This window comes from Vidua chalybeata, chromosome Z, assembly GCF_026979565.1.
Source record: "Vidua chalybeata isolate OUT-0048 chromosome Z, bVidCha1 merged haplotype, whole genome shotgun sequence".
NCBI lineage: Eukaryota > Metazoa > Chordata > Aves > Passeriformes > Viduidae > Vidua > Vidua chalybeata.
In genome coordinates this window covers 19018979-19307336 of record NC_071570.1, presented here as the reverse complement: position 1 = coordinate 19307336, position 288358 = coordinate 19018979, and the positions used below count along the sequence as shown (strand labels likewise).

The 288358-nt window shown below is 37.7% G+C and overlaps 1 protein-coding gene and 1 long non-coding RNA gene across 9 annotated transcripts in view; one reads left to right on the top strand and one right to left on the bottom strand.

Annotated features, from left to right (window-relative positions):
• Positions 1 to 5859, top strand: part of LOC128782441 (uncharacterized) — an 11807-nt gene extending 5948 nt beyond the window's left edge. Inside the window, exons 3-5 of the long non-coding RNA XR_008428787.1 lie at positions 4300 to 4383; positions 5460 to 5541; positions 5623 to 5859. This is a non-coding gene — a long non-coding RNA (uncharacterized LOC128782441). The remainder of the gene's footprint in view (positions 1 to 4299; positions 4384 to 5459; positions 5542 to 5622) is intronic.
• Positions 5860 to 58264: 52405 nt separating this feature from the next.
• Positions 58265 to 248003, bottom strand: NFIB (nuclear factor I B). 8 transcript variants are annotated; one of them, XM_053932902.1, is made up of 12 exons: positions 247644 to 248003; positions 241064 to 241595; positions 149773 to 149826; positions 138623 to 138691; positions 136416 to 136536; positions 134397 to 134515; positions 120523 to 120654; positions 117907 to 118091; positions 107296 to 107461; positions 103728 to 103810; positions 94841 to 94929; positions 77495 to 84078 (listed from the first exon to the last, which is right to left on the bottom strand). In XM_053932902.1, the coding sequence occupies exons 1-12, from the start codon at positions 247671 to 247673 to the stop codon at positions 83949 to 83951; spliced, it is 1710 nt and encodes a 569-aa protein (XP_053788877.1). In that variant the 5' UTR covers positions 247674 to 248003; the 3' UTR covers positions 77495 to 83948. The 8 variants fall into 8 exon arrangements, with proteins under 8 accessions (XP_053788885.1, XP_053788877.1, XP_053788878.1 ...); XM_053932903.1 differs by having other exon boundaries at positions 107323 to 107461; XM_053932904.1 differs by lacking the exon at positions 94841 to 94929 and having other exon boundaries at positions 83978 to 84078.
• Positions 248004 to 288358: the final 40355 nt, after the last annotated feature.

Here is a 288358-nt window from a genome sequence, read left to right as displayed (position 1 = left end):
AAAGGAATCCATGCTATATTTTTCCAACACATATAAAATGAGAGAAGCCTTAAAAATATTGAGGAGTGTTAGGGTTTTTAGGATTCCTTCTTTTCAGTTGTGTTATTAGGCAACTCAAGGATATGACAAATTTAATTTCCACCACTGCAGACTTTGGTCTAAAAGTCAGACTTTACATTCTGCACTTTGCAATAACTCTTCTACCCTTAATTAGTACAATTAGATCAAGGTGAGCTGGTAAACCAGTTCAGAATGCAAGAAGCAGTGCAGAATCCATTTCCCATTTCTGCATTCTGTTTCTTGATTGCAGTAGGACTTGAAGTTCTGGACCAAAAACAGCAGTACTTAAATATTTTGGCATAGCCAAGAGGTATAGCAGTATTGGCACAAATATTGTGTTCAATCATGATCCCATTGTTTTACTGTTTCTACCAAAATTGAAGCTTGAATTCATAATGAAAGAAGGGGAAAGAGATTTCCAAACACAAATATGTTTAGATTAAGATGCTAGGCTTTTTATTCCATTTTTAAACTCCATCCACTCTTTAATTAAAAAGAAATAATGCTTACCCAGTTAATATTACTGCTGACCATTTAGCATGGCAATAGATAGGAAAAGGAAACCCAATCTGCAACAAGAAACTACTCATAGCCACAATGTTAAGTAGTAGAACTCATGCAACAGAAGGACACTGAAGTAAGCTGCTGACTGATTTCTCTCTCCCTCTGTCTTGCTCTACTCCAGTCCCCAACTTTTGTTAAAGTTTGGCCCAAGCTGCAGGTATCTAAACTTAGCTGCTGTACCTCATTCCAACAAAACAAATCAAGCATGAATCACAGCCCTTCCTTCCCCTGAGCATTGCCAGTAGATCTGAGGCTTCTGTTCAGATCCAAGACTTTGTCTTTTCCCTTCTACTGCCAACTAAAATACATTTGGTAATATTTAAGGTTTCTATTCAGATTATATGGTCACAATGCTAAGAACAAGGTTTTAGCTACCCACCTCCCAGTGGCACGGTTAAAGATACAAATGTCAAATTGGGAACATAACCCTTCATTTAGATTTAATAAGGAGAGTTATTGTGAATGAAATAACTATCAAGTGATTATTAAACCTTACTTAGAGATTAACAAGCATTATTAATTTCATAGTGGTTAACCCTCTATAATTGTGTCTTTTGTAATCGGTTGGCATTTAATTATTAGTGTTATAGGGAGCTGTCATAGCTTTGAATATTATGCCACCACTGTTTTATCCTATTACAGATACTTTAATAGCCTTTAGTTATCTATATTAGGAGAAATAGCCACCTTAATTAATTACCATTTTACATATTTTTGAGAGCTGAAATTCAAAGTTCCACCTAATGAGCATATTACAGTGTGAAGTCAAACAACAAGAGGCATACAATACAGGCATGGGCCTGTATTTTTTTCCACATGTGCAAAAATGTTTTAGAAGCAGAAGTTCACATTTAGAAGTGATAAATACTGAAGCAGGCAATATTGAACACAAAATTAGTGTTTTTGAAACTGGTGTTTCAATATTTAGTGTTGTGTACTTGATTCTAAAGAGCACATGTGTAGGGTACTATAAGTATTACTGAAAGTGCAGTATAAAATGTGATGAGTAGAGCAGGAAACAAGACAATCTGATCCCATATTCTTGAGTCTGTGATGTAGTCACTGAGAGCTGCTGTCTGAAAAATGAAGTAGAGCTTAAATAAGGGTCACTAAATTTACTTCACAAGCTGATCATCTCCCATGAGCTCCACCTCACCCAGATCAGCTTGCTACATAGCTGTGCCATATCCATTTTTCTGTATTTTCTTTTAGCAGCCTAAGGCTTGGCAGTAATTTCTCAATATGTAGTGGTCATTGTTTCACTACACTATCGCTCCCATAGAGGATTTGTCTAGATTTGTGTTGTTCATGAGCATTTTAAATTTCTGTGATCAAGATATCTGATTAAAGATAATGTTGTTTGAAGTTCCTTTTTCTTTTCTTTCTTTCCTTTCTGGTTTTTACATCTGCATCTATGTAATATGCTGTACCATACAAAATCAGTATTTTCAGCTTGGCTGACAGCTTGATGGGAATATTGAGATCTGGCTGCAAAACCATCAAGGTGCAAAGGAAGGAAAGAAAGCAGGCAAGAGCATAAATAACACATCACTGTCCCAGACAGCACAGAGGTTCATAGAGTCACTCTCCCTGGGTTTAAATCAGAGCATAGGAGACTTCCCTCATGGGTTTTAGATCCTAATCGTGTTTCTGTCCTTCCAATATACAAACATTCATCTATGAAACAGTAGCTCTTCACAGTACAACCACACTAACAGTTGTCCTGGGGAAGAGCCAGAGCATCACTTGAGTGCAAAAGGGCTGTTCCAGACCTGTTGGTCTCATACTATAGAGATGTTATTATTCCTTGGCAAAGACAGCTTGATGGTCCAAGCATGTTTCCCCCATATGGTAGAAGTCCAGTTGTTCCTTGTAGATACCCTATAGGTCTCCTAGTACAGCACTTTCCCCAGGCACTCACCTATAACATCTTCATGTCCATAGAGAATAAGAGAATTTCTTGTGATATTAGATTAACAACGATTACCAGGTCCATTTTTTCAGGGCTTTTTAAACCTTACTTTGCCATGTGGAATGTGGTTCATCCCATGTCTGGACTAATCTTCCACATATGCAGTATACTGCAAAGTCTAGAGCTTCAGGTGTCAGCAGTACCATGGTCCTTCCAGTTCCTTTTCTGCCCTTGCTGCTTTCAGACTGCAGAAATGTTTAAACCCTCTGACAGGTTTGGGGCTATGCGTAGGGATAGCTAAATGAAGTTTTAATGGCCTATGATGTACAAAAGGTGAGATGGGGTGATATAATGGTCCTCCCTGGCCTATTTAATAAGTCTCAGGAAAATAAATTTCAGAAATATACCTTCAGGGATATTTTTTCCTCTCTTTCATTGCTAATTTGGCAGTAATTCTGTGTTCAAGTCAACTGTAGGTATGTCAGACTGATGAAAGACTGCCCCTGGCTCACCCCTAAATGGGCTGATGCAGCCATGTGGCACCAGTTCAAGCAAGAACATTTCCATCCTGTTTCTACTATCTGCTATTAAAAACTGTTTTCTCGTGTAGGTAGTAGGAATGTAAGTGTCTGCAAGCAACTTGTACCAGCCCAACCATTTTGTACAAACTAATGAAATTACAACACCGGGCAATGACAGACCCAGCCCTCAGAGAGACCACATTAAACCCTGAAGCAGTTCAACTCCTCTCTCACAACTGTCTTAGACTATGGGTAGTGACAGTTTGGAAGATTTAGAGGGTGAAAAATGCCTCTGCTTTTACTTGGCACTGGAAAAAAATACACCAATTATATTAAAAAAAAGAATTTTGTCTAACAGTAACAACAAAAAGTTCTATTTTCTCATTTTTAAAGACTTTCCATGCAAGTTAGCTGGCTGATTAATGGGCATCATTAAATTACTGTATTTAGAAAGCTGGAATATGGTCAAGTGTTGGCTTGTTCTCCTCCCAGGACCAGGGATATGAAACACATTTGTAATTCTATAAAGATGCTTCCAAAAAAGAAAGTCACATAGAGAACATGGCTGCTTCCTCTGTGAAGTAGCTTGTGTGTCTCCTGTGGCTTCAACAGAGCAGGCATGATTTATGCCAGCTGAAGGTCTGGCCCACAGTATCCATTTTTTCTCACTAAAAGAAGGTTCTTTTGCCTGCTTTCATATATGCAAAGATAGCCTATAATCAAATGATGGTAGCACTAGGACTACCAAATATGAAAAGAAACACTTCCAGTAGTCAACCCTGGAGCATACCTAAACATCACACATGGGCACAATGATGACATCAACTTCCTGCAACTGTTCATGAAAACTAATTTATGTCTTCCCAAACAGTTAAGGGAACACAGCCCAGCAGAGAAAAGTCATCCTGGTTAACACTTTTACCTAGCCTGAGCATAGGTGGAAGTGACCAAGGACAAGAAATGCTTTTGAAAGAAATCTATTGCACTTGAAAATTTAGTCTCTAACAGACTGAAAACCTGATATCTCTCATTGCACAATGTGCTGATTTTCAACAGATTAGAAATCCTCAGAACTCATCAATAACTCACAGTGTATCTCAGAGGTTGTTGAGAGGTTAACACATAAAATAGACCACCTATGTAGGGAAATGGCCATGTGCCTTTAAAATTTGTCAAAGAAGGACAAAGGAATTGTTTTAACGAGGTTGTTTTCAGTTGTCTTTTGTTTTGTATTTTACACAGGAAAAAGGAAAATATTTCTTCAGTTCAGGGCATCTGAATCATATTTCCAATGGGACAGGCACTTTTAGGACAGTAAGTTCTGAGGTATAAATAACCTTCAGTGAATTGAATCATAGTCATTTAGTTTTTACATATGTGGAAACACTCAGCTTCCAAAAGCCATGCTCAAGTTCTGTTTTAGGGAGGTATTACATCTGTGTTTAAATTAAAGGTATTTTGAAACATGACATCTCAAAACTACTGATTGAACAATACAGCACATTACATATTGATGAGAAACTCAGCTGTATCAATAATGCACATTTATTCCAGGTTTCTGCATAGAGTCAGCATCTTTGGTCTATAAATTGCAAAAGACTCTCAGTTCAGTGAAAATTTAGTCTAATCATCAAGTGCTGTTAAAAGGGGAAGATAGGGAATAGGAGAGAACACTTCAGAGATGAGGATATGCATTAATCCTCTTCTTGGAAGATACTTTGAATGGACAAAGCATTCTTTTCATTTTTCTGTTTGTTTGTTTCAACTCTGATGCTAAACTGGCATTATAGGTCCAATTTATTTGTTCAAGCTTTCATTAAGGTTATTCTGAGTATCATAGTCAGGAAAATGCAGAATATCACATTTACTACAGTTCAGTTCTATACCTTTTTCTTTGATAGGTTAGAATCTTGAGTACAAGGTAGGATAATGTTTTTAAAACTACGTTACTGTATGGGTATCCTGGAGTAATGTGCCCAGGAAGATACAATAAGCAAAGCCTCAGTTTCACAGCCTCTTCCACACAATCTACATATGCACAGATCCTCAAAGGGTCCCAGAAAAGGCGGTCTATTAGTTCAGTGTTTTGAATCCCTGCCTGATGCCTTTATGTTTCTAGATGTGTGGGGGCAGTTTAGATAAGTTCTTGGAGGCACTGTTGGTTTTATGAGCAGAAAGGGAAACAATGCTATTATAAAAACCCAAAACCCTCATACTGTGTCTTTCTGGTTCTCTAGACTGAAATAATTTTGCTGGTTAGTTTGGTTTTGAAGCATTTCACAGTGGCCTATTACTCAAAAACAATACGAGTTAAATAAATCTGCTTTAAATGAAACCTGACTATTAAGTACTGATCATAACAGGTATTTTAAAACATATACACAAAGAAAAACTGTCTTCAGGTCAAGACTGGCTCTCCATTTCTACCATGAAAGACTTTCAACAAAAGAGCAGTGAAGCTGACTATTCAGAGTCAAAGTCAAGGTAAATCTTTTGGGGTATTAGAAGAGGTGTAAGCAGCACACAAACAGCAACTTTCACTATCTGCACATTTTAAATTTCTAGCACTTTCAGGACTCTGCAGAAAACTAACAATATGAGAAGAATTAATGTTTCTTCTGAAGATGTGTTTCCTGCATGGAAATACCTTACATCAAGAACTATGTCCTCATATATGTTTGTACACTAACCAGTGAACCTGTTTCTTCATATGTAAACTATGTTAATGACAACAATAAAAAAATGCAGCATAAGGAACATGAAAAAAAATTGATTCAGGTCCCAAACATTTCTCAAGATGGAAGAACTGTTTATAGAGAGTGAATTAAATATAGCGCTCCTCATTTATAATAAATAAATCACAGAAGGATTTTAATCACTGTAAGTCATGTCTTGTTGCTGGGACAGTGCTCAGAACTTAGGCTGGTCTTGCCTCCACTTCCAGTGTTTCACAGAACTGTCAATGGCTCATGCTCCATCATGTTTCTGTGTTCAATGAAAGCAAAGAGCATAAAAGACGTCTTTTAGCAGAGAATTAAATTCATTCTTATTTTCCTTTTTTTTGTGTGTGTGTGTGCAGAGAATGATCTCCAATACATTGCAAAAAATATATGCAAATAATAACAAAATATGAGTGAAACAATGCACTGATCATCTGAGTCTAGCAATAATTGGTGTGCTATGAAAGAAAAAATGTCTTGCTGAAAAGCATAAATTATCCATCCAAGTAAGATGGGTGGCACAGAAAACGGAAGGAGGGAATTGTTATTGTTTAGCAGCTCTTCTTTTTCAAAGAGTTCTTCAGCCTTGAAAAAAATGCAGTTAATATTTGTTTTACTAGCTACAGTGTCAGAAAACTATTGCTGCTCATCCAGATCAGGTGACTTGAACCATAAATGATCCCAGAATATTAAAGATTATTGGCACTATTTCAAATATTAAATCTACCTCTTTTTTTAAGTTACTAAGCTTTTTTTTTTTAATTAAAGCATCACTTAAGTTTTAAATTCAGAACCTATATAATAAAACATGCAGAATATAAAAATTGGTTGCCTAAGGGTGTGGTTTATGATGAGTAAAAGGTCATACTTTATAAAACTTAATAGGAGTCTCAGTTTATCACATATAAAATTTTCCTCTCGTAACTCCTATGATTTGGGTTGAAAAGTAAAAAAAGACACATTTAGACGTAGTCAGAAATTATTCAGAGGCCAGCAAAGGAAAAAATATCAAACTCAAGGAGTATTCATCCCACATTCATAGCAATTAAAAAACCTCCTCTGTCACTATCCCTGTCTTTTTCCTTTATATTTTATAATTTAAGGTTAGTATTGAGAAACTTGTCTTACCCAAAAATCATGCTCAAAAAAACTGTGAACCCATCTACAGTGGGAAAGGGGACTTTTTGAAGTATTTCCAGGTAAAAGACTTTAAATGTAATGTTTAACTTACTTTAAAAGTAAGCCTTTCTTTAAACATATGTAATTAATTATATATTTCATTAATTTTCAAGGAGTAATTAAGAAATTTATTATAGGCATACTCAGTATGAAGGTTGCATGTTTACTTCCTGTAGCTAGAAAGGTTTTGCCACAAATTTTTACCTCAAAAACTTTTACCACTTTACTTTTGTGCCAGAAGACTAAAGAAGATTTTAACTATGAGTATTGGGTAGAAAAATTTAAAGAACTTAAGATATTGTTCATCCATCACAAAATTACCAGGTCTCTTTTTTGGTCTGAATAGTGTTGCAGTTTCAGATAAGCTTAGACGGGAAAAAAAGCAGCTCCAGAATGATTACTATAGCCTAAAGGTTACATCACTGGTAGCCACAGAAAGCCCCTCCAAAAAACAAATGTTAAAAAAATTCCATTGATACAGTCATCCTCACCTTAAGTTCTTTAAAACCAATAATATATGATCCTGAGCTCATCTCAGAGCTCTGTTTGATAGTAACAGATCCATTAAAAAGATTATGAAGAACAAGCACAGACAGGTGACAAGTGAGAAAACAGTTTCATTGCAAAGCCTGACATGAACAAGAATGATTGAGCATTTTTATAGCCTTTTCATCTTTAGATGTTAATGCTATTTCAACACCTGGAGAAACTGAGACTCATGATTAGATAAGTTGACAAGTTAAAAGAAGCAGCAGCAAAATTAAGGTGAAAAAAAGAATGAATGAGAAGCAGTCAAGACAAAGTTCAGCTTCCTTCCCCAGAATCCCCCACATTCTGGGGACATACCATTGGATTTGAGGAACTCATCCTGGGGAAAGATCTATGGGGAATGGCTGCAAAAGTGCAAATAAGACCTCTCAGATGTAATAAGAAAATGATGAGTTTGGCACAGCTCTCCTTTACTCTTCTCCTTAGTTACACCTACTGCTCTTTCCTCTCTTTATTTTTCTCTCACTTTTTTCCCTTCCTTTCATCCAAATCTTTTAATTAGTCTTCATCACCTCACCACATGTTCCCCCCAATCAACACACCACTGGCATCTGCTGCTGTTGCACTATTCATGTTGCCTATTGCAGCTGAGCCTATTCTCTGTCTTGTTTTTCTCTATTCCATTCAACAAGTAATTCAGAGCCATTCTGAGATACCTTTTTTAAAGCCTCTAGGTCCTAGTATTGTAATAATAACAAATTACATTGAAGCAAGGAGCCAGCAGTCAAGAGAAGAAATCTCTACTCCCAGTCTTCTGTTGAAATTATGCTGTCTGTTTATACTGCTGCAGTATAAACAGATAGCTGAATCACCTACCTCAGTTCATCTGGACTAAAAACCTCTTGGCTGCCTTTGATTATGAATTTTGCTTTGTTTTCAGAAACATTACTGTACATACTCTGACCTGGCATAGCTGATGAAGTTAGATAATTCCACTACATTCAGTAGGTTGAATAGCATGAAATTCAAATCCTCTGTCATGACAAAATAATGCAAAGTGACATCATGTGAGAATCTAAACCATAAACTTTAAATAGTTGTTATTATCTTCCTATCATCCATCACTAACCACAATTAAAAACAATGACTTCAAGAAATAAAGTGAAGAAAGTTTTGTGAATATAAAGGGGAAAATTCCTAATTTCTGTTTGCAGCCTTCTAAAGATATGTCTAGCTACATGATTTTAAGTGCTTAGAAATAACTGTTAAACACAGCTAAGATGGTAAAACAGATGTACCCTGCAATTAAAATAAATCAATTAATGTTTTTGTTCCCTTCAGTTTTACCTATAGGCTATGTACCTCCCATAGAACCAGGCCACCCATTGAAGCAATCCACCCATGTGGCATCTGTTTGTTTAAAATCCCCCCAGAAATACACACCTCTCTAACTCAACAAGTGTGAAGAGGCATAATTATTTGTACTCATGTAACTTACAAATTTTCTACTCAATCTCAAAAAAATATAGCTTGTTTTTCTTCCACTTTTCCTCTCCTCACTTTTGATGTTAGATTAAATATGACAACCCTTATCAGTCAGAAAAATGAAACAAACTCACTCAAAAGCCTCAGGGGTAAGGGATTTCTTTAATCACATTCACACAAATAATGAGGATTTCCGATAGATGAGGTAATATAGTTGAGTATTAGTGGTTGTAATTTAACCGCTTATGAAGCAACAAAAAAACCAAACTCAAACACACATAGGTTATGTCTTCTTTGCTAAATAAGTGATAAGTGCAAATCATTGAAATATATTTGTACATCTTGTTCAAGGGGTCCAAGGTGGCTCCTAAAAAAGAATGTCTTGCTGAGATTTCATCCAGACTGGTTTACAAATTAACTCATTTCAAATTGTGATCATGTCAAATTTCCTAAACTGTAGAAAGGGCAGATCATCTAATTGTGTGTCATCATCACAGGACATGATTGAGAGGTAGAGACAAGAGTTTCACAGTGGTCAGCAAGGAAAAATTGGGAGTTAAAACTGCCTTCATTTTTGTGGTGGCAAAATATCACCCAGTACCAACATACCTTAAAATCTAGTAAAGAAAACTTGACCAAAGATGCTCCTTTATTCAAAGGAACTTTGGTTTTGTATGAATTAGAAAATTGTTGCTTGTATAATAGGCATCAAAACAGATAAAGAATATGGAAACTGAGAGCGCAACTGTTGAAAGAAGAAATGTAAGAAGTGTTTGTCTTCAGCCAAACTGCAATACTGAGGACATTCTGCCCTTCAACCCTGATCAGAATTAAACACAAAAACTTTCCTAAACATTAGCATCTAATATTGGCCTTTTCTTATAGGAGAAAATATGATTTTTTTTCATCATCTTTGTGTCCTTTTGCTGGACAGTCTTCATTATGTCCATGTCTCTCTTGCTTTGAGGAGCCCCAAACTGAACCCAACACTGTTTCCTCACGAGTGCTGAGGAGAGGAGAATCACCTCCTTCAACTTGCTGGAAGCACATTACTACAGCATGAGATCCCATTTGCTGCCTTTGCTGCAAGTACAGATTTCTAGCTCCACCAGGACCCCCGTGTTCTTTTCTGCAAAGCAGCTCTTCAGCTGAGTGTTCCTCAGCATATAGGGGTACATGGGATCATTCTTCCTCAAATGCAGGATCCTGCACTTCTCGTTGTTGAACTTCATGAAGTTCCTTCATCTTCAAGTCTTTCAATCAATCCTTATTTCTCAACATTTATTCTTACTTGTTACTTCTTCAATTGGTGTCTTGTTACTTCTGCAATTCTTGGTAAATAACATGAATTCCTGAAAGCTTCTAACTATTCTTCCATGGGCAATTACAAAAAATTAAGGGACATGCTTTCTTCTAAATAAATTTAAAATCTTGCATCACTGTATGAAAGCATAATGGCTCAACTATGAATTCAAAATCATCTTTTCCTCAATGGTCACTGTAATACCCTTCTCACAATGAAATTCCACCCTGATGGTGATTACATTTTAGTGATGACTGTAGGGAACTAGTTTATCTCCTAAAGCTGGACTGGGATTTGAAAAGCCTGCTTGATTACTTCTGAAAGAAAAAGTCATTGTACAAATGAAGTTAAGATAGTGTGGAAAGTGTGTCTGCTGTTTCCAGCTTCTGTGCTAGAAAATAGTAGAAAGTATTATCACTCAAATAAAAGGTGAATTGAATCTAGTGGTTCTGCAGAATGTCACATGAGCAAGATTCCTGTGCCAAGGACAGAGGAAACCAAGACTATTGAAAAAAAAAAGCTTTGTAATTGCCCAAGAATTTCCTCCATGAAGAAGAAGAAACAGAGGACAGGTAGATCTCGTCTTTTTAGACAAGAAGACAGACATATGTTAAGGTCATTTGTTATGATGACCCTACAGAACAAGACTCAGAACCTACCTGTGAAAAGTGAGAATATGTAAAACAGCTTGTGCTTATTTTGCTTTTATACTGGATTTGAGTATGAACTGAGTTCTAGAGGGGGAAAAAACAGAGTTAATGTATCTTGGTATCATTTAATTGAAAACAATTAATAACGCAAACCATTCATATGACAATTACCCCCAAAGTTATAAGATCACTCAGTTAAGAAGAAACCTACAATAAACAAGATTGTAACAAAAAGAATAAATTAAAAGAATAAACAGAAAGAACTTCTATTATCCACTTTTAGATTACAATATAATAGATGGTAGCATAACTAGAAGAGGAGTGAGGTTTATGATGCACTGATAACTGCTAGAGAAGAGAAAGAGGCCAACAAGAAATACCCTATATATATTCATATTCTGAAGAACTAGTCTGCAAGTCTAGTTGAGAATCCCAAGAGTCAAAGCTTCAATCAGCAGCTTGAGCTTAGTGAAATAAATGAAAGCTTAATTAATAATTTTTAGGCAATTAATTAGTAAAGCATTAAAAATATTTCAAACTCATTTTTCCACTTTATATTAAACAAATTATCAGCATGAAATGCCATAGGTGAATATTTTAATTTTATTCTTCCCTTCTTCTAGTCCTTACTGTAGGACTTAGAAAATTCTAACAATTGAGATTTCATCAGGTGTGCTTCATACCTGCAATCAGCTGTTTGATACTCCCCAATACTGACAGTTACTGAAGTTGACTAATATTCATCCAAGAGGTAGAAAACTCTTGAAAGAAGTTACTTGCTTCTCCTGCAAAATCTTCTCACAGGTTGTTTATTTTCACTGTATCATAAACAGACATTTGGTTGATTTAATCACCTTGGAAATACAGAAATTGTATTGACTCAGAGTAACACCATGCCAACATGGCTTTCCACAGTGCATTGGTAAATCTTCCTTGCCTTCCCTAGTGCCACATAAAGGTAACTCATCGGTGTCCTTCCAGAGCACCAATCTCTGTATTGCATTTCCAGTTTCCACTTCCCATTTCTGAGGTGGTATTTCCTCTCAGAACAGTATTCCACACTTCACCATCTTCCACAGCTCTTCTCCAACTTCCTGGTGTAGTAGCGAGAAAATTTCTTATAAACTAAGACTTCAGTGGTGGGATTAAACCTCAAATCTAAACTGAAATAGTAGCTTTCCACAGGAACTACCATAAGACCAAACACTTTTTTAACAGAATATCTCATACCTCTGACTGCTTCAGATGCTCCAGCAGTCATATGTATGTGATATTCTGTTAAAAATATATTAAAGTGGTTAAAAACCATGGTGAAAATAATCCCATAGTTCCAGAAAATAGAAGGAATTGTAACACTTCACTTATCTTTTTGGCAACTTCCCTTGTGAGAGACAAGAAGAAAGTCTGTATTTGACTGCTACCTCCCTCTGTGTCATGTATCTAGAAAATTCTCAGAATCAGATCTGGAGGTTTGACAGTATCAGCTGTGCTATATAGGCCATTATCGCAGTTACAGTTCAAGCACTTCCTTGTTAGGAAGGATTAAACAGTTACCAAGACTCAGCAGGCCATCTAGTTCACTTTTCACAGTTCCACCAGAATGAATTGCTGTGAAGATCATGGAGAAACACTGGGATGTCTTAGGGTGGAGTCCATATCATCAAACCTAAACAGTTAATAGCAGAACCAATGGTGCTGTGCTATCAGCGGTGGAGCTTTGCTGTGGAAACATTTGCAGTCCTGGGTGTTAATTCAGGTTAGATGTGCATGCCAAAGGTCAGATTAACTATGTAGTAAATATCTACACTCACAATTGATTCCTAAGATGTTTGATTTAGGGGTTTTCTTACTGATCCACTAATGTCACCTTTTTAATGGTACATTGACAATTAATTGATTAATTGGATAGCACTGAGACTCTTGGAAAGGGCTGCAGCAGAGCCTTTGAAACTCCCAGATAACTTACAATGCAAGCATAGATTGAGCTTGTCACCTTTTGACGAACAGAGAACGGTCAAGGTACACTGAAAAAGCCATTTTTTAACTAGGAAGCAGAGTCACTTCAAAGTGTGACAGTATTGCTGCAGATGTCTGTAGAGCCCTGACATGAACTGTCATTAAATATTTCCATCTAGTTAGACTACAGTGTATCACAAAACCAAGCAGCAACAAAAAACACATGTTCTTATCCACCAAGTACAAGTCAATGGATGCACCTGGTTTACTGCAGTTTGATATCCTTAAGGCATTTTGACAAACCAGGGTGGGGAGACAGGATGGGGAGAATATTACAGCTGCCAGACCACAAGATGAGGCAGAGCTGATACAAGTGTGTGATAGATCCAAGTGTTTATTTGTACATGTACATCATTCAAGCATTCCAAGAGATGTGCTGACATATTTCAAGATGAGAGCATGCCAGCTGGCCTGGTTAGGATCTGTGTTGTAAGTGGAACCAACAAAAGGAGTTTCATTCCATAGAATTCCAATACCTCTAAATCTGTTCATCTTCTAAATCAGAGCAAATAGATCACTTTAAATGCAATGGAAGGTAAAAAATTTCAGGCATTTGTCTTCCATTACAAATAACCCTGATATGGTGGTGGTACAATTTATAAAAGACAAATCTGGTTGACAATCTAAACAATTTATTTCAACAACTTCTGTCCCAAGTGAAAGTTCTGAAGTTCAGGAAACAGGGGTTTGGAGGTTTATTTAATTTTCAAGTGTAGAATTGCTGCCAAAAATAAATATAAGCAACTGACATTGCATTAGAGTTTTTTAAACACAAACAGAATTCAGGGCTTTGTCTCATGCAGGATTCAAGGCATTTCTTTAGAAATTGAACAAATCTGGTTTCACCTGCCTGAATGCTGTTTGATTTATCCAACTGAATTAAATACAATGGGAATTAAGTAATACTTTTCCAGCTACAAACTGAGGCTTAACTACATATTTAGCTAAGAACCTTCTGTAAAAACACATGCTTATTTAAAAGGGAAATTGTTCATAATCTAGAAAAAACCTTTTAAGCACAATAAGTTCATAACTTATAAAATATGGCATAGTAAAATGAAAATACTATATTTGGACCACATTTGATCCTAAATAATCCTTCCCTTCTTAAGTTCTCCAATTTAAATGTAATCTAATTCCCTATTTAACATTAATACAGCCGTGTTGTCCTGCTTCATCTGAGGCTAACAGGAACTATATAAACTATGCAATAATCTCTCTCTAGAAAGGTTTTCTGACAAAATGAAATATGTCAGTGTATTCATAAACCTGTCCAGAAACTGCTGTTTTCCATGCTTTACCAGAACTGCAACCAAACAGGTGTGAAAAAAGCCTCCAAGACAGTAGCAAACAGATAAGCACCAAAAGCAGTTCAAACATCTTCAGCCTTCCCAATTCCATTTCTAAGAAATGAAGAAAAAGAAAATATCTCTCTGAAGGTCTGTTGTGAAATGTGAGCTGACAACATTCTCATTTCTAGAAAGAACATGGCAACATGAGCAACAAAAGAGCATTTAATGCTCATTACTTGTTATTATCTTGAGACATGTCAAAAGGCCCACTTTTGAATCTGAAGATTGCTATGTAACATTTCAGAAAAAGGATAAAACCAACTTTTTATTAGCATATAAAGTAGTCAAGGGTGAAAACACTTCCCTAGGACAATATTCAGAATAAACCAATATGTTTATGACATCTACACAATAGAATACAAGCTGGGTTATGAAATCCATACAGCAGGTGTGATTTTTTGTAAGCAAGTGCTTTTATTAGACAGTATTTCAAACATATGCAGAAAATTACAGAGTTTGGTTTCCGACTTTTTATTTTCTAAATGTTCAGTGAGGTAAACTATTTGAAGTGGTCAGGACAGATTCTGATCTACTTAAAATTCACACTTACATCATTGTCTGTTGTCACTTTCAGCTTTCATTTATACCATGGAAAAGACTAGTTTAAGTTTTCAAGATACAATTGTAGGAGACAGCATCATCATGGTCATATCAGGCTTTCATTCATCTAGATGGGCTCAATGGCTCTAGCAGATGCCAACATGACAAATTTTGTTTCCTGAATTACATCCTTACCATGTGAAATCCTATCATTAAAAACATCCCTCCATACTGCTACACTGGTAGCAGATGTGCCATCTCAAAATCTGTTCCCAGTAGACTGGTGGGTTTTTGGCTCCTCCAGCCACTCAGGTTTCTCAGCAGTCCCCTCTACTCTTTTTTATTTCAATATCCAGTCCATATGCAGATATTTTATGTGCAATAAGAAAGTGATTTTTCTGTGTTAAAAAATAAAACCAAAACAGAACCTCAACAAACAGAGCTGAAGTACATTTTTTTTAAACGGATGTTCTATTTATTTGCTTTTGTTATTTGGTTTTTGTGAATAGTTCCCCAGGTGAGTTAACACAGATAAGACCAAAGAAAATTCATGCTGGTTTTGTCATTTTTCTGATTAGTGTCTGTTACAGTATAAAACTGAGGCTAGAAGAAAACCTGCATGGTTGATTTTAGACACGAGATGTTCTTGTTCAGCAGTGAAAAGCAAACTCTCTGAGGTAAAAATTCTTTACCTTGTAAAATATACACCAATATAATGTTACTGAAGTGCCTCAACAAAGTCCATTGCTTCTAGTTAAAGGTATTATTGAGAATGGCATTTTCTGACAGCATCCAGCTTGGAACAGCCAAATAAATATTTTATAAATGTGCTTAATATCAGCAGCACCAACTGAAGAACAATGATTTGGACACTTGAAAAGACGCTGACCTCCAGTGTCTCAAAGCGGTCAAACCGACCTGTGCTTTCAACATCTAAAGTGCAAAATAACAAGAAAACTTGATGTTTTAAGTCAGGGCGAATACCAGAATCAGCAAGAGGCAGCAGTCAAACCTAACAGGTTTCAAGGTGAGAATATGACATGACAAAGATCTGCCTAAGCTGGGATGTTATCATACCTGCATATTAAAATGGTGAGGCATATGTTCCCCATTATTTAGGTCTACATTATTGCAAATTTTCATACTTATATTTCTTGCAAAGGTTTCTTAACAGATAGATACTCCTCATATCTATAAAATCAGAATTCTGTTACCTCTCAACAGAATGTAGAACAGACTGACATACATCCTGGTCTTGCAAAGCAGTGAATGCATTTAAAAGTTTAATTGGAACACCAAACATTTGTGGAAATGTTATTTATTATAAAGCGTTTCCATTGATACAATTAGACTTTGTTTTGCTCCTCTACTCAGATTCAAAACAGTGTTACTAACTCTATGAATGAATCAGAGAAAAAGAAATATACCTGCTGCTATTTTGTATGGTTACAAGCATCATTAAATTTGCCTGCTTACAGGAGTAATATTCCCTACTTTTCCTGGAAATCAAATGACAGAAAAACAAACTTGGGATGAGCTCAAACCCCAAAATCAGATCCAAACCTACACCAAACATCTCTAAAATGTGAAGTTATTTATAGCAAGGGTGGTGGTTTGGGTATATCTCTAACCAAAACCTCAAACTGAGCTTTGGTTTTGATTCGAAGTGTTAAAACTATAGGTTCCTTCTGATTCTCTCTAAATTATTTGGCTCATTGCTTGTCTGAGGTGCAAATTACTCAAGCAGGAATTGTCTGGCAATTTGTCCACGGAATAGTGATTAAATCCTTTCTGTAAAGACATAACATTAGAGCTGATACTATAAAGTTTGCATTCATAGATAAAGCATTTGCAGTTGGAGGTTGCCCACACTGGGAATTCCTTAGGAGGCCCTTAAAACCACAAGCTACTTTTTCCTTTCCAGGGCCCTTCCTTATTATTCCTTTTTTTTTTTTTTTTTTTTATCTCCGACTGCAGTTTGAAACTTGATCCTGTTTCACGAGATGGGGGCTAGCATGGAGTAAGAGGAAAAGAGGAAATTTCATGCCAACAGAAGAAACACAACAGTAACACTCCAGAAGTATGCTCTATTGTAACTAATAACATGAAGTTACAAAAACATGTAGATACAATTTGCAGACAACACTGGGCACAGTAAAAGCTCAGCACTCTGCTGTCCTCTGTGTTTACTTGTTAGGAAGATTGTTTCTGACTGCCTTTCTTGATTCCAAGAAAGGAATCAAGGTTTGCAACATTCTTTCCTTTAACTGCCTTATTGTCTCTATAAACCATGGGCAAAATAATTCAGCATACTTCTTCTCCCTCTCTGTTTCCCATTCCTCTCCTTTGTCACATTCACATGCGATTTTTACTTTAATCACAGCTCTGGGATCAGGGCTGACAGGACACCATTCACCTTCTTGACTCTGTATGTTCACCCCAGCCAGGTCCCAATATCTTAAGAGAGAAACTAGGACATCTATATTAGAAGCAAGCAAAAGCCTGATTTCTGAACAATATTACCAAGTCCCAGAGAAGACCTTTGAGTTTCCTCTGCCACTGTTTCAACACAGGCAATATTCTTCCTGCATATGCATTGCCTAGCAGTATGGCCTGATCCTCTCTGCAGTCCCTTGACATTATTGCTGTGCTGCTAAGAAACATTAAGCTGTGAAGTGAGAACCAGTAGGAAACTAAATCCCCTTCATTTTTCTTACTTTCTCTTGCTTCTCGCTTCCCTGCTCCTTGCCTCTTTCTTTTCCATGACAGAAAACTTGAAGATTTCTTTGCCTTACCTCTAACTGGCATGATATTTACTGTTGAGCAGTAGATTCATTATTAGGAGTTCTTAAATGAAAATGAGAGAGAAATTTTGAAAACCACTTTTCTACTGGAAATCTGTACTAGAAGATACCTGCTGGCAACACAGCCCACCTGCTGTTCTTAAACACTCTCCTATGAACAGCACTAATTATGCCCCTATTATTCAAGCACTAATTATGCCCCTGTGTTGTTGGTGCCGAACAAATAACCAAGAATTTTACTGAAGAAATGAAAATACAGAAATAGAGAAAATATTTTGAATGGGAAAGAGGTATTCAAAAGTCACTGTGATATCTTAATGGAAGGTGTGTCATAGAGCTGGGAACATAGTATGAGCAACCTGTGCCTTCATGACAAACCCATGTGGAAGGCGTAGGAGGCTGTTTCCACTATAGCCCCTCAGAAGTTACATTACCATTTTCATGGTCAGTGTTAAGTTTCCCACAAGACAGTGCACATATGCTACAGGTGAAACGTGCCTACCACTGTTTGAAATTTAGGACAAAATCCTAGTAATGGAAGATTGTGTTCACTCCCAACAGTGTAAATGCTGAATTTGTATAACAGCCTTGCAAGAAGACACGCTGTTCTGGCCATTCAGAGTAAAAGCAGTATCTTGCTGAGAGCTAGTGAACTGTTTTGTGAAAACTGGTTGCACACCTTGTTGCGATGTGCCATATAGCTCATAAAACTTTTGAACCATGCTGGATGGTGTGACCTGACTGCAGTTTGTTCAGCTTCATTGAAGAGGTAATTAACTTGGAAAGGCAATACTTTTAATCCAGCAGGTGTATTGAAGACCTGGCTAAATTTACGCTGGATAATGCACATTTTATGAATCTTTCACTCAAAAAAAACCAAACCCAAACCCAAACCAAACACAACCAACTAAAAAAAAAAAAAAAAAAAAAAAAAAAAAAAATTAACAAACCAAAAAAGCTAACCCTTCCCCTCCTCCCCCCCACCCCCCAACAGAACAAAACATTAAACAACCCCAAACCAAGCAAACAAAAACAAAAACAAAAACAAAAACAAAAACAAAACAAACAAACAAACAAACAAAACCAAAAACAGCCTGTGGAGAAAAGCAGAGCCCAAAATGCATAATGAAACACTGCTGCAATTCACTGCAGTCTGTGGACTTTAGGCCTCTCTACTCTCAATTATAGACCCAAGGCCTGTGGTGGCCTGTGGTAGGTTGGTTTTGTTTATTTCTCAGTTTGCACTTTCTTTTAGGAGAAGAATTCAGGTGAAGTTTTCCAGCAAAATGGTTGGTGGCGGGGGGAAACTCTGGGGCTGCAGGGAAAGAGCTCATGCCCTGGGAAAGGCTGAGTGAGTAGCCATACAAGCCAGATGTGGTAGAAAGAACATGTTGGTGACCAGAGGAGGTGGCAGTGTCACTAAAACTCTGACAGTTGCAAAAAGCAATTCAAAACAAGTATGAAACCTACCTTTTGGACCACAATGGGAAGGGGAAAAGCTTTGTATAAATAATACTTTTAAAAATATGCCTATTTTGTCTCCCGGACATTTTATGTTTCTCTTTCAAAAGCTTAATGTTCCACTGGCTTTTTTAATAAAGCCTAGATGATGAAGAAGAAGATGATGATGGTGATTATTTACTACTACTACTACTAATAATAATAATAATAATAATTTGCTCACACTGGGAGATTATCTCAGCCTATTCATATTGAACCTCTGTTCAGTTTAGTTCCTGTAATGTATAGAGGATTGTGATCTTACTCACTAACTCCTCTTGCAAGAATTTTTAGCGGCTAGGGGCCAGCATTTTCTCTTGCTGGAGCTGTACCTTAACAGTTAAAATTCTAGAGAAATCACAGTTAAGCAGCGGCAAAGGAATTTCATTATTCGGAGAGCTGAAGTCCTTCACAGAATAAAGCATAAATCCTACAAGCATCTTAAGCAGTGAGTATCACTTCACACTACAAAGAACTAGACAAACCAAGAAAGGACCTGCAGTCCCATTTATATTTGCAAAAAAAGAGTTCCAGAAGAAAAAAATAGTAGAAAGATGGCTGTCTATTCAGAGCTAGCCTTGACTGATGTATTTGATGTTTTTAACTTCAAGTTCTGCCTGATTTTTCATTTAACTTCTCTTAGAGAGGACTAAGAAGACATTAACAAATGGGTTTATAGGAAGTTATATGACACATATGAGTGAGATTCTGTCAAAGAGAGGATATAAATAGAAGCAAATATATGGCAGTAGCAGATGTAGGTGAAAGGTTAAAGAATGCAGTACAGAGGGAAGAGGTCTAAAGTAACTACTGGAATAACTAGAGTTAACCAATATAAGACAGTCACCTGTCTGAGGCCAAAGCTTATGGACGGGCAACAGTGCTTTGGCACTCAATATTCTTTAAATAACTGCAACATATTTCTAAAAAGAAAGGCTTTAGGAACTCCACATTACAGGAAAAATACTAACCAGATACAGGTTCACATGTTATTGCAAACAGCAAAAATCTATACCATAACCAGCGCATAAAAAGAAAGGCAAAACTTAAAACATTTTGCAAGCATCAGCAAAGTGAACAAAGATTATGAAAACATCATTAGCTAAAAATTTTGTGGGAAAGATGGATATTGTAGAAGAAGTTATCATTTGAAATACCATTCTACATGAAGATTCATTAGTTTTCAGTTGGACATGGATATTTAATTAATAGTATAGAAAATGTTTTATTATAATAGGAGAAAAACTACATGCATTAGAGAACAGAATGTGAGAACAAGGAAAACTAACTACATTGTTAGAGGCTGATGTCAGTTACCACACTTGCAGCTAGACACAAGGGACAAAGTTTGCAGAGCACATACAGAGAATCAAGTACTATACCAAGAAAAAAAAAATAAGCCAGAGGAAAAGAATGATTTTGAATCAAGCACTCCACCATGAGAAAGATCTGTTTATCTCTTTTATGAATGAGAACAATTGCAAACTGCAATATTGTCACTTTCAGGATAGGTTAAAACTCAGACACATAAAACTCAGATACACTCATACTATGCCATTTTTTCCATTTTACCTATCCAAAGACCCTGAAAGAAGATAATAAGCTGCTTCACATCTGCCTTTTTGTTCAAATAGATTACAGGCAGTTAAAAAAAAGAACAGGACAAATTGAAGAGAGAGATATTCAGGAAACAATGACCAAAACAAGTGGCATTTATTCTTAACAGCTGCAGTGTTTGTTTTAGAAGAAAATGTGTGGATGTCCAGGTGCAAGACACCTCAGGGTTTAATCAGGCATTCTTATGAAAGTCAGCTTTAAGGTGCTCTATGAATATGCGTAATTGTGTATTTGCTGTTAATTGAAGAATTGGGGAATTAATTTTTGTTTGGGCTATGACACATATTATAACACAGACTGCCTCTCTCCATGGCAGAAAACCTAGGCACAGGCACAGTGACACCAATGTCACTGTCATTCAGAGTTAGTCAGTCACTCTCCTTTTGGAGACTAAAGCCATTGCTTGACAGGAACCTCAAACTGTAATCCCTGGACTGTGAAGGGGAGGCAGGGCACTCTCATTCAGTTTACATATATATTTGAGACAAAAGGACTCATGCCTTGGTACAAAACTGATTATCAGCCAGCATTAGTAAAAGACTTCTCCCATGGTTAAACCGTTCCACCAGTTTGTGCCTTGCAAGCAATTTATGCTGTCCATGGAGACACTTAAAAATTCTTATAGACAGTAGGTTGGCCTAGGCTTTTCAGGGGTTTGTTCTTCTTCTGTAATTACTATATGATAGTTATAAAGATTCTGTAAAGATTTCTGAAATAACTTTGTTGTACCAGAGATTCAAACAGGTAGGACATGAAGAATTAACACTTCAGGTGGTCAGGATTCTTCATCCCCCATTCAGGGGTTGCTTTGTCACAGAATTATTTGGGCAGGAACTTTAGGTAAATTTTCAACTGCCAAAAAGTCATTAGGAAAATCAGAAATAATTCAAAAGTGTGCCATTAGTTGTCAACTATGCAGATAAATCTTTTAATCCTGTGAAATATAGATAAAACATAAGCATTGAGCTTTTTCTGCTAAATAAAATATTTTAATTCTTCATAGTTTTGTCCAGTCACCTACAAAAAAGTAAAACACCATCTCGGGTTTTTATAATAAAATAAATTTTTTGTAATAAACCTGAAAACTATGCAAAAGATTAATTAATCAATTATGTATGATTGCTCTTTCATTTTTAGATGCTCATACTGCATTCCTAGCACAATTACTATATGCTGCAGTATAAAACATTATATGTTGCCCATTGACAGCACCTGGTGCTATTGTCTTCTTTGCTTCATTTCAAGTACAATCATCCTGGTGTGGGTTATTCATTAGAACATATAAACTTATAATTTTCAGTATTTTTCTTCTTTTTCTGTCAGTGGACCCAGAAAGATACATTCACTGAAATTCTAATTTGTTGAAAATATTCCTAATATGGATTAGAATTTAACAAAACTATGTTAAATATGTATTCTTGAATCCCTTCTAAAAACACAGATCTTCCTCAGAGAGTGGGGATGATAAAGCTTTCTGATTAAAGACAGCAGTTACACTATAACGTCAAGTAAAAAGAGGAACAGAATATATAGCAGAGCAGATTTTTTTTATACTCATATATAAAAATATATTGTTTCATTAGCATAAATAATACTAGTAATAGTTCTAATAATTTCAATAAAAGCATTTTTTTTCCTAGGAGGTATGCTGGCTGGAGTTTAGGGAGATCAATAGCTATGCAAATGTGTTTGATCTAGAGATCATTGAAGGAAAGAACATGAATAATTTCTGTTGGAAGCAACCTATGGATATAATCTGCCTTGTTCAAGCAGATCCAACTGCCCTGATCAAGCAGGGCTACCTGGATCCAAGACCCTCTCCAAGGATGGAGATTCTCTGGGCAACCTGCATTAGTGCTTGTTCACCCTCACTGTAAAGTACTTCCTGAAGTTCACAGGAAACTTTGTGTATTTCAGTTTGTGCCCACTTCCTCTGGTCTTGTCACTTTAAAGAGCCTGTTTCTGTCCTCTTTGCATTCTTCCTTTAAGTATTTATATACATTAATAATTTTCCTGAAGAGCCTTCTCTTTCCAGCCTGAATTGTCTCTAGTCCTTTTTCAAAGGAGAAATGCCTTCATGGTCTTAGTGTCTCTTTGCTGGACAATCTTCAGTATGTCCACGTCTCTCTTGGACTGAGGAGCTCAAAACTCAACCAGAACTCCAGGGGTGGCCTCACTGGTGCTGAGGAGAGATGAATCATAGAACCATTACAGTTGGAAAAGACCTCAAAGTCCAGCCATCAACTTGGCACCACCATGTTCACCACTAAACCATAACCCCAAGTGCCACATCCACAAACATTTTGAGCACTTCCAGGCATGGTGATCCTACCACTTCCCTGTGTGGTCTGTTCCAATGCCTGATCATTCTTCCAGTAAAAAAAATGTTTATAATTTCCATTCTAAACCTCCTCTGGCACAACTTGAGGCTGTTTCCTCTTGTCCTGTCACTTGTTACTTGGGAGCAGTAACAAAACCCCTGCCTTATCACAATCACCTTTCAAGTAGTTGTAAAGAGAGATAAGGTGTCCCCTGAGCCTCCTTTTCTCCAGTCTATACTACCCCTGTTCTCTTGGCTGTTCCTTGCAATACTTGTGCTCCTGACACTTCACCAGCTCCTTTGCTCTTCTCTGAACATGCTCTAGCACCCCAGAGTTTTTCTTGTAGTAAGAGGCCCAAAACTGAGCACAGGATTTAAGGTAAGGTTTCAGCAGTGCCTAGGACAGGGGGAGGGGTGTACAGTGTACAGTGAAGGATCGACCTGCTGGCAGTACTTCGGTGCAGCACAGGATCCCATCTGCTCCATTGGCTGTCTTTGCTGCAAGGACACATTGTTGCCTCATGTTCAGTTTGGGATTTACCAGGATCCCTCGGTCCTTTTTGCCTAGCTGTTCTCCAGTGGAGTGACCCTCAGCATACAGTGAAGCATCAGCTTGTTTATCCCCAGGGGCAAGACTTTGCACTTCTCCTTGCTCAACCTCACCAAGTTCTTGTTGGCCCATTTCTTTGGGCTGTTAAGATCCCTCTGGCTGGCAACAGGATCATCTGGTGTATCAGCCACTCCTTCCAGTTTTGTGTCAGCAGCAAATTTGCTGACGGAAAATTCTGCCTCATCACAAATTATTAATGAAGATGTTTAACAGAACTTGACCCAGTAATGACCTAATATTTTACTGCCATTATTGGCTTCCATCTAGACTTGGTTTCACTCTCTGGGCATGGGCATTCAGTCAATTTTCAACCCACATCACTGATAATTCATTCAACATTAACAAGGATCTTATGAGTGACAGTGTGAAAGGCCTGACTGAAGGCATGTAGGCAATATCCTCTGCTCTCATATCGTATATTAAACCAGTCATTTATTGCAGAAGCTTATAAAGTTGGCCAGTCATTACTTCCCTGTGATGAAGCCATGCTTCTGATTATCGTCTCGTTTTTTTTCTCTTCTGTTATTTGCTTAGAAATGGTTTACAGGACTAGACGCTCCACCACCCTCAGAGGGATCAAGGATCAGGGTGAGGCTGATTGACTTATCAGAAAAATGAGTAGATCCACAATGCCCAGATTATGCATGCAGATTGATTTGTTGGTTTCAAATGGTTTAAATGTATTATGGCTCAAGCAATTTAGGCATCCATAGGCATCCGAAACACAGAGTAAAGTCATTAACAAATGAGCAGGAAAAGAAAGCATTTTGGGTCATTTCATGTGCAGTTGTGTTTTTAGGTTCCACTGTATGTATGTTCAAGATGGTTTATCCCTCTGCACCCCCCTTGTGCCTTTTTGGTTCATCACAGGTTTTCCCATCAGCACCTGTGTGTCCATCAATCCCAAAAACCCTGACTTAGGCCCCTGACCCTGCCCAGGTGACTTGTCCATCCTTCCCATCTGTCTGGAAGCTTCTGCCAAGGTTGCTGGGTGACTGGACAATGGCCTGGGGTCCCTCCCCTCCTCCCTGCTAAGTGGATACCCCGGCTGTCCTTCCCTCAGAGGGCCACGCCCATGTCTTCTCCCACTGGCTGATCGGGTTTCCACCCACCCTATATCAGGGTCTGCTCGAGGCCTCAGAGCTCACGCTCTTCTGGGACCTCTTCAACTGGTGTTGGGCTCTGGGGCTCTCCTCAGAGTCACAGTAAATCTTGGACCTACCCCCAGAAGAGTGTTGCCTCCTTCCTTGCTGGTGGGATCAGCAGTGTCCTCGGACCCGCGAAGGCACTCACTAAAGCCCAGCTGGGTTCAGCAGGGAGTGCCTCTCACTGCCCTTATCGCCCCTTAAACAGCTAGCTGAGGCTAGCAAGGGATCTGCTCTTGCGAAGTTGGGATGGGACGTGGCAGTTTCGCTTCTTTGTTGCATCAGAATTCACTATAAGAGGATTCATAAATGGAACAGCACAAGAGGATTCATTATATTCATTGCACCATAGTTTAGCCTTTCAAAATTCTACCTTACACAAAACTTTTCTGTCTCCTCCCACTCTGTACTTTCAGTTCAAGAACATTATATTTAAAAGGAATAAGGAAAAAAAAAAAAAAAGCCCTATACCTTGCAGTGCTTCAAGTCCACTCTAACTAAACTTGGACTTCAAGGTTGTGTTGCACATACTGGTATTTGCCCATCCCTGGTTTTACCCCTCAATGTAGAAATGCTAATTTTTTCATTGAGGTAGTGTCATGTGCTAGAGGTAGCTGGGAAGGAGTCAGATAATTAACTAAACTCCTTCTGAAAATGCAGACGTTTTCTCCTTTCTTTTCCCCTTAAACAGGTTTCTTTTTTCGTCTTCTCAGAGACATTATTCTCATTAACTGTTATAAATTGTGGGGAGTGGACCATCTCAAAATTAATACATAGAAATGCAAAGAAAAGTGAGAAAAGTGCTCTGTAAGGAATTCCTTTTAAAAAGTTCTTATGTTCCATAATGGAATGTTATAACTATGTAAGTGCAATCCCAATTAAAACCTCGTGTTTTGTTAAAAATAAGTCTTGCTTAAGACATCCATTACTCACTTCCAGACTAAATAGCAAACTTTCAACATGTAAGGGAATAAAGACCCTTCAATTAGACTATCTGGCAGCTGCCAATAGCATGGCCCCTTTGTTATTTATATTTATCTTGCAGTTTTTATAGCTAATTTATTGCTATTTCCTGCATATTCAGGGTTCTGACCCAGATCCGAGTAAGAAAGGAACAGGTAATGGCAGCATACCCTTAATGAAGTACTTTTGTTAGTACAAGATGTTTGCTTGCTCTATACATAGCCACCATATTTGTTTGCTTTCCCTGCCCAGCCTTATCTGATTGTTCCGCTGGACTTTCTTGCAGGCTTGAGCTTCTTTCCACTGAAGAAGTTTGTAAAGGCTCCTTATAGCAAGCATCAAAGCCCATCTGGGGAGACAAATGAGAGGCTCCCAGATATCACACAGTAGCACTTATGCCAGTTCTTTGTCTGAAGGGTGGAGAAAGCACCTGGTCTTCATTAGGATCACTTCACTGGTTAAGGAATTGCGGGTTTAAAAGTATATAGCTAAAATCTGACAAAATACCTTTTATAGCAAATACCTTTTATAGTTTTGGATTGTTTTGCTTTGTTTTGTTTGTTGTTATGGAAGTTTTTTGGGTTTTTTTTTTGTTGTTGCTGTTGTTGCTTATTTTTGTTGTTGCTTTTGTTTTGTTTTTTGGGTGTGTTTTGGGTTTTTGGGTTTTTTTTTATTTTTAAGTAGGTTATGGGAAATACAGCTCATGTTAAAACTGGGTCTCAGTGAGTAGACCTTCAGACATTACTGAGATAATGAATTCTGATACATTCAGGCATTTCCTTACCCATCTAGTATATCAGTTTTGGATCAATCTTTTCATCAGGAATTTGGCTTTTCAGAAAGTTCTATTAGAAACTTCAAGGAATACAGTCACAAAGGAATTAAATCACAGAAAAGCAGCTAGGACAAAATTGATGGTTTTATTCAAAATTTATTTTAAAATTGTAAAGTTTAAAGTTTAAAAGAAAACTTCTTAGACTGCCCTTTGGAAAGTATACTGAACTCCCTCTAAGCAATTTTATTTATAGGGTTTCCTTTTTCCAGAATGAGATGTAACCAGTGGGCCATAAATCAGTTTTGAATTTCTTTAATGAAAACATTCCTTTCCCATTTAATGCTTCCCATGCAGGATCATATTCTTTTCTGTGTAACAAGAATGTGTGAATGCTGAACACAAACATACAGACTCCTAAACTACTATAATCACAATCTACCTGCTCCATAAATGTTTTCATCAGTTTGTTACCAATTCAAACATATTTTTAAAACATAACCTCATTGTGCAATGACTGTCCAGCTTTAAAGCAAATAATATTTTGTACATCTCAGTATACTTGTATGACAAACTTTGTATTTGCATGTCATTAAGAAAAGATTTCCCTCACCTTTTTAAATTAAATTTTCAGATTCCTTACAGAAATAATAAGAATTCCTTCATTATGCAGCAACAGAGCTGCAAAGCTTACAGTGTGCTGATCTGCAGCATTTGGATAGTCTTTACTTGCAGAGTGTACATGAGTCTTGTTTCTTTGAGCAGGTGGTAGAAGAGAGGCAGTGAAAAGGGATCCAGTTGCATATACAAAACATCTTTCATCAAAAGGCCTTTGTTAACCAGTTAGACTTTGTTGGATGTAGTTCAGGCTCAGTGACCCCCTTCCTACTACATATTGAACCTTTCAGCTGAGAAACTTCTCATTCAAGGTTGTTATTAGAGACAGTATGGTGTATAGAGGAAAGCTTCAGTGGGACAGGAGTGTTGTAAAAAGTTCATTACATCACTATTGTTTTGGCACAGCTATCATATAGCAATTTTTGCTCTTTTCATGGAAAATTTCACTCTGGATTCTTGCACCGCAAGATCTATTAATGGGCAAGGCATTAGCACCTTTTCCCACTGACCTGCAATTGTGGACAGACCAGCTGTTCTACAACTCCGCTTGCATCCTTTCTCAGAAATTTTCTATTCTAGAGCCAAATCCTAAGAACTGTTTCCTACTAGTCCAGCCTAACAAACCAAAAGCCCAAAATACCATATACTCTGATTTATTTCCTGGCAGCACATTTCAGCCCCTCTCAATATCTCAAACACCACCCCCCCTGCCACCACCCCTCCCCTCCTGCCCCCCAAGAATGCCCTAGAAAAATGACCAAGAACTGTAGAGCAATCTTTAACAAGTTTGTATTGAAGCAATGGAGCAATTTCCTTTTTTTAATATATATGGCTTTATATATGGCTTTGTCTCCCCAGTACATCTGCAACATCCTCTCTGATCTTTCCAGCTGCTTCTAACTCTGATATTCATTGTTATTTAAATTTATTTTCCTTTAGTGAAAAAGTAATGAAATAGTTTTAGTTTTCTCCTTATACTGCAATTATTTTAAATGCTTGATAAGTAATATACTTTTCAAAGCACCAGATATCTTTTTCACCCAAAAATGAGGCTAGAGAACAAATATCTGTTGCTACAAATACATGTAAAATCTGAGTGGAAGAGAGCCCAAGTTTAGTGCCTGATTCAGGGGAATGGCTGGTAGCTCAGATGTCTGCTTTAAGAGGTCCTAGCTGCCCTAGCAGGCTGGCACGAGGCCCAGTCCAGACCAGTGCTTCTCCCTGCTCCTTTGCATCCAGTAGGATACTGGAGATTCAAAAGGAGTTTGAGGTTATGGTCTAACGACTGACTGACAACTGAGATTATGACAGTGTGGTCATGGAAGTAGAAAACAGACTCAAATTCACTGAAAATTGAGCATCATTAATTTTTTTCACTTGCCTACCTTAATTACTGTTCTTTATTCACACTCCATTCTTATCAGCATTCTTTAATGAGCCTAATTCAATCATGATTACCTTCTTCCAAATAGTTTAAAAATGCCATGATGTTGCAGTTCCGAGTAAACTTGGACAAAGACACATTTAAACGATATCAAAAGAGTTCATTTCAGCTACAGTACATTCCTGAGTGAATTCACTATGAAGTGTGTATTTTATGTCATTAAAATGCAAAAAAAGTGGTAAAAACAGGCCAGTAAGAAGGTAGTAAAATACTTTCAGGATTTTTTAGGAGAAAGAAAAAAATCCCCACAATATTTACGTCTGAATAAATTCTAGACACTGAAATATACTTCTATGCAACATTTTCAAATAATAAAATTATCTTTTTTATAAAGTAATTGTGACGTTTTAGAGGTTTTACTGATTAATGTAGCGCAGAAGTGAATGCATTGCTTAAACAGGCCTTAAAATTTTCAGTCTAAAAATTTATCCTAAAACAGAGTGCCTTGTGACCTATTCTGAACACTCAACACATAATTGGTGAAATATTGCAGTACGACAGGGAACAGGCACTCATGAACTCATAATACAGTTTTTTCTCCAGGCTCCGCCCTTGAAACAATTCAAGTTTTTTTGCCAGTCTGCTATCATTTGTCAGCACTGTTCCCATTTTTTGTAAAATTATACCAGTTCCTTCTTAATTAAAGATTCTAACTTGTTTTTCCTAAGATAGCTATGGGTTTGAAAGATCATAATAGCATTGGAGAACCCTTGAAGTGTTCTCAGTCTCTTTAACCATTCATTTGAAGCACAGGAACTTCTGCCTTCCTAGCAAGCAACAGAAATTTAATCATCTTCATTCAGTTTCTGTTTGCTGCCGATTGAGTGGCATTATTTCCCAGCCTTTTATTTGAATGTGCCATATAGGTACAGTATATGTTCATGTATCCCAGCAACTGCAACAACCCACTTATGCTGATACAGGAATTCGTCTGCTCCAAAACAGGCATGGGAATAAATCTGAATGTTTGTCAAAGATCCAGCTAACCAATGTAAGAAAGCAAATATTGATGCAGAGTTCTCCCAGTCAGATAATCCCAATTGTCCACCCTTTCTCTTACGTTCTCCATACAGTGGTAACTCATTTTTGTCAACATTAAGATACAGATTGACACCTAGGGCAATAAAACCCTAGTGCCATTTAAACATCAAAAATATCAAGTAGTAAATTGCTGTGCTACTGTCATCTTAGTGCCTCTTCCTCAAGTTTTAATACAGAAGATAGCAGGGATAGTGTTTTTCTTCAAATACAATGCCTGTTTCCAATAGTCCCTGTCACACTAAGGCAGACTTGCATGGCAGTAAAGAAATGAAACTTGATTTTGTTTTGCTTGAATTATAATAGCATAACAATTCCTATCAAAATGCAAGCACTTACACAGAAGACTTCAAGCTGTTCACTAGATCTTACTCTTAAACAGACACATGAAGAGCATATACATGAATATGTATATTCAAGCATAAATATTTTTATTTTGTGTGCAGTTGCATATTTTTAAAATCTCAATCCACATACAAAGATATCAATGCATAGATGTGGAGCTCTGAAGCTAGGAGTTATGATACTGTTGCTTTGTAGCAAAAGGAAGTGAAGATAGCATCCACACCACTCCCCCCCAGCCCCCCATTTTACACTTTCTGACACACTCACTTCACTCCTCCATGATTCCAATACCAACTTAATAACCATGATTGAGATTAACTGATCTCATACGCTAGCTGAGTTAGGAAGATTTTCCAGGTAGCTTTCATGCAAAATAAAACTATGCAGAGAAGTTGAACCAGGGTAGTATTTTTCTCTAACACTACAAGAGCTCATGTCAGGGTTTATCTCCTGCCTCTTCCACAGACTCTGGTTCATGTATACCAGTTCAAAATTCTCAGTGTCCTGACAAATTTGAACTAAGGAACTCAGGAAGCAAACCTCTCTAGAATTAGTTAGCCACAGAGGAAATCAAGCCAAACTTTTGCATAGCTTCTGGCTTGCCTTTGTGGTGCTTGAAGCAAGGAAACAGGATCTGCAGACTAGTCACAGTAAGATATATTTAGTCACTGTCTACAGACTTCACATGTTGCCATTTGGCATTTGTTCTTGACACAAGCCAAGTGTGAAGTATAAGCAAAACCACATGCCAAGCTGGTATGCACCTCCAGCAAGACAATAGTCTAATTGCACTGTGGTTTGTCTTAAAGACTTTAATGCTAAGTGGTAGAAATATTTTCTTCAGTGTGTGGTTTGGAGCAAGGCAGAGGATAGAATGGAAAGCTGTACAGTGTGAAAGACAATTAAACAACAAGACATGATAAATCAGTAGTTATTACACCTTATGTGTTACCAGCCTAAAATATGACTTTAAAGTGTCCTGGTTCTGTATGTTTCTTTGATTTGATTTAGGACATGTAGCATAAAATGTGCAATGTCTTTGCTTTGAATATTTCTCAAAATACTAAACTCTGCCTGCTGAAGTGAGCAGAGTGTAGCAGACACTTAGAATCTCCTTTCTCCTACAGACACAATTGCTAGTTGAGCTGAAAGGCTTTAGTTCCTCTCCACTCCTCTTCACCTACAGCACCCCAAGCTTGGAGATGTTCTGTGTTAATTACTGCATTTGAGTGGTGACTCTCACTCTTCCAGAAGTCAAAATCACACCTGATATGTCTCTGGCCTGCTAGGTAAATTGGGTTTTGTCTCCTTTTTCTGCCTCAGCTTTCCCAAGTGCAAAATGGTAAGGATGTTACTTCAAGGTTCATAGGTTTAAGTTAATACATATCACTCCAGTAACTGGCCTTAGACATACATCTGCAGCTGCTTTGGACCTCATTGTCTCCCAGCTGCTTCTTGCATTCTCATACACACAAAAACAACTCTCTCTGTTAGCTGGTTCAGACTGATGGAAGTTACTATTACCCAGCTCAGACCCTGGGTCTCTGAAGTAGCTGATGTGAATCTATTGTCAGTCCAGCAGACAATGGTGAGACCTTCTATTCTCAACCATACTCAGTGCCAGCCACCCCAATTCATGGCTCCCAAACCTCTTACCCTATTTACCACTAATATCTCCAGTTGCTGGCAACTTGCGCACACCTCTGTGACCCATGTGACCCCATGACCCATAATTGGCACTGAGCCTCCACACAAGAATACTCACAGACGTACCCCATTCAACCAGGAAACAGAAATGGTGACTGGTGAGTAGGGCAAACAGTGCTGAATACACCCTGCTCATATATGTGCCCTTGCAGTAAAATACTGGACCTATAGGAAAAACATGGGAGACAGGGGCCACATTATCTAGAGCAAGGTTTCTGCTTTTCCTACAACTACACACCAAGGTGTATTTTTCTTCCTGCCACAAAAAGGGCTTCTAATCACCTCTTGTGTCATGAACTGAGACTTTACAACAAGGTGAAAGGGTTCAATTTTCTTGCAAGATAGAGGAAAATTGGAAAATGCACCATTAGTTTTTCTTGTAAATATGGGTAGGTTTAGTTTGGTTTTGTCTTTCTGTTTACTTTTATGAGCTGGTGGATGAACTGATAATGGTGGGTAATTTTCACATAATGACAGACATAAGATGTCCTAAACAAGAAATAGACCAATGAAATCCCAGGAAAGTCATGTCATGCTATTCCTAACACATTACAATAAAAATATATTCCATTGTCCATCCATACAGAACCAGTTTTTGTGAGACTGAGGGTGTTTGGATGAAAGAGAGCATGTAAGTGCAGCATGGGAGTAGGGACTTTTTTTAGTTGCTTTCAGTCTAAGGCATTATTTTTGTTTTACTATGCTGATTATAAAATGATTGCATCTGGGGAACATATTTCAGAGCTGTAATTCTGCACTCTTCTACCAGTGTCTGTCTGCAGGTGACAGCACAGATGAAAGGACAAATACCACCATCTGCCTACCATTATTACATTACTACACACATAGGCCCACTAATTTTAGACTACTCATTGACTATGATTTGACAATGATCAAAAAAAGGAATTACCACAAAAAGCAGAGGAGAATAAAGTAGCCAGATTTATGATTTTATACTGACAAAGTTGATTGAGAAGTAGACCAATGAAAAGCTGAAAGTTGATTGGAAAAAAATTAGATATTGCCCTACCCATAAATGTTTTTACACAGGCCTGTAGTTAGACATTTTGTAGTATCTCTTTTTTTTTCTTTGTAAAGAAAAGTCAAGTACAACTTAATAACTGCTTTGTAGAAAAAACACCTTTTTTTTTTTTTTTTCTTAATTTGTTTATATTTTAAATACCATTGGCTCAGGAAGTCTGACAAATCCTGTTTCTTGGAAAAGAGGGAAACATTGTTGACTGGCAATTTTTTGGGAGGATAAATACTGGTGCAAATCATCCCACCCTTTTTGCTAAACATTTTTTTTTTCAGAGGCAGCTGGGCAACTAGCTGAATGATTCCATATCCAATTTAATAATTTTGATGCTATTCTAAGTAACATTTCCATTGTGCAAATATCTTGCAATTCATTTTGTTTATATCTAGGATCTTGTCTATTGTAGGCTAGGATGAGAGTTGTATAAAGAAACCACGAAGGCCTCATGTTACTCTAAAGTTAAAAAACTAGAAGGTAAAATGGCAAGTGCAATAACTTTTCCCCACATCTACATCTCACACACTAACAAAACTGCTTTACAAAATTGATCAAAACCACGGTTTGCTTCCCCACAAAGTACTGTAAGGGAATGATACATGACCACTAAGTGGAAGTACCCTGGCAAGACTGAAAAGTGGAAAGGGGAACTGAGAGTATCTTAGTATGCACAAAAAATCGCCAAAAAATCCAAACCAAAACAGAAAAAAAAAAAATCCCTGTTATGGAAAAGAAAACATGTATGCTCATAAAGGAAAGTATGAGTAATTCAATGGAGCTGCTGTTCAACAACAGTTTGTCCAGCTGAAAATATTACTTCTGTAAAGTAGCCAAGGTGAATGTCACCTTAGGTTATCTACTGTGGAAGTGCCAGAGATGTGGGTGAGATCTTCACAGGAAGACTCAGCAGACATGTACTTAGCTGTGAGGTCCAACTTCAAGTTTTCTTTAGTCAATTATACTGGCATCTCTTTTTGCTTCTTACCCATCTTCCCTGAGGCTTATCTTCTCATTCACTCATACTGAAGAGGTATTCTTGGGAGAACATTCTGGCTAGTACCAAGGGTATTTAGGTACACAAATTATTTTCTCTACAATCCATAAAACACAAAACATAAGACAATTTAAACTGGAATAGCTCTTCCATAATCTTCATTGCGTTTTCAGGAATGAATCAGCTATTTTCTCAACCCTCCACAGTACTTATCTCCTTCCTTTGTACTTGCTGGACATAAAAAGCCACAAGGTTACTTTCCTTGGAAAAGAAGGAAGACAAACACTTTTTATCCAGCCAGAAACCTGTGTTCAGCCATGCTTTTGCTAGTCTCAATCTGGAGTAGCTCTCTAGCAGTACTAATGCACCAGAGTAATAAGACCTGGCATAAGACCTTACTAAGCCATTAAGTTCATAACCTTTTCAAAAAGATGCTGTTACCAAGCACCAACAGTGCTGTAACACTGAATATTGAATTATGATCCCACAGTAATGTCCCAACTTTTTCATGCTCTTTGATAGACTCTTAAACTTTGAGTGATGGGAACCCAGACTCCACATTGTTCCCAGACATTTGGACACACTGTGTGTGAAGGATATATTTCCAGACAATGCTGGAAATAGCTTAGCTTCAGGGAAAGCATTTTCTTATTTCCACATTTATTAGCTGAGCAAAATCAACGCTTTACTGCATGGTCATTCACCTGGGATTGCTGCCATATGAAAGGAGGGGATCTTGGTAGACAAAGAATTGGAGCACTAATAGAAAAGTTAATAAAAGCTCATTATAGCTGCAGCCTGGTCAGCAGTCTTGGTGTTCCATTATTCCCTAAGAGAGACTGATGTGTAAAGAACATTTCCTGCTCTCATACACACTCTCTCCCTCTCCTAGTAAAGAAAATGAATCTTTCTTTAATTAATTTAGTGCAGGCCAATAGTGTTCAACATTGGAAATAGTGTATTACCTACATTTTTATGAAGAATTTATAGTTCTACTCAAAAATATCTTTCACCTTCTTTATGCTAGAAGGTGACCTGACTCATAAAGTCTTTCAAAGGAGTGAGGGAATGTGACAAAGAAGAGACATATTTCATAACCAATAGGATACCTAGCAATTGTGATGGCTAGCTCTTTATCACTGGAAGGGGTTTTGCAACAGCTTCAACAGTATTAATATAAAAAAGTTATAAGGAAAGCCCATTAAGTCTGAAATTTCATAATCATCACTTTACTTTGCAGCATTACCATTTATCAATAGTTCCCGTTCTGTGATTAAAAAGAAAAAATCATGTCAGTTTTTCTTCTAAGGTACCTTCTGAGATGATCTGTTTCCATGTTCAGCACTCAGTCTCTGGAGGACTTCCTCCTTCTGTAACTGCTACCCAGTTCTTTTTTTCCTACTATATCCCAAAAAGCTGTTGCTAATGGTGTTTTTTCTTGACTCTTGATGTTTTGTACAGATGTTAATAATCTAATGCCACAGTCCCAGCAGAGAGACAGAGCAGTTAGGTGCTCAGGGTGATAGAAGGAGCCAGTGACATAGCTTGTATTAGAAGATATGTTCAGCTGACTATGACACTGACTTTTGCATAAAACCACATTTCTCCTTCACCATTTTCTTGATGTTTGAGTCACAAGCGTGTACACATAAAAAAAAAAAAAAAAAAAAAAAAAAAAAAAAAAAAAAAAAAAAAAAAAAAAAAAAAAAAAAAAAGACGAGTGCAGACAGACCTCTTCTGGAAGGGAAATTCTTTGTCTTTACTCCTGTTGACATGGCACTGGTCACTTCTGGGCATCATAACAAAGGCGAGATTTAAAGTAAAACTCAGGCTGCCCACAGACTATTGGAACAATATTTCCCCTTGAGTAATCCCAGTAACATACAATTTTATTAATCTTGTTTGCTTTATGGAGGATACACTTCTTATTTTTCTTTCCTGTTTCCCAACACTTTCCTAATAAGAGCCTGTTTTGTGGAACTGTTTTGTGGAAATCATTATAAATTTATGGAATTCTAAATTTTGCTGGCTTTTTCTGAGAAATGGAATGGAAGAGAATGGAAACATCAAAACAATAAGTCTTCAAGTCCAATTAAATAACAAGGTCTGCTCAAAATCAGAAATTTATCTAGGACCTAGAGAAAACCTCTTTCAACTCTGTAAGAGTGCATTGGGACAAACAGTACAGGATCTGTTACATCTGTGCACCCATATCTGTCAGATAAAATGTTTAATTCTGACCTACTCATTCTATATAATAAAAAATAAATGTTGCTCTAATAGAACAGTGTCAGTGGATCAGCTGTTTGGAAAATAAATGCTTCTGCATTCATGAACCAGCAGAAGGTCATTGACCTATTCTAGTGCATAGGCATTGGCTCTTGATTATAAATAATTTTAAAATGTTCTGTGAAATGAATGTTTATACAAAAATATTTTGCTAGAAATAAAGGGTTTATTAAAGAATTTTATGATTAGCACACCTGTCTAGCATGTCTTTAACATTCTCTTTTCATATAATGAGGCTATAGATGCAAAACCACATGAGTTAGAGACACCAGGACATGGAAGAAATCACTTGTTGTCTCTCCAACAACTACTTTTTGTGACTTCCCAGAATTTATCATCATATTAAGTCTTATCACCTTAGAAACTATTATACATGTAAGTCTCTTTACTAACTCTATTTGTACAAAGGACCACTTTTTGAGGCTAGTGTACTGTTCTTGACTAAATTGGACTCAAGATTGTTTTGTAGGTTTGTGGTGATAACTGTTTCCTGTTTTTATTTAAGTTCCTCAGAAACAGAACACAGCAAATACTGCTATACACATTTTCAATAATAACAACCTCAATTTTACAGTAATAGCTTGGAAAAGAGGAATAATTAGCTAATATCTGTAAATGAAATATTAACATTTTATTGGTCAAGATTCTTTCTGGCCTTAGAAAATAAAAAGTACAATAAAAAAAAGTATGATGTTACTAGCACTTAAATTACTAAATATGATCCAGTGCTCACAAATTTTATCCATGTGATCTCTCAGTTTAAAAAAAGGTAAAACTTAAAAAGCACAGCCTCTGAATACTCCTCAATGAGCACATTACACTAAGATAATTGGTAGTTACAATTGAGCATCTATAAAAAGGAACATCGAGAAAGAGCTAATTTTAGTGGAAACTCCTTTGAGTCACCAAGATGTGTTAACAAGCCAAACAAATTCAACACACGAAAAATAATCATGTTAGAATAGAAAATCTGACTCAAAGCTCCACAACTAGGAAATTTCCACGTCTCCTTACTACAGTATTCTGTGAGAAAGATGTACACATGATATTTTGCCAAGAGACCCTGAAAGAGTGGGTCGACTTACATATGCTTCATGTACACCTGGAAACTTCTATGCTTCACTAACCCTGAGCTTTTTTAGAAAATGTATATCTTTAAAGAGAAGTAGATGACTGAAACACCATCAGTCATTTTTTAATTCTGTTCATGTAGAGTGTCTGTTACCCTTCCAAGTACATAAACTGTCCATCTCACATAAACTCTAAGATTAAATTTTTGATGTATTTTTTTGGATAATTCTGAACACAGAAAGGACATCTTGGAGCCAGTCCAGAGAAGTCCAGAGAAGTACTGTCAAGTTTATTAGAAAGATGGACCACCTCTCCTGTGAAGAAAGTCTGAGGGAGTTGGGGTTTTTCACCCTAGAAAAGAGAAAACTTCAGGGTGACCTTACTGCAGCCTTCCAGGACCTGAAGGAAATCTGCAAGAAAGACAGAGAGACATTCCATGACTCATGCCTACATGAGCATGTAGTGACAGGATAATGGTGAATGGGTCCAAACTGAAAGAGAGTAGGTTTAGATGAAATACTAGAAAAAAATTATTTACTGTGAGGGTGGTGAAGAACAAGATGCCTAGAAAAATTGTGGGTACCCCATCCCTGGAAGGTCACAAAGTTGATGAAAGGTTTGGAGTCCCATGAGAGGCAGCTGAGGGACCTGGGACCTCCTCTAGCCTGGAGGAAAGGAGGATCGAGGGGACCTAATTGCTCTCTACAACTTGAGGTTGTGGCAAGGTGGGGATCAGTCTCTTCTCCCAAGTAACAAGAGACAGAATGAGACTGAATGACTTCAAGTTGCACCAGGAAAAGTTTAGATTGGATATTAGAAAACATTTATTCACAGAAATCAGACAGGCATTGAAAAGGGCAATCTAGGGAAGTGATTGTTTCATCCTCCCTGGAAGTACTCAAAAGAGAGGTAGAAGTGGCACTAGCAGTGGACTTGCATTGTCAGGTTTATTTGCATTGTCAGGTTGGATTTGATGATCTCACAATCCTTTCCATGAACAATGACTGGATTATGGGGACCCTTGTATTCAGTCTAGACTTTTAGCATGTTTTGCAGTCAACACAACTGTAGCACTATAACAAAAGATTTTATACTGCCTTGAACTTTCGAGAAAACAGGTCCTACTTGCCTCCCTCAAGCATTAGCATAGGAATACGTGTGTACAATGCACAGAAGTCACATTTAAAGAATTTTTTCTCTGAGTTTTTAGAGCTCTACCAGGTACTACACTGCTGATTCTTTTTAATTAATGAGAATACTGCTTTTCTACCTGTGAGTTCACATAAAGATTTTTTTTATTTTAATCCCACTTTCTCAATAAATTGAAATGTTTTGAATTGTCCATGTGCCCATAGTACATGTCTTCAAACAACAAATTTTCCCTCAATGCCTTTGAAAACCATGTTTTAGTATATATTTCCAAGCAATACCATAAATGCTAACCAAAAAATCTGGGAAGCGGGCGTACACCTTCTGCAAATACTTAGCAACACTATATCTTTGTTTTATTTCTTCTTGTGTGAATCATGGCCTTACCTTTAAATGCTCTGGCTTTTGTCACTCTAGGCCTCAGTCGTGGTTCTTGTCACTATAATTTTGTCACAGAATTATCCAAGCAGTGCAGAATGGGCAGAAATACTCAGCACAACAGTGTAATCTTTCACATTATCCTAATACTGTCTGGCTTGGCTGTATTAAAGTACATAGCTCTAAGACAGGCAGCAATGGAAATGTAATTTGCAAAGACTTATTGGAAGGCAGAGAACCCCTAACAAGATGAGTAATTTAGAAGTCATGATACCAATCCTATTTCTCCCAGTAGACTCTTTGGCATCTTACTGGTTTCTCTCTTTGTCTCTGCCCCACACCAGCAACTTCTTTGTGTTCAAAGGGTTAACAGCAAATCAGGCTGAAGTGGCATGTATTACCATGTCTTCTGCATGACTGATACTGCAATCGATCTGCAGCGGTTCATTTTCTCTCTGGAATCTCTGCCTACTGAGAACAAACACAAACACATGTGGAACCAATAGGAAGCAGACCAAGGGGTTTAAGAGTGTGTACCAACCTATGTCAGAAAGTTCTCACTTAACAGATGGGGCAATTAATAAAACAGTCAAGTTGTATGACTGCATCAAGGTGCCTTTAAGTGCTAACAATCCTCTTTTGTCTTACTACTGTAGTGTACAGATGGATTTCAACTGAGAATAAGCAGTGCATTGTGCCCATGTTTGCCATCGTACAGTGTCACAGTATTTATAGGGTGCCAGGTGTCCAGTGCCTATTATTTTAAATATAAATAGGAAACTGGTTCCTCCCTTCTAATTCCCCCATGCTCTAAGTATTTCAAGTGATGAAGTGATTGCTAATCAGGGTAGAATTAAACTTTACAAGTAAATCAGCCTTTTATCAATTTATAAAGGACAGATTTGCCATAAAGTGAAGCTAACGTAATGCTGCCTCAGTTAACATGCATTTTTACTGCACTGATCCTACACAAGAAAGTGCTTTATAGGGTAGTCCAAACCCCACAGTATGCCTCATGACATCATATGTTAATTCTCAAAGTAAGATAATAATTTTTCCCTCTATGAATGAGTATGAATTGCAAAATTTTCTATTTCCTATTTATGACTTTCAGGGACTTTTTACCAAGATTACTAATCTTTGTGTCCCCATGAATTCAACTGTACTCCTCTGCACCTATGTCTCATGTTCATTCTCCTTTTCTTCTCTTCCTTTTCCCTTTTTCTCCCCCATTATCTGTTTGGTTTTTTTTTGTTTTTTTTTATCAAAATTGCATATCATAGCTGGCACACAACATCTCTCATCCTTGGACAGGACTGTTTTCAGATAACCACAAATAATTTTAGTGTCCTTTGAGATCAAAATGCTGTAAAAATACTTTAGGCTCAAAATAAAATATAATTAATATTGATCTGTATTTTGCACATATCATCAAAAATTCTATCTCAGTCCAGGACAGAAACAGAGCAGAGAAGGTGAGATTGTTTCCTTAGGATTACTGACTTAAACCTTGGAATCATCATATGCTGCCCAGCTGCCAGCTATTGTGCCAGCAATGCACTAGAGGAGGGCATTTGGCAAGACACTTGATGCACAGGCAGCCTATATATTTTGAATTTTATTGTCTCCTTTTGTTAAACCACTAAATGGAGGAGTGAAGTCTAGCAAAAAGACACCATTGCAAGATATTGGAGTGTATTAGTTCTCCTTTTGTAAAGAATAAGTATTTGATTCCGTTCCCTTCACATTACTGCTTTGTCATAACATACTGCATAACTAATAATTTGCTTATTCAGTGAGTTGTGCATTATTGGTTTTATTATTGTTATTGCTATAATGCTTTTTACCTCAAGTACACATCAAAATAAAAATTGAAGACTGATTTAAACCTCAGAGCAGACAAGAAAGAGTATCCCTTTATCAGGATCAGAAATATTCTGTTGATGGTAAAAAGGGAGGAAAAAATATGTTTGTTTTGATATTTTTTTCTCCTTTATTTTGCACATAACAATGGCATTGCCTCAAACTATTTTTCACTCTGGTGAGTAAGGTTTGCAAGATCTAGTCCTGGCTATTATAAATGTAATGAGCTTGTCAATTCACCAAAAATTGATGGAGTCACCCCCACCCATTTGTGAAATCATTAAATTAGATGCCACTCACAGAGAAATCTCTTACCATGACTGATGATGACTACATGCAATTTACCCAATTATATTTGTTCCAATTTAAAATAGAATTTGCTGTTGGCTTTTCTTTCACTGTTCCTGTGTTTGCTCAGCTTATACACTAGCTAACCAGTTCACCATAAGGAGAATAATTTTACTCAAGACAAGACTTTTAATCAAGGCTGGAGAGCATTGTAGGAAACCTGTGTTGGTTGAAAATTCAACAAAATTGCTGTAAAACCAAAGACCAAGTCTTTATGATAAATTAATTGCAAACATTCATAAGCTTGAATCTGAAGAAAAAAGAAGCTTCAGCCCACCCCAGCCCAACTGAGTCCTACACCTCCACTAGTGCAAGTTAGTCCTTTAGACAGTAAGCTTTACAGGCATCTCCCAAGCTATTGTAAACTTACCTGTGTGCACAGAGAGTAGCATGTTGTCATGCTTGCCCACACTTTCACATTGGGTTGCAGAGCATGTAGACAAATAGAGGCAGATTTACTGCAGTGTCTACAACATGACATCCTTGATCAAACATCCACTAGCCACTTACAATATAAAGGAATGACAATGTTAGGGGAAGGAAGAACATGTTAAATTTCCACAATAAAAATTACACCATCCTTTCCTCTGGTGGAACTTCATTGTCTTTTTCATTACTATGGTCTGGCACTAAAGAAGCTGTAGGGCTAGGTTTGGTTAAAGCTGGTTGGTTTCTTTGTTTTATGCTGTGCATGCATTGTTTGTAGATTAAGACACATTTGGAGGAGAAATAGCCTCCTGGAGTTAGACCAGATTCTCCTTATCTCCTCCAACACACCTTGGACACCTAGTGCATCTGCCTATAATTAAGGAAATAAATGTTTCTTCAGTGATCCTTGGACATGTAGATGCCTCATCTGCACAGGAAAGAAAGGAACTCTAGACACAGCATGTCAAACAATTCTTTTCAAGTTTTACAGTGTGGTGGGAATATACTAATGTTGAATGGGGTGATATGTTCCATTAATTTCCATGAAGTTGTAACTGTTGTCTCACCACAGCATTGTCTGCTCCACATTTCAACTTACCTTGTCATTTTTGCAGCATAATAGCCCTTGTATGGCTGGCAGATCCTGAGTAGGTGGAAAGCATGAAACTCCAGAGAAGCAGCCAATTTTGTTCTGGTTTAACCAAGCCAGCAAATAAGCACTACAGAGCTGCTCATTCAGACCCACACAGTGGGATGGGAAAGAGAATTGAAAGAGTAAAACCAAAAAAATTCATGAGTTGAGATAAAGGCAGATTAATAGGTACAGCAGAAGCTATATGTACAAGCAAAGCAAAACAAGGAATTAATTCACTGATTCCCATGGACAGATAGGTTTTCAGCCATCCCCAGGAAATCAGGGCTCCATCACATGTAACTGTGTCTTGGGAAGAAAAATCCTAAAACTCCTACAGTCCTACAACCTTCTCCCTCCAGCTCAATATGGTGCGCATGACACTCTGTGGTAGGTTATATCCCTTTGGACAGTTGAGGTCAACTGTCCTGGCTTGCTGCACCCCCAGTACACTCACTGGGGGGGTGGTGCAAGGAGCAGAAAAGGCCTTGATGATGCATTAGTGCTGCAAAGCAGTAACAAGGACATCCACTCTTATCAACACTGACTTCTGGCAGAAATCCAAAGCACAGCCTCACACCAGCTACTACGGAGAGAGTTTACCCTATTGGCTAAGACCAGTACAAATATTCACCAGCAGAAGTTTTGCTTTTCATTTGGTCTAGGCAACACAAATGTCCTTGTTTATGACCAATGAACAGAAACTCAACTTTCTCATTGTTATTCAAACTCGCTGCCAAAATTCATTATGCTCCTTGCTTGAACCACCATTGATATTAAGCAATTGCTGCTGCAAATGTGCCAGATGGTATCACACACCAACGCAAAGCTGACATCTTTTAGTTCAAAGCCCTTCACAATAGTAAAACATCTTTTCACAGTTGAAAAATTGCAAATGATTTACTAATATCTTCTCTCCCATCCCAAGGTTATTGGAAGCTTCTTTAATTTCTTAATATATATGTTTATAACAACCAGATATAGAGGTCACAACATTATAATTTCTTTTATTCTACAGACAGTCAATGAACTCAGGATGAAACAGAATGAAGCCAAGTATTACAGATTTTCTCATCTCCTGTGCACAACTCCTTCAGAGACAAGGGAACTGATTCACACCTTCACCATCACACTCTTGGTTATCATTTGCATGTTTTGAACCCCTTTTTTTAAGAACTAACTTCAATTTACTTTGGTGGTTTCAGAAGATGCTATTGAGTCTCTGTGCCAAGATGGTACATTTCTAGATATGCCTACTGGAAAGAATATGAAAAAATGCTAAATTCCACTTCCTAGTTATGACTTTCCTTCAAATACAACCTGATTCAACAGTCCTCTCCTGACAGGCCTTACCTGCTTGTGTGCTGTATGGATGGCTAAACTAGTTATTTGGTTGCCTGTATAGATGTATAAAACCCATTAATTGCTCCAGACTACTTTTCAGGAGAGAAGCATCAGAGAAAGCCAGAAGGCTTAAGATTAAACGACTGCAGTCTAATGAAGACTTTTTCGCTTTACCTCATTGCAGGAGCTTCCAGATTGTAGCACAGCTCTAAGAGTTTTGGAGAGTGACTGAGCAGGAGATGCTGCCCTGGCAGCTGGGAAACATGCTTGCTTAGCACACACACTGCAGCTTTGGCCAGTTGGACTTGCATATAATGTTCTACAGAGATTAAAGCTAACCTTCTGCACAAAGCCAGAGTGGCACTAGTACAACAAAAAACCTGGTCTGCTTTATGGTTTGAGCTGTGATAGACCCAAAAAGTAGAAGGACGTCTGCTCTGGACACTGACCATGAAGACAGACCAAGTTAACATAATAGCTACTGCTAATACAGTGTACTAGAAATGACCCCCAGTGGGATGGACATATACAGACGGATGGTTTCAGCTTCATGCATTCTACAGTGTGGCTGAAGCACAGCCTATGAGAAAAAAAAAATGTCTGTATAATATTCCAGTTATATTAAACCTTAGTTGTATATTGAGAAATCACACCCTATACCCATTCCTCCCCCAGCTTACCCTTGCAACTAATTCAACGAACAGCAAATATTTTAATAAAAGGCTCCTTTGGGTTTGTATCATGCCATTGTTTTGGAAATACAAGTTTATAGTTTTTGTAATGTCCATCTTCCCCTTCCCCAAACACTCTGTTTCCTGCCAATCATACAGGAACACAGAGTGCCAGGCACATTGACAGGATGTTTGTTTGCTGCTGACGTTAGCTGAGTTGTAAGTCTCAGCACTTATACTGAAAATCCAAGCACAATAAAATGTCTCAAACAATTATTTTAACATTAATAGGGTTGTTTATACTCTAAATGAGCAATAGATTACTCCCAAGGGAGGAAAACTTGCTGGTGAACCCATAATCTTCAACAGTTTTTCATATTCTAATAGTTCTGCAGAACAGATACCAGACAACATAAAATGTTAAACTTTTAAACACAACTAGACCTTTTAGGTATTGTCAGTAAAGTAACAAATAATATCAGCATTCTGCAGGCTGCTAGACCTTTTAGGTATTGTCAGTAAAATAACAAATAATACCAGCATTCTGAGGCTATTTTTTTTTCCTCCAAATTAATTTAAAATAGTCACTATTTAGCATTCCATAGGCAGGCTTCTACTCTGATTACAAAACATAATCATTTCAGGACATCAAATATTGGTGTAACAGTGTGAAATATAGTGGAAAGACAATCAAAAGTGATTTCCAGGTATCATACTAGCTCATTATGTACTTTCTATGTGCTGCTCCATTCTCTACTGCTAACCTGCTTGTGGATCTTCCAGATAAAACATAAGTGAGTCATGTTTGCATCCCTGTGACAGAAGAGGCTTGGTCACTTTACACAAAATGGTGAAAATTTTGCCTGTTTGGACAGAAGAAAGCAAAGTCTCCAAGATAAATAAAATCCCTACAACTGGTTAAACAGTAATAAGTGTAATATTATTACTCTCTATTAACTAAAAAGCCACACAGCAATTCTGATTAATTCAGAACACAAATGTTCACACTTGCCACAGGTTAGAGGATTATTCTATTCACAGGCTTCTGTCCCTCTCTGCCAATCCATTCTTAAGAGTTGGAAAGGTTCTGATTATTTTTTCTCTCAATATTGTATGCCTTCATACATATCTCAAGTGTAGCAAGTGTGCTCAGAGTCAGAGTCCTATTTTTTTCTCATAAAGGCAATATGTGATTACAACTAAGTTAACATTTTAAAAGGACTTTAAAAATCTGCAGGTTTTTGAAAACATATTTCATAATATACTAAGATTCAATTCAAAGTAAGAATATGATATACTAATTAGCAGATACATGTTTGTGAGATGAGTGCAGTGAAATCAGTGCACAACTCTGAATGAGATAGAGTGTCTCTATTCCCAAACAAAAAAAATGCTTACCTTCTAGGCATATACATAGTTCTTAGGTTTCCAGCTTGCATGTTTTCTTAAAGCAATCAGCTGCATTGCCCCACAGCATCTTTCAATGCCTGGACTTGTGGGTAAATAAAAGAAAAAGCAGTACTAGAGAAGCCCTCAGAGTGAGGCTTTCCTGAGTTGTTGATTTGTGCATATCCAGAAGGGGCCAATAACTGAGCCTGAAGACATCTATTAATAGCATACTGACCCAGGAACAGAAAGGATAGTCAGCCTCAATAGACAGTGTTGATTGGGTTTTTTCTGCTATTTACTTTTTGTCAAATTGCCTTTGCAGAGATATAATTTTAACTGAGCAAGAATAATATTCTATGTAAACAGAAACATACTTGTGTCATAGTTCATTTATCCTACCTCTTCAGCAATCTCTCCTCTGTCTTAATGGTCTGAGACCAGTGCATGTTGATTGGCTTCCCTTTTTGCGTGTCCAATACAAAAGCCTGATCTTTCATCCTGACAGCCTCAATGGACTGAGGCCAAAGTGACCTCTCAAGTCCACATGATTTGCAGCATCTCCAAAGAACTGCAAATCACATGTGAAAATTATCTATGTCTTCAATGAATCTTATAGAAATGAGGTCTTGTGTTTAAGGACCTTACAAGGACTCAGAACAGGAGAAGTAAGTTTATTTTGCTGCTAGCAGTTGTTGTGTAATAGGGTATATTTGATTTCCTGTCTGCATCTAGGCTGAGTGGAGGATAGATGCCATTACACATGCCATGATCCTATATTTACAGTTGTCAGGACTGGTGTGTGGTAAAAGTACTCTATAACTCTACTGGGTCCATATCCTTTGGCAAAAATCCAGACACTGAATAGTGCCATCCTGGTTCTTAGTCTTCCCTTAATGAGAGCACTGGAACAATATCCTAGTAGATCTGGGAAGCACTCCTGGGACTAGATATGGCCTTTGTCATAACCGTTCTTTTGTAGACTCACAGAAAAAAATATTAGCATCCTTCTGCATTTTAACTCCTTAGATTTAAAGGTTTGTTTCAGATACCAAGCTGCAAGGTTTTGTAAATGGGGGATGCATGTTTTCATAATATGTACTTACTGCAACTTCTAAGTAGGCAGAGGCTTTCAGTCCATCATATATACAAAATGCTGAAGATGATATGCATTTTCTGTGCAGCTGTGAAAAGCTTTGATTGAGATCAGAGCATGATCTAGGCTGACCATTTCATTTCCCTGTGGAAAACCAGCCTTCCATATCAGCTGTTCTTCCACAGAAAAACATAGATAACAAAAGCAGAGAAAGAACATGCAAAGATAATATAATCTTATGAACAAACAAATCCAGCCCCCTTGAATTAACAGAGTTTGTGTTGTGTGGGGTTTTTTTTGTTTGTTTTGTTTTTGGTTTTTTTTTTTTTTTTTGGTTTTGGTTTTTTGGGGTTTGTTTTGTTTTGTTTTGTTTTTGAGTTTTTTTGGGTTTTTTTTTCCCATGTTGTACTTTAGCATTTTGGTACTGTGGTAAGTGAATATCTAACTAAAACAGACACATCAGCTAGATTAAACAGGAAGCATTCTCTGTTTTGTTTTTTTTTTTTTCCTTCTTTCCCATGGCAGGAAGTATTTGTGAATACAGTAAAAAGCGGTTGAGGAATTTTCTTGTTCAGGACCATCGAGGTCACTGACAATATTGTTCTACCCAGGTATTTTAAAGTGGGGACCCCAAAAACAGCATGGGAGAGGTACTTCTTTACAGCTTCAGGGAGAAATTATTTTCAGAACAAAATGCACCAGAAATCATAGCACAGTCTTTAGTTACAGTTGAAAGAAAAGTACAGCCAAAATTGAAATGGTATGACTGAAAACTCATTTAAAAAAATATGGTCACAGAGATACTGAAAATATTTTAATTTTAAAAACTAAGCTGTAGCAATTCTGTTTACAGACCCTGCAAACAACAGAAGAATAATGGGCTTTTTACAATAGGAAGCAGACTTCACCAAAAAATGGAAAGGAAAAAAAGGAAAAACTAATGAAACCATGGGTTGGTTAAGTGAATTTAGTTTTGTTCCTTACATAAGTTTCGGTGTTGTAAAATATGGCACATTTAGTACTGTGCGTTCACTTAGAAAGCCAAACAGAAACTTGTCATCATGGTTTGGAGAGCATAAGGGCTCTCCTTTCTCATGTTTCAACTAAACAGTCTCCACTTGGGCTGAGGAACATATCATATATCATAAATCACTCTCTGATAGATATTTGGCAGCTAGTCAGAACCCCAGGCTATGCAACATACAGTATGGAACATTTTTAAGGTGGAATCTAGATTTTGTAACTTAAACACCGAATAACACCTCAAAATGTTTTACTGCTTTGTGGTACAAAAAAAAAAAAAAAAAAAAAAAAAAGAATACCTCAGAAAGCAGAATTCTCCATATGGTTTTAGGTTCTGAATAATGCATGCACATATACATACATACCTACCTACGTACATAGGTATATACATAAAAGGAGTCATGGAACTGTAAACCTGAAGGGTTTATTCAAACAAATGAAAATGAAAAATAAATTAAGGAGCATGATTATAGCTAAGCCTTACAGCTATGAAATAGCAAAGAAGCACTGGAATCTATTCTTCATCAGTTAAAGGTCTTAACTATTTCATTGCCTTGGAATGCAAGAGGTTTTAAGATACCCAAGCACATGTAGTCCAGATTCTGGTGATTTTGATAAGAAGATTTCATGCAAGGGTTTTTATCTTCTCATTTATGAAATGCCATGTATGCATAAAGTGGAGACAGAACTCATGACAAAAATGGTGTTGAGTACATAACTGATAGTAATTAACTCCATCAAAGCGCATCACTGGTCAGTTCAGGAAGGCATGCTTTATCATAATTTCAGGGCTGTGGCAGCTGCTAGGAAGTATGTATTGATTGGCAAGGTTATGGAAAAACTGTTACCCTAGGTTTGTGCAGTGTGTCCTGGGACACTTACGGGTTAACTTTATGTTTTTGGAACTTGTCATGGTGTTCTCAATGTACTCAGTACTTAAGACTGAGCAGTTCTTAGAAGGTGAAATGGAAACAGGAGGAATTGCAGAGCATGTGGTATGGGGGCTGGACTGGAAGAAACAGAGACACATAAGGAAAAAAGAAAGCTGCTGCAAAAAGTCCAGAGCAAGTTAAATTAAAATTAGGTATTTACTGATTTTTTTTAAGAACAAAGTATTAAGTTCCAAATATGTTTTATTATTTAGGCTCTAATCTTATTAACATGTGGGACAGCAAAAATATTGCACTTAAAAATAATTTTTTTTACACTTGATTATGCCACTTTTGTTAAATTTATGCAACGATTTTCAATGTTTTATTTTATATAAAATGTGAATATGAAAAATTGCAACTCAGTCACTGCTTTGCCTGTGACTGTGACAACCTTAGGTAGATTCTTAGGCAGGTTCTGAAAAACCACAGTACTTACGCTTAAATTCAACCACTACTTGATTATCTAACTTATATCAAGGAAAATTAATCCAGGGCCTTACAATCATAAAGCACTGAAATATAGCTATTTTGCAAATTAACTTCTCTCTCTAAAGTTTTTTAAAGCTAGGCATATAAAATTTAACCAGCAAAAAATGTTGCACATTTCCAAAATGGTTAGTACAATGGATCATCCTTGTTATTTACATGTTTGATAGTTTCATTCTTCATCTGATTATCTAGTGAAAATACACCTTTCTGCTCTATAAAAAGACAGTTCTCTGAGTAGGTAGCAGGCTATTTAAAACCTTAAGAAATGAGAAGTATTTATGAATATCTGTCCTTGATGCTCCTTCAATTCACAGTCTAAATTATTAACATCCTGTTTATATATATGCATATGCCTACTCAGATATCCTACAATAATATGTTACAAAGGTCGTATGATGCTTTCTATTCTAACCCTCTTTTCCTGTAACTCTGAATTTCAGTTTATCGCTTTTCAGTCTTGAAAAAGACTGCAGAACTTTGCATTCTTGGTTTATACCTGGAGGAGACTATTTATTTATTACTTTGCAGGTCAAGCAGGTCATGCTTAGCCCCTGCAGATCTCAGGATTTCCTACCCAGCATTTATTGTTGTATAAATACATATGTCCATGTTTATAAACTATGTTGTACTCTTTGAGAACTTCGATAAGGGCAAAAAAAAAGATATAGTCCACAGATGTGTCTATGCTTTACAACCAAGTTTCCAAAATTCCTTTTAAGAGTTTGTGAATATATATATATTTTAATAAAATTGTAATTCAACATTAATTATTAATTAAACCATAGCTGCAATAAAATTTAAAAAGTGTAATCCAGTATACAGAGGTATTGCATGCAGTATTAAATCCTGATAGTCTTGCCCAAATCACAGTGAAAATAAACATAACTAATCCTGTAGTTTGCAGAACAATTTGAATATATAACAAAAAGCCCTACTGACTTTTCAACAAGTAAGGAGATAAATGTTCTTCTAAATGCTTCATCTATGTGTTTGCTTTCATGGAATCATAGAATTGTTAAGGTGCAAAACACCTCTAATATAATTGAGTCCAACTCTTAACTGAGCACTGCCGCATTCAGAGCTAACCCATGTCCCCACATGCCATATCTACTTTTTTTTTTTTTTTTTTTTTTTAAACACTTCCAGGGCGAGTGATTCCATCACTTCTCTGACAGCCTGTTCCAGTGCCTGAACACCCTTTCAATAAAGACTAATATAGAATTTGCTATTTTCATTTTTTCACTTTCTTTAATCTAGAATTTGTTATTTGTTTTTTAGATCTATTTTGGCTATATTAAGTGTTTACAGGAGGAATAAAAGGATTACCATGGAAAAACTTGGCCACTTCCATAGTGAGGCAGCTCTAACCAGGTATTTTAAAGATCACACTTTGATCTTTGTTCTTTTCACCTTTGTCTTGGATCTCAGATGACTTCTTACACCTGAGGATATTTGGATATTTTATGTTCATGTTTAAATATTCAAAAGACTTTTTAAAGTCTGCCTATAAAACTAGTTATTTGTCCACTGCCAATTAAAATCAGTAACCTGGATAACTAATCTATAAGGTATCGTTGAAAGTGTTAGGCTTGTTCTACTGAATAAATTATTAACTTGCAATTAAACTTTTAGCTTCAGTCTTCATCTTCAGTCTGAAACAGAGAAAAGCAAAAACTTCTCTTCCTAAGTTATTTCTGAACAGCATTCACTCATGCCAGCCTTTTAGGGCTGTTACTATTCATAGGGAAATAAAACTCAGTAGACTTGTTACAATGAACTCTAGAATTTGACTCACACATTGTTTTAATTCCCCTGCACTTCTTTTCTATCCAATGACTATTTAGAAAGAACTGAAAATATATCAGCAGAGGAGAAAGGAAACGGATGTTCATTATTAGAGTCAGTCAGTGCTAGTCTTCTTTGCCTTTGAAAGAACAGTCTTGAAGACTAAAGAACACTTGATATTTGGGGAGTGGGAGAACATTATTCAGCATCAACTATAAAATAGGCCATATAAAGGGTAAAAACTGTCGTGCTAATGACGTTTCAAAGCTGTTATCTCCTATAATTTAGTCATCATATTTATTAAACAAAACCAGAAGCAGCACTTTCACAGGTGAAGTTAAATAAGGGGTCCCACACACTTCTTAGGTTATGGACAGAACAAAATTTTGATTTTGTGTCTGGCAGCACAACTAAAACAAGGCATCTTGGAGGAATCAACCTCCTTTTTCAAAAAAACTGGCTTGTGTATTTTCTCTTTTTGATGTTCATAAATTGGCCATGGATATGTCCAAACCCTAAAGTGTTTAAACAAGGTGCCAGCTACAGGAGTAAAGTTTTACTGTTTCCTGAATAATCTTTATTCTTCTTCACATAATAGATCCTAGCCAGCTACCTTCCAAGCTGTGAAAACACTTCCCATAAACTGCTACTTCCATGTGAAGAAAAACAACAGCAGAATCCTTTATACTCATAGGACAGATAAGAACATGAGACAAAAAAGAGGAAATGAGGGAGTAGCCTCTCCAATGAGTGCGCTAAAACTTGCCTCAGTAGCAGTGTAATTTATTAAATATTTTCTAATTGTAAAAGTTCCAGCAAGTCCCCTGGAGAGAAGAACATGTGGAAGGTAGCCCAGCTGTTCATGGGGCTTCAAGTATATGCAAGCATTTCTGGTAAGGTGATCAGCGGACGTACGAAGCTATGGTATGCAGTGCTTCAGGGAATGGCAAAGAGTTTTGCACAGGGTAAGGAGAACATGAGTGCTCCAAGGAAGCCCTCCCTAGAATTTCTGCAACATTACTCACAACCGCTGAATATGGCATTTTATATTTACCTTAAAAAGGCAGCTTAGCAAACTGGTCTGACTTTGCACAGCATTTTGTTTAAATGCAGCTGTAGAATGGTCTTTTCTGATAAAAGAAAACAAAAAAAAAACTTAAAAAAAAAAACCAAAAAACCCCAACCTCCCCCCCCCAAAAACAAAACAAAACTAAACAAAAAACAAAACAAACAAACAAACAAAAAAAACAAAACAAAACAAAAAAAAACCACAAAAAAAACCCACCAAAAAAACCATATCTTTGAAATTAATTTAATTATCTAATGTTTACAGAGCACAAAAAAAATTATTTTTGGACCTTTTAGCCCCACACTGATTGAGTAAATTAGTTTTCCCTACTTGTGTTATTTAATCTGATGTCTTAGAGAAATGAACTCTCACCATTACTTACTATACAAAATCTACAGTGTTTTATTCGCTGAAAAGGAAGAAACATCTTGGCTGGATTCCTTGGGGAAAGATAGCCTGTTATATTTGAAAAGACTTATTTGTGAAAATGAACTCAGGAGGATTTTTTTTTTGTGCAGCCCTCCTTGTTTCTGCTTTGAGCACCATTATCAGAAACCAAGTTTCAGCATTCATTTGAAGTTATAATCACAAGAAGTGAAGAAGGGCTTTTCTCTGCAGTCATTGGCTCCTCCACTTAAGTTATTCAAAATTTCATTGTAATTATGATTGCATATTTTAAAGTCACGCATCTGGTTCTGCCTCACCCTCCATTTGTTTCCCTGCTCCCAAGATAATTATATTTTGACAAAAATTTATTGAGACATCTGTTTTCTGCTTCAGATCTCCAGGTCATTCTGCAGCCATAACAGCAGTGCAGCACAGCTCAGCCATTTTCACCTAGGAAGGGGTCTGCAGTAACAAAACGGATGGCCAGACTGGGGAGAAACCTCAATATAAATTTGCCCGCTGGTTTAAGGTGGAAAGAAAGAGAATACTTATGAATGGAAGGGGAGATAAAAAGGACCATCTTTTTGATAATCCTAACCTTCCAGCACTTGTAGTTCATGTCTAATAAAGTTAACTTGCACAAAATCAGCAGTCCCAGCAAGCAATCACTCTGTCAGGAAAATGCTGAATTAGTGCAGCAAAGCACAGGGACAACTGGCAAAAAAAATAAAATGAAATTTTAGTAACACAGTAGACAGAATCTCAACTAGAACATTTTGTGAAAAAGCAGGCAGGAATAAAGCAATTCATTGAAAGGAGGGGGCCATGTCTTTAAATACATATGTTTAAAACCACTGACTTTCTGGCTGGCCCTAATTAGGATCTGTAACACAGTAGTCCAGATTACATTTCAGTATACAATCTTATCTTGGCTACCTTAGAATTTAATACATGCACAAGGAAAATGGTGTGTTTTAAAGACTGCATGACCAGATGATATTCAGGGCAAGCAGAAGCTAGAATGCTTTATATCTGCTACCAGCACAACTTAGTCCTAAAATAAACTGCCAATCTCATTTAGTGGTGGTAATGCTTCCTAATATTCTCCATTCACTTTTAGGATGTGTTACAAATCTTGTATGCATGATCAGCTGTATTTCCCATTTCATGAACTACCAAAATAAAATCCAAAATATTCAGAGAATGTTGACATTAGCCAGAATTTATGTTCACAGTGGGAGAACTTGGAGTTCTCTTAATAAAGTTCTTTATTAGAAGCCTAAAAGGCATTTTACTGAACCTCTCCCAAATTCCAAACAAACCACAGTTTATCATTATTAAGCCTCATCTTAGCTAAATCCTACAGAGTAAAAAATTTCCTGTTGCTCCACAGATTTCTCTCACAAACCCCAAAGATAGCCTTTCTAAAGTTAACAGAGAAACTTACTTTTCCAGTTTTTCTTTAACCAGCAAATTATCCATTTGGTACTGTGACATCAGTGATCTATTGCCTTATCACATTTTGTAAGCCTGAAGATATTTCCTTGTAGAAAGAAAAGTTTTTCTTTCAGCTATAGGAAATTACCTGCTTTTTTTTTGAAGTGCTAGTCCCTCCATACTTCAGGGCAAGCCATGTAACTTATACTTTAGCCATCCCCTTATTGCACTAGAAGAAAGGCATAGTGGCCATGGGCTAGAAAAAGAGTTACTTTATGAACTATTTTCATGTGAAATGAAATTAGTTAGTAGTCATCCCCTGAAGAGAAAGATGTATCACAAAGAAACAGGGGATCCTCATTGCCTGTAAACTCCATGGACCGAAACAACAAAAAAAAGAAAGAGCAAGAAGTGTTCGGTTTTGTTTGGGTTTTTTACAATGTGACACAGCACTTTCTTGGGTTAGGCCATTAGGTTTAGAAGCAAATAACTTACAAATGGCACTATGCAATTGCAATTGCAAAGTTTAGCTGGCTTTTGCAGAGAATTTTCCCCTTGCACCTCAAACTGGGCATTTTTGCTTGCTAGACAGTTTTCTGATCAGTAATCTTGGTAAGAAGTTTTAATTATTTTCTTAGTTTCTTTTTTGTTATCTCTGTTTTAATGTGCTCTTTGTTGCATCTGAGCAAAGTCAGCCTGACTTTGGGAAGTAGTGTGTTTTGGAGGAGGGAAGTACTTATTACCTTACTTCATCCCTATATCTCTGGGAAGATAAATGTTTCCTCACCCCTCCATGATCCTGGGGCAGAAGCTGAATGCAGGGTGCTTAAACTGGTGAGCACTTGGCCCATTGCCAAATAATCTTCTACTTGTTCTCTAAAACATTTCCCTTGAGAAAATGTCCTTTATTTGATATATGAGGTGTAAATTCAACCTCCATCTTCACTCAGTTTCTTCTATTTATTGAGCTTACATTGCCAGCTGTGCCGAGCCACATCAGTTGGACTAGTGATGAGTCTGTCAGTTTACAGGTTACCCCAAGAGGCTCTGCAAACTTATCTCAATTGTAGAACTCATTTCACTATCAGATGATATCATTCAGATAAGACAGGCAGAGAATCTGCTTTCCTTTTGGCAGCATGAGGAAAGTGTATAGTTGAGAGAAGCTTATAAAAACCTACTTAAAAACAAAAAGGACATCAAGCATAGTATACTTTTTCCATTATGTGTTCTGTAGACACTAACATGATGACCCAAGCTATTTCTATTTAAAACCAAACTGAATATGCAGGAAAGAAAACAAATAAATAAACAAACAAAATGCACAAAGCAAAACAAACCATTCCTTGATTTTCCTATGCACTGAGAGAAGAAAGTACAGTTGGTTTAGCTTCATGAAATCTCTGACAATGGACATGGACAAAAAGGATTAAATGTATATAGGGCAGAGGAAGACTCAAACCCCTACGTGTTTGTTAAAACCAGATGTTTTGCTGGCCGCTCAGAATTGATAAATGTTACAATAGTAATGACCACTGTATAGCAGCAATTTAATCTCACAGATTCATCACAATTTTTTCCCATGCTATTGTTCAGAAAGGCACAATATTTGTGTTTTATGAAAATATAAATATTTCTGTACGTGTGCTCTTATTTGTTGGCTGCTCTGTGTTCCTGTGTTATGATGCATCTGTTTATGCCACATTTGCTATGGCAAGTTTTGTCTGACACAGAAAGCATTTTGATCCCTGAATTATTAATGCACAAATAGGAACTGTGATTGAACAAGGGCCATTGAAACTCAAGTTTGAGTGAGTATAATGTTTTGGTTAATCTAATAAATAAACCAGCAAGTCTTTCTTGAGTGTTCAAAAGCATTCTGCTTTCAAAAGTAACAATATTTTAGAAATATTCAGGACTCTTCAGGAGTATATGCAGTAAAAGAATGCAAAAAAGTATAATTATTGTTATCATACAGGTTGTATTTACACAGTTCATTGCAGTGTTTTGCTCAATTGGCTTTTTGGAAATATGATAATCCCATAATAACAATAATAATAATAATAATAATAATAATTATAATCCCATAATAACTGTCAGTTCTGTAATGGTGTTCCAACACTGAGACCAGCTATAATGTTATTCTTACTGTATCTCTCTCTGATGTTGGGTTTCTTTACTGTGCTCCCACTCTGAACCTGAATTTACTTCTGCTCTAAAAAAGAGCTCTCAAAGTATTGTATTTGAACCTGTGTGTCACTGAATTCTAACACAAGATAGTGCAATCCTGTAAGGCCCAGCAAGAAGAAAAATATTTTAGTTGTTCTAATACGCAGTCTTGAGACTCTATCTCAGTCATTGTGTGGACAGTTATTAGGCAGAATATCCTAAGTCCCACCCAAGAGACAATTTTTTACTTTCTTGATAGGAAGGAATGATTTTGCATTTTTCAAAAAAATATGCATAAAAAAAAATCATTCTTTTTTTGCTGTTGTTGTCTTCAAGTGCGCAATACCATAAGCCCTGAGTGTCTTGTGACATAAGAATTACCACAATGAGCTGGCATGTGTGGGAATGCTATCTGTGGAAAGTTCTGAGTGATCTACAGCCTGATTTTGGAGTCCCAGATCCTGAAATTCCTGCCAGTACTCCAGTGATGACAAACATTTGGGCATACCAAAAAAACAGCTGAGAAAATGCAAGCTGTGTTTGAGGCAAAACTTTTCTACTGGCTCTGTCTTCACCAGGAACTCCTGTAATAGGGATGCAGCCCACTTCTGTGTATTTCCCTTCACTCCAGAATTACTGTGTGGGACAGAAAAACACGGGGCTTCTGGTATCATCCTATTCCAGTACCTTACTGTTAGTCTGGAGTTTGTTTTGTTTGTCATCTCCACCTCTTTGCAATCATGTACAAACCTGCTCTTATGGCTTGAAAGTATTAAAATAATTTTTAAAAAATCATTAGTCTTAGCTAGTCTCTGCACAGCATCCATTGAACAAAGGGTCACACTATTTTTTTCTCATCCCTGGGAAGAGTGTGCATATGTAGTGATAGTGTCTGGCAGGTTTAGATTAGCCCTTAGCTCACTGCACACAGAGAGAACTGTAGTTGCTCATAGAGAGTGATGTTAAAACATGTGCAGCCACAAGAATTTGTGCTGTTGGAGAGAGCTTAAAAGTAGAAGAATGTTCCATTTATTCCTTTATCCCCAGAAATAAAAAGAGCTCATCTTTTTTCTGATGACCAGAATGCTCAGTTCAACTGGTGCGTAAGTTTTACCTACCACTGCAGAGTCTCCATTTCCTTGTCATTAATCAGTCACAAGGCCTGCTCTCTGCCCTCTGCCCTCAAAGTAGTTTGCACAGCAACAGTAATGTCTGTCTCCACTCTTCCAATTCAAGAAACGACTGGGACATTTTCTCTTCCTACTACTGAGCTAGAGCCTTTTCAAAGGAAACTGTCATGCATCTTGTTGTGGAAGTTAACAAGGAAGGAGTTATTTCAAAGTGCTTAGATAAGCAAACTTACAGACACAGGCTGGCTCTCTGCCCTCTGCTTCAGCTCCCAAAATTTACTCCCCTTCCAAGTACAGCCATTGAGAAGCACATCACTCCCTCCATAACTTCATTCAAAGAATCATTTTTCATCAAAAACAAAATTTCCAGTAGGAAGAATTTTACATGATTGGTTCCACAAAATAATATTAACTATGGCTACAAAAAACTTTTCTGTTTTCTTGCAAAGTACAGTTATCTAATCTCTAATCCTAAGGGTAGATCAGACAAAGGAAAATTACAAGCATATTGAATGTAAGTGTCAAGATGTTGATATGAGTTTGCCTCTGTAGAAGAATTTAGTGTGCACTGTGGTAGACACAGATGGCTCCAACAGACCCATCACAGGACACAGCTGAACCCATCAGCCAAGTTGTCACACCTTGTGGAAAACATATTTAAAACTGAGCAAAAAATACTGCACAGACAGTGGAGAATGGGGGGGGAAGTCTGAGGAATGGACCTGTGAACACCAAGGTCAGAAAAGGAGATGAAGGAAGAGATGGAGCAGACCACACTAGAGTGATAATATTTATCCCCACAGCCCCCTGGAGTTACAAGGCTAGCCCAGATCTGAGAGAGCTTTGGGGGGAAATATTTCAGGGTTAAGGGAAAAGATTCCAAAAGAGACTCTAACCCCCAATGTGGTCCAAGATGTTTATTCCATAGGAGGAAGAGGAAAAAAGAGAAAGAGGGCAAGAGTGTGAACAATGGAGGAGCAGGGTGTTATCTAGACTCCTGTCCAGGAAGAGAAAATTGGCACCCAGACAATGGGGGTCCAGAAAGGAAGGAAGGGTTAAACTAACATGGTTATAGCTACACGGGTTCCTGGAGCGGGGGGGGGGGGGGGGGGGGGGGGGGGGGGGCGGGGAACCATTCCCCAGAGCAATGCAACACCTCCCCCTTTTTTGTTTAACATGGTTTCAAGAAAAACATCAGGTTTATTTTGACATCAACGTAGGATCCCGAACGCTATAGTTACAAGGAAAAGAATAACAAGAAATGACACAATTGTGTTAACTATAGAAGTCCACCATCCTGTGAATCCCCAGCCCTTGAACAGTTCTTTGATCCAATCCTCAGATTCTTGCTTCACTTGTCTGATCAGGTTGTTCGTGCTTCGAAGGGCAGCATGGATACTTGGAGCTTTTGCCATCAGGTTCATGCAACAGAGTCCTTCAAATTCCTGGCATTCATGTCCATGCAGTAACAAAAGGAAATCTATAGCAGCGCGGTTTTAAAGCATGGCCTGTCTGGTAATTTCCTCGTCTTCTATGAGAGAGCTGATGGTGGTGGATGTGAAGTTTGCCTGTTTGACCACCCAGCACTCTAGATGGCCCAATTCACCTAGAGCTTTGGCTGCTGTGACCCACGGAAGGAACACAGCAACTCTTTTTGACTTAGCCCAATGAAAAATTTCTGAATTACAATTTGGGTCCAAATTGTGTGCACTCCTCTTTGCAATTTTGTTTGCCAATTTGTTTTTGTGAGTCCATTCACCAATTAAAGTTTGGTTGGGTGTCAATACAGACAACCACCCTGTGGTACATGGCCCTCCTAAAAGCCAAGATGGAATTCCTGCACATGCCCGATCCCCACAAATCAAGAACAATGCCTTAGGGAGGCTTTTGGGACTTGAGTGAGATGGATTGTCTGTCCCAACATGGCTTATATTATGACACCACGTCTTTGCAGTAAACTCCCCACGATATTGTCTTATGATGTGATACTCGTTAGTGCTAGAAGGTTTTGGGAGAATGGAAGAATGTATGCAGTAAGATGCAGGGGAAGAACCCAATAACTCTAACTCTTGGGGTTCCTGAGCTATCTTGGGCAAACGCTGCAACCACTCCTCTAAGGGGTTCATGATCACCACAGCTTGCTTCTGATGATCTTTGTGTGGTCAGCGGGTGTGTGGCTCCGGAATTTCGTTGGACCTATATTTGTCCATACCTGATGGAAACTCTCCAGCCTGCAATGGAATTCCTACCAGACAAGTGGAGATAGGATTCTTTGCTGCTGCAGTGGACAGACATATGTTTTCCTGCTGAAGTGTCTGTGCCAGGGTCACCCAGACATTTTGACGCAGCTGAGGGATGATCCATGCAGCTGACAGACTGTTCAACATTAGCAAGATGACAACTTGGATGGGGTTCATCACAGTTGAGTGGGAGGTAGGTTTTCTCTGGAAGGGAAAAACAAACATTTTTAAAACCTGTTAAAAGTTTCTGTTTCTGCCAGAAGGAATTCACACCTAGGAAAATTCTCTTTCCTCTATCCGGCAGCGTCTTCTCTTTGAAGCATCAGCTACTTGCTTCTCACCCCCTTCTGCTTGTGCTGGATTTTTGGGGACAAAAGGTTTCACCCACTTCTGGGGAATCCACCAAGGGCCTGAGGGAGTAGCTACACATGCATAGCCACGACCCCAGGTCACGAGCTCATAGGGACCCTTGGTTTCCCAAGTTTTTAGATCCCTAATCAAGACCAGTGGACGCTGAGACAATTTGAACTGATTGCCACTGTTAAAATGACATACCACTGGTGGACTCATGTTTTCAAATCAACAGTTCAGGAAATTGATAGTAAACATGGCTTTGCAGAGCTTCCTCTGCTGAGACATCCACACAGTTGAGCTGCTCTGTCTGTTTAAGACCTGCTTGAGCATCTGGTGTGCACGCTCAACCACAGCTTGACCTGTGGGGGAGTGAGGGATGCCAGCTTTATGTTCCACTCCCCACTGCTGGACAAATTCAAGGAACTCCTTGGACACATACGCTGGGCTGTTATCAGTTTTGATTGTTTTTGGGATCCCCAACACTGAAAAGCTTGCACTAGGTGCTGTTTGGCATGCACAGCCCTTTCTCCTGCATAGGCAGAGGCATACACGGTGCCTGAGTATGTGTCAATACTTACATGAACATATTTGAGGTGACCAAAACTAGGAATGTCTGTCTGCTACACTTCACAGCTGCCAAGGCCCCGGGGGTTAACCCCCATGCCCATCGATGGCACGGCCTGGAGCTGGCAGTTGGGACAGGCGGCCACAATTGCTCGAGCCTGAGTCCGTGCTAGCTGGAACTGCCAGATGAGACCTGGCACATTCTGATGGTAATGCTGGTGACTCAGCTTTGCCTGTTGGAAGATGTCAGGGAGACATGCTTTTTCAACTGGTGCAGCAAGGGAGTCGGCTTGGCGATTCCCCTCTGCAATCTCACCTAGCAAATCAGTGTGTGACCTCACATGCATCACATAAAACGGATGCTCTCTGTGAGAAATCAAATAAATTAGCTTTGAGTGCAATCTGAAGAGATGTTCCTTCTCTGTTTCTCTGAGCACGGCCTGCTCCGCTCTGGACACTACCCCCGCTACGTAGGCAGAGTCTGTTACCGAATTAATTGGTTCTGAGAACCTCTCAAAAGCTCTTACCACTGCAGCCAGTTCAGCCACTTGAGGGGATCCCTCCACAAACTCAACATTAGCTTCCCAATGCTGAGTCTGTGGATTTCTCCAAGTCATCACCGACTTGTGGGAAGCCCCTGATGTGTCTGAGAACACTGTGAGAGCCTTGAGTAGTCTGACTTCTCTTCTCCTGAGGAATGAGGTGGAATTCCTCATTGAAAAACTTGTGAGACAGGGCATGGACTGATATTTGTCCCCTGTAGCTATCCAGAGATAACTGGAGACTAGCATTGCTCTGGAGCAAATGCTCAAACATCCCTTTGGTCAATCTCTCAGAAAAGTTCTTTCCCTCCTCAGAAAGTCTTACCGGAAGGTGAATACATGCAAAGTCACAACCTGCCAATTCACACAATCTCACCCTGGCCTTCCAAGTCAGCTGAGCTATTAGTTCTTGTGGCTCAGTGATGGTCTTGGATCTTTGATGGGAGAGGAAGACCCACTCTATAATCAAGAGCTAATCCTTCTGCCCCTCGATCCCTTGGAAAATCAAACCATGCAAATGTGGCAGCTTTCCTAGAACAATGAAATGGAATGGCATGTTTGGCTCATACCGATGAGGCTGGCTCTCTGACAAGGCCTTCTGTACCTTTTGTATTGCCATCTTTGCCTCTGGGGTCAGGTCCCTGGGAGAGGCCAGCCCCCTCTCCCCCTTCAATAACTTGAAGAGAGGGTCTAGATCCTCATTTGTGAGGCCTAGCCAGGGTCTTACCCAATTCAAAAACCCACACAAAGAGTGGAGATCTGCTAGTGTTTTCGGATTGCAATCAATTTCCAATTTCTGCAGAACAGTAGTGCTGGCAGTAATTTCCAAACCCAGCTATTTCCAAGGTGGCATCCTTTGAACTTTGTCTTCCTGCAGTTGAAATCCAGCAGAGGTTAAAACCTTAACCACTAGGTCAAACCTGTGTTGGAGTATAGAGTCATTGGGAGCATACACAAGCACATCATCCATGTAGTGAAGGATGATGCCATCCTTTCTCTCCACATGTACTGGAGACAGTAATGAGGCTACATATTGTTGGCATATGAAAGGACTCGATTTAAAACGCTGAGGCAAGACCTTCCAGTGATAGCACTTCACTGGGGCTTCCTGGTTGATGGTGAGAACCGAGAATGCAAACCGTGGGGTATCTTCGGGGTGCAATGGAATTTGGAAGAAACAGTCCTTGATATCTAGGACAGCCAATTGCCAATCTTGAGGGAGCACTGTTGGACTAAGCATCCCTGGTTGGAGTAGTCACATGTCCTCTATAATTTTGTTTATTTCTCAGAGATCATGGAGCAACCTCCACTTATCCTTTCCTGGTTTCTTTATTACAAAGGCTGGGAAATTCCAAGGGCTATCTGTCTCTTCTATGTGTCCTTGAGCCAATTGTTCCTCCACGAGCTCCTCAAGCGCCTTGAGCTTCTCTTTACTCAAAGGCCACTGTGCTACCCACCTTGGGGTATTATCCAACCACTTTAACTTGTGGGTAGGGCGTTCCACAACGGCTATTTTCAAAAATTCTGGGGTGTCTTAGGAATGACCAATTGGACTCCCCACTGGGACATGGTGTCTCTCCCCCACAGGGGGGCCTTATAAACTGCAACAAATGGACGAACACTTGCCAATTTTCCATCGGGTCCCTCAATTTGCACAATGCTTTTTGAAATCTTTGCCAATCTGGTTCCTCCTATGCCCTGAAGTTTGCCAGCCAGAGGCTGCAATTCCCACTGTGATGGCCACATGATCTTAGGTATTACTGTGATGTCCGCGCCCATGTTTAGGACCCCCTCCAAATGGAGGCACTCTGACCCACAGGCTAGGTTGCATGCCATTGAGGGTTTATTCTCTCCCACCACCTCTGCCCAGTAGACTTCCAGTGATTTTCCTTCTGCTGTGATTTCTGCTGGAACAGGAATGGCCTGGGCAAGAATTTGTCCCTTTTCTACGTAAAATGGTGGGTGCGAGCAGCGTGCCAACAGCATAAGGCCTGTTATCTTTCCCTTAGTGGTCATGGGAGCTACCTCAATCTCCAAGGGTGTGTGTGCTGTGTCCCCAGTAACAAAATACTCACTGTCCAGTCCCTTGTGGTAAACTGTCAGGTCCTGTGAGGTGTTTGACAGGTTCACTATAATGACTTCCCAATCAGTAGATCTGAAATTAAAAACTTTGGTAGTCACCAGCTGAAATCGGCCTAGCAGCTGCCAAACCTTGTTAGTTGAACATTTGACACTTATTTTTCTGCTCCCCCTCCACCATGGATCCCATCCTGCCTCTTTTTTGTTGAGAGAGAGGTGTTTTCCCATATGAGTCTCGCTATATTTATATCTTTGCATGTGGTTGTACTAATTTACACGCACTGTAAATTCAGGTTTTTTTGTTTGTTGAACTTTTTCTGTTTCTGGTTTAGGGGGCAGGTTCTGGTGAAATGTCCTGGTTTCTTGCAACGGAGGCAGATGATGTCTGCTGCAGCTGGTCTGATGACACTGGTTGCCTCCTTGGACCTGGTGCCACAGCTGCCGCAAGCTATTGGTATGGCGATCATGTATTGCTGTCAGGACTACTGAACAGTTCTGCTTTCCTGGTACAGGCTTCTATCATCTGTGAGAGACTAGGTGATGGGTCAAGGAGAAGGCTGAGAATGATTCTACGACAGGTCTCATTAGCATTCCTCTGAGCCATTTCTTTAATCAATTCTGCCTACACCACTGGATCTTGTACTTGTCTCTCCACTTGTGTTCTCAGACAGTCCACAAACTGCAAGAAATTTTCTGAAGGAAACTGTTTAATGTTAACATAACTGCCTTTAAGTTCAATTGTTGGTAGCTCATAAAATGTTTTTCTGCAGCATTACAGATTTTATCTAAAACTGACTTAGATAACACTCGAGTTTGTTTTTCTGGGCAGTGCCAGTCACCTTCACCACACAGGTGGCCCTGTGTAATAGGGTTACCGTCACTGTCTTTTGCTTCTTCAGGAGTTTGTTGAATCTCCTGTAACAGTGCTGTTAAAGCCCTTTGCCACCTGCCTTCCCACAAGTCATACTCTGAGGGAGTTAGCAAGCATCTAAATAAATCTTTGATATCACTGGGTACCATCTCATTTGAATTAAAGGTTGCCCTCATAATTCCTTTGAAAATCTCACTCGATCTCCCAAATTATCTCTGAATTTTGCAGATTTCTTTTTTTATTTTGATAGGATAACGTCTGGTAAGCCCTGGTGCCGTTTCTCTTACCAAGATAAACGACAGGTGCTACAGATGGTTTGCTGTCATCAACATTTTTCTGAGTTGCTAAAAATTCTGCTGCTCTTTCAGTGCCCAGAGGGGCAGGGGGTATGACTTCCCCCACCCCTTGGGGTCTGACAAGAGGCAGCTCTGGTCCCCTTGCCGCGAGGCAATCGCCCCCCCCCCGCCCCGCCAGGGCAGTGGGCTGGGCTTGCCCCCTCTCCACCGCCATGCGGCTTAGAGGCTGCACCGGGACCACCCCTTCCCCCATTCCCGTGGCAGCTCGGAGAGAGGCACAGGGAGGAAGGATGGGGCTGAACTGCCGAGGGCACAAAGGGATTAGGCAAGGTGTATGGAGTGCGGGAAGGGATTGGGGGGAAGGAAGGATTGTGGGAAGAAGAAGGAAGCACATGGTTCTGTCCATTCCTCTCCAACATGTGCTCTGCAAGGTGCAGGGACCCTGCCACACCTCCAGGGCTCTGGAAGGAGAGCATTTCACTTTTGAAGCAGTCAGAACTGTATTCTTGAGAGGAAACAGGTGTGAGAGAAGGGTAGAGGGAAGAGGGTCCGATTTCAGAACCAGGATACTGTAGTGGAACAGGGGAATCAGGAAAAGGATTAGTTGGAAAGTTTGTCTGTGGCTGTGTGCTTTTTTTCGCTTCTAAAAGCTGCTTTAGGGCTTGTAAAAATATTGGAATAAATAGAGAAGCTTTGTGATCACCATTTTCAACTTTTAAGGTTAGTAACTGTCCAATCTGATCCCAAAATGAAATGGAATTCATATCCTGAATGGTATAATTTGATAATTCAACTGTCAGCCAGCAGACAAAGTGGACTAGTTGCTTATGTGGGAATGTAGCATTAATTAAAATATTGTTAAGTGTTTTAATGTACTCTTTTGGCGGACAGACAGCTTTGCGCCCATGATACTGCTGTTTTAAAAGCTGTTTGTCCAATATCTACCTCGAGACACAACGCAGCACGAATCCCCTCTTGCACAGAGAGCACAGGGAGCAGGGGGGGAGAAGCCGCGGCACCGGGAAGCACGACTCCCGCCGCTTTCTCCTTGCTCCCGGGGCACGGGGGGGTGTCTCGCCGCCTTCCTGGCTTCAGGCACCCGCCCCATGCCGTCCCCACCCCCGAAATGCTCGGGGCGGCTGCACCCGCCCCGGGGCTCCGACCAGCAGAAAAAAGACGCACACAAGCCCGCTTGTAACACAAACTGTGACTGGTAGGTCCTAGTGCCCCCGGCAGACACAGTTTCCACGGTCGCAATGGTAAAAGCTCCCCTCCCAGCTAGGAGTTTTTCTCGGCATATCACGGAGGGGTCTTACCGCTGCTATTGGATCGTGGTTGTCGTGCGTAGCAGCGTCAGGAGTCCTTGCCCTGGATCGGCTTGCTTCAGGCGCTGGCAAGGTCCCGACCTCACCCCCGTCACTTAGAGCCAGTCAAAAAGCAGCTAATAAGTAACAGGGTAGTTGAACTTCCCAAAGAGCTTTTGACACCATCAGTTAAGGGCTCCAGCTTCTGCGTGGGCTTTTAATGTTTCATAAAAATATCTGCATTGGGGGCCAACTTATACTTACCTCCTCAGCCCCTGTAGTTACAAGGCTAGCCCAGATCTGAGAGAGCTTTGGGGGGAAATATTTCAGGGAAAAACCATTCCCCAGAGCGATGCAACACTAGAGCACTTAATTCCCTTTAGCCCATGGGAGGAATACACCAGAACAGATATCCACACTACTGGCCATGGAGGATCCCACGTTGGATCAACTCCTTATTTCCTGAAGGCCTGCTTGTAGGAGTTACCTCACTTTGGAGCAGAGGAAGAGTGTGAGGAGGAAAAGGCAGCAGAGAGGAGCTGTTATGGACAGACTGTAGCCTCCTATTCCCTAGCCTCTTGTGCTTCTTGGGGAAGGGGTATGGTAGAGGATTTGGAATGAAAGACTGAAGTTATTTCTTGGAAAAAGGGGGAGGTGGAGGGAAAGAGATTTTAGTTTTTGTCTTGTTTATCACCAGTTTATGTTTAAATGGCTATAAATCAAATTAATTTTCTATATGCCAAGTATGTTTTGCTTGTGAGGGTAATTTTTAAATGACGTATCTATCTCAATCCAACAGCTTTTTCATCTTATTTTCTCTCCTCAATCCTTTTGAGAATGAGGAGTGAGAAAGTAGGTGGGCAGGGGTCTTGCAGACAGAAAAGGTCAGCCCACAACAGACACAAAAGGAGAAATTCTGATTTCAAGAAAGTTGAATTTCCAGCATACACGTACAAATAGTTTACGTGCACAGTGTTCACCAAAAGTTTGAATAGCCTGATAAGGAAAGAAAAGAAAAAAGTAAAAACACTTAAAAATTAAACCCAGGTAGAACTCAGGAAATATTTCAATAGATTATTGAAAAAAAAATATAAATAGCAAATCAAAGTTTAAAATAAAAACTGATGGAGCCTCTAAAACAGAAATAAAACTTTTAAAACCAAACTTGGATGATGTACAGTTTATTTTGAAAGTACAAGGTACAGTTCAATAGCCATTTGGTTTCAGAACCTAGAATTTTTTATTTGTACAAAGAATGAAATGGTCAAGAAAGAAAACCTATTAATAATTCCTGCTTCCACCACCTCTACAACAATCATCTTAACCTATTCCTTTGTACTTTTTTATTAGTAAGTCACTCCTCGACAATGATACTGAAAGATAACAGAAGGAATTAAGGCATTACATGTTCATGAACAGACATCCACAAAAGGCGCTAATAAGCACAGTATGGCACCAGTCTGGTTTGAAGTCCAATCATGACAGTTTAGTAAATTTTATCCAGATATTCATATTTTGATATGAATGTAATTTTTACATTGGGTGGAAAAACAGCTTAAGAAAATATGTAAAAAAGTATTTTATTTGAATTTGAGAGCTGAAGACTCTACCATCTCTTTTGGTTGCTTTTTAGTAACATCAATCTTTAAAAAAACAAAATCTACATTTTTAAAATTTGATTTTAATTGAATTGAATTAAAATTAAATTGAATTCAATTGAATTGAACCAATTAATTTGGTTCAACTTAAAGGCATTTTCCTACTACTGTATGTCATATATATTTGATAAAGAAACCACTCTATATTTCAAGCACTCTAAATTTCCCACAATCCTTTTTTCTGAACTCCATATATATAAAATATTTCTTCCTCCAAGATTATCTATTCTTGCTATAGCTTTGAGCTATTGCAGGACAACTGTACTGCTTCACTATCATTGCAGACACATGTAAAAGCCACAGCAATGCCCCAGTTGGATGGGAGTGTTGATCTGCTGGAAGGTAGAAAGGCTCTGAAGAGGAATCTGAACAGTCTGGTTCAATGGGCCAAGGCCAGTGGTATGAGCTTCAGGAAGACCAAGTGGAAGGTCTTGTCCTTGAGTCATAACAACCCCATTCAAAAATGCAACTGGCTGGGGGAAGAGCAGCTGGAAAGCTTCTTAGTCAAGAAGAACCTAGGGATGCTGGTCAACAGAGGCTGAACATGGCCTAGCATGTGCCTAGAAGGGCAAGAAGGCCAATGGCATCCTGGCCTGTTTCAGCAAGAGTGTGGCCATCAGGACCAGGGAAGAGATCATTCCCCTGTGTTTGGAACTTATGAGCCTGCACCTCAAATCGTCTGTTCAGTTTTGGGGCCCTAATGACAAGAAGGACATTGAGGTGCAAGAGTGAGTCCAGAGAAGGAAAATGAAGCTCATGAAGAGTCTGGAGCACAAGGTTCATTAGGAGCGGCTGAGGTTGTTTAGTCTGGAGAAAAGTAGGTTCAGGGGAGACCTTACTGTGTTCTAGAACTACTTGAAAGGAAGTTGTAGCAAGGTGGCAGTCAGTCTCTTTTTCTAGGCAACTAGTTATAGAACAAGGGAAAATGGCCTCAAGTTGCACCAGGGGAGATTCAGGATAGTAGGAAATTAGGAAATATTGAATATTAGTAAAAATCTTTCTTTACTGAAAGAGTGGTTAAATATTGGAATAGGCTGCTCAGGGAAGCAGCAGAATCCTGGAAATGTTCAAAAAAACAAGTATACTTGGCACTTTTTGATAAAGTTTACTGGGCAACTGAAGGTTGGACTTGATGATCTTGGAGGTCTTTTCTAACTTTAATGATTTTGTGGTTCTATGAGTAACTTGTCTGGATTTTTTCAGTTCTCATTACTTTTTATGATATGGTTGTTTTTTAAACTACCCATTCAAACTTTAACATTTTTTCGGGCTTTTGGAACTTCTATAGCGCTTAATATTTTTTTAAGTTAACATATTGCATAGAATCATAAGATAGTTTGAATTAGAAGGGACCCTAAATATCATCTACTCTCAATTCCATATTTATATACTTGCAGATACAAATAGCCTTTGACTCTATTCAAGGACCCCACTCTGGCCCTGTGCTTTGCAGATACTGCTCTTTATCCTCGGCAAAGAACTGAGAAGCATTTCAACATCCTGATGACATACAGGGACTATTTCCTGCTTCTTTGCAAATAGGAATACCTTTAAAGGAGCACCTCTCTGGAATCAGACTTTCCAGCATCATTATGAAATTTTCATCATCTCCATTTGGTAATGGCCCTGTTTTGCTGCAAGAGTTTCTTTGTTCCTAATGTATCTGGCCCTCTAAACCACATTACTTTTTAAATATCTTTTTTTTTTCCCTCTATCATTTTTTTTGTCATGTTTCATCTCTCCTTTTTTGTACATCTTTTTAGCAGACAGCTTCTCTTTTTCCCTTCCTTTCTTGTTTTTGTTTTTTGGGATGGTTTTCACTTTTGGTTGTTTTGGTATTGTTGCTGTTCTTGCGGTTGGCTTTTGGGGTTTTTTGAAGCACAGCATTCAGATTCATCAGAGAAGATGTCAGATTAATTTCTTTCCACTTGAGAGGACTGAAATACTAAATTATTCATGAAAGTGTTCAAGTCAGAAAAGAAGTCTTGCAAGGTGATTGTGAAATTAGTTGTTAGATCATCATCATCATTAAATTTCTTACTTCTTTTGTGCTGGATTAATTAATTGCTGTCTAGCAGAAAAAGGCACATCCAGTCAGCATAAACCTAATCAGAAGACAAATATCTTCTAAGTGTTAAGGCAAAAAAAAACACATAGTAAATGAGGAGAACAGAAGTTGCAACTCATGCTACGCATGTTAACAGCAATAAATGAGGTTGGCTCTGAGCACATTATTGGCAAAAATATATGATTTTAAAAATTTTGCACTCTGTGCAGCATACAAATTCCTTCACAAAAAATGACATACACAGGCAGACTGAAAAATGGCAACAGCTTGTTCAATAGTGTCTAAAGGCACCTCTTAATTATTTTTAGACAATGCTTGGGTTTTTTATCCCAGCCTTTTGACCTAGACACCAAATCCCATCTAGCAGGTGGGTTCCTCATTTGCAGATTTTTACAGCAAAACAATGGAAAAACATCAGGCAAAACCAACATGAGCACTCTTCCTGTTACTCTTGATCCCTCTAAATTGATCCTTCTAAATGGCAAACCAGGCCATAATTCATCAGTACATTCCTGCCCTTTATTGACAGCAGCTCCTATATTCACTTTACAATGTTTGCCCTGCAGCTTTGTTCATCAGGTCACCTCTGCTACACTCTCAGAGCAGCTCCTCAGCTGCAATATGCAACACCACTGTACAGGACACGATTAATTCATTTCTGAGCTGACTTGCCATCCAGATATGCATCTCTTCAGCTTTTTAAATTTTGATCCCTTTCAATGAAGCTGTACTTTAGAGAACTTTTTCATTAAATAGGTATTTGGTAAGGGAACTAAGACTTTCACCCGGGTTCTGAATGTACAATCAAAATGGAAACGGAACCATTCAGATCATGCAAATTGTGCAAAGGATTGCCAATAATCAGTTAATTTGTTAACATTTCCTCCAGCTGAAGAATTAGTTTTTGCCTATTAGTATAATCAACATCACTGAACTAGCTGAAAAGAAAGAACTTAATACTGAACGTGGAATATTAAATGGGAATAATGTAAAAAAATTGTAAACTCAGCTTGGGGAACTTTATTCTCCAATTATTCCTGCATGTGGTGTTCAACATTTCCAGTAGCCTGCTGTGGAGATAATGTACTGTTTATGTTGAATCAGGCATCTCAGTCGTGAACTCCCAGGTACAGAGCCCATATATGGAGTTACGTAGTTCTCAGGAGAACTTTTTGTCTTTTTCCAAAGTATCAGATTTCTTTATTCAGTTGGTTTAGGCTGTCTTTACTGGCAAAGGTTTGCACTTTTCCAAATTCCTTCTCAGAGAGGAAGTCTCAGCACTAAAATACAATTGAATGCTACATTTTTAGCAATGCAAAGGCTCTGGCTTTGAGCAGCAGTCATTAATATTTCCTTTTTTCCTATAACTGCTAAGGTAATGACATCACTGGAAATAATATCCCTCTATTTATTTCCTTAGCTGGTGAGACTTTCTGCTTAATCAAAGACCAGTTGTGGAAATTAGATGGTTTTTCATATTTCAGAAACAAAAAAAAGCAGAGTAGTACCATGAGCCAAGGCAAACAGGTAAATGTTTTCATTGTTTGCAAGGTTTCTGACTTGCAAGAAACCTTTGACTGCAGAGGAAGCGATTTTGATTCCTTCACTCAAGCTAGAAAACTTCAGCTTGAAGAATTTGAGATCTGTTAAAACTCTTAATGTAGCTGAGGGACTTCCACAGAGAGAGAAAGCACTGCTCATCACTCAAACTTTGTGGAAACAAGCTATGTTACAAGCAAAACCTGGTTCTTCCAAAAATGTGAATTGAGGTTGTAATAGTAATTTCTTACTTATATGAATGGGAACACCTAGAAACCTCAGTGAAATCTAGGAGCATAAATTCCTGTAAAGTAAGTAAGTGCTGTTATGCTATTTGACCATATAGAATCAAAGATACAGGAAGGTTAAAGCCTGGCTATTCCAGCTTTCAGCCTCCATGGGCTTTCATTTTGAAAATGATTATTGGAAATCATCCTTCAGTAGACTGTGCTTCTGATGAGAGCACTCACAATTAAGCATTTGATGACACACATGCATATTTTATCAGCAAATCAACTGGAAAGTTCAATGCCTAGCTCTCAAAACACAACTTTGAAATTATATTGGCTTCAAGAGCTACTTTTTCTTATGAAACAACATTAAACATTGTTGAGTCTATGTGAACTTTATAGTCTTCAGCATCCGCTCTGTCCTTTACTAAGAGTTAATGATAATGATTGCGATTTGACCCATGCCCCTCAGGAAATACCTGCATTTTTTTCTTTAAAGTAGATTTTTAATTCAGCCCAAGTACAGATATTATCCATGCGCCTGAACACTGGCATACAAGATCAAGAGCAGAGCACATAAGTTTGGTGTCATTAGACCGGGCTGGATGGAGGCATTAGAGACTAAGCTCCTGCTTATAGACTGTTTTTAATATTTCTGCCTTTAATCTCCTATAGATTCTGTAGTACAGCGCCTGGGACCTACCAGAGTGCTGCATTTATCAGCAAGCATAGAGCACAGTTTGGTCCTAGGGCAGGATCCTGAGCCCAGCTCACACCTCCCTGTTTTCATAGCCTGGGGACTTGACTGAAGCACAGAGCCCCAGAGGTATTGTCTGTCCCAGGGAACAGGGAGTGAAGACATCCTTGAAGCTGCTTCTAGATGCCATTAATTTGAAACATTCCCTTTCTATACCAGTCTTTCCTTTATTTTGATAGATTGTCCCCAGTCCACTCTTTTACTCTTAACTGCTAGAAAACATAATTCAAAATCAGAATTTTGCCTTATACTATGATCAAGTTGCAGGAATTTTCCATTTGCTGGATACTTCTGGACCAGACCTCTCCACCCATTGCTCCACTCATGCCTAACAAAGCCCTTCAGCAAGGCTATTTCTACCAGCATATCTCAACCGTCTTTTTAAGGCTTTCTTGCTTTCACTGCAACTCTGGATCAAATACATAAAAGGGAAATTGTTTCTCCTTAAAATACTACAATCACTTGACTGTCTCTATAATAATAGAGACAAAATAATCCAGCCGCAGCAATAAAACACATGGCTACCACAGACTCTCAGCTTTTGTTCATTTATTTTAATAGTCACCATTAAAAACTGGATTTAAGTGTGGCCAAGACAGAATATACCTTTATCTGAAGATTAAATTCTGAGATGACTGAGCCCAGCAGGTCTCACCTTCTGTTGAGACATGAGGTCAGCCAACCTTATGTCAGACTGGAGATAGTCTTCTGATATAGTGTCGCTGTGGTATAGCTACTTCTTGCAGAATTGCTGCCACTGGAGATGAAAAGAGGATAGGATATCTGTCATCTCTGCAGGTGCTCTTGGTGCTCACTTGTCCCTGTATGGCTCTCTGGGATGAAAAGGAATCTTTCTTGAGCTCCTTCTCACCCATTGTTTGCCACCTCCCTCCTTGGGACAGAGTGATCCAACTCTACCACCTTTCATCCTTAGGAGAGACAAGGACCCACGGCATGAGGGAACCTCTGATTGACATCAGGCTGAGATAGTGGGGAATGGTAAGTAAGGAGCCTTAGCAATTGAAGAATTAGGGCAAAGGCAAGAAGAAGAAGATGGCTTAATTGAAGAATTAGGGTAAAGAATTAGGGTAAAGAGAAGGGGATTCACTGAGCAAAGTGGAGAAGAACCTTGTGAGCCTGTGGAAAGAAAAGAACAGGACTGGCAGCAGGAGTTGTTTATGAAGGCAACTGTTAGTCTGGATATGTCAGTTGTCCATCTTTTCAGTCCCTAGAACACTGGGAATAGAGAGTTTTAATGTTTCACAGTGAGATGCTGTGCCAAGCCAAATTTCATCCTTGAGCACAGGACAAGACTGCTCCTTTTCTAGTTTTACCCTAGTATCATCCTCCTGGGACACTCTGAACAATTATCAAAATCCAAAGTGAATTAACTTGTAAATGTATAAGATAGCAGGGGTTTCTGTTCCTCACATTATTCTTTGCTGAAACATCACAAGTCTGAACAGAAGGGTTATAAATATAAAAACTGCTGTGAAGGGGTCTTGCATTTATCCTTAAAAACATAATGATGTGACAGGAAAACTAACTACTAGAAGGCCATCATTTTATCACTCGATTTATCTTCCCTATTCCACTCTTTATGTAAGTGTTCCAAAGATCCCCAAGATTTCTTAGGACCAAAGATTGAAAGCCACTATCCTAAAGGAACATGCTATCCACAGCAGATACTGTTGGAGCTTCCTATTGATACACCAGTCCAGGCTTGCCAGGACCCCATAGCTCTTGCTGTTGTCTCCTCCTGAGCAGAGAGATCTTGGCACTCGTAAAGACACATCACATTTGTAAATGTGATGCTAGCTTAGCATGCCCAGAAGACACTAAGTAAAGAAGCTTAGCAGGTGAATGTCTGATTGCAGGAATTTTTTTGCATGATCTGCTTACCTCACTTTCACATCCTCCAAAGTGCCTTAACTCCTCTACAGTCCACATATTAATATTTCCAACTTGTGAAAGCTCTGAGTCTTAGAGGCATCCTGTTATATTTAGTTAATTTTCTTATCACTAAGTGTATTTTATGAGTACTGTGGTGTTTGTCTTCCTCTCTGTTCAAAGTAAAAACAAACTAACATACTAGGTATTGGATACAAGTGAATTTCTATATCACATTCCTTTTAAAGGAGGGACTGAGGGTGGGAGGAGATCAAGCCACCTAAAAAGAAGAAGAAAAAAAAGGCAACAAAAGGAAAAACACCAAAACATCACCAAGAAAAAAACCCAACCTTATCTTTGTATTCTTGTCTCCATGAAACAGAAAATACACTCAGCTTCTAATGGTTATCACAAATCAGTGTTTTCTGCTCTGTGAAACAAATCTACTATAAGTAGCTGTGACATTTTTCCAGTGTACTTCAGGAGAAAACTACACTGAGGGAAACATTTCAATCTCAAATAATTTGAGAGGGAGGTGTTTTACAATGAGAATAACGCCTGAAAAGTGTTTAAGTACTAAAGCCCCCACCTACCCTTGGGTGACCTCATTGCATTGTGTGGCATTTCAGCACTCTAACTGAGGGTACCATTTGTTTCTTGAAACATCAGCAATTACCTGATCAGAGAGTTTCTGAAAATTGAATAGACAGCTGCGTACAATTGATATGGCTCCAGCTTCACAGTGCTGCAGAGCTTGATTTGTCAGTTATGTAGAGATATATCTCTTACCCCTGCCCCAGCCCTTAGTGTATCATCCTGTCTGCCCAGAGCAATGTGTGCTGGTTTTGGCAGCTGCAGTGCATCTAATTATAGCCAATGGAGACAATTGTTTTAGTAGTGAGCATCATCTTAGCTGCAGAAACTATTACTTCTGCTTTGAACATCTGCTTTCACCCTAAGGCACCCACCTCAGGAGAAAAAAAGGTATGCATATTAAGGCCTGGAAAAAATACATGTCCACCTTAATTAAGGTGCTCTGGCAGCAATATAGGTGTTTTTAAATAAGATTTGTTAAAAATCAATTGAAGGATTTCATTGACTCCCAGTGGCATCAGTCAGTTTTTCCAGAGGAGAGATCCCACCCACTCCTCAATCCCTCTTTTTTTAAAGCAGCAAAGTTCTGTTTAGATATCACATAACAGCATGTGCAGACACCCAGTGTAAGAGAATGTTGATATCAAAGACTGGTGGTGTCCTTATAGCTCTCATATATTGTTTTTTTCCTTTAGTTTCATATTTTTCAATGTTGTGTAACTTTGTTCATTCCATTCTTTGTCTGGAGAACATACTGATATGACAGAGTAAGAAAAGTGGACCAGGGTACAACACAATGGTGAATCCCATAAAAGGTAAATCATGTTCAAGACGCACTTGAATGCTTGCTCAGCTCTCTAGAGCATTCAGCAGCTCAGTCTGTCAACATTTGTGGGTGATAGTGGCTGCTTTCATGTCAAGGAACTTAAATAAACTACTGGTGAACACTCTAAAGATGTATTTGCCAGGCAGAAGTAGGATACCTCTTCTAATGAAGATCTTGGTTAGGTCCTGCTTATGTCGCCAAAGTCTGACAACGCCAACAGTTTTCTTTAGTTTGGACTCTGTTGTTAAATCTTAGTGGACATAGTTCTACCATTTCTTGCGGTGACAGATATAACCTATCAATGAAACAATCCTGTGAAACAATCTTGTAGTTACCTTACCAGAAAGACTTTAGGCTGCAGGTCTCTTGAGTGGAGATGTGACAAAGTGCATGAGAATCACCTGGATAGCAGCAATGTTCTTCCCTCCAGCAAATTCCAGACAAAATTTGGTTCTGTCCTGAGCTTTCAATAGCCTCCATGTGTTCATAGACACTCCAGGATGTGACTCAGATACTGGCAGTTAAACACTCCCAAGGGTCCCCTAGCAGTCAGGAGAGTAGATCCAAAGAAACAGAATGTCAGAGGAACATCCCCAAAGAAATGGATGCCCATGGGTCAAGGCTCACAAGCAAGATGCTAAGACAATGTTTGTTTTAACAATTACCCAAGAAATCAGAAGCTGATCGACCAACAGTTTTACTGTGCATATTTAGATCTGTAACCAGCATAGAAATTAAGACTAAAAAAGAAACTCAGATATAGTAAAGATTTCAGAACTTTACATAATGACTTAAGCAGCAAAAATCTTTGTGGTGGCACTGCACACTTCTACTTTGTTGCTTGTGCATGTGTTTGGATCTGGTGTCAAGATTAATGTTATTTTTCAGTTATAGTTTTTATGCTCATGGGAAAATACACAAAAATAACACTGGACTTGGGAAAAAAACCAAATGTTTGTCCATTTCTTCTCAGAAGTCTTGTAAATGGGAAAGCAGAAAGGCCTGAACTAGGAGTGTTCCTCTTTTTGTATCACCGCAAAGTTGCAAGTCATGCTCTTTGCATTCTCTCCTTCCTGCTATTTTCATACTGGTGTTCTAGGACGCTGTATTGTGTATCTTGAGCATGGCATTGCAGTCCTGGCTGTGGCACTGGCAGTCTCAGGCAGCTGCCATTCTCTTTCCAGCTATTTCCATCAGTGTCACCGTAGAGCTGGCATGCATAGAGTGGGGGATCAAAGTCATGAAGGATTGCTGCACACTTCATAAGTGGCATGCTTTGCAGTGGGCTGAAGAAGTAGGGCAGTTTTTTATCAGAAAGGGGAGGCAGGGCTGAACTTAATTGTCTCTGGATTATTCAGGAAAGTTTTCTGGTTTGGAGCTTTAAACATGAAACCTGAGGGCCTTAATATAGTCTTCAAATCATGGCCAAATGGCACCATTCAGTGAAACCCCAGCAGGAAAAATCATTTGAATTTCCTAAATTTTCATGCCTGACATTTTTTTTTTTGAAAGACACACACACAGAAAAGGGCCTCTCACAGAAAAATTAGTGCATTTAATAAACAAATGGTCATTGTGTTAAAAAAACAGTAGGGAAAAATTAAAAAAAAAAATTCACACTACTGGTTGCAGCTGGATAAAGCTTATGCTCTTGAAATTGAAGAATACTTTTCTTTAAGTATATGGAGAGCTGTTTCACTTCACTGTGGGACAAAATTTGATTATTTATATATAATCCAGTTTAAATGTTTACACTATTATCCCACCAGTATTTTGACCATATGCATGTTACTTGTTAACTGTTGGTACTGGTTTATGGAATCCTAGTGGTTTGAGAAGAAAACTTTGTATTCCCCAGAACATGAACTGAATGAAACATTCCATATGTACATCTGATTCACACTTATGAAAAATAATTTCTTTTGTAGAGTTGAAAGATCTTGACCCAACATAAAGATTTCTGGTTTCAGGAAGTACTTTGGGAAGATTGGATCTTACTGTTTTTATTCAACAAAAATGGAATCATGAAGATGGTTAAGAAATCAAAGATTGACTGTCACAAATCAGTAATATTAAAATAAAACAGAGGTCTCCTGACCTTCTGCTATCATGCTTAATCTCACATCACAGGAGATGCAGTTCAGATTGATGCATTTTTCTGGTCCCTAAAATCATGAGCCAGATGCAATTAGGTGATAAAAATGCAGTTACCTTTTTTGAAGGGTCCCTTCAGGTGCACAACACGCTGAAGTACATGCCGAAAATATGCCGAAGATGCACACGTGACATAGAGCAAATACAGTTTTATTAGTTTAGAAAATTTACATAATTGACAAGAATCCCCAGTTAGAAACACAGGTGTTGAGGTAATTCCCCCTTTTGGTTCTGCCCTCTTCAGAAGCCTCCCTTCCTTGCTTGTTGTTTATGGGACAGTGTCTTGACCTTGGTTCTCAGAAGAAGCAAGATAGGATAGGGGCCTAGGAATTTAGTTTGTCTTTCTGTCGAATAGGATAGGAAACTATGAGCACAAATCTATATAGTTATACAGTAATAAGCTACAGAGCTACAAATATATGTGAAGAATATATAAAAGCAAAAATCAGTTTGGCATCAAGATCACCTGTATAATTACTAGGGTTGGTTGAACATGGTGAAAACTAAATGTAAAATTTAAATTGAGTTGATTACCTGATTGCATCTCCTTTTGCTCTTGTTCTCCTCCTTTTTCAGTGTAAGTAAGTTAAGCCCAAATGTGTGCAAACAAATATGTTAAATCTAGACCAGGTGTACTCAGAATTCCATAAGTTGTGCCGTGCTATGAGGCTTCAAGGTTTAAGGTTTGTTTCTAAGATATTACCAATTATGACTCTTAGAGACAGAAAAGAAAACGTAAGGCCAGGTCTGTAGCATAGCTCATTTTTATTGTTTAAACAGTTTTTGCATAGGAAATATATCCGCTTCCAGTAATTGACTGCAGTATGAGCAGCTGCTAGCAGTATAGGCTGGATATAACAGTAACAATCACATTAAGTCAAGCTTGATTTACACCAGTTTAAAACTTGTGGCAGTTGAGTTCATTTGTAACCTAAAAAAAAAAGTACCAGAAAGAACACTTTATCCTCCAACCAGGCACAATAAAAACCTTTGTTAACACTCAGGCTAAAATCAGGTCTGATGCCAGAGGGCCCTAATTCCAAAATTAAGTAGCTGTAGTGTAATGCATCCTACTAGTGAAGGTTCATTACACAAAGACTCTGCACACACCTTCTTTTTAATTAAAATGTAACCTTCAGGATTTATAGCCTACAGTATGGGAAAAAATGCCAGAAGTTTTAAAATGGATCAACCCTGGTATGTAGCTAGCAAGCAATAACTGACTACTTGTCACCTACAGTTGTACTAAATGTATCTAAAGAAACACACAGCCCTACAAAAGTTTTCTCAGAGAAATATCATTGAGATGAGGTGCCTCTTCCCAGATTACTAGAAGTTCTATATGATATAAGCACAAATTAACAGCTTGATGAAGACATAATCTAATGCAGCTCTTGAGAAGCCTATGCCTGGGATTGAGGAACCCCTCACATTCTACAATGTTGTAGAGATTATTTTTGAAGAAAATGTCATCTGAAACATATTTACAACTGAACTCAACAGAGACTGTGAAATTGAACAGGCACTGCTCATTTGTTTGAGTTTTTTTGGTAAACATTTTGCTGGTTTTTGTTTCTTTCTCATTTTGCATCAACTTCTATCAGTCCATGCAACTTCAATGCCCTCAATGAAAAATGCATAATAAGCCATACTTCTTAAAAAACTTCCTTCTGCATATAGAGATACATTTGCCACATCAGTCCCTGTAGCACAGTTTTCAAAATCATTCTGTCAAAAATACAGTAATACAAAGACTGGCTTTAGTGTCACTAGCTCACACTGCTCTCCATTTATTTAGGCCACCTTTTGTTTTACTGTTACGGTATCATGCAATGAAAGTATCAAAGGCTTAGTCTATTCATGATGCTAGTGGCACTGAAGCCCTTTTCACAAATTCAACATACATCTGAATTGCAACACACAGATATTTCTAAAGAGTACTAACTAGTGAACCCTTTTATCGTAAAAAAAAAAAACAAACAACTACTTACAACCATTGAAGAAAAAATTGCAACAAAAAAAAATGTAAAAATTGACCGTCTCCAACTTGTCCCCTTTACTATTGACAACGTGACCAACAGAGCTGTGGCATGGAAACAGTACAAAGAGTTGTCATGGCAATAAGTTTGGCTGATGCAAAGGTCATTGTGCAGGGTTAAAGGGCAAAATCAGTGGTCCATGTTATCCTCCAACTGCAGTGCTCCACCACACCCACACAATTTTGAGGAATTAATGAAACTGGGGAAATAGCAGAAAGTGCAAATAAGAAGGAGGCGGTTTTCAGCTCCTTCAGCATGGAGAAGAACATTCAGCTTTGAGCCTTTCCTGTTTAACTTGATTAGCTGGCACGGGATTTTACTGTCTTTTTTTTCCCTAAAGTTTTATATAGAAACCAAATAAAAAAATCCAGGAGCATACAGCTGGTTAATATTAACAAAAGACCTTGACAGGATCATGTAAACCATAAAGGATGTCATGCTTGGGGCCTTACTGCCAGCAACATTAGAGAGTTTTTTCATTAAAAGTGAAAACTGTACACTGAATATGGGATAACTTTCTGCAGCCTTCATAATCTCACACAGTACATATAATTTAGGTTTAGGTACAGAACACACTCTGGTGTCACAGATGTCTTTGTGCAATCTCTTTCATTAAGTCCTTATGAAGCTACAAGTTGCAAATCCAAAATTCTGCTCCCTGAGGACACAGCTGTGTGAGACTTAAGTACTGTTTTAGCTCTCTGCCTATCCTGAATAGCTCTGTGAACCTAATCTTAAATACCATCATGTAACAATCACAAAAACTTTTGCTAAAGGCCATATATACTAATAAAAAAGACAGTGGTGCTTCCAACATTTTGAAATGCTCTGAAAACCAACTTTTCCAATACTAAATACAACAAAATAACCTTCATAAAATATAATTTTCTCCATTTACATTTTTAAAGGATTAGTAACCTGTGCTTTTCAAGCACAGGAATATGCGAAATAACTCCTAACATGGACAGATTTTTTTTTTTTTTAATACATAAATTAAGAAACTGGAGAGTTTTAACCCAAGTCCAGTTTCTAAACAAAGAATATTCTTGTTTAAAAATGGAAATGTATTTCCATTATAATTGTTAAAAAGTTAGCTTTACAAACAAGGGTATTTTAATTAAAAAAAATTCTTAACAAAACTATACAGTGTACAAATTACTGTCTACAAGGTAGGCGGTTTAGTCAGAAGATCATCCTTTCTTCTTGCTACTTGCAGCTTCACAAATTCATTCACATATTTTCAATGGAGCTGCCCACCTGAACATCACCCCACAACTATATTGCTATAATTAATATTTTTGCCATGTCTTTATGTACAGTCTCCTTCACTGCCTTTTTTTTTTCCTTAGTCAAGCCTCAAGCGTTCATGTCACTCCAGGGGAAACACACTTCAGTGGCACAGCCATGAGGCCAGGGCTGCAAAGCAACTTTAAATAAAGGCAGAACAGTGCACATAGAACGGGGTGGCTCAATTTAGTCAGAATACACTTCCTGGTGAAGGAGGAGGCCAGAGACTGGATTTGAGTTCTCAATCTTATCTTAATCTTTTGACTGCTGAGCTTAAAAAAAAGAACCAACAAAGCCAACCTAAAACAAAGCATACAGTAAATTAAAAGTTCATTATCTTCCAAGCAGGCTTTTCTATTAGAGAGGCAGGTAACAAAAACCCACAGTTGTTGAATGACAGTTTAAATGACTTTATTTCTCTAAAAAAGTGCATCTTTAAGCTCAGATTTTTTTTCATACAAATATGTAAGTTCTTTAAGGGCATCTATCTTCCTACAAAAGGCAATCACCATTCTGGAAATTTCATGTTGAAGCCTGAACTCGTTCCAGTTTTGTCCCAATGTGGTATTAAAAGCTTTCAGGGAACACCTTGTTAATGGAACTAATCAAGGACATGCCCCCAGCACAACTCTGCTCCCAGACTGCTCTGTATCATGACATGTGTAAAGGACAACACATACTTTGTTTTACCAGGCCAGAACCTGAGGTGCACTCTGCGTGGGTCTAGTAGACTTTGCCATGTGCTTAGCAAACAAATTGACTTCCTGCAGGGTTCTGAAAAAGAACCAAAGACCCTCACATTTCTTTTTATGTCTTATCTTTCTCTTTCTTTTTTTTTTTTTTTCTCCCAGTTTAGCTAAATCTCAAAGGTTTATTTTCCTACAATTCCCATCTCTGTAGCCATTCAAGTCCTGCTTACACACTCTCTCCTCCTGGAGACAGGGGGATGTGCCACCACTACTGCTCTTACTGCCCTTCAGCTGGAGCCAGAATGAACTGATGGTGGTATGCCCCTGGCCAGGGCTCATTGGGGTGGCTGCTGCTGGAGCTGTGCCTCTGGGACTGCTCCGGGGTAAGAAAACCTCCAAAACACAGAGACAACCGTAAAGGGATGTATTTTCCCATCCACATGACTATACACTCCTCTGCTTTTACCCTAGTAGAATACTGTGCTTTAAAGAAAACTTCACCCTGTGTTGACCCATACATTGCAAAGATCCCCTGTGTGTAAGAGATCACCATCAATAGGCCCATTACTGGTCTGCAAAATGGGATTTTACTGGAAACACACTTTTATTACCACCGTGGTCTAATTCTTTGCGTAAAGAAACTCCTCCTCCACTACACCCCAGAGGTCTCCATCTGATCTCTATGAGAAGACTGCAAACTTCTGACATAGCCCAACCAGGCTGAAAATTGTAATTCAAATGCTGAATTAAGAAACTTGGCGGGGCGAGAGGGGAGTGGACTATAAAAGGAATTATGTATAGGAAAAAAAAACAAGCAGAATAAGGAGGGCAAATTCTCTGCTTGAGCAGCTCCAGATCCATTGGAGTCAGTGGAATTATGCCAGCAAAGATTTTGGCCCTGTACTTACATTTCCTAGACAAAGTAAATGTCTTTGTCATTTTGAGCTAAAAACATTTTCTAACATGAACACTTCAGGATGCATTATCTTTGCCAGAATGGAAAAGGCTTCATCTCACTGTGGGTCTTGACCTCTGTCTGTCTCTCTTTCTCATGAAAAAAACCTTGAAGTAAAACAATTTCCTCAAGTCAAGTCTGCCTCCAACAGAATTCATTACTTATTTTTTAAATCCAGAAATGATTTCAGCTTGCACCCCAGGTGGGAAGTTAAAAAGAGGGAACCTATTTGAAAGTTTGTCACAGTAGGCAGAACAGTTGCTTTGCAGCCCTTGCCTGGCTAAGGGTGCACTGCTTCACAGCTACACTGTAAAGTGTTAAAAATCCTCCCCCCCCACCCCAGAATATATATATATGTATGTATAAAAAAAAATCCCCTGTCCACCTCTCAGTACAGAAAAGGACCTCATCACACTGCAAAAATAGCAGTACCCACTTTGGTCAATTAAAACAAACAAAAAAAAGCATACATTATTTTTTTTAAAATCTATGTACTTACCTATAATAACCAATACAGCTAAAAGCACTACCTACATAGGCAAAACTTGGTATTGCATAATTCGTATAAATTTGTATCCCCTCCCCCCAATATTAATTGGAAGATGAAAAACATGAAAGGTTAATAGAAAAAACACCAAAATACTGAAAATATTGCTGGTCGATTACAATTCTTAAGCGGCAACTATACACAGCCATCATATGCTCTATAAATGTGAGATAAATGTATAACTGTCTAAAAAATCCATGATGTCACACATTTTTCGCATCTGGAGTACAAAATATTTTGTCATAAAAATGGTAAAGATTTAAAATTATAATAAATGCAGCAAAACAAGTGTAGTGATGTCAATTTTTTTTTGTAGTTTTTTCTTTTTTTCTTTTTTTCTTTTTTTCCATTTTTTAGATTTCAAGGCAAGGCACGTAATGTGGACATTATATCTTCGTGCAAATTAGGATTACTGGAAAGAGTATTTTAAATTTTTAAAGAGACATAGAGGCAAAATGTCTGCCCATGCACATTATATTTCTGTCGATATGTGAAAATTGTTGAACAAGGCTAACTTCTGAAAGCACCATGCAAGTTTACAGCACCCTGTAATTAGACTTACATTAAGAGTGCATTATTTAAATACAACATATCCCCATCCTGGTATTACCAGTTTGTAAACGGTAAGCTTTGCCCTTGTGACATGGATTTGCCTATGTCTTTGTCTCTATGATGTAGATTTTACAGAAACATGTAAACCCTATGGGTTCTTGATGCAACAAGTAACTTTAAATAAATAAATCCTACCCCTCTGTGGAGGCAGCAGCTAAACCAACATAAGTGCTGTGTTTCCATTGATTTCTTATTCTCAAGGACATGATTTGTCTTGACTTAATGCCTTTTAATGCCCTCAAAAACTGAGGGGAAAAATAAGTTTGTTCAAAGTAATTTTTTATTTTTATTTTTAATCCCCTCAATTTAGAGTCCAAGGGCTGAAGGACTTATAGCGATGACCTCTTAGATATGATTTTTAAATTGCACTTGCCTCTGTAAGTGTTTCTTTACTGGGGAAAATGTTATTTTTTTCCTTTTCTTTTTTTACTGTTGCATGAGAAGATAACACTTTTACCTGCGTAGAGGCATTTCTTCCATAGAGCCTGTGTGTTCATACTGATTGAAAATTTCAAACTGCATAACACACTAGAAAAAGGCTGAATTAAGGGCCAAAGTTTAATAAATCCATACTGATAACTAAAGGCTACAGAGCTTATTTTTAAAACATTTAGAAATCAGACTATTAAGAAAATGGCTGGCTCACGGCCCTTCTCCTCCTGCAGCTCTGCTGTCACTGCCTAGCCTTTGTTTTGTGAGATAACCAGGAATAGTGATCTCATGCGTAAACAACAAGAATACTAAACCAACAGAACTAGCTTATCATGCAAATATTAAGGCATCTAGAAAGTCAGTTAAAATATATTGTCAGAGACAGAACATCTATTTCCCAGCGGACTTCATATAACAAAGGCTACTTAGGAGGAGCTGCATTCTACTCATCAGTGAAATATCATCGACCCTTTGTATATCATTTCAGTTTCAACCATAAGAGAATTACTGATTGTAAGAGCTGCAATTGCTGGTCTATTTTTGTTCTTCTTTCTTCAGATTCTTTTCTCATACTGTCTTCTTTTCTTTTTTCTTTTTTTCTTTTTTTTTGTTTTTTAATTTTGCTTTTAATTTTTTTTCCCTCAGTTGCTTGTTTCTGCTTGAAGGAAAGGCTCTCCAATTATGTTCAAACCATAATTTGGGACATTTGTCGGTAGGATCGGTGTCCTATTTGATACTTGGAAAGGAACCAAGCTAGCCCAGGTACCAGGACTGTTGAAAAGGAGAAAGAGACAAGGAAGGAAAGAGAGAGAGAGAAGAGACAAGGAAGGAAAGAGAGAGAGAGAAAAAAAAACATCAATTAAACATGTATACAATGAATTTGAATCAAGGTCCAGCTAATAGTCATTAATAATAGCACTACTTAAGATAAAGCTGGAAAAAAAATTTGTGAATGTAACTTGAGATTCTACTTCCTAGTTTTCTTTGTGAAAGTATGAGTTGTTCGAAAGGAAAAGAATTGTGTTGAACTCGGTAGCAAGTTGTATGACTCCTGAGTTACACTAAGTGGTCTGTTTGTTTATGAAAACCCCCAAAAATGTCAGATGCAAATATATAGAGCAGACACAACTAAACCATACAAATGACACTATATAGTGTAATAGATATCATTTAAGAGCTAGTGAAATATACCACAGGGTACAAATGTTCTTTGTTCAAGAATACAGCATAAAGATTCAGTGGTTCAGCATCCTGTGAGATTTCCTCCACTCTTACAACACAGCAATTTATCTTGTCACCATCCCAAGATGGGCCTCTGATATGTACAGATGCCCATAAGAACGGAGGATTTTTATGTTCAAAAAACTTGCTTTTTAAAAAAAAAATTCCCTAAGAATGTCAGTCTCAGAAACACCAGTTAACACAGGATCCAGTCATCTAAACACTTGCAGCCAAGGGTAGCCATGAGTCAAGGATAACAGCGAGTACCATATTTTTTTCAACAAGCCTCTGAGAAAGAAAATATTTTCAAGGATAATTCAGTGACTAGGACCTTAAGTCATCATTTTAAAAGAACTCTATCACTAAGGAGCTGAAGTCCCAATGGCATTCACAGGTTCAGCAGGCACCAATCAGTAGTACTTGCAAGATGGATACTCAAAGATGGGTCTCATCTGGTGTCCAGTACACAGTAGCTTGAGTGGCCCTTTCCTTAGATGTGGTTCTGGCAATCCAGAAGTCCAAACCAAACCATCCTAAGCTATATGATTCTATGACTTCAGAGAAAGTTTTGTCACATTTATTCAGAAGAAAAACAGCATCACTGCCAAAGAGCTAGTACCAGCACTGCATATACAGCATGCAAATACAGCCTTCCTCTGCATTTCATTGTATTGAGCTTTTCCAGTGTTTATCACAAACATAAGTGCTCACTTGGAATTATATTCTGGGATTAGGTTAATGAGCTTCCTAATAACACATCTGAAGCCCTTCAACATGTGTATTGTGGAGGCAAAAAGTTTTCTTCCCTCTAAAACTTTTGGCCGGTTTCTTCAAAGCTCTCTCCCTGGACAAGCAGATGTGTTTTTGTGGCATCAGGTATAAAGAGGAAAATTGACCTTTTTTTATCTATTTCAAATGTTCATGACATGACTACATTTCATTTGGCAGCCTTTTGTGATCATTTCAGTTGCTGAAGAGTGGTCAACTTATTTTGTGAATTCCAAGGGACATGTTTCTCAGGTCTTTCATATTAAAGAAATATGAACAATTTCTGTCATTTACTTCTATTTCAAAATACTTAACTCTCTAAACTTGCTAATTTACTATTTTAACTCCTAGCAATTAATTTCAGGTGCTATGTTTTACACACACAAAAAAAAGTGGAAATAGTTCCTGACCTGCTTGTCTCAATAACGGCCATATTCCCAAAGGAGAAAGACTAATCTTATTTCATGAAGAAATTATAATAAATATTAATATATTAATGTTTTCAATGTCTGAAGTACAAATACTTTCCAATAAGACTGTTGGGTTTTTTTCCTTCAATTGAGTATATTCTTGAAGGATACCTAAAAATTTGCAGGGTCTTAACCTTTTCAGATTTTTTTTTTAATCGCTGTTTTCAAAAATGTAAGATCAGCTAATATGTTTAATTTTTTATTGTTGTTTTAATTCTATTGACTATTACAAAAAAAGTGCTATTGGAGGAAAATAAAAACCCTTTTGAAATATAAAAGTCACAGTTACACCACAAATCTTGAAGCATTCACAAAAACTTAAACCTTGTTATGCATGAAAGATTTTTCCAAGATGATATAATGAAAAGAATGTTCTGAAAAGCAAAAAAAAAAATCAATACCAGAATTTCATTTAAGTGGCTTAATTGTTTCAACTTATTCATCTTACTTCACAATTTGTTTTAAAATGCATTTTTTGTTCCTTCCTCTTTGGATTTCAGTGATGTTAAGAAATAAATGCTGAAATAATGGACACAAAGCAAACTGCTTCCAAGCATGTGGATTTATAAAACTAAGAACTAGTAATAAAGAAATAAAGAGCCAAGCAGATTTGTTTCCCTGGGATCAGTCTGAATATATGTTTTACAATGCACAGTTCTTTGCTGTCCTGTTACATGGGGTTTACAGTGTTTAGTGACTTCAAATAAATACAGCACTAACTCAAAGAATATAAATTTTGTTTGAGGTCAACACTCTATTTAGAAAATTTCTGTGCAAAGGCTAAGCACACAGGCTCCAGGTTATCTTTCTGAAGATTTATAGTGCATTTCAGTGATTGGATAAATACAGTTTTGACTTTTTGCTTTGTTTTAAAGTTGCCAGCCTTCTAGTGACTACAGTGGGTGAAGGAAACAAGTCAGTGCTGAATAAAAGCAAATTACTATTTGCAGCAAAATTTTTATCTGATACTTCAAATACCAGGCAGAGATCTTGATTTTTATGGAAACTGCTCAATAAAAATAAGTTGTAGCAGGTTCCTAATATGACTGTTGTTGCCATATGACCTACCAGTTTAATATAGGTGTTTATTTAAACCTTTCAAGCCTCCCACCTTGTATTATGACCATGAAAAAAATGCAGACTGCAAGAAATTTGTCAGTACTACTTATGAATCCTGAGGGAGTAATACATCACCCATGTTAATACTGTGTATATCCCACTGGAGTTTCAAAGCCCCTTGACTCAAAGCCCATGCCAAGCCTTCTGCCAGAGATGATGGTGCAGGCAGCAGAGCATTTGTGGGACCAAGACAGTCACACACTGTCTGCCTGCAGGGCTGGAACAACCACCCCTTCCCCACCTTTGGAGGTGGCTGAAGTCCTGGTCTAAACATACACACTGGGCAGAGTCTGACTGCACTGGCAGCTGGGAAGAACAGCCCATTCCCTCTGTTTGCTGGCATTTCCTAAGCCATTATTTTCAAGGTTTGATCAGTTTTGTTTGTAGTTTAGAAAATAAAGTTATCATACTACAAGTGGATGTAACTCTATCTTGGGCCACCCCAGTCCAGGTACCACCATAAGGGGCTTACTGCAGACAAAGATAGAAAACTGAATGAAAGCTATTGAGGAAAAGAGCCCTAGTCACAGCACAGAGCTCCAAGAACAGTTGTGACAAAACTGAGAATAACCAAACACAGGCTTTGCTAAGCTACATGGATGTGGCTGTCTATCCAATATTCCCATGACCTCCCTTTACATTTATGGCAAATTTAGTTGGACTTTCAGCTACCCTATGAGCCATACTCTGCTTTGTAGCTCTCCAGCACTTCCCCCATTATGAAGCCAACCAAGGCCAACTGCCCAACTGCCCAGAAGAGCAAAGTCCCCATTAGCCTTCTCCAGCCTACTCAGAAAGGACCTCTCTGAGTATTGCAGAGCTTAGCTTCTGCCATGGAAACCATCCTCAGGTTTTTGTTTTGTTTTGTTTTGTTTGTTTGTTTGTTTTTTAGAACATCCTAGCAGGAATGACAGTTACTTCTGGCTGCAAAGCAAACTCCATCTAGGTGCCCAGATGAGCAGGAAATGGGGGAACACCTTTCCCTTCACCATACCATCCAGCCGTTGGTGTGAATCCCAGGTAAAATTCAGCACTTGGTTTCACAAAACCAGACGCAATACTCTGCCTTTGTCTACTAAGTGCCTCAACCAGGGAAGCCAAAATTCTTTCCATTGCCCAGAACACAGTCAAGATGGTTGTCCTTACAGAAGTTAATAGGATGCCCACATGGCTTCTCCTTCAGATAAAAAATCTTTGTATTTTATGAGTGGAATAAAGCAGGTCTATCCCACACTCTAGCTTACTACTCCTGAGGAAATATGTTATCCATCTGCTGACAGAAGTTATAATATAAATGCCTTTCCACTGAAACATGAAGTGAGAGCTAAAAAAAAAAACTGATCAAGGCTAAGTTTTGAAGAAAATTACATGAGAAGCAGCATGAGAGTCTGTTGTGAGATTCAGATCCATTATTGTTGCAGGACAACCTTCCTGAAGCATCACACTTTTAGGTGATTTCACTAATGCTAGCAGTTTTCTCTTCACCATAGCTAGACTACCAAATATGTTATACAGTCAACAGTTCCCTCTCTATACACAGGAAGTATAATGTATTTATCTGTTTAAATCCAATAAAGCAGCAAAGGAAAATTCTGCAAGCATCTGACAGGGTTAACATTCTCCATTACACTTTCCATTACAGTTTCCAGATGTTAATTCAATCAAGATTTCTGCGATCTCCTCTTAAAGATAATAATTGCTGTTTCAAGAACCTCTGATTAAAATATTACTGGAATGGACCACAAGTAGTGCTTATATGTATATACAGTCCACTTCGGAGGTTATAATAACATAAAGAGCATAATAATGTCAAACAATTAACTAAACACAATAAAAAATCAATCTAATCTCACCTGAATAAATGTGGAGGTCTTTCATATTCTTATTTTCCACCAGTTACTACCTCCTTCCTTTTACAGTTTCGGAAGTCTGTATTTTACTATTCCGAAAGTACATCCAAAGCAGTATTTCCTTCTTGCTGCTTTACTATCATGTACATGAACTCACTAGCTTACAGAAGGTAGAGCAGAGCCTGAAAAGTCAGTCTTTAGATGGAAAAGGTAGAAATACCTTTCAATCAATGTTGAGTGAAGTGACAGTATTAAACCACCAAGCAGGTAACTTCTATCTCTCTAGTAAGTGCTTGCCCACACAAATACAGGGAGTTTTACCATTTAAAATTACTTCGATCATAAGAACTTTGGAAATGCAGTTTTGCTACCCTCAGTGTCCTGGCTAAATTTCCACTTCTGCTTTTCTGCCAAAAGAATAACCACCCTTCCAATATCTACTTAATGGGGTACTTCTGCTACCATCTGAACTGGCATCCATTGGTAAACAGCTGCCATATTTCACCTTAAAGTTGAGCATTTGTTTCAAGAGATTTATGAAGTGTATCTCAGGTAAGTTTAGGATGATTTTTGCAGCTTAGCAGGCACATATCACCAATCGAGCAGAGAGATGAGTTAAAGACCTACTAATTTATGCCCACAGGAGGGAAAAGGAAAATCTCCAATAAGAATACTATTTATTCTATTCCCTGCAGACTTCTTTATGTGGCAGTGTAACACAAAAAGGTACACAAAGATGGGGAAGAGGCTATAGAACCCATTACTAACAAAAAATACCCACAACAGAGCGAGTGCCCAGAGAAATCATCCATGTCCATGCTGTGCTTTGGACCATTCATGTATGAGAATTTGGTGCAGGAACAGAGTTAACAGAAAATTTCAAACATGCACTTGCACAGAGGAGGCTCTGACCAAGTCAAGCCAAACCATGGAGAACTTGTGCTTGGTTACCAGAGTCCAATGGGGTGCCCATGAAAAACTGACTCTCAACTTTACACACCTCCACTACCTTTTTCTTTTCCCAGTATTACTATTTTCATTTCAAACCATTAGAATTTTTACCTTAGCACTTAAAAAAAAATATAACTACAAGTTTATCAAATTAATATGACTAAATAATAATACAGGTGATCTAACTGTACCAAACAAGCAAACAAATTAAACCCCAAACAAATCAGTTTTACTGATTTAAAAGAAATAATTGGAGGTAAGATGATAAGGAAGTAGAAAGCTGGAGTAACTAAGGGGTTAAAGATATAGTTTACACTTGAGAGTTTTCTATAATATGCTGCTCCTTTCCTAGCAGCTGCCAAAAATCATCTGACAGGAAACATAAGATTAAGTTTGTCCCACCTAAATGAACAAAGAGATCTCAGAACAGGCAACCATTCTACTGGAATCTGCAGTGCTGCTCAGAAATTATTACTGAAGTTGTTATCTTTATTTTAACATCTTGCTTCTAGATCAACGCATTCATTTTGGTCACACAGCAGTTCTTGTTGCTTCTCCCATAAAGTTTAACTTAAAGTTCCAAACATAATCATGTGGAAAATGGACATTATTGATTGCTATGGTCCATTGTTCCCCCATTCTAAGTCCCTGAAGTTCAAGTTCAGTCTGGAATTACATCATGTCTGGTTTCTCCTGGTTACCAGACGGCTTGAGACGTGACCACAGCTACAGAAAAAACAAACAGCCTTCTTCACGCTTCGGCTCCCCTATCGATTCAAACATAAACTTTTTTTCTTTCTCTCAAGTATGCTTCAAGTATGGAAAACATGGTTAATTTAGAGATTAAGTTCCAAATTAGATTATCTAATGGCATCTTAATGGATTGCTGACCCATTTCCTGTGGGATGGCAGCATGCAATTCTGGCTTGAATACAACTAATTTCTTAGGAAGTGTTCAGAAGATGTTTGCCTGGATGGGGAGGAAACAATGTTCTGCACATCATTCTGCATGACAGAGTTATGCAAAACTATTAGAATTAGTAATTTAAATTGATAAAGATATGAAATCATTAGATTTTCTCTCTGTGAATATTTTTGCACTCAGGAAACTTCAGTCTTTTTGTTCTTAAATTGTAATGAAATGGTACTACTTTTATTCCAAACCATTGTTAGGGAGAGGAATGAGGGAGGGACACAGGTCACAGTGTATTACCTATTTCTCTAACAGGTGTCTGTGTTTGCCAAAATGTGCTTCCACAGACATGCTGCTGGCTGTGTAATTTTAGCTATATGTTTTCTCAATACCAAACATGTACAAGATACTGTGCAACAAAAGCAATATGCACCCATTCTCAATTCCCCTCTGATAAATCAGATTATCCCATTTGACTGCCTTATCAGCACTGTTAGCATAAACACATAGTGGTGAGGGGAGGGTGGGGAATGGGAGGGGGAGGAATGATGCTTCAAATGCTGAATACCCCACAGCTACAGCTGAGAAAGAAATTCAGCACTCTGAGAACAGTGCTTCCCTCAGTATCTCCACGAATGAGCCAGCTGTTGTACTACGCTGATGTGTCAAGATAACAGAATGAAAGCATGAAATTCTAGCCTAGTCCATTTGCCTGGATAGGGTAAATGTAATGTTAAACAGTTAATGCAGAATGATTGTTAAAAGAACTAACATTTGTCAATAGCTGAATTGATATGTACACTTTGGCAATAAAAAGTTGCTAAAAAGTCTGTGGAAGACTTACAAATACTCCACATGATCTAGGAGAGACCAATCATGCCAGCTTTTATGAGTATTTATATTGGAAATACCATCAGTGGTGCAATGAGTGGCTCAGATTTAGGACCAAACCCATGCTATTGGCCTCACACACACACACAATTTTTGTCACTCTCACTTGTTTCTTGAGTTTACTTTCTGCATACACTCTTGCCCTCACATAGTGACTGAGACTGTATTTTTCTAAATGAACCTTACAGATTTTCACAGCTTTCCCTCGCCTTCTGTCTCTAGGAAAACAGAATTATCAAAAAAATAAGAACTTGGGGTTTTTTAGTGGTTTTGAGTATCTTCTTCTCATATACACCAAAAAAATTACCTAAATGATCATAAAAGCACTGGAGAGCTTATTTCTACTGATGTGTTTAAATGGTGTTCAAATTTCAGCAAACACAAAAAATTACATTTATAAGTAAATATAAAAAGTCATATAATGACAAAATATGTTATAAGTAAGCAATGAAAAAATCAAACCAATCCAAACAAAAGCTGTAGATGGTTTGGTATGGAGCAAAATAAAAATTACTACTTCTAAATATTTCACCAAGTAACTGGGATGGTGTTTTTTTCCATTTTATTTTGGGTTTTTCAGGATGCTTACTGAATGTTTAATATTAGTAATTCCTTTAAAGATACTAGAATGTTTAACTCAGCTACACAGAATATTAATCTATTTTTGTTATCATTTTTCACTGCAAGTCTTCTGGTTTTGTAGAAAATTGTGTAACAGTGGTCTAAGTTTTTGTGGCTTGTTGGTCCTTTTTTGTTTAATATTATTCATATTCTCTTTTTTTCTGCAAAGTTCAGTCTTTGCATACCAACCACTGCTGTCTTATACCTGAATTGTTAAATGCCAACAGATACATAATTTTCTAAGGAAATGAGGCAAAACAAAAATATTTTCAAATCTCTGCACTGTACCTACCATGAGGTGAGACAGACAATTATTAAGACAAAGACACACAGAAATAACAGAAGGTTTTTGTCATTCACTTTCCCCAAACTTCCAAGGTGTGGTTCACCAACAATGCTTGATGACAAAGCTTTCAACCTGACCATATCTGCTACCTGGTATCTGTAGAGACAGGGCAGCTAACACTGAGGGACTGCCAAATTTTTCACATGCCTGAGGTCAATAACCCTTCTGAAAAACCAGTGTGCTTAACCACAAAAGCCTGATGTAAAAGGTGAGGTTGAGTACAATCAAACTGAGCTCTGCAGATTTAAGGAAATCACATAATCAAGCATTTACCAAACCATTTGGAGTTGCAGAAACTTTTTTGAATTGGGATATATTTCTTTGCCCACATGTGACAATTACTTTTGCAATAAATTCTTGGTTTTTAATATTAGTTTTAGTGTTAGAAAGGCTCACTGTTCCTTAGCCTGTGCAGATACAATTTCTCTTCTTAGGTCCTCATTTCTGTGGGATTTGAAGAATGTCATACTTAAAAACCCAACAACTAAAAGCTATCTGCTTAGGCAGAACTGTTTGTTTCCTTGTCCTTCAAGGCTGTGCATAATCCAAGAGCAAGTGGCATAGCCTAGGCCTCTAATGAAATACCCATGGTAGAATCTGTACCCAAGCTCTTCTGGCAGTGCTTGTGTTTATTGGTAGGGCCACAGTGGCAGGCAGCAATCTGGGAGCAGTCTGCAAAGCAGTGTGGTCTATAACATGAATGGATCGTGAAGCAGGCTTTTGTTCACCACCAAAGTTTTCTTGATCATCACACAGAAATGTTTCCCCCCACTTTTCCTTTCTTTTCACAATTTATGCCCAAGGTGTTGTATGATGGTACTGAAAAACAGAATTCATCAAACACTAGGACAGTGCTTCTATCAGTGTAACTGGCATTGCTCTAAGGGGGACTTAAGTGACAACTGATTAAAACCATGTGAGAAGGTACCTAGATAGGTTGTTGTGATGTAATTTTCTAATGCCTGTCAATGCCCTGAAAAATGTCACTTTGTAGTGGGAGAATAAATCATACCCTCTGTGCTATAAAAGCTCCATTTGGATTCACTCCTGGCAGTATATTGAAAACTCTGGCAATTACTGCATGATGGGGATTTGTAATGTGAATCACAGCACTTGAGGAGATGAGGCGAATCCATTAGCTAATTTTCCATTGTACTCTCTAATATATAAGGAAAGAAATGACAAGGCCTTATTTTACCACCACAATTCTTCCAGCTATCCAGATATAAAACATTGTTTCATAAAAATTTTTAAAAAACCAAAAAAAACCCCACCCCCCCCAAAAAAAACAAAAAAACAAACAAAAAAAACCCAGAAGAAATTAAACTTCAGATTTGTAAACAGCATCAATTTTCAAATTCAGTAATTTCCCTTCCAAGTTGATACTCAAAAGTCCCAAAACTTCTAGTAATCCATAGTACCATCAGTACAATGCATCAAAAGGCATTTTGTATATAGTACGTATAAATTACACTCACACACATACTTACACTAACTATTCAGAAGCACATATATTTTCATGTACACAGAAATTTATATAAAATATTTTAAATTATTTCATGAGTGAGTGGCTAATACTTCATCTGATAGGCTCCCAACCTACAAGCTTTACATGGACAACCCTCATTAAGTGTTAAGTGCTGCAGATAATTCTGTACATGAAAAAGATGCAAACTGAAGTATCAAAATTATGTTGATTAGTTTATATGCCTATTTAGATAAACATATATCTTCTGCTCTTACCATAATCCACTTTATACCAAGAGATGTAAAAGCTAATAAATTAATAATATATCAAAGTTTAATGGAGTTTATTATTTGGTTTATTTTGTGGGGGGGAGGAAAGGGTGGGCTCATAGAAAAAGAAACTCGTTTTTTGTAAATCATTCCTAATTTTTCTGTTATCTAGTTGAAAAATAAGATGGTTTATATCTTACCTTCAGGTATATGTTAGTGACTTAAAACTACACCAGCCAATTGTAGGAAATGTCTCTATGAATAATATATTTATTCTTTACCCAAAACCAACCACCACCTCAGCCATTTATTATAATTCTTATCTATACCTCTAACAGCACCATTTTCTTTCTGTTAACCAATCAGGTCCCAAAAATATGAGAGCAAATGACATTTTTAAAGCCTAAGATCAGTATTTCCTTCAACTCTCAAACCCTTTGCATAGGACAGCATGTTATTTCATTAAGGGATCATCTAAAGTCAACTTACATGAAAGATAACCTGAATGCATTTAGGAGAAATGTTACACACATATTTTGACCATAATGCTGTCACATATACCTCTGGAGGCCCACTAAAAAAGATATAGTTGCTCTATGCAGCTTTTTTAGAGGCAGTGTAGGGGTGGAAATAATTAAAATGTTACCTTTGCCAAGTAATTCCCAATGTATCCTCACTGGCACTGGGGTATAAATGCCTGCCGTTTTGATTCATGGTCCAGTCACAAATTCTCAGCTGTCAATTGAAACCTAGCAGTCAGATATGGATCGAGCATACTACAGTTTTTAGTATTTAAATGAATACATGCAAACTAGTACTGTACATGGCAAAAGTCTTACTTTCTCAATAAGTAACTTTAAAAAACAAAACAAAGAAAAATAACTTATTTTGAGAAATAAATGCCTATAGACTTGTTTAATATAATGCCACTTTAATATGATCCTCTATTAATAAAGCATAAAAGCTACTAGTGTGTAGCACATAACAATTAGCCGTTATTAGATTACAAACTGAGCTGGAATAAAAGGAAATATTAATAACCAATAGTGTGATACTTTAAGAAAGGAAATAATTATGCTGGCTTTTTAAGCATTGCTCTATATAACGTGTATTTAGTAAGGTAAAATATAATCAATATCTTCTAGCATGCTTTTTGGTAAATATAGAAGACATGCAATTTATAGAAAGTTTGCCAAAATTAAACTAATTGTATGTTGTTATCTTGCTATTTAAAAAGAGAAAAGATATTTTGTAACTGAAGTTTATTAATCTAGTGTTACTGAAAGTAGTATTACTCAGCAAGAGGTGATAAAATAATCTAATCATGTTCAGACTCAGAAAAGTAGAATCTAAAATACTGCATTTTAATATAATTAAAAATGTACTAAATATTAGCTGAAACAAATTCTTCCCAGATCCTCAAATCATCAGTTCTGCCTTCACAGATTGTTCAAGCAACCCTCAGCAGCTCTGCTTATTTAACATCTGCCCAATAGTGTTAGCAGATTTATTGAAAATGTATGCTGCTTATTTTTAAGCTAAAGAAAGTGAGCTTATCTGGTTTCTGAAGAAAATATACATTTTATCCTCTGTATAGTCATGTCTATATAAATTGCTGTACTATTATATACGATTAGACACTCTGAAGAAAATGTTGCTGAGTTTAATTGCATTCAATGCATTTTAGTTTTCTCTATCCATTTTCACATTCTTGAGATAGCACAAGCTACAGCAAACAAACTACAATAAACTGTTTTCACAGGAGCACAATTTATTGCAGTCTTTTCCTGAAAAATACAAATGCTAAGGACAAGACAATATTGCAAACCTGACCCTGTCTGGCTGGTAGACTAATAAGCTTCCTGCTGTTAAGGTCTGAGAAATGGAAATGTTAGTCTTTGATGTTTTCATAGGGATTGTTTCTTGTTTGTTATCTAAAGAACTCCAAGGGACCTTCTAAAGGCCATTAAAAGCATGACTAAACCACATGAAATTAACCAGAAAAGGAAACATGCAGTTAAAAAGTTTGCTAAAGGTAACTGTGAATAATATATTAAACATGTTTAAAGAAATGGGTAAGTAAACATTTGATTTAGTCACTACAGAAAACAGGATCCTGAACTTGATTTTAATAATGAAAACATAATAAAATATGTCAGCCTAGTTACTCAATGTACAATAGACATATTTCTGCTATTATCCTTAAGGATATCATCTTCACTACAAATTTTAGAGCTTCTTAACTTAGCTGTAAAAACTCACTTGTATCTGAAACAAAAGACTGAAAGGTTAAACCCTCCCACCCATCCCCCTTTTTTACTTCTTCACAAAATATAAAATCTATGAATAAACACCCTTTGGCTGATTAGGACAATTAAAATATACTAAAATCACAAACTTAGCATTATCAAATTATTATATTCACTTAGGTCTAACTCAAAAATCTGGCAAGCACTTGGCTTGTTATATAGAACCTAATTGCATTTGCCATTTGGGGAAAACAGTAAGAGACTGATATATTGCATTTTAGTAAATTAGCTTCTGCATTATATCATTATATTCTTCCCACAGTCTGTATGAAAGCCTGCCACACATACAGTTTTTGTGTTAAATTTATCGTTAAGAAAGCACCATGAAGTTTTTGAAACATATTTCATAAATGTTAGTAATGGCATGCTGCTTATTATATACAGTCACATGTACCTCCATTCACATACAGCCAAATACTGAGAAGATAATAATGCAACATGTGCATTTTATACCTAATCTGTAGGCATGCATGTACATGCATATTTATATGAAGGTTCATGCTCCATGAGACTCACAGTTAGTACTGTAGTGCTATTCACTGCACCAATTTTGCCATACTTGCAGTACTGACCACACCGTGGAGAGGTGCAGGTTTGCATGACAGCTGGCTCTGTGACAAGCCCAGGGCTGTATTAGTTGTACTGAAATACACCTTCTCAATGTACAAAAAGTGTTGCTCCACATTCCTCAGTAGGCTCACATAGCTGCCCAATTGTCTTTAAAAATTGATCTGCCTGGAATTTTTATTTTTTTTAAATCTCCCTCACAGTCTTCCTCTCTCAAATCACTCCTGTTGAAAGACATCTGCATGTCTAAGACATAGAAATATCACTTCCAAAGTCTGCATCTGCATCCTTCGCATGTGTTGAGTGGCTTCTGGGTAAAAATACTGTAGAATTTAATAGAATTCTGTACACCTGGGCTCCTTTTAATGGAAGAAGTCTGTTCACAGCAGCAGTGGGAGGCTGCCCTGGGAAGACATCCACATAGCCCAGAGGGAAAGCTTGGGTGCACAGACCTGACATGAGTACCAAGCTTTGGAAGGACATAAGGCACTTCACTACAGCATTTCAAGTGCTATATGTCATCTGGAGTAATTCTGAAAGCTTTCTGTCTAGTTATTCTCCTCAGAGTAACCTAGGTACCTCTAAAATCATGCCACAGTGTTAGCTGGAGAGGAGAAGGCACAGTCACTATTACCCACTATAAGCAATCCTAAAAGTGTTTCTCAGCAGGATATGTGAAGAGGAGAGGCAGGAAGCTACTTGAGAAAATTTACATTCCTCAGCAGGGAGACATAAGAAAGTCCCCAGGATATATCTAATAACTACTGAAAATATAACTAATTTTCTCAAATGTATGTTATGAATGAAAAATAAATGACCTGACTTAACATATGACATGGTGAAAAGTCTTCTCTAGAAGGCTGTTGAACAGATGTGACCTTCAGTCCACAGTTCTGTGGATTTTTAGCCACAGAAACCTCACTCCCATACCATCTTCCATCCTCAAAATTTTATCAATTATTTTCTTATTTATCTCTCATTTAACCACAAGAGAAAGGGGATGAGTTTACATTATGAAGTGGAAAAGAATTCTCAGCCTTGCAGGAGATGAGGAATCCTCACAGATAGCCCAGGCATTTTCCTAGTCCTGGATCCTAGGCTCTGCCGTTATGCCTTTGATACATCCCCTCTGCTGCAGTCATGAAGCAGCAGAGGGCACAAAGCCCACTGCATGTGTTTCTCCTGGGAGGCAGTGCAACTCCCTCATTCACCTCAGACATTTTACAGGAGGGGAACACAAGCTTGGAAGTGGACACAGGAGACAAGAAAAGCAGTAGACCAAGTGCTTCTGTTCTGTAAAATGCCAGGAAATTGTGTTTTGCACTTTCCAGAGCTGTGAGACATACTGATGTGAAGTTCTACCCAAGTGCTGAATTTTACTATAGCTGTCTTCACAGTTTAAACAGCAACTTGCAAGCACAACCATCCTGCAGTGTTTTAAGTATGCAAATCATACATACATTAAAAACCCACAGCCCAACAGCTCAATCTTTAATCATAGTATGAATGATTTTTAGGCATTAGTATTTAAGCAGATTTTGTAGTCTTGTATCCAAAGAACAGCTAAGACTAACATTCATTTCAAGTTTCTGCAATAGCTAGTGCAAGAAAGATTGTATTTTGGAAAGTGTAATAGGAGATTGCTGTAGTTTCTGTTAGTTGAGAAAAGCCCATAAAACATAACATTTGCATATTGTCATTGTTCTGACTGAAACTTCCTTTAAATGTGTTTCCTTTCCAGCAAGCTTATGTGAAAGGTGACCTCTTAGCCATTTACATACCTCCATGGCAGTCATGTGACCCAGTTTTACGTCAAACTGTCAATTATGATAAGAGACACAATAAGAACAGGCTAAGTGTTGATAACCTGTTTCCTGACTTTACTGACAAGTTCTCTTTAGGAGTCCGCCTGTGTTCTTCTTTCAGCCTGCTGCTGAATGCAAAAGTAACATCCACTCAAAACATTTTGTAAACAAATACTCTGTGCTCAGTGGACATTTAAGTTCATGATTTCCATGATTAATAGTATGAAGAGAACTACATTTTGAACTATGAAGCTCAGTAACTAAAGGATGCATCTGGTAAGAAGAAATTTCTCCTGAAGAGACAGGGAAGGCATTTGTAGGAAATAGAAAGCTATCTGCAGTTTTCTGATCATTTTTGAGACCTTATTACTATGTATATTGTAAAGGTCTCACTCATAATTGTAAAATCTGTGTGAAAATCATGAATGCAACATACCATACACAGAAAGTGCAAGCTTTAGTGAAAACCATGGGCAATGGTTTTCAGCATTGCCCATGGCAATGGACTCAGCAATTGGGTCAGCATTAGTTAACATGGTGAAAGTTCTAGAGACTATTGTTAACAACCTTAATACCTATTCCATTTATTTATGTTTTCTAATTAAAAATAGAATTATCCATACAAGGCCCAGAGGTGCACTAAAATTAAAGGGTCAAGAACAAAAACCTTGCAGTTATTTCATTCATTCCAATAGAAACCTTATTTTTTGTGATACCATTTGAATATCTGCACTTGCAATAAATACAAGTGTCTATGTAACCATCCATCCATCCATCCATCCATCCATCCATCCATCCATCCATCTTTTTAAACTATTTACACAGGCAAAGTATATGACTAGTATTTCTGGCAACTTTCTAGCATTATTGCCAGAAACAACATAACCTGACTCTAAGTGTTTGTCATTTCAATACCATAATAAATCCATGAAGTTGGAGAACCATGGCACAAGGAGCCTAAAGAAATGTCATCACATAACCATGAGGATCCTGATCATTAAGACTTTGTTACTGAACTAATGATCTTGCCATTAAAATTACTTAGCCAAAAGAATGCAACTAGAATCTGGCAAGGAATTGTGTCCACTTATAGAAGGTAGAATTTGACTGACTTTCCTCAGTTTGTTGGTTTGTTGGTTTTTGACTCTAGTCTAGGCTTAGAAATCACAAATCTTCAATAAATGCAAATTAATGGGGGGCGATTAAGGAGAATAAAGGTGCACCCATATAATTGCAAAGATTATCTAACTTTTATTTAATTTAGCTAGGATAATTCTCAGCAGAGATAAAGAACAGTGAGCAGTACATTTGGCTTCAGAAAATACTTCCTCCAATGACCAACATAAAATTTAAAAAAATTCTCTCATCCAGGTACTAGCTCTTATCATGTCCCTTGCCCTCTCTCATGGTATTCTTACTACAGTTACATTATCAACACTCCACAATTCTCAGAAGATGATGCTGAATCAAAAAAAGAAAAATAAGTGGTCATTAATAATTTCTAATAGATAGAGGAGGTCTGATATGAATTTTTTACAAGAAAATGCCGAGATATATATGACTCTCCAAATGCCACGGAAGCAAGATGTTATTTTTTGTAACTATTTATGCCACACCATAGAAATAGCTGGGATTTCTAGGCAAGTAATGGGGAGATCCACCAGCTAGTGCATCAGAAATTGACTGCATAGTTATAATTCCCCATTAAAATCTAGTCTTTCTAACTATCAACATTACAGGCTAAGTAATGCATATAACATCACAATTTCACAGTAACTGGATCAGTAAAAGCCAACAAATTCTCTCACTAGCCCTATTATGTATTGTCTTTCAAATTTTTTTTCAGTGCTTCTCATCTAAATGTGAGTATTTTGGGTGTGCTGTACTACACATGGTTTACTGGAATTTCTAGGAAGCTATCACTCTGTCAGGACTCTGTGAGTGTGTGTTGCAAAATACATGTGTAACTTTTAAATTTATTGTGGTTACTGAAACTTAAATGGGCTACATAATGGCTCTTTTTAACAGCAACAAAAACTACTCAAGGGTACTTGCTAATATTTCTCATAACCAGAGAAAATGAATCTTCATAAAGACTCCTCAAATGAAGTAAAAAAGGTACTGGTGACAATATTTATTCTTGAGGGGTCACTGTGCATTACAGGGGGGAATGTTTAAAAGATCTCTCTGGAACTAAAACCAATGGCTTTCTAATTGAAAATTTCTCTCCATTAATACAAAATGATTAGTTGCCTTATTCACATACCCCTTGATTTTTCTTTTCATTCATCATGGGTTGCTTTAAAGCAAATACATTTAAAATCTGCTACAAGAAGAGTGGTCTCTTTTACATTGTTGTAAAGTAATGAAAGGACATAGTAAATCAATCCTATTTCTGCCTTACCAAAGGATAACCTTTGTTCTATTGAAGTTGTTTAGATAATGTCAATGCTCTACCTTACTTTCTGGGTATTATGTATGTGTGTGTGTGTGTGTGTGTGTGTGTATAATCTGTCATCTCTGTGTGTCACCTTTAGAATGGAGTAAAGGTAACTAATTCATTAGAAACATACTTATACATACTTACATACTTATAAGGTATACTTATATACCTTGCATACTTATATGTTCATATTTATCCATCTGAAAAACTTTGTACTTTAAGCATTCTGTTCTTTTAATTCATTTCAGCTGTGCATACTACTCCTTCATTTTCTATGTATCTGTAGACATTCATACACACAAACATACTCAGGCAAACACAGATATGTCTATTGCATATATTAGAAGAGAATAGTGAGTTAAGAGCAAAGACAATAAAACACAGATATTTTAAAATATATTACATGGCTCATTGGTCACCAGTTGATGCTCTTGGATTAATATAATGAGACTATGAAGCAATAGACTTTAGAAATGGGAACATTGGTTTAACATAGTAGCATTAAATTATTTTTCTGCTTCTGAAGTGTATGTGAGATTTAGCTTAGTTTCCCCTTCCCTTTAAGCCATTTGGCCACATGTTTTACCATGAAAGGGAGTATCAGACACAATGCATGTAAATACCAAAGACCTTTGAGATCCCTCTCTCACTTTGATGTTCCAAAGACACTGCTGAAATTTTTTAATCTATTTTGATCTACACAAAGATAAAAATAAATAGAAGATGCAAAACATCAGCAACATATATGTCAAGTTCAGCCAGGAGAAAATTAAATAAGCTTCTACTACTTTCTGGCATGTGATGAGAAGTTTAGAAGTTTAGAAGTTTTCCAATGAGCTTGGAAGGCCTAAGCAGGAGAAGTCTGCAGAAAAAAAATTGTGCCCAAAAATACAAAGGGGAAAAAATATATTGTGCATCCCTAGATTAACAGGATGTTGGAGACATTTCAAAGAACACTATATAAAACTTCACAAGAACTTCACAAATTACATTCACTGTGCATAAAAAAGAGAGGTGTTGTGTGTGCTTTAAAAAACAATAATCATATGTTGTGTATCTTGAAAAAAATATTTCATAGTAATTACAACATATCTTATAATAAAAAAATCTTTGAGAGGTTAAAAAAATTCAACAAAATAATATGCCAGAAAAGTTATTGAGAAATTAGTGGCTGGAACAGATACTAATAGTCATTCATATTTTCATAATAAAAGTGTACAGATGTTTGAATTTAAATCTTACTAGTTAAAAAAATAGTCAGCAACACACCAGCTATCTTGAATAAATTATCATCTTTATGATTTTCTCTGAACTCTGCATGTGGTGACCTTTAAAATGGACATACTGCCTCCTTGCTCTGGGAGTGGGTATGGATAGGGAGTTTCAGCTAAAGCATGGGTCAGCTATATCTCAACAATATAGAATAGGTAGGTTTTACTGAAAAATGAAACAAAAATGTGTTTATGCTGCTGACAGGAACACAAGTCTGAGAAAAAATACCAAGTAAAATACCAAGGCCTATTTAACACCCTCTTTCTTATTGCCACATTCAGCTTTTCTTCTTGTAACATTTTACATGCTGTGAACTTCAAAGACCTATACTGTTAAGATCTAAGAGGAATACAAACACACATCATAAAGTACATTAAAATTCTAAAGTGTCTGAATTTATTTTTAAAATGTACCATTTCTGTATGTGTGCATGGCCTTGCTACTGACTGCAGCTAATTTATTTGTATGCCGCGATTAATCTCAGCTCTATATTTTCACAGTTTGGGTAAACACTTCATTTGCATTAAATTTACAGCATTAATGAGATGTGAAATGTACAATGCTACTTGAAATATAAATGATGTAACAAACTAGAATAAAAATGTATTTTTATCACATTTGAAATCAGCAGACCAATTTAAACCTATTACACTAGAAATGATGATATGTTGCCTTGAGAATTTGGTTTTATAACTAATTTTCTAAAAGTAAAATGAAGAAATGTGTTAAACATCTGGAGGAAAAGGAAACAAAACTTGAAAATAATAAACTGTATTTTTTGCTTTGAAAGTTTTGTTTATTTTTATAAACTGATTTTGAAATTAGTATTTGTTTCTTAAATACCTCATTCTACTTCCTAAAATCCTATTAAAGATTAAATGTATGAACTCTTGAAAACTAAAATATTGAAAGAAACATATCGAGTTCCTTAAGATGGGACAAATCTAAGAAAGAAAGAATAGGCTAAACTGATATTTCTTAAAGCATTCAATTTGTTTTGAATAAACATAATCTTCATGTGACAAATACTGAAAACCTCAAGATTTCAGTCTAATCCAAGATACCAGTGGCAGCATGTAGGAAGGTAACATCACAAAAGCTTCTCTACAGCATTACACCTATGTGAAACTTGCCCACCTGTTGCTGGTGTAGGAAGGATGGGTCTCTTGGGCTTAGTCCCACATATCGATTGGCTTGGGATGTGCCTGAGGCTGTGTAGGCTGATTAAGGAAGAACAAAACATATTGATAAAAACACCAACCTATCAAATCTATTACCTTGTGCAGGTACAGTACAAATATGAGAGATCCAGAGTTATGATTTTGCAATATATAGGAAGTGTTTTTGGCTTTTCTTTAAGAGAAAGCAAAAGAAATATTGGACCAAATTTGGAAAGGCATGCGTAAATTCCTATAAACTTCAATGGAAGCTGCATGTGTAAATCATAATGATGTCTCTTGACAACAGTAGCTCCTTTGATTAATTTTTTTTCCAAATTTTTTCATAATTTATTTATTTGAACTAATCACACTTTTAATTTCCATTATACCAATCTAAAGCAACTGTGAATCACTGAAATTGCACTGCTGAGAGAAAATATTCATGATCATATTAATTTTATTTCTGTAAAGGTTCTGTTTTTACCAAGAAAGTACCAAACAAATGTAAAAGAAGAACATAAATTAGAATAAAAATTCTGGTTTACTTATGTGGCATGAAATGAATATTTGCAATAATGGGATATAATTTGATTAATATTTTCCTAAGAAGGGAGCTCATTCTTACTGTGCAATATAACAGAAAATATTCAACTCCACTATACATCAGAAAACAATATTTTCTGAGGGGAGCTACTAAAATAATTCTCTCGCTACCTGCTTCAGAAGATTGAAGAAATCCATTTCTGAGGAGAAAGGGAATGCCAAGTGATGCTGGGATTAGCTACAGAGAATGTATCCTTCACCTGTAGGACAAATTCCTCTCTGGTCTCTCTCAGTAATTCCTAAGAGTCATTATGTTATCATGCCTTTTAGTGGCACTTATCAAATTAGTTAGGTGGTCTTACTCAACTTCCCAGTGTGGAGATGTCCACACTGCAATCTGTAGCATCACAGCCTGGAAATTTACTGTAAAAACAGCAAAGACTTAGCAAAACTACTAAAACTGGACAGACACATAGAAGCATGCCAGTGAGAAGCAAGATGACAGTACTTACTAAACTGGCTTGCTAATATTAAGTTCACATGGAAAAAACCAAGAAAATTCATTCATTAAAAAAAATAAAATTCTATATACAATAAAGAGGCTTTACTGAAAAACTGTCATACGAATTAACCAATTATTTGAAGGAAATTATGATGGAGGCTAAAGGGTTCCATAAATATTATCAAAGCCTGATGTTCTTTCTCATTAATAAAAATTCTGCTATAGCACTTCAGAATGAAAAACAGTGCTAATCATTTGCCAATTTATTTTCATCATACAGAATAATAATGATATTTTTTTGTCCAAGTTATATAAATATATAACTATATATATTTTGGACCAATCAATCAGTCAATCACTACAAATAAAAGTAAAATTACACCATAAAATATGTTTAATGTTGATTTTCCCATTAAGTTAACATCAGTAATGAGTGTGGTGGACCTATTATGACTGATAATAGAGTTTGACTGATAATAGAGTTTATATGTATTCATACATAATTTATATATCAGAAGGACATTATCCCTCATTTTATTGTTATTTTCTTCATCAACAAGCTATATTTCTTCATTTTTTTTATGCTCCTACAGTTACCAACCCAGACTAATGCAGTTTTCTGAAAATCATAACATCCTGAGCTGGTGAGGTGTTATACACCATCTTGTAGGCAGTAAGGCCACATTCAAATAAAATTTGCACATAGGGATTTTTTTCTATTATTATTTATGTGCTGTAGTGGAAAGAATTTACTTGGAAACTAATATGGAAGCATGAAGGAAGCCTTATTTTAAGTATCTAAGCCAAGATGTTCTAAAGGGTCAGCAGGAATCAGCTACTCTGTTCCCATGAGCTGCACAAGAAACTGAGTGATGATTTAATTGGAAAATATGATCCAAATAGTTCCCTTGGTAGTAGGACAATGTACAGATTAGGTATGCTTTCCTATAATGATGATTATAAGGTCATATAACCAGAAAACATCCCAAAACAGTTCTGGCATTTACTGTGTTCTTTTTGCCATTTTTATCAGAAACCCTGACCTCATCTAAGAGTGATATGTAGGCCAAGCACAACCACGTCAAAGTAGAATGAAACCACAAATACTTGAAACTGTACAAGTACTTAGTTGTCTCAGTTTTTTTGTTCTGGTGAAAATGTTTAGAGCAACAGGTTCTACTTTGCTGCTAAAACTAATTCTTCTTAAAAGGTCCAAAAACTGTACTAAAAATCACCAGTGTGGCTACAGATAGACACTTAAAAAAACTAATGTACTTAAGACCTCTTAACAAAACTAATATACTTAAAGGGCAGATAAAATTCTTCCATAAAAATACTTTTTTTTTTTTTTTAATACTTGAGCAGTAGTTTCTCCAAAAGTTACTACTACTACTCTTTTATAACAAATGCTTAAAACAGTTTTCTCCTTTACATCTTACACCTTTGAGTCCCATCTCTTTCTCAGAAAAGTTTTAAAGTGGTATAACACCTGAAAAGGATACTGTTTATGGTCTCCATTAATGACAGACCAATAGTTAGGGAGTGTATTTGAAGTTAAAATATTAAGTAGGTCTTGAACAAGTAATTTTAATTTTTACAAATCCTAAAGCGACTAATACTTTCAAAGACTGTTAAGATTTTTTTCCAAGAATCTGGAAGTGTCTCCTAAAAATCTTCACCCCTCTGCTAAATGCTGGTAACACCAGCCATCTCAAATCCAAATAAAAGTTTAAGGACAACAGAAGTTCAGAACACAGTTGAAAAGCAACATTCTGCACCACTTATCATGAATACTCTGAAAGGAAGAAATTAGTCTAGATATTTGCCCTTATTTCTAGAACTGCAACTCCATTGAAGATAATAGGACAAATAACATGATCCTATACATAGTAAAGAGCTTAAAACATTGAAGTTAGAGTTTGTTACTTTCTATTTTAAAAAACAACAAGCACAAACAGTGGATCTACCATCCCTTGTAGAAATGACAAGGAATGAAAATTTTCTTTTGCCACAACAGTTGTTTTTGCTAAAAATGACACAACCTATATTAACATGCAATTATCATAGCTCAGATTCAGTGTTGTAACAAGGTTTGATTTCTGTAGGAAAGTTCATTGAGGAGCAAATTATCCAGTGCCTCTTTGGAATTCCATCTGTGGGTCATTGTAAAACCTTACTGTCTGGGTGTGCTTCTCAATGTCTTAACAATGTCCACCTCATATGAAAAAAACACATTTTCTTTTCCTTGAATAGTGGTCAAATATGCAGGCTTTTCTCTTTCATTTTGCTTGTCATGTCACAGACTTTGGTTCGTGTAACATGATCCATCAGTTGAAATTTTGGGAGGAAAAGCTTTGCAGTCAGATCATGTTTGCTCTCCATGTAAAATGATGAGCACCCACTTGGTCAAATAGTAGGAAAAGACGCCTTTTTCTGGCCTGAATTTGAAATCATATCAAATCTTTGATGGACATTTTTTGTTTCCTAAAGAAATACTTACTGGTTGCTGTAGGTGAAGATGCCTCACCTTCAGTGGATGTAGTGATGGGTTTAGTATCTGTCATGGTCAGGGTCACAGGTCGCACCGCACTGTGATGGGGAGAGGGTGCCAAAACTGGAGTAAAATGGCCAGGCACTTTCCCTACTACTTGACCACTGCTGTTAGGCTACAAAACAAAACCAAAAGAATGCCTTGTGAAACATACACATTGTGTTTAAGGAACCTACCTATCTTAGGGCTTTCCAGAATTGCCCATCATCATAGGACCTGTGTTTTGGAATGTGCTGCTCTAAATAGGCTATGTATTTCCATGTGATATTTTCACCAGGCAGGTCCCTTTTCAGATAGGTAGTAGATCTTAGGTAGCAGTACTTTTTGGTAAGTATTCTTCCACATTCTTTCTACCTGGGTGCACATGCATCAGATTGTTTCAAAATATTTTTGCTGCTCCTGCAGTGTCTGTGAACCAAAATCCCATGACAACAGGAGTAAACTGACCAGGCACTGGCCCTAATGTGTGAAGTATTAAGAGCAAACAACTGATGTAAAACCTCTGTTTTCACATGCCATACCACTCTGGCTTGGAGGATAACCAAGACTTGACCACAGTTGTCCACAGAGGTTACTCACACTGGAAGGCTAACTAATGATTCACAATTTGGGAATAGGGTAGTTTGGATACGATGCACCATAATGCACTATAATGTACACATTATAACATCTGGCAAAAAGCCACTTACTGAAACCATAGAAGTGTTTAATAATGGGAACTTTGCAAGTCAAGAGCATAAGTAATAACACTTCTTTCATAGATACAAGAGGCTGTCTGCATATAACCTTATGCCAGGTACAGATCATCAAGGTAATATGATACTTTCTACATGTAGGCACATCTGAATATGGCAAAGTTGACTGGTAAATATATGTTTATCCAGTGCTTCAACATACCTTAGATGTTCTGCATGACTGCAAATACTCCAAGGATAAATAATTTGCAACAAAAACTAGCACACAGTAAATAGTTTTTACAACAGTGGCTGATAACTTCTGTCTTAAACCGATTGTGTGCTCTATGAGTCACAACTATTTTAAAAGAATCATACAGGCATGAAATACTGGGAATCTTTTAATCAGAAGCATCTTGTCAAATTAAGATAACCTAAAGACATGGACTGATAAGAACACAATTCAACTGATTCAATGAAAGGTTAAAGGAGGTAAGCATGACTATGGTAATGAAATAATAACTGGACTGACACAATTACCACAAGTACGTGAGAAGTATAAACACACAGAAGAGGAAGGAATTATTTGGAAAATACAGGAAATGCATACCTGGGGTAATGGAATGAAACTGAGAAGAAGGAAATTTAAAATTTAATAGCACAAGAAACTTCCTGACAGGATGATTTACTAAACTTTGCAAATGCACCCAAGGGAGAGTCTTGTTTAGGACATCTAAAGCTAAATTAGCAGAAAACACTAGAAAACACAAGTGCAAATGGAAACCAATATGGTATCTATAGGAACATTGAGCAGTTAGCTGACTATCTCCCCTCTCTAAAATCACAAGCCTCACAATGAAAAATAACAGTAAAAAACCACACTAATTATGAGTGGCAAACTGCCCCTCCTAAGGAGAAAAAGTCACTCTCTAGACACAACTCTTGTCAGGAAGACGTGCTCACTAAGTTGGACTGGATTTTCACTATGCTTCTAGGGAGTCTGCTGCAGAGGCAAGCCTCCTCTCCTGTCCTGGCAGCCCAGCTGTCCACACAGCCTGCTGGAGGGAATACCACCTTTCAGTTGCATTTGGTAGCTTATAGGTGCATCTGGTAGCTTGTAGGTGGACCTGCAACCACAAGGCTACCATAGGAGCCTTAGCTTATGCAGTGTGCTAACATCACAAAAGTAGCTGAGAATCTCTTACCAAAATGATAAACTTTTATTAAAACTAAGAAAGAAGATTCTTTGAATCCCTGTGGATTTAAACAGACAATATAATCAGCTTACAAAAGCAGCTGTCTCTAAAGACAGAAAAGAATAAATTAGAATAAATGAAAATAAATTAGAAGGTCATGGGAGACCATGATGATTTACAGAAATGTATCACTTTATATTGTACTGTAGTGATCCCAGCCAGGGATCCAGTGGTTCACATGGACCTCAGCTTTGTCCTTATCCATATGGCTCAAATGAGCAAACCCACTCCTTGTTCAGACAAAGATTAAGAAAAACATTATACTTATACCCTATTTTCTTCTAAACCAAATTATGTGTGATACATAGTGGTAGTGCGGTATATCACCCCACTCCATCCAAACAGAGGGTGAAATCCTGTGCTTGTTGACAGCCATAGAGAATTTACCAGTGATTTCAGTAGATGCAGTTTGTGATTTCCCACAGTAAGTGCTTCCATTTCTTTCTTTTTTTTTAATTCCCCGAATTTCCTCCTAAATGGAAGTTCTATATCTGCGTCACATGTAAAAGTGAGTGCAGATGCAATACAATGACACTGAGGTCTTCTATTCAGAGAAAAGAAACCTTTTAGGTAAAAAACAATGAAAATTTGTTACTTTAGTAAGTTTAGTTCTTATAGTTCCCAGATTTCATACACTCCACATTAGATTACAAATGCAATTGCAATCCGGGTGTACGAAAGCATATACCTGGTGTGAAGTTTACAAATACAAATCTTCTTCAACAATTGAGCTGTCTTTAAGATGTAAACCAAGGTCCTCCTTTTGACAAAGGTTTTCATAGGAAATGGTACAGTTGAAATTTGCTTTAAACTTCAGTGTTTTTCTTAAGTGTGCTACTTTTGAAAACAGAGTTTATGGATGGCACTCTCATACTCTCACAAATTCTATTAGGAGAACATCTCTCATAAGAAGCCTTCAAAAAACATCCATATTTGTTTTTCTTGCATGCAGTGAATAAGAGTGGAGCAATTAATCAAACTTATATTTAAGTTATCACAACTAGTTTGCAGCTTAAGATCATAAAAATACTCCTAAAAACCAGATCGTATAACTCAGAGTTATTGCTTTGGCCTGTCTTCATATTGACACAGATAGTGCTGCATCAGTTTATATTCGATTCACACTTCCATAGTTATCTTTGGAAACACAAAACTAAAAGATTTTGAAATAAAAGTCTAGATTTTGGATGGTGCAATTGATAGCAGTACAAGCTCATGAACATCAGCTCTCCCAAGTGTCTCAAGTCCTCTGAGCTGCTTTAAGTTTTCTGTCCAAAAAGAGAAATCCTTTGGTCAGAAACAGCTCCTTCATAATCTTATTGAAAACTGATAGCTAGAAAGAACTTTTCCTTTTGGCCTTTACAATTATATCAAATAATATTTTAGCATGGAAACTGCATATCTATTTGGACACTATCCATTTGAATTAAAAGTGCAAATACTTACAGTATTTCATTTAACACAAATTAATTTTTCCTTACACAAAACAGTTCAATATTCTAGTTCCAGTTTTCCTGAAGAGACTCTTACATACAAATGCATTGTAGGTGAAGAATCAGCTGTTACCATCAAATAGGGCATCAATATGTCTATGTGATGGATTCACAGGGGCGATATCTGAGGCATAAACCTCAAGCAAATTCCATAGAGGCAGCTGTGTTAGATAAACAAGCTGTGCACGGGAAAATTTGTGAGGAAAAGAAGTAAACATAATGAAGGTCTGGGAAATTTAGCCCTTATTTATGCAGGCATACATTTTTCTGCTCTTGGATTGAACACTAATTTGATTTTCAGATCTGTTATAATTTTCATCTTTTTTAATTCCACCATCTTGAATTGCCACAGGGCAATTATGTGCATTTATGTGCCCTAAACCAAAGGCAAGTTGTATTTGCTGTCACAGCTGTAACATAATTCAGAATGTCAGGCTGTTGTTATTTGATGGTGTGCACTGTGCACATTTTATTTTAATCCTCAGGTCTGAAGTCTGAACAGAAACCTGTAATCGATATGAATACAGACTTTCTTAAAGTCAGGATTCACTGTATCTCTTTTCCCTGGCAGGATTTTTGAACATATTTATAATCAGTAATTAATCAACCTCCTTTCAGAGTTTTGTTTACATACATGCCGAAATATCAACATATTTAACCTTAGTTATTCAGTTACAATTCAGGACAGTGTTTTGTCATACAGTTCACTATGTTTAGTGTTACAAAAAATATTTCTGATGCTATAATGAAATAGCAACTACTAACATCCACAGATGAGCTAACCAAACACAACAGAAGATTGACACATCTATTAAAAAATTCACATGAAGCATTTATTGCTTAAATTATCAACTATATTTGATTCTCACATATGCACATTTTTTAAAAAAATTGTAGTTATACTTTTCAATTCCAAATAAAATAAATCCAATTTTCCTTGAAATCACCTTCAAGTAAATAGTTAACAAAGGCCAGAAATTATATTAATCTGTGCATGTCCTAGGTATAGCTACATATGATATTCTGCTAGGTGTTTCAGAAAGAAGTTTCAAGGCTTAACAAAACATTATATTATCCATCTAACCACTACACTTGGAGAATAATATATTTGCTTCTCAAAACACCAGTTTTTAATATAAATTCTGTGTTTCACAATCTTATCCTATTATAGCTAGGTGATAAATCAATGAATGTAGTTTAGTCAAACTGGATGTCATGCTTTTGGAAATGCCATTTCACCCATTTCCTCTCAAGAATTCCAGTTCCTTGTAAAGGTGAAGTTCCAATATTATGGTGAACAATATTACTGTAAAACCCTATGGCAGGGTAGTTTTTAGAAGGCTGCTTGAATTAATTTTGTTGACGAAGGTATAGAAGTTACAGTTTTGGATATTTTGGTCCTTTGCTCCCATACTAAATATCTTACGTTAAAAATTGTTTGCTAGATACATCTCTGGAAACTGGAGATCATAGCTGATAAGTTCAGTCTTTGAGCCCACATCATTGTGCTGTGCAATGCCCACGGAGAGTGATGAATATTTTAGAAAATTTACAACCGAAAGAAACCAGAAATATCTTCCATTTTTCTAATTTCCTTCTCTCCTTTTTGTCTAGGACACCCTAATGCTCTATCACCTCTAAAAATTGAATGGCCATGTTATTCTCCCACCAGAAATAGCTGAATGGTACAGCAGTGAGTTTCACAAAATGTGTGAGACACATATCCTCAATTTATCACCCACCTGACTAATAATGATGCTTTTGAGACTCTGCTAAACATAAGGGAATGGTATTACTAGAGTACCACCAGTGCGACTGTAGAAAATACTGTAGGGGAGTTTGAACCTGGTGGGTTCCATGAAGCATTTGCTTCTCACAAATCAAGGCTGCACAGGTTTCCTTTCTGCTATTGAACATTAAAGTAGCAACAGAAATGCCCTTTGCCTTCTTTTAGTGCCCCTTACCACTTTTCAGAGGAATGAATCTCCCTAGCTTCCCTAATAAGACTCTGAGTAATTCATTGTGACAACACATCTTACATAGACCTTTGAAATACCACACCAAAGCTTTATGTGGTATGACATGCAGCTACCTGTCTGCTTGAAAAATTAGCTTTAGAAAAATACACATTGCTGCCAGCTCTTGGCTGACAACATCCCTTCTGTGCTTTCTATAAGAAATCAAGGTGTCGACTTTGATCTAGAAAGGCCTAAGTCTCATTCATTTGGTGAACTGATGTATGAATTTCATGTTGATGTAATGCTGCTGAAACTGAGAGCAACTGCAGAGTTTCAGCAATCCATGTTCAGACATGGATCTCATAAGACGGTCTGGAGTCCTACATCCTGAATCACAATTTTACCTGTGATAAACTTTACCTGGATAATTTTGCATGACAGGAGCATGGGAAAAGAATTCTCTTTGTAGATAAATGTTCAGAAGATATCTTTATGTTACATAGCATTTCATGCACTCTGAAGACATATACTTATGCATTTAGAGCAGATTAAATACAAAATAATAATTTACAACTGCAATTAAATCTTAAAACAACTTCTCAGTAGATAGTGTTAAGCTAGGACCCAATCTTTGCCTCCCAATTACAATTAAAAACTGCACATTGCCTTATTTAATCTTCAATAATTTCTAAAAAAATAAAAGGAAAGTCTTGCTCAAGAAGCTGAAAATTATTAAACATCAACAAATAAAAGAGGTCCTAGCTATACCAAAGAAATCACATGCACACAATTTTGCATGTTTTGGCTTATTCTGCTAGTAGTCTCCCAAGAATCAACAGGAAACACTTTGATCAGCCCAAAGAGAGCTTTACAAGATCCCATCATCAACACCAAATGACTGTAATTATTGTATTGAAGAATGTAAGACAAAGCATCTGCTTAGCATCCCTGAAGAATGTACCTTTCATTGAATAAAAGGTTCAATATCCCAATCAAATACAGGAGGAAAATAAGGCCCCATCAGCTTCCATAAACAATTATTCTGAAGCGCTTCAGATATTTGTGTCTTCAGACAAAGATAAAACCAATGAAAAGATAAAGCTGCAAAGTAACCCACTCTGCAATAAAGTATTTTTATCAGAGACAGGAATTTTACTAAATATGTAGTCGTATATGTTGCAAATATGCAGCTGTTCACTCAGCCTGTAGTACATAACACATGTAAGCCATTTCTTGTAAGAAGAAAACAGTCCAATACTTAACCCATCAAATTCAGTTAGTTTTACCATATCAGGCAATCTTCATATTTCATCATAAATATCACATTTGAGCTAAGGTTACAGGTAAACTGTGTCCTTCATAATAACTTCCTCAAAAAGCTTGGAAGATTGTCTGTTTCTGTTTACTTGGTTCAGTCAGAAAAAAAGATAATTCATACTGATACTAGGATGTTCATCAGCAGGATTCACCTCAACTGTTTGCTTTACTATATTTCCTTTATCACACTTGCTGATCCTTTTTCTGTGATTCACCACACCTTCATCAGGAAATTATTCCATTTAACTCAACTGTGAATTATGTTTGGAGGTTTTAGTTTTGATTTCAGCCACACAATTGATATTGTGTTTGACTATTTGTTCAGGCTCATTGGAAATCTTATTTTGATACTGTATGTAATTCATACTATCCTGAATAATAATAAATTCCATGTGTGTGCAGATTAGTGCATGTGTGCATCTGTACTTGTGTACACAGATACAGAGGAGGTAATATTTTCTAAGATTAAAAGATTCACCCATCTGGAATCATTCAAAAAGGAAATACATGCTGGAAATTTGCAATAGCTTTGAAAACCTCAACACATTCTACATGGATAAACACCATAGGAGGATTAGACACATATCAATCCATTAGCTTTTGATGAAACCTGCATTGAATAATCAGTATCAGTCAGGGACACTTGCACCCCATCATAATACAGATCTATCCTCACACATACAATCTCAACCAGTAACATGAGTACCTAGCTAAGAAGAAAAGCATTGAAATAAATAAAAAAAGAGCTTAGCAGAAATTCTAAATCAGTGGAAAGTACAACACTTCTAAAAACCCTGTGAACTTACCAGAGTACTAACTTGAGACAAGTCCAGCTCTGTATCTAACAAGCTCTATTTCTGTTCAGTACATTTGTTTGTTTGTTCTCCATATTGAGCAGGGGATAAAATGCAGATATTCATGAAACCGGCAGCAACAGCTCCCTTTTCTTTAGGATCATCCATTGTTGAACCATTTTTCACTGCAGCCAAAGGGCCTGTTTGAACTTCCTGACTGTTCATCACACATAATTTGGACTATTTAACATTATGTCAAGAAAATTGCTCAGTGCTTCTCAGTGGGAACCTATGAGATCTCTATATCCTTGAACTAATTTTACTTAAAGTATTCCACTGAATAGCATGACTGTCTCCCTATAATCAGTGCAGCAGTAATGTAATTAATCTCAAAATTGCTGTGGGGAGTACAAGGCATCTCAGTTCCTTGTTGTAACAATCTAAATTAGCGTATTACTGAAAGATGTTCAGGACGAACAGTTCATTTTAGGTAAATGCTATCAGGGTATCCATCCTTTCTATTTCTACAGCTAAATTAAAACTATCATCATATTTCTTCTTTTGAAATCCAAATGAGTATGTTTTGAGGTGGGAAAACATAATTAAATTTGATGGGTATTCCTGCAGATACAGTCTTGAATTTTATAGTAATTAAATTTGTTTGAATAAAAATTCATGTTTTATTTAGAAAATAAAAACTGGTTTGGCTCAAAGCATCCTATTGTATCAGAACAATTCTCTTTTGTCACTGAAACTTCATAGACTGTTGCTTCTTCTTTTCCGAAGCAAAAAATTAATCCTGCTGTTTTACTTTTTATACTTTTTTATATAAACTTTAACTATTTTATTTAGTGATATTTTGACCAGGCATGCAACTACTCTAACTTACAGCAAATCTCAGAGATGAACTTCAAAGAATTAAATTTTTTAAATATTCCACTAATACTAGTGGTTAATTATAATACATTATGGTGAATAGACGATGCAGATGACTGAAATTGCATATTTTGTGTCATTTACCCCATCTCCTCTTTTCAGGAATTAAACCAAATCTCAAATGAAATGAAAAAATTACCCTAATAAAAAGGCTATGGAAAGTGATGAAAATTGTAAATTAGGGCTAGTTAAATCTGTTATTCCCTATGGAATATACAAAAATATGAAGTCTTCTCAGTTTGCTACTACTCTGTAAAAAATCAGCAGACTAAAAATTAATCTTTTAAGGTCAAAAGATTATTTTTTCAACCAGAGATAAGGGAAAAGAGTTGGGCAAAAAGTTGAAAGCATAACTCCTGCTCAATGAATATACTCTCTAATGTTAAAATCATAAGACAGCACATTTTTCAACTGAAAGAAAGTCAGATACTTCATTTAGATGTAGTTTTTTTCAGTAATGATCCAAAGAAGGACATGGAACAATCCAGAGAGATTATCACCTAATCTGCTCTTTTAACATATATAAGAAATCAAAATGTAAGTAAAACAAGCACTGAATAATTAAAGAAATGCATAACAGTACGGGCCTGATTTAATTTGCATAATTTTCCCTTAATAGTGCCTAATTAAGACATCAGTTAAAAAAAAAAAAAAATCCAACAGAACTCTGAGATTTTCCGCACTGAATTAAAGCTAAGGACTTTTAATGGGTGTCTTAATTAGACTTTGTTATTCATGGAAATTTTACACAAATTAAAATCAGGTCCTGCATGCAACATTCCCAGCTGAGTCTCAGAAAAAATGCTATACAGGATTTAAAGAATTTTAATCTGTGCAGATAGCAATTTGTATTCCAAGTCAGTTTTTGGTTTAATTTTTGTAATCCTGTAACAAAACCCACATAGTCAGAATTTGTTTCTTGAAAGTAAATTTTGATTTTATGGGCCCACCTTTTTTCTTTTTCTTTTCTTTTCTTTTTTTTTTTTTTTTTTTGTTGTTGTTGTTGTTGTTGTTGTTGCCTAAACATATAGGAAGTCATGTGGCTGAACCAGGAAATTAGCCCATGGGGACAATAGCCACCATGACCTTCTGCACAGTCCATAGGGTACAAATCTGTTATTCAGCTGAGAAAGTTTGATTCAGTCTTAAGTTCCATTGCTGCTGTAACCAAAATGAATGCTGCAAGGCCTGTCATTATTGGTGAACAAAACCAGCCTAAGCCCAAAACAAAATACTATCATAGCAACCCCTTCATCCCTGTTAAGGCCTTCCAAAGGAAGCTAACTCTTAGGAGAAGGAAAATCTGTCTCTTCAGTTTACATACCCAAGGCTCTTCCAAAAAACATGCCAAAGCAAAAGCAGCAAGGCTCCACAAGAGTCTTTCAGAAAAAGCATTAAAAAAATAACAGCCTGAACAGCAAAGATTACATTACACTGACACTGGACATATTCTAGGTATTGACAAACCAAGTCTCAACTGCAGTTTATCCTGTAGTGCAGATCACATGGTAACACTGTGTCCTGGGAAAGCAATTTTACACACAGTCCTTCATAAATTACCTCACTAATGAAAAACATATTAATTTCCAATATCAGACACAATTTTGAACCCATGCTATTGCCAGGAGCGCATCTGCTATGGCATATTCTCTACAGAAGGAAGAAAAAAGAATTTGTATGTCTGTGTTGTGCTCACTATTCAAAGAAATATCAGTGCCTATGGAACAGGGCAAGTACTAACTTACAAGAGTTTATTTTCATCACCAGGCTATAAATATACTTGTATGTCCACGCGTGTACTTGGACATGCGTATGTATCAGCATACTCCTTGCAGTGGGAGCTTTGCCTCTGGTGGCCCAACCTGCCGGAGGAGTGCAGGACCAGAACCTGCCCTGTTGCTGCTGCCAGGGCTTTCAGTAGAGTATTTTTCATACACTCAGCAGAGGAAAAGCAAGTAAATATGCACCAGCACCCTTTATTCAACCACAATGAACAGGATAAGCTGTATCACTTATATAGCAGCTCCAGATTTCTCTAAGACCAGAACTGACAAGGCACCAGTCTAGATGCCTTAGAAGACACATGTTCCTCACAGGACTTGTTTTGGAGGATTCGCATAATTTTACAGTACCTGGCTAGTCTGCGGGCTGGACGGGTCGTAAGAAGGTACATAGTTCTTCAGAGTATCCTGAGGATTCAGGTGGGGAGGATATCTGATCGTTGGATGAGAGAAGTAGCTAGATGGGGCAGGAGGGAGAATAGCTTGTGCTGGAAATGGCAATGGTGAAGGTGGAGGTGGAGTTCTAGTTGAGATGACTGGAGAAGATAAAATAAAATTAAAATTACTTCGCATCTTGCTTCTTCTAAAATTCTTCACCTCTGTGTTACAGCAAAAAAAATAAAAAGTCAGTTATAAATCAATGTATAGCACTCTGCTTAATGGCATTTTTACAGAAAAACTTACAGGTCCTGCCCTAACATTATCCCAGGAAATGAAAAGTGCAACTGTTTCAAATTCATAAATAGTGCATCTTGTTTTGGTTTTGTGGGTTATGCCATCATAGTTTTTTTTCATTTTTTTTAAAACAGAGGCCATTCACCAACATAAAAGATATTCCAATTACATAAATTTCCCATCTGGAGCCCAAAAAAAATAAAATTAAATACTAAATAAAGGCCCCACTTTTATTTACAGCACTTCAACCCTGAGGAAAATCACCAAGCCCCAAGAAACAAGGATTCCTCACAGCATTGCAATCTACCTGCCTCATCTGGGGACAGAGCAACATCTACTCACTAATATTGCCACAAATATTTGCTGACCTTTATGAAAATGTTAATGAACATTCAACTTCAGGGCCTGAGAAACCAATCAACTCAATAAAATTATCTTTGACTAATAAAAAAATTATCTACCCTACCCATTTTTATTCTTTTCATTCTCTTTATTTCCAGCCCCTACAAACACACAATTTTCTATCTAAAGACTGTGTGCAGTGTCTAAACTGACAATGTTCTCACAGTGCAAGGAAGGTACAGATTGTCCTTCTGGTGCCCAGTTGCCAGTCTGGAAGCACAGAGCTTTCTTCTATTACTTTGCACAACACACCTTCCACCCTTACTACACAGTTAGAGAGCACAATACTTGTTGTATAATAAAACAATACTTGTTGTATTAAAACAAGAGGTACTTAGTTCAATGGAAATGGAGAAGAGACAAGGAGTTTCCATTTTCATTAGTGGAAAAATACAAAACCAGGTCTGTAAAACAAGGTTATTTTTACTTTGTTCAATGGTTCTCTACTGTATCAGCACAAGGATATCAACAGTCCTCTTCAGGACCACCTTTCACATCTCTGGGTTCTTCAGCTTAATTTTTAAAGGACTTCCTATATTTTTGGGCATTGCTTATCGGCATTATAGAACAGACTACAAAGATTAAAATGGGATTTCCCAACAAGTAAATAATTCACCCACAAGTTATGTTACAATTGTCACTCAAGTATATTTTAAAACTATACTCTAAATTAAATATAAAGATATACTCATAAGTTGTTTTTGTTTTTATTTTTTGTTTGTTTGTTTTTTTGGTTTTTGGGGTTTTTTTGGTTTTTTGTTTGTTTTTTTTTTTTTTTGTAGCAGGTTCATTTTACTGACAGCTCCACCAAATTCAGTTTAAACAAAATACTAATTACTGCTCTGGCATGTCAGAGCTATGCAAAACAAACACAAATGAAGAGAAATCTTTCCCTTCCATTTCACCCATTATCTCTATATGCTTGAGTATCTGCTGGTAGTGGAAACCTCAGAGTGACCAGAATGAGTCCAGGACCATTTTGTAATAAAAATAAGTGGATGTTAAGGGGGAAAGAGTCCTTATGCATTAATTTAAAGGGATTCACTTGAAATCATGGAGGAAAAATAAAACAGAAACTTCTCAAAGCAAAACTGCATGAGAAAGAAAAAAACCCAAAGTTTTCAAATCTGTTTTACTCTAGTCACTCAGCTCTGCTGAAGAAATTAAAACTTTTATATGTAGTGTATGTCAAGGAGACATGATGAGATGTTGAAGGGACACTTCTGAGGACTGTGTTCTCATCTGAAAACCATGGTCAGTCTCACCTATAAATTTAAACAGACCATGATGCTGGAATTTCCCTGTCATTACTGATAAACCCTCAGGACAACATGCATTGTCATATTTCACATATCTTATCCTTACTTCAAGTGAATTTTTACTATGGATTTACTAGTGATTTCAGAAAACAGGTGTTGGAAAATACTTAATCGAGACTCTTTAGACTCAGCATTCAAAAGAAGCACTGGTACTTATTGTGTCATATAGAGAACATGTTTGTGACTTCTCTTGTGTATTAAATCCTGTCTATTCTGGTGTTTAAATACAATATAGTCATAGCAACAATAATAAAAAAGGGATTTAGGTGAGAGGATGAAATACAGGGAGGATTTTTCCTCTGTCAGTTTCTTCATGCATTGTACAGTTTACCTTATTCACTGGTTAATCCTAAATCCTTTTTAGTGACTTCCAGCAGTCAGATTACCTGAACAGCTAAATGAATACTCCTGCAAGAATATCCCAACCTTTTCCATTTTTATTTTCACCAGTATTATAAATTGGATTAGGTCTCTAAGAAAGTCTGCAAAAACGCATCACAATTTGATTTTAGGAAAGGAGAACAGAGCAAATGAAGAGGGAGTTTTTTATTTCCTCCTCCATAACCCTCACCACTGTGTGCAACTCCTGGGATTCCTGGGTGGTGATGTTGGGGAAAAGTGCTCAGTCTTGATGACGAATCCTGGGGAGAAGTAGGACTAAACAAAGGCTTTTCAGGTTTCTTCATTGTAGGAGAAGACATATCTACAATAAAAAAACAATGTAACAGTAACATTAGCTTAGAAGCCTGCCTCAGGACACATCATTTTGTAAACTGAAGATATTTCCTTTTGCTGCTTTTGCACAAATATTGTATGATGATCCAAATCCCTTACAATGAATAAACTAATTTTAAATTACTGCTTTCAAATTTGAGAATTAAAAATAATGTCCTAACAGGTCTTTGTCCTGCAAAACAGAAACTAAATTTCTTTCATACCAGATGAGTCAAATAGTGAAAAAAATTATGTCTTTAGAACTTCCCTAGACACTTCTCAGCTCCCCAGAACATCACCAAATCATCTGCTCCTTCAACAGTCACTTAATTTTTATTGCATTTTTTAATGGAACACCTACACACAGGTGTGTAGGGTAATTGCCATGCACATGCCAGTTTATGGTATTTATTATGTTGTTACTTCAGAATTTATCCCTTACTCTTCCCAAAACCATAGTGAAACAATGTAACCTCCCTAAGAACAAGGGATACTTTAACTTGTCTGGTATTTTCCATGTCTCAAGGATGGTCTTACCACTTCTTCCTTTGAGTTTCCCTATCAATAAAAACATTTCTTTAGAGTTCACTATGTGAAAATAACACACTAGTAGGGACAAATGTATGATTTCTACCAAGCTTACTGAAGTTCCCCAGAGCGAAAATACTGGATTTTTTTCTGAAAGTTTAAATTAATTGATCAATATTTGTTGGACTTTGCACCAAATTATTTCAAGTATAATTACAATATTTTTATAGAACAGACATCAATATTATAATTGGTTCCATTTCAAATCAATGGACTAACTCATGTTCAAAGCAGAGATAATTTCTTAAGCAGTTTACTGGACAGGGGCCACATTGCAGCTGACTTTCCTACATGGACCATGTTATTTTTTAAATTATTTTTGACCCTTTTAATATTGGCATACTCTATTCTGCTAAGACAGGCCTGAAAAATGTGAATGTCTTATTGAGACCAAGTTGGACCAATGTTTTCTGAACTGAACTTAGAGCAGGACACGTAAAACTGACAGTCCACTTCTTTACCCTGCCCCATCCTGCTGTCAATCCCTGCACAGACACTGGCACAAGACCCAGAGTAGACTCTGCCTGTGACCCTCCACCATCCCCTGCAATTCCCACCCTCCACTTTGATCCTGACTACTATGTCTGATAAGTGCCTGAATACCCTGAAAAGTTAGTATCTTCAACAATGCAGCTGAGAAATGATTTATTTGTTTTTAAGTTTCAGGAAGGGATTCCAATCCTTATTACATTGAGAATGAAAATAAAACAGACTTTTGGGGAAAAAAAAACTGAAATACAGATGAAAAGCAGAAATATGCCAAAAGCACTTGGACAAAGTCATTTTAAGGTCAAAATTAATCAGACACAGTGTCCTGTCCTGCTGAGAATGTTTTTCAAAAGTGAAATTCTCAGTGCTGTTCCAAATCGCTATTGTTTGTATTCTCATATTACTTTGGAGATACAGCACACAGACACCCAAACAGGTAGCATGTTATACATTCTAAAGCATTGCATCAAAGTAAAAGGGGCTTATGCAAATAAAAATAGTTAGAACATCTCATCTTCCAACAAGGTAAATCTGCCTACATAGGAAGGCAGAAGAGCTGCTGTGAAACATAGCATATGTAGCCTGTTCATCAGCAGCTTGCACAAATGGTGCTCCAGATGTATAGCTACTCAAGACAGCCCAAGGCAACAATTTTGATCAATTCTAATGTGATAAAATGCTGCAGGGAAAGTGCAGAAACATGTTTACATCAGCCTTTAATTAAACTGTTGTTCACTTCCAAAGAACCTTAGGAAACACTAATGAGACATGAGTTTTGGCAATTTCCTCATCAAAGCAAAGACCCTCTTTCTCAGTCTAAAGCAGCTTGCCATGCAGGCAGTTCCTGGATGAATGTCATCTTGGCACAGCACTTGGCAAGCCATCTGTAAAGAGAATTCAGCTGGAATTGAACAGTGACCCAGGGCAAGTTTAAACATCCACCTGCCTATTTCTGGACACCTGACCTGCTTTCTTGATCACCACCACAGCACAGCAGCTTCTTTTTCTTGCTTATGAGAGATGCCTATAAGCAGAGCTAGAAGAATCCATAAACAAATAATAAATATCTTTCAATCTTTTAATTCTAGAAATCTTTTTATTAATATATTTTCTACTGCTTGGTTTTACAAGCCTTTTGTTACAAGGTACACTCTTGCAAAGAACAATCTGTAAAGATTTATTTACAACTCACTAGTGTCGCATCACCTCCAGGAAAATTAAGATAAACCCATATTCAGCTACAGTATATATCACCATAATGAAGGACAAAAAACTATGGAGTCCATAGCACCATTGTCAAGTCATAAGTGGCATCCTTCCATGTTACAGCTTTAAATTAACTGCTCTTTCCCAGAGGCAGTACTTGGGATGATTTCTGGTAGCAGGATACACTACATACATCACAGCCAGCTTGGCCTCAGTCTTCACCTCATCTGATAGGTACTTTTGCATGAAGCCTGTGAAAACTTCAGTAAAATTTTGAATTCACTTTGGATGTCCGAATAATGACAAGAAATCCCACCATACTCAGGAACATATTCTGAGCTTGTTTTGCTTTACACCTGCACGTGTGAAGAAGGAGCAGAGCCACTTTACACAGGCAGAGCCAGCATCACCAATTTTCTGACAGCTCAATATGATTTCCTTTAATAATGTAAACATTATGTATTTCTCAACTGTCCATTTTAATAAGGCACCTAACGCTGAATACTGACAGCTGAGTGACTTTAAACCACAACCACCTCTCCTTTATTGAAAAAAGGCTTTGTTACATCTACCCTAAAGACTTGGCCCTGGGACAGCTGGATGGAAACTAAGATATATGAAGATCAAAATATATTAATTTCTTTTAATTAATTATTTTAATTAATTTCTCTTCTCCACAAAAAGAAGAGAAGGAGTGGGAACACATTTTAATATGCATATGTGAATAAATAGGAAAGAGAGAGAGATGTGCCTGAACAGCTGGGTGTCTGAAATACTTGATGTTTGTAACTGAGAAAGACTGGATTAGAGTTCCTGTCCTGTACCTGACAGAGACCAGTCTTTGCAACTAGCTCGTTCCTCTTACAAATCTGTGCCCTAATCCTTGACTTGTTGGTGTCTTATTCCACATCACTGTAAGTGTTATCTTGGACCAGAGATAAGGCCTCCTAAAAATTTATTTACTTTCACAAAAAATTCTGGTAATTGAGGTTCTCCAGAATGAAAAATCAACAAAATAAAACAGAACAAAAAGTCATGGACAATTCCGTGCTATGGTTTTTTGAGACATGTTTAACAATTCTCAAGGTGAAGGCCTTCGTACTCACTTTTGAGAGAAACAAGAGCGTCATGCAGCTGCATGCATACTGCTTAGCAGCTGGGAGTGTTCTGAACTTTAGGACCAGTGTCAAGGTTTGGAAAGAGCTGCTCATTTCACATTCAAAAGACTGATCTGTTTTACTTCACATTTTAAAAACTGATTTCAGTTTTACTTTTGCTTCTATATCAAGTGTGGAAAACCATTTTACATATGAAAATTTTACACTAGATTAGAATATTTCACTGTATGAAGACTTGATAACCTCCCATTTTCAAATCAGCCTTCTTAGCGTCAACGTTATTTTCACAGGCACACCTCCGATATTACACAGTCCAGTCTAGCAGACTGTGACACCTGTTTTCCGATCAGGAACCATGCCCAAGGCTCATCAAATGCTCTGTTGTGCTTTTATGCCATTTCACAACAGATAAACCATTTCAATGTATCATCTTTTGAGATTTGTATTGAAAAACTTAAGAGAAACTAGACTAGAATTTCTACCAATGTAATTTTCAGTATTTTAAGCTGTCAAGAAAAACAGTAAAACAATACTGCAAATCAGAAAAGCTACAGCAAAATGAGTAAATTAATTGCAATAGCAACAGAATTATTTCTTTTTTCATTAGTCATATAACAAATTACACTACTTTATTTTGTTTTGTTCTCTAAGTATTAATATATATAAGAGAAGAAAGTGATACAAGAACTACCAGACAACTGAAACACAAAAGTCAAAACCCTTTAGATGGAGCAGACATGTCATTCTTCTTATCGTTAACCACATGAACTTGCAGAATACTGTACTCCATTGCCAACAGTAACATTCTGTGGGCTGTGTTTACCTTGAAGATTTTCTTTACCTCAGCAGAAAGTGGTTTGAACAAGAGACAGAAGGGTTTTAGCTTATGCCTCCCAGCATACTGGGGAGGGGGGGATATAGGGAGATAGTGTGGAAAACCCAGACAAGTCCCTGTGTAAATGAATCTAGGACACACTCTGCTGGTGTTTGTGACTAGCTGTATAAAGTTGGACAACTGAAATTTTCCATTGCATTACTGACTATCCTACTTTTTTATGGACAGAAAGCAAAACAACCCAGTAACTCCTGTTAAAACTATATGCACTAGCTTTTGGAAAGTATAATCTAGTGCATGGGCATTTAAACTAAAGTAACTGGGAAACCTGCATAAACATTTCCGAAAATTAATTTTTAATTTTTTTTAATTTTAACAGAAAGTTATTTAAAAATGGGGGATGACCAAAGCTATGATGGTCAGATCAAACAATTAATATTGAATATGTGGGCACCAAAACTATCCCCACCCCAAAATAGTTTCAAAAAATGTCCACCTATACGACAAGACATACAGACCTAATCCCATAACTGTTGTATCTTATTACATGTACATAAAACTGCATACTGAAGAGATTATGTCTATGTAAATTTACAGCTACTCCCACCAAGATTAGGCTGAAACTATGGTACACTATCCTGTAAGGCTGTGGGCAGCAATTCTTCATTCCCGTCCTTTAAAAAGACACCTCGCCACTTCTCCCCAGGAAGTAACAGTAAAACACCCAGGAGAGGTTTATAATCAGCATGACTATGTTACTATATCTGCACTGTTTCCTATGAGAAGAAAACACACCTTTTTTTTCCCATGCATTGATCTTCTAGATGAAGCTGGCCAGCTTCCTCACCTTTCCTCACCCTTATCTCATACCAGAAACACTGTCCTGCTGTGAGACCCCCAAGCTTCAGGTGTCATCATGGAGATCCTTGGGTTCTGGGGTGCTGCTGTTGGAAGGAGGTGAAAATGTCTCCATCCCCTTCACAGTGACCCACAGGGACCAGCTGCACCTCTGCAGCCTCTCCTGTCTCACATCTTCCTACGACTGCAGATTCAGTTCATCCAACCACTTCTGTGGTTGGATGAATACCACAACACAGCCTGTCAGATGTCGTATGGGAAGTACTTAGGACTAAAACAGAGCTCAGTGCAGAGCTACCTATTAAACATGGAGCAAGCACTGCAAGTAAAGAGGCTGACTTTGGAAATAGAGATAAAAGGCATCAGACCAAAAATACTGTGTTGCTATAACAAATATATATACCATCACTAAAAAAGTCACTGCCATAAAAAACCTTTAAGTAGCTCCAGTGTATTTTGGGTACTTGAGTACTTTTTTTTCTATCTTCACACTTCAGAAATAGACTGGGCCATTTCATCTTCTATAAATCACTGTTAAGAGGTGTGATTCCTGTATATGGCTGTGATAGAAGAGCATTGTGGAAGAATGAGAAATGTTCCTAAAAACCAAAAAAAATTATAAAGACTTTGGAGTACATTTTAGTCAATTATTAAGTTATCCTACAGAAAGTCATCCAGACTTCAAGGAAAAATGTACAGCTGTAACCTTTCATTAAGGCTGGGACTCCAAGGACCTTGGCCAGAAAATAAATCAATACTGTAATCCTAACTGCCAAAGTCACAAAAGTATTTCCAGTTTCTAATGCAATAAGATTAAATGGCTATTTGAGATAAAATAATGTGAGGGAATTTGTTGATTTAGAAACACTCAGATGATAAAATCTTTTTATTGCTATTATAGTCTATACTGGTAACAGTTAGGAATATTTTAAGAGGTGTGCCACATTAATTGTTGATCCATCTGGGGAATGGTTTTGAATGGAGACAAAATCATTAAGTCAAACTGAAATATACTACTTTGATCAAGTTTGATACAGATTGTTTGAAAGCAGTAAAAAAATACCTTTTAAATATAATGTACAAACATAGAAACACAGAATCTATGAATGAAGAGAGGTGCCCAAAAAATTACAATATCTCTTCTTTCCAGAAATGAAAATATTCTGCACCAAATATGTTAAATTATGCAGACTTACACATACCCTACAAGTTCTAAAAAGAAGTGATCAGTTTCAAAATACTAAATCTCTTATTCAGCAAAATTAGTATAAGAAAATTACTCATAATAGCTCCTGGGACAAATCTTGCATTGAGACATTCATTTTATAACTCATTTCAATCAAAGGATATCTACCATCCAGATAACAGGATGTTGCCATGATATAAAATTCATCACAGGATAATGGCCATGAATACAAGAAAAATTTCCTTTTTGCACTGACATCTTTCATTGATCAATATGGAGATCGTGGCTGTATTCACTAATCACACATCGAAAACATTAAGTAATAGGTCTTTCCACAATATATTTGTCAAAACAAATGACAAAGAATCTGTAATGAGACTTTTTACAGTGACTTTATTGAGCAAATAACAGTCATTTCCAGGAATGCAAAAAAAAAGCAAACCTTTTTTGTATGCTTCCTATTGCATCTCCAACTATATTTGTCTTTCTGTTTCTTCATTCGGTTGGAAACTTAAGTGTTCATGGGTTGAAGGAAATGTCAGGTGCCTGCTCTGACCAAAAGATAAACCTCCTCATCTGCTATTCTGAATACTTGAAGATACTTATGAACAAGTTGTAAATTTGTCTACATCTACTTTAAATACAGAAAAACAGATAGAATCTTTGTTGCTTTGTTTTTTGAAGACAGCATAAAATTAACATCACTCTCAGTAATGCAGGATGTCAATTTTCTCGATGTACAAGCAACTTACTCATTCTAAGGTAACATTTTTGCCATCCTGTTCATGGTATGTTTTCTTTCTCTGTATTTTCATTAAATAAGCATTTGGGACATCCTTCACCTATTTTTCTATACTTAGTGCCTTTCAAGCTTTAAGTGTTTTTCTTCTTTATAAAAATAATGTTTGACTTATTCCAGGTACCAGCAGCTTTTCTTGCAAAATTGCCACTATAGAAAACAAAAGTAAACCAATTCCCTATTGATCTTGGATTTCTTTAAACTATCCCAACATTTAACATTATTTTTAAGAAGCAGACAAAGTTTGTGCACTGAACTCTGCCAACATCCTTTTCTGCAATAAGGAAGAACAAGGAGAACTCAAATAGGGCCTTCAGATAACTGTTCCTTGTTAAGGCTATTGTTTGTTACCATGACGCCATTTTCAGAGGCACAGCAGCCAACAGGCTCACAGAAGCCATGTCTAAAAATTTGCTGTGGAAATACACCTTGAGAAGTTAGCCTTGGTGAAACGTATCTCTCGCTTTAAAAATGTGAAGTTATGAAAATTTATCAAGTGGTAGATTTTACTGCAGTGCTGAAAATAATCCTATCATACTAGTCAAAAATATATAAAATTATATGTATTACATAGAGATACACAGATATGAAATGTATGTGTATGTGCATGTATACATTGTTTAAAGAGTATTTTGAAATAATAAAATATACAAAGGTAGAAGCAACAAGCTACTAACAAGACAGAAATTGCTTTCAAACATACTTTGACATAGAAGGATTGTGAGATTCAGACTAAGTAAAAAACACAGAATGACATTTAACAGGCATTCATCAAGATAAACCTTTGCAAGCTGAATTGATCTGTTAGTTGGAGAAAGCATTAACCTTCAGAAGGAGCATCAGGAGCTGGAAAAAATCCTGAACCCTGTCCAACACAGGATACCAAAAAGTCAAGGTGCTCTGTTACTGTTCTCAACTCCTGGACTACATTAGCTACTTCCTCTTTTAGTTCCCTGACTTCAGAAATGAGAACATCCATCCTCAACAGTTGATGAGAAGAAGACCCAAGAAAGAAACAGTGATCAGGAAGGACCCCAGTGGAGAAAGAGTTTCCAGTGGATGGGGAAAAAGGAAAAGAGGACAAGCATCCATAAGAGGAATAGCCAATAAAGAGTTTCGGGACCTGAGAAATGGAGGGTCCAACAGATGCTGGCCAAGCAACAGGTGAAGGCGGTCCAGCTGTTTCAGTTTTAATGGAATGATGGCATCTTGGCTCTTGACTGTTGGTAGAGGTGGGTGAGGTGTAAGAGAATGAACATGATGAAGCAACTGTAAAATTAAAATTCAGTTCATTGTATATTGATATTCAGTATTTCCAGATACCTGACTACTATGGAAATCCACATGAATCTCTCCACTTTTATCATGAACAGTGTGCATTGATGACAACTGTTATATTTATTTCCAATGTACACAGTGTTGTAACACTGTAACAGTAAAACAGATCTCAAGGACAAATACAGAAATTGTCTGCAATTATGTTAATGAAGTTTCTTAAGCCAGCTTTCAGAAAGGAGGCCATAGATGTCCACTGTCCTTCTCTTTTCTGATATTCCTGTTTCCTTATAAGAAGAAAAGAAGCATCTGATTTACTTACCAGTTACTAAATCAAGATGCTCACCAACAGTTATTAGCCTCTTAAATCCTAAACACTCTTTAGCCACTGCACTAGTTACTAGAGACTTTTTAGATTTTTAGTAATTTCCTCTTCCAAATTGAGAGGGGAATTTTTATTTTTTTTTACTGCATAAAATTTCTAAATTTCTCAAACACTCATCAATTTTACTCAGGCAGGCAGAAACGTACATCTATCTCATAAAATCTTACTAGGTCAGGAACTCAAAATTTTGTTTAATATGGAAACATAGTAAAGAATTCAGTAACAGCAACCTGGAGAAAGGAAGACTGGGAGACATCTTCAGTAAATTAGTTCTTAGACATAGATGTATTTCTAACTGATGGAGATTTAAGACATGATCCAGACATTATTGAAGTTATTCAGGCATCCAGTTGGAAGAAACAATCCACAAGAGAGAAAAAATAACTTGTACAATATCTGACAGAAGATACAGCAATTGAAATCCTAATTGTCATATTAGGGCTCAACTTTTAAGTAATACACCATTATCAGAGATTACTTTTCCCTTTATTGGGATGTTTGATTTTTGGAGGACATCTAGTTACTTGAAAGGGTAATAGTAAAAGTCTTGGGAGAAATCTCTGCAGTTATAAACCTGCCTATTTGTGCTACCAGAATACCTCAAACCTGTTTAAAAAAATCACACAAATAGAAGCATATTTTTAGCATTTCAACATAGCAAAAATAATGACAAAAACTACAGAATCTTCCCACATTGACTGGGTGTCTCCAAAATAAAAAACAACACTGTCGTTCCACAGTATTTTTTTAATCTGTTTTTGAAACAGTTACATATTCTCTTGTGGTTACATATATTTTTAAAATAGTCCCAAACTTTTTTGCAAGGCAGGGAAGCAAATGTCCAGGACAGTATCATGGCTTCATAAGATTTTCTTTTCTTCTATAATTAAAGTTGGATTAATAATCCAACTTCAATAAATAAAAAAATTAAAACTTATTTTTCATGTTAATTTTGGTTAATTAGAGAGGGGTTATATTTTTATATCAGATTGGTAACATAACTCTTTGTAGATTTGTTTCTTACCAAGGGTATGCCATCTATAAAGTTACTATTTTTAGGGTACACTTGCTTATTTCTGCCCAGCATTACAACTTCAAAGAGACAGCTCCCCCAAAACAGACTATAAAGTACAACATCTGGAAATCTTATCAAAACATTTTGGAAGTACTATGACAGGAAGACAGTTAACAGCAAAAGGACAGTCGGAGTTTTACAACTGAAAGCAGAGTCTGGTATTAGCAATATTTTACTGTAACTGAGCTATATTTCTTTCTCTTAGTTTCACAAATGCTACGTCTTGGCTACACCACAAGTACTCCTGTAATCATGTCCCATACCCTCATGATGCATGCCTGCACAGAGAAGTTATAAAACCTATCATGAATACAACAAAATCACTCATCTCCTAAAGTCTTCTTAATTTATACTTCTTATATATTTTTTTTCAAAGCAATAGAAGGTTGATCTAACCTGTTTCACTCTACTTTAAACTTTTCCTCTGTCCTGTTTTTAATTTCAGTATATTCCTGTGTTGCCCATTAATTTCTGTCTCATTCTCCCTATCAAAACTGTTAGAATGCCCCTCAGACACCTAGGGAAATCCTAAATATTTTATTCAAATGTGTTTCAAGCATCATTGTTTTATAGCAACTATCCTGTTCCAAACTACCACATTCATGATATTTCTGTTACTTTAGAAATAGTTGAATAAGGATGTGAAAAGCCTTAATGATAAAAGAGTTTTTCAAAACTATGTAATTTCAGTTTCAATGAAAATACTTTACATTTAGATATGGTGATGAAGAAACTAAATCTATTTCATTTCAGAAGTTAGAAACCTCTCTATGTCAAGTCCAAAACTCAGACAATGAAACTGAAATGAACAATGGTATATTTTAGTATCAACACTATTCCTGATGTTGTCTCTCTTAGAAAAGTTAAAATTGCATTAGAGTGGTAGAGAAGCCATTTACCCATAAACATGTTATCCAGAGACATATTTATTTGTGGGTACTGTGAAATGATTTGCATTTTGGTGCTGATGACCTGTGGATATTGCCTGAAGAAGCAGTGTCTGATGTGTCTGATGTGACTACATGATCATTTCTTGTTGACAGTGGATAAATGCAAACGTGATCCCAAAAGTCTTATTTCTTTTTCATTTATCTCTAACCTCATATAGCACACAGATTTACATAGATAAAAGGGAAGTAACACAAGTGACATCTCTGGCATAAAACCCACCTCCTAAATTTACTTATATTATCTTTGTGTTTGCAGGCATATGGAAGCAGAAAATAGGTTTTCATAAATACGGTATCATGATAAAACATCTGTGTCTGAAAGGAACTTTTACACCGATACATATAAGTAATTGAATCATCTGATTATCCAGAGCTGGAAAGGACCCACAAAGGATCACCACAGCCCTACTCCTGGATCTGCAGAGGGCAGCCCCAAGAACCATGTGTGTGTGAGCACTGCCCAAATGCTTCTTGAACTCTGTCACACTGGGGCTCTGTCCACTTCCCTGAGGAGCCTGTTCTAACCACCCTATGTGTGAAGAACCTTTTTCTAATATTTAACCTAATCTGTCACTCCTTTGGGTCATATCACTGGTCACAAGAGAGGTGAAATCAGTCCCATGAAGATGATATCAAGCATCTATCAAACTAGCAGCAGAACAAATATGCCAGGAGCTGCCCCACGCCCCTTCACACTGAGCCCAGGCACCAAGGGTAGGCATTGCTTCAGCAGTACAATAATCTCAGAAAGTGATCAGAGGCAAATATAACTTTTAGGGGACAAAAGGCTTCTATTTCCCCCAGTACAACGGTTTTTTGCACTGGACAGTGCTGTATCTGTGCCTCTGCAGGAATGGAATAACATCTTAAGGACAGAAAAAAGGAAGTCCCTAACAGTGACTTGAAGGCAACCTTCTGATAGGGATCTGGTAATATTTCACTAAGCCCATTAGTGCTGGAGGACAGGACATTCAGGGAGGGATGTAAACTCCAGGAAGCAAAGTAAAACACACTGATTTAAATCTATCTTCTTTATTCTTTCTTCCTCATATTGGAGTTCCCTGTTTTATGGAACCTATTAGAAACTGTTTCACTCCAGAAGTCTATCTACCTAATGACACAGAAATTAAGTAAAGGTTCATTGTAAATACACTCAAGCAATTTAAATCATAATGATGTTCACTACTGATAACTATAACGTGAATTTCATACAAACATAAACAAATCCGGTGTTCATGGAAAATAATTCTTTGCAAGCAGAATGATTCAAAACCGAAAATGCAGTTGAGATACTTGAGAACTATAGAGATCACCTGTGAAAGGCTCTGTCAGTCAGCAGGACTTGCACTCAGGAGTCTATACAGAAGAGCACTTCCCAGAAGCTCACACAGCAGCACAAAACTACTTCATTTCACAAATGGGGATACATGAGAGAGGAAGAATGAGCTGTTTTCCTTAAGACTATAAAAAATAATTTATCTAAAAAGTAAAAAATCTGAGGCATTATCCAGTCTTTCATGAAAAATTGCAATAAAGTTTCATGGCAAAACAGGTACCATTCACAGAGAAAAATATTTTGCATAAGGAGGAAGATTCTGGATGGCAGATCTCCTATTTACTGTTCTTAAAATAGGTTATGCAAAACCACAGGCAAGCCTCCTTTTACAAAATACAAAAGTGAATGCTTCAAACAATCAAAACTAAGTACCAGAGGCTCCCTAAGAAATTAAGTACAAAAGAAATTATGAAGAAAAAAACTAGTTAACACTGAGTGAGAAGAACCACCTAAATGTAAGAATAAAGATAAGAAGGTTGGTGAAAACAGATTAAAAGGAGACCCACTATAACGGAAATGTGAAAGTTTGGCAGCTAAAAGAAATACCAGTCACATGCTTCCTTGCACATGGTGATGAAAGAGGAAACTTAGCAGGAGAAAAAATAAAAAGAGTTGTGGGTTTTTTTTGTTTTTTTTTTTTTTTATTTTTAAGAAGCTTTCAAATAATATAAAAATGAGGTAAGACCAAAGGGTCACTCAGTTGCTGAAGAACTGTGAGCAATGATCAGCACTGGATGTGAAAACTGAGGACAAATATTGAAAGATTCACAAAGGAAGGAACTGCATGTCTTTTTGTCTATTTCTCTTTTAGATACTATGCTTTACATGTCACAGTCTCTCCAGACAGCTGCAGTACCTCAGCCACAGGATCCATTCAAATATATGAGTTTAAACACATTCTCACATAACAAAGAGGAGAGAAAAGACTGCACTGGCACCTAGGTTTATAGAGTATCAAGATAACATCATAGAGAGTTATGACAATTAATTTCACTCTTTTGACAGCCACAACTTTTGTCTTCCCGTAAGCATGTTTGCTGCTTTGGATAACCCAGAACACGCCACCACTTACCAATCCCCTCAGCCTACAGATAGAGTCCCACAGAGCTACATGTGGGCTCTTCAGAAAGAGCCTATTGGTTCTATTCTGAGTCACATGGTAGAGATTAAATGTCCCTGCCATTGTAATACAGAAAATGGTGTAACCTTATGTTGTAGTAATCATATTAAGGAGATGTTTTGATTTTTGAAAGCACTGGACTCCAAATTCTACTGGGATGATCACAGCATAGACAATATCAAGTACCTCATTTGTCACATGTCTTTTCAAACAATAAGGCTGTCACAAGATAGAAAAGATATTACTACTATTATTATTATTAGTAGTAGTAGTAGTAGTAGTAGTAGTAGTAGTAGTAGTAGTATAAAACTAATAATATTGTTTATTGTGGTTATTTATACAATATCCTTTGGCTGTTGGTTTTAAATACATTTACAAAACCAAATATATACACCACACAGTAAAAGGTTTCTTCTAAGAAGCCATCATTTTACTGCAGCAGTAATGAAATGGCAGTGATTTATTGTATATTTGAGCATAATTCAAGGTAAAATAATCCCATGCTACTCACCTTGATCTCTTTCATGCCATGTCCTACTTCCTGCAGCTGGTGAATTTGGAGAAGGATAGAAGTCTCCTGTGGGGCTTGGCTCCATATTTTCATCTATGGAGATAGTTTTGGGTCTTTTGCTGTTGAAGAATTGTGAGATTTGTCAGTAAATAAAATATTAATCTAGTAATGGTATATAAACTCTCTGGATCTCTACAATTATTTTAATAGAGAGTAATTCAGGCTACCAAACCCCAAAAAAACCCAAAAAAACTGGCTATTACAACCTACATTAACTTGCACAGGCAATGTTAATAATATGTGATGCAGGTATGCACTTGTGTTATTCACATGACTTAATATGTCAAAGATGGCATGAATGGGTAATATAACAGTCCACAGCATTTCATGGAACAACCAATGAACCAGCTCCTGTAGCCTACCAAAAAAAGATTGTGTCATGAAGGTACTAAACTCTATGCAGGAACCCTGAAGTGAAGCAAGTCAGTGCAAGAAAGTTCTACCCATAAGACCAAGGTAGAACAGGAACTTCTGTGAATGTGTTAATGTGGAAAAAATATACTTTACTGTATTTCATCAGGTCAAACTCCCAAGATTTTTAAAGAGGGCTAGTCTGAAACAAAAACTTTTCATTTATGACTAGTTTAATTAAAAACTACAAAAGGCCCGTATTTCAAGTCACACAATATAAAATGAGGCAGAACTTCAATACAGTGGAGGAAAGTGAAGTTTCTTCATAGCAATATATACTGATGCTGTTATATTGACTGCCAAAGAAAACCAGAGTAAGGTTTTAATGGTGTGGTGGTACTATTATTATTATTATTATTATTATTATTATTATTATTATTACTATTACTACTTCTACTACTGGTACTACTACTGCTACTACTGCAACTACTATAACTACTACTACTACTATAACTACTATTGCTACACTATGATAATTAATCCATCTATTCTAATTAATCCATCAATTTCTAAAATATATTTGGTATACTGCCAAGCTGAAAATATGACAGAGTGAAATATGGGAACATGAGCAAAATAACTGAGAAGAATCAAGTGCTGGTGGAAGAATACCTCAGCCCCCTGACAGTCCTATTAAATTGTGTCCCACTGTGCAGACACTTCCTGACTGACTGGGGTGCAGAAATGTGGGAAAATGACAGCTCCTATAGAGCTTCTGATTTCATGGTTTAGCAGACAGTTTCAGAAAACCAAAGGGCTCCAGGGGTCTGACAGACAGTACATTATCTGGGAGTCAGAAGGAGGGCACAGTCCTACATCTGTGGGCCCACCAGCTGCTCCCAAGGGAGGAAATGGGACTTTTTCTCAGAGACCGGAGAAGGGAGCATGTTGAACAAGGAGGAAGTCAGTCCCTCAGATTAAATCGCCTATAGGAGGCAAAGGGACACTCTTGAGAAAAATCAACCTGTAACTGTCTCACATGCTCCTCCTTCTTTCCACTCTGTTGGGAAATGCTGCCTGAAAAAGTGAGGCATGAAACAGAGTTGCATGAGCTGGGCTGTTATAGATGAAAACACATTGTCTTTATATACCTGTCCTAACACCTTTTCTACAGGAAATGGTATCTGTCCAAACATATCTTGCAAGACAAAGGTCCAAGAGGGAGCCCTGAAAGACAGCCATTCTGCCTGCAACCACTCTGAACCCTGCCAGCATGTTCCCAAGTGCTAAACCTTCCTGCAGCTCAGCAACACTTTTGGAATGTGTAGCTGTCCTCCTGGCAAGATGATCAAGTGGGCACTTCAAACCCTGAAGAAAGTTACCACCATCTTCAATATCATGCAAGATGACAGGCAATAATGACAACATTTCAAATGACAAAATTTATAACCTACAAGTCTGTACAGAGATTATGGCAATGTACACAAGTAGCTAGCCTCACAAAATCAGAGGAAATTAACAAAGCAGTTGATTGTTGACAAGATCTGTGAATTGCTTGTCCTACACTATTAAACATGGTTCACATTAGCACTTATTTCAAATTTTTACCTGCTTGGTGGAGAGGACAAGGATCTCTGTAGATTTACACCCGAATTCATATCATGGTAATATGGCTGGCTCGGAAGCTCTCCAATTGGGAAGTTTACTCCACTTCCTTGGGTTATGGGTGCTGAAAAACACATCCTCATAAGAAGTCAGAGATAATCTTCTATCTTTTTAGCTATCTTTTCTTTTTTAACACTTGGAAAATGTCAAGATGTTACTAAATGTACCTAATTTTCTGCCTCTTGCGGAAACCAAGTACAGACAAGTTGCATCAATGATTATGTATCTAAAAAGTGAATTATCTTCTGTAGTACTCAGCAGTTGTGCAGATAGAATACATTTATTTTATAAGAGATAACATGGAATCACCAATATGGAAAAGATAATACAAGCCTTAAGCAGTATAATGAATGAGGCCAGGTTTATAAGGACAGCTAGTATTATTTATTAAAGAACTGAAAAAAATGGAAATAAGAAACTTAGATGCACACAATTTCCTTTTGCTTAATGTTAACTCTTATGTATTAAAAATAGCCGCCTGTGTTGACAGTCTGGTTTTCTGCCTTTTTTTTCTTTCGCCAGTGCCATAGGTTCTGCTTTTCATATCTACACCTACATGCAAATACATACAGTCAGTGTTACCTTCACTCCCTAAAGAGTCTGTGTACCATAAGACTCTGGTAATTCAAGAATAAATTATGTATTACATATTATGGTGTATTTACCTTTGCTTGTTGTCTGTGCATTGTGCATTTTAACTACCTTTGGCACTTAAAAGAATAATTACACGTTGTGTAATGAATTTGAAGGTTTATATTTTTCCTGACAGCTTAAGTACAACTCTGTTGCGGCTTGAGGTTAAACAAATGCATGGTAAGAAATCCCACAGAAACCACATCCTTTAATGCTTATTATTAGAAGAAATATATAATGTATAACAGCTGCATAATGCACAGTTTCATATCATAATTACAAGATTGTTTCTTTTTTAACCTGAATGGCCTTATACTTTAAAATGTACTTAACCATCTGACAACAAAAAGAAAGCTATAATTCACACATCCTCAGCCTTTTAAAATAGCAAAACTATATCTTAAGCAGGCAGAAAAAAGGATATGCCTTAGCACTTCAGGATTGCAATTCTCACTATTTTGCTGAAGGATTTAACATAATTTTAGTTGTTGAATATTCATTTCTGACCACAGAAAATGAAATAAACCATGCATCTGAAGCCTCAGAAAGTTAAATTCCCCAAGCAACCTGACCTTGCATGAGTTAACACCTGTGCAAAATATGGGCAGACATTTTAGAGATTTTGGAAGCCTCTTTGACTTTGTCCTCACCTCACCAGAAAAGTGATTTTTCTGGACCATTCAGTCTTTACAATGTTGTATCATCACTGTGGATGCTTCTAACTATAACTTTCAACTATTCTTCTCTATTTCCTAATGAAGTCTTGAGAGAAATACTTTAATAGTTTTAATAGTAAAGGGAGGAAAAAAGGGTCAGGAGGCAATGCAAAATGAAAATGTGGACATGTTTTATGCTATATTATTATAACAATTATTAGATGTCAACAAAAGAGATCTTATATTCTTTTTGCTTTTTCATTTTGCAGTCAAAGCTTCACCTGTACTTTTATATTTAACTTTTATGAAGATTTTTACATGTTCATGTGTGCAATATCTCTGATGCCAAAACAAGACAATGTCATTAAAAATTCAGTTACAGCCAATGCTAAGATTAAGGAAACACAAATATTTCATACATTGTTGATCATCCTTTATATCCATACTGTGATTTTTTACTTTAAGAGCTATACATTTAAAAAAAATTAAAAGAATAGTCTGATCTTTCAGCAATACCCAAGGATGTATAAGGCATCTTTAAAAAACTGTTAAGTCTAACCATAGAAGGTTTTGCTGCATATGGTAATTTTACTGAAACATCAGACGACTAGGTGTGCAGAAGATATAACAAATTGATTCCATCTTTAAATATCAAAGAGATAGAAGAAGACCCATTTGTTTTATTACAGACATTACAGACATTTATTACACATGTAATACTGTGGTAAAACATATCAAAATTGTGCATGTTTATAGGCATTTCCTATGCATCTTAGTCTTGTGAAGAAAGAAGTTCAAGGAAAAAGCCTTCACTTGATTACAGCAGGCTTTGGAAACAATTAAACACAAATGTTAACTTACTTCTTGACACCCTCACAAGTTCTGACACATTGAATACTCCGGATTTCACAAAACTGTCCTCAAGGTACACTGAAAAAGACCACAGAACCATAGTCAGTATAATGATAAGATTAATAAATAATTATAGATAGATTTATACACCAGCTAACAATGGTATTAATAGAGTCCCAAAACAATAATACACAGATCAAAGTGCCCCCAAAGCTGATTTCAGAATCCAATGTGAGCTGAAACTCAGACGAAGGTGAAAAAATTCTTAAGGATCTGTGATAGAACAATTTTTAAAAAGTATATGAAAACTAACTAGCAATATACTTAGTCCCTAGCTATCCATCAAAAAAGCATCTGAAAACTAGTTTCTTTTACTAGTATCTGGAAATTTTAAGTCAGTATTGAACTACAACCAGTATCAGCTGGATAAGCAATTTCCCCATAGAACAGTCCTGTTCTTGCATATGTTTCTGCTGAAGAAATTTTTATTTAATTCTCACCTTGCTGACTGTGAGGTTACAGTACAGCCTGCATTACTAAATCATTATCTCTGAGGCAGATGAGGGGCTTGCTATTATTTCCAGAAAATATAGGAACTGAACAAAGCAGCTGAGCTAATAAGTGGGGTGTGTCTTATATGCACATTGAATTGTATATCTAGAGACCTATGTTTAAGAAAACAAAGAGTATTGTTTTGGCCTGTATTTACTTATTTTAAGATAAATGTATTTGATATACATTTTCTGTTGTGAAATTCAGGCATAAATTGGAGTATTGCTGTGAAACAGCAGCCAATAAGACTTATCTCAGTAGTGTAACTAGTAACCTTTTGCAAAGAGAGCTAAGAAACCCATGTTTATGTGGAAGCTTCATATCAAAAATCACTGCAAAAGCTATATTAGTGAATTTGAGATTACATAGCATCATGGTTGCTATTACAGGTAGTAATAACAACCATTTGCAAACAAAAGTATTTAGATCTATACTTGGTGCACATTGCTACTTCAACAGTGTTACTTTTTAATTTCTTTTCATGTGAGACAGTGTACTAAGAATTTCTTACTGTGGTTACTCTAACCTCTTTTCTGAATAAACACAGTTTTTTTTCTTTTGGAAATAAATTGTCAATTTTCTCTTTCCAATGTTTGAAGGAGTAAAAGTATTCTAGATGTCTTAACTAACAAAACAAACAAATAAAAAGTACTGGAATATCTACTGATTTAGAAAACAGTGTTTTGATTCTAGTCTCTTTGGATATCTTTTGGAAATTGCTGAATTTATCTTCAAGTGATTTAACAAAAACATGGCTACTCTAATCAGAAAAGTAACTGTAAAAGCAGTACACTTTACCTGAGAGGTCTATCCTTGGTGTATCTGGAGACACCTCTATTCACTTTCCAGGGTCAAAAAGAGGGCAGAAGCAAAAAGAGTGGTTTTCCCTGCTTATTAGTCCCACAGAGCTGCCTCATCCAGCACCCCTGGTATTATTTACCAGTGCAGGTATAAACAGTGCGCCAGAGAGCATAAGCTGAAAGAATAGGAACCCATCTGACCAAGCACATTTCCCAACATCTCTGTTACGCTGTCAGACCTATAGGAGAATGTCAGTCTTTCCCAGCGGAGAACCATCCCATGACCAAGCACCACAGATGTACAGAGCACTGCAGGCCTGTGGAATCATCCTGAGTAGTGTTCTACCAATGCAGTAATCTTCTCATCTCTCAGTCAACATCACTTCATACACTATTCCTGCATGTCTTTATTCCCACTAGTAGCTCTTCAGGTCTCCCTTCCTTTTTAATTCACTCCCTTTCATATTTCTCTGTCTTTCATTTTAAACAGATTTTCTCCATATCCATTATTTTTCCTTTCTTACAATCCTTCGCCTGGATATTGACAACCCATGTGCAGTGTCTAATAAATTAAAGATTTTCTGTTTAATTTTCTGCATTCTCTTGCATTGTTTCTCCATGTTTTTGTGTGGATGAAAACATGACATACTTCTGAAACATTTACTTCTTTATTTGACAGAACTTGGTATACCCACATAACAAAAGCATGCAAACACTAAATTTTTGCTTTTCCTTTCCTAGTCAGTTATTGGTTTTTAAGATCAGGCAAGCTAGATGAACGCTATTAATTCCTCAAGCAATGGCAATCTTTCCCTTCTCTGCTTATTTCCTCCAGCAGGAACAATCTAAAGTACTGGTTTCTTGATTTCAGTTAGCTCATAAGTGAAGTGTGGCATAAAGCCAGTGTACAACCATGAAGCCAGCTCTGTAGCTGGTAATGAGATATGACTGGACTTCTCTGCTGTTTATCTGAGCACAACTACTTTGAAGCACAAAGCGATCTCTCATTCAAGCCAGACTAACTTGAGAGAAGCTTTAGCCAAATGTAAATTAATCATGCTATCACTATAGTGAGAACAAGATCCAAGGTTCATATTAAAAGAAGAAAAAGCCTATGTTTGATTTTATATGTAAGAACACAGATGTGTACATGTGTTCATGCATACACACCCAGACATATATGTTTAATCTTCAGTCTACTCTCACGGATTCTTAGGTTTTCTCACTGGCAATATTGAGAATACATACATAATATAAAGACCAATGCAGTGTTTCTCTCCTTGTGATAATGAAATCGGAGCAAGAAACGTATTTTGCCATCAAGTGGTATCACCATCTCTCACCACCTCAGGGTGTGAGATGTATTGTTGACTGATGGGATATGTTTTTCACCCAGGTTCCATCCTGCCTTGGAATGGCCAAAAATAATGACACCCACAGATATACGCAAATTCTTTGGCTGGCATAAGGAAAGAAAGGGAAACTGCAGCTATTTTCAATCTCAATCAACATGAAGAACAACTTGAATTTTTTCTCTATGTATTGTGACAAATTATTATCAAAGAATTAATGCAAAAATAAACAATCAGTGTCATAGCACTGAGCAACTTCATCCTGAGCTTTATGTTCTAACAGGGAAGGTGGACTCCAGTGCTGACTCTGGCTGCATGTTAAGGTCCAATACCAGTGAACTTCAAGAGTTTCACCTAGTTATGAAGATAAACTGTGGTGGGTGTGTTACACAACTGTTACTTGCTTTCAGCTGTACAAGAGGAAAATATTCTGTGCCATTAAATTGCTGTAATTTCTTGTGGAAACATACATTCTAGGTAAGACAGAGGTTAAACAGCAAAACTGTATGCAGAAGGTAAGCAGAATAGGACATTTTCTGTTTATGTTGTGAGATACTGCCTTTTACCTAATGAAGCTGATCACACCACTGAGTAAGAGTTAACATTTATATTCACATTATTACACTTCATGCAAGACAAATATATGTAGTGCATATTAATATATTTCATACAGTATAAGCCTAATCATTTTTTTTAATTGCCCCTTCCTAATGCACTGTTTACACTAATATGTTAAAGAGCCTTAAATTAGCACTCTCAGCGTGTGCTTCTGATCTATTCAGAACAGACATTAATGCACTTGATATGTCTATTGTATTCCTCACGGACAATTTACTGTATCTTTTGATGGTCATTGTAACACTTTGCTGTCTTTGTCATTCAAACCTAACAAAAGCATTGAGTATTGTTATTTAATAAAACTCATCCTGCCTGAGAGATGGCACTCTGAAATGCATATTACTAACTGTCATTATTCTTAAAAATCTGATTTCTACAAAAGGAGAATGTCTGACAAAACTGCTGTAGCGAGATCTTGTATAAAGAGTCAGTAACTTCCAAAACCCATATATAAGAGTGGATTTTTTACATTTTCTCCTAGTTTTTGTACATGGAGACTATAAAATCTCTCTCCCCTTACTTTTTTTAAAAAAAACTCACCGATGGAAAATACATTTTACGTACAATTCCACAATGACCAGGTCAGTGGCATCAATGATGAAAGAACAGGCTAAGCCAAGCAGCAGTTCTGATCAAGCTCCTATATGCAGTCAGTAAAGGGAGAAACCTTCAGCAACGCCTCCAACTGCTGTAGAAGTTACTGCTCAAGTCCTTGCACCTCTCCCACTCTATTTCTGCACTATGCCTTGTACTACACCTTGAAGAGATGAGATACAAGCATAGCTTTTCACTGTTCTAGCCATGCAAAAAGTTAAAGAGTCAGGATGAGGGAGGAAATAAAGTAGTTTCAACTGACTGAAAAATTTCAGTTTACTTAAATAATTCCTCTAACGAGCTTGTTCTCACAATACTTAAAAGCTTACAAGTGATGTTTAGCTTTGAAAGTTTTTAAGCAATCTTTTTATATCTTCTGATTTAATTGTATTTTTATGAATAGAATGCCTGTTTATGTTCTGCTGCATATTGGCTAGCGCCTAACCATAAAACTGTTTCCTGGTACGATTATAAATATAGTTTCCTCATTGATACTGCCTTGGTTTTGAGCAACTTATAAAAGAAGGGTGAGGACCCAACCAGTGCTGGAAACAATATGTATCTTTATGTACTTTTACTTCTGGATCTTTAAAAAGAGGAATTATAGAATAGCAAATTACTTACTAGGAATAAAAAAAATACATACAACATCAGGAGCCACCATGAGAAGAAAGGCTGAAAACCTTAGCCTGGTTTATAGGAGACAGCTGTACATAAACTTTAAGTTATGCAGGGTAATGTTCTGGATGCTGCTAGCTACAGCTTTGTACAGATTCTATTTACAGTCAGAAGTGGTAATGAAAAATTAGTCTCACACTGTTCATAAGTCAAAATACAGTCAGCAGACATACAGTCTGTTTTCTTGTTACTGCATGCATTGAAACCAGTATCTGAACAATAGTACCAGAAACAGGTTGCTACCAAAACAGAATATCTTAAAGACCAATATGGGTGAATAATATTTGTCACATAGTGACAAAGAAGATTTCAGTAATGATAGCATTGAAACAGTTGAACTAAGGTCTGCCTAGAGAATGAGGCTATTTTTGTTATCACACAACATTCTGCAGTCATGTAGCATACCCACAGCTTGGTTTGCATTCTCTTTTCCGGAAAGTTGCAGTAATGTTGTAACTGGGACAGGAAACAAACTTGCAAAATGATCCCCTGACTCCATAGAACTTACAGCATGATTAGGAACTAAAAAGCCAAATGTGCCATTTTCAGAAACAAATGAGTTTTTTGACATCCTCAAAATTATAGCCAGAACAATAGTCATCTGTGTTGCTTTAATTTGAAGAAGTAAAAACTAGGTTTAATAGACTCTGAAATCCATTACTAGAATTCAATAAGTGACTTGCCTTGAAACCTAGCGAGAAACTTACAGGGTAAGTAACACATATGCATATTGCTTTCGGTTCCAGAGGGTCTCAGGATATACCAAAACTACAGCCAAGACTTAAGAAAAAGTTGAGGGAACTGCTTTCTAACAGCTACAGGGCTAGTAGCTACCAAAAGGAATTTTCTGATGCCGTAGCAGGTTTCTGTAATTCTAACTGATAACATAAGAGTTTTTAGTAAATTTTTTCTCTGTGTATGCTTTGAAGTAAAACCATCAAATCCACTATTGAACACAGCAGCATCTGAATCAGCATGAGAATTTATCACAGCATCATTTTTTCACACAGCAGTTTCATAAAGAAGGACAGCCAACACAAACAAGAATGTGAAAGTAATCCTAAACCAGCAGACAGTAGTAATTACCCACACCAAATTCCAAACCATCCTGAAAGGCCAAAACCTCTCTCTTTTGGAAAGCAGGGCTGTATAACCTGTGCAGGTCTATGAGTACCAAGATAGTACAGTTGGGCACTGACCCCAGAATGCCCCACCCGACCCCCTCCAGATCCCTGCTGGGAAGCTGATAAAGAAAAGTATCATCATCTCTCAACCTCTGACATTATTAGATCATAGAGCATTTGGGAAAGGGAGACCTTCACAGAAAATCAAGATCTGACCAAACCCAAACCTGTTTTATTTGAAGATTACTATTTGAGATGGCACAGCTACAAGCATATAAGAAACAGCAAGCATTTCAGGATATCGACTCCCATGTTCAAAAAGAGGTGAATATTTGTTTATTTAAATACAATTCTGTTCGAATTCCCTATACTGCTACTATGACATCAAGCTGCTTACAATGATGAGGCCAGGGAATATCTCTTCTGTTCCGATTAATTTTGGGGCTAATTCTCCACCCACAAGAGGGTAGCTTGCAATAGAGTAAAATAATGAAACCATCTGTGGTCTGAGACATTCAAAACTCAAAGACATTTGTTTATTGCATTTCCAAGAGGATGCAAAGGTGGAGACCTCATTTCTCTTCAGAGGTTATTTCTGAAACTACACATTCTAAAACTTAAAACTGAAATATTTCTATCTGAAACAGAAATATATAGGCAAATTTATTACACATTTCTAAGGGCTTGATCAAAAAAAAAAATGTTCTCCCAATGGCTGCTAGGGCATATGAAAGTGCAAGGAAAGCCGTTGGGGCTCTATGGCTGGAAGAGAGATTTGCATATTGAGAGATAGGTGAGGCTCGTTGCAAGCTTTTTGGTAACACCTGCTTTGATTGAAAACAAAACAAAACAAAACAAAATAAAACAAACTTCAGAGTTGGTGATTTCACTCAGATCTTCTTTGGAAATGGTTCCTAAAATAAAATTTCTGGGGAAAATAGAAGAGTAAAAATTATTCCAGGACAATGAGGTTGGGACTGGGGTTTCAACTACCTATGCCTCATTCAGATTAAGGATTTTATCTCTAGGCAAATTCCCTGACAATATATCCTGGGTTATTGTGAAGGAAAGAAGGAAACCAATGGGGTGTAATGAAAGGCAAAGAGGCAGAGACAGTTTGTCTATCTCTTCCTCCAGAAGTGTTACCCAATATAAATAATTTAATATTTGTTAGCACACAAGCTCAAACCTGAGTTCTCTGCATCCTGACTGATCTCATAGAGTCACAAAAATTTATATGAAAATATTTTTTAAACCAGCTAAAATGGAACAAATTCTATCAAGTAAAAAAAAAATCCAAACAAATAAAAAAAATCTACTGTTTGCCACTTGCTAGGAAACATAGCTCTAGTAACCTCTGAACTCATCTGCTTGAATAAAAGGAAAAATATGAACACACTCATCTTCCCCCACCAAAAAGGTTCATGTGTCAGTATAGCTAGGTTTCCTTTGCATTTTCTGAAAAGCTATCTTTTGTATTCCCCACTGCTGGACAAAAATGATTCCAATATCTAGAAGACATTCATTAAAAAGGAGACTGGTTGCAAGCTTACAGCAAATTGAATCTCCTCACTGTCCTATCCAGACAGTGTTTAACTCTATCAGTATTGCTATTTCTTACCCCTATTTTAGTCACTTAAAAAGTCTGTCTTCAAAGATTTGAGCAACACAGCTACAACTGGACACAGTTGTGTTAATGCTGATGTATAAATGAAATCTGCCAAGCAGCAACCTCAAACCAATGGCAAATAGCAAGAAGTCTTATTAATATCAAGTTGTTGTGGGCAGAATGCAGAAAGGGCAAGAATAATAAAGCAAAGCAAAATCCAGAAAATCCTCACCCAGAAGAACTGGCTAGTAAGAACTGTATCTTTGAAGACCATATTATTATGGTCAGGGTCAATATCATTAGCTTAATTACAGTTCTAGATATTTTTCACTTTTTTCTCACCCTCATAATTTTCTTATGCTTAAGAGATTAATTTACTGAAAGATGACATCTTCTGTCTTCAGTACATATCCTGCCACATCACTGCACATATTTCCAGATACACTTGTGAAGACTTATTTTTTAGATTTTCTTAAACTGTGGAAAAGACCTATGGAACTTGCAGAGAGCAAATAATAATGCACCGTTAGACTGAAACTGCCACACTAGGTTACCTTTAACAGACTGCTTCAGCAGAACATTCTGAGCACAAAGTAAGAAGCAAGACAGGCCTAAACTACTTCAGTTGCATTTAGGGTTTGGTGGCTTGCTGGTGTTTGTTTTTTGTCTGCAAAAATATGGGTATTTTCAAACTTCTAATCAGGTGTGTCTCTATCTGTTCAGACACCCTCACTGTGGCCTTTGTCATGTCCATTCTGTCTTTTAAATAATGTAAACTTTTAATAGTTAGGACTGTGCTAGCACAGCACAAACTTTTAAATATGAGGAATTTGAAGGCTGATGCAGACAATAGTAGTGTTCAGATTTTTCTCCTCTCTCAGTTCAGTTCTGCTCATCTGTCTGGAACTTATTTAATAGTACTTGCAGAGAAGCAAAATTTACAACCCAGCTCTCTGAAAAACAAGATTCAACCTTTATAAAAATATGCAAATACAAATATATATTAAAAAATTATAAAATATATAATTCAAAGTTATTGAAAAATAAAACTTAGAAAAGGATACCTCTGGATGTAGCTACAAAAGCTACATACCACTTTCACCACAAGCTATACCACAGGTCTTATCACTGCATTGGGCTATCAAAATATTCATTGTATTTTTAGCAACATATTGTAAAGAATTCCAACAAATGTTCTTCATGTTATTTTGTTTGGCAAGTGACTCTACCCTCTCTCCAACTTGTTGTTAGGACAGCAAATTACCAGACACCCTAAAGAATGCAACAGTCTTGTCAAACCTAGGAAAAAACCACTCTTAACACCAACAGCTTTCCCAACTACCACTCAGTTTCCAGCATTCTCTTCTTTGGCAGTATCTTTGTGAAAGTGGTGGCATCCAAAAGCTAACAGCACACATCCCTTGCCAACATCTTGGCTCCTTGACATACAGGCACTAGAACAAAACATGATAGAAGAACAACCCTCCTGGCACTACCAGTCCACATACTCCTGGCCTGGGACTGAAAACAAACCTCAGAGTGGATATCCCTCAGTCTTCTGACAGAAGTGACTGTCTGGCTCTAATAATAAGAATTGCAAGTTTAGTATGAAAGAATAGGACAGTAGTGCTTTTCCCAGAGAAGCTGAATGGCATGCAATTCCCTCTCATTCTCCTGCACAGCCCCAGAAGTCTTGTATTCTGCTGTCCCACAAACCACAGCACTTTCACCTTGCCAGTTTAACTCCAAAACAGTATTACACAGGGAAGCTGAACAAAGCTAGAAGGTCATCCTCCAACAGATGACATTCAATTATCCTTCTGTCTCTGCTTAAATGAAGGGTTTCAAGGGAACCAAGGCACAGCTTCTATTTTCTGTCCCAACTTGGCAGCAGACAAAGGGATAATACTGGCTTCAGTGACTCCAAATCATGAGAAAGTGTTATGCTCATATTTTAAGCAGAAAGTTTCATGTTTCAGATTTATCTGTTTTATATGTCAGTCCACCTTCTGAAACAGTGGAGTTTGTCAAACGTTACATCTTGACCCACAAGTCTGACCACAAGAAAGCCTATGCAGCTTGTCTGCTGCCTCCTCAAGGCTGTTACTGGCAATAAGATTACTCCTTACTGGAGTTAAGCCTGAGGGCTGGAGAGACTGGACTCACTATAGGGTGTGATGCCCACTATTAAAATACATACTGCTACCTTTCTTCTCCAAATGCTAAATAGTACTTCAAACCAGAATTTTAAAACATGTTGAAGGAGAGTTGACCCTGCCTTCAGCTTCCCAAACCCAGAAACTACAAAAAAATCCTTCAAAATTACAAAGGGTAAGGTAATGCATTTGGCTTTGTTCTAAAAGCAAATAAATTTTCTACAGTTAAATGGTCTAAACTTCAAAACCAATAATTATCCATAGAGAAACTTTTCATATTTATTTATGAGAAAATTTGCTCCTTTGGGCTTTTAAACCACTATTCTACATAATGTAGACATGTATTTAATAGAAAAATAAAATTTCACTCTCAAAATTCCACACAGTTTGGAAAGAAACAGCATCAAAATCTCCAGTCAAAACTGACAACAAGCCTGCATGATCCTTTAAAGAAAAAAAAAATCACTTGCATTAGAGCTTAGAATGATGTTATTTGACTTGTTCTCTCCTCTTACCTCTAAAATACATCTGCTATCTTTAAGTATATGTATCTAGGGTTTATATTACAGGAATATGACTTTTTGTATAACCACCTTTGATGGTTCTCCCACTTTTGGATATTCACACGCAATAGATATGACATATTTCACAAACAGAGAATACTTTGAAGATATACTACATACTACAAAACTATACAACCAACCACAAAGCAGACTGTTTATCCTAATGTTGTAACAGATCCAGAAAATATCCATGTATATGTTAACAGCCCAGCAACACAAAATTACGTCCTGGTCAGAATATGGATCATTTCTGATTTAGAAAATCAAATGAGTTAGTTTCAGCTTGTTTCAGATACACACATTTTCTAAATGAGCTAAAATGAGAAGATACAATGTTATGATGGTGGGTAGTGTCAGTCCTTGGTCATTACAAAGTGATAGTGTGTCTGTCACAATTGTTTGTCTTAGTCTGATAAAATTCATAACATGGCAAAGGTTTACAAGATTTACTAGTACAGCCCAATTGATTAGAAGGATAGTCTCATGAAAATTCAAGAAACCTTTTGTCTAAACAGACTGGAATGGCAAAGCTTGGGTTTGGTTTTCTCTTGTGCTTTTACTATAAAAGAATCCTTGAAAGGAACATTTACACTAACATCTCTCTCAAAGGAATATCAAGTGTCACTAGCCATGATGCATTAACATGTTCAAAGACTGCTCTGAGCTGATGCTAAAAAATTATTTTAAATTAACATTTTTATTTTATAAAGCACATATGAAAAGTAAAAAAACCTGGTAGCTCAGTCACAGAGTTTTAACATGTGTCAATTTGCTTTTGCCTGAGATGAAAGAAAACTGGTAGCATTGGAAGACTTTAATAAAAATAAAGTTATTTGGAATCTTGTTTTCTTACTCCCACTTCCTTACCCATCCACACTTAAAAAATTCTAAAAACCATGAGATGAAAGAAATACTCCTTAGATAAAATTAATGTTGGTGAAACAGCAGTTAAGGCACTGCCAGTTTAGAGGAACAAAAGTATCACAATTTATCCTGATTATACTTACCAATGCAAGATAGGTTGCTGACCAATTAAACTCTCTTTAGCTATTATCAGTAGTATCATTGCTCTCAAATAATGTTAGATGCACATGTTCTGGAACTTATATTTACCTGGTGGATTCTTGGCAGGATCATTGTGGCTTGGACTTCCTGGTTGTCCAGAATCTATAAAGAAATTAAAGAAATGTTTTAATAATTTGTTTTGCAAGTATCACGCAATCTTTTAATACCCACTATTAACTATTAAACTAATGTTTTACTTTATTCTTTAAAGGTCATTTCCCTGACGTTCTATGTGAAGCATTATTGAACAAACACTCTATCTGCAACCTATATTATGCAGAAACATTGTGAAAGATGCAATGATCTTAATAAGCGGAACTTGTAGATCACTGAGTAAGAACAAGAGAGTCATTCGGTTAAATACTAAAGTTGTAAACACATTTACAAGGGTACCTTTTCATTCCCTTTCCCTCCATCCCCCAAATATAATATTGCATAATGAGTAAAGCAGAGGTAACTTCTTCTCAGGCAATGACCAGAAAGACACACTGGATCAAGCAACTAGTGGTGCTTGCAGAGATGAGGCCTGTTGCTTTAGCTTTTCCTTAAAGAACAAAGGCCTACATTGCTTCCACAGACTCATGACTGCAATCAGGATATGACAGTCTGTTTAAATACAATATGGTCTTTGTGTTCCTAGCCTGTGAGAATTGCTGTTGTGAAATTGAGATTATGTAACGTAAAAACTAACAAAACTCAAACACTGTAGACTTCAAACTGTTTTCTTGTGCACCTATATGCACCTACTGAATCAAAAGTAGAATGTAATTTCATGTTAATACACTAAATAATAAATTATATCCTTATTAATAAAACCACTTTATTTTAAAAACACCTACTTTTCACTGTATTCCCACATCAATAATACAACAAAACCCTGCTCCAATGCTAGAAATTAAAAAAGATATAAAAAACAAAAAATGCAGAGAGGAAGAAAATAAATGAAGCACCACCATTTTTTCCCACATACAGGATGTTTCGGAGCTGTTTTAGAGTCTGAATAAAAATACCAATTTTCTTAAATGTAGTAGTGTTATTGATAGCATAAGACCACCAAAAGATTTCATCATAACACCATAGAAACTGCTACCACCAAATGAATTCCAGATGGATGTAGAGCTGTTGAATGCATTGCTGCTTACAGTGCCCAAATTAAAGAATTAAAAATATAAAAAAGAAAAAAAGTTTATATCAACAAATATTTTTCCTTCAATTATCATTACTTGTTCTTATAGCTGATGTACTCTCATAATAGAATGAGAGATTCCCTCTACCTGCTACAAGAAGTTCACTGAATTCTGTTGCCACCTGTTAAGCAGCTTCATAAACACGGCTTGACTCGCTTGTCTATCAAACACTTTATGTTAACACAAGCTTGATTCTACAGAATATTTTAACTGAGATGGAAATACTTTTCACAGCTCAGGTTCTACTAAGCTGGTCTGAATGGCAGTCATCGCAAAATATATACATCTGGTTAGCTACTTGAGTACTGGAATTCCAAGGCACACGTGAAACTCAGTTCCAATGGTGTTAAAAAACACAACTAACTTTCCCAATACTGGATTAAATCATTATTGTACACAATAAAGTGCACATTGAACAGGGAATTTCCCATGAAATTTCATCTATCTTCTTCAGCCTTGGGCAGGAAACATGAAGGGCAGGACTATGAGTTGGATTCTGCCCTTACCATGGTTTGGCACCTGGGTACTCTTAGGAGTCCTTAAGAGTAAAGTCCCTAAGTCCCCATTGTGCAGCACAGTATGCAGCCATTCAGTATGTCTGGTTCTTTGCATTGTATGATACTTACCTTAAAATAATTAAATCAAGTTAATTTGAAAACTTAATCAGCTACAAGAAATGCTAAAAGTCTAATGTTTCTCCATATATGAACCAATGTGTGGAGAATCATCCTTTTTCCTGTGTGAATTAGATATTCTTCTAATAGATATTATTTGAGTCTGCAAACCATACACACCACTATTTAAATTCAAATTAAACAAGAGGATTAATTTTACACAGCAACAGTCTGAGTGTAAAACTGCAGATGTGTGGCTAAATGAACTGACAATTTGGTAGTAGATAAACACAATAAAGCTTGAACAACATAGCTTCAGGATCACAGAGATTTGAAACTGAATTAATGAGACCTACCAGAATATAACTTTTGAAGACTTCTCCTGTAAAAATTCACTTAAAAGAAGCACAAAGTGAAGCAATTTTTCAGATCTTGCACAGCAATTTGCCTTTACCTCTAGTTTCTGGATTCAGATTTAAAGATTAATGGCAGTTTGAACAATTGTTATTATAGTAGGAAATTTAGCAAAGAATTTTCTAATTACAGGGATAAGCATTGGCTATTTATTATAATTTTCCAGTCAGACTTAGCCTTGGGTTTTGGTAGCTACTCAGTAATCATGACTTTTACGTATTGATTCTCAATCTGTGTTTTTTGAGATCTCAATGAGATTTTGAGAAAGCAAAGGATTACTGAAGAAGAATATGAGAAGAAACTTATCTAAGCCTTCACTAAATACAGATGAAAAATCAAAGACTTTTATTCTGTATGAGAGCATCAAGCTATGGAACTGCACTTAAAACACAGAGAGCCATCTGATTGTCAAGATGAAAGACACAAACTTCAGATGGCCTGTGATGATTCAATTCTCTTACTAATGTCAGTAATTACAAAGTACTCTTCTGTTTTGATTGGATACTAATAGTTTTGCAAAGTACAAAAGAATCATGGTCATCATAGGATTAAATTATATGAATAACTTCATATAAACAGAACACTGAACAAACAGATACATTGGAGCAATGCTCTTCTAAAAAAGGGACTACGAGGTATTTTTGGGAAGCCACAGAAGTAAAAGACTAAACAAACAAACAAACAAACAAACAAAAACCCAGAAAAACAAAACAAACAAACAAAAAACCAAACAAACAAAAAAAAACCACCACCCAACAAACCAACAACCAAAATCAGAAGAAATCAAACCACCAAAACTCAAGCAACTTCATAAGCTAGAAGCTGGATGAAAAGATACACAAGAAGCAAATCAAATCCCATCATGTTTACCCAATGAAACTGAATTTTTTGTCATTTCCATTTAGATAGCTCCCAACTGTAAGCTCCCTTCGTTTCATTTTCGCTGTTTTTGTAGTGGTTGATAGGGAGCAAAAGGTCTCCTACACATACCATTTCCCGAAAATGGATTTCATGTGCACCTCAGAGCTACAGTAGCACATCTTCTACTCTGCTCTTCTTGGTGCTGACTGATAAAACTTATTTTTATAAGCTATTGCCCTATGGATGAACAATTTATATGAAACAGGTTCAAGCCAGACTTTACTTTTAACAGATCATGTAACCCTGATGCACTGTATGTATAACTTATCATGATTTAGCATGGCTATCTGCAAGACATTCAAACTCTATATCAAATTACTCTTGCTTCTAGGAGACTGTATGACAGGATGAGACAAGATGTTGACATATACTTAATACTTAATTTTTTTCCTATGTTTTCATTTCCAGGGGTTCATCACAATGAGCATCTGTGAGTGCAGGCAACTCTTAGTGCAGCCAGAGTTAAGACAAACTGACTGCTGAGGCCTGCTTCAAGTGAGAAAATAAGCTTCCATTTTCCCTGTGGTACACTAGGAAAAATCCTGGCTTTATTATACCTGGCAGAGGAAAATTTAAAAAGCTGTATCCATAAAAACCATATAGCAAAGGATGACATCCTCTCTCCCTTTGAACCATATTGTCTTTGACAAGCAGGAAGGACAAGCAGGAAGGACCCATGCCAGCAAAGCCAGGCAAGTCACATTGTTGTTCACCAGCATCCTGGAGGATTTTTAGTACTGCTCATCTCAGTAACCTAACCTTTCACTTTTCAGCTGATATGATACTCTCTTTAAAAAGTAAGCTGCTATACCTTCCTTATGCCCTATCTTGTACAAGAAATTCTGGTTTTAAGGATCTCTGTTAGAGCATAATATCAAAGGCTTTGAAACAAGTAGCAGCAGAATCTGTTAAAATCTAAAAATATTTTCTAAATCCATATTTTAGGGAAATAAGTAGATTGTCCACAGGCATCACACTAATGAAATGAACTTTCTCAGTGGTTTCAGTGAACACATTTCAATTTGCCACAGGCTATGAGGACAGCCTTTAATCAGCCTCAGCTGATGTAAGCTGATAGACACTAATTTAATCATTCACCAACAGGTAAATACATCCTTGCTCTTTGATAGTCTCTGATTTTGGTATGAGGGATAAGGGACCATAGAGATGTGGCCATCATCAAACCATGTATGACGTTGCTCAAACTTTCACATTCATATACAGCACTTGACTTGACAGCTGACAGAGTCACTATCATGAACAAGAATCAGAACTACCTTCCAGACTATCAGGATTACTTTGCCATCTGACATCACTTGACACAAATGGTTGTACCCCTGAAAATCACAAGATCACAGGTTACCATAGCGTCGTAGAGACCTCAGGATGTCTTCCATCACAGCCCCTGTCTAATCAGTGCTTGATCTCTCAAAGACTCTCAGAACATCCATAGCAAAGAAAAGTAAGACATCTTCCTCTTCTCCAAAGCAAATAACATGAGCCGCAAAAATCCATAAAACAAAGAGATAAATTATTTCATCCCTGTACTTTAAATCATTATCTTGAGTTATTATTACTCTAATTTTACTACATAACTACCTTTTACTGCCTATACTATTTTACCTTGACAAAGCAACTGATTGGTTTGACAAACTTCCCAAAGAATTGTAACAATTGTATTTTGCAAAATCAATGTCTTTCTTTGTGTAGTCTTTCTCTATCTGACAATAGAGACCATCTGTACCATTTTAGTAGTATTATTCACACCAATTCTTCTGATAGGACAGCTAAAAGTGGTTTAATGCATTATCCACTGAAAAGTGGATAATATCCACTGAAAGGCTGGTTAAACATGGAAATGCTAGTGTCACCATTGTTTTCATAAGTGTGTAAACTTGACAGGGGATTTATTTTTCACATCTTCATACATCACTACACTTAATTCAAATACTTCTCCAGAAAATTTTGGCTCTCTTAGGTCCTCTGATAAAATGTTCACCACAACCAATTTGTTTGGTAGAACACAAGTCCTGTGAGGAGTTCTGAGGGACCTGACATTGTGTAGCCTGGAGAAAAGGAGGCTGAACATTACTGCCCTCTACAGGAGGTTGATAGGAGGTTGTAACCAGGTGAGGTCTGTCTCTTCTCCCAAGTACCAAGTGATAAAACAAGAGGAAACAGCCTCAAGTTGCATCAAGGGCAGTTTTGTTTTGGCACTAGGAAAAAATTGTTCACCAAAATGGTGGCCAGCCATGGGAATCAGCTACCCAGGGAAGTCAGGAAGTCACCTTCCTTGGAGGCATTTCACAGACCTATAAATGTGACAGTTAGGAACATAGTTTAATGATGGACTTGGCAATGTTAGGTTTACAGTTGGACTTCAAGATTTTAAAGGTCTTTTTCAACCTAAAGGAACCCATGATTATATGTCCCTGAAGAGATATGGTATGCAGCACAGCTCACAGAAGGAGGAAGCAGCACCTTAAAAAGCAAGTAGGGCTTCACTATGAGAAAAACATGTTTGCCCTTGCATCTTTCCCAACAGTATATACTTGTTAGCAATATGTGTTCATGACACGCAGACTGAAATGTCCACAAGACTGAATCAGTGATTTCTTTTAAAAATGTTGTTCTGCTACCCTTATTATCCAAGAACGTCCTCTGTGTTTACAAGACAGCTCTGCTATTGCACTGGGTAACTACAGAAAGAGCTAGTTCTATATGTTTTTATTGTGCTTCATAGTCATACAACTGGTGGTAGATGAGCAGCATAGAGAAGTGACCCAGAAGGCATGACTGGGACCACTCAGGAGACCAGTACAACAGCAGGAGCTACCCAAAAGGCTGGATGTGGTGAACCTTTGCAGCCAGGCGTCATCAGCGCCCATGTGTCACACCAGGAGCTGTAAGAGTGAGTGCAAGTGTTAGGTTCTTGAAGTCTAAAGAATGCTGCTGTCTAACCTTCACCTTCCTGAAAAAGGCAGCAAAGAACAGAGCTGACTGCTCATCCCAGACAGCCAAGCTGTCTGTGGGTGTTGGTACCTAGGCTTTAGCCTAAGCAAGCAAGTCACTTCACAAAGCCTTCAGGGCTCAGGCCATGGAGGCACTTCTGCTGGAAGCTGGTCAGGACAGCCAGCAGAAGCTAGGCTCAGTTTTAATTTCAGTTTAAAATTGTTTGCTTGGGACTGGGACACAGCAAAAGCTATTAAGCCAAAGGCTGATCCATTTCACCACATGCATCCATGCCCTCCCACCCCAGAGAAGCTGACCTATGGCTGGGTGAAACCCCATGTCTCTGCCACTGGAGGAGCATCCCCATCCCTGGGCTTGTCAAGGCAATACTGATGCCACGTGGGCTGGCAGTGAGATGGGCTGGGGCATCAGAGCCCAATGGGTCATAGCAGGCTCCCTGCTTCACCTCCTCTTTTATCAGCAGATCTGCCTCTGCCAAGTCACCCAACCAGCCATTGTCAAGACAGTTAACTTTCCTTCAGAGTATTTTAATTAGGTAAATAAAAAATGGTAATTAAATAAATATTATGTAATGTGTTTCTGATTTGTAAGCTCATTTAAATTAATTAACTGACTCAATCCTTGTTTAGTTTTTAAACTGCCCTAGTTAAGAAATGGAGTAAATTCAGTTTTTATATAGTAGAAAGAAATTCAAGCACCTAGAAACACTTAAAAGAATGAAAATATCAATATGCATAGTAAGATTTTCAGCTTTATATCCCATGCATAGATATATCTTTTTAATTTAAATTACTTTATACACTTATTTATTCAAAATGTTTCTTAAACAATTTATAAAGATGTCATATTGCTCATATTGAAAACTGAACAAATTTCCCCAGCTGTGTTATAAGTTGTGCATGGAATATACACATATCCATATATGCACACACACACAGACATAGTTTTAAGTTAGAAAAAGGGTTACATTTTTTCATGGCCTGAAACAAATATTTCCCATACCTCATAATATTAGTTGAGCTCTTTCTTGACATGTACATTAAGAAGAGATTTACCTAGGTATCAAGCCACATGTGGATGAATGTGAAAGAATGACATTTCTTTCCAAAAGTTGTTGAACTCAGTAGGAAATGATGAGATATGAATGCCTAATTTTCTCCATCTGGAGGATACTGTGGATACTTCTATAGTCAGAAATATTCAGACATCAGTTTTGGAAACCAAGAAGACCTTTTACATTAAGGTATGTTTCATAAAGGGCTTTTTTTACTAATTCTTCAGAAAATCAAACGTGAAATGTAGAACACTGAAAGATTTATTGTGAAGTTTAGAGAAAGAAGAAATTATATTATAGACTATATTAATTTAAAAGTTCATATTTGCAAGCAAATAATAGGAATTTCCTTGCATATACCTTCAGCTAAAAAATAAACCGTCCTCTTTATTCTGTTTTGTAAGACAGAGTTGACCCTGATGTATATGTAATGTATATTGCTGAGATTGTTACAGAATCACAGAATCAATTAGGTTGGAATAGACCTCTGAGATTATTGAGTCCAACCTATGATCGAATTCCACCTTGTTAGCCAGGCATGGCACTAAGAGACAGATCCAGTCTTTTCTTAAACAATCTCCAGGGATGGTGACACCACCACCTCCCTGGGCAGCCCATTACAGTTTCTAGACGCTTTCTGTGAAGAAATTCTTCCTGACATCCAATCAGAACCTGCTGCACGGATTCTGGTTTCAGGAAAGCTAATGTAGATTCTACCACTGAGTCCCATGCAATCAGGATTTCATTTTTTGTTGAACTGTAGAGCACTAAAGCAAAAAGAGTTCAGGGAGATAAAATTCACATTTCCACTACATAAAACAACATTTTTAGGCCAGGGATGAGGATGACAGGAGTAAGAAAAAATCAGTTTTGTTAATATGAGTCACAGAAAAAGGTTGTTAAAATCAATGAAAAGTTGCTCCAGCAAGTTTTGGATGAGGTATTTTATGGTAAATTACAGTTTAAAAGAAAAAAAAAAAAACTATACTTCAGCAAATACTGTAGGACAGATTTGCATTTTTTTTCTTCCAAGTGCACTGCACTGTCCACTAAATCATACAGTAATAAAAGACAGATTCCTCAGCAGTTCAGACATTTACAATCGTATGCTACTTAACTTACTTCTAAGAGACATGGGGTATAAGGAACGCCGCAGTTCTGTGGATCCTCAAGTAACACATTTTTTTATCAGAGATCTTTGTGAAAAAAAAGTCTCAAATGGAAGTATATACACATGTTCTTTATAAGGTGGGTTTAATTTCATCTGCTGCAATCTGAAAGTTCATAGACAAAATATGTACCACTGTGCCTAACCATATTCAAACACACACACAGACACACACACAATTAAAACAAACTAACCATGACAGTAGAAAGATTAAATCTATTAATGGGTACTAAATAGGTAATATACAATAACTGGCTGAGAAAAATCACCCCAGCACTTAATGCCAGTGGTTCAAAGCTTCATTTTAATTGCATGTGTGCTCACAGGCACCATGTTTACACACAAGTTCCTAAAAAATTATGAGTAAGTACTGAAGCAATAGTGATAAAAAATTATGACGTACGAATTAGTTTTCCCTCTACTTTGACCTTTTACAGTAGATAAAAACTAGAAGCAGCTAGTCAAATGGTGTGCCCCAGCAGAATTTAAAATGTAGAACTGACTAAAGCATACAAATGTATGACCAACTCAGTTTTGAGTTTGTGCAGTGGCGTTCTGCAAATAAATGCAAGGAATTATTTTCAAAGCATGTAACTTACAAAGAAAAAAGTTATCTTGTTTTAAACCATGTAAATCATGACTTTCAAGATTAATACAAAGCAATTTTAAAGAGCATTTTTCCCATAGGTTCCTCACCTCCCTTCTAGCAACAGTACTGCTGTTGCAGTCATATTGGTCAAAAGCTATTTAAAAATTATTAAAAGTATTAAAAATTATTAAAGTATGAAATATTTGATCATATTCATTTGTGCCTGCCCAACATAACTCTGTAGTTTTGTGGCTAATATCACATGCAGCATTTGTTTTGAAATTCTATAGTTTTCACTGGATATTACATGTCACTTTTAAGCTCCCTAATTTCTAATTTCCCTAACTTTCTAATAATCTATGTAGGTAAAGTTCCCTGACAGGGACTATTGTACCTGATAGGTATAATACCAGCTGCAGTTTTGCAAGATAGTAAAATATGCTTGCCCATTTAGTATACAGCAGAGGCTGCTTTTGCTCTTTCAATTTTGTTTTATTTACAGAAGTTGGCACATGTTCTTGCAGTACCTAAGGGTATTATATACTTGAAAAAAGGATACTACTTTTTATCTAAAAGAACACAGATGGCTCAAATTCCAAGGCTTTCATTTTTATTGCTTACTAGTTGTTGGGTTTTTTTTGCATGAGTAAAAATTGAGTGTTAATTAAGGGGGGGTCAGTGGGGAGAATGAGGGAGAACAAAAACCCTGACTCAAAATTCTTGCTGCACCTGGTAATTTGCCAGTGCCTTGAATACTCTTTAACCATCCGCTGTTACTAAGGCTTATTTTCATACCATTACTCTATCATAGCAGGACCTTGAGAAAGTTATCAAGCCTGGTTTGGTCTGCTGCTATAAAAAAAAGTCTTTGGAGTTAAAAAAACTTTGTACGTGTTTACTGAAAATATATCAGAAACTCAAGTTTCAGTCTGTGTATAAAGCAAAAGGAGTTGTACCACCCAACAGCTCCAAGACATGAAGCCAGAATAAGTAACCTTAGGTATTCAAAATCTACTATAACTGCAGATTTAAATTCTTATTAAAGGCCCTTTAATGCTAAAAAAAAAAAACAAACCTTTCTGCTAGCTAAATATATAAAATAAAATTCAATCCAAACCAAACTTTCCATTTTAATAACCCTCTATATTCTGTATCTGTGCATATGTGTGTGTGTGCAGAACCTAGAAATTCATATAGATCCCAGTTTATCTTACTTATAGCCAATGTTTTGGGCTTTGAGAAGGGGGAGTCTAATGAGTTAAATATGTTGACTGTCTTGTACACTATTGAAAGAACAGAAATAAATGTTAACAACAGCATTTTCACGACAGCATTTCTTATAGAAATATTTGAGATTTTTAAAAAACTTCAGAGCAAAAAATAGCAACTTCATACTTGCACTGCCCTTCTTCTGTAAACAATACTAATCATTTTCCCTATTGTGCACCCACATAGCAGGTTCAAGATTCATTTTAATACCTTATGTGTATTCAAGCCCCTTGGCAGCTCTGTTTTCCTGAACAAATGGGTTAAAAACACGTGACCTGAAGGAGTTAGAGACATAATGTACTGCACAATAGTTCAGTTGTATGCACTGAAATTATGGCAGACCTTTTTATGACTGATTTCAAGCATGTGACAATACTCTAATGGAAACCAAAAACTCATTTTGCTTTACCTTCCTCCCTTCTGCCTGTCTTTCCCTGCTCCACAAAAATACACCACACACCTTGTGTGATTCTGAAATGAGAACATTATTACAGCTCCCTTTTCAGCCCAGCCTTCTTTTGGTGTGGTTGTTACTAACACTCCAGAGCAGTGTAAACTCAATATGTCTGTGCTACTTGAGCAACTTAAAGCAAATTCAGAAAAGTGCACAATGTCAAGTCTAGAATCTGCCTAATTTTGAGCAGTTTAGGTTTCCATGTAGTTGCTAGAATTTGTATTGATATGCAGATGAGACCAATTGGCTAGTTTGACATTAAATTTTACACTTACAAACAGTTGTATTAAGAAAATCTCCAAAGTCCCAAAAAATCTTTTATCCTTTCAAGTAGTTTTCCAGGAGGTGTTGTACCTCTGAATAACAATTGTATCCCTTTTAAAGCCAACTTAAAAGTGAAGCATGAACAACAATGGAGCCTTTTCAGGACAGCAGTATGATATCAGTAATGGCAAGAACATGAGAAAATACAATTCTCACGTGAAATTCACCTTGGCCTAGGGCTGTGTTTCTCCACCCAGTGGGTGTGACTGACAGGCAAGCATTGAAGAGAGCCCACTAGTAAGTCACACATCGGACTTGTAATAACAAACCAAGAAAAACAAAGCAAACCAAAAAAAAAAAAAAAAAAAAAAAAAAAAAAAGGGCACTGATCCCAGGACACAGCACAGTTAAGTCTGCTGGTCAGAATTCCTCCCAGATTGCTTCCCCCTCTGCCACCACCTCCACAAAAGTGTGAAGCTGCCCCACAGCAATAAACACTTCTCATAGGATGTTATTCTGTTCAATGGCACACATTCATTTCCACATGTGGAAAAACTACGGTGTGTGACCTGCCTGCAGTAGAGCAAACCAACATCAGTATTGGTAACAGAAGCACTCTACCAGCAGCAAAACAATCTCCAGAAACTAAGCATAGACCAGCACACTGTTTGGCCAACTTTTCTAAAGTGATTTTGGCATGACTCTTCCTACATACACAATAGCTAAAATTAAAGCTGTGTAACAACATTAAAGCACATTCCATATCAAGTCAGTTTGTCTGCTCTAAGTCTAAAGCCCTGTGTCCCCCCAGGAAAGACTAGGAATATTGTATGGACCCCTTCTTCTATTTTAATCAAATGAACAATGAAATCACTTCCATACGCATAGCTAATGATAACAGCATGATGTAAGTGTTCAGAAGATGGAAGCAGTACATGAAGACAGATAGCCATGACAATAAGAATAAAACTAAAGTTTTATACCAAGTTTAGTCTAGCAGTTACCACAGTCTGTTAGACAGTATGTGACTGTATATAGGAGACAGCCCAGAAAACACCACTCTAGGAAGACTGTTAAGCTTGCAAACCCACAGTGTTTTTCATATAACACTTGGCTCAGTCACAGCAAGTGCAGGTATCTTTGCACGGTTCTCACCTACACCATTTCAAACAACACACCACAGCCTAACATTAAGTTCATGTAGAATATGGGCAATCACATGAGAATCTGTCTGCAAAGGTATATGTCAACACCAAAAGGATAGATGCCTTTCCAAATGTATTAGCATAAGTCTATTTTAATAAGCAGCAGATGGAAAAAAATGTAATTAGTGTGTTGCAGCATTACCAAAAAAAATACAAAAACACTAAACTAAACATACATAGAAACATTCATGTCAAAAAATGACAGTTAATAAGTTATAAGGCATGAAAAAAGAAGTGCACTGATTTTAGGGCAGAACAAGGTAAATTCTCTGGACTGTATCTTTTCATGAGATTATTAGGGAAGAGATACAGAAAACTGACATATATTTGCACATGTGCAGCTGTCCACAACCAATATTTGACCCTAGAAAGGGCACAGTTAGCCCATTAAAGACTTTGGCAGCTCCATTTACCCAGGATCTAGGTCTATAATTAACTTTAGGCATATTGTATTGTTAAAGATTTACTGTATTGTTAAATTGTAAAAGATTTACTCTAAGATAACTGGCAACTACCTATATTCTTTTCCCTCTTTGCATTGTCTCTCTACCTTCCTTCTGGCACTGCTACATGCCTTGGAATACTCTTCAATCCTGCAATTTTTCCAGTGTCTAGGAAAAAAAATTTTAGTTAAACAATGTAAAACCACTAAGAGTTGTACAGGTTTCTTGCCTGTCTGAATAAGAGGCAATCCAATGCTGCTTATTATGAAATTATTATTATCATGCCTATTGCTGAAGGCGTCCTTGTGTTTTGTTTTATTTTGCTTCTCGACATTATTTTAAAGAAACACCTTCTCTTTAAGGGTGTGTAGGGTCAGGGAGAGGCTTAGAGGATGATGAGTAAAGTTTCCTTTGAAGACTGACTGTAATAGTAAGCTGTGCTTTGCAACCTGGGCCTTGATGAATCATCTGAACAGAAGGCTTACCCTACAAGTATGGAACTTTAAAACTCATGGTCAACAGTCATTCTGCATTTAAGGCTACTATTATCAGTCTTAGTGTTTAGGTTAAAACTTGGAGGTTAAAACAATGGATTAATATATTTATCATGGTAGATATGTTTTTCTGCTTCTATGTCACAAGGTAAAGAGAGGCTGAACCACAAGCAGGAAATCTAATATTATTCTAGAGAAAATATACAAAACCATATAGTTCAGGAGTTTTCAGATTTATGTTGATGAAGTTTCTTTAAGCTGCATACTTATTATTAGAATTTTCCAATTATAAATATTACAGAAAGGCAAATTCTCTTAGTGGTTGCAGCAGGGTCACAGATATTAATGCAGCTGCAGATCCAACTGCAGAGATCTGTAGTACTAAACTCCAAAGGAACTTGACTCCTAAATATAGTAAAACAGCAAGAGTAAGCAAAATCAAGTTGGGCGAGGAAGGAGAGAGACATAAATTCACAAAACCAAAAGGTAAATTATATATCTTAAGCACTTAGAATTTCTTAAGAAGAATTTTAAGAAAGGTTCAGTGCTCCCTGCTACCATGAGCACTTTTTAGAGCTATACGCTCTTCTGCAAAAACATAGCCTGTCTCAGCTATGTGGTGTGTACTTTCCATTTAGCCAAATACAGAATAGAAGGGAAATACAAATGTTGGCATAGGTGATTTCAAGCCTTAGTTGTTTGACCTTTTTGTATAAGCTTTTGGCATCTGTGACTTGGCAGGCAGAATGCAGGCCAAGCCAGAACAAAGAGGAAGACAGGAAGCAGAAAGCTGGCCATGTCTCCTTGGCAGTCAGCATTGCAACAGGGTGAAAAACCATGTTGTTGCCAAACCAGAAACAGTAGGGGAAGCCCAGATAGTTGGCAAGTCACATACGGCTGTATTGTACATCCTAAATACTAAATGCTTGATAAACTGAAGTGCTATACTGGAGGCTAATCTACTTAAATTCTCTTCTGCTCTACAGGGGAATACTTCATTTGCCCTTGTTTATGCATTTTCTGACACAGCATCATTACTATCATCTATGGGCTGGCAGGGTAAAATCTTGCTGCCACTGTATGAGCATGAGCTTTCAGCACCTTTCTAAAGAATCCACTAAGACACTGCTACAGCATGGAATCCCCTCCACACACATCCCTGTTTTACCTCCAACCCCCACTCCTGAGGATCCAAACTTTAAAGTACCCTCAGGATGCATTGGCAGCAGATTGCCAGTTGTGGCAAACTGCATTTACCACTTTGAAAATAGTTTTTTAATTCTTGCCATATCAGCTGAACAGTATTATTTCACGTCCAGTATTTGCCCAAACATTATGCAAACATTCAGCTTCAAACCTAAGATGAGAAAATGGCTTTGGTTTTGCATACTCCCAAACACCTGAACAAAGGGAGGTAGTTTTGGACTTTTCTGTGGGTACAGTCCCCATCCTGGGCACAGAATTGGGAAGGTCAATTCCAGCCCTGTGCTCCACAGATTGCTGTAGGCTGTTGCAACCTGAAGGCAGTGCAGCAGCGGTGCTCACTGCCTTAAAGGAAGAGGTGGGAATGTTGTCAACATGTGCAGAAGGAGGAATACTATAGATGTTTCCTCCATTGGTTAGTCAAGGTTTCTTGCACTTACAGTGGACCACAAATTTTAAAGGGGACATGGCAGAGTGTGGCACATGCTGCTCAGCTCCCCAGGAAGGTCTGGTCACCTGCTAGACACAGAGATTTTCTTCCACATACGAGATCCTCAGCAGCTGTAGAGGGACTCTGCTCTCGCAGAGTGGTACAAAATCACCTCTTGCCAACCCCAGCTGTTTAGGAGGCTTATTCATAGAGAAAAAATACAAGGGCTATTTTGTCCCCAAATATCACTCATGGTTCAATAAAGCCTTGGGAAGGGAAGCAACAGGGGGGATTGCATTTTATACAGATCTTTATTTACCAATAATCCATTAAAATACTGGTGTCAAAGATGACTGATGAACAATCTCTTTGTAGGTGCAGAATGCATTTCTCACTGCCTTTCAGATCTTTCATTCCTGTAGCTAGGCTTTTACTATCTTGATTACATGTTATTTTAATACCAATGAATTACAAAGCATAATTTTTTAAATGTTGATTCTGCCTCTGGGCCATAACCAGCATTCTCACATACTCCCATGGCCAAATAAAGGAGAAAATAAACATCCCACTCACCACAGTGCTTTGCCACCAAACTGAATTTTTATTGTTAACAAAAAGGCCAAAATGTATTAAAAAGTTTCATACCACTCCCAAAAGCACTCTGATCTGTACTGTAATTATACTCCAATTACAGCAACAATGCTGAACAACTGTTTTCCTAATAAAGCAGAGAGCACTTGACAAAAACAGATAATTCCAATTTATCAGCAAAATTAATTGGTTGATTGGTTGATTGGTTGATTGATTGATTGACTGATAGAAAGTAAGACAAATATAAAGTGAAAGTAATGATCACTTCCTACAATAGGAGTGTAAGAAAATGTCTTGTGATCATGCAGGACAAGTTATTCTGGATTCCTGCAGTAGTCAATTGTATAGGATCCCACATAAAAACTATATTCCCCTTCCTCACAGCTAATCTTTATAGCTCAGCAGGTTGCAGAGATAGAATTAACTCTACAACTAGGTCCTAGTTTATGTCATTAGTGTTTAGCATCTGCTTTTGCTGACCTTCTTCAATTAGTTTTTTAATATATCTATGCTGTTATGCTTTAGTACTTACTAACTTAATCACATTTATATGATGTCTACTATAAACAAGTAAATTCACTTTTTTAAAAAATGCATTTAAGATTAACTCACTTCAGTGAAAATTGGGAAAATGCAAATCAGTTGGAATAAGCTCTTGTTTTTCTGATTGCCTTTCACTCGTAACAACCAATCTCTCTGTAATCCATTAAAAAATTATGTAGTTAACTTCACTGAGTTGTTTTTGGGCCATAACACACCCATTTAAAAACTTTCCAGTAAACTATGCCCTCAGTCTGGTCACTTTTGTATCTACTTGCTTATCTTCCCTTCCCTCATTTGAAATTTAAAGCAAAAATACTTCAACCAGTCCCCAACAAGTTTCTGCATGTCAGCTGCAAAGGTACTTTGCTGTCCTTAACCAGTCATCCCACGGCCTCACAGCACCACATCCTGGCCCCATACACAGGGAAACCAAAGGTGAATGCTCTGTGGGGCAGAGACCATCATCCAGACTGCTGTGGGAATATCAAAAGCCTTCATTCTGCCTGCTACAGCATAATTATAAGCAATAAGTGGCTTGGCCTGGAAATTCAAATGTCAAAATTAAAGTAGACAAGACAGCTTCTTTTTGGCTGCCCATCCCAGTTTCATCACTAAAGTCTCAATATACTTTCAAAAAAAAAAACCAGCCAACAATCAGTCCTACTCCTCAGTTTGTCCAAACTGAAGTGATGCTTTGAATCCTGAAGTCTGGCACCCCTAGAGAACATGCTAATCTGATTCTGTGACTGTGCTTACTGTAATTGTGTTGCCTAGCTCCTGAATACAGAGCCCTCCAGACCAGGGACAGCCCCTCTGATATGGTCTGATCCCCCTTGGAATTGGGAAGGGACTGCGAGGAAGGACTCAACCTTTTGGCCTTTCAAAGTCACACTTTTCATTCCCACAAAATGCAAAAGTTATTAGAGAGAGTTATTTTAACTTATTTGATCATCAGTGAAAAGATTTTATCTAATATGCCTTTTTGTATTATAAAATATTAACCAATTTCACAAAGCAAATTAACTCATGTCATTATAAAATACTGTAACCTCCAGCATTCTGGAGTTTTCAGGAAAGGCTCTTTGGCTGCTTTTGCCATCTAAAGCTGAATAATGCTTGTGATTGGAAATTATTTTTCTTTTACTCTATGAGAACAATTACTGCAGCTATCACACAATTATTGCAATTATAGTTTTAAAGACTGCTGTTCAGAGCCATTCTCTGTAGCACCATTTTGCAACACCAGGAACATTTGTCTTTTCTAATGATCACCACCAGCACAAATGTCCTTTTGTAGCTCTTTAAGTGATTTCATTTCTTTCTATTAATATCCTGTTACTTGCTTTGGGAAAAACAAAGGAGACAGGCCCCAATTAATATATACTTTTAAAGCTAAGGCTTTTAGTGAAGCCAGAGCTAAGGCATTTTAGAACAGGAATTGACACTTCCCTTTACAACAGCCTAACATTTTCAATGTGCCTTGCTAAATGGATAGAAAGCCCCCAAAATACTTCAAATCTGTGTTTCATAAACTGTACTCTAAGAGAAGCAGCAATAAACTTTATTGCAGACCTAAAGTATCTGCATAAACCCGGTTAATTGAAAAGTGGGTGGAGAGGGCTGCCAAATTAAATGTTTACATTAGCACAGCTGTATTGTAAAAACATTCTGCCCCCTGTGCTTTGTAATTATAAGATATTTCTGGACTGTGTATCTCTGCAAAGTTTATCTCTACTGCCAAGAGTGTTTTGGCACAGAGTGTCTGCAATTTTTGGCAGCCAGAGAGCTCTCAGCACAGGCAGTATCTAAAATGGCTGCCAAACAGTTATCCCGAAATGTCGTCGATCTAGTGTCATCCTGCATGAAGGGCAAAAATCAAAACTGGTTCTAAAACCATCAGATTATTTTAAGTGAGGCAAGGAGCTGGTTTTCCAGACAAGAGTAGGACCTGGCACTACAGGTCAGTCACACCAGGCTCACCAGTACACTGTGCACAGCAGTGGGCTAAAAGACATGCTGACTGTTCCACACATACCATCACTGGGGAAAAAAGGGGGGAGGAGGAGTTTCCTGAAGGAAAGCTTACTTTATTGTTTTAAATTATGCACAAATCATCATATGCTTCCCCTGTGCCAGGAGCACACACGTTGGGACATTTGCAAAGCACAGCTACTCTGTGCTCAGGCACAAGGCACCAGCAGAGCCCCAGGTGCTTTATACCTCTTTCACACTGATTACCTTTGCCAACTTTCAAAGAAAATCTCTGTCTTTTCCAAGCTACCAGCAAAATGTACAAAACCCTTCCTAATATCCCAAGCCTTTGCTGTGACTGTCTCTATTTTATTTGAGGTGGACTGCCTCATCAAGATATGCCAGCCATAGGCAGAATTAGAAAACCTTAACTATTCTGTCCCAGGTCTGTATAATAGACAGAAGAGTGTTCTTTCATTGTGTCCAATGTCAAGACAAAAGTAAACGGAGAAAATCCTTAGGCCTTGTACTCTGCTCTAACCATAACTGTGCACAACTAAAGCAAAAGCATTTCACTGCTTTCCTATCACTTGCTGGGAAGTTTCACAAGATTCTGGTGGTTTGGATAATGACAGCTGACACTTGAATGTGTCATGATGTTTTCACTGAATTTTCTTTACAAGATAAAACTCTACAGGTCTTTTAGCATCACTTGGAATTAAAAAATAGGATGTGTCCACACAAGAAAAAAATATTCCATTAGTAGAAGAATCACAACCTTACAGACACTAAGTGAATACAAGGCTTGTCTTGTGTGTGCTACCCCTATCTATTGTCAGCCCCTATAGGCTGTCCCAAGCCTCCCTATCAACTATCATTATGTAATAACATCTGAATAGGAGCTTTTTTGTGAAAATGCTAGTCAATGGATCAATGAAATGTTTATTGCCCATGGCCACATTGCACCAGAAGACTTCAGATCAACCCCAGAAATTATTTATATAACTATATTTAATTTCTAATCCTTTCTACTCTTTTGAGAAATTTTTGTACCACTTCTTAGAGAGGGCATTCACTTTGATAGTTATGTCCACTCAACATGCTTCTGAATTAAGTGACTTTCACCTCTGTTTAATTAGTAATCAGGGTTGAAGTCACACAGCTGTGTAATACTGATGTCCTTGTAAGGTTCCATTGAGCTGGGGTTAAGGTTCCAAAGAGCATCTCTTCCATTAATATTTAATAAGTGTATCTCTATACTGCTCTCTACCAAAAAAAAAAATTTAAAAATAGGACAAAACTAGCAAGGGACTATGTTTACAAGTCACTCATGCAAAGGGACATCTTCAAAAAATCATGCCACTTTATCTTATCTGCTGCTTACAGCCTCTACAGATGAAGCTTCATTCTGTAAATATCATGCTGCTCTTCTACCTTTCAAAGACATATATGTATTTTAAAAATAAATATCTACCTGTTCCCCATTTGTCATCTTCATTGAGTTAACATTGCACTTTTAGTTAAAACACTGAAAAAACATGGGCCATTTTCCTCTATGGATGCACTGAGTACTTCACTTAATGAGAATCCCAAAACTTCCCATGGACTGAAAGTGCTTGAAAGTGATTGAAAGTGCTCAAGCATACAATTTTGTTCATTTATGAGAGACAAAACCCAGATATACAACAACAGCTTTGTCCAGCTCAAATTCCAGAGTCTCAGTTTATCAGATCATCCTGATATTAGGCTAGTGATTTGGGATAAAGATGACTATATACTTGCAAGTAACTCAGCACCTTCATGCTATAAGCAGTAAGAAAATGAGATTGCATCCCCAGTACCTGGGTTCTGCACGCTACTGGCAAACTGGTTTACTAAAACCAGAGTGAACAAATTTTACCTATTTCAGCTTTAAAATGACTGTGAAATTCCATTTACAGTATTAAAAAATATTCCATTATACTCATGTTCTACTTTTAATGCTGTAGGAAACATCCTTGGATCTTAGCAGTATCTGAATATTTTAGTATCTTAACAGTTCCACTAGTGTATTTAGAAAGGCTCTACCAAATATATTTTCATGGTATATGGCTTGCTGAAATATAAGGAAAGAAGGATCAAGATGTGTTTTATTATTTACACTTACTCCTACATGATTTTCCTTTTGTTGAAAATTTTCAAGACAGGAAAATTCAGAATATTTCCTCTTTCAGGAGCATTACTAAAGATGTTTCAGTTTTACATAACTGTTATGAATAATACCTCCACTTTCCTTGCATTCCTTAGCTAATGGCTAGAATTTATGGCTAAATCTCATAAAAACCTCCTGGAAGAGAACACTGAATTGTGTACTTCACTCCAAAATGTGAGGGGCAAAAGTTATCACAAGACAATTCTGGCTTTTACATCAACTTATTATATGTGTTTATTCTACACATCCAGAGATTCCTAATCTATCTTGCCTGAAGTATACAAAGCTATATGCAAAAAGAAAGCTGCATAGATAGATGCTTAAAAGTCAAGATGTCACAATCAGTATTGGCAATATGTTTTATTTTTTGCTTTCTGACCCATATGTATTTTAGTTTTTGTAGTACTTTCTTAAAGTTCTGCATCAAGTAATCCTAATATTCATGCTGTGCTGATACTCATGCAGCACCTGTGGACATATGTATGTGCAAAATTAAACCAAAAATCTTTATTTTGCAAACAGAATCTCTATTAGCATAAAGGTACCTCTCTTTTATATGGAAAATATATTCCTAAATCCAACTCTCCAACTGGAGATGATCTACCAACTGCAGCATCTCCTTGAGAGCATTGTTCACTAATTACATATACTCATGGCCAGCTTCAGTTGTGTCAGGCCTGTCCACAATAGAAAGGTACTGTATTAGAGGTTAAAGGGAGGAGGAATGTAGGCTGAACTACACCTGGGATTCTGAAGTGCTATTCCTATGAAAATACTGTGTGCATCACCCACAAACCTAAAATAATCACTGCAGCACTTTTCAGTAAGGGTTCTGGGCATATAGTTTTTCTACCTCCAAATATTTTTCATAGGAAAATAGTGTAAACATCTTGTGACAAAAGTCACAAGATCATTCTGTTTTGATACCAAGGACTATAGTTTATGAGTCTCCGTATACATGCAAACCATTGTCATCTTCTTTGCTTAAATTACATGCAAAGCATGACTGCTTTCTAAGGCACCAAGCTTTGAAATTTTCAAGTCCAAATGAGAGGACTGACAACAGAATGGAAACTTTTATGAGAATTCAACAGCTGTCAACATGTGTTAATATAACAAACTATTTAAACAGACCGAGGCATTTTTATTTAAAGTTTCTGCTTTGCTACTAATTCTTCATTCCATCCCCTACTAAATTTCACTTCCACATTTCTTTCTGTATTTCCTATTGTTATCTTCATTAAATCTATGATGATTTTTTTTCTCTGATACTATTCATAGGTTTTAGAAAATAGCATACAGGGACTGGAAATGGGGATACTTTTTAGTGACAAGGACTCTAAGTGATCACTTTTATTTTTTAATGATGGAAGGAAAAGTAACGAATCAGCCTTAAAGTGTTCCCATATCTTTATGCAATGAACCATCTCTATCCTTGTTCCCAGGCATTAGAATCTGAATTAGTCTTACCTACATCACTGTTTGAGTGAACTCTAAATTTTAAAGATATGTCAGAGGAACCATGGCCTGTTGAAATGAAATGTTTGCAGAATAGCACTTAAATCACATCAGACAACCAGCCTACCAGTAACTGACTTCTGGCATTAATTTTGAAGCTATTTACATTATGTTAGCTCTTAATATAGTGTGCACAGATTGACTATGTCTCCACAGCCATGTAGACATCAAAGTTTTTTACAGTAAAGTCCAACCAGAAGCTTTCAATGCTTCTTTTTCTGCATGAGAATGGGGTACTCTCCGGGCAAAAGGTGGTGCTAGCATGGAAAGGAGCATTCACAACACAAATTTAATATCCTTGCAGGGCAAAGTTTTGCATTATGAGAAGAAATATACAAAACTATCATTAGCGAACATTAGGAATATCATTGTCAAAGACTTAACATTTACTAGAAGGCAATTGCTTGAAAACCTGGTTTTAATTGTGCATACATATTTTTATTCATTAGAATGAGCAACCAATAAAATCCTGCAGTATGGTGTCCCGGCCTCATAACACATTAATAAAGTTTCTTAAAGGTTTTGGCAGGGGGCCAGCACAGTCCATTAACTCCTTGCAAGTTGTAAAAAGAAGTAAAGTCATTTTGGGCTGCCTTGTGGTTATGAATGAAACAGCAGGCAGTCTGTATGGAAACGTCACTTTGGATATGGCATTGGTAATGGATGCTTTGCTGTTCAATCAAAGCAGCATGGGGATAAGTTAATGCACTGAATCACAATTTAAATCCTGAGGTACTGCAAAATGATTTTAGTTAAAAGTGGAAGGAAAATACCGAAAGGTTCCAAGTTATGAAGCTCTGCGTATTTTACTAGTAGGCTAGCACGTTGTAACAGGGTAAACTTGCCCACTGTGAAATCAAAATTATACAATAACTTATTAAACAATTAGTTTTCAATTATTCTAATGATTCTGTAAAGCTGCTTTGTGTTTACAATACTGCTTAGTAAGATCCATCACATTTTGGGCATTACTTTTAGCAAACAGCATAATCAAATAAACTACCATTTTGCCTTATCTTACCCTTTTCTCTCTGAATGTACAAAACATTTTAATTTCCTTGTTTTCTTCTTTTACACAAAGGAGCATAAATAACTTAAGCAATTGGTAACTAAGTGGCTGTCTTTAGTTCTGTCAAATAATTTGAATTAAAGTGCTATACTTTCCCCTTAAGCTTTATGCTACCATCTGTTCTCCCTTTTCATAACATTACAAGCATTTGGTTTTGGAGAAGGAATTTAGTGTTTTGCATCCTTTTTACAGCAAAAGGCAAATTTGAATGGTGTTGAATATTTTGAGAGCCACCAAGATTTTCCAAGCAAGGGAACAAGTAAGCTGTAGGATTAGAGCATTTTCCTTAAGGTGTGGCCAGTTTTTCCTCTTGCCTTATCGTAAAACATCAACATGTACTTTTTGATTAAAAACATATTCTGAAAAAACAGCATATTGAAGAGGTTTTTGTAAGAACCAGTAAACGAAAAACAACTTGTGGGACAAAAGACTGTGCACTCCTTAGCAAAACAACTAAAATGCCACAGACTGTTCATTGATGTTGTAATAATAGTTTTGGGTATTTTGATAATTTCAAATTAAAACCTTGAAGATTACATGAAATTTCCAGTGTGCAAACATCCCTGACGGATTTGGGAGGGACAACCAACTAATGAGTTGGAATGATATATTAATCCTTTACCTCTGACAGCCCAGTGCAAATGTGGCTTAAATCACAAAAACAGAAGTTGTTTGTCTAGCACCTAGTGGGACTTTGCCACACTACAAAACCACAAAATATGTGAAAATTAGCAATATCTTCAGAGGATGCCAAGTAGTGAAATAGATGGGTTTTTGAGGCCAAGGGGGAAACCCAACAGACCTCACTACAAAAGCTTACAAGAGCTTACAAAATAACTTTGACACAACTATGTCAAATTCTTTTTGATTTAGCTGCCACTATGCACCAATTATTTCATCCATAAGTAGCAATGACATATATCTGCATCAAAGACAGATTAACGCTTCTATTTCAATATATAAGATAGTTTTCAAAAGCTTATTTGGTCACTTGGAAATATACCTAATCTGTTTTAACGGTATTATCTTCGCACCTTTTAGACTCAAAGTACATCCAGCAACCTGGTTATCTAAAGACTTTCCACTATCTGGGGATGAAAAATAAGAGAAGACACAGTGATGTTAAAATGGCTAATAAAGTCTGTGGCTCCAGAAATTTTTAGAACTTAATATTTGTTAATGTACTTTGTCTATGAACTGAATGGCATCTCTCAGTGATTCCAAGGTAAACCAAGAATAGTTCTACAGACATCCTTTGAATTAAAGCAAATTTATGTAGACAAATGAAAAGTTTGGCCTACAAATTGCATTTCACACACAACTGAATGTCAGCCATCTCTGATTTTTAAGCCACACATGACTCACAGATACCACGATTTATAAACCTAACTAATTAATCTGTATTGTTGAACACACAACTAACTTGTGAGTAGTCATATGGGAGCCCAGTGGAATAATTTAAGCAGGAAGTAAGATATTCCACCTGAGCCTTCCAAAAATTAACTTTCATACAGAAAACAATGTGCAAATTGTAATAACATATCTCTCAACCTTACCACTGAAAAAAATGTACCAGATATTAGAGAAATTGAATAAGAATTTAAGCTGGGCATGATACATATGTCTAGGTTGAAGTGCTTCTATTGTTTGGGCTCTTAGGAAAAAAACAGTCAAATTGCTTTATTTTTTCTTACCAGCATCCACCTTGAGGGGGAGCAGAAGATTGTCTGTGAAAGGTGTTTTTTAAAATTTCCCCCAGTTAGCTTCTGGGAAAGTTCATGTGATACCACAGGACATGTTCATCTTCCCAAAAAATACTATATTCCATTATAATACCCAGTCCCACAATGTGCAGGCAGAGAAAGCTGTAAGAGAGGATAGAGACCTCAAAAAAATAATTACCCTGGGTATTTTTTCATATTCTAAATAAACAATTTGTTTTCCGAAACGGAGCACAGAGTTTGTCCATCCTGACTACTCTCTCCTTTGCAATTATATAAAGAACACATATGGACAGTCATGTCTCCCAGCATGACATAGTTCCAAGTGACCATTTGCACCACTCTAAAGATGTAGATCAATCTGGCTGGGCTTTTTGCTATTTGATTTTTATTTGCCTGTCTTTCTTTTTTAGTGTTAAGCAGAAAAGAGTAAAGGCGCTTGATCTGTGCTGAAAATAAAGGAGGAGATCTATCTCAATTTATTTTTTTTAATTTTACATGGCTTTTTAAAAAATTGTTACTATATATTCAGTGATTGCAGTCAGAAGTCTGGAATGCTGGAAGAGTTGCAAAAGAAAATTATTAGTAGATCAAGTGCTCTTGTCTTAACGTGAACAACAACCAATCTATGAAAAATAGTAGCAGGAAAAAATCCTGACTTCTTTCCCTAACAAAGTACAAAATGCATATTTTGTTTATATAATGCTGTTTGTGTTTTAGAAAGATGATGTCAGCTCTTGTTTGACCCCTCTCAGATGAGCTCCATGAAAAGAAATTCTCAAATTCTCAGACTTGACAACAATTCTTGCTAGTTAAATATAGTGTCTTTTACAGATGCAACTTCTTGAGGTGCATCCTGGGCACAAGCCACAGTAATTAAAGCTTTGCTAAAATTTAATCTACTTAGTCTCTAACACTTTTGTTAGCCATTCCTGGTATGTACATGGTAACACTGCATGCCCAAAATATATCTGATGTCGGTCAGGAGAGGAACCAGAGTCTTCAATGCTGGCTGACAGCCTCATGTGCCATTTACCAACATTGGAAGAGGCTTTCCAGAAGAATAGCTTATCTAAGGATGCTCTCTCAAATCACTAGAGCAATGTGCAGAGCAGTTACATGACTGCCTTTAGACTGTTAGACTGCAGCCCATCAGAGAAGCAAAATGGGGCAGGATTGTACTTTTCCTAGACTACCAGCCCTGCAAACACAACTTTGCACCATCTCAAGTAAAAACCACAACAAACTGAAATATGTGAAAACCATACATAATATGGTAAATCCATAAAATCCTTCTCTGGCCAGCTGAATTACTCAAACTTTTCTCTGACTCTCCTATTCTTTTGTGCCTCTTATCAGCTCCAGTTGGTGGTGAAGGAAAAAGAGGGCAGAAACTGGTGAAAACTATTTTCCTGCCATACCTCTCTCATTTTGGACCTATTTAGTGTTCTCTTTCTTGTTGCTGGGAGAAGAGAACTTAAAAAATGTAAATGACATTTTGTTGATTAGCACAGGAAGAAGATGCAATGAGACCCATCCACTCTAGTGGTCAGACAAGAAAGCTGGAGTCTCCACAAGGGAAAAAATGTCATGAGACTGAGGTTCCCAATGAAGAAACAGAGGTTGAGCAAGACTGAGAAGGCATGGCAGGGATACAGAGCAGACAGCACACAGCACAGAAGAGAATCTGCTCCCTCCATCTATTCAGTGATAGAATTATCCTAACACCTATTTATGGTTCAACAAAAAATGCAGAATCTTAGCATCCTTCCCCTAAACATGGATGAGTGCATCTTCCGGACATGTGGTCAAGTGTTCACTGCAAAACAGTAACAAGGGTATTTATGCAGTGTCAAAGACAGGTCCTTTCTTTTCCAAAGAGAAATGCAATTTCTCTTTGCTGAGTAAGCTGTGCTTTTGGTTTTAGAGCTCTAAACATACATATTGATAGGGGATTCATTTCTCTACAGATACCACTATAGCTGGAGTGGCATCATCTCATTAATTAAATGGAAAACATATTACATAATTCTAATCCCTCAACACTATACTGTTAACTGTCTTTGCATAACTTATACTCAGATATTATAGCACTCCATTGGCTTTTCCATTTCACCACACTTCAGGAATGCCTAATGAGTCACAGTTTGTCTAGATGCCTCACGATCTTCCCTACAGCAACTCATTGTATCTGGGTGTAAAACAAAATAATAAATAAACTCACTAATTTTTCTACAATATAGTAGCACAGTGGGGCAAGAGATGGAAACTTTAACAGATGTTTTCAACCTCTTTTGAAAGATCTGTAGAATTAAATCTTTTCCTCTCTTTTTTAGCAGATCAGTAGAATTATATCTTTTTACTACACATGGCTAAACTCAATTTTCTTTTAATGTGCACTTGTTAGACATGAATAGACAGTACAATAAAAAAATACTAAAAGAGAGAGAGCTAAATCCTCAAAGTGACAAAATATTAGCATGAACTGTGTGCATGCTACTTTTAGTGCTTTTACCCACATGCAGTAATCTTTTTAAAAATAATAGTATATATGACTGTTCAAGGGACCACTCAAGGGAGCTGGCTGTATGTTATTTACAGATCCAGGAGTGATATTTATAATCATTATCAAACATTTCTTCCTAAAATGCTAAGCTATAAATTATTTTTTCAGCATGAATTGAATATTTATTATGCATAAAGACAAGGATATTTCCAATAAAGCTATAGGTTTTTAATTTTTATTAAGAATAATTTGAGAATTCAGTTTGTGGTATTCATGGTATCAGCTGATGTCTTCCCATCTAGAGATAGAGTTGATGTCTATGTCAAAAAATTTATGCCTCATGGAAAAAATTAGGCGTCTTGCAATAAAACTAACTTTCCTTTACAGTTCCTCTGCCTTTATCTTCTTTCTTTCTTTTACAAAAGATTTTCTCTTTCATAAAAGTCTTCTTCATTCCATATCTCCCTTACCTCACATTTTTCCTGTCTTTCCTAAATTGCCACACATTGTCCCTTTCAGAATCCAGAATTTTTTATTAGGGTGCTCACCCTAACTAAAAGCAGTTTGAATGCTGGTTGGTTGCAGGACTTCTCCCTTCTAGTGAAAAAAAGTACAGGGGGGAAAAAAACCCAAGTTATATCACACAACTGTACAGCTATCTAGAATTCAACATGTACACAAGATAGAAAAGAAATGCATGTGAAAAGATGTCAGTAAATGCGATTTTAAAAGAAAAACAAACTTAATAAATACCTTCATGCAGTCTTTCACCAGGCAACACTGCAGAATGCACTGTAGATACAACTGCCTACCTCACTAGGTCACACCTCCCAATCTTAACTCATTATTAGATTTCAAAGAGTGATCATCAGTATGTAATTGTGATGATAATTCAAAATTTCCCCATTGAAAAATTATGAAATATTAGACCTAGGTAGAAAACTTCCATTTTCTCAAAGACAACATCAGTCCTAAAGCATAAGTGCTGATGCTAAAGACAATTTAGTTTTGTTTTTTAGTATTTCTGTCACAGCCACCAAAGCTGTAGTGTTTGCAGGCATTTTTTCTAGTAGAGTTTGAGGTCATTTAGCAGTCACTGGAAAATTATCCAGTCTGCCTCCTTGGCCCTCAAAGATGCCATAAGAAAAGATGCAAAAACATACTGCTCTTAGATTGGTCTAGACAACTTTACACATACCAGCTGGCAGCATCTTATCAGTATTCATAAATATGGTGTAAGAAATAACTCCTTCCCAGATTTTGATGAATCCCAAATATAAGTGCCCATATTTAGCAGGCAAGTTGTTGCTGGCTTATGTAACAGTTGGGGATTTAAACCTCCTGGAAAATCAGTGAGCCTCTTAACTGGAGACCAAGCAATTTAAATACGTGATTTCTGTGCAAGTTGTCGGCTAATTGGACCTGAGGTAACCTATTACACTGAAATGATATTTGCACTTGCTACTGGTTACAGTAATTAAGCTCAAAGAGCCTGAAGAAACATCATTAATGCAATGTAGTTAGTTTTATTTAGTATTTATCTCTGTAAAGTACTTTGTAACTCTAGGATATAAACTACACACACCTGAAAGAGCCAACTTCATGTGCACTCTTATTCACTAAGAGTTCTAGTAGAATTAGCAAGTCATACTACTTGGAAGAGTAAAATTAGGGAGCTTCAGCGAATGTTTCTACTCTGCAACTACAAAAGGACCCTGCAATGGCAAGTGTATTTTACATATTAACTGAATTTTAGTTTAGGAACATTTCCCCTCCTATTGTTTTCTCTCAATAGGAAAGGGAAAGCTCCAAAAGTAATTTTGAATTCTACTTATTTTGGTTAACAAAATTACTTTTCCCCTCAAGCACATCCCTGTTTTGGAAACCATTCCATCTAAATGTTTCAAAGAGGCAAAAAAGTGCCTGTGGTTTGGCTCCCACTGTAGTTTCTCATGGATGGCTTCTGGAAGAACTAATTTATTTAGAATCTTTCATCATTACTATAATTAATATTATACAATTTCAGGTTTCTTAGAATTTTTTTTTTTTGTCTGTAGGTCAATCCTATTTAATACTAGGTGGGAAAAAATCTTGTTCAATAGATTTTTCAGCTGTTTTCAGGGGAGGCAGGGGAGGAATTTGTCAAGGCTAACTTTCAGTATGCTACTTCAACAAGAGGATGTTATTTGTCCTCTAATTTTGATTTTGAAATGCAGAGGTTTTATATGTAACAAGGTATCTATGGGGCTAAAAGGTTTTGAAAAATTACCTGAAAATTGCTTGGTTATTTGCTTCCATTGTAAGTTCATGCAGGAAAATGCTGTAAAGCACCTGTACCACGTTGGGTTGTCATACTCAGGAAACTATTTCCTGAATTATCAGGTGTACTTATCCTACCCATCTTCTGGTACAAGACCAGGGCTCTGAAAAGCATTCTCTACTGACCTGGTTGCATTCCCATAGCTTTACTTTTGAAATCAATAGTCAATTTTGAAAATCTCACCTGAACATATTTCTGTTGTATTCATAATTTTCTTTTCCTGGTGACACTACCATGCCAGGACACCAAGACACTTAGATGACCTTCTTTCATTTTGCACACACTAAACACAAATTTTGAGTGAATTCCAAAGGCAAGATAAAATACTTCTGGAGATTTATCTTGTGCGGTGATCCCATAAGCAGAATATGGATATTACACACTTTATGATATGTTATGGTACACTACTTTTGAACACAGTTCAGTCCTTATATCATTCTTCAGTGTATTGGATCTGCAACTTCTTCCTTCCTCCCTCCCAGCCTCCCTCCCTTCCTCCATCCCTTTTGTGTCTTCTTCTCTGTTGTCCCTTTTAAAAGGGGAAATTCATCAATGGTTATCGCAGCCCCACTACATGCTGGTACCAAACACAGGTGCCAGTGATCAGTAGGCCTTCTACAGGAAAATGCCATTTAAAACGTTGACATGACATAGAGGATGTCTTAGCTGTATTTTCATTTTGAATTAAATTCCCACTGGAACATGGAACACTGAATTTTTTGAGGCTTTTTTTCTAACTCTGGAAAGCTTTGACAACAAGAAAAAACATCTAGTTTCCTAGTTCTTCATCTTTTGGCTTGATGGAACTGGATTGGAAGAGAATATGGTTTTACATAGGAGGCAATAACCTAGAAGGCACACCAAGTCTCTGCCTGGCACAAAATAATGTCACGCTTGCCAAGAACCATTCTCAGTGCCATTATCAGCCTCCATGCTCTAGTTACAGTTCAGGACAAAACTTCTTAGAGAAAATGTGGTTTGACCAGGGGCTTTTCCTTGTCCAGAAAACATACTTTATCCTGGTTCAGGCTGTAAATAGGTGGTGTGCAGCCTCCTGTAATACACCCTCTGTATGGAGGAGCTCTCCACTCTCCATAATACAAGCATCAAAATCTGGTCAACTGCTGTGATTAAAAAAACTATCTTATTTGAATGCAGTGTAGAAGGAAGATCAACCCCATCTGCAAAACACTCTGTGTTCATGAAGCTTTTGGCAGCAGATATGTTATCACAAATTATTTTGATTGCATGTGAAAGAAATGCCCTAAGTGAAAATTATTTTTTCTTTATCTATTGTGCAATGAAGAGATTAACTCCATAACAGTAGGTCCTCTTTTTGATGGTGTACATCCTAGTTTCCTTGTCTTATTTTTTTACTAATAAGAGGTTTATAGCTGGTTTTTACTTAAGAATGATTGCTGGTGGTGAAATGCAGTAATTATGTGATGTATGACAAGAGACAAAGCTGCATACTAGGGAACTTGCATAAAATGCAAACTTATTCTTCCTCATATGAAAAAGAATACTTTAAAAGCTGACAGAACTTCAGCTCTGAGTAATGAGACCCTTTCCTTTTTCTACATAGAAAAAAAATGGGTTAACAAGAGCAGGAACTAAAATATCTCTAGTTTCTCCTCTCTCTTGTTCACAAATTATAGTATTACAGGACTTCTGGAATTTGAAATGCCATGATTTGAGAAGTTATGGGAAGAAAAAGAAGTGTCCTCTGATAGTAAAAAAACAGTCAAATTTGAAAATTAGTTCATAATTAGTTCATACTGAAGGCCTTTGAGTTTATTGTATCCATCATATAAATTTAATTTAGAAGCAAAACAGAAATCCTAGGTAAAAAGGCCAAAAGGCATTATGGGCATGAAAGTTAAACTAACATTGCATTCTGTTAAAAAAAAAAAAAAAAAAAAAGGAGGAGGAAGAGAGAGAAAAGGAGCAGCAGCGGTAAGTCAATAGTGTTTGTATGGTTTCTGCATGACTGCATTTTCTCATGCAAAAGGTACTTCTGAACTACAATGGGACTGTGGTAAACCATCTGTTTAGAGATTAAGGATCCATCAACACTGAATGTTCAGTTCAACATAAACTGGTAATTTGTTTAACTCTGCATTTGCCACTGTCCCCCAGAACCACTCAAAAAATATTACCTCTTTAATTATGTGGACAAAGAGAAAATGTATTTTCTACATGATCTTGCAATAATAGTGAGGTAGCTATAAATTTTAATAAAAATTAAAATCAATCTGAAAATTTAGGTCCAGTAACTAGACTGCAGCAGTGGAATTCAAAGGTCAGTTGATGATTGTCAACAGAGATTTGAAGCATTCAAATAGTAAAAGTACATGGCACATCAAGAAATAGAGTGTAAACAAGCTGGGAGTCTAAAAAAAATTTATATTTTTAGTAAATATGAATATTTACTCTAAATTTCAGGAACATTTTCATAATTATTAGATATTTAGCCCTGTTTATGTTTTCCCAAAGGAGTGACATAACATCCCCTTTGATAAACTATACTAAGTTTGTGAAAGTAGATGTGTTTGAGATGCATATTTGAGTGAGACATCTGATGAGAAGAGGGTTAGGTATGGAAGGTGTTGGTCTCATTTGCTGATTAGTATCACAATCCCAGGGACTAGAATGTCTACATCATAGACTAGACTAAAATCCCTACATCAATAATAAGCAGCACATTTTGGCCTAAATGGTTAAAAGGCAGTCAAAAAAAAAAAAAAAAAAAAAAAAAGAAAAGAAAAAAAAAAAAGAAACTAATTTTACTGTTTATGTCTCACTAAAATGCATTTTGTCTTTCTTCTTTGAGCTTTCTCAGTTTGCCCTTTTCCACATATACTGTACTTATGAGCAGAACAGAGCAGCTCTGAAAGTAGGAACACACCAGGATTACAAAGTTTCCCACAGCCATGTTAAAGCTCCTATTCAGCTAGCTGAACTGCTTTCTCACTAAAGACAAAGTATGCAAACTCCTGCTAAAAGGCAAAAGAAAACCACTAATTGCCTGAGCTGAGAAAGCAACTTCCCCTATGGGCAGGTTATTCTCTAACTGTCAGTTAATATGTTCCTTGCACATTCCACCAGCTGCTATCAAACATGGAGCACTGCATCAAGAGCTAAGTACATGGACCTGGACCACTGAATCCTGTCTGATATGGTAACATTCCTGTGGTCATAGCACAGTTCTGTTGTAGCATTTTATGCACTTTCACACAGAATTTATGACCTCTCTTTAAGGGGTCCTCTTATAACATGCCACTCCTGTCTGCCCAGGACAATAAAGCAGGTGTTCAGTTTCTATAAGCTCTGAGAGCATACCTAGGATGCCCTATAGAGAGAATGCCTTCCTGAGCTGGCTCATGATCTGTCAGCAGTCTGCCTCCTTCCCCACATGAGCCAAAGAAAAGGGGAGTTAGTGAAAACAACTAAAGAATGCAGCATCCTGTACCCTGAAAATTGGCTTATCTGTTTCAGATAAACTGTATGCTTGCTTATTAGTTGACTCCCACTGACTGATATGTTCACATGGGGAAAGTATTTCTCATTTTATCAGAAATGCAAGAGAAAAAGAAAACCGCCAATCATTATGTTTTATTAAAATATTCTTTTGGAAATAAAAGTTCTAAATATGTATGTCAGCTCTGCTCTTCTGTAGAAGTAGATATATCAAAAACCACACCATAAACAAGGAGTTAGTAAGCTGAGGCCCAAAATTTCCTGCCCAAAAGTGACTATAATAAAATCTGAAGAATAGAGCTGACTCTATTCTTCATAACTCTATCTCATAAATTCACCAGGCCTGTCACAAGACAGATGACTAGCCATGATTACCAAATGCACCAGTGTTTTTGTTTGCTTCTTAACCTCACTGAATGATGCTGACACTGACACACTTGTTTATCCATCAAGACAGGATAGTCACAAGTTCCTAGAACTACTACCTCTTACTTCTTCTCACTACTTGCTACACCCTCTCCTGGCATCAAGCCCTGAAGTCCATAAACGCCTTAGGGCAGATATTGTGTCTGAGTTAGTTTTGCACAGTGCCCAGTGTGATTAAATTTTGATCCCAACCATCATTTCTAGAGATTTTTCAAATACAGGGGAAGTAAGGTGGCTAAGGAGGAGCTTTGAGCATTGTTTTTATCAAGTGCCATCAAGATTTTGTTCACATTTTTTTTGGTTCCCACTTTGTATGAATAAAAATATTTTTAAATCCTTATTAAACATTCAAGAGGAATCACAGGTGCACTGTCTTCATGCTTTTGCTGCCCTTATGCCCTTGCAGACATTTTCTGTCCATACAGTTTCTTCAGCAGAGATGCAAATATCACATTCCTAATTTTTCCACTACTGTAAGTGTTCCTTGATGTGGGAAAAACAAACAACAACAAAAAAATCCTAACCTTTTCCAATAACATATTTTTTTACAAGCAATGAAAGATCCTTTACTATGTGACAAAGCTTAGTGCTTTCCAGATGACAGTAGTACATTTACCTTATTTTCTAAATTATCCAAGCAATCAAAACAATATTCAGCAAGTTTTATTATTATTCAATCTCAGTCCCCCAGAATCCACTTTCTGAGGAATATATCAGCTAGACAAAGGAAGAGAGGCCCTAAGCTTGGCTTGGGCAAGCATTTCTGCTGCCCTTTGTGATTAACAGTGAATTGCCTGACTCCTGGGCATCCCAGGGATAATTGCTCAACTTTAAAGCCAGAGTGTCCCAGTTACAGTGTACTGTAAGGAGTTCATATCTCTTGCTGTTTTTATTTCAGGTTGAATGGCTGCAGACTAACATGACAGTTGTGCCTCACAGTAAAGGATGTGCTGCCAACTGCAACAGAAACATTTTTTCTTAGCATTCAAGTTCATAAACACCACCAAAAAAAAGTTTTCAAGCAACGGAAATATCAACAGAGCTAGTAATTGGAGCTGCACTTCAAAAGAAAATCCACAGATGAAGTATGGGAATTATGTAATGCAACATCAGAGAGTTCTAGGTTGTCACCTTCCATGGAAAGTCATAAGATTTAAGCATGAACTCTTAAATGTATCAAAGATTGGATGGGGTTCAAAAATCAGATCTACAGAGAACAAGTAGGTGGTTTGCTGGTGGAAAGAGGAAGTTCTTTGACTTGCTGCCAAGGACAACCAAGGAGTATCCCCAGGGCAGAATGCCATTTCAGGACTGCATCTCAAGAACAGAGGGCCTTCAAAGTGTAGGTCCCCATTCGATTTTTACATGCAGTGGGATGAACTCCTGAAAGGCTCTTCCTTTGGCTGATATCTAAAATGTTTCAGTATGTTCTTGAGGAGTTAGGTTTGTTAAACTTTGTATCATAGTCTTCTTGACCATGTGTAACACAGCATGAGGCATTGAAAAAGGCCATCTCCCATTCTCCAGCACAGCGACTGACAAAACTGATGGCTAAAAGCTACTTTTGACTCATTTGCGAACTATCTGTGGACATCATTATAAATTTTGCCACAGACCAAATATGTTGTGAATCAGTTGAATTTGGCTGGTGGGAAAAGATGGACAGCTGTATGGTACAGCTTCTTTTCTGCCACACATTATGTTGGGTTTCACCCAATATTAGCTGGTCATATAAGCAAAAAACATTACCTAAGGACTCAAAGGTATACTAAGTTAATTTGTCAATGACACTAAATTGGACTAACTATTGACTCCCTTGACAGTAGAAGAGTCCTGCAGAGAGACTTTGACAAATTAGACAGCTGTGCAATCACCAACTCTATGAAGCTTAAAGAAGATAAGTGTTGGATTCTGCACCTGGGATGGGGCAACTATGGTTGTGTATATAGACTGGAGAAAGAGATGCTGGAAAGCAGCACAGTGGGAAGGGCCCTGGGGATAGTGATTGACAACAGCTGAACAGGAGCCAGCTGTGCCCAGGTGGCCAAGAAGGCCAATGGCATCCTGGCCTGTACCAGCAATAGTGTGGCCAGCAGGACCAGGGCAGGGATTGTCTCCCTGTATTTGGCACTGGTGAGGACTTAAGTGCTGTGTCCAGCGCTGGTGCCCTCAGTTTAGAGGGGATGTTGAGATGTTGGAGCATGTCTGGAGAGGGCAACAAGGGTGGAGAAGGGTCTGGAGCACAAGTGCTATGAGGAGCACTTCTTGATGGAGCTGGGGTATTTTAGCCTGGAGAGGAGGAGGCTCAGGGGTGACCTTTTCACTCTCTGTGACTGCCTGAAAGAAGGCTGTAGCCAGGTGTTGCCTGCAATGTCTTCTCAGGCAACCAGCAATTCGAGAAGAGGACAGAGTCTAAAGCTGTACCAGGGGAGGTTTAGGCTGGACGTTAGAAAAGAAATCTTCACAGAAAGAGTGACTGGACATTGGAATGGGCTTCCCAGGGAGGTGGTGGAGTCACTGTTCCCTACAGTGTTTAAGAAAAGACTGGATGTGGCACTTAGTGCCATTGCTTAGCTGATGCAGTGGTGTTGAGTCATAGGTTGGACTCAATGATATCAATAGTCTTTTCCAACATAATTGAGATTCTGTGATTCTGTCCTGGTCAATGGAAAATTGAACATGAGCCAGCAGTGCCCTGGCATCCAGAAGGGCCCCCTGTACTGGGGTGCATCAGGCACAGCATCACCAGCTGGGCAAGGGAGGGGATTGTCCTGCTCTGCTCTGAGCTGGGGCATCCTCACCCGGAGTGCTGGAGGCAGTTTTGGGTGCCACAATGCAAGAAAGAAATGAAACTACGAGAGAGCATCCAAAGAATGGCCACAAAGACAGTGAAGGGTCTGGAGGGGAAGCCATGTGAGGTAACTTGGTTTTTCAGCCTGGAGAATGGGAAATTGAGGGGAGACCTCATTGCAGTAGATAGCTTCCTTCTGAGGGGAAGAAGAGGGGCAGGCACTGAGCTCTTCTCTCTTGTGAATGGTGACAGGATTGAAGGAAAAAGCATGAAGCTGTGTGAAGAAAGGTTTAGGCTGGATATTAGAAAAAGCTTCTCATCCAAAGAGTCACTGGGCCCTGGAAAAGCCTCCCCGGTGAAGTAGTCACAGCCTGAGAGAGTTCAAGAAGTGTTTGAACAGCATTCTCAGGCACATGGTGTGACTCTGAGGTGATCCTGTGTACAGACAGAACTCAAAGATTGTTGTGGGTCCCTGCCAACTCAGAATATTCCATGATGATTCTGTGGTTCTGACTTTGCAATGTTTCTACTGTTGCTGCTGTGATCTGTCACAAAAGTCCTTTTAAAATTCATTTTGAAGGACATGTTGGTAACCTTTAGTGATTGCAACAGTAGTCAGAATTGATCATTTGCTCTCTGTAAGACACTCATCTTCCTCATCAATATAAAACCACAAGAAACACAAAAGGTGCAAGCCCAGAGGGATTACAGAGGGAGAATGATATAAAATAATCAATGTTCATCTCTGTAAATTATAGGATGTTTTTCTTGAGAACTTAATTCATGTTATGTTATCATTTTTTCATGTGCTGGAGAGCCCATATAATCCACATTTCTCTGTTATTGCTAAACCTCACAAAAATTTTTGGACTCTGTGTAGTGAATGAGGATGTATTTTCATATAGTGCCATTGTTTTACTACTTCCCATGTTTATTTGGACAGATTCATAGCACTGGGTAGAAAATGTATTGGTTGGCAACTTCAGTTTTGGAAGAGAAAGTAAACACATGGTGATTAGCAAACACTGAACTTTACTGTGTTTAATTTTGGCTTAACAAAAACTAGAAACACATACAGAAAAATGCATGAACCAGGGACCCTTTTCTATTTTGTTCCAAGCAGGAGCATTTGTCCATACGCTGCTTCCTAACCCTTCTTTGGAGAATTACCAAGATTATACCTTTTTGCCTTTTCTTTAAATATGTTTACTAACACCAACCGCATATGCCAATAAGGCACTAGTTAAGAAAAGAATGATAGGTCACTAATAAAAATTTGCCTCTGAGATGTAATTGAAACCACTAAACTAACAAATTAAACACAGTTTAAAAACAAAACCAAAGGGAAAAATTTGAAAACTGATGCCTACTGTTGTTAAATGAAAGGTCACAAGAGTCATCTATAAAAGATCCCAGAAAAAATATTGGAAAGAGTCTCAATGAATTTCAAGTTTAAAGATAAATACACAGCAACCACCTAACCTTCCAGTTGTCATTGTTTTTCTTTTAGTACTTCCATTGTTCTTTTTAGTCCTTCATTGAGTTGGGGGATTTTAAGGCATTTACTCTTACTACATGCAAATGCGCTGTCTTTTCAGAGATTATGACACACCCCTTTAAGTGAAGTGAAGTACTCAGAGCAGAAAAATAGGAGCATGAAGTCATACAGCCTATTTGCAGAGCAACCATTGAATCCCTAGCATCACTTCAGGCAAGAAAATACTTTTTTTTTGTGCTTAGTTTCATTTTGTTGTTACCATATTTCTGAGATTCAAAGAAGAGTTGGCTGTTTTATTCACACCTGTAAAACAGCCTCAGAAAGAGTGCAAATCGACGGTGCTCTTAGAATTCATTATCTCACCTCCCTTGCCACACTTTTCTAACTACTTGGCAAATATTTTTCCTGAAGTCAGAACAACCTCAGAGCCACAGGTGGCTATGAGGTATATAGCAACACACAGCAAAGCCTTTTACATGCTTGCCACATGCGATGCACAAAGTAATCACTGAGCAACTTTCCATACTCCATGAAGATGAAAAGCATTTCCTTCCACCAAGCCCTGCAGCTGAGGGCCGCATCCGCCAGAGCCATTCGGTTGATTTCAAACAAAGGTAGGAAGTGGCTGTATCCTAATGCTTCATTGTGGTCCCATGAGTCAGTGCTTTGGAACTCAGTACTTATTCTTCACTCTTTTACCAGAAGAAGGAAAAAAAAAAAAAAATCCCACCCAGAAAAGAAGCAGATAAACAGAAACAGCAAGGGTGTTCAGATAAACGCTTTGCTCAAGAGAGAGCTCCTGGTCCTTAACTTTTCAATTCCTAATCTACAGCTCTGCAATAACATTTACTCACCAGCAGGAAATCACTTGTGGTGAACAGTTTTTCTACTGCTATGATAGCCCAGCACTGAACTGACCTGTCAAAGCCATGTTGCTGCGGAGAAAGACAAAAGTTCTACAGGCTGAGAAGTGACTCAGTAATCCTTCTGAGTGGAAAACCACTCTTGCAAACAGAAATATAGGAAGGTTATTCACAATAGTAACTAAGGTAGCCAAGCCACAAGAAGTAAATTTTCACTTACTGGTTAGCATATTTTTTTCAGGGTTAACAGATACCTTTTACTGAAAGCACAAGCATGAAGGAACTACGGAAGTGTTGCCAAAACCACATCACACAGTGTTGACCATGCTATTCTTACTAGCCAACAAAACTGCTTATGATGTGGATGACCAGATTAACATTACAAGAGCTGTGGTACTGCCTGCTGATATGGTATGCTACTGGGCAAACACCACAGCATTTTAAAAATTCCTACAAAAAAAAAGGTATTGAAAACTTTGCTATTGCTTTATAACACTAGAAATCATGTTATCCACCACAGATATGCAGCTGCCACTAAGGTGAACTGTGACAAATACTTAGCAATGAAATTTAAAATACTCAGTATTTCCAAACCTCAGTATCTCAAAAATACCTCAATGTGAGTATAACAAACCTCTGCAGTTACAAACATTGACAACTAATATAATTTTATCTTCTCGAAGGTACCTATGGTGACTGCAAGATCATGCACAATCATTACTACCACATGATGATTACATGGATAGGATACAGGACAGCGAACTCATTCAGTTAGGGGGAACTTTACTGTTCAAATGGAGATGCCAGTTACACAGTCAGTTAGAGAACAGCATTAAAAAGCAAAAAAAGGAAAAGACTAAAAGATTAAAATAATAGTTCAGCTAAAATGCATTATACCATTTTTAACATTATTGAATGATATTACTGTATATTTTCTAGCTTGAGAAGTTATAACATAGACTCAATGGTGTTTTATATGACCATTTCCAAACGTAAACATAATGTAATTGTTCTTCTGTTGAAGAGATAAAATTTCAACCTATAAACATATGGGTAGTTTGTAGATTGAAATAGTATATTTTTTGAGATTTCCATAACATTCACTAAATTTTAGAGGTTTTGAATTGTAGGAAAAAAGTACTCCAGTTTTCCCTACACAAAGCAGGAGACTATACTGTTGTTCTTCTAAGAAAATCTTAATCTAACTGTTGTTAAGGTACATCATTACATATCCTCTGACTCTCATACTGATAATTGTCATTTTGCTCATTTAAAAGATATAAGTAATGCCCCTTTGTTTTGTTTTGTTGTTGTTTTGTTTTGGGGATTTTTTTCCTAACATCTAACAATAAAATTCTATTCATGTCTTTAGCATATTTTAGGGACTCAAGCTGACCAGACCATACCAAAACTGTATGGAGTGCATAACATCATATAACAATGAGTAATCTGCATGAAATTCCCTTATACTTCGCCAACATATCAGATAGTCAGAACTGTTTACAGACGTACAAAAACTAATGGAGAGCACAGTTTATAAAACAAAAAAGGAAATGTACTCTATGCAACAGGAAAATTAAAACACAGTAACAGCACTATCTTATTAGAAACACTTGGCAGCATGTCTAAAGCATCATGGTCAAAGGCATGATGCAGTATGTGCTGTGTTCCAGTCAGAAGCATTCGCAAACTCCAAACCTCTCTAGCCATCATCACCACCTCATTTGGCAGTGGCTCCAAAAACTCAGTTCATCTAGTCTAAATTTACTCCACATGAAATAGACACAAACTTACTAGATCTGTGTTATGTTCATTAAAAAAAAAAAAAAAGAAAAAAAAAAAAAAAGGAACATTGGCAAACAGCAATACAGCATAAAGCTGGGCAGCTACAAAGACAGTTGCACTGTATCATGAAAGCCCTCTTCTACATCATGTCTACATCCGGTTTTCATTTTAAATTTTTAATGACACTTCTCTTTATTTTTCTTCCTTTCTAAGTTCTTCCAGTTTCTCAACTCCACACTTTTTTTCCATGTTGCTGCTGCTGCACTGGACACAGAACCAATGTGTTCCGAATAGATAACAAGCAGTGTTTTGAGTGGATAAAAAGGCAAAAGGACACCAAAAAAAGAACTGACATCTCTTTGATCAGGAGCTGAGCTACAAAAACTCTGAAGACTGTATTCCACTTTTCTAAAAGTTATTACCAAAATTATTTTCTCAGATTCTCTTAAAAAATCCAGCAAAGGAAATTAATACATTCAGCCACATTGAATTCACATTACTGTGAATTCTGTATTTATGTTGTGTTTCTTAAAACAAACATGCATAAACTGTCTTTTAAAGCAGCTTTGAGGATTGAGAGATTTGCTTTTCAGCACACTTTGTCATTAGTGTGTCACTACTCAGAAGAGTGAGGACAAGAAACAATCTCAAAGTCAGACTGGTGCATACCAGAGACTTGTGTAGAAGACACAAGCTAATCTATCTGAAAGCAGAGATGTTAAGGTAAATAAAAATATTTATTTTTATGTTTTATTTTTCAAACATTCTTGAAGACAACAAACTGCAAATATTTTTATTATCTATTAAAAACTCTTTGAGTATACTGAGTAGATGTTTCCTTTTCACTTCTTTCCTATGAATTTTCAGACAGAATAAACAAGAATGGAGACAAAACCTGTTACTGAAAGGCTTCAATCATGAAACTGCAATACAAGTTCCCAGCCACAATCCAAGACAAAACATGATGTTGCTCTATAAAAAAAGAGGAAAATGGAAGAAGCACCATTTTGTCTTTTTATTTTAGAAGGATTGACATAAACCTTACTTGGAATTTACAGACTAAATCCTAGACTTCTTCAAAAAGAAGGAAAAAGGTGTTTTAATTGGCATGTGTAAGTACCTTCATAGGGAGAAAATAACAGATCATAAAGAGGTCGTCAATTTTACATGAATGGCACAGCAAGAATTTACAGTGAAGTTAAGCAACCCCAATTTAGCACCAGCAAGAATGACAAAGCATTGGAACAAACTAGCAAACTACCAAATTTTAAGACATATATTTTTTTTTTTGTCTCAGAGGAGTAATTTATTTCATGTATCTAAACTTTGAAAATAAAATTTGTATATACAAGTGCCTATTCTTTATTAAACTAATTAGAGATATGATTTGAGACAAGGACTGGAGCACTCCTGTAGCCTATATTCTGTCTCTTTCAAGAGATGTGACCCTGACTAACGGACTTTGAACTTCTACCTTAATTTCTTCATTTGTAAAATAGAGATTACACTACTTATTTACATATCTCAGTGCATAATGTGAATTAACTAATGTTTTAAACTGATGAAAAGATGAAAGCCAACTTTAAGTGTACTTTGATTAACAGAACCATTCATATCATCTGCAAATTAATAAAAAAAAATTCCTTTACAGATTTCGTGCAAAGATCAATAATAATTATACTAACCAGGGAGTCCAGATATTAATCACTTAAAGGTTGTTCTGTCATATTCATGAATGTCACAGAAATACCAGTGTAGCTTCTAAAAAGCAACTGAGAGTGGCCCCTCTGAAAACCAAGTGTTCAGGAGTTCAGGACTGAAGTCCTCCCACCTTCACATAAATTCTGTGGCTGTCATGAGCCTTTCTCCTGTTCAGATATGTCTGCATGTAGGAAAAAAAAAACCAAAAAAAGACTATGAAGAAAGCCAAATTTTAATTTAGAATTTAATAAAAATTGATTAAGCATCACAGAGCACAAACAAAGCTGCTCCATAAATCTCTCAGCTCTTTTTATGCAGGAATGAAAGAAAACACTGTCTGCTGAAGCAGATGACAGATGCTGGCTTAAAGATAAGTATTATTTATACTTCTGTACCAGATTTCTTCTTATGCATATCTTATCATGCATGGATATACAATCAACAAAGCAATTATTCTGTATCAGTCAAAGACCTTACAACACAATTTTTCTCCTTGGGAATTTATTTTATACAATTCATTGTTCAATAAAAAAAAAATGGAGAAAAAATGAATTTAAGCGTTTCTAGAAAATGTTTAAATTATATCTGAAATACTCTTTCCTGCTGAAGAGCTTAAATGAGGCAATTGAAAAGTCTATAAACCCATCATGTTCAGAAATGCACTGAGGATTTGCAAATCACTGAGGAATGCCTCTAATATCTGCAAATATCTGAAATTAGGGAATTTTTAATAAAATTAGCTAATGCAAGTGTCTTCTCCTCAGGCTAGTCCAACAGTATCTTCCCTCACTGCAAAATGTAGAGTGCAGAGCTACAATCCATAGTAGCAAGATTTAGCATTATCATGGGTATGAACATATATTTTTGATAAATTTTTTTTCATAAGCAATATTAAATATAATTTCCACATTATATTTTCTTCCTTTTCTTATGCCTTTTCCTCCCCCTCCCCCCATGAACACTCATTTAATTGTAGATCACTGAAACACTGTATTTTTCTGGCTTAATAATCTCAAATAAAGAGAGAAAAGGATACAATAATCTAAATGGCTGAAGAAACCTTCCTGCAATGATCTACTCTAATTTGTCTAAGACCAGATTTTGAGTAATGCAGACATAAACAGCATGTTTCTGCCATGATATACAGGCACCTCCATCATAATCACAAAAAAATTGTTCTGAGAGAATTCAAGTGATAATTCCTCAGAATTACGCTGGCAAAGAAATTAGCTTGTAGGCAACTTTCTTTAATTGAGTACAATTGTGTCTTGAGAATCAGAAATTTATAATTAAAATATGTTGCATAAATCAGCACTTATGCTGCAATACAGAATTAATTTTTCTTTTTGAATTACAGAGGAATATATTATAGGACCATATCAATTAGAGGATGATAAGTCTTCATGAGTTTCTAGAATATTACCGTTCCCCATAAAGATACACCACAAAGGAAAGTTTATCTAAGAAGTCCTCTTTTCAAATCTGACTATTAATATCCATCAAAAGTATATTGACAACCTGTAATATGATTAAAATTGAAGTAAATTAATAGCTTTAGTACACATGTATATCTTACCTCTGTATGAACAGTGTGCTTTTTCATTCATAGTGAATGACACTAAAAAGACTAGCTACTATATTTACGGTATTTAAACAGTTTTGCATTTTTCCTTTTAATTAAAAATGCTGTCACTAAATTTTTTTGCCATGCCTGAACCCTTCAAAGTGAATATGTGTTTGTGCTAGAAGTTATTTACAATGACTGGTCAGTCCACTGATCAGCCATTGTCTGTCAGGCAGACATTTGAACTAATTATGACCTAAACCAAAGAGGCTTAAAAATAAGGTTACTTAAAATTTTAGAAATTAAGAGGAGAAATAATTCTGAAAGAAGCACCAAAATACATTCATATTAAGTGGTCTAAAGTAGTTCCCAAACTGCCACTCACTGGCTGGACTGTTGAGGGTTATGTCTTATAAATCAGTGGAGCCCAAGTATTATTTTCACAGCAGAGGATAGGAAAGTGAAACATAAATGGAGTTTTCCAAAATATTTAAATGGAAACATTCCAAAGGTATCCTCACAAAGTAATTTAATTTTTTAGTTTCTCTGCCTGCCATTTTCTTAAGAGGTAGGAAAATAATTTTCAAATACAGCCAATCTGAAGAACCAGCTAACTTGTATCATAAGAAATGCAAAAGTATGCCAGTGTACATGACATACAGATTTGACACTGTGTCTACACATGTAACAGATTAAATACAAAGACACAAAATAATAAGCTTTTATGTTTCTCATAATTGTTAGAGATGGAAATGTCATAAAAATTTCCACCCACTTCAGAAGTATTTGGATTAACTCCTCTGAATCATAATAGTAAGACAGAAACTCCTTTTTTTAAAAATTTAGAAATTTATCTATAAATGTCAGTGGCTTGTTCTATATTATTATTGACTTTAAGACAAATGTGTCTTGAAAAAATATTGCTATCAAACAAGATACTACACAAAATAGCCACTGAAAAAATATCTATTCTACAGACCTAATTTTCGCACTTCTTTCTTTTTTGTGGGACAGTACTGTAACTGTATTCCTACCAACTCACCTGATAAACAGGCCTCTTGTTAATATAACCTTTCCTGTTTAAATTTAAGACTTATTCATTACACTTCTGATTTTCAACAGTCAGTCTTCTGTTTATGACAATCACATTTTCAAAACTATTCACAAATATAACTCTCCCTCTATGCTGAATATCCCACTTTTTTTTTCCCCCCCCATGGAGAGCACATCAAAAATTTTATTGAAAGTGATACATCTGAGTTTGTCTGTCACAATAATTACTAAATGTTCTGGGCCTTTCAAAGGGTTGACTTTTATTTTGTCTATCTTTCCTCCAAGAATTTCTGCAGTATAGGAACTTAGCAATGCTGAGTAACTAGTAGAATGTAACATTTCAGTAAATCTAATGGCATTTATCTGAAAATTGGCAAGAAAGGCATTAAGGAAGCAAAAAAAAAAAAAAAAAAAAAAAAAAAAAAAAAAAAAAAACACAAACACCCAAAAGACCAAGAAAAAAACTCCTGCTCCTTAAGGCTAAAATATATAACAACTGAGAAAAAGAAGTGGCATCTCTAGTCAACAAAGCCCTCTCTGGCACCCATTCTTCAAAGGGAAGCACTGTCAGGGCTGAGCTGCTAAACAGTTAATCTTCAGTAACTCCACTAAAGAGCACTAGTGGCAGGCTGCCCGTCATTCTCTTAGACAGAGCTTGTCAGAGAAAGTAGGGCAGCTTGTCCAGCCCAGCAGTCAACTGATTACTAGCAAGCTCAATGGGGCTGCCGGCCAACTCTTGAGACTGCTGCCAGCCCCTTGGGTATTCAAAGGCCAGGATCCAGTGTGGCTCACTTTGCCAGAATCACATGATGTCAGTGCTGTTTTCTCCAGACCAGAATAACCAGTCATTCAGGTTGCTGCAAATGGTATGCAAACAAATGTCATAAGCTTAGCAAGGCTTGCACCTGCATTAAGTTCCAGGAGTTACAGGCACAGATCAGATCCTCACCTCTGCAGAGTGCTTCTGAGATCCAGAGAGGCACAGAGTGGGATCCATTCAGGCCTCCTGCAGTAACTATATTTTTTAAAAACTGCTACAGTAGTCTCACTGACCAAACCCCACTCTGGAAACTATATTTCAAATTATTTTTTTAAAAAAGAGATGAAAAAGAGAGCTGGGTCTAGTAGAGCAGAAAACAAACCAGCTAGGTATTTACAGTTAGATGTATGGAATGGAAACAAAACTCCTAAAATGTCTAAGAAGAAAATGTATATTCATTTCATTACTAAGGAAATTCAAAACAAAACAAAACAAAACAAAACAAACAAAAAACCCAAAAAAAAAAAAAACTGATTTCTAAGCAGTATATTTTTCATAAAGATTTCTCTCCCTGTAAATTTCACCCAAACCAATACACAGACTTGTCAACTTCTCATCTGATATACTCAACAGCATACATAATACTGTAAATGTGCAAATGATTTGCAAAGTGATAGTAGAAAAAAAAGAACAAAATTTCTTTTCTACTTCAAAAGTTTGCAGGTTTGTCAAGCTCACAAGCTGCATGGGTGCAGTTAGGGTTCTGAACTCTGAGTCTGACTAAGTGAAACAAAAACAGGCAGCCCTTTTCCTGCAGGGTTTTTTGGGGGTTTCTTTTGCAGGTTCTGTTGCCTGTATCAGTGTATGAAGTACAGAGAAATATCCCAAAGGTATTAAGTGGTGCTATACCTGGGGTCAACACAGGCTGGGGATGATCAGAGCAACCTTGGGAAGAAGGACTTAGGGGTGCTGTTGGAGGAGAGGCTGGACCTGACCAAGCCATGGGCACTCACAGCCCAGAAAGCCAAATGTGTCCCGGGCTGCATCCAAAGCAGTAGGGGCAGCAGGGCCAGGGAGGGAATTCTGCCCCTCTGCTCTGCTCTGCTGAGACCCCACCTGGAACCCTGCATCCAGATCTGGGGTTCTGCACTGGTCGTCCCAGCACAGGAAGGACATGGACCTGTTGGAGACAGTCCAGAGGAGGCCACCAAGTTGATCAGAGGGAGGGAGCACCTCTTGTATGGGGAAAGGCTGAGAGAATTTTGATTTTTCAGTCTGGAGAAGAGAAGGCTTTGGGGTGACCTAATGGTGGCCACCTAGTACCTGAAGCGAACTTACAGGAAAGATGGGGCAATAATGTTTACAAGAGAATGTAGTGACAGGACAAGGGGTAACGGGCTCAAGATAAAGTTATGTTTAATTTAGGTATTAGAAACAAATTCTTTGCTGTGAGGATGGTGAGACATTGATTGCCAGAGAAGGCTGAGGATGACCCATCCCTGGCAGTGTTCAAGGCCATGTTGGATAGGGCTCTGAGCAACCTGGTCTAGTTGAAGGTATCCCTGGTCATGGCAGGGGATTTGGAATGAAATTATCTTCCAGATCCCCTTCCAAATCAAACCATTCTATGACTATTTTTAGGAAAGTCTTCTGGACTTCATGGAGAATAACCACTAAGAAGAGTGGAAACTATGAGGAAAGGAGGAGATGCTGAAGAGTATCTCTGGCATCCTTACAACAATAAAAAAATGTGATGGAGTTAACAGTAATTTTAACAAAGCCAAATTCTACTGATTTTCATCACTTTTAGGTAGAATCTTTGTGTCTAAACCAAAAGAAGCAGTGATACAAGATACAAACCAATGGGAGTGTTGTAGAAAAATTGGCTTTAAACACTGAGCGAGAGTCTCAGGCCCAACACAGCTGCCCAGAATACTTGAGGAAGCCAGGAATTCTCACAACACAGACAGACTGAGGAACAAAAAAAAATCTCTAGCTGACTAAGTAAGCATGTCAGGATGGCCTGGTGACAAAAGCAGATGGGGTTGAAATGAAGTCCCAAACCCCTCTGACTCAAATGTCTGTCTCTGGAGATGTGTGCCAGTATCTGCCTGCAAAAATTCAGGGACTCCTTTTAATTTGGAGGACCACTGCCAATTTCCAAAGTCAATACAACAGTCAGTAAGTAACATCTCAGCTTTTGACTTGCCCTTGTTCACCCTAGTGTCTATCTGTTGCAGAATTATGAATTAGAGTTAAATCACACATAACTTTAAACCTCAGCCAATTATCAGCAGAAGCATGGCACTCTGAAATAACAACAGGTGTGTGTTTCTCAAATTTCTTTGGCATTAGCAACATCACCTCCCCTTCAACATCTGAGACTTTTGACAAGTAGCCCTTCTGTCTCCTCCGTAGTCTAACCAGAAAGGATATAAAGTTGCACCTATGACAGCCATTTCTATTAACTTGAAGAAGCAGCTATGACCATTAAATGAAAAATAATGTCAAATTACAGAAGTTAGAAAAGCAGTGATCCAATAATAACCAAGAGATGTTAAAACTGCCACTCATTTAATTTTCAAGACAGAATAACAAAAGTAATGCATGGTTTGTTCAATTTGGAGGAGAGGTACCTTTTTTGTCATTCAGATATTGGTACCCTTCCACCTGGTGGCAATTAGGCTTGTAGTGTATAATATTATAAATCCTAGGATAAAGATACACCTACCACACAGTAGCAGAGATCAAATTACAGTGCATGTTTTTCAGAGTAATGTCACTTATTCTTGGGAAAAGCATAGTACAATAGCTACACTATGTACAAACTAAGCAAAAACATGGCTCATGACTCACAAATTAAATCCAAGCACTTCATGTAAATCTTTTGGAAATGTGAATATCCAGGATGCAAAGCAAGAAGCTGGCATTAGTATTACAGCATTCTCTCAAAATCTATTTAAGCTAAGTGTTGAGCCATATGAACCTCACTTCCTATGAGCCTTGTAAATATATAAGGCAAATTCATCTCTGAAAAATGTGCATTTTTAATGAACTGTTCCACTAACAACTAGTATTATGACTTCATTTTGTCTCCTTTGCTATGAAATATCTCAATATATTATACATTCTGTCAATTTGACATCTCCCTCTTACTACTTATATCCACTGTTGTGAATCCCAAACATATAATTTATTTAATTAGAGGTATAATACTAGGAGTCAATTTCAGATTTCAAGGTCACTCTAGTTTTGGTTCCTCTAGTTACTCATTTCTAACAGAATTGTATTCAAGATTTGTGTTTCATACAAAGACTGCATTCTCTTACTAAATACTCTGTTATTCTCAGCTTTTAAGTGTTAGAGGCATGCCATATGATGAGCCCAGCCCTTTGATTCTTTTTTTTTTTTTTTGTTTATCAGCTGGTGGAGTTTTTTTTCTCCCATATTCCAACCTTAACTTCATTAGATTGAATTTAAGATTAAGGAAATGGTGACAGAAACATGATTTTATATTTTGCTTAAAACACAGAGCTACAAAATGGTTTTACACTTGCAATTTGCTGTAATGTATTTTACTGAATACATATTACAAGTATTAAGCTGTAGTGAAGTATCAGTCAAATATCCCATTCGTATAAGCAGGCCAAAAAGCAGTTAATTATCATTTTCACCATGATAATGGTTGTTTGCTCACAACCCAAAAATCCAAAAATAAGGATGGAAAAACTGTCTGAAAACTCTACTCAATGGTCACAAATCACAGGAATGGAGTTAGCAGCAAGCTTTTGTGCTTTTACAGAGCAAGTAATTTCTTCAACTGGTCTGTCTCGAAGATACAGTGAAACTGAAAGTTTAAAAATAAGGGAAAGTAATCTTATCAAACAATGAAGAGACAGCCAGACTGGACTCAAATCATCCTGTCTGGTGAACACCCTGGTCTTTGGTATTTCAGTAAGTCAAGCAGTACCCTGGGTCCAAGTCCTTACACCCTCACAAGGCTGACACAAGCCCAGTCACCACCTTGTCCTGTAATGTAGGAACACAGAATCAAGCCTGAGGCACTTGGGCACAGTCCCTAAGCCACTGCAGTCAAGGGAGGTGGGAGACCTAGAAGTTCTCAGCAAGTTCTCAGCAGCCACTGAGGAGCACAGCACGTTGCAGAGACAAAGAAGATTTCCTGTCCATGCCTTAAAGAAATGCCCCAAATTTTTTTAAGTTTTCCATGGCAGGCTTTTACACGATTGCATGAACAACACACCCAGAGGTGGCAGGCAGCTGAACTGCCTTAGAGCTCTGCATTTTTTTTACCCATCTTTCTTTTAAAGTCTACTGTGTGTTTTTTGGAAAGCTGATGGAGAGCAGAACTTCTGGGAACTCTCACTCTCACTTAGGAGAGGGGCATAATTTGACACTGCAAGCCTCATCAGAATGGTAAAAAAACCTGAAGAGCAGCCTGGTCTCTTGAAATTCTTCTTTGAAAGTAAATGGATTCCAAGCATATTAAATTACAGTCTTTAATGAGACAATTTAGTCAGAGCCTCTCAAGTTCATAATTTTTCATTTGTCTATACACTTTGCTGAGATGAGGCACCTGCCTTTACAAGAGTTATGCTTCCTTCCCCGCACCCTTACACATACCACTGCAAATCTGAAGGGATATTTCAATCACCACTTTGATAAAGAAGATCATTTTGGAATATAGGTGATCTCCTAACAGATTAAGGATATTTACTTTCTTCCTGATGGATCATTCCCAGAGATATCAGCACAACACAACCTACGCAATTAGTTTTCACAGGTGGCTGTTTTGCCTCCAGTAAAACTGCTTTCTTTCTCCTCCTGCAAGTCATAGCAGAGCAAATGTATATAAAAACATTTCAGATATGAAATAAACACTTTCATAAAAGCAGCTGTGATGCAATGCATCATTTCTGTCTGACCTGAGCTATGGAATGAACTTTTGTTGCCAGAATCAAAGATGGTAAGGAGAGAGTGGAGGACAGAGGCCAGGACAGGGCTGGGGGAAGATCAGAGCTCAGAATAGCACAGTGTAAAATGACCTCAAACACTCAAAGGGTAAATGCCTATTTGGTGCAAGCATACACTCTCTGTATACTCTGCTGCACAACCCGTGCAAACTGGCTCATGCTGCCATGCAAGAAAAACCAAGACAGTTATCTACAACTGAGAGTTAGGAAAGGCAAGCCCCTCACATATTATGTGCCACAGGCAGCAGTGAATTTCCTCAAGCACAGTAAAAAGCACACCTGAAGCTGTATTTTCATCCTCATATCCTTTAACTGGTCACCATCTAGGAAAGTATAAGAGAAAAACTACCTAAAATTGCTGTCTGACATTTTCAAGATACTACAACATCAATGTTGAAATCCCAGACAAAATATCTATTAAAGATGTCTCTATGAAAAGAATCTCAAACTGTTGCAAAGTAGGGATTCAAGTGAAGTTTTTTGACAAGTTCCTTCAGAACTACTCTACATAGGAACCTGGCTATACTATTTAAACATCTGTGAATCTTATTTGGGAATTATTTTTTTCTTCAGTGTTCAAAGAAGAAAACAGGAGAAAAATCTTATTCACTTTTATGAAGTATTTTCTTTATATTGTCATTTCAGGGAGCCTACGAAGATATTTGAACATTCAGGCATCACAACTGATATGGGTTCTTTACAACCAACTCCTAAGCATGGAGTGCAAACCTAAGCATGGTGTATCAGGTCTCACTTTTAACTGATACCACCAACTTACTCATATTGGAGTCTAACACAAAGTGCTGATTGAGCAAGAAAGTAGTTCTTAAATTTTTTTTTTCTGGAATTTTGGTTTTCTCTCAAAGATGCAATGCATACAATAATGTTTTAATGCCAGGGGGAAAGACAGAAAGAAAGAGGAAGGTTTTTGAATACTCCTTCAGCTTATTGATTTTGGTGAGCAATTGCAATTTTTTTTCCAGGTAATTTTATGCACCAGAGCACAGCAAGTGGGAAGTCCTAACAGAGGCTTCAATCTTTTTAGGGCAGAAGCTTTTAGCATTGTGATTAAAATTGTGATGATTTTTCATGTAAAAGTTTGAGTTTGGTATTGATTACTAGGTAGGAATGTACACCACAGCAGTTTCATCCTCAAATTCAGTGCACAAAACATATGTAGCAGGAATCTATAGCTCCCCTAAGAAAAACCATTACTGATTCACAATACTTGAGATTGTAGTTCAACCAATAATTAAAGAAAGTTGTTTTATGTAGCTCACTGAGATCTTAGGAGGACATAATGTATCTGTGGAGATAAACTACTGTAGATTTATGTATGCTACATAATTAACTACAAAAATGTCAAAGGCCAAAATCTGTCTTCATTCTTCATGAAAAGTGTTAATTAAAAGCACTTTCTTCTATAGATACAAGAATTGACCAGAAGGGATTTCTTGTGTAATCCAAATATAAAATTTTGAGTGATAATCTGAAGAAATATAATTAACTGCAAAAAAGTCGTCAAATTTTTGAACATACATATACTTAGTAATACAAACACATTTTTTCTTAGTCTGTAAAAAAAATGTTTCACTAGATTAATTGAAGAGTGATGGATACTGGAGCTGGGATTCACCTTCAAAAGGGCAGAAAGAATAAGTAATTTTTTAAAAAAGTTTGAAAATACCAGTATGAAAATCTGCAAAAACAAGTGTTAAGTTCATTATTAAAACACCAGCAACATGTTTATCCAGGATCAACCTACTCATTTTGGAAACTAAAGACTTTTTTAAAGAGCTATAAAGTTAAGAGAGCATGAGAAATAAATTCTAGCCTTCTATTAGAGCTACAATGTTTATTAAAGTTGCACACCGGTACAGATTGACTCAAGGCAAAAGTGCAATCGAGGATATAATTTGGCATTGGTAGAATACTTTTTATATGAGAAGGAGCAAGCCCCATGCAGCTATAATACACTCTGGGTAAGTTTGTAAGTTGATAGGGTGGAAAACAAAAGTAATTTACACTGTGTTGCTCAGACACAAACAGAGAACTCTCCTTTCTCAGGCTAATGTTTAGAGTTCCTGCACACTGTCATACCAGCTTCTTTACATAAATTAATAGTGCCATTCACACCAAGTCTCTAAAGAAACCTAAACTACTTCCTCACTCAACTTCCATGATGTGTTCAAAACACTTTGAAGAAATTAGGGTCTGATTTTGTGCTACTAGGTAGCTTATTTTTCTTCATATCTTTGCCATTGAAAGTCCCTTGCTACAGAAAAGAACCAGCAACTTCTGACTGTCTAATGACTAATGGCTGCTGACCCCACCAGTATCAGATCTGAAAAATGCTTCATAGCTCTGTGGCTTCATGGTTTCACAAGCATTTGTATTTCCAATAAGAAATAGATAATGCCAAAGAGGCAAGGAGAAATAGCTGAGGTTTGTTCATTCCCTCTATTCACTACTGCCATTTCAGCAAACCAAAAACTAATTCTTGTTCCTTACTTGAAATGATCCTAAAAAGACACATTTTCTAAAGCTGTGTCATTTCCATTAATAAATCAAATATAATTACATTATATTTTTAACAGTATAATGTGTACCAGTAATGTGTTCTTCTTTATGACAGGTTTTTACCATTTTTCTACTTCTCAGAAGAAACTCCTTGTTCCCACTATATTAAAAACCAACAGCTTTTCCCCTCACTTGCCTATTTGATGAAGAAATGAGTCAAGAAGTCATATTTCTGTAGTTAAATCCAAAGAGGACCTCAAGAGCTGATAGCAAAAGCTGCAGAAAGTCCGGTATTGCTCCTGAACTAGAAATGCTCAAAGCACTCAGCACCCTCAAATGGATTTTTCTGCTAAAAGCTGATGCGACTGTAAGCTATATATGGAAACTGAATCTTTGTAAGGGCTCACAACTTGGCCAGATCCAGGTCTTTTTTTTCGAAGAACAGCAACAGGAATACCCTGACACCACAACGACCTCTATGCCAAATTTCAAGACTTTGCTCAACAGCAGGAAGGCAAAGCTTGTCAACAAAACAGCTGTAAAGGCACATTTATTAAAATCAAACATATGCTAATGTCATTTCTAGGAATGTCTAGCCCAGTTTTGCTGAAACTTTGTCATAAAGTTCAGCCCCAGGTCCATTCTTCATGGCAAAGTCAAAGTTCAAAGAAGGGAAGCTTAACTGATTTATAAACAAAGGGAAGCACCCTTATAATGGGAAGATCATGGCCATTAACTTAACTCTCAATAGTTTTACCAATACCATTTAGAATAAAAAGAAATAATGAACTCTTTAAGAAAAAAAAAAAAAAAAAAGTAAGCAATTCCACCTCTAATGTAGACATTTTAAAATTGTAATAAAACGAATATAGGAAAAGTCTGTATTTGGGAGCGGAAAATATCTTTCCAGATTGCTGCCAAACAGACAAGTTTGACATAGAATATGGATCTTCATGGTGTATAGGGACAGCATTTAGCCTCATCAGGGATTTTTCTTTGAAAATATTCTGGATTAAAAAATTCTGGGACCAAAAGATGTTGACCAGTCTCCTATTCTATCCAGCTGCTTTAAGCAGAAATCTAAGTCACCCTTCTTAGCCCATGAGACACTGTTTTTAAGGAACTTTTGGAGTTCAGAACAGTACTTAGCTGAAAAATGGTTGCATCTGTTTCTCTGCCTACCTTCATTACAGCAATATGGAAAGGACAAGGTCAGATTTCTAAGATTTCCATGATGAATGGAGGCTTTGCTTCCCAGCTTAGATATACTGTAAAAAGCCCTTCATTAGAGAAATACATAATGTCCTCTGCCCCTTTAGAAGGCAGGCTCCTTTGTGACTCCTTCCACTGCTGTGATTAGGAAATCACCTTTCTCCAATAAAATCTACGCAGTGTCATGCCAAGTAAGAAGACCACACAGAAATCTTGTTCTCATAAACCCATCAAGTCTTCAGAAACAAGGAGCAGACTTGACCCTTCCTTAAGTAATTTACCTCAATATATGTGCTTTTGAAAACTCTGGTAAGACAACTACATGGTATTAACATGATATAACATAGGTGTAAAGTGAACAATGTACAGTAAAAACTTGCTAAAACACAAAAGCCAGTAATATACACATACACACAAGAGCAGCTTTCTCTTTAGCAAATATAAAATAAAGAATTCATACACTAGATCATAAATACATAGATTCATATTAAATTATCAAAGTATTGCCTCTGTCAGGGGATTTGTCTGACTTCAAGGGAATTGTAGCCTCTTTCAGAGGATTCTGCTCCTTGGACATGATGAAGACCTCAGATATTCTAGCTCCACTAAGTACTTCGTATACTGGGATTCTGGATAAATTTGTATCTCTGGATTCTTGTACTTTATGAAGCAGTTCATCTTGGCATGGGATAACATGGAGTTTTTGTTCCTCTTCCAGCTTTATGTACAGTAAAACACAGGATTCAGCTTCACCTTTAGTTATGTTAGTTAGGATAGAACGGCTGCTGAGATAGCATTTTGGGAAAGGATTGAGACTAGGCATTTTGAAATGCCTAGATATTAGCTATTTCTCAATTAGCTATTTTCCAATTCTTAAATTTTAAGAATTTAATAAAGTTAAAATCTCAATACCCATGCAGTATTATAAAGAGAAATAAAGTAATTTAAAGCTTCTACAGTGAATGTATAGGTCAAAACCACAAAACTTTCCCTGTAGATGGTAATGACACTGACAAAAATTAACTGTTCACTCCTTTGACATAAAACTGATACATGATACTTATGAATGTACAATATTTTGTGGCTATCAAAAACTGCCAGTGTTTCTGTTACTACATTCTGTGATCTTTTGCAGAAACTAATTCAGTTGATTGCATATCAACTTTTCTTCTCTAAAAAAATAAAGTAATAGAACAAAGTACTTGCTTTTCTGAACTTACTGACTTACTAACCTAGGGAAATGCCACAGAACAACAGATGACTACAACACAAACATTTCTGCAGCTGAATTGAGTACAGACTACAGTTTTACTGAAAAATCTCACAGTGTCTAGCCAGCATTATTCAACTGGTAGAAGCTTTTGTTTTATATCTAGCCCTTGCCCCATAAGAAGATATTTCACAAAATGTTGGACTAAAAATCTTACAAGATCAAGCCAATACTTTCTTTCACCAACTGGAGCATAAATAGCGTAAAAATTGACTGACTTGCTGTATTTCAGCATTTCTGATCCCAGAAGGAAAATATTGGAGAATAATTCCAGAAAAAAAAAAGTTAGTGAAAATCTAGTTTACTATTTTACGTCCTTGAAAATACATCTCATTTAAGGTTGGCTTTAACTAGTTGTTAGCTCAAGCAGCTCAAACATTCATAAAGAATTTTTCTTCTTGAAGTACATATGTTAGAGCAGCACCTAGTACCTGTTTCTCCCAAAGTTACACCAGCCATTTGCCTAAGATTTTCCTGTTTACATATAAGTGATTCACACTTGCTGCCACATTCATCTTATTGTCTATTATATATTATCTGTCACTCTTCAAAGTCACTGTTTCTCATATTTGTGTGATTATTATTCTTTGCTCTATGGAGTTTTATTTCTGGACAGTCCTGAACTAAATAGCAGTGACTGCAGTGATGTCAGTGATTTTTTGCTATGGCATTTCATCTTTCCTATTGTATCTGCAATTTTTTTCACTTAAGAAACTTTAGACCTTGTGTGAAATATGTCAGAAGCATTTACCATAGGAAAAAGATATTCATATCAGAGAAAAGTCTCCATATGCTATTATTTTCATTGTTAACATCTATTACTGGGATGATTACAGCCATCTTGTATAAACAGAATAACATTTAATGAAATGAAGCTGGACTTTTACATGTGAAGAGACTTTTTCTTTCACATTCACTTCAACCTCTCTTGGGTTCTTTTCCCTTACAAGGTGCTGAGATTAGGTTGGTGCCCTGGGGACTGTTAAACTTATTTTAATATATCTTAAACATGTCTTAACTTTTTTTCTTTTCCATGAATCTGACATATGATGCAGCTGGGAAATTGAAAAACCATCAGGAAAACAAGAAAACATTCTGCAAATACACACTTAAACATTCAGTGTTTTAGAAAGAGTAAACCAAAGTAAGCAACTATTGTCTCCTTTTTTTAAAGGTTTGTTTCGTTTCTTTTCAGATAAAATTATCACCAACTTCAGTATAGGTAATATAGTTAAAAGATCAGAAGGAAATTGTATGAGGCCCTTAGCCACAAAGTTTTCAGTATATATCCTTTGTCAGCTGATGTTCTTTGTGTCCTAGCAGATCTGCAAACTTTTTTTTTTTCCCTATTGCTAGATATATGATTTTGAGTGTGGTTTGTGTTTTCTGCTCTTTTTTTAAGAAGACAAATCTTAATCCTATCCATGCAGCTGAATGAGATATTAAAATAGTGTCATTTTGGAGAAGAGTTAAGGACCAACATCTTAATGTCTACTGGTCAGTCAAGGGAGAAAAACTAGGAATGAAATAGAACTAATGCCTGAAGGTAAGGAATAATATATGGAGAGTCCTACAACATCAGCTTCCTGGTGCTACATGAACAGGTAGAAAAACCAAGATTTCCAGGTCAGTCTGGCTACCATATGAAGATGTATAGAGGCTGTGCTTTATTGTTCTCCCCTAATGCAATTTAATTGCTTGTGTTTTTAAATGTTGCTGTATTATGTTCTCTTCTTTTATACCAGAAGGGTATAAATAGGTATTATACCAGACCCTAGCTATAGAAATCCTAAAAGGATAAGGTCAGCATGTCAGCAAGAGTCCATGGACTTGCAGAAGGACCACAATTAAAAATAACACTGTTAAAATTAAGGGGAAAAAAAAAATCTTACGCCAATGCATCAAGGAGTTTCATCTATTCATGAGAGAAAAAAAATGAACCTTTGATTTTCAGCTACCAGCTTGTGAAGCAAGTAAACGTACTGTGTTCAGATTGGAAAATCAAATCTGAGCTAGTAAAAAGAACATAGTTGTAAATAAAATCTTAGTTTGAGCTTTTATAACTCTTACAATACTTACTGAAGAAGACTAAAAAAGTTTACAAGTCAAACATAACAAATACTTAACAGTGCATATTTTTATAAAATATACAGATATGCTTTAAAACCAATATTAACTACATTTTAAATGGCAATGAAAGATCAAATGTCTTGTACATCTTCTCATGTACCAGTAAATTTCCATGGTCAAAGACACTGTAGGAACAACTTCCCTGTAAATACCATATCAGTCTGCAAAAGACTCAGCAAACTATTATTGCAGATAACAAATAAAACATAGAGGCATATTACTCAAAATATCATCTTTTACCAAGTGTAGTCACCTGGATCTTGTGATATTTTTATGCTGTATTTAGTATAACAAGCATCTATTTCTTTTAAGTCATTTTTACTACACAATCTATTGTTTTCTGCAAACACAGGGATTTTCTTTCTCTACAGAACTACAGTCTATACATTACAGATTTGAAAGATCGATGGAAGCTCCAAGTGTTTTAATAGCCCATTATCAAAAATTTTCCCTTGGCAATAAAAGCCCAGACCACTGGCTTGAGATCAAGTCAATGAAAAATGGGATTATACAATTTTATCAAGAGAGGGAGAGGGAGAGAAATGTGTTTTAAAAAAGCCTAGGATCACAGAGGGGGAAAAAAATCCAGAGAGGGTAAAAAAAAGAGATCAGCTCAATTTTCAACCCAATCTACTTGTCTCTCACATACAAATCCTCTGGATTTTCCAAGTGGTTTTGGTTTTGGGTTGTTTTTTTTTTTCTTTTAAAAGAATAAAACTGGAATAATGTTTTATATTTGTTATTTTTTAATAAAGAAGAAAAAATCTCACTAGAAAAAAAAAGCAAAACAAGAGGCAACAGGAAACAAACCAGCATTTTGTCTTAAATTTGCACAACCTAATTTATAGTAATAAAGCAGAACCTAAGAGTTCTGGTAAATGTCAGTGCAGTCATGTTCATTACATATGTTGATAGGTATGAAGCAAAGTCTCTGTAGGCCCTTCAAAAATTGCACACAGCCAATTTAATGCAAACCAGAAGTCACTGACTGCTGGATGAACATTCGGTTTCATTCCCACATGGATATTAAGACAAAGGAGAGGGAGGGGGCTTCCTCCACATTTATTTACAGTTAAAGGGTGGGTCTTGAGGAATGAGCATGAGGCCAATGAAGAATGGATTTGGTTTATGGGAAGACACCTCCCAGCCTCCCATTCTGCAGCCACCGCAGTGAAAGCGGCTGGGTTGTGTGTAACCTCCTCCCTCCCCCATCTCGCATCTGCCTTGCCCAATCTCGTCTGGGCCCGCTCCAATAACAACATCTGCTTGGCAGCTTTTCAAACCCATGGATAGTTATCTAACTGAGGCTTTTGTGCTGCACTGTTTATTCTATGTGAAGAAATGCCTCCTTAGTTGAAAGAGTACTTTAGAAAAGCTGTGCAGCTATTAGCAAGTGAAGCACAAGGCTAATAACCCCCACCTGCTCATCAAATTAATTATGACATCTGAGTCATTATAACTCAGAAAGAACACATGACTGCAGACTTCTCACACGTAGAAATAAAAATACTCCACATTAGAGGAGGAAAATATATGGGCTGGGGGGGGGGGATGGGGGAGAGATAGTCCAGGAAGAAAAAAAATCTAACCTTCCCTAATTCAGTTATTAAAAATGTGCCTTACTAACTGCCCAAAGGTAAAAACTGAAGGAGAGAGGATAGGAGTGGCTAGAACTTTCCTGCAGAACACATCTCTACCCCTCTGTGTGAGCTTTATCAGAAAAAAGAAGAAAAACATATTAGCAGATTGATCTTCACAGAATGATTGTAAATCTGCATGTTTTGCGAGAAATCTCGTTTCCATAAGATTTCATAGTAACCTGGTAGTTCTTATCTCTTCTTTCCCTCCCCAGTTCAGTTACTCCTAATGCAACACACATATCTTAATTAAAGATATTTTCAGACTTAATGAGGACTAGAGTAAGGAAATTCTGTGGGGAAAAATATTCTAATATATCAGCAAAACTTCAACTATTTATAAAATAGCAAAAGAAATAAAATACTCAATAAGTAAAATATCTGCAAGGCAGAATTCACTTAGTTCAGACTGCAAAGGATAAAACATTGCCATAATTTGTTTGCACATTGCCTACTAATTGGATTACTGAAGCTACTTTGCCACAATTCATGCAGATAAAAAGATCCTTTCTTTCAAAAAGAGGTATGAACTCAACTAAAATGGTTAAACCATACATTCTACATACACTTCTAAATGTCTCCGGCATTCAGAGAAATGATGTGTTTCCTGTTCTTTGCAACACTTTTCTGGAAATCATAAAATTTTTCACTGTGAAAGACAGCCCTGCACCTCACTCTGTACTTCAGTCTCAAAAGTGGTTCTTAAATGCAAATTGTAACTGATGGCTAATTAATTTTAAATAATTCTCAGACTCATCAAAATCAGAGATAGGTAAAACAAATCATTAATATGTTCATATATATCATGTGTTTTAGTTCAGTGAATAAAAATAAATTGGGCAGTAAACACATTATTGTTGGAAAAGTGTTTTGTCTTTTGTTAGTCTCAACTGATTCACTGTCAATAGTGCTTCCTCCAAAACTAACACAGAGTTGCTGAGTATTGTCTCTGTCACAAAGAGCATACCTTCAAGAAATGTTTCTATCACAGGCAAGGCTTCTTAATCAGTTACAGAAATAAAAAACATTTTCTAAGTCAGTCACAAAACACAACCTGAAAAGTAGATAGGAAATTACTTGTTACAGATCATCTTCATCTACACCATTGCTCCCATTAATGCATATTTTTCACTGTGTTAGTAGCAAATACCACCCGTTGCAAGTAAAGACCTCCAGCACTATTTCTGGTGAAAAAATGTTGTAGAATTAGCTTTCAGACAAGATGATACTGGTTGTCTGGCTTCTTCATATTTTTCGAGTAATATGTATGCAAATTACTGGGAAAACCATGTCAAAACCTCATTTTAACTATTCATTTTTATTTGGTTATACTTCAATTATTTTTGCTACATGAAGGAAAATTTTGGTTGATTTATACAACTTTTTCATTTAGCCCTAAGTTGAGAGGCATAAAAAGAAGATAAATACTAAAGAGGAAGTCCCAGCTTTGCTTTTGTCAAATAAGACTGCTACATATCTTAGAAAATAAATTACTATAATTTGAATGTGTCAGTGCCGTAGAACTAGAATAAAGAAGAAATAGGAAATATATTAATCACAAAGACAGACTGTTCTGCGCAGATTTTTATGCCTGCTAGGATGAGCTTCACATTCTGCCTTCTCAAAAGCTCCAGTTTTGGAGAAATTGTCTTTAAAGGTGACTTGATGTGTTGATATTGAAACCTAAGGCTTCCTCCGCAGTATGATTAGGTCTGTAGGCAGAAAAATTACCCTGCTCCTCCCTGCTATGCTCATACTCCCTGCCACAGAACTGTTTGCAATGTGCTTCCCACAATCTGTTCCTGCCCTGCCTGATCTATAGGTACATATTGCTCCTTCACATCACAGAAAACACCAGGAAAACAGTAAAGAAATAAAGCAAGGAAGAACATGGTGCATTCATGATTCTTACTGACTTTAGTAAAATGGATTATTTGATAAAAAGGATATACAGTTTTTATTCTCTGATAAAAGCATGGGTAATTCAATTTGCAGGAATGTACTGCTCCTGTTCTTACTGTAAGAACACACAAATTATATATTGCTCTAGGACATGTTGCTCTGCAGAAGCACTTAAGCATAGCAATAAACTACACTGAATCTGGCCTTGAGCTAATATGTTTAGGGAGTTCTAACAGGAAAGAAAAGGAATTTTTTTTTCTCAGCTGGTATACTGTTAACTGAATCTACAAGAATGCACAGGACCAAAGTTTGAGTGGTACCATCAATTTACAAAATACCTAGTAAATCTAAATTTCGTCTAAAGGCTCAAAATATTATCTCAGAATCAGAAATTGAAGTAAGTAGAGATGTAGAATTCATTAGTCTAAATTTAAATCCAGTCTACTGTTTGCAAATGCAATATCCAAGTGGAAAGAGTTTATGCTAAACTGGTCTAAATATTTTTAAAGTTATTTTTTCATAACTAGTTCCCACAGTTAAGGAATTCCTTTAGCATGATGAATGATAAATATGTATTCCAGAGAAATGCAGCTAGAGCCTGAAAGCTTGTGTACACACATACAGACACATGCACTGCATACACATTATGTATGCTAAAGTGCACGAAGGGAACATTATGGAAAAAGTGTGATCTGTGATAACCACATATGAAAAACAATTCTACACAGAATTTTCTGACAGGTTGCTAGATTTAACAACATTGTCATTGAACTCTTAAAAATGCCAAAGGACACAGCAGTTAAGAGTGCATATTTGTCCAAATTCTGCAGTTCCTAGATCTTTACAAAGCATATTGCTTCTCATATCCACATAATCTCTGCACACATCTCCACCCCTGCTTCCTTCCCAATGGTACGTGGTCTTGAAAATACAAATGTTCAGGTTTCCTGGAGCTAGTGAAAGAGGAAAAGTCACACTCCCCAGGGGTAAAACGAAAGGTTCTCGGCGCCCCTGAAATTTATAACTACAATACAACATAACGTGTCACTTCACCATAATTAGTAAGAGGGAAACAGCCTTTTTTTCACCTCCAACAGCATTAACGAGATAAAACAAGGAATTCCAGATCATATCTGAAGGCACAAAATTATCTGATCAAGAAAGTGCTTATATGGACAAGGAGTGACATTTTGTGCAACAAGCAGGAAACAAAGCAAAACACCAAAAAAAATCACAACAGCATATATCTGCTCAAAACTAAGAAAAGAGTCCTCAGATTACTTCTTCATCTTCAATTTTTTCCTTGATAAGGGTGTTTTGCATTATTTCTCCTAATTTTATAAATGTTCTCCTCCTCCTTCATGTTGATATATTTTTTCTGAGCACATCACTTTGTGTATGCAAAATGGTTTACTCTGAAAGGCTTAATTCTCCAGCCTTTGTGTAACCAAATTACTTTACTTTGTTTGTGCATCCATCTTTCACTCTTGCATTGTAAGTAACTTTCAAAGTGAAGAATCAGAGATGGTACTGCAAACTTTTACTTCTCTGCAGCTATTCGTCCTGGAACTTGTATATGGATATTCCAATATTTTAGGGCTTCTACAACAGTTTTTATTTTATAAGAAAGGGCAGGATGTACTATGTGCTTCACTTGTTCAGGTTTAGACATGGAGGAGAGGTGTAAAACACAAGTTAAAGTAGCACATAAAACTGTCCTGCTAATGGCTCAAATCCCCCAGCTACAGAGCAAATCACATATAAACAGGGACAGTGGTTTCCTCTCATGTATCTATCAATGTGCCTTAAAGATTTTCTAGAGTAACCACATCAAAGAGAGCAACAATTGCTCAGTAAACCATGCCTATTCATTCTCAGGTTTCTCTGCTGAGATCACCAACCATTTCAATGATGCTTTTCTATAAAACAGTCACCAGTTCACCAGAAACAAGACTAAATCCTGTCTTTTATCTGAGTAAGACCACATTCTTCAGCAGGCACTTCTGACAACACTTTTATTCCTGACTTTTACTGGTTAATCACAGTAGCAGCTCAAAGTCTCTTGAGTGCAGTTTTTATTTTCAGACTGAGATTTGTCCATGTTCAACATCATCAATTAGTGTGTGCTCCAACCACAGAAGTGTTTGGAAAGAACACTGCCATAGACAACACTACCACAGACCTCCTCTGAACTGCAGGACAGCAAACAAGGCGACATCCAGCACCAGCACAGACTAAAAAGTGGAAAAAATAAATTTGGGGGCTTGAATTTTGAAATCTGTGTTTGTTGGGGGGTGGCGGGGGGCGGGGAGGTGGTTGTTCATATTTTCATATATTTTTCCTTTGATGCAGCATCCTTCACTACCAAAGACCAGGAGTCACTGTAAACCCATTCCACCACCACTAGATAAGTAGTGGCCAAATGAGTTGTCCTGCCTTCAACTACACTTTCTGTTTCTGTTTTAAATCACACTCAATTACAGATTATACCAACAGAGTGTATGTTTCTGGTGCTGGCTGCCAAAATTATTTTAAAAAGCAATGTAGCTCACTGTGATTAAGCCAAACCAAATCTCTCATCAGTGCCAGATGTGGCACTACTGCCAACTGTTCGACTATACCACCCATTGTGGGATCATTCTTCCTCTCTGTGCAATAAAGTAGCTGGACTTTGTTCTCTCTGAGTGACACATCAGTGCTTTATTTATTTTGTGGATCTACAAGAGTGCCCAATTTTTCATTTTAATTTTATAGACTTCAGGAAAAAGTTTTGGGCTTTTTTTCCATCAGCATAAAATTAATATTGTAAGGATAAAATTTGAAAACCTTTCCCCAGTCATCAAGCCAAAACAGAACACTGAATACTCAAAAATCTGGTCCAGAGATTTTGGATTCTTACATATACTCCTTATCAGGACTTATCGACAGTTCCAAAACCACAACCTGTGAAATACCACATAGTCATTTCCTATTTCAGAAACAAGGTAATACAGCAGTCTCCAAGACAGCACAATGCAATAACCATGGAGAATTGCTGATTTTATACTGATAACCACTGCACTGCTTTTTATCCAAGTGCTTCCAAGTGTCTTACAAATATGATTTTGCCTTACCATGACTGGGAGATAAGCAAACATGTTAAGAGTTTCAGTCTTAGAGCTGAGAAGCTGAAGCACCTAGCAATGTCCAAAGCAGTTTTGTCATTTAACTCCAATCAGGCAGGAATCAAGGAAAAGCTCACTAATGACACTGAAGAACCTGATTTAAATTCCCAGAGAATCCAAGTTCCTGGCCACTGATTGACAGGGGCTAAAACAGTTTACCATCTTAATGGGGGCATACAAAATGAAAATGGATATTTAAAATGTTTGAAAAACGTATATGCAGAAAACATGTGCTGGAAAATTTTAGTTAAGCCAAGATCTAATCTTCTATATCATTTTAATAGAAACATTACAGGAAATTAATTTCCTGGTTTAGTGTTAGGGATACATAAGGATATATAAAAATAGTATTCATTATACTGGATGCATTTTTCTGTTCCTACAAATGCAGAATAACATTCATTGTAAAGTTCATCTTCATGTTATTTTTCATATGCTTTTTCCCACAAACTTTTAAACTGAATTCTGCTGATGATTACCTGTTAGTTTCACAAAAGTAACTACAGGAACTTTTATCTTATATTAAAAGTTACAAGAAGAAAAAAACTGCTAGATATGAACTGTGTATGATGAATTCTCTCTTAAGCATCCCATCCACACCAGTTGCACAGGAAAATATGGTAGCTTCCAAGATGTATTTCGTTTAACAGTGTGTCTACACTGGGCAATCATTGCAGCATTGTCCAAAGTTAGCAATGCCAGCATACTTCTAAACTCTGCCAATGCAATAAATTTTCCTGCACAAAGGCACTCAGCACAAGCTAAGAATGTTCACACCAAGAGCTGGTACAAAGCTTTCCCTGGAGTGCAGAAGAGAGTAGCTGAGTTTGCAGCTGTGCTTATTTAGCTTACTTTTAAAAGACTTTCCATACAGAGGGAAAACTCTAAACCCATTTGAAGAATATTTAATATACCACACTACTGTCCTAAAATTTCTCTATTGTTTGGAGGAGGCAAAAGGGTGGAAGAGAAGAATGAATAGTGCTACTTAGTTTGGAGTCTCCACCACAAGAAGAAAATACACATATGTAAAGTTTTTTGTCAAAAGTTTTGAAATTAATAAATTGGTCCTGTACTACTAAACCAGAATTTCCCTCATAGAAGCCAAAAATCTGTTTACCTACACTAACTCAAATTTTCCTTACACCTCCTGATTCCAGATCACTCCAGACCTCAGCTGAAACAACTGCTAACTGGTCTCATCCTTCTTACAAGTAGAAATGTGTTTAAAAACTGCCTTCCAAACAGTGAGTATAACTGTTAATGAGTCTTTTTGTTCCATACCAAGTCTTTAAAAAATGTAATACAGAATACATCTATGATGCTTTGCATATCTGATACATGCTTAGCTTAATGCAGTAAGTTTGAAGTAAGTATGAAGGAAGAAGTCTCACTTCCTTCTTTTTCACCTGTTAAGGAAAGGCTTAATGCCCCATGGCATATGCAATGAATGGAATCTTCTTCCAAGAGGAAACATCTTTTAATGCCGAGTGAACTGGGTGTAGGTAGGAGGCGTTGGCACTGGAGGTGATGCAGGGCTGGCCTCTGTGAAACAGACAGTGTCTGCCCTGGCCCCAGCAGACTCCAAAAGGGCAAAGCCGAGATCCTCAGTCAAGATGGAGGTGCCCCTTGGAAAATGTATGCAACAAAGGGCAAAACAATGAGGACTGAGTGAAAAGTGTGATAAACAACCCTGAAAATACTGAGTTCACAGGAGAAGGATATGGAGGAGGTGCTCCAGGACTGCAGTGGAACAAGTATTTCCCTGCAGCCCATGGAAATGACCATGCCAGAATTGCAGAATGAGTAAGTTTGGAAGGGAGCACTGGAGGTAATATGGTCCAACCTCCTTGCTGAAGCAGAGTCCCCTAGAGTATGTAATTTAGGCCTGTGTCCAGTCAGCTTTCAGGTATCCCTGCATGAGGGAGATTCTACAACCTTTTTGGGAAACCTGCTCACCCACACAGTAAAGTTTCTCCTCATGTTCAGATGTCTACACTGCTGGAGGACTCCACATTGGAGCAGGTTAATATGTTCTAAAGGACTATACTCCATGGAGAAGATGCATGCTGGAACACAGGAAAAGGGGCAAGGAGATGCAGAGAGCAGCTGTTCTGAACTGACCAAAACCCTAGTTCCCCATCTTCCTGCACTACTACAGCCCAAGACAGAGGGTGGTAGAGGAGCCAGGAATGAAGGTGTAAAGTTGATCCTGTAAAAAGGCGGGAGGTGGCTACATTTTTCCTGAGTTTCTCACAATCTAACTCTATTTTAGTTGACAATAAATTAGATCAATTTTCCACAAATTGAGTATGTTTACCAATGAGGGTAATCTGTAAGTGACCTCCCTGTCTTTATCTCCACCCACCAGCTTTCTGTCCTCATTTTCTCCCCTGTTCTGCTGAGCAAGCAGAGTGAGACAGCAGCTGGGTGGGCATCTGGCAGCTAGCCAAGGTCAACCTACCACAGTAAAAAAAGACAAAACAGGCTCTGTCTTTTTTCTTGTTGCAACAGAATATGCTGTGCTTGACTGTCTCTCCTAGCAGTGTTCAGACTAAAAGCCAGAATCTCAATTTATGACATAAGTTGTCTTTCATGACTCTCTATTAAAAAAAAAAATACAATGGTATTTTTACATTTACAACTGTGAGATGACAATATTTCCACATCAAAGGTTTTAAAACCTAAAAAAATTCAGATTTCTCTCGGTTTTTATACTATGTCTGTCATTGTTCTGATGAAAGATGGACATAAGTATGGACCAGAGTACAGATGCACCTACCTCACTTTTTGGCACATACAGTGTGCAATCAAAAAAAGGTTTGTTCACAAAAGATTTGTCCAAAACAGCAGATTTACCAGGACAGCTATTCTGGTATAATACAATACCACTTTGGAAAACTTGCTTTGGAACTAAAGGATCTTTTTTTCTTCTAAAGCATCTTTTTCACTTCTAAATGCTTGCAGTTAAACAATAATTTATAGTGAAATACTTCTGACAGAATATACTATTTAAAATTTTATATTTTTACATCTAGAGTAACAAAGAAGCATGAGAGAAATGTTTTACTGTTTTAAAGCTAAGGGGAAAACTCACACTCCTTCAAAAAATTAAATAGCTACTTATTCTGTGCTGTGTTTCATTGCATTATATTTCAAAGCAATACATTACAATCAAATCATTACATCTGCTTTTTGTTAATATAGTATTTTAAATGAATGACTTTCCAGACTAAATTCATCCTCTGACTACCTAAACACTTCCCACCAGCATGAAATAGAAATCAGCAAAGAGATGAGACAAACAACCAGCTGTTTCAGGGCAAGAGAAGGCTTCTGTAGGAGGCTGTTTGGAAATAGCCAGAGAGGAATATGGCTGACTTCTTTAAAAAAGACTCTAGTCATCTCAGCTGTTTCATGAAGTTCTACCCTTAAATTTATCTGAATATTTGAAATAGTTCACTGTGAAATAAAAGATGTGTTTAAGAGCCTAAGGAGTCTAACATGTGGAACAATGGTGACTAAAGGAAGAAAAAAATTGATTTCCTGACTAGATAATTTATTTTATGGAAAAGGTTTCTATTCTAGTTTTGAAGTCTTTAAGCAGTAGTTATACCCTATTTTTAAAAATTCCACAGAAAGAGAGGGAAGAAATAGCAGAAAATAAAGTGGGGGGGGTGGGGGGAGGAGGGGAAAGCAATTCTGACTAAGAAATACTCTTCAATACCAGTCCATTTTATGTACACTGCCTCTGTGAATTTTCTCTTAGTGAAAACAACACCATTTCTCACACATACACACAGACAAACAATAATAACGACCACAAAAAAAAAAAAAAAAAAAAAAAAAAAAAAAAAAAGCATATGTAGGACTCCTAGTAAATTAGTAGGGATACATAATCTTCATATCTCAAATTCAAACATAACACTTAGCTTTCTGGCAGAGTTCATGCTTTACTCCTCCAGACACTCAACGCGTGCACACAGGCAAACATTATAGAATTTTTGAATCAGTAAGTCATTTGGAAGAATCTCCAGAAGTGTGCCGAGGCATGCTTCTGGTGCTGTGCCAAATTATGTGCTTCTGTTTGTGGCTTTAATATATAGATTAGACAGATGCACAAGCATGTACTATTTGGCAAGTAGCAACAATAGCCTATTCTGAATTTAGCAATTCAAACTTTACTGAAGTTTTACTAGGTGAAAGAAAAAAAAATTATGACATAATGTTTGGGCTCTGTCTTTTATATCCTTTTGGCATCTTCCTGCTCACTTGCAAAAGACAAGAAGCCCCTGTAGTTCCAGAATGTTCTCTTTAGATCATTCTAGAGCAGGAATTTCAAGTTAAAGGTTGAAATGTCAAGTGCAACTAAAATGGAGCTCACATTAATTTGCTCTTATTCTAAAACCTCTCAAAATTTCCTGAGATTTCACTGTGTAAGTACCTATACTTCAATTTCTGGCCACAGATCCACCTGGAAATTAATTAACGGCCCAATTATCCAGTCTTGTGACCTGACCGTGCCATAGGTAAATACAGACTTTCTTACAATACATACTATGGGTTCACAGGCTTAATAACCACAGAGCTCTTCCTTCCTCCTTCCTCCAGAGCACTTACCACAATGAGGTTGAATGACATACCTGGGGCAATGCTTCTTGATTCTCCACACTTCAGAGCTTGAAACACCGGAATTTCAAACAAAGCTTTCTTCTAGATCCTGCAATCATTACAACGTTCTGCAAATAAGAGACTTTAATCTTCACTTTAATCTGAGTTTACCAGGAATATAAACACAAGTGCCATTGTCTTCTATAAATCACATATAAAATGTCGTGCAAGGTCAGTCCATTCACAGTCTGCCACTTGCCTCAGTTTATAGGTAAGAGTTAGACATGGAAAAATGTACAGAAACCAGGAAATTCTTTTTTAAATGATAGAAAGGATTAGATACTGAAAGTGGCTCATTGTTAATTGAGTCCCATGTGTGAAAGCTACAGGAAGATTAGTTTATACAGCTGCTGCTCTTTGTCAAAACATTGCTAACAAGGTACACATGTTAAATCTGTGCATCTTCTTTCAGTCCCTAAAAAAGAATGACCACATTAAATCCCATGACAAATGTTAATTTAGAAAAAAAACCCCACTGTTATTTCCTGGGGAATTCAACTATTTCAGACTGTTCTTATTTTATTATGATAATAAGCAATTTTTAGGCAATCTTCCATCAAATGAAAACTAAATGGAGAACACAGAGGTAGGAACAGAAGGAAACTGAAGGTTAAATCCTAGTAATTTCTCCTCAGGGTCTTCAAATCTAAGTCTTCAAGGACTGTTTTGAAACAAAACAAAAAAGTAATGTTGCAGTCATTGCCAGCAGAAACAAAGACCTTTTAAAATCAAAGCATCCATAACTCATTAAAAATAGTGTTCTGAAACGAATGTGAACTTAAAATTTATTCTGTTTTTCTAGTCTCCAAAAAAAATCAGGGGGTCTAGAAATTGAACAAATGAGGAAGCTCTTCGACAAGGAATCAGAGAGAACAAAGCCTACAGCAAGCCCATTTCTCCATCCCGCCACACAAACTGTAAATAGGCAACCAGGCCTTCCTAAGAGGGAAGAGAGTTAGCTGGAGCCACTCCTGCTGCTGCTGTGCTAGGTCGTATTACAAGGGTGAGCTACATTGCTAAGTGGCAGCTGGGCACTTCAGAGGGAACCTCTAGAAGACAGTAGCTGCATCTGAAAAGCAACTGGCCTCACCATCCCCCTCCCAGACACATGGCCTCCCTCGTCCCTGTCACTTGAGCTAGAAGGGAGCTGTTTGTGAGGTCAGTGTGACCGCTCCCCTGTTCACATTGCTATTACAAGTATGGGAGTATATTTGTAGGCAATGGAATACAAGCCTTGACTGTGCCATAAGCCAGCTGGCCAGAACTGAGTGCCATGTAGTTGCTGCAATGTGCCTGGTGGGCTCAACATTGTAGGAAGAGTTTGTTAGGTATGCTTACAAAATGCCATATAAATATGTCCTAATCTTGCTTCAATTTTCTTAACTACTGGCTAAACCACTTTAACACAAAACACTTTTCTAGAAGGTGAGCTCAGACTTTTCTGCGTAAAAGTTAGGTTGTGACAAAAATGTCCTGCTATCACATTCTTCGCAACAGTGCCCAGAGATATCCTTAAAAATATAATTGTAAATCCTTCTAAAACTGGATGCCAATATGATGGTACAACTCAAAAGGAAGTTTAGTGGACTCTCAGAGAACCAGGAGGAAACATACTGATAAATGTGGGAAGGAAACCAGCCCTAATTTTCAGCAGCTGAGAACCAGGTAATATGGACTATTTGAATGGGCACATGGACTGTACACTGGAGATTAGAATTTCGTTTTCAATTTAGCATATTTTTTTGTTTGGCCAAGCAAAATTGCTTAATGCACTAAATGAAGAAAATTTATATTAACTTCAGACCTCTTGCTACCTGTCATATTCAATTAGACCCTTCAGTATCTTCAGGACACTTAGATCTAACTCTTGTGTTCCATATTTAACTAAACATTTTTCATCATATAGATCATAAAAGATTTGCATCTTTTCACATGGTGATACTGGTGATGTTCAGGAAGTTAAATATTTCTTGTGTTGAATTCAAGTTTGCCTCAGTAAGAAAATAATATTTAAATATATGCATGATTATGGCAGGAAAAAAAAAAAAAAACATGAACCACAACAAATAAGCTATATTCTACAAACAGAGTATTCAAATTTAGCTGCCAAAATATCAAAAAATAATTATACATGTAAATACTTCTGTGCAAATGAGTTTATCCTTAGATGTGAAGACTTCCATTATTAGCGAATAGCTGTTGCATATTAGTCTTAATTATACTCATTTCAACCTTAGAGGCAGCTGCCTCATTTAAATATGTTTAACAAATGTGAGCAAGCCAGTAGAGAGTAGTGGCTGTGGCACTTCACAGTTGAACTCTGATGTATGTGTTCTAACCTTGCTTATGTATTTCCACCATTAAGGGTAAAAACTGCAGAGGATCCACTCAGCAAAAAAACAGTTTACTGTAGAAAGTCATTATCTGGAATTTACAATTTTGCTGAGCCAAAAGAAGAAGCAGCAAATAAGTACAACAAAAAGATATTCACAAAACAGGTAACTTAAACTCTCTTTGTGTGTTCACATAAACACAACAGGCAGTGGTAAACTCCCCAAAACAAAATTTAAGTAACAGCTATCATTAAACCAGAAGAATGTATCGCAATGATTTCACCCTGTAGTTCTTTCTTGATGTACTGCATCAATGGCATACCTTAACTTCACTTTCCTGGTTTACTGCTAAGCTATGAACATGGAAGTAATTACAGTTGTTGGCTTCTAACTCTCTCTGTAAACCATGGAGGTATAAACTGCTATTACTGCACATACACACTACAAATGATCATGTTTCGACAATATAGGTAAAGGATAAAAAAATCTGAAGAACACCAAAAGGAAAGCTAATGACAGCAATCATAAAGATCGTGGCAGAAAGTGCCACAAAGGTGCATGGTGCATACAAATTTGCTGCGGGCCAAAGGTTTGTTTCATTCATATGAACAAATGTGTTCATATTTTAAAGCAGAGGCCTTTCAAAAATCTGGAGTTGTTTAGATGCCTCAGATTTCTCACTTTTCAACAAATGTGTGAGAATGCTACCTGCCAGTTTCAAATCTTTACTTTGTGTAGGAAATAAATTTCTGCAACTCATAAAGTCCATAAGACACTTATTATTTTCATTTTGTTATCTGGATGAGCGCTACACCAGAGTCACAATTTTGTTGTTTCCAAGATGAACCTTTCAAGTGTTCTGACAGAAATATGCTATTGTATTGTGTAATTTCTTTTCACTTCTTCTACAGAGTCTGCAAAAGAACTGCCCATGCTATCCAAACATTTTTTATCAATGAAGACTGTACTAATGATCTTCACCATTTCTTACAAACTATCACAAACTTTTGAAATTAAACATTTAATTTATAAGGGTATTTAACACACTTCAGTATGATTCTGTGGACAGAATCTTCTGGGAGAAGATTACTTAAATGGGTAATCTGTACACTACAGAGTGAAACACACTCCTTCTGAAGCCTATGCATTTATACATGCCAACAGTCAAAACCAAAAAGTTTAGCTGTGTCTGAGGAGATTTGAAATTCAAAAATGGAGAAAGAGATATTGTAATTTTAAAAACACTGTGAATTCATTAATGAAATTTAAATGAATGCTTGAAAGAGAAGAGAAATCATAGCAGCATATGCCATGGTCCTACACATTCATAGGGTTAGAAACTTTTATAGATTACCTTATTTACATCAATAGCAATGACAGCATCACAAGAAGCATCAGCTACTGATCTCTCAAAAAGTACCAGGCAAGTACAAAACAATCCAGTAAGATGAACTCATCCTTTATATTTTTACATATGTTTTAGTTTGTTTATTTTCTTTTGAACTATTGAAATTTCATCAAAAGCTATTTCATTTCTTTCTTAGCAATGTTTAAAGCATAATTGTGTTTATTTACAATGTGTCCTGTTTGGTTTGGTGTATTGAGATTTTGTAACAGCTATAAAGATTAGGAAATATGTTTTCAATATAATTCACTGAAATCTGTTTTTCTATGACAAAATTTAACTGCCTTCTAGCATTTCCTCTACTGACAGGCATTTTAGCAACTATCATAGGAAAAAAAAGTTAAAAATCTAAGCATTTATAAGCATCAGAGCACTATTTCTCTTCAGATTTCATTGTCAGAGATAAGATATGCAAACACAATAGTTGTTGTAAAGAACATGATGTAGAACATACTTATCAATTTATGCTTGTGAAAAAATATTTTCTTATTCAGAGAATTTAATTTCAGAATACGGTACCACAATGAGTATCAGAAATGAACAAACCAAATCAATTTCATGATTAGTTTTATCTAGCAATAAGAAAGTGCTAAGAATCACAGCCTGCAGGTTGGAATGCAGCTATACAATGCTGCATACTGCTTTAGCACTGAATTCCACACTAAGCATTTCAAATACTACTGTGCACCACAATCTCAATAGAGCTGAAGATCCTGCTGTGCTTGGTGCTGAGCTGAGGCACAGAAGGATGTGGTTCCCAAATACTTGCATTCCTTCTCCACTCAGACACTCAGTTGCAAGTCTATGTAAAGCATTTCTATAAGCAGCAACAAAAAGGTAGTGTGTTTATATGAACAGTTGTCATTTCTTAGATAGGAGATGGCATTTCAAAAGGGAAATACTGCAAAACTCTTTTTGCCTTCCAAAGGTGTTCACCTTCAGCAAGAGCCCCATAACATAGCAGAATGACAAGAGAACCTGTTATCTTAATGACATAACAAGATATATTGGTTCTGATGAAGAAGAATGTTATTTCTCCTGAGATATGAGAGAGCAATATAGTAAACTATGGAGAATGAGACAAGGAATCACTTATTACAAGTAGTCTTCTGAAAATAAGCAATTAACTATTCTTCAAAACTAACTGATTGGCTTCCTTCTTGTGCAGAATCAGTTCTACTTTCTTCCCATGTAGTTACAATTTTCTGTAATGAATTTCCAAATTCTGGCAAGGATTGATTTAAAATCAGAAAAAAAATCTCAAACCAGAACAAAGTCCTGTTTAAAATTTAAAAGAGCCATAAATGTTTGTTGCATTATTTAGATTTAACCTTATACAAAAGACAACTTCATACCCTAAAGAACTTACATTTATTGGGAGTTGAGACAGGGGAGGCAAATTAAATAGTGTGCACAATTATATTTCAGCAAGCTTGATCTTATACACTTACTATTTTGAAAATACTAATTCTGCATAGTTCCAAAAAAGAAGAAAAAAAATCTGCTAATTGAACTAATTACCACTAGCAAATGAAGATGGCAAGATCTCCATATAGGAAAGAGCTTGCTTGATATTTTCATAATATAAACAAACTTTCTAGAGATTTTGCATGCCTTTTTCTTCCAAAATCTTTCATATTAGCATATATGAAAACAAATGTGTAAATTGTTTTGCTCTCAGTCTCAAAACTTGTTCCCTGGAAGTGAATATTTTGTAATTTCAGTTGATGTTCAACTCCATTCTGCTTTTTTAAGCATAGTATAATGGTTTTAGGTCACATATTTAGCATAGGTCTGATCTTCCACAGAGCTCAATATAAAATCTATAAAATACTCCCTAAAGCGTATTGTTTGCTTCTCAAAAGCAATTACTTCTAAGTAAACTGGTACATTTAAACTCTCATTTAAAATAAATAAGAGTATAACTCATAATAATTTCCTAAAAACATGGGGGAAAATACAGGTCTATGACAGGGAAGGAGGAATTGTGATTACCACAGTGCAGAGATACAGGTGACATAGTAGAAAAACCTATAGTAAACATTTTTTCTGTGAAAAGTATGCTTAATTATGAATCTTGTACACTGAAGGAAACTTGACTCATAATAATCAGAAAAGATAGGGAGATAAAAAGATGCTCTAAAGATACAGGTTATGAATAAAAGCACTACCTTTGAACATGTTACTTTCTCAAGTAACTGCACAGAAACTTTATTTATATTTTAGCTTTTGCACATCTGTTAAATACAGATTCCTCAAGCCTTGCCTATTAGACTTTGAACACTATTTTATTCATTTTACAGAGGTAAAAGTATAATCATTAGAACTATATTCAAAATTAGCAGGAAATTTTACAAGAATTTGCAACCATGTAGAGGAATAACATGCCTCTGGTCCACCAACCCTGCAGCTGCTGACAGCAAACTAGCACTGTAGGCATATTTGGAATCTTACTCCTTTTTTCCCACTGATCCCATGAACTGAGTAAAAGTAGCTTATTGTCCATTACATGGCTCATGGAAATCCCAGGCCATTGTCCTTGTCATGCGCAGACTGACTGTAAATTTTAAGTGCAGGGAATCCAAAGCATGGATGAAGCGTTAGAACCATTGTGTATGTAATTCATTATTGATAGAGACTTCCTTTGCTTTTGGACTTCAGAGAGATCTTTAACCCTGACACATAACAGCCCAACTGACCTGCCCAGATCTTCTGCTATTCTTTTCTACAGCTATTTTATTACAACTTCTGTGCTACAAGGGACAATGACTGATACTTTGTCCCTATCTTCAGCTGCACAGCCCAAAGAATGTTCTTAAAGGAAAGCAAAGGAACTGGACTTTGCTCTTCCCAACATAACCACTATCAGCTTTTGCTGTTCTTTTTTAGTTGCTTGCAGTATTACCTATTGATCATCCATGATGCCACAGCAAATGCCAAGCGGACTCTGACTGTAGTACTTCAGCTAATTCAGCCAAAGCAGCACAGACTTGAACTGCAAGACCCAAAATACCTAAAATTTTACTGAAGACATTTCTTTCTCTGATTCCAAAACTCCAAAAGACAATGTTAGTCTTTATACTATGTGCCAAAAGCCTCTTTCAGTATCTAAGCATATCTCAACATCTGCAGTCTGGTTCACAAACTTCATACAACATGGGTGTGGGACAGCAGCAACCATACATAGCATTTTCCCTAGAGTAAATAAAAATATGTAAGAAGGGAAGAGAGACACAGCATATAATGAGAGTTGCTTTTGGTAATAATCCACTTTATAGAAACAGATAACAGTGTTACTATTTTGCTGTTTTCTTTTAGTCTAGATAAAATGTTTCCTCAGAGTTTTCTTTAACAGTCATGAGATTATCACAGTTGGTGCAACAGATGTTGGTCCCTAGGAAGAATGGCCTGATCCTGTAAAACCTGCTTTCTCATGTGCAGGCCCTTTGAAATCAGTGGGATTTATGTAAATAGGGATTTGCAGGATTAGGTTTACAGTCTAAGGAGTCTGCAGTACTTCAGTCATACATGTTCTAGTTTTGTTGCCTGGGAACTCAATGCACCAGAATAGCTTCCGAACAGCCCTTTAAAGAATGTTCTTTACAGAAGACGTATGAATCTGAACACAGACCTTGCAGCATGAATTCAGCATTATGACTTTGAATTACTGTAAAACTACCAAAAAAGATTCAAAGAGATTAGATGAGATCCATATTAACCTACAAAATACAAGAAGAATGTCCCTCACATTTACAAATGTGAGGAAGGGGAGGAAGATAAATCAGAGATTCTTTTTTCCTTTCTTTGTTTTTCTCATTGTTCCTAAATGGAACACAACATTCCATATGTATATTTTCTTCTTCCAGCATCAAAACCCAGAGCTACAAACATTCTGTATACAGTGACTTTGGGTTACTAAGGAGACAGAGGAAGAGAGATTACTATTCAGAAATCAACAGACCTGTCTAGTGCAGGGGTTGCAAAACTGGTGCTATTGGCAATAGAAATGGCATCTTCCACCATCCCCTACTCACACACACTCTTGGGTTCTCCTCATGCAGCCCTTGCCCACTCCTCCTTAGCCCCACACCCTCTCTCTTCCCTCACCTCACTCATTCCCCACATCCATGCAAGTTGTGGCAGAGTTGGGTTACTGCTGTAGTTTTCATTGGCAATGAGGCACAAAGAGCTCAGAGCCACCTAGCACTCAAATAGTGACAGAATCCAAAAAAGCTGATGAGTGTGAACTGTCTGTGAAAACACTCTGTGAAAATAGGAAATGCTGGCATATTTATTCATCGCCGATGATGTCCAGAGAAGCAGTTACTCTGCCACTCAGCTGTCTGTCCCTCAGGCAATGAGAAATATGTCAGCAAGGCACTGGTATCACCTTGAATCCTGTGCTCAGTTTTGGGCTACTATAGCAAATACTTTGAGGTGCTGAAGCAAGTCCAGGAAAAGGGCAAAAGAGACTGCAAAAGGTCTAGAGAAAAACTTCCATAAGGAGCAGTTGAGAGAGTTGGCAGTCCTTAGCCTGGAGGTAAAAAGGAGGCTGAGAGGAGACTTTGGCTCTCTCTCTGTAATTATCTGAAAGGAGAATGTAGCCAGGTGGTTGCCAGCCTCTTCTCCCAAGTTATAGGACACAGGGCAAAAGGAAATGGCATCAAGTTGCACCAGGGGAGGTTTAAATTGATTATTAGGATATAAATTGATTAACAAAAGAGGTGTCAAGCATTGGAACAGGCTGCCTAGGGAAGCAGTTGACCTGCTATCCCTGGAGGCAATGAAAAAAGGAGTAGATGTGGTACTCAGGGATTAATGGTGAACTTGGTGTTGCTAGTTTCCTAGTTGGATTTGATGATTTTAGAGGTCTTTTCCAACTTAAGTTACTCTAGGATTCCATGTGCCACTTTCAAAAAGGTCATGTGTTACCAGCGACAGAGAGATCAGCAACAAAAACCAAAGGCACTTTTGTCAATAAGGTGCATTATAACTAGGATGTGTACCAAACAGCATGCACTTAGACTGGAAACTACATATCAAACACCTAATGACAGACACAGTCATATGCATATATTATTATTGGAAAATAAAGCACACATATAACAGAGACAAATTAATCTGTTATAGTAACTCCAATGGGCAATTTTTTCCCACAGTAGATTATCATCCTGTAGGGAGCCCAAAGGAGCAGTTTACATGAAAGCACATGAAGATGCCAAATGAATGCAATTTTGCTGCTTTCAGGACCCACATAAGCTTCCTCAGACCTCGCCATGATGTTTCTGGTTATCACTATGCTGTTATAACACATAGGCAAACTTTGGCAGAATCAAATTTAAAAACTGTAGAGTAATTTTGCAACTTTTGTACCATGTGTACATTAACCACTAAATTCTATTCCATTCATTTTGACACCTGTTTCCAGGGCATTATCCATATGACCTAATACTGCCACTTCATAGGGTCTCAACTGCACTTTTTGGTCTCTGACAAAGGTGCTTATTAATGGCAAGAGAACTGTCATGAGCACAGAGAAGACAGAATCTCATTATACTGTAACATGGAATTTAAGAAAAAAATCTATGTATAGCACTCTCTGTAGGTTCCTCACCAGATGGAATAGGGAGTTCTGTGTTAATGCTCATCCTACTGTGAAACACGTCAGCAAGCCCAAGTTACCAATAATATGACTTGAATTCTGACAAGGTTGAACTGGCTGGACTATAATTAAAACACTTTTATCTTTCTGGAATAGGATAATATGTTGTAAGACTATATGCCACAGGAACATAAGACTCTTCTGCTGATTTAACCTAGTCTCAGAAGCTTATGCTCTATACCATACTTCAGGTCAATTACAGTTGAACAATGCAGAAGAACAGCACAGGACTCTAACACAGCACAAAGTGAATTAGTGTGGCCTTCTAAGCAGACTCTGTCCAGAAAAGCAATTTAGAAACTGCAAAAATCTGAGAGAAAGTTTATGTGATTTTAGCTGCTCATTGTTTGTGAAGTCAAACTCAAAAAAAAGAAGAAATTTGACTACTATATTAGCATCACTAAACCCTGAAATTAGAAATAATATCAAGTGATCACCTGAACCACTTCTCTGCTAGATCAAGTTTAGATATGTCATCTTGGTAGATGCTTCCTAAACCTGTCCTTGATTAAAAAAACACTGTTCTCATCATTAGAAAGATACTGAATTTTTTTCTTGAGCCTATTCATAACTGATGAAATGTTGTGTCTTTACTTCTTGACCTATAAGGAAGGCTAGTCAGAAAATTAGAAAGTTTCTGGCTACCTCCAAATAATTGAGACATTTTTCCTCATGTACATAGAGCAACCAAAACTAGACAGCCTTGAAAACCATTACTAGTTCTCTCAGTTGGATGCAATTAGTAGTGTGTGAATCCTTCCAACAATTATTGCAACTTCATTCTAGGACTTCATTCACACTACTGAATGATTAAGTATTTGACTGTATGACAATCCTCATCCTGAACCTGAATTACATCTCTGAATACACATTCTTTACATCACACAAATATTGAAGGACAAAACAACAGATTAATTGCTGGCCCTAATGCTGTGTTTGTGAGTGCTAAGAAGCCATTCCAAATGTTCCAAAAAGGATTAATGCAGTATAACAAGTCTATTTAATTACTGAAGGACCAGTGATCCTCATTTTACTATAAGCAGCTTTTCCTTTATTTAGAGGTTGTAAATAGAACAGAAATCACTATAGAACAATTATAATTCTTGTCCCAGAATATTCAAGTTATATCCACAATATAGTGAAAAAAATGTATGAAGGGCCAGCGAGGACTACATACACACACTACATTTATGTATGATAAAGCAAGATCAGAATATGTTTTAAAATACAACAGAACTCCACACCACAAAGTGCAAAAAACTATTTTATGCTCTAAGTAACAATTTGATATGTTTTCCTAACTAAAAAAAAAAAAAAAAAAAAAAAAAAAAAAAAAGGCAGCAATTAAGCCAGTTAAAGTAATTACACACAGCTTTAAAACAATTTCCCTTGGTTTTATTAAACCAACTAAGTCTGTGGCTCCTACAACATAAGCCTCTACAAGTGACTGAACTGCAGGCTATAAACTCACCTATGAATGCATATATGGCAAAATCATAACCTGATATCCTTTGAATTCTATGTCTGAATCCAAAAGTCCAAAAATCAAATTTTCAATTCTCTTTTCTGCACAAGCTGGTTATTCTTTAACTGGAAGTCAAACAATAGAATAAGTTCTGATGTTAACCCTTGTTTTGCTGTAAACTGCGCTGTTTCAGTATCAGCTAGAAAAATGCATAGACACACTTCATTTTTGTAAATTATTGCCACTTCCCACTCTGAGCAGTAGATGCAGTAATTTTGTAGGTGTTGGTATGGCTACCAACCCTGAAATATCATCATAAAGAGAGGAATGAGGAAAGCAGTGACTGAAGGAGTAAAAGTAGATGGCATATTGAGTCCAAAAAGCACAGGTTACTAATTACTTAGGAGCGTTTCACTGCAACCACCTGGGGTTTCAGGCAAAGCTAGGCCCTCTAAGACTCAATCCTGGACTAAGCTCATACAGACCAATGATGTGCCCATCAGCTGCCTCACAAATCAGACTTGTCCAAGTCTGGGAGATGAAACAGGATGGCCAACATATTCCAGACATAGGTACAGTGTTACACTAGCTTGAGTTTCATCTCACACCTCACTAAATTCTTGAACATCCATCCTGAGCATGGGACCACGGGGCAGGGACTTCAGTGTACAAGTGGCCCACTTGACTGAAAACCTGTGAGAGCAGTCAGAAGGACAGGAAAGCAGACTGTGTTCATAGGTCACCCCTGCAGGCACAGCAGATGCCTCCTTTGTGGCTGAATGTTGATGAATATCCATACAATTGTCCCATAATGAGTGTTTCTTTTATCTTTCTGTCTGAAGCATATTTTTGCTTTACTGTCACAGGGCAGGGAAACTCAGGCAGCTGTCTGTGCCACATCCCATCGCCCAGGCCCAGCCCTGCCCAGAGCTCCTGCTCAACCAAGCAGGGGTGACTTGAGGAGTGTTGCTCCCACAGCCCCAGTCCTCTGTGACAGGCCAACCCTGCTGCATGGTTTCGCTCCAACACCCTCTCCTACGGAGCAGTACCACCGCAGGGCTTATAGGCAAGGAATGCTTTGTGCAGGCCCTCCCTGCTTGGGCAAGTTTCTTCTGTCTGGGCATGAGAAAACTGGGTACAACATTTCTTTATGATACAGAGCCCTCTTGGGGGCTGGGCACCAGCACATGGGTTTTGCTTGCAGTGGAATACAGGAACTTTCTAGCCAGTACTTATCACAGTATTTACCACAATCCTTGCTAGACCAACACTGAAGCAAGAGGTGTTCTCTCTCCCCAGGTCTAGAGACGCAGAGATAGTAATTAACTTGCCTGCAGTCACCTGGTGAGACAATGGTGGGGTTGGGGACCAGGGACAAGGATTTTGAAGTCCTTGTAACTAAACATTGAGTCATACTTTACATTGTTATCACAGCCATAACATTCAAGTTCCTTACACCAGTATTCCCACCCTCTTCCTTCAGAGGACCTATGTAACTGCAATTAGAAATCACACCTATCTTGCAGTTTCACACAGAAAGAAAATGTTTCATCACAAGTGCACAGGAATGCTGTATGTAAACATACCATCTGGTTTCTTTTTAAAGAAGCAAAAAAAAGAATAAGTTTACAAAGAAATCAGGTGTACTGCAGAAATACAAACCTGCTCATGTGCTGTGAAAGTCAGTGCACAGTGCTATGAAAAGAATATGGGGTTTAAACTATGTCAACTCGATTGAATAAATCCACTCATGTGAGCAAAGTCTAGAGCTAAGGACTTTAAAAAAGAGCATACCAATTATCTGATTACCACAGGAATACAAATTTACTTGCTTTATAATAGTACCAGTACTAGCCTATAACTTTCTTAACCTAGCCACAGTTTTTTGACAGATCCAGACACTGACTTTGAAAGGCACTACTTCCTAAAACAATGTCACAATGCAGCATATGATCAGATGTAATACCCATTTCTGCAAAACAAACTGTCTCAACAGTCAAATTGTTGGTAATTATGGGAAGCACAAAGTCTACATCAAGAAGCTGACATTAGCATCTGAGATACTGGCAGTAGGCAGCCTGTCAGGGTAAGGGGCCAATGACTGCCCTCCACCAAAAATAATTCTTAAGAACAAGTAGCTTCCACTAGAAATAATGTATTTCACTTTTTTTTTTTTTAAGAAGTCATATAAAGTCATACTTTTTTTTAAAGAAGTAATATGTTCTTTCTCCCTTTTACTAAGATTAGATACTGCATCAAGCATAGTGTTTAAAGTCCTTTGCTTTAGAAACCATGACTGCTCTTAAATACAAGCTAGGTCTTTAGAAATCGATGATTTGGAATTAAAGTAATCAATAGCCACTTATGACATTGACAAGAAACACTCCTCCATTTCACACCAAAAAATTATTTTGATCACTCTTAAAAATTGAAATAGTGTGCATACTCATTAGATTTTCATCACAAAATATTTTCAAAGCGGATCATTCTTCCCAGCACATCCCACTCAAACAAAGCTCACAGTGAAATGGGATTGACTAAGACAGATGGTTATTGCCCTTGAAAAAAGTAGTGACCCCATGCACCCCAACATAACAGAAATGCAGAGCAGACTGAGAGGGGATGGAGTTTTCCTCCAGCTTCCAGAAATTCCCTCACTACCTCTTCCACTATGAAGGGCTATCAATTTGTCCCCCTCACTGTCAGCAGACAATAGGTGGTGACATCAGAAGCACTTTCAAAGGAGGATACAGAAGAGAGACACAGAAAACACAGTGGGGTGTAAATTCAGAGCCGAGGTCTTCTTGTCAGCAACCACCATAAAGAAGGGGAGGAAGTGGCATGGCCACTGAACAATGGAGAGGTCAAGCAGTTCACAGCCATTTCATGACCCAGACAAACCAAGGTCAAGAGATTCAGGTAGCAACTTGGCGTGGGTATGACTTACAGCACAAATGAATTGTTTTAACAAATCAGCTTTGGTCAATTAAACCTAACAAGATGTGTTGCATCACATAGCCAGGTTCTTGACACTAAGGCCAGAAGCTGAGGCCAGCCTTGTAAAACACATCTTTTAACGTGGCATAACAAATTTAAGGTAATCCGTTTAGAAACTGCAGATGTCAGAGTAAGTTGTCTTGATTAGGAGAAATTTTCACACTTAAATCAGGGACACTGGAGTGGAGTTATCCCTTCAAAAGTCTGGCATCATTTTCAATGGCATTACTCAGGCAATGGAAAGCTGATGCTGCAGTAAGTTTATTTGCTATCTCTCAGACACAATGCACATCCATCATAATCTTCTAAACATTTCCCTGTTAGCCACTTCATAAAAAAGGCTGAAAATGGTTTGGCATTTTAGCCCAATGCAAGCCACGAGCAAAAATATATACTATTTTAATTTCATTCAATTTCTAAAGGCATAGACTTTGTAATTACTGAATTCTAAAGCATGCACATTGATTTGTTTCTATTTTAAGGAAAAATATATAAATCTTATGACACCTCAGAAGACAGCTTATGAAGGATATGGCAAGGAAATTGACTGGAAATTAAAATACAATGCAAGATTTAAGATAAATAGATAACCATCTTTCAGCTGTTTAAATTGATCCTTTATGAAAAGATGTGCAATAACTTCGGTTAATATTGCTTAGAGATCAGGAAGTCAAATACATAAACAATATGTTCAAAACATAGATACTTAAAATTAACAATTGTTAAATAATTCCAAACGATATAGAATATACTTACCTGTGCACACCATTTGCCTCCAACAAACAACCACAGAATTTTTTCCCTAATTTCTCAACTTACACACCAAATTTCTCAGCATTCACTACCTGTTCATTTTTGCATTTGGCCTTTCTGTTCACTTTCCAAGGAAGAAAATGGGAATTGTTTTGATCAATTTCCGTATGTATTTTATTCAGAGGGGAAATAATAAAAAGCCCACTTAAAGCTACAGAGATGTCTTTAGTGAAGGTGCCTTTATGGAAGGACAGTGGAAAACTTGACATGTCCCTTCTACTCTGGAGATGAGTGGTTACTTAAGTAAAAATGTGCAAGGTTCCACAGAGAGAAAAAACACAATGATTGAAGGGGATTCAGCTAAGCTTTCACACCATGCCGCATCACAGTAACTTCTTGTTTCAATACTATTTCTTGGAGTAAAAACAAACAAACAAACATGTAGTTTACAAATTCCAAACACCACAGGCAGTTAGGAGCAAATTAAGGTTAAAATTACTCCAAGGTCCCTATAATTTTAAGTCACCTTTCTGACTTGAACAGGGGTCTCGTATAAAGTGGAATGTAATACACAAGAGGAGGGGGCACAAAGACAAAAGCTCTTGTCCTCAGGCAATCTAAAAACATTTGAAACACTATGATTGAAACACTATGATTGATAAACACACTTTAGACTATCAGCCCTTTCTGAAAATCCCCCCCAAACAGCAAGTCTGAAGTGCCCATCTCCCACTACTCTTTTTGGGGGCAGGGATGGGATGGGGGCAGGGGGTAGGTGAACTAGAATAAAAGTCACATTCCAATGTTGATGTCCCCAAGAAACAGCTAAAGAAATATATGTATTTAAAGTTTTAAAAGTACAATATACTTCAGAAAAGGAAAGAATCCTCCTCAGAGAAGAACTGGTGGGGAGAGCACAAATAATCTTTGTGTCATTAAAAAGATGGAGTGGGGGAAATATAAACAACTGTGCTAGAAGAATGCTTCCAGGTTCACACACAACTCACTGCTACAAGAAAGTACAATAGACACACCAAAATGAACTCTGCTTTCTCTAAGAAAAGCTAATAATCTGAGATTTACTTCCCTTTTACTAGTTTCTGAGATTTTCAAACCCCTTCTAATCCAGGATTCAATGCCCTGAGCCAGGGTTTTAGCAAAAACTTCTAAAAATTCCACCAGAATTTAAAATTACAAAAATTAAAAAAAGATACAGAGTAAAATAATGAAACCTCACTAAAATGAATGACATCTTGTTTGACATCTGTCAAATAAATAGTATCAGATACTTTCTCCCCTTTTCACATTCATTTAGTATCTATAAAGTAGCTGCTCATAAAGAGCCTTCTTCTTCACCCCACAATGGAAGGAGTAAACCTATTCAGTTAAGATAGCATTTTACTTCATTTTAAGACCATCCTAGTCCCAGCAATTACATCAAAGAAACATTTCACCTTGCTGTTGAAACTGGAAAGTAACACTTCAGGAAGCCTCTTGAGTTACAATGTTTGGCATTGCGGACCACCGTTTCAGAGGGCCACCTGTCCTTGACATGACTGTGCTATTACCCTAGCAGCAGGGAAGAGAAGAAGGAGGAAACACAGGGTAAAAAAGGAAAGCGAGATAAAGAAGTGGACTTGACAGCAACCTTATGCAATTAACTTTAAAATCCAACCTTCAGTGGCATTTAGCATTTAATTATTTTAGTGAAGTTTTCATAGTTACAGTGAATTGAAATATGCATGAAAATTTAAGAAATTTAAAACATAAAATTCTACTTAAAATTGAGGCATTTCCTTTATTAATGAATGGTCTTGTATATAGTTTAGAATAATCTTTTTTGTTCACAGTATTCTGTCTGAAACTACCATGAAGCAAGAATTTTCTGATTCATTTTCCATTCTTTACTTTATCATTTCTTGTTTTGAACTGCATGTCATTCATAAATTAACACTGACCTCCACGTTTTCAAGTAGCTGAACAGAATTTATTTAAACTTCTTTTATCTTTAACACAATTGATGTTATTTGTCCCTGTGAAAATTACTCCTCTTAGTGTATCAGGTAAGAAAAATCAGAATGAGGTAAATGTTCCTTCCTGAAATGCACGTAAATTTAATTCCTGTAACAGGAATACTAAATATGGAAAATTTCCTTTTTTTTTTTCATGACCCTTATTTCTGCTCTAAAGGAAACTTTTTTAAATTAAAAAGAAGAAATGAAACATTTTGAATTCTTCAGACCTACTATCTGAATGCTAGTTCACATATCATTGTTCTGAAAAAATGAAAATTTCTAAGTGGCGTTTCAAAATGTTTCAGTATCCTACATCTTCATAAACAAAGTAACTATAATAATCAATTGAAAAACATTATTACATCCATATATAGACTGAATTAGCCTTCATTTCCTAATGGCAAATGTCTTTCTTGCCTATAATTTTCAGTACAATAGAGACAGTCAACAATGAAATAGTTATCCAAAATTTTACATTAGAAAACTAGAAAATAATAGTGTCTTTTTCAGTTGGCACAAAAAAGGTTTTTTAAAATTGTGTTCTCTTCACGCCTCAACAGACTCGAATTGTCCAGAGTAATTCAGTTTTAAAAAGGTTGCTAGTTCCCTGTAAAATGTTAAAACTACTAGAAGCTCTTCTCCTACTAGAGCAGACAAAATATAAACTCATACTTCTGATTCTGTACTGGCTTTTCGGTTCAAAATTCAGATTTAGAGCAGAGGATCGCATGCCATTTCACTGTGCAAGAAGTCCTAGAGGTATGAAGGTACTAGAGCGTATGAAGGTACAGGCAGTAATAAGCTCTATTTCCTGCTGTTCCTGCTGTAACTCATCATTTGCTGTATAAACTCCCAAAACATCACCTTGCACTTTGATATATCCTTCTGCAAAACAGGTAAAATCTTCTACTGTGTGTTCCCAGGTAAGTATTCAGAAGAAGGCAAATCATTAAGGTTAAAAGAAGTAGAAACAATCATCAAATGGTTGATTTATCTAAGCCCATTGCTTTTTTATTAATTTTATGTGGGAACATCAGTGCACACAAAAAATGCGAACCCTCATTCAAAATCTGTCTGGGTGGTGTGGTATTTAGGTATGTGACCATAATATGACTTAACCAGGAACTGCTTAAAACATTATTTTGAGTGTGATTTTAAGTGGAAAATTCATGTAGTCACAGCAAACTAACCAAATCAATTTTATTATAATTTTAAAACATGAACAGAATGACTACACAATAAATTTTCTCAACTTACAGAAAGAAAACTGAAATGTAACATGAATCTACTATGCAAACCTCTTTCAAAATTTGAGCTCCCTATAGACATAAATTCACAAAATTCAAAAAGCTTTAGAAAAGATTAAGCCATTGATAAACCCACCCACTCCTGCAAGTTAGACATATCTCATTAAAAAAAGAATTACAATTCCTTCTGGAAGAGGGCATGTTTTCCAAGTAAGACAAGGCACACATGTTTCCAGGACCATCTGAATTGAGAAAGTGATATCCCCACTTGGCTGGGGATTGCCAGTTTGCTGGCATTAAGCTAAGGGCAAAAGCGTTCCAGCTCAATGCAGCGGCAGCACCCTGCACCCCAGCTGAGGTTATCTGCGAGCGCACTCCTTAGGAGTGTGGGCGCCACACTGGGGTGTACCCATGCCCCCTCCCACACCCCCCACAGTGGGGCATGGCACCTGCGGCAGGGCAGGGCACTGCCAACCTCCCCAGCACAGGGCCAGCTCAGCACGAGAGTCCTGCAAACAAAATTCTCCCCTTGGCCGGCCAGGGCCCTTGCTCTTCTCTCATCTTTCTCCTGTTTTTTTCTTTTTTTTTCCTGGCTCAGCACCCCCTGCTCCAATCCTCAAGAGACAGGACACAGTCTAGCAGCTCAGGGACTCACATAGGCCAGGCTTCCTTCTGCACAGCCCTTCGGGAACAGCTGCTAATTCTTATTAATTAACGAGATAATAGCAGTTAACCGGAAAGCAATATTAATGTTAACTATCTAGGAAACTTCCAACAGAAATTATTGATTCTTTTTGCCAATTTCCTGGTAACAAAGTCACACAGCTGGAGCTGTGGTAGCATCTTGATGGTGTAAGAAGCTAAAAAAATGAAAAGTGCCTGAACACTACAGGACTAAGGACATCTGCATCTATTTTCTTCCCCACTCCCTAGATAGTTTAAAAGATCCTCTCCTCCTTCGACTCCAGAGTTTATTAACAGCTGGGAACGTGGGCACCCCCAGTTATATCACCCTTACATAAGGACAAAGGAGTGTGTAAACATGACTGATCAGAAAAATGTACTCTGAGAGACACATGCACTAAAAACATTTAAAAATCTTAACATTTGCAAGTAGGACTGTTTCAGTTCTTTAAACTCTCAAACTCCCAAGGTGTATTATACTTCATTCACTATATGCTGAATTATCTAACATCAAGTTTGCGTTTTATTCAAGCTGCAAAAAAAAGTAGTGGAGATGATAAGGGAATTCAGAATTCTGCAGACAAGGCACATTGCTATAGATATTTTATGTTTTAGAAAAAAATAAGGCAATTTTAGCTTTTTTTTAATGAGTCACTGTAAGAGTAAGTAAAACATCCATCTGAAGGAGAGATTTATATTATCTTGGTTCTGTTGCAGCAAACAAGTACTGCAGCTTTCATTCACTGATTGTCAAAAACTTTCCAATGTGCCCACTGCAATGCGGATGCCAACCAACGAATCAAAGGCATTCAGCAACTAGACAAAGAGGGTCTGATGCCAACCTCGGTGCCACTGGCAACCATTATTGGCATCAAGCACATTGTCTGCCTTTTTTTTCCCCTCTCCTGGCACTCGACAAACAAAATGGCGGTTCTTGTAGCAACGGGAACACAGCATAAGCGCTGCTCTGAATTAAATACCATCAAATGATTTTATGGACTGAAATGCATTTCATACCAAATGATAGATACTCTCTGATGCTGACAGGAATAAAAAAAAAAAAAAAGAAAAAAAAAATTCTGTCATTAGAAACAATGTTCACACCATTTTCAAGTTTGGGTTTTATAAACAATCTGTGGGACACACACACACCCCTGATACACACAAGCAGAGCTCCATAGAAGCGTGTTGTGATTAATAATTATTTTAATGTTAAACATTGATCACAGTGTATACTTCACATTTTCTTCCTTCTTTTCAGTCAAAGGAGCAGCATTGCAACCTACGTCAATCCTCTTTTTTTCTTTTTTTCTTTTATTTAAGAGGTTAGCAGAAAGTGAATAGAGGGGAAAAAAGATGCTGAATTTTGAGATGAGCGAAAAGTAGCATCTGATGAAGTTCATCAATGATAGAACTTCCTGGATCAGTCCTAATTTCTTCTTTCAAGGCAGTCATGGAAGTAGAAGCTCTTTTTGTTAAGAACAGAAAACATTATTGACACTTCTAGATCTGGAAATTGTCAATATATTGTAACATTACTCTGCACTGCAATGCGGATGCCAACCAACAAATCACAGACATCCTAGGCTAAACAAAGAGGGTCTGATGCCAATCCTGGTGCCACTGGCAACCATCACTGGCACTCGAACTACCCTTTCTCCTCCTTTTTTCCCTAATCTTTTATTTTAAAGCAACAAAAAAAGCAAACTACTTGGCCCCTTTTTTCATTCTATGTGCTAATTCCTTCTTCATATTTTTTCAGGGATTTAATTGTTTCAATGTTTCTACTTAGTTTTTACATGGTGATATTAGGCGTTTATATGTTCTGAAAGATAAATAAAAAGTAAAACGCCATATGTATAATGCAACATTTTTGGTTGATTCCATGCATATCTTTCGCAGAGCTTGGCACTATTAATCAAGTACACTACAAAGTGCCACAAGTAACCTGCTTTCAATGAGTATAGAGAATCAAAGTTTGGTAAAATGGAAAAAAATTACATAAACAACTTAATATGAGTTCTTCAAGAAGAGAGCCAACAGATGTTAATGGAAGACTTACAGTAAAGCAGCAAAATAGAAAAGACATGCAGTTAGCAATAAACAAAAGGGTCTTCTAAGAGTGACTTGGTATATAGAAATTAGCCAGCTTCATTTTCAGTATATTCTCAAAGTAGCATTGTGTAACTTTGAAAGTTATAATATTACAACATACTTAACTTCCTCATCTCAAATTATACACAAGTGTTTTAAATAAACTTATATTCTCAATACATTAAAATCAACAAAATCAGCTATGCCCTGTAATTCCTTCTGCCACTTCAAGTTACTGCATTTCAACAACTTATAGTTCAATAGTGTATTAAGAGTACTGATCCCAGTTTCTTTGGCTCAAGAGCTACTTAAACTGTTTTGCCTCCATTTGCAGTTTTGACTTTTAGAGACAGGTAAATCCATAGAATTAATCAGTAAATTATGAGTTACGCTATATGCATTCAAAATATAATTTGAATTTTTTTTCTACAAAAGGAGTTTAAAGGTAAAAATTATTTGTAATTAAGCTATTTTGTTTAATGTTATCAAAGAAATCTTTCTTCCTATATTACTTGGGATCAGATTTAACAGAGTCTGCAGCTACTTAAATTCACTGTAAAATACGTAAATGTGTCTACTGCTGTGGAGAGACAAAAAACTCTAAAAAATACTAGTGGTGGGGGGGAAGCCAATATTTTTTTCATAACAAATAATCAGCAAAAAAGAATGTGATACATACATTCACAAAAACAGTTCTTTACTTGCATGAGTAAATGCTGAAAGAGAATTACTTAAAACAAAAATATTTCACTGTGTAGCTCTCCTATTAAAAAATGAGTATACACCAAATGAAGACATGGAATTTTACATTTTTGTTACTAACAAAATCAATTCAATTTGTTTTCCAGTTAAATCCCATAATTATTTAGCAAGAATCAGATAATAGCCTGCCATCTGCCCTTCTGCAGGCCATGTCTAGCTACTACTAGGCCAAGTTGTGAAATGGCCCACCATCTGCAGATGGTCGAACTTTCCCTAGTTGAGATTTGTGGCTAAAAAAGAAATGCATTATTACTGCTGATCACCCAGCATTACAAGGACACTTAGGAAACATTATCATTATCAGAAAGAACCAAAATGACCCTAACAGAGAAAAAGTATTTCAGAAGACCTACTATCTGAGAGGACAAAAAAAAAAAAAAAAAAAAACAAAAAAAAAAAAAAAAAACAAACACCAACCACAAACCAACACCTTTATCTACTTACAGCCATTTACAATTTTAGGGAACCTATGGGTATTGTTATTGAATATCCAACATATGAAAGATGGCTAGTAGGTTTTCCCCCTGACACATGATTATCAGAAGCCCTGTTTTTAATTGCATTCTGTAATATTAAGTTTAAAAAGCTGTTCTATAGACCTCCTGCAATTTTTCGCATTTGAATTACCTGCCAAATAGAACTATATGAGTGTGATTATGAAAATATACTCTTCATAACAATTTCACAAAATATTACAACCTGGATCTTTGTTTTAAAGCTCAAATAGATAAGATGAGCTACTGATGTAAAATGTTAATAAAACATTACATATTGTATGCTGCAATTCTGATTCTATTTGGCATTTACATGAAATACAGCCATGATAAAGTATTTTCCAGTTCTGTTTTATAGGTATGAGAAAGTCTACAATTGTTCTTCAATGTGATCAGTTTAAGGATAACTTATTGATTAACTACTTCTTGATTAACTATAAAAACAATAATAAATACTTGTAGTATTTATTGTGACTGTGCAATTGCATATACCTGCATCTGTTCCTAATAGTACTGGGGTGGGGGTTTTTGTTTTGTTTTTCTTTAAAAACACAACTTGAAAACAAGAATGTTTTCTGAAGTCACAACTATGTATTGCAACTTCTTCACAAAAAATAAAAGGCAACTTCACTGGAATGAAAGTACTGCCTTGGTATGTGTCTCTCTCGCTCTTGGAAGAGGCACGCATGTCAAATATGCATGTCACACAGGTCTGCAGGAATATGTGTGTGTTTAAGCATATATGTATACATGCTGATTTACAAATGGATATGTAGCCACACTACATCTATGGACCACAGAACAATGTTTCACTGGAAGCCAGCCCACAGGGGAAACAGAGCTACTTGGAGTCAGAGTCTGACATACTAAAATAGAAACATGACAGTCTGCTTCCTACCTTGCTCCTGCACGTAGTATGCCAAAAACAAATCAAGCTCCTTGACTGATACTGTTATGTGATGTGGCTGGACGCAAAGTGCTGGATTTGTGCAATGTGGGGATTTCATGAGACGTTCTCCATCCGTACTTTCCAAGGGGATGCCTTTGAACAGGATCACCATGACTAGATCCAGACGCCAGACTTTGTCAGCCTGTCGCAGGCAATCGATTCTCCTAATCTTGCCCTTCTGGTCAGGATTGGACAATACACAGCATGGGTGCTTCTTCCCAGTAACTGTGAGCACAAAATCCTCCCGGAACTCTTGGCGAATATCTTTGCGCAGCTTGGCCAGGAGCCTGGATGCCCACTTCTGTTTAATTTCAGGCTTTTCACTAAGTAGCTCATCCTTGACTGCTCTTTCCTCATCCTTTGACATTCGTTTCTCATGTTTTTTAAAGTACTTGCGTTTTCGAGCCTGAAGATTGAACCAAGTATAGGCAATTGCACGGACATGTGGAAGAAGTGCCTCAATGAACGGGTGAAATTCATCCTGTGGAAAGAAGTGAAGGAAAAAAAAGAAGAGAACAAGAAAACTCAAAGTCAGCAAGTTCTCATAACCAAAGCAGTATCAAGAAACGTTTCTGAAAATTTTTAAGTGAAATACGATATGAAGAGAATAAACACATAAAATTTGCACAAATTTCATGCTTCATTTTTAAAATAACTATTTGAAAATTTTATTTTGTACTCCTCCTCTCACTTCATCCCACAACACTGCAGAGACAACATAATTTAAGGGATGCTACCAAGATGTTTTGCTCCTAACATTTAAGTATTTGAGTTAACAGATAACATCAAGAAAAGTACCATTGCACAAAGAGGACACTGCACGGTTTTAAAAAATCTGAGCAGAAATATTCAGAAGACTGAGGCAAATGCCATAGTTCATTTCTCTTCTCTGTGGCACAGAAACACAAAGCATATACATGCTCAGTGTAATGCCACACAGTTCCCGCTTTTGGAGCATGCTCTCAGCAAGAGACTGCTGGTGGCATAAAGAGCATGCGCCATTAAACTTGATCCATTTTCTTATCAAACGTCCAACATTCCAGCACTGAAACAGCACCATTCCAGTGGTGGTAACTAGAGAAACTAGTATACAGTAAGGAAAAGCAGGCAAAAGACACATGTCATATACAAATCCTGAAAAGAAGCTTCTGTACTTTCAGCTATTCTCGCTTCCCTCCTACCACCACTAACCTCTGTAAAATTAAGGCTTTATGAAGGTGAGAACAAAAATTACATTTATGTCCTTCCAGCAGTTCCACTGCAAATTTTGAAGCCCTACAGAGTCAGTTAATTTGCTAACTGATCACATGAGGGTGGCAATTATTTTAAACCCCTTAAAAATCAATCTGAGGTGTACAATGGAAAATGGCAACTTGGCACAAACTTTGCATTCTTTGTGTTTCTACATGCTGTGGCAAAGAGATATTATGAGTCCACCGCTGGTCCAATGCTGCTTTTGTGAAATCCATGCAATTTATTTACAGTTTCAAAATAGCCATTTCTGTTGTCTGGCTTCACCTGCAAGTTCTTATCTTCTGCCTAGCAGCAATATGGATTGCATTAAGGAGGTAATGCTTAGTTGTTGTCTACAGGCACATCCTATAGCAATTAAATTAATTTCATTTGTCTACTTAAAGTACCATCCTACACATCCATGTTAATATCTAAATAGACCTTCCCCAGAAACTTATTTTCCATTAACAAGTCTGCTGTTTAAAACACTGCAATCTGCTTATCAAACATTACTATATTTTGGGTTGAAAAGGAGACCTTATCTTTCTTCCTGTGTGTAGGGATATTTAGTTTTAAATATCACCAGATTGCTCATCATACTTAGTGGCACAGTGCAATCAAACTAAAACTGAACCTTTTTTATACAATTATATTCAAGAATACAATTAACAAACTACTATTTTAGTTACAGTGCTAGACAAGGAATGAATTATGTTTAATCAATAGGCTGATTAACTCCATTAGGTAAAAATGATGAAAGCATAACTAATGGTCTCAATTATAGAGGGCAGACTACCATTGCGGAAGCTTCAGGCAAAGAATTCCATATTTAAATCTTTGAATTTCAAACAAACTTCAAAATTTCCTGAATGTTGCAAAACCCACTAGATCTAGTTACCTCTCTTCTCTAACCATCCTTAAGCCAAACAAAAAAAGAAAAAAGAAAAAGAAAAGTTAATAGCAGTTTACCTATGATCATGTTGTCCTCACAGAAAAAAAAAATTAAGCAAAGGTGGGGGAAGGAAAAAAGAACAGAGAGGCAATATAGAAGATACTTCGGGACATAAACAATTTCATTACAGTATGATGCTTGACAAAGACCTATAAAGGCAACAATTAAACTGATTAGTAGTTTCCAGCAGAGATTTGAACAATTCTGTTACTATACTGGCACATAAAACTAGGCCATGGAAAGAGTTAAACCACAATCTGTTCTTTGTGTGGGAAGGCAGTACTGCTCTGAGCAACCACAGCCCATGATAAGACTTCCCTATCTTCATAGGCTTTCTGATGCCATGCTTTTTTCCCTTTCAATTATAACTACTAAAGAAAGTTTATTTTTTTCTCCTCCAGAAGTCATCTTAATTGAAGTACTGAATTTTTTTTTTTAATTAGTAGAAGGATAATGACCGTACTGTGTTAAATCTTCACAATTCATTTTAGGCTGAATAAAACAGATTTACTACAGATTTTGAAAATTCTAACAGCTGGGGCTAAAGGTGGGATGAAGGCAGGTGGCTGAAGAGCTTTGGGAGAAATTAATTTTTGCCTCAATACAATGATTTCCCCTACATCTAAACAGACTTCGGCATTTATAACTTAAAATGGCAATAAAATAGGCATGGACATATTCTACACTAGTAGAATATTGCACATCTAGTTTTAATTTTGAAGAAGAGCATCATAAATTATTAAATTATTTCAGATTGACTATGCCTTGAGATAATGCATATAGTATTAACAATAATAACCCACAGCACTTTATATTTATGAAAATTTTATAGAGAATTTCACTGTTTAAATTCCAGTCTGTAGTAGTCAAATGTTTCCTTTACAAAAATGGGGAGAAAAAACCAAAAAACATACACACCAGAAATTTCAACCTTTTAAAAACTGTATCTAGGTTTTTCTTTCACAGTATTGTTAAGTCCTGAAGACATACATATAGGTGAAAAGTGTCGAGAAGAAACACAGCAAAGAATATCCTGTCTGAAAGCAATTTTATCAGATTTTTTTGAACTATTCATTGTGCACCTGGAGTATTTTCAAATGAAAATACTACTTGACATGGGGAAGTGCCCATAAAAATGATCCTAAATGGACATTTCCAATTAATCACACACATTCTCCACCAAATCCCCTAAAAAGATATCAACGGAATTTTATTTTTACTCCATAATATTCATATAGACAATAGTGAATTATTTTTTGTTTTTATGTGGCACTTGCTCATGTGCCACAGTTGCTCTTGCAATGAAGTGATTTATAAATGTAAGATTTTCAAATGTCCTATCAAATAGCTCAGGTAACCATTGTGCACTGGCAATTTAAATTAAAATGGAAGTTACTATACTGTTTGCTTGTAAAGAAAGGAAAAAATAGCAGTCATCTAATGACAATAGGTAGGCCAGGTTTTCTTTATTGAAAAGATAAAGAGGATATGCAGTGCTCTTCTCCTATCTTTCACTTTTAAACTTGTATCAGCCCATGAAAGCTCAAATTGAGCACTGTACAATAAATACACCAGGCAGAAGTATGGAAATTTTATACTGAAAATTTCATCTACTCAACTTCCCTGCATGGATTTTCTCATGCCTAGTGAAATAACATAGAGGAGCAAAAGAAAATACTACATATTCTGAGATTTTGGTCTACTGTGACATAATAACACGGTAAAAATATCACAAGAGAGCAAGCACTAAAAGGCACGCAGTAACTGCATCCTATTCATGCCTCAGCAAGACAGATAAATGCAGTTTCCAGTCATTCTAAAACATAGAAAAAGAGGTATATAGGAAGGAGAAGAAGGGAGCCCCAAAATTAAATTGCATTTGGTAAGTCTTCTTCCACCCTGGAGTTATTTTCACTGACCAGACCTTTATTGTAAGTATAATGGGTAACACTCAAATCTACAAGGTTTGTCTTAAAGCTGTACTTCGTATTTTAGACTTGTTATTAAAATGTGCTTCAGCGCTGTCTCGGCACAAACTGAACTACCACTTTCATAAGTAGTTCCATCCAAACAGGTGTTCTGTGTTTACTTTTACCAAAACATTTTCTTCTGAACACCTACTACCACAGTCGATGTGCACTGCAAGAGTCCTAGAGACAGAGAATACAACAGAGAGAACAATTGTGGCAGTAATGCTTTAATGCAGTTGCTACTCAAAGTGAGATGAATCAATCTTTTGCCTTAAACAAATAAAGAATACAAGGTTTAAGTTCTCATTACTGGTGTAATTTTAAATTTATATATATAAAAAAATACTTATAAACTTCTCTTATCATTCCAAGCAGGTAGAAAAAAATTCCAAACTAAAACAATTTGCTGCAACTGCGTTCCATGCATGTATCACCAAATGGGAACTGTCCCTGCATGGCACATGGTAGAGCATGATTGTAAAATATTATGAAGAAAGTATCAATGCACAAAAGCCAGGAACTGCTTTCTTGGATTAATGGCAGTAGAAGTACAATGTAGCATTTTTTTAGACACCTGAATGCAGTATTTCAACACAAATTTGTAAAGAATGAGGAAATCTATTACATCAATGAGTCCAAAAAGAAAATATAATTTTAAAAAGTCATTAGAGCAGGAAACAAAATCGTGAATTACTGCTGTAAAAGAGGTGGTTGTGAAAACCTGTGTCTCAAATGCAAAAACTGCTCTTAAGTTGTACTGTCAGGTTTATATTCTGATGCAGAGCTCTTATTGCCCATCAGTAATTTCACATGGTGGACAGCCTACACAGAATTAATTTTGCTAACCACAGATTCCACGCTAAGTAGCTATTTCTATGTGTGTACCTGCAACCATGTGTGTCTCTGTTACACAAAATGTTTCCTATGTTTCTCTTTTGAAGAAGAAATATCTTAATAACATTTTTTCCAGCTTTCTTCCACTGCAGCTCACGTTTACTTACTGAAAATATCCATATCTAAGTCAACCACACTTAGATGCCAAACAAAATATAAACAATAAAAAATGTGTCAGCCAAAAAACTGCAGGACTGTGTCCAATCACTGAATAAGCCTTATCATTGTTTCCATCTTTAATCACAATTTATGAATACTTTAGTCCTTTCGAATTACAATGGTTTGTAACAGTGGAATAACTTATATCATACTTATTTATTCATGGTGCAACTGTAAGTGCATACTTGGCCTCTCTGTAGCAGCCTTGCAGCAGACATTACTTGCGCACATTTTCTGCTTCTTTAGCTATTTGTTGCACCAATGCAGAAGCAAGCAGTTATCGCTTAATCAGTTTACATCACATCCTCCTAAGAAAGACTTTCACGAAAGCTGGAAACTATCCTCGGGCTTTGCAGACAGGGTTTACCGTCCGAAACAGGCTCCGGTGCCTCGGCGCTCGCTCGCCGATACCGTATGCCGGCCGAGGACGCTCCAGGGGCACCCGGGGAACTTCCCAAACATCCTTCCGAAACCCCTCAGGTTTCAAAATCTGCGCTTTGCCGCGGCGGAGACCCCCGTTCGGACTGCCCCCCGCTCGCCGCACCATCGTCGCCCCCCGCCCTCCGCGCCCCGCTCCGCGTCCCCGCTCCGCACCGCGCCGACCGCCGCTCCCCTCCCGCCGTCCCGGTGACAGTCGCCGATCGGGATCGAAAAGCGGCCGCAAGCGCTGTTGTAAAAAAAGGGTCGGTCTTTCCCCGTGCTGGGGAGAGAGCACGCTCCTCCGCCAACACCACAATTTAGCGGGGAGGGGGAAAACGACGTGCACTTGTATAACCGAAGGAGAAAACACTGCACAGCTTGGTTATCTTCACTCACATCCCCCTTATTGTTGGCAGCCTGCATATTATTAATTAAGCATAAGACGGGATTACTTCGCACCGGCCAGTGGTCGTGTTTTGTCAAAAAAAGCACTTTTCCTTTCAAATCCTTTCTGTAGGCTGTGTGTAAACAGGCGAGCTGAAAAGAGTGCAAATCGTTTGATTCCAATCAAATCAATACTTCTCAAACACGGTTTTTTAGCATAATCATGCTCATTTCCAGTTTGTTAACCTTTGACTTCTTATGCACCAACAATTAACAGTATTTGTCTACGGGTGACACTTTGAATGGATCTCCCAAAAACAATGGCGTGGTACAGTTTATTCTTTAATATTCCCTCCTGAGAGAGGAGTTTGGATCTGACAAACAGTTATGACTTTGCTTTAACCCGTTACAACTACTAGTAATCATTAGCAACCCACATACATATTAACTTAAAAAAAAAATCCCAACAAACACGTGAAAATAAATTAACAAATAAAATAAATAAAAGCGTCTATACCTGAGTGAGACAGATTGGAGAATACATCATGACTTCGCTTTGAGAACACGCTGCCCGGAGAGCCCCTAAGAAAAGCCTCAAAAAGGAATAATTTCATCTATTCATTTTACAGTCATCTGAGACTCAAGGAAGATGAAATCAATCAGGACGGAGCTCTGCTCCGGATCACCACAACTTCACAACAAACTCCAGTCCTCCTTAAATAGCCAAAGATTCAAGTTCACTCCGTGTGCTAGATTTCCCGGGGTGAAATCCAATCTACACTTTTAACCCTCTTGTAGTCGGCGGCGCAGGAGTCTTGCTTTTGCTGCTGCTGCTGCTGCTGCTGGTTGTTTTGCAGATGAGGGGGGAAGGACTCGGGGGGTGGGGGGGTGGGCGGGAGGATTTTTTTGTTTGGCTTTTTTTTTTTATCCTTTTTTCTTTTTTTTTTTTTTTTCTTTTTTTTCTTTTTTTTTTTTTTTTTTTTTAGCGGGGGGTGGGGGCGGTGTTTTTTCTTTCTTCAGAAGTTGGTGGTGCTGCCGTAATAATACGACACTGTCACCACGCTTTCGAAAGTTCAAGGTTACAGCCCGGAGCGGAGCAAGAGGCTCCCGAACAGCGATGGCAAGCGAAACTTCGCCGGGCGGTCGGGACCGTGCCGCGGGGCCGCGCCGAGGCGGGGGCGCGCTGGGGCGGGCGGGCGGAGCGGGCGTTGCGGCCTGCGGGCTCCTCCGGCAGCGTCTGCTCGCCCGCCCGTCCTCGCTCTGCGGGCAATGGTGAGAGACTGCTTTCCAAACGGCCACCGTAATAAAAATGATCTCCTGAAAATTCAAACGATAAATCTCTCCAGGGCGCTCCCACCCGATTTGCTCTCAACGTGTCCGTGAGTGTCGTCCCCCCCGCACCACCCCGGCCCTGACTCTGCAAAACTTAGAAGTTGAAAAATTCACCAGTTACACCCTGTGGTCCCTATTCCAGCTCTCTCCCCAAATGAGATTTAAGTATTTTGGTTTAATTATTTAATTACACAATCACCGTTTACACTCCTCCTCCTCCTCCTGCAAACACATTCCTTTTCCACCAGATCCCCTTCCTCTGCCCTCCCTCTGCATTCATTACCACCGAACGCTGCAGAAGGAACGAGCACGTTTCGCAAACATCCCTCCCTCATTTTCCCGCTCTTCTGGTGGGAGAAAGTTGCGGGAACGAAGGGGAGGGGGTGGGGGTGGGGGCTGCCATCTGCGAGAGGCTTCTTTTTCTTCTTTCGGGGTACGACTTTGCCAGCTGCGGCGGGGCTCAGGCGTCCTTGCTTCCCCCCACCCTCGGCAGGGGACAAGGGGGAGGAGGGCAGCCTCCTCCGCCGCCCGCCCGGAACAGGGGGAGCCTGTCCCGCACTGCCGGAGACTGATGTCCCCGCCCTCGCAGGCTGCGGCCGGGGGCGGCGAAGGGGTCCCGGCTCGCGGGCGGCAGCAGGGTGCCAGGGTCTGGATTCATTCTCCGGGGGCAGCTTTAACCAGGGGAGCTGGGAAAGGACGAAAAACAGTGAGCGAAAATTATTTCTACTCCTGTGAGGCGGGCTGCGATGCTGTGCCCACCTCAGGGGACATCCGGTGTGTGCGGCCCCCGCCGCCTGCACCGACGCTGCGGGCAGGGCGGCCGAGCGCCACCGGCGCTCCCTCCCGCTGCCCTTGCGCAGCCCCCGGCGGCGTGCCGGAGGGACCGCTGACTTCCTCCTTGCCCAAAGTGAGAGTTTATTCACGTCAGGCATTTCACAACGACACATCAAGGAAAGTAAGCAGGTTCAAGTCAACCATGAAATGGTCACTTTTTAACCCCGTCCTGTCCTCATTAGGGAAATGCTCAAACATAGCCCATTTTCAAAGCGGGCTCTTAATGAGGGGAGCTTGCCAAGGCTACCAGCTGCAATTCCCATAAATTTACAAACCAAAAGAAGCAGAGGGATGAGTGGGGGAAGGAAAAACTCTGTACAAGACAGGTAACGTTAAAGGAAACAGCAAGAGGCCAACACAGTAACCTTTGCGGAATCCACGCCGCATCCCCACAGCTCGGTTTCTGGCTGGCTACTCTTGCCCGGTACCCTGAGATTTGCAGGGTTCAAACAACTGTCCTGTATCTTCTCTTCTATAGACTATACTGATAAGCGACAAGTTAAGTACATACATTTAGGCAAAGATGAATGACACAAACTTGGGGTTAACCAAAATTAGCAAAATATATTTTTATATCTGGTGTATAATACCCCCAAAAGCCTATCGTTTTTCCCTCTACCCAGACACAAAAAGCTGATAGTGACAGCTTTAAATTATGAAGTTTCCCTTTCAATAAGTATTCTATTTAACTGGAGTTAATTTACCATAAAAGACATTCCTCTTGGCACAAATGCACTGATGTCCTTGAACACACCTCTTTGAGTACTTGAGCTCTTACACAACAAGCCATTATTGCAGACCTGATTTAAAACGACAATAACTCTCCTCTGTCCCCTTTATCACTCTCATCCCTCCATAAGGATCAGGGCAACCTAACCAAATCCATAACACCACCACATCAGCAAGGCTGCCCCTGTGAGCTTCATAGATGTAAGAAGTCTCCCCTTTCCCAGGCAGGGCTTGTAGAAGGCCCCACTCCCTCACATGGTCTGGCCAAGGGATTACAGTTGCACTAGGGTCCTGTGCACTAAAAGCAAGAACTCCCTGGCAGTCTGGCAAGCAGGAAAAAACAAATGTAGTGAGGTAAGGGCAGAGAGAAACCAGTCACTTTCTACAGCCTTTGCTACTGCAAGGGATAGGGAGTCAGTGTGAGATTGTGTTTGCATCGCCAGGAGAGCTGGCTGAGGGTGGGTCTGCATCTCTACCCAGAAGGCACAAGGTGGGAAATGAGCCCTGCAGCATGTACCCATATCCCCCAGAATAGCACTGCTGCAGAGCAGGCAAAGCCAGATACTCCCACCCCCAAGCCAGTCTGCTGGCCAGGATTGAATAGGCCTCTTATATGAAAGCATCTTGGGGAAAATGGAACTGCCCAGCCAGCATGGCTCAAGCAGCATTTTGTCTTCTGTATGATCTATAGGGCATGGCAGGCATGGTACATGTTGCCATTGGTTTGACCATGGGTTTGATCCAAAGGCTCCCAGTATATGACAGAAAGCAGGCTGTACTGGGCACCCAAACATGTTTTGGCTCTGTTGTTCCTGGTTAATCCCAGTGGGAACCCATGAAGAATGAAGGCTTTGTCCTGGGAGAACCCTGCTCAGAAACACATGTGTGCACATGCCTGTGCCCCCCATCCTCCTCCATCCCACCTCAACCCCTCAGCTCCTTTCACAGAAAAGCAAGCTAAAGATTATTTTCAGAATGGATAAAGATCGTAACAAAGTGTAAGTCTCTATCACTTTGCTGCAGAGGCATGCAGGATATGTGGTAACTGGGTTAGCCTGGAGAAATATGGCATTAATGCAGCAAGGACACTAGGCACAGTGGCTGGCCCTTGGCATGCAGGGAGACCTTGTGAGAAAGTGGTTCAATTGCTTCCAAATTCTGACTTGCATTATTTCCTCAACCACCCCAAAGACCCTTCTCGCCATCCCCACATACTAAAATCCCTGTTAATGCTGCAAGTTCTCTACCCTTGAAGCTCCAGGCTGGAGGACAATTGTTTTTTGTCTTCACTGCCAGAGCTATGCCAACCTCATGCTGTATCTGGAAGTTCAACTAGCATTTCAATGTGGGCAATTAAGAAAATAAAAATCACTATCTGACCTTCCCAGTGAGAGACACTGAGAGTAGTTCTCTGACACTAATCCTAGCCCAGGCTGGCCTAAGGGATCCTGCTCTCAGGTATGATGCAATATGAGAACTGATAACACTGCTTGGACACACACACAGCTGGGCACTTGCACACGGCTGCTAGAAACCTTCACGTGACAAAAATGTACATTCAGGAAGAAAAGGCAGCTTTCACGTTAGTAAGTGGCAGCAGATACCAAAGCTGTGAGTAGTCACTCTCACCGTGAGCCTGCACTCTCCAGACTGGGGAGCTGCTCCCCTGATCCCCCTGCCTTCCATTCAACTCTGGCAGGGTGGCTAGGATGGGAGGACATCCACTGCCCACACTGCATGATCTCAGATGTTCATCTCACAAGAAAGAACCACAAGGGTTTTTCGACACCATGGGCAGATGGGCTCACTCTCCTCCACCCATCCTAGTTTGCCAGGGCAGTTTTCTGCCAGTGCAGACCTTGGTATGCCAAACTTGCGCTAAAAGTGGAAAGGCCATTTAGACCACTTATATCCCACCTAGACCAGAATTTCAGCTGTTTTCCTTTGGCTAGACAACTGCTTGAGTTTTTCAAGTTTTGGAGTACAAGACTATTATTAATGGAACGAAAATAAAGAAATCACTAATGCTGAAGTGTGAAGCCTAAGATTATCTCAGAATAAATGTGGGCAGTTTGGCCAAATATCTAAACATGCACATACTGAGCTTCTAAGAAATCAAGTTTTCATGAAAATTCCAGCTGTCTCTTCATAGAAATCAGAAAGAACTGATTCTGGCACGTGCCTTTTCATCTAAAGTATGGAATATCTGAGAACTAGCACCAAAACTCTTATGTAAGAGGTCTTTGTGATCCAAAACACAAGTTTTTCATCTAGTTTAATAATACCATTAACTCCTTTTTCACCCTTTGTTAGAAAATGTCATTAACACACATGTTCATTCGATGAACAATTACTTGAATACATGCATAAATACTGAGTAGCACAAATAAGAGTATAGTTTATGTCACTCATGCGTGACAAGTAATCTAAACCATATTATATTATATTGTTTTGTTACCTGATGGTGATTCTATCTGTATGATTCTATCATGGTGCCTTGCAAGTCTTCTTGTACAAGCATATTAACCTACAAAGTAAACCTTTGCATCTTTGGCATAAACAGAGCCTTGAACAGTTTTTTATGTGCAGGAGTATTGTCTGTGCAAGGAGACATATATGTATATATAAACATATGCATATGCACAGAAATTCAGAGAAAAAAAACACATAAACAGTTAAATAAGAAAACTGATAATATATTATCTTATGGGGCCTTGATATGCTTCACATGAGACTGAATTTTAAGTTATTTTTTAATTAAAATGTAAACAACAGTCAGTACAACTTCTAAGCCAGTACAGTATCACAACAATAAAATTATGTATCTTAATAATTACTAGCATTTTTTACTTGGTTTTGAGTGGTAGGAAGAAACATATACTGTACATAAACTATGTATACGTATGAACAGATAGATCAGATACAATCAAAAGAAAAGAAATACACCACTTACTTTAAACAGAGACACACATACATATGACAGCTGTGTGTGCTTGACCCCTGTCCACATATGGTTTGATGGGGACTATAATACTTGTGTTTCCTACAGCTCCCAGACCAGCAAATAAAAACATCAAACCTCAGGTGTAAAGCTGTAAACCACAGCATTTTGGGTTACACAACTGTGCAGTTTTTGTCCTCACTGCAGGTCACATCCTCGGCCTTACAAACACATGAACCCCTCTTTTTCCTATATGGTCTATTCTTTAAAAATTCACATGTGCTGATCTCAAATGCCCTCGACATAAACAGCAATAACAACACCACAAATAAAATTCCAACACATTTCTTTTTTGGCAGTTTATATCAGTTGCCAGATTTTGAGAATATTGTGATGGAGGGGGGTGAGGGCAGCATCTATAAGCTGGATTTAAATGTCTGTGTACATTAGACTTATAGAAGTGCTTGATCTTTTTCTTGTGATTTAACGTTAAAATTATAAGCGTTGCAGCTCAAAACCGCTTCAGAGAATGTTACAAGTTAATCCTGTGTGTTTTGGTGCCTTTTCCCTGCCAGCTACTGTACTTTAGAGAAAAAAAAGAAAAAAAAAAAAAAAAAAAAAAAAAAAAAAAGCTGGAAATCTTGTCTGTCCCATCACAAGTTCAATGGTAGCACTTTCCAGCAGCGGGAGGAGAAGATGGCTATGTTCACAGAACTAATAATAATTCAGATCACGCCACATCGGCATCTTGTGTCAGAGTCGAATCTGGCTTCCCTGCCCCCTTCAACCTGAGAGCTGCCAAGTCCTCACACACTCCGCATTCAACCACAACTTAATGGATGGGATATTGTGCATTAAAATGTGGCCCAGACACACAGGGGAAGAGAGGACAAGAGGGAAAGCAGACACACGCACACACACATACAAACAGACACGCAAGAGAAAGGAATGAATTAAAACACACACACAGGTCCTACAACAAAAAGCAGTGAAAAAGTGGTGGGGGGAAGGAACAAAAAGAAACCCTCCAGAGTAACTTTAAAAAACAAGTCAGAAATGCCACCCTAACACTGCATCCTGCTATACAGCATGAAAGAGACCAGCACAAGCCCCCAGACAATTTATCGAGCAGACGATACACAGCAGCAATGCCATTTCCTCCACATGATACATTCAAATTGCAGTCCATTAACTACAAAAACCGCTAAAACAGCCAGCGAGAAAATGTTATATTAAAATGTAACTAAGGAGGCAATTTCTACAGCAACAAGAAAGAGAGGGAAAGATCTGTCTGTAAGGTACCAATAAAGTAGCATTTGCATTAATCCTTTCCAGCAGTTAACTGATAGTTGTCTGCCAGAGAAAAGGGGGGAGGGGGAAAAATTTGAAGCAGGAAACATGCCAAGTTCAGCACTTTTGGATGCAAACTCCCATCAACTGATTTCTGGCATAAAAGTGTGACCCACATAGAAAAGCTGCCAAAAAAAAAAAAAAAAAAAGGCAAAAAATAGCTAAATACGAACAATCCACCACCTATATCTTATCCTGTAAAGCAGATGTGGTATCAGCATTTAAGAACAGGGTACAACATCCACTTTGAAACCACAGAGACATAATCTCAGCCTGGACGAATTACAAAAGAAGAGTCAATTGAACTAAAAATAATGTGTATATATATATGGACAAATATAAATCACTTAAGCACCATGTACCATTGTGGTGTATTGTATTAAATAAATGAGATCTTGAAATCTGCAACATACTACTCGGCCTTTGCCTTCACGTTTTCCAGGATGTATCTCAATTTTTTTTCAAGGACCCATTGTTTTTAGAGCTTTTTTTGTTGTTGTTCTTGTTGTGGTTGCGCTTTTTGTTGTTGTTGTTATTGTTTTTGGTATTTCGTTTGTATTTTTATTTTTTATTTCCAGAAATTACTTTTTACCTTTTGGGTAAAACCCCTTTGGGATGGGGTGTATGGGGTTTTTTTGTTTTGTTTAATTTGCTGTTGGTTTGGGATGTTTTAGGGGATTTCTTAAGGGAAGAGGTGAGGATTATTACTAGTATTACTATTACTATCATTATTATTATTTACTCAGGTTGGCTGTTGGCTTTGTTTTGGATTTATTTCATTGCCAGGTTTTTGGCTGACACCGAACGGGATGAAAATTCTTGGGAGTGAGCGAGGGAAAAGGCGTTAAAGTCACAGCCTGCGGGCAGAGCGCTCCTCCTCCTTCTCTTCCTCTCCTCCCAGGCTTCTTTCCTCTTTTGAGCTGCCAGGCTGGAGAGCACGTTTCAGTGGCGTCCGAGCTGAACCCGGCCCAAGAATTCCTTCCCCCTCCTCCCCCGCGCCTAAATTTTAAATTCTTATATATCCACGCACATACAGATGTGTATTTTTACGGCAGGGCCGCCTCTGCGCGTCCATGCCGGCGTTTCTCCTCCGCCCCCCATGCGAGCGCGGAGCGGAGCGGCCGGGCCGCCCAGCCTCCCCGCAGCTCCGGCTGCTCGGCCGCCTCCGCCTCCTCCAGCCCGGCCTGCGCTGCGCCGCCCGCCCGCGGGAAGCGCGGCTCTCCGCTTCCGCCTGGCGGCTGCTGCACGCAGCGGGGCCGCCGCGGGATTTCGCAGATTATGGACGAATAAGATTTTAGTTTAGCCCTCTCAGGCCACGCTTGGCGAGTACGGTTCTTCGCACTTTTTTTTTTTTTTTTTTTTTTTTTTTTTTTTTTATGAAAGGTTTTTGCACGCAGGTTGTGTGTGTGATTTTTGTGGTTTCAGATGACACCTTTTATAAACTATCACATCACACTGCTTGCTCCCTGTGGGATTAACTCCGCTCCAGAGGAATTGTTCTCCGGTCCAAACCCGACAGCAGTAAGGCAAACTTACAGAGGAAGGATTTCACATCTAAAACTTCCTACACAATTAAGGCACTTACAATGAAATAAATAAAAGTGCATGAGGTAAAAGTGTGTGAAGAGTTTTAATCAATCAGATGACGAATACATTCCTTCCTGTTAGAAATTGCAAGTACAAACGGTAAAGAATCTTCGTAATTACTTGGAGGCTGTTGCTGAGAGTATAGGGGCCTCTCAGGAAGTTAGTTTTATTTTGTTTGATTCGAGAAAAACAGTTTAAGCGTCTAAAAATGCAGTCTACCCTTAACATTAAGCAGAAATTGCCATGAAATAGGAAAAAAAAAATTGAAATATAAACTCTCAGACTTAAGACCAATCACTGTAGAGTAATGCTTTATTTTTTGGAGTTTGTCTTTACCTTTCTGATCCTTTTACAAAGAAGTCAAACCAAGAAAAAATGAATTATGGATTTGTCTGTTCAGTGAGCAGGGGAAAAGATTGTTCGTGCTAAGTGTGGCAGATTTTGAAAATTTTACACCAGGCAGCCATTCGAGTGGAGTGCAGACCTTTCTCAATGACAAAAAGAATCTGCAGGTGTTGATTTTAAATTTTAAATGTTTTCCCTTTTTTTACAGAATGAAAGTTTTATTTTTGAAAGTTGTACACAATTAAAAATTTGTGCCAGTCATCAATGCTTAACAGAGTTTTTGCAAGAACTTTAGCAATATTTCATTTAGGTTTTGAGGCTTTTTTTTGCTCCTTATGTTTGATTTTGGTGTTGCTGTTGTGATTGCTAACAGTTATTCAATTTCTGGTAGACAATCCCATTACTCTCTGCAGCTTTCTCTGTTTTATTGATTGGTTAGTTGTTTTTGTTGAGTCTGTATATTTGCTAAGCCTAACTTTGCATGTGATTTAGCAAACAATTGCTAAATTGATTTATATTATATCAAATTACAGAAATAATGACATCAAGAAAGAAATAGGTATTTCAGTCCTTTAGAAAGAAAAGTTGTATTGCACAAAGTTGTCATACTCTATCAGTTTAGTTTAAACCTAGATGGTCATAAGCAACTTTTGTGAACATATTTTTTAAGTTCAAAATTGTGTTATATATAATTTCCATTGCTTTTGATTTCTGAGTTCCATAGCACTAACGTGTGTTGATTAGGGCTTTCTTCTCCATAAATGTAATCAAGGGCTTATATATTTTGTAGCAGGCTGACCTTTAAGTTCTGTTGATTCTGGATTTTTTTTAGTTTTCTGAGGTTTTAATACCTATGTACTTAATACTTTTTAGCATTCAGAATGGATAAAACAGGAAAAGACTGTAAATAGTTTTCTATTTTTTTTTTTTTTTTTGATAATTGTTACCAAGTCAGTTACCCATCTGTGTATGAACAGATAGCAGTATGGAGGAAGATAGACTCACTTGCAGAATTTCCACTAAAACAAGTAACAAAGAATAACTTGACATCTTTATAACAGAATTTGTGAGAAATACAAAATGTTTCAAGATATGTTATTTTTGAAGACGCTGATGTAAATTTACTTTATTAAAATCTCTGTGTTTTCAAGGTTTGCTTACTACCTGACAGGACAGGAAAATTAAATGAGTGAAAGGGGACCTGGTGAATCAATGGTTCAACAGTCCAGTCTGTGAAGAAGTCCAGTCATGGGATAGACCGAGCAAACAAGGATCACATTAGGCAACAATGCAGTAGGCAGGATCTCAGTACAGTTTGACTGTGTGCAATGACATAAGCCATTCTTATTCATAACAGGACAGCTGAGAAAACCACATCGCTTTGGATGAATACATCATTTTGCGCATGTGAAAAAATGCTCTTGCCCCCACCAGCTTTCAAGTAGGAGCTTCCCACTTTTCACAGAAAGGCCACTGTAGTAAAAAGTTGCTGCTTCCTATTCCTGAAACAACCCTTTCAGGTTTGTCTGAGCAGAGCACCATGAAAACTCCATGGTTTGCACATGTGCACAACACTTGCTCATTACTTCTGGAAGTTCATACTTTTGCCATACTGCTCTTTACAGAACCCCAGCCCCACCGAGCCTCCTGCACAGTCTCCTAGCAACTAGGAGAATTATAACTCTCATTTTGGCACTGGCAAAATGATTCCTTCTGCTGCTTCCCCCAGGCAAGCACTCTGCAGTCCAGGGTGAAATGCACTGGGCAAAGAGATGGGGAGCACTGGTCAGAAGGTTTGCAGAGTCTGATGTCTGTAATTCCCTGTGTTGCCAACCAAAGCCTGGGGTTCCCACCTGCTGGGGCAGGGTCAAGTGCCAGTTGTTTCCTGCCCTGCTCTGGCATATTAGGTAGGGGAGAATTCAGGCAGATTTCATCAAATTATTTCTAAAATTCTATGACTTCTGTAAGAAGTAGCAAAGTTGTTACAGTACATGAGATTTTTCATTTTGGGTAATTCCTTTTTGGAAAAGAAATAATGGCATATAGAGTTTTAGTCAGCAGCAAGTCTCCCTTTACTTGTCTGGGAAAGCAGCTGTGGAATCCTGATGCACAGCATTTCTTCCTGTATAATTAATAGTCTCATACTATGTGCTTTTATTTGTTTAGACCTCTTCTTCTATTAAAATATGGCAGAAACAGTATCACATTATCACCACTCAACTGTATCATCACATCATCACCAAAACAAATTAAAAGATTAGGAGATAAGTGAAACACTGAAAGGTAGAAAATCTTATTCATGTTCCGTACAAGAGCCTTCAGTTCTTCAACTCTCCTTAATAATAGAGCAAAGTGTAATTTCTTCCTCCGCACCCTCACTTCTCTCAATCCACCGGATTGCTAAGGAACTGTAACATCATTGTTTTTAATAGGGAAAAAAAAAGAAAGAAAGAAAAGCTGAGGCTTAATGGTAACATTTAAATGGCATACAGAGCCCTTTGAGTTCACACCTCATTAAGGTGAACAGGAAGAGAAGGGGTGCACATCTTTGTTGTTACTTTTGCCTTGCAGCATTTTCAGCCAAGCTATGTGAACAGACCAGCAGCATATTAACTAACTTTGTGGCAGCTATATTTTTGTAGCAAGTTTGTTTTGTTTGGTTTTTTTTTGGTTTTTTTAAGTTTGAAAATTGTGGAACATTGTGAAATGGAGCCAGGGCAGGCCCTTAAAGTACAATTATTTTGGCTTCCTATTTTTTGCAAGCCAATCTACCAGATCCAAATCTCCTCCCTTATCTAGTTTGGAAGGTTCATTTTACTAAACTTCACATGCCCTGCTATTTCTGATATGTGTACCATAGCACCAAAAGTGACTTGGCACAGTATTTCTTGTCCTGGGCACAAGCATGGTTATCTGAGATGACCAAATGCAGGTACATTTGTAAGGCGTCTGTTACATACTCCTGTGGCAAACTCTATGTTGCAGTTGCATAGGTGATCGGATTTGGCCCTAAAATAGGTTTAGCACTGGGATCCCTCAGCAAGTTTGCTGACAACAGCAAGCCGTGTGGTAAGGTCAACAAGCTGGAGAGCAGGGATACCATCCAGGGGGACCTTGACAAGCTTGAGAGGCCTGTATGTGCACACATCATGAAGCTCAGCAAGGCCAAGTACAAGCTCCTGCGTCTGGAGTTGGAGCAATCCCAAGTACAAATACAGGCTGGGCAGAGAATGGATTGAGAGCAGCCCTGGGGAGAAAGACTCAAGAGTGTTCATGGACAAGAAGATCAACATGACCCAACTCCAGGAAGCCAATCACATCCTCAGCTGCATCCAAAGCAGCATAGCCAGTACGTCAAGGGAGGTGATTCTGCCTCTCTACTGTTCACATCAGACCCCACCCAGAGTGCTGCATTCAACTCTGGGGTTCAACTGGACCTGTTGGAAGGAGTACAGACTAGTCACTAAGTTGATCACTGGACTGGAGCATCTGTCCTTTGAAGACAGGCTGAGAGTCGGAGCTGTTCAGCCTGGTGAAGAGAAGCCTCCAAGGCTATAGGGAGACATAACAGTACCTTCCAGAGCCTAAACAAGGCCACAAGAAAACTGTAGAGGGACTTTTCACAAGGGCAGGTGGTGATAAGACAGAAGTGAATGGCCTTAAGCTGGAGGAGAATAGGTTTAGGTTAGATATTAGGAAGCAATTCTCTACTATAAAGGTGGTGAGGCACTGGCATATGTTGCTCAGAGAAGTTGTGGATTCTCCATACCTGAAGTAGGCTGGATGGGGCTATGAGCAGCCTGGTCAGGTGGAAAGCTCCCTACCCATGGCAGAGGGATTGGAAAGAGATAATCTTAAAGGTCCTTTACAACCTAAACTGTTATATTATTCTATGATTTCTGACCATGTGTTCCAAGGCTTTAGCACCTATCAGCTTGAGAGCATGATTCAAAAAAGTCAGAGGAAGGACTTCTGTGCAAAAGTTCTATTAGCCTGCTAACTTAGCTTCTCACTTTCTGTCCTTTTCTGTTACGTCAACTGAACATTGATCAACCACTCCCAAATGTTACTTTACTATTATCATAGCAGGAGAGATTAGGGAAGACAGTAAAGGTTATTTTCATGCAACTTTATACTGGGATGTCCAGGATAATGGAAGGAGAGCTTATTTTTGCTGATGGATCCTCATCTGACAGTCTGGCAAACACTGACAGTCATTGTGGGTTGTCCTGTAGGCACACCATCATGACAACTTGTGCAAAAGAAATCTATTCTCTCAGCACATGGTCTTGGGATATTCAACACTTCTGCATGAAAAAGAAATATGCATGAGGATTGACCATAAACTTTTCCTGCCCCCATCTCCAGGACTACCCAGCAGGGCTGATGTTTTTGTCCAAGCTGAATGGTTTTGATACTCAATGGCTTTTTCATCCTGACTTCCACAGGTCTGTGTCATTTTTCATCAAGGCAGCTAAAGATCTTGTGGTAGAGAATATTTTTACATGATTGATGATTTTGTTCTACTAGCTGGTGTGCTTAAGGTAATACCTAAGGTTTAGAAGAATGGACTTCACAAACCGCTCTGCAGACAGTGTTAGTACAGTGTTAGCACTTTACCAATCCCATAGAACATCTAACCATCTCAGCCTGAAAGACAATACAGGTTTCTGTCACCCATAGAATAGAATGATCAGAATGCTGCTTTCCCAGAGGTGGCATTCACCAGCTTGAACAGCAGGGATCTTACTTCCTCATGAGAATACGGATATTGATAAGATGTGTATGTCATTTTAAGAAACGCTTCTTCATGTACCCAGCAGAAGATTCTCAGCTGGTGGAGAGTGGTAAAGTGTGAATTCAACAGGCTAAAGAAAAGGCAGTCTTTCTTACTGAATAATTCCTGGAAAAATGTGCCATTTCTACTCTTGCCTTCTACAGTGTCCTGCACAATGTCTCTAAGAAAGAGAACCTCCAAGGCTCTCTAACAGTTTACAAGGCACAAAAGACCTGAGATAGGTGGCTAGCTAGGGTGCTTGCCATCAGTGGGGCACAGTAAGCAGCAAAATAACTAAATGAAAGCACTCTCTTCAGTGTTTTGTAATATGCAAGAGAAATTTTCATACTATGGAAACAAAATGGGACAAGACACTCTTCTCCAAAACCCATGGATAGGTTTACCATGGGTTTTTTTGACTATCAGGCAACGAAATATGTTAGAGTCTTCCTAATTTCTTCTTCCCTCCTGCACATTCACAAGCCTGGGGATACCTGTGAAGATTGTTTAACGGATTCATTAAATAATTTTTAAAATATTAAAATAAAAATGTTACAGATAATCTGTTATATAAGCACTTTTAGAATCATCACAGGCATTCCAACTGCTTATAATAATGATTTTTAAAGATGCAGATTTGCACTGCCAGTAATTTCTGGCAGTAGTCACGCTAGTGGTTGAGAATTATTTCTGAAGGATAATGTTTCCCTTTCACCACACACCAATGCACTCTGTAGGAACAGAGTGAATGGTGAGCAGTACCTACTTCCAGATCGGGAAAAACTGAAAATCTTGTACTCTCTGGTGACAGATCTAGCTGTGTGAGAAGACAGTATGCAGGAGAAGGCACCAGTGAAATATTTGGGCTGATTATGTTCCAGGAGTGGGAGCTCTTGCTTTGGAAACCATGGGACAAGTCACTGCCCCTTTTTTGTCTTCTGTCTTGCTGTGGGCTCTTTGAGTCCTCATCAGAGAGAACACTTTATCCTCTTCCTTTCCCTTAGATTATTTCTTTGTTTTTCTTTTGTTTGGGATTTATTGTTGGTTGGTTGTTGGTTTTTTGGGGTGGTTTGTTTGTTTGTTTGTTTGTTTGTTTGTTTGTTTTGGGGTTTGGTTTTTTTTTTTTTCTTTTTGTTAGGCATTGCTCCCTCACTTCACTGGCTTAAATGTTCATCCAATTGATGTCCAGAGTTGCTGTGTACTTCATGCCCATATGAGCTCTTTCATTATATTCTGTTGATTTGGCTTTGCTTATTAAGTGAAGAGGGATTCTTCAGGAAAAATTATGAGCATATCTCTTGTCTTCAATTCAAAGAAAAGAAAACTATGTCCTTTGTATTCTGTGACCTGGTAAGACCACAGAGCTCCTCCTCTATCTCTGCATTTTGACCTGTATGTCATGTGCTACCAACCAGGTTCCCAGCTCATGAGTGCATTATTGGCAGGGGGGATTTCAGGTTAATTTCGTAAATCACTGGAAAGAGAGGTCAGGGAAAATGGACTAGGTGATCATTCCAGAATGTTTGTAAGGAAAGGTTACTGGTCCAAAGACAAGTAAGTTTCTCGTGTGTAAAAATCTACACCTGACACCACATGAGTCACTTAGTGAAGAGCACACCATGATAGAGACAGGGCTGGTGAGTTACAGGAAGTTTGTTCTGGCCCAGAAGCCTACTGAATGTTGATACATTAATCTTTAAATGCTAAAGGCAAGTACTGGCATCCTGGATAGGAGAGGGGGACTATTTAAGCAGGCATTGATACAAGAGTAAGGTGAAGATTACCCAGACTGTCGAATTTATTCTCTCCTTCTCTCCTAAGATGTGAGATTATGAATGGGCAACCTAAAGAAAGGCAAATTCCACAGCCTTATTTGTAGATTTTTACAACATGCAATCATTGATGATCTGTAATCTGGGCTTGGACACAATGTCTGAGGAGTATAACTCTGTACTCTTGTCCCGTGAATGACAGAGAGTGCTGCCTAGAGAAACAAGAAAGCTAGAGCAGATAAATATGAATTCAGAGTTTTCTTTTAAAAATGAAATATTTAGTTCAAAAGTAGATATTTTCAGCAGTCATGTGGGCTATTCAAGTTCACCACAGTCACAGCTGTGCAGGTGCACAACGAAGTGTGTTGTTGCTGTATTTTGTTGCACTGGATTTATAATAGCACACCCTGAAATCATAAAAAGCTTTCTTGTCTTCAACCCTGAACGTGCCCCACTAACAGTGTTAATTTTCCATGTAGCTACCAAAATGAAACTGTAAACCATGATCACATCACGGGGTAACCAAATCCCTTGATGAGCTTGGTGTTAAGGCCTGGTTAACTTCAGCAGCATGTCCAAGGTGAGACAAGCATGTAAAAATGGAATGAGCTACATGACAGGAGATTACATATGCATAAGCCACAGGTAATTTGTGTTGCATAGAGGTAAGCCACAATAAGGAAGAGGAGTGGGACAATATAGGCCCAGGGAACAGCAGCGTGGCCCTGAAGAGCTACCAAACTGTGGCATAAGAGTTTTGTACTTTGCCAGGAGCTACTCACTATAGTCAACCTCTCAGAGCCAGTTTTAGAATGAAACCCGTATCCTGCCTGTAACCAACTCCTGGGCAAGCAGTCCTGTCTCTCAAGTGCAAATAAGTTCAGAGCGAAAAAAATTACTTGGAAGTATATAAGCTAAAATATAAATCCTGCTTCATATTTTAAACATATAGTGACTTTCTGAAAGGCTTGGTTTTGTGTTCAGAGGAAGACTTCCTGGTGTATTAACATTTTTTACTAGACACAGGAAATTTGAGTTCCAAATGTGATATTTTCAGAACATTTTGAACATATGGAAAACAAGCTATAATGGAACTTCTCTGTAGCTTAATCATACTCAGTAGTTCTGTGAATACCCTAAATACAGAGATGCTTGCACTCAAGTTAATAAGGTAAGGCCCTTAATCTTTTTGTTAATTGGCTTAACTGATTAATGAAGTAATATATTTTGCAGCACAATATGCACTACTGCAAGCAAGTGGCAAAGCAGGACACCATGGAGCTCTTGAGTAAAAGAAGTAAAGAAAGTCAAAAGAAGGTGTGACTGCCAGCAGCAGGAGGTCAGTCTAGGCCAAGAGCAGCTCGATTTGACTAGGATGAGGAAAAGCAAGCCTTGTCACAAGAATTGTACTGATTGATAAGGAAAACCAAATCAAAGCAAGTTTTACCTCCTTTATTATCCTCCTAGCCCTCAACATTACCATTTTATCATAACCCTTCCCTGTCTTCCTTCTGCTTCTTGCTGAGCTGAAGAAAGGAAAATATGTTTGGAAGTAGGAGGAGCTGAAGCAGCAGAAAGGTGTGTAAAGGGCATGAAGAATGATCTATTAGACTTCACAGTATGTGAAGGAAAGTAATACATGAGCTTCTCCAAAAAGGCAAAATTAACTTACAGCCCATAAGTAGAAATTTTTCAGTATATAATGTATTTTGCATAACTGCATCATAGTCTCTGTATAGAGATGTATTAGAGAAAAAAAAAAAGCAAGCAGTGTTTTTCCACTGGAATGTTATTTGGTATTTTCTTCTGCACCAATGAGAGGAGTTTCTTTTTTCCTTTACGGTTTTACTTTCTCTCAATGAAACACATCCTCTCTTGTTTTCTGTGAAATTTTGACAGATGAAGTTCTCTAAGATGGGTTTCTTTGTTTCTGGAATGGATTGTGCCTATAATTCTCATGGTCTCAATTCAGGAGTAGGATTTGTTTATGTCTTTTTTCATTTATACTTTTTAAGGTTGAGCTATGATAGTGGAATGGAAAATATTAGAAATAGGACTTTTCCAGCACCAGCAAAGCTGCAGCTTGTCCCAACACCTCTCCTTGAAGGCAGGATAAAGATTAAACCCAAACCACACCAAAAGGACCCAGCACCATCCTTAATGCAGCAGTGCTCACACAGAGAGAGGACTGTCGTACTTAAATTGCAGTGTCAACCAGGATGATCCCAACCTCATCCCTGGCAGCTGCCCCAGGGCCTAGGGCAGCCTACTGCCCCTATGGCAAGGACCACAGTGGTACCCCCTCTCTTTTAGCCCAGGGGAGTCAAGGCAACTGCAATGTGAAAGGTCTCATGGCAGTCAGCATGGCACTACACTGCTCTGCTGCCTCCTCTCACCCCAAACCTACCACCTCACACCAGGCAGGCAAAAGTGCCACAGGTGGAGGGGAGGCAGCTACAGAACAGCAAGACAGGGAAGACATGACACTCTTGGGCTCCTTTCCTTCCCCTGCTAGGAGCACTTGCTCAGCATCTCTTTTTTCTTTCTTTTTTTTTTTTTTTTTTTTTCCTTTTTTTTTTTAATGTTTGTTTTAATTTTATTGTATTTCCTACAATGTGGGAGGGAGCTGCAGCCAAAAATAATGTTGCCAAGCCAAGGGGATTGGCACACACTGCTTGGAGTCTGCAGCAAGAGCAGAGGCTTTAAATATACTGAGCTCTGGCTACACACTGCTCCTGAAGGGCTGGCAGTCTAACCCCAGTGAGCAGAGACACCAACTGGATAAGATGCAGGATAAGCGGCACCTCTCAGTCCCTGTGCCTGTGGGGTGTTTTACCCCCATCTGTGTTCAGCCCCCTCAACCACCCCTAGCTCCCTGCTCACCCCAGGGCAGACTGCAGGGCTGCAAAGGCTGGCAATGCTATCCACCCCCTGGAAATAAGTCTACAATTACTAGAAATGTCATCAGTAAAACTGTGGTGGTCTGGTGGCAGCACATGTGCATGGTGGGGAAGCCTCTGCTCCAAGTGTTACAAGTGTGAAATGCCAAATGCGGTGAGAGCTAGCCCAGTGAGGAGGTATTGGGATGGCTTCACAATCCTGCTGCCACAAAAGCTGTGCAGTATTGCTGTTTCATTACACATTCACCACTGGTGAATTTTTCGAGATAAAGCAGATACAGGATTTCTATTTCATCATCCTTTCCCTGAACCAAAAGTAATGCTTGTGAACATACCTCACCACTGCTAATTAAACAAAAACCTCAAAGCCTGGCAAGCCCGGTCAACTCTCCCCCGTGGATGACAGTAATATGGGGGCAGGGTGATGAGCTCCGTTTTGTAGCAGTTAATGATGAAGCTGCCTCCTGCCGAAGACATAGGAGGGCCCGGAAAAGAGCTTCTCTGAAGTCCACAGAGTTTGTCGGTGTTGGAATATCTCTTTTTGCTTTGCACTTGACGTGCAAAGAAAGCATGAACTCCTGCAGAGCTGCAGTGCTGAAGGCTGGAGCGTCTGTTTGGTCCTTTGAATTTTCTCCTGCCTCTCAGCCCTTATTTCCTCAGCACCCCGTATTTCTGTTTCACAGCAGCTGCCGATGACTTTGCTCTTCCAGGGGAGAGGCCCCCTGCACCCTCCCCTCCGGGGGGCGCTGCTGGGGCTGGGGCCGCCCATCCTGGGGAGCTTGACGGGGAGGCGGGCGGCCGCTCCGGGCAGCATCTTTCCGCACTGTTTTGCGGCCTCTCACTGCTTCCGCTTCACACTGTCGCTGCAGGGCAGCTTGGCATGTCCTTTCTTGCGCTTTCAAAGGCTGCCTGCTCAACTGAAGTCACTTTCTCCACTTGCTAGTTTCATTCCCTAACTTCGGATCTGCTTCCTCCTCACTAACCTCAATCTCTCAAATAGACGAACTCCAAAACTGGGTCGGTTTCTCCCTGTTTCACCTGGTATATGCATATTTCCTTGACTCTTTCTGTCGTTGTTATTCTGAACAGGTTTTTATTGCTCCCTCCTGAGAAAGAACGATATGAGCCATATTTTCAGTCCAATGCCAATTTCTTACGTAGGATAAAGAAGACAGCAGTTAATGTGAATAAATACTTAGGATACAGCGGACATATGTTGGTCATTTCCTCTCTGTCATCCCAGCGTTACTTTTACGGCGGATGGCAGCACCACTCTAGGCGTGTTCCAAAGGCAGGATACTCCTTCTAAGAGAGTATCGTCCTGAGACGGAACTGAGCAGGTAGGGACGCCGCTACCCCTCATTTAAAGACGCGACTGTTTATTTTTGTCTCTCTCTCCGATGGATACACAAAACACGGAAGGAACAAGGAAATGTTCAGACTCTTAGGCTTCACCAGATGGAAAAGGAACAACAGCAAATAAAAACCTCACAAAAAAACCCTAAACAACAACAACAACCAAAAAAAACCCAAAAAAACAAACAAAAAAAAAAAACAAAAACAAAAAAAACCAAAAAACAAAAAACAAAAAAACAAAAAAAAACAAAAAAAAAAACAAAAAAAAACAAAAAAAAAAAAACAAAAACAAAAAAAAAAAAAAAAAAAAAAAACGAAAACTCACAAAAACCCAGAAAAACCCAAACAAAACAAAGCAAGAAAACTCACCCTCCACTAGCGGCTTCAGCCGCATTAGGCAAGTTTCCCCTCACAATAGCAGTTGCAAAGTTGGCTGATAGATCGACTGGTATTTTTGGCTAAAATTCACGTATTTAAAGCTGAAATAATGAATGCGCCGATCATTCTACCGCCATCGTCCCTCTCCCGAAAAAAAATCCCACCCAAACGAACAGTGAACAGGCTCGGTCCGCCGCCGCGAAACCCTAGCATAACCAGAGCATCGGCAGCAGCGGTGCTTGGCTTTTGTCTCCGTACGCCTTCTTTCTTTCCTTCCAAACTTTTGGACGCTCTCTCCGAGCTGTATTTATAGACCTGGAGCACACGGCTGTATTTTTCCTTATGCCTCCTTTGGCTTGGGCTTAAGTGACTGGCGGGGAAAATAAAAAAGGAGGCAGGCAGGCGGGCAGACAAACAGGAGGACAGAAGGGGGGAAAGATGAAAGTCCCGCAGGCGGGACGCGAAGGGAGGCTGGGGCAGGCGGCCGGAGATGCGGGACTCCCTTGCTCCTAGTAGGCGAGAGAGAGGTAAGGGTGAAAGTCCGGCCCCTACTCCCTGCGTGGGGAAAGGAAAGCCTCTTGCCCCAGGGAAAGGGACAGGCCGGGACTGCCGCCCCATCTCGATGCAGGGACCTGCAGATGAGCCGAATCAAGAAGAACTTGTGTTTGTGTCCGGAGGAGGGGAGTAGGCGGCGGGGGAAGGAGAGGGGGGCACACACGACACAAAGTTTGTGTCGTAGAACCAGATGAAAATAAGGTAAGTACGAGGGGAGCGAGGCTGCCGTCCAGTGCCAGGGAGACTGGAAAGCCAGAGCTCCGACCCGCCTAGCTGCGGCGGGCGGTGGCCCCGGAGGCCGGCCGCTGGCGGGGATGCCAGGGCTGGCGGGACGGCGTAGCTGACCCGGGATACTCGAGGGCTGCGGCCAGAGCCGCGGGGCAGAGCGGCAGCGTGCCCCGGGGCAGCGCAGCTCTTCCCGAGGACGGGCGCTGGGGAACAACGCCGCTCCGCTGGGCTGCCGCCGGCTCTGTTAGTACGTCGTCTCTACAGCGCTTTAAACATTCAAATCCGAAAACAAACCCCAAGCCGCTCACGAGAATAGGGAGCTAACAGCTACTTGGAAGCACGCTTATTGGAAAAGAGGAAAGCTTTCCCTGCTTGCAGAAAAAGTGATGGGGGGATTAAAAACGTGGGTGTCTGGGGTTTTGATTATGTTGTTTTTCTTTTATTTTCTCCTACAGTCTGCAACTAAAGAAGCTCTTTTTTCCCACACGGTGGATGCTGAAAGTCTCTAACTAAATATCTCAGTAACGTGGATGGCGTAATTATCATGTTGTTAGGCATTCCCGTATTGACGTGCAGCAAACTTAGCGTCTGATCTCCGAAATATACGTCAAAGCAGTTTCTCAGTTTCTGACATGTTTAGAGAGCCTGTCCTGCAGGTAAGTAAAACATGAGGCTGTGGAAGGAGCTTGCTTTCGGACTGAAAATGAGACTTTCACGTTTGGCTTCGAGTGGCAGAACGGCTGGAGCAGCATTACACTTGGCTGTGCAATTTGGCATTACCATGACCTAGTTCAAGCACCATGTTATGATGTGCCATGAGGAAGGTACAAAATTGTTAAATTTCCCAACAACCCAGCAAATCCCTTTCAGAGCCCCTACTCTGGACTCTATTTTTTTTTTTTTTCCCAAGTACTGACACTTCAGAACTTTCACCCTTCCCCTCTCCGGGCAGATTTTTATGTTTGATTATATTCATAATCTGATTTCTATTTGCCCTTCCAAATGTGAAAATCAACCCCCTTCCAACACTGGGAGGGTCTGTTATTTTTAGCTCGTTCTCTGGAAAAAAATGTTCCAACATTCTCTGCTTTGAATCTCACTGCGGGTTGACTACTCTTTGATATATAAGACTGTTGGTTATCCTTGTCAAAGTACCTGTAACAGGAAATAGCTTCCTCAGCTTGGCAAGTCACTCTGAACTAAGTAGACAGCAGCATTTGCCTAACTAAAGAAACTAACTATAGTATTGCAGGAAAATACCCCAAATATTAAACATTAAAAATTTAAATATTAAAAACAATTAAAAATGGTAAATCTAATGTAGGTGCTACCCTTATGATGTTATTTGATAGCGTGCCCAGCTATCAAAGTTAGTAAGAGGTGAGTAAAATATTCCTATGTTTTCTCGACAGGTATATTTTGTCAGCACTTGCTGAACAGTTTCAAGGAGTTCCATATGCACTTGATAAACAGCACTAAAAATGTGAATCCGATTCAAATATCACTTAAATAGCCGTGTTCCCCCCTATTCCCCCTTCTTACTCCTCCCTTCCCAGTCGCAGTTCTGCAGCCGCTGTTGCGTTTACAGAGTACTGTAAAATGCGTTTAAATATTCTTCAACCCTGCCCCCTTCCCTCCCGCGTCCACCGAGGAGTTCCAGATGACTGCTTCTGTGTCCGTTTTAAAAACCTGTCTCGGTATTTAGCTGCAAACCGTCCAACCTAAATGCAAATAGTGTTATAAAGGGACGTAACAAAGCTGAAGAGAAGGGAAGGGAAAGAGAGATATGCACTTCTATCAAGTGATGCTTCTTTAAGAGAGAATTATATTGATCTAGACTTGTGTCCTTGAGGCTAGTGTCCTTAAGGTCATAATGCTGTACACATTTCTATGCACGCACAGGTGTAGTCTGAGGTGTAGGAGATATTACAGGAGTTTTGAACTTCATGGCTGCAGATTTAGAAAGTACTTTTATTAGCTGCATCTGGACACCCGCATGCATTAGTAAAACCACTGCATTGAATCAAGTGCTTGAACATTGCGATCTTCTTCACAGGATTTTCTGTACCGCCAGAGTATAGCCGAGTAGGATGCCCTCCTTGGCCAGAGGCCAGTGGCTGAACGAAGTCAAGTGAATAAAATAAGTGCAAAGCAGTCTTCTTTGCAAAATGAGGGTGAAATGCACGTACAGGGAGCAGCTAGAAAACACAAAAAAATGAGTTTTGTAGCTCCAAATCATTACAATCTCGGCAACAGAACACCATCATTATTCACGAACAAAAGGGGCAAAATCCTGCTCGTATAGTGATTATTGTTATGACAAAGACCAATAACGCCTTTGTTATAAAAATAGTGTTTGTTATGAAGAAATTGGGTGAGCAGCCATCCAGATAAATATACCCTGTGCCTTACAAGCCTACTGTCTTAGTGATGTTTTGTGTTGCTAATCGCTCGCCCTTTTTCAAAAGTTGTGGGGTGTTTCTTTCTTGTAATTATGCACATTGTTTCCCACTTACCCTAATTTCAGCACTAAGGCTCCGAAATTGCATAGAGAAGTAAAAGAAAGGTTATTTTTTCCTGCTTGTGCGCAAAGATAAATTCGATACCGACTATTGCTCTGCAGCAACATCTTCATGTGATTTTGTAGAGCCCACTCCTATATTAGAGCCTCTAATTTTTCTCTGTTTTTAATTCCTCTTAGTTGCTTTTTGATGGTAATTTTTTTTTTTAAGAACAGTGATCAATTCTTTTTTTACAGTGCAACACTGACGTTGTTCTTGAAGTTAGGCGCCTTTTATTTGTTTCTGCATTTACTTCGCTGTTACAACATCCCGCGGGACCGGTGTATTTAAGAGGACGGGCACACGCCCAGGGAAGCGCGGAGAGAACCGAGAGCTCAGGGGCAGCGGGGGTCCCGCCGCGGCACCGCCCGAGCAGTAGCTGCAGCACCGGCACAGACTGCGGGCTGAAGCCTGAATCAGCGCTTCCCAGCGAAGGCAGCGCCGACGTGGGCGCCCGGCAGCACAGCATTCCTCGCAGAGGCCGCGTCACTGGAACATAAAGCCCCCATAAGGAGGCTAGATACAAAGCAAGGAGCCCACAAATACAGTTTGGGGATGATAGGTAGCGGGAGGACGTGCATCCGGTGTTCTCCACGGGAGCCTTCGGGAAGCTTGATTTCAACGCCGCGTCGTACTCTCTGCCGATGACCCGGGTGCGGGCGGCTGGGTTTGGCCAGGGCGACGGGCCCCGCGCACCTCCTCGCCATCGCCCTCCGCGCGCCTCCGCGACCACCTTTTCACGCACGCACAACCTCCGCCTCCGGGAGCATGGGGCAATCCTCCCCAGACCTTAGAGACCACTTCCCGCTGACTCAGGCCGGCGGGATTCCTGCGGTCGCCGCCTCCGACCCGTCAGCGGGTCCGTCCGCCTCCGGGCACGGCGGGCACCTGGCTGTCGCGGGGCAGCAGCGCAGCCCTCCTTTTCATCCACGGACAGACTCGAGGCTTTGCCGCATTTATTCTTGCACGCAGGCGGAATCAGACCGCGCTGCCGAAGCCGGCGGGCGAGCGGCAGGAGTTTCCCGGCGGGAGCCAGCGGCGGACGGTCGCTTCGCCGCGGCGGGAACGCCGGCGGCACCCGGGGTGTGCGCTGCACCCCTCCTCGCCCCCACCCCAAAACCCATCTGCCGCCTTCTGCCGCAGCGCCGTGACCGCCGGCGCGGCCTCGGCCGGCACTACTTTTCGGACGCTCCAGATTTCCATTCCCCTTGGGAAAACAGCCCCCGATGTGGCCAGCGGCCCTCGGTGTCCCGCGGCCGCCGGCGACACTCCCGAGCTGCCACGCGGGGCGAAGACGCCTCCTCAAGCCCCGGGCGCGGCACATTCGCGACCGCGCAGCGCTGCGCGGGTCCCGCGCGCCCCCTTGCGCCGTCCGCCCGCGGCTCTCGGCTCCGGGCCGGGAGGGTCGGGCATCGCGGCCGTGGGGCTACCCTGCCTCTCTGCCCACTTCCCTTGCGGCACGGGCTGTGGGCTCTCCCTGCAGCATCCCTGAAACGCTGGCTCGCCGGGCTTCGGACCCTTAGCCTCACATTACAGAAGGGAAGCAATGGAAAAATTACTAAGGTTTATAAGCTCTTTTGAAACAATTAAAATCTTGTTCTACTCTGGACTCCTGAGTACCATACAATGACTATGGACACAAGTTTGTATTGAGGCTCCAGAATTTACGTTAGTTTTTAATTAACTGAGGCATGGTGAGAGCTTAAAACTGTTTACTGGGTATCACTGCATGCTGCTTCTTCATTAAACTGAAAAATAACGTTCTATGGAATAATTTTGGCAGGTTTTCCAGAGAGTTTGATGCCTGCAGAGATCTTTATGCTGAACTTTTCCACAAAGCTGTCAGTTTACTGCAGTCTAAGCTTTGCACCATGTGCTCCAGGATGTCATCTCATCATGGACAGATATCATTGTTTGCTGGGGACCTCTACCCCACACCCTTTTCCCAATTTCTTAATCAGCTCAAATCTAATGTCAGTTGGCTGCTTATAGGTCATCACTGTTACTAACTCAGTCATGCAATCAAATCTTCAAAGTCAGCCAGGTGGCCTGTGTTGTCCCATTTCAGGAAACAGAGGTGTTTCCCCAGTATGGCACTGCCTCCACGAGGGACAGCGTGCCACACCTGATCTCTATTCTGCTTTAGGCAGATAAGCTTGGCAGAGTTGTGTGCAACCCACCAAAATGGAGAGCATCAGCTCCTACCATAGCTATGAAATGAAATGCAGTTGTCCCCTTACTACAGAATTTTACTAATGGAAATTTAGACTGAAATCTAAAATCAAATTCTTTGATTGACATACATGTGACCAAAGTAAAGCAGCATCTTCAAGAATAATAGGAAATGGGACTTAATAAGAAAGGATGAAGTATCTTGATTTCTTCTTGAATGTTGAGGTAATGGCCTATCACCACTTTAATGGCAATGGGAAAAAGAAAGGGAGATGGTATTTTTTCCTTGCTATTTGAATATGTCCATCTCTAATTTCCCTATGTTTCCAGACAGAGTAGCTATCTAGGAATTTGTCCTACACCTTTGGGAACTGAGGAATATATGGCCTATTTAGAGATGACAGGTGGGGCAAGGATGACTCTTCTGATGCTTGCTGTTAGAGAAGCCAAATTAGATTTTGGTGTAATTTATCAGAGCAGGAGGCCCATGTTACAGTAGTTGTCCTAGTTATACTTATGGTCACAGTATGCCATACTTCTTTATGCTAATTTTCTTCCCTTTGTGGCCCACAAAGGGAAATAAACGAATAATGGTGTTTCTAGTCCACCAGTAACTGCTGAATACCTAAGAGCCAGTATCAAGTGTGAACGAAGATCTCTCAAAGGGACTCCAGCAAGTCCAGTTGCCACATAGGCTGCCATGCACATATAAGTTTCCTCAGACCAGAACATAGCAGCAGAGATGGAAGGTTGTAAAAGGGTTACTCAAGACTTAGTCCTATGCACAAGCCTCCACCCCATCAGTTAATGAGGGATGTTCAACACATATTTCTGGGCTTAACTCACAGTATCTTAACATTACCCCTGGGATGAAATATACCCTCTTTTATGAGGTCAGGAGTGGTAAAATAAGAACTTTGGTGAACTGTGCAGAGGTCATCCTAATTCACAAGTATGAAATGAGTTCCCTCCAAAAATGATTTGCCAAGTTTTGTTACCATATTTTTTGATTGCCATGATTTTCTTTTTTTTTTTTTTTTTTTAATGGGAGTTCATTTTTAGGGAATTTTCTACTCCTCCCTGCCCTCGTCAAGACTCTAGTATGCAAAGTGAGGTTTGTTTTCATTTTATAGTTTTGTGATTCAGCTCTCAGAAGGCTTTTGGATTCTGAGGGAAAAGAACCTCCCTTATAATGTTAAGGCAGGGGCCAACAGAAAGGAAAAGAGAAAAGTATATTTTTTTTACATTTTGCCACTCCTTGTGAAGCTTACTTAGAGCAAATCACATGGCAACTCTGAAAAGCATACCGACACTATATCCTCACCTGGTTTGGGTGTTTTTAATTTCATTTCTTTAGATCCTCTTCACATCCACAGCTAAGGACGCCAACTTATGAGTAAGACAATGTGGTGGTGTAGCCTCCATAGAATCACAGACTAGTTTGAGCTGGAAGGGATCTTTTAAATGTTCACTAGTTCACCCCTCTTCAATGAGGAGGAACATCTTCAACTAGACCTTCAAGACTGTTTATCTTTTAATAGTACATCAGATTTGCTACCTCACTCTGCACCCACAGCAGACCACACCATAAGGCTACCTACATTCTTTCTCAAGTGACCTGACCTGGCCTTTGCTTTTATTCAACAAATAAATTAATTCATCATGGCTGAAAGGGAGAGATGCAGAATTCATGGGGACTCAGTGTGATGACCCCCACCATGTCTTCATAAAAATAATACTAATTGGTCTACAAGTGAAGTTGAAAAGCAAGGAGCCCAAGCAAGCTCTACTGTTGATGAGCTGGATGTGTGTTTGCCAGAGGTTTTCCAGCTAATCCTCAGAACAAAGAAGGTAGCTTTGTTATTAAAAAATTCCCTGTAACATTCCTGAAAAGGCAGCCAGAATTAGCGGTAACTTTATTTCTGAGGCAAACTCTGCCGAACAGCTGATACTTAGCAGGAGTGAATTGTTCAAACATGTCTTTGTGGCAGAATTGGAAGCTTCTGAGATAGAAAAAAAAAAAAAAACCAACAAAAAAGGTTTGAATTTTTAGACTATGCAAGATTTTTCACTAGAAGACAGAACATGTATGCTCAGGCATTTCTTTGTAATTTCATTCCATCTGTTAGACATGTAAGTATTAAGACTGCTACTCTCTTTTTTTCAGTAAAAATGAATAAAAATTAATGTGTTTCCCTTCTTTTCATTAAGGGAAGGAAGTGAGAAGTGAATATAGACTAAAGATATATTCATGGCAGTTTGCTGTCATTTCACACAATTCCTGAAGTGTATGTAAAATGGAAAGTACAGGCCAATAAAAGTAATTTTCTGAGTCCTATTAGCTGCCAAATTGAATCACAATATACAGTTGGAAATCTGCAAGATTTCACACCTAGTTCTACTGGACTTAAATTTTAATTTGCCATGAGAACAAAACCTCTAATTGCAAGCAGAAGCAGCTTATTACATCTTTTATGTGACTCTGACTCACACATTGACCAAACTGTAAGAAAATAATTTTCCTTTGCATAGAGATGATGATCCCATTTGGATGTTCTGTACCTAAAAATTCCTCACAATTTACTAATAAGAAACAGAAAATGAGAGGAAATTACCTTCATCTGTTTCTCTTACCCATAAAGCCCAGAATAGACAACGTGTTAGAGCAATTGCATACCCTTGCACCTTTTCCAGTTAACTCCTCTTGCACAGTCTTCAACTAACAAGCTGTTAAAGAAAAGAAATAGGTGGGGAAGAGGAACTTTTATATCTCAGGTATCAGTGAAAGCATTGTAGTAAATGCAGGAGAAAATAGAAAAAGAGTAGAGTTAGGAGTTAGAAGGGTAAAGGGAAAAATGGGGGAAAGGGCGCCTACTGAGACTTCTCTCTCCAGACATTCATGATCAAAGCCCACCACTGCCGTTAGGCAATCAATCTGTAGTTGCATACATAAAACTTTGGCAATGTATAATCTCCACTGCTTTCAACAGAGGCTTTAGACATCTGAAACTGGGCACTCTCCCAAAATTTAGATCCAGTTGCACTGTACATTCCAGAGAAGGCAGCATCAAATCAGAGGCCTTCTTTTACATTGTTAATTTCAAACTGAAGTGTATAAAAAGTTATGCTCCAACCTCTCCATTTAACCTCTTGGGTTTACTATGTTTGTGTCCTCCAACTTCATAAAATGGCACACACTGCTAGTAGGCAATTGCTAGCTAAAGGCAATTGTTGTTTTAGGAGAGAATACTGACAATGTGTGCCTTTCTTTCCTGACTACTCTTTCCAGGATCATTGAGTTGCCTATTGACTTCTTAATTTTGCAAACAGAAATCTACTTTGGTATCACATCTTATAGGTGTAATGCACATTGTTTCTTAAGATGAGTGACTGAATCTCCTGATTTTTTTTTTTTTGCTTTTCAGCTTTTAAACCTTTCTGTCTTTTGTGGTAGGACATTATCCTAGACTTCATTCAAAACCAGTACTAGCAGCCAGCCAAAGTTTTAGCAGCTTCCTATTCTTACTCACGCCACAGCCAGAGGTTTCTCAAGCAGGCTGCACTGGATTTCTTGCAGAAAGACATAGTCAAAGGAATTCTGCAGTCACAATCAAAGTACAGAATGCAGCCTCAGTTACTTAATCCTAGTGTTTTTACCTATATCTCTAGATCCTTCTGCTTTCTTCTCATAAAACACATCTTTACAAATAACTTAATCTCTGTGTACCTGAAGAATGCCCTACATTTACTAGATTTTACAATTACAGTATATTCAATTTCTTATCTATCTATCTATCTATCTATCTATCTATCTATCTATCTATCTTCCATTCCATTATCAGAAAAAAAGTGCTGTAACTGTAAATATATGGGACATTTGCTGAACTGTTCCACATCCACAGAAATGCCCTGTGAAATGTGCAACCTTCAGTGAAGTTCTGCAGAAGAGATCTTTCCACAAGAAAAAGTCAGAGACCAAACACCACTTAATAGGATACACATAGAAGTGTGGTGAGATCCAGAGCATGCCCATGAAATCATCTGTTTACTTATGATAAGAAACTCACTTCCTCTTGGATAATCTCAGGATTGCTTTTGTTAAACCCTTGGCAGCTTAAAAGTCATTTTGCTTTCCAATGCCTGAGCATTCTTCCTTTCTCTTTTCTTCTCTCTTCCCCATACAAGGGCCCCCTCTCTTCACTCAGCTCCCACTCTCCCTCTCAAATGACATTCTTTCAGTACTTGTCTGCACAAACAGCACAAGGCCCAGGCTGTGCTTCTGAAAGCCAGGAATAATGCCTTAGTCTTTTGCAATGATTGATGTACTATCCATGGAGAATGCTGTGCCATGGTCAGAGAGGTTCACAAAGCCATGCACTATTAAGGTACCTGCTGATCTGCTTTTTACTTTCACTGTAACTTAAACAGAAAAAATGTGGTGGATGTTCCATGACTATGTGGTCATTTTTGTTGTTGTGAAACTGTAGCTCAAGATTTCAAGTCAGATCCGGACAAGGAATTACACACAAGAGATCTGTGTTACAAAGAGGTCTATATATAATATTTAAAGCAACTAAAACTGGAATAAAATATTTTGCTTGAATAGATCTACAAGGCAAGTCTTTCGTTCAAGCAGTGCTGCCTAGTCTAATCAAACACACAAATAACCTTATTTTGATTAGTGTAACTAGGGAGCTCCAAAGCAGCTCACATTTCCTTTCCTAAACCTTTGGGCTGACATTACACAAGTACATTCCATGTATATCCAAAGACTAGAATACAGCCCAAGATGTTAATACTTGCCCAACTTGGGTGGGTAGAGACATTGTGCTTCACATTATGCCTGAGCCTGCACCTGAGGCATGCAGACATGTATTACAAGACAGGTTCTAAAGGGTGAAGAGATTTCAGTTTTATTGTGATCTTAGTAGCTGAGTAGCTGAGTTCTATCCTTTAACATTACAGGGGATGTTCCCATTTACATCAAGTCAACAGCAGAATTCTCTTTCAGCATTAAATGGGAATATTCACTGAGGATCTGGGAGGGGAAAAAGATATAGTAGAAATTAAAAAGTTTTAAATACCTATACTGAAAACCTTGATCCAAACATACTGAGATGCTGGCAGTTCAGGAAAAGCTTTATTGATAACTCATTAAGGAATTAACTTGCTGCTCTTCTCTGGTTATAATTTTGTGTAAGGAAAGCTTAACCCTTAGGACACTGACATTTTACCAAATCACCAAACAAGTAGTCAGAGCACAGCTGGATTTCAGTCAGAAAGTCTCCTGGGCAAGCTGGAGTTTCAAAGGTAATAAGATAATTGCAATATTAATTTATATAGATAATTAAACAATTTAGTTAATTTATAGTTGCTAATTATATGCTATATACTATTTTTCTGTATGTCTAAGTCTCATGAGTAAAACCTGAAACGACTCTGTAAAGCTCACAAAGGTTTTCCAAGTTTCAACAAAATGTTGCCATCTACTGTTAGTATAATAATAATAATGATAATGCTAAATAAAACTTAAATGGGTGAAACAAGCACTGTAATTGTGGAAGAACTTTGTGGTTATTTGAGTCCTATTTTGCTGATGCACAAGAGACTTTTCTTTGAATGAACAGGCAATAATGTGTTCGTAAATCCTTCTGTATGTCAGAAGGAGAATAGAGTTCATTGTTTGCAAGATCTCATTATTATTACTTTTCAGCTCCAAAAATGTTGTAATAGTTTCCAGAACTAGCATTTATGGTATTCAGTAAGTTGAGAGAAAATAGTTTTAATTGAAAAGCTTGTTCAAAATGTTCCTTGTCTATTCTTTTTTTTTTTTCTTTTTTTGACCCAGCACCCAGAAAAGTGATAGTCTCTTGCATAGCAGATTGCTAAATATTTTACTTTTCCTATTAAAAATTAAAAGCACCCACATACATACATGCATGCACCCCTTACTGAAAAATGCATAAGGGATACATCAAGGTCAGGCAGGAGTGTCTTAACTGAGGACATAAAGACCTATCTGTTTCAGACTGCTTCTGAGCTGACAATAGCAAAACTACTGTCAACCTTTATGTTATATACAGCTGAAACAGTTAAAAATTGGTTATAAGTCTCAAAGAGGAAATTATCTCTGAAGCACCAAAAGTGAAGGCAATGTGCTTTTTTCCCATCTATGGTGCTGGAGCAGGACGTGGATTTCAAACAATTATGGGATCTCTGTATTCTTGCTGTGTGGACCTTAACTGGCATACTTATTTTCTCATGTCACATATTTGCTCATTAAAAATAACCCACTGAATTTTATACATCAGATTTTGATGGAATAGTAAAATCTATCCCCCTAACAAAGCCTAACATGTTTCAAACAGAACTTCCCATAGCTTCAAAAAAAACTCTGTTCATGTGTTCTTATATTACAGTCACAAAGAAACAACCTCAGCTCCCTGTCACTGGTATGAGCTGTGAAAGGTCAGAGGCTGTCCATACTATCTAGAACAGAAGGAATGTAAATACAGAAAGAGCAAAACCCATGGCAAGTGTCATGCAGTGCTACCTGCACCTGAAGCTGTGAATTGTAAGTGATTTTTCAGTAAAGCTGAGGAGGCTTAGTGTTGCTTCTGATGGAGCATTGATGTAGAATGGCTCTTGATCAGTTGTATAACAGATATAAAATGTAGGGAATATTGTCATGTTTATTGTTTCAAAGTATGCTTATTCAAGGTACAGGAAAGTGAACTTCTGTGATGTAAATTCTGATCCAGCAGACAAGTGCAGCTGTGTGAGGCACAGTCTGGAATGGACTATGTTGAGAAACATTGAGCAGTAGCCCTGGCCCCTGGAACTCTCTGCTAGATAGCTTTTTTCACCATTGTGTGTCAGCCAAAAGCAGTTTCAGAAATAGCATACAGGTCTCTTTGTTAAGAGGTTATGCAAAACAGGCCAAAGTGCCAAGAACTTTTTGAGAAATGAAAAGGATGGAGTTAGGAAAACCCACACTCAGCAGGAGTTGATATGATCAAGATACAGGAAGAGCAGCAATAAGGGATTCTATGAAAAAGTCTAATACTCCCAGTGACATCTTTGCCTTGATTTTTTACTGGTTGTGTTTGTCTTCAGGTCCCTAAGGCTATTATTAAGGCCTTGGAAAATGGCCCAGGGTAAGGGAGGGTGGAGTAAAGGACTACTTAAGCAGCCTGGATGCAACAACCTCATAAGACCAGATGAAGTGCCCCTCAGGATGTTGTGGGAGCTGACTGATGCCTCTGTGACACACTCTGTACAGTCTTCAAATTATCATGGTGTTTCAGAGAGAGGTTTCTGATGACTTGAGAAAACGAAATAATGTATAACCTTGTTCAAAAGGGTCAAGAAGGTGGGTCTAAGGATATCAGGCTGGCCAACCTCACCTTAGGTCCATGGTAAGATTATGAAGCAAGTCCTCTGGGAAGCCGTGTCCAGATGACAGAAGGAGAATAAAGTATTTGGGAGTATGGGCAATGTCCTTAGCAAGGACAAATCACACCAGGCCAGCTGGATTGCCTTCTGTAGCATCCCAAGTAGACAAGAGGTGAGAAATGGATACTGTTTCCTCAGCTCAGTGAGGCCTTCCAAGCAATCTCCTGTAGTATATTCACAGATGCATTGGTGAGACACAGACACCACAGACAAACTATACAGCAGGTGGAAAAGTTTCTGGATGGACAGGCTCATAAAGTAATTATGAGCCAGCATTATGAAATCTGTGACATTATGCAGGAATCAGTCAGGGACTAGGAAGTGTTTAAGGTAACATTTTGCTTGTAGATTTTGTAATTATGTAATTATGAATCTTTTGATTCTAAATAAAAAGCAAAATTTTCTAACTTTCAGACTCTTTAAGAAACTGAATCAAAGCATATGCTTTTTTTTACTTTCTTGGCCCTCCTAATATGTTCTTCCTTTCTTTGATACTGATTCTTGTGTTATATTTGTCAGTCTGTAATTGTCAATCTGTTGAGACAAGACTGGTCATATCAAACTATTGCTAGATGTAATAAAGGAAGCATCTTACTACACATGAGAAGAAATGCCTATTGCCAATAGTTTTTCACTTTGCCATCCTCTACTGTGGCTGTCCTAATCCCAAACTCTTCTGGAAGGTGTCCTGCATTAGCTCGAGTGCCTTTTCAGTGGTGGCAGTAAAAATTGCTTTAGAATTAAAAAAAAACCTAGCTGTGATTTACCTAGTGCTGGTGATAGGTTGGCTGGTGGACACAACAACAAAAAAATTCAATTTTTTTAAATAATCAATTTTTGACATAATCAAATTTCCTTTACTTTTTAAAATCTTTGTTTCTTTTCACAGAAAGGAGTGACTTTCTAATCACCATTGAACAACACAGGTCTTGAGAAAGGTTTATTTGTCCCTTTGGACCAAGTAGTCCTCGTCAGTGCTTCAGCACTCCCTGTAGACAATACTTGCACATATTTTCCTTTAAATGGTACTTTTAACAAGCACAAAGAATAAGAAAATTTGCTTTCCTGAAATGAATGGCAAAGCCCCAGTCACTGTCCAGTCCTCATCCACAGGACCTAGGCAGATTCATATTCTTTTCTGCAGATCCAGCAGAGGGAGCTTGTTTTACCCAGAAAAAAATACTCAATTGAAATAGCAAGTTGTTTAAATTTTAGGGAACGAAAACATTGCCTAACCACATGAAAAAAAGTCAAAATTATACTAAACAAGTTATTAAGTCTTAACAGACAAGTAATTTGGAATGGTTTTCATGTGCAATTGTGTAATCTAGTAATACAACACAAAAACCCTAAACCAAACCAAACAAAGCCAAACCAAAACAAAACAAAAAAAACAACCAGCAAAGCCCACAGTCTGTGTTTGACTGTTATAACATTTTCATTGTGCTACATGTTTAGTCAAAGTGAAGTCTAAAATCTGGACGAAGTCTGTCATTTCAGTCATCATAAAAATGTATGTCATGAGAGGCATGGCAGTTACGTCTTTCTGCTTAAAATTTTTACTTGTATAGGGCAACAGCATCTAAGTAAAATTGAAATTGTATTGGTTAATACATAGGAAGGCTTTAAATACTTACAACCTATTATCATTGCTCAGACTGTTGTTAAGCATTTGAGTTTAAATCACATTTAGGAGATCATTATATGTGCTACTTCAATTAAACTTATACAGCTGTTGTGGTTTACCTTCTTTCATTTGTTTCATCTAAGATTTTAAAAGCATCTTTCTATCAGCCATGATAATTTACTTTGTTGGCTTGATTTTACAGATATTAAAAATAATATTGTCTGGATTTCACAGATATGAAAAAGAAGGATTTATTGTTAGATGTCTTGCTGAAGACTGGGCAAGAGCAGAGAAGAGAAATCAAATATCTGGGCTCTATTTGGTTTGCCCTCCCCAGAAAATACCACAGCAATGACTGTAGACTGAGGACACTGATAGCGTGCTGCAAAATGGGGGAAGATGAGGTCAGGTTTGATAAACATTTCTTAGTATTGCTTATTACAGAAGAAGTGATTGTCTCTGGCTTACATTAACCTTCTCAGGTTATAGCCATTTAAGACAACTTATAGAATTATTTTTTGGTAATTGCTTGCCTGCATAAATATTGGGATACTATAGCTGTAATTGCTACTAATGCATCCCAAACAGAGTTATTTAATTATGCTTAGGAATATATCTGAGTTTGAAATGACACTGACATATTATTTATATTATTAATATCTCAATATCATAGGCAATGTACTATCTCTTCTGAGAAACAAAGATTTGCTAACATTAAGAAATTACATTATCACAGTGCCTTTGAGAGTCAATTTACAGGCGTGTTCTAGTTTTGGCCAGGACCTGAAAGTTTATTCCATACCATTTACATCATTGCTAGGGGAGAGGGGCAAGGTACTCACTGTCTTCTGAGAAGAAGGGTGAAAATACTGTGCCATTTTCTGTCATTGTTCTTTGTCTCTAGGTCTATGGTGAGCATTTTTGCATTTGGATCATCCTCTTTTACATACTTTTGTTGTTAATATTGTTGCTGTTACTGTTGTTGCTATTGTTTTCTTATCTCATTGTTGTTTAAAGTAAATTGTTCTTATCTCAACCCGTGATCTTCACCTTTTATACCTCCAAATCACAACTCCATCCTGCCTAGTGACAAGGGGAAGGGTAATGGGGGAGTGAACGAGCAGCACCTGATTTGGGAGAGTTTCGGTGGGGCACTGAGTGGGGAAATACCATTCCTAAACCACGATAAGGGCCTGATTAGAGGATGACCACAAGGCTGGTTATGCCAGTGGTTATGACCTGGTTTGTAATCTCTGGTGAATGTAGCAGTGATTAACAGAGGAGAGGTGGCAGCAGGAAATCCAGTTCAATTACAAAAAGAACAGTATGAAACTGCAATCACTTTACAGCCCCAAACTTTATAAAATCTCTTCCCTCATCACATGTTTAAGATGATTCTAATGTACATCAAAAAGGGAAAGAAAGGAACATGGTAAGAATTATGTGGCTAACAACACTACTGCTTACAAAGAAAACCTGACGTCACTTTCCTTTTGGCACCACGTACAATTATTTTCTTTTTTTTTTTCTAAAAACATATGTATTAAAAGCAAATTTTCAATGAAACAGATCAGATGATATCAATGAAAATCAGAATTTCCCAAATATTCAAAATGTAGACACAATTGGTTAAATCACTATGAAATAACAATTCTCTCTTTTTAGGATCACATTAATAACACTGAACAGATTTGAATAGCTTTTAATTCAGTTCTGAGGTTCAGTTTATAATCAAGTTCCTAGACTCATTTTTAACCTGGTAATATTTTAACATTTTGTTATTTCACAGATATGAATCGACTGAAGCGATACGTGGAATAAATAAATGGACTCCACAATTTGGGGTAGTTATGAAGTGGGTATGTATGTCAGCGCCCGGCACAAGTGAGATAGCTCTCCAAAACTTGTGCCCTGAGCCTCAGTCTGACCCACACCTTTATTCTCAAAGATATTCCATATGCAATCCATTACACAACTTTTTCATGCATATTCAACCCCTGGCCCTGCCTATCCTCGCCTCTCATGCTAAATAGGTCCATGCCCTTCTGGGCACGCGTGGTTTGCTGTGGTGGTCGCACGGGGGTCTTGGGGGTCTTCTGAGGCTGAAGATTTTCATCTTCCTCATTACTGAACTTTTGAACTTTTCCTCTCTGCGCATGCGCTTTTGGGCCTTTGGTGCTTATCTGTGTATGCCTGTCAGTCTTGATAAACGTAGAGACAGAGGAGCTTCTTTATCTGGGTTCTTTGCATCCCTGGGTATTGTTCTTTTATGCAAGAAGCTTCAGAAATTTGCATTTTCTTATGCCCTTTGAACCATGGCAGAGGTTTCTTAAGTAAAAGGTTAAAATTCAACACATAACCCTACAAGCTAAAATATAAATGCTTAATTCATTTTGTTAACTTAAGTGAATTCCAAAAATCTCTATTTCAGGACCAATTGTTTGAGTTTTTCTAAAAATAGGTATTCTCTAAAAATGTTCAAACGTTTCTCAGACTACTCAAATGCAGAGCAAGGGGTCATGAATGAGATTCCTGAAGGAAGTCAGAAGCTTGACATTATTGTGCCTGTTTCTTATGAGCTCTTGCTAGCTAAATCTTAATTACCAGACAAATATAAACCACATAATTTTTATACTCTGCAGCTTTGGAGCATAAAAAAACATCCTGAATATGAGATCTTAACCACTTTTAGTTGCATGTAGAATTTTAAATAAGACAATTGAGGATTTTTTTGACAATGTATGTGTGGTGTTTGGTAGAAATTTTATGGCTTATTCAATTGTTTGCATTCAGATAAAATAAAAGACCACATCATGAAATGTAATGTCTTTCTAACTTTAGGAATGAAAACACTACAAAGTTCTGCTACCTCCAGAGTCTCAAAGGCCTCTGTTAGAAGCGGCTCTCATTCTGTCATCCCCTGAGCAGACTTTCCTTACTCCAAATAGCACGTTGAAGAAGTAATTTGCACTACAAAATCTGACCATAATAATCTGAACACCCTTGTTTTAATGCTAACTAACCTAATAATTTTTAAAGTCTTCTGTTTTGTTGCCAAGAATAGAAAATGCATTTATGCAGGTTTTATAGTGCAGGTTGTTTAGCTGGTTGTGGTAGCTTTCACCACACTGCACCCAATATATAAGAGTCCTAACTGAATTAACAAAAGCTATCTCCAGAAAGATGAAATGGTACATTAAATAAAAGAAAACAAAAATTACAGTAGCTTTTCATTTTAATCCTAAAAGTCTCACAGAAGCAGGAAAACTGCTAGCATGTTTGTGGTCAACATCTGACAGTTGCCAACAGGTTGATATCTACAGGGAAATGAATTTGAGTTCTCATGGACACCCTACTACATGGCTGTTATGTCACTGACTGTTTTACTAGCTTGATGCTTTAGATGGTGCCATCAGCATCATACAGAATGAACTTGTGATATATTTATAATATACCATCCATATGCTTGTGAAGTTGTTTAAAAATTGTTAAGTCTGAAGAAAATATCTAAAATAGCTGAGAGAAGACTTTTTGGCAGCCAAATAGTCCCGTCTAGATTATGTACAGGGATTTGAACATGGGATGTTCTGAGCAATGTTCTGGTGACCTTTCAAGGTTACCTTTCTTTGAAAGAAACATTGATAACAGGAGTGGTAATATATCCCTAAAAAGGCTCAGAGAAGAAACCTGAAAGTATCTGTACAGAAGGTGAAGCACCATTTCAAGTAAAATTATACAAATATTTGATCAATTTGCACAAAAGTTCACATAATTAATCTGCTTATGGACCATCTTGTCTTTTACTAATCTCTTATTACTTGTATTGTGATACACTAGAAATCGTGACCTACCAGCAGCAGCTGAAAGACAGAAGGAACCTGTGTGAACCATCAGTTCTTTAGGAACCGGTAGATTTTTTTTGTTTGTTTGTTTCCTGAAACAGTAATGAGTGCAGTCTGATAGCTGAAGATAAAAGCTTAGCTGTAGCAGCAAAATTTGTACAATTGCTCCAGCCACAGGTGCCATGAGCTAGCGATAGTAGGCAAATGTGGCTGCCATCATATACCTATACTTTCAGGACCACAGAACAAGGCTCCCTGGCAGAGATTGGTATTGCTTCTGATACATGCACTTCTGATGTTTGGGAATGGCAGTGTATTGCTAGAAGGATTATACTGTGCTGTTAATGACTATTCATGTATCAGAGAAATTAAGGAACTAGCCATTAGGAATAAGATTTCAGGAAACCAGCAAAGTGTTTTGAACTGAAAAAGCACAGGAGATGCATACAATAAAAAAAAGCATTCATGTTTGCTGTTGATGCTAAGGGGGACAATGCTACCTAGATCCAGGTGGAATTACAAGATGTTTGGCTGTAGAATTGCAATAAAGGTCATTTCATGCTTTGTTACATAAGTGTGTTGATGGAAATCTTCATATTGGAACATGTTAGATAAACCTGTTTATTTCCAAGAGGAAAACCTCAACCTGATTAAAAAATGTTCTAGGTTTCATATGCACCTTGTTTTATGAAAGCTGAGCTTCTGAGATCTAATTAATTTTCAAATAATTTCCCCTTTTAGAAGCAATTTCTTAATTAAAAATTGGTTTTGAAATCCTTTTCCTATTTTTAAGGATGCCCAGGTACCATCCATGATCAGATTCAGTTTGCTTATAGGATTGAAATAGCCTGATGAGTATTCCCCTTGTAACAGCTCATCTGAAACTTTTGCCAGTCCTCTGCATAAGAGAAGTGTGTGAACATTTCCTTTGTGTTTTTGCCTCATGGTTATCCTTTCCAAGAACAAGCTGTAAATCAAGTTAAGTGTGGCTTCTGTAAAATTTCTCTCACTACTGCAATACTTATCATAGGATTGTAGAGTAGTCTGGGTGGAAAGGACCTAAAAGATCCTCTAGTTCCAACCCCTCTGCCATGGGTCTTCCACTAGACCAGGTTGCTCAAAGTGCTATCCAGCCTGGCCTTCAACATTTGAATGGGGCATCCCTAATTTCAGTGGGCAACCTGTTCCAGTGCCTCACCACACCTATATGCTTTTTTAAGTAGTCTCTCTCCATCTTTTTTGTAGGCTCCTTTCAGGTACTGGATCACCAGAATTAGGTCTCTATGAAGGCTTAATTAGGTCTCTATGAAGGCTTTTTGTCCCTGGCTGAACAAACCCAACTCTATCAGCCATGAGAGGTGCTCTCATGAAAAAGTTTCTTCTGAATAGATTCAGCACAGTACTGTCTGAACAGTCAAGAAATCTACATTTGCTCGGCTCCTCTGCACTCTAACACCCAAAAGTAAGAATTTTGCAAGTGGGTCTTTAATGTTTGTTTAAAATATTGGCCTTGACTGTTGCTATCTATGTGTTTACATAAATTGTGAGTACAAAAGGTAGGATTTCAAACCAGAAGTCTCCTAACAGTCTGTTCCAGTCTGACATGCTCATCACAAAGGGATATATCACCTCTGAACTGCTTTAGAGCTGGAACAACCTTCAAATAAATTAAAAAAAAATATACTGGTCATGAATTAAGACAGGTTTTGGCATATGTGTGCCAGACAGACTGAAACAGCTGGATGTGATCAGTTTTAACTTTCAGTATCTACCCTTATTCTCCTCTGGCTTCTTTTCAGCATTATGTGAGTCATGTTTCTGCACCAGAACTCCAACTTAACAGAGTCATAGGATGTTTTATGGATTTCCTCAGGATCACATAGTTTAATTTGCCAAACAGGTTTACTTAAAGGTAGGTATATTATCCAGTATATTGTTTAGACACTATAAAATTCATATCTCAGTAAAAAACATTCACTATCTTTTATTTTAAGCCAGTACTAACTTAAGATGAGAAATTTATTTATAAAGTGATTTTAAACTATAAGATGTTTATCATCAAACTCAGGTTATGATAAAGGATTTTTAATAGAAAGCTTTATTGGAAAAGACACTGACACACTTCAAACCCAAATATTCTTTTCTGTCTAATAATATATTGCACACATACTCTAAGCATCCTGCAGTCTGCATTGAATTCTCTTATAATCTTCTACACATAACAACTCAGACAACTAAAAAGTAAGTGTAAAAGGAGGCTCAATTTCTACATTTTGAATAGTTGCAGAGATAATACTGTGTTACAAGCTTTTAGTTTAATAAATAATCTTCAGACTAATTTAGTGATGCCTTGTTATTAGGGTGATTGCAATGAAATTTAGTTTATAAAAGAATTTATTTTGGAATGCACACCCCTTAGGGAAGCTTATTTATATTTCTCAGGAAAGTGCACAGGCCTTAGCAGCTGAGTTAGTTCTTCTGCATCTTTAGC

Excerpts from the sequence above, each read along its gene's own strand:
- NFIB (XM_053932902.1), bottom strand. The coding sequence starts at position 247,673 with ATGATGTATTCTCCAATCTGTCTCACTCAG. Across the intron at positions 241,596-247,643 it reads CTCCAATCTGTCTCACTCAG|GATGAATTTCACCCGTTCAT; the intron begins GTATAGACGCTT and ends TTCTTTCCACAG. Across the intron at positions 103,811-107,295 it reads ATCTTCACCTACAGCAACCA|CCTACACAGCCTCAGGCACA; the intron begins GTAAGTATTTCT and ends TTCCTTAATCAG.